We start from the raw sequence: 288,358 nt of genomic DNA, 5'->3' as shown, positions 1-288,358 counted from the left end.
AAATCTGTGTACATTAAACTATCAGAAATTAAAGGAGTCACTATCTCAGGCACACAGATAATTTTGGATTTTGGAATATTTTAGATTTTGGAATTCCAGATAAGGGAGACACAGCCTGTACTAAATTCATACTGTTAATCTGGGCATTGTTTGCTGTGTTCCTGTCAAGGCCTTTTCCTGACATATCACTCATTTAACTTTTCATTAGGCGATAGTTCTTTCTCTTTCTCCTTCTCCCATTGGCTCTCTCATGGATAGTTCATTATTCTCTCTTGTTCTTTCTCTCATACTGTTTCTGGACAATCTTGACTTATCACTCTGAATGCAATCCACTCTGAATGCATTCAGAGTGATAAGTCAAGATTGTTCAGAAACAGTATGATAGAAAGAACAGGAGAGAATACAATGGACCCTTGTTATATGCTGGGGTTTGGTTCCAAGATCCCCTGTGTATAACAAAATCCGTGTATGCTCAAGTCCCATTAAATGTAATGGCATAGCAAAATGGTGTCCCTTATAAAAAAAGGAAAATCAAGGTAACTTTATACTTTTTTGGAACATTTTCAAACCGTGTATGCTTGAATCCATGTATAAAAAATCCGTGTATAAGAAGGGCCGACTGTAATGAACTATCTGTGAGAGAGCCAGCCACACCACTGTAGCCCACTCTTTCTCTGTCTAACCAGTACGTGCCACCCAATGGTCTTTGAGATAAAGGTAGTGTGACAGCAATAAGATAACATTTTGTGAAAATTGCAGCTGGACATTTAGATTACATTCTCTGGAAAAAAATCTTCCCATTGAGCTGTGAAGGATAATGTAGAAATAAATTTAGTGTTGAAACCCTCAAGAAATTATAATGCAGAATGCTCTTCAAGAGTGATGACTGCAAAATACAATTGTTGTTCTGGCAGAGCTTAGAAAGTTACTTTTAATGAGAATAAATAGAATGATATGTTGAAGCCATCTTTAACTCTTGGGAAGTAGTGGGATGATGCTCTGGAAACCTAGAGAGGTTCCTCCCACTACTATTCAATTAAGGATGGCTTCAACATGTCATTATATTCAGATAGCTTTAAAAAGGCTGTCAAGACGCATCTCTTCCAGTAGGCCTTTCCTGAATAGAAAACCCGGCCACAATCTAAATCCACCACCCCTCTGAATCCGCTACAGTCCATTCGCTTGATTTGTTTATTTTAATGTATTGTTTTAAATGGTTAATTGTTTAATGGGTATTTTAGGGGAGGGTGTGATACTGCGATATGGGATTGTATGTAATTTTTTAACTTGTAAGCTGCCTTGATTGTCATTGAGAGAGAGGTGGGATATAAATAAAATTATATTATTATTATTTTTTATTATTATTAAAAGTAACTTTCCAGTCTAGAAAACCTTTTTACATGAAAATTCTCTGTAGGAACCAGAAAAATGTATTGATTGTGTGCTTATACTGAAGTGGAATATAGTGAAAAACATAGTTGATTTAAATCCAGTCTCTGAAAAGTAAAGGTATGTGATTTAGTGGTAAACAATAAAGAAAGTTGCTTCCTTATTCAGTGAAAATCAGTGAAAGGTCCTGAAACCAGGGCCCCTTGAGAAATGCCATCAAGATGCACAGACTTGAGCTGTACTTTGGATGCCTTAAAATTGTACTGGAGGTTATTCCTGATAAGGCATGCAAGTTTATTCTTGATTTACATCAGGCCTTGACTACTGTGGTTGGACCCATTCCTTTAATCTTTTCCTCACTAGAAAGCACTGCTAGAAACCATCCTCAAATAGGGACTTATCCACCAGCTTGGTGGTAAGGAGGGAATTTAGCAGCCTTTCTTTGATGTATGTATACAGCAAATGCTGTATGTATTTAAAAGGCTCTTTCACACTACGTAGACATAGCATTATGATTCCTGTTGTCAGAATACAATACTGAGAAACAGAATGGTTCCCACCGAGCAAAGCGGTCAGGCAAGCCTGCATACTACAGTATTACTCTATCTATTCAACCTGTATGCAGAAAACATTGTATGCAGAACAGGCTTAGACTCAGAGGCAGGAGGAGTGAAGATAGGAGGAAGAAACATAAAATATCTAAGATATGCAGTGTACACAGCACTACTAGCAGAGATGTACAAAGACCTGGAGCAATTATGTAAGAAAGCCAAGGAGGAAAGTGGCAAGGTCAGATTAATGCAAAATACACACACACACACACACACACACACACACACACACTGTCCACAGAAGATTTACAAGAATTCACGCTAGACAAAAAGAAAATTGAAATAGTCAAAGAGTTTTGATACTTTGGGTGAAATATTGATCAGAGCGTAGACTGCAGTAATGGAATCAGAAGAAGACTAGGGTTGGAAAGGGCAGCAGTGAAAGAACTGGGCAAGGTCATAAAGTGTAAAGACATAACTCTGAACACTAAAGTTTTTTTTTACTGTATCTTGTTTTATTGTAATCCTCTTGGATTCAGAGTGATTAAGCGAAATAATAATAATAATAATAATAATAATAATTAAAGTGAGGATAACCCAAGCCATTACATTCCCCATCACCACGTACTGATGTGAGAGCTGGACAGTGAATAAAGCTGATAGGAAAAATATCAACTACAGTGCACCCGTATCATACATGGGCGTGACATAGGCGGCTTTCAGCATACACTGAAAGCCACACCAGAAAAAGCCATGGTGTGCCCCCGAAGAAGAAATAGGGTGCACACCCATGGCATGCATGCCATGCTGTGTGCACAAGCCCCATTGTTTTTAATAGGGCTCCAGCATACGCAGGATTTCCCTTATGTGAGGGAGTCTGGAACTGTCATTTGAGATGTAGTGCTGAAGAAGAGTGCTGAGGATACTGTGGACAGCCAAGAAGACAAGAAAATGGGTTCTAGAACAGATCAAGTCAAAAATGTCTTTAGAAGCCAAGATGACTAAATTGAAGCTGTTGCACTTTTGGGACATCATGAGGAAAAATTAATCATTAGAAAAGGCAATGATGCTTGGAAAGATGGAAAGCAGTAGAAAGAGAATGAGACCACATGCCAATTTTTTAAACTCAAACAGGGAAGACCTGCAGAACTTGAACAAATCCCAGGATACTATACAATGGGATCGTGGAAATTAATGTGGAATCAATATTATATTTGCATCATGTGAAATGGCCCATAAGTGTTACAGGAAAGGAATGTTTTTAGCAATATTTGGAAAAACTTACTTTTTTGGACAATAGTCCAAATAGCCATACTGGATTACAACTCCAGAAGAAAGTCAGTAGTCAAGTAGCTAGGGGATTCTGGTAGCTGTAGTGCAAAAAGGGAATTTTTCCAACCTCTGTATGTAGAATATGACCTGAACATGAGTGCTCAGAACAGTACTAAGCATGTCAGTAAGGATCCAGTTATTAATGGTTTCCTTGGCAGGAACATTGCTCATGCCTTCATATCTGTCTCGTTTCCACATTTCCAACCATTCAATCACATTTAGCCACAATTTTCTAGGTTAATCAATTTTTGTTTCAGGTCTGAGAAATAAATCAGTGTTCCCAGGATGCAAGTAAAAGAAGCAACATTTATAACAGCTTCAGGGCTAATGAAATATTAATTACACAGTCTTTTAATAGGAATAGACAGAACTGTACACCTACTGGCAGGAGATAATCCATCCACTGAACAGGCAACTGGACAGAAGGAACATTTGGGGGCATGTTCAATTTCTAATTTCTCTTGATCTCAGAGGAGAAGAGTGTCAAATTCATTTGGAGAAAAGGGACTTAGCTCAAGCTTAATTATGGTTCCTACACCATGGTGTATCACTCCAAGGCCATGTATTTTTTATACAATGGGCAGCAAAATGTCTTCTGCTTTTGAGTATTACATTTTACACAATTTAAGAAAAAAGATTACCTTCAAGTAACAACTGAATCCAAGCATTATTTGGATGTGATATAAACTTATAGACAAACCTAAAATTAAAAATCATGGTGTACCTTTCTTCCCCCCAAACAAACTGAATGGGCTCTGAAGCCCCCCTATTTCACAATGCAAATTATACTAGGACTTGGAACAGTTGCTTTTTTGACTCCCAGAAGCCCCAACCAGCATGATAACTGTGATAAATTGGTGTATCATCCAAATTCAAGGTGAAGTACACATTTTTCTGCATTTTGAATTGTTAGAAATGCCCCTTGTGATAATAAAGGTCCCTTGTCACCTAGAGAAGTTGCTCCCATACCAAAAATGGCATTACTGAGGGAGTTACCATGTAATTGTGGTAAATGAGTAAATAAATATAAATGTATAGAAATAGAAACAAAATAAATCTGGTTCCTTGAAGCCTGCCAAGGTTTGTATTGATTCCTTGAGCTGTTAAAGCTTCCATTTGCATTTCAGTGTCATCAGTGGATTTGAAAGGTCACTGTACAAGAAGGGAGATTCTTTCTTGCTCAGTCTTTGAATCTCTGCAACCATGTCTGAACATGGTTGATCACACTAATCAAGTACGTAGCGGTGCATTTCAAACTGTAATGCTTACACTGATAGTTCAGCTGTGGACCGATTTATCTGAAGAGAATGCAAAATGCAGGTGGATGTGTTGATCTATATGTAAAATCCTGTTTAAAGAGGCTGTCATCTGATGCTGATCTTTTGTGAAGTGCATGGATCTTGTTAAGGCTCAGCTGCTCCAACATATTTTGCATAATGACAGGGATAATTCGCAACTGGATATCATTGCTGAGACAATTCACCACCCAGCCACATCAAACTAATACTGTTCAATGAAACACAGAGGAAACAAGGAAACCCTAGTGAAAGTGGCAAGTATTCCTGCTAATGAAAAAGTCCAGCTCTGCAAGATGTGACTCCAGTACACCTTGAATACACTCATAACTCTACTGTGATGCAGGGTGGCTATTCAAACAGAGTGATGGCTCACCTTTTTGTGTCCTTTTTATCAGGACCAGAATGTGGAAGTAATGCATTACAAATACAGATGTGACCTGTTACACTATTTTTTGGGGCTAATGACGATTAAATAATACTATTTTAACAATAACTTATTCAAAGGTACTTTCCCACCCTAGATGGAAGGATAAATTTCCCTGGTCTGTGGGGAATAATAGAAAAGATAATAATAGAACTATAACACTAGAGACCAAGGGTTGAATGTCCACTACGCCATGGAAACCTGCAGGGTGACCTTAGGCAAGTCACACTCTCTTAGACTCAGAGGGGAAGAACAAACCCTTTCTGAACAAATTCTGCCAAGAAAATATCTGTTATATTTTCACCTTAGGGTCACCATAAGTTGGAAATGACTTGTAGGTACACATTAACAGAATTGAACAGGTTGATAAATATCTGGGTACTGTATATGATTTCATGAAACTTTAAGTTGAAGAGCACAGTCTGCCCTCCCCATACGTAGGGAATCTGTTCTGCACCCTCCCCACTACGTATGGGGAAAAGAGCATATACTCAAGCCCTATTGAAAATAATGGGGTGTGGGTAAGCACCCCATTCCTTCTGCTAGGGCTTGCCTTCTGTGTAAGCTGAAAGCTGCGGAAGGCAAGCCCGCCTATGGGGCAGGCCAGCTGTATAAGCAAAACTAATAGAGAAGGACAAAATTTGGGAGCAATATATAAATATATATGATAGGGTCGCCTCAGAGTTGCCATAAGTTGGGAATGACTTGAAGGCACACAAGAACAACAACAACTACATATACATACACAGACAGATACACAACCACACACACATGTGTATGTATGTATGTGTATATATATAGTTGTTGTTGTTGTGTGCCTTCAAGATGTTTCCAACTTATGGCGACCCTATCATGGAGTTTTCAGAGGAGGTTTGCCATTGCCTTCCCCTGAGGCTGAGAATATGTGACCTGCCCAAGGTCACCCAGTGGACTTTGTGGCCGAGCTGGGAATCGAATCCTGGCCTTCAGAGTTGTTCAACCCTAAAACCACTATGCCATGCTGGCAGTACACACACACACACACACACACACACACACGCACACAAGGTTGGAAAATTTCTCCAACAGCTCACTGGATTTTTAAAGACAAAATTGTTTCTCAGATTGTTTTGGTTGGACCTATTTGGTTACCTCACTTAAAGGGTTCTCTTGAAGGAATTCAACCCCCCTCTTCTCCAGTGAACATTTGGGGTCTCTAGATATGTTGCTTTGAATTTAATTTAAATTATTAAACTCTCACTATTTTGGTGTCCAAGACAATGCCAAATTCTTTTGAATCACACTGGATAAAGGTTGTGATGTTTGATGTTACCCCAGCAAGCTTGTCTTCCTCCTAGTTGTTAATTGTGGCTCTAGGCAGTGCTGAATCTATTGTTAAACACAGGCTGTTGGAAATAGACTATAGAGATCCAAGAGCAGCATTGTTCCGTGTTCCTCCCACTCAGTGGGACTATCATGCCTCTCTTGTAAAGATGCCAACCATGATTTAGGATAGCTGACTATTCTTAATTTAGGAATTTAAAGACATAGCCATGTTACTTTTTTAGCATAAAAAGGTGGAAAGGAATCTAGTAGCGCCTTTGAGGATAACTGGGGAGAGATACATTTCTAGCATAATCTATAATGGTCCATTTGAGTCCAGGAAAGCTTATGCATGCAAGTGGATTCAGTTGGACTTGTGAAATTTCTTTTCCCCCAGTTAATCTCAGAGGTGTCACTGGATTTCTAAATACAGAAAGGCTATCTCTTTGACAAGGTTTAATGTACTCACCTATGATTTATTAGATGGAAGATAAAATAAAACTCCACTGAATAATAGATGCTTCCCCTGTAATAACCTCAAAGTAAAGTCTATCTTGCATGTCTTCTTTAACTATTGCTATTATCAAGGGACAGGAAAAGATTTAATATATCTCTCTTAACATACAACTTTTCCCAGTGAGTCTAGTGGATCTCCTTAATTTCTCCCCCAAGGACTGTAAGAAATCAGTTACTGAGCAATGTTTTGACCCAGACCCAGAAAGGGCTTCTGGGGGATGGCCTACTTCTTTTCCCTTCCCTTCCCGATGCTCTGGAAACCATGCCTTATGAGGAGAGACTTAGGCAACTGGGTACGTTTAGAATGGAGAAGAGATTATTAAGAGGTGATATGATAGCCCTGTATAAGTATAAGGGGTGTCATATTGAGGATGGAGCAAGCTTGTTATGTGCTGCTCAAGAGAATGGGACATGGAACTATGGATGCAAGCTTATCCAACTCTATGATTCTATGATTCCCTTTTAGTAATAGTTATGAATGCTTTTATATGCATTACTATCCTAGCAATTTTTGCCTCCTTACAAGGATGAAAAATCCGTATATCTTTCAAATCTTAGAAAAAATGGTTTAAAAGCAACCCTATTCTAGGATTGCATTACATATATGCATGTGGTAATTATTTTTATTTTAGGTTTGCAGTAATATAAGAGGAAAATAAAAAGGGTGGGGACAATTTCCTCCCCTCCTGCTGCCCCACTCACCCAGTCAGACCTGAAAAGGGCTGCCAGAGAGCAGTGTCAGTGGGGGGCTACCCCACTCTCCCCCTCACTGCATTGCTTGCCCCATCACCTGCCTGGCCAGACCAGGGAGTTTATTGCATGCACTTTTCAGCCCGATCTGGGCACGGGACGGGATTGGGCTGGAATGGGAGAAATTGGGTTTTATCACACACAAAATTGCTGCTGAGCTGCCACCTCAGCTGAGCTCTGCTGGCCGATGTTCATACTATGGAAAGCTTCCATGGTAGCAAAATCACCGGGTGAAGCATAGCTGGGGGACAGGTGATGGTCAGGCACCAGTGCAGCAGCAATTTTGTGTGTGATAAAATCCATTTCCCCCTGTTCCAGCTCTGTCCCATCCCGTGCCCAGATCAGGCTGAAAAGTGCATGCGATGAACTCCCTGGAAAGGGCTGTGGAGGGCCTCTCACTGTCTTGCTCACTTACTTGTCTGGCTGTTCACCACCTGCCTGAACAGACCCAAAAAGATCTGGAGCTGGCCAGGTAGATGGAAGAGGCAATAGGAGGGCAATGCTTTGTAACAGTGCCCTTCCCTCCCCCACTTTTGCAGAGGCACCCTGGATGGTGGTCGGGGGTGTGAAGTGGATGACAAATGACTGCCCTACCAGAGTTGTCACCCGGTGTGGTCTACACCCCCTTTATCCCCTAATGATGCCCCTGTTACTAGTGCTTTAACCCCCATGTTATGACCAACATCCATATGTTAGAAGTCTTTAAAGTAATTAACATTAATGCATTAGCCATTTTCAATAACGCATCAAAGTTCTGACCTAGTTTTTCTGCATTATTATACATATTACACAAAACCATCTGGAGGTCTATTTTGTTCAGGTGAAATTATTAGTTGTTTCCATTTCTCTGAATTCCTGAGCCAATGACTTATGGCATGTTCCATAAGACTGCTTGCTCTCACTTGGCTAGTTCCCTTCAAGTGTTATGGAGAAAATTATGGGTTTTTTAGAATGAAGAACATTTTGCTACAGCTGAATGAGGGTGTGCACTGTGAGAAATGTTCTCCATTATCACAGCAATTTCCATTCCATTACGGAATTCTACATTTCCATGAGGCAATTTGCACTTGAGGGGAGCACAAAGACTTCAAGATGGCTCATGATGTCAGCTGAAAAGCTGTTCCCTCCTCTCCCCATTTCAAGACCAGATAGATTTTGACTGGGCAGTAAGGTGAGTTAAAATTTGTTCATGCAACTTCATGTTCTTCACAGGACACCTCAGGGACAAACTGTTTTGTGTGCGTACAAGTTCTTTATGTTGCTACAGTCACAAAAGGAAGATATAGGTCAAGACATTGCAGAGAAATTGTTAGTCTGTGTCCATTCTCCTAAATAAGATTTTAGCTGAATTTTGTTTTAAATTGTTGTAAGCTGCTTTGGGTCCTATGTTGGAGAAAGTTGGGATATAAAACAAGCAAGCAAATAAATAAACAACCCTATTGAAATAGTTCATGCTTGGAAGCTTCTCCAGTACTCATTCTCCTGACATATGAATTGAACCGAAAGTGATTTTTAAAAGGGTGTGTGTATGAATACAAAGTTGTATATGCTTTCACATGCATTACTATCGTAGCAATTTTAATTAGCCTGTCTGGTACAAGAAAATACCTGACTTAAAAGGCAGAAAAATGTCTAAATATTGAAATTTTAGGAAAAATGGTTTAAAAACACCCCTGTTCTGGGATTGCACTACATACATGTATATGGGAATTATTTTTACTTTTGGTTCTCATTAATATAAGAAGGAAATAAAGTTGGTGGGAGCAATTGTGTGGCCCTCCAGAAGTTGTTGGACAAGTCCCAGTTGGTGACAAATGCTGAGAGTTACATCTGGTGAGCTGCTTGATTTCTTCCCCTATGTTAAAACATCTATATACTAAATATACTGAAACCTCTAATACCAAATGAACAGTCTGGTGCCATTTTAAAAGATGATGAATTGCTTCTCACTTTTTGGCCTGAAAAGGTGCATTCTGGGACTCTGGAAAGTTCAAGGAATACAGAATAGCTTTAGGGGCCTTTTGTACTGCCAGGGCTTCACTTTGGCCACCCCAGTATATAAAGTTAATAAGTGGAAGAGCAGACTGCAACAGAGTTTTGCCAATCTCACCTCTTCTTTCAAAAACAGAAACTGAACTTTAGAACCAAACTATATGTAGGGCCATATCTCCCTTTTGGAAGGATGAAGGAGTCACCTCAGTCTTCATATGATCAGTGCTGTGGATGCAGCAGCAGTGACAACCTGCTAGCTGTTCCCTTCTGCTGGTAGATGGAGTTTTGTGTTCATTGCTTTCCCTACGCCCTTTAAGCCAGCTTACTGATGTGATTATGGATACTGCCCAATCATTAGTGATAAAGTAAAATTCAGCTCCCAGTGTGGTCAGTTCTTGTAAGTGAAATGAAGAGGAATGGGTGCCATATTGTCTTCCACCTGAAATTAAAAAAAAAAAAAGCCAAGGGACAGCCATGACTGGAGTTAACAGAGAATTTGGACACCATGTTGCAATAAAACTGAAACTAACTATTCATCTTCCCCTCCAATAATTAGCCCCCTTGCCTAGTGCCATCTAATGCCCCAGTGCTTATAGAGCCAAGACAACTCATTATGTGCCACCTAAGGCGACAAAAAGTAAGATGGTCTAACATGGCAAAATGTCCCCTATGCCCCTTGAAAGAGTTGAGAACACACCTTATTTGTGTGTGTGTGAGAGAGGTGCAATTGAGAGTCAGTGAGGTGTAGTGGTTTGAGCATTGGACCACAACCCTGGAGACTAGGGTTGGAATCTTCACTTCACTAAGTGATGGAAAGCAACTTGGTGACCCTAGGCAAATTACACTCTCCACCTCAGAGAAAGGCAAAGGCAAGCCCTCTCTGGACAAAGAAAACCCTGTGATAGGGTCGCCATAGGGTTGCCATAAGTCAGAAATTACTTGAAGGCACACAACAACAAGCAGTGGGAAAGTGCAGCCCTCTCTTGAGTGAGGGTTCATGTAGGCCCCTAGCCTCTCATAGTTGTTCACACATGTGAAAGAGTGATCATAAAGATGTCAATGGCCTTGTTAGGGAGGGCATTTCACAAATAGGGTGCCACAACTTAGAAAGCTTTCTCTCTGATAGCACTTGCCTCACCTTTATTGCAGGAGGATCCAAGACTGGGGGACTGAACAGACTGTCCCTCTAAGGGGCAGCCTGCAGCCGCCCCTTTCAGCGCTGGATCAAGGCCGCAGCAACTACATGCCATGACTCCAATCTGGCCTTTCTGCAGCACAAAAAAGAACTGCAAAAAGTGACTCCATTTTGCACCATGGAAAGGGTACCATAGCTGCTAGCACCATGGCTTTTCTGTGCTCCTTTGGTGCTGTGTCATCTGGATGCAGTGCCAGAGGAGCACCGTGACACCATCCACCTTGTGGTGGGGCACACAGCGTCATGCTGGCATGGGGGCGGAGATGGACCATGCGTCATGCAGACACCATAACCCCCCCCCCCCATGCCGACCTTTATGGCTGGTCTGTTGAGGCCCTGAGTTTCTGAAGAAAATCTCAATATTTGAAGTGTTATATATGGCAATATACAGTATGCAGTTGTATATACATAGGCCATGATCCTACATAAACCTAATGGCCACTAAGATTTCTGACTGTGTTGTCATTTATTGCATATCTGAGAGAGTCTTTTACCTTCATGTCTATTAACGCTCATCTTGCTTCACAATATGCCAGTATGTTTATAGCTGACTTATACCTTCCTCAGCTTCAGTCACCAAAGTCTTATCTGCAATGCATCGATTATATCTCTATCATCTGTGAAGTTCCACTAGTAGTTCAATAACTTCCACAGCACATGAAACCAGTTAACTTTCTAGGCACCATAGCGCCAACTATTGAACATGAAAAGGATAATTTTGGAGATTAAAACTCCAAGAATTTGCCAAAAGCTGGCTGGGTAATTCTGAGAGTTCTGGTTTAAAACTGTAACCTTTCCAAGATCTGACAAACCACACACACACTCACTCACTCTTATACATACCATCACTGTTTACAACTACAAATTTCCAGCTACTACCCAGAACACAAAGCACAACCCATTGGGCCAGAATACATTTAGGCATTTCTAACAACTGTTTCTTCCCTGTTGCTCCTTTTGAAAGTGCCAACTTTCTCATTAATGATCTATCAGCTTCCCCGCTAATAAATATATCAATATATTTAGAATGTGGCTTTGAAGTTCAAGACTGAATAACTAGTGGTACCGGTAGAGGAAATGCTACTGGAGAGCCAGTCTTTGAGCTTAACTCCTGCAGTGAGAAAGAACACCCTCCTCCATGAAATTGATTAATAATACCCCTGTGAATAGCAATAATTAATTATGTTAATAATCCCAACTCACACATAGGCTCCAGAGTTCAAACCCTAGCACTAATCTTTTTCAGAATCATGAAATAACAGCCTGAAAATTTGGTAAACTTTTCAACATTTCCTGGGAGAGAGGCACACAATGTAAACTCACAGAAAAAAAATTGAGCCCCGGGGGACAGAAATAAGGGTTGTATCAAACAGAACAGTTACTGCTTTGTAAAGATATTAGGATGAGTCCTTCCTGAATCTTCGTTCGTGAAGAAAAGCCAGAGTATGAATCATTCTGAAGATAATTTTGGATCATTTAACTTGGGGGCATGGCTGTTTGACCTTGTCACTTACTTTATCCTTCAGGGCAAATTCTAATATTTGAATGATGTTTTCTATGAACCAGTGTTGCTCTTTGATCCATGTAAAGAAGGACGATGAATACACCCATGACACATTACACATGTATACGTATTCCCTACATAAGATTATCTCCTTATATTAGGAAAAAATAGCATGTGTGAAATGATCCTCAGAAACTGTGTACTCTGTTTGGAGGTGTATTCTGCTGAATACGGAGCCTCCAGACCGCCCGCCCCGGGGGCGTGCTTCAGGTGTTGGGGCTTCCACACGGGGGGCAGTGAAGACGCCTCACCTGGGTCCGTTTCGGACCCGTAGCTTCTATACCGCCGCCTCGGAGGACGCCGCAAAGAAAGGGGCAGCTTCCGCACGGGCGGCCCAAACCGCGGCTTTTTTTTTTCTTTTGCCGCATGAGAAGTGTGCAGCTGCGGCAGTCTAGCACCAGCCGGCAATTTCCCTTTTGCCGGCTGCGAAGTGCGCATGTGCACATTTAAAGCGCCCAGGCCCCTTTAAACTTTTTTCCCCGCCCTGCCCAAGAACAAAGGTGGCCTCCTGCCAGCTGGTGATCAGCTGGTGTTGGCATCCTTGCCCGCTTGCGCATTGCGAGTGCCACCACTGGCATCATGGATGCCTCCTCTCCTTTGTTCCCTGTGGTCTTCCTGAAGCTGCAATCCACAGCCACAGCTGTCGCCGCTGCCACCACCGTCTTCTCCGCCTCCTCCGCCTCCTCTGCCCCCTCTGCCCCCTCCGGCCCCTCCGGCCCCTCCGGCCCCTCCACCTCCATTGCCGCTGCAATGGAGGTCCCATCATCCACCACCATAACAGCTGTAGACTTGGATGACAGCAGTAGTGATGATGATGATGACACAGAACAGCGCACGGCAGTGGCTGCCATAGCACTTCATCAGGCTACTGTTGGCGGTGCCATGGCCCTGGCCAGAGTGGCACGCCTCCGCCGATGCTGGAAGGTCCCTGCATCCCAAGACTTGTGGGACAACTTTGTGTCAACCATATGGTCTGATGAGCAATGGAGGCATTTCTTCCAAATGCCCCGTGCCCTCTTCCACAGGCTAGTGGGCATCCTGCACCCAGAACTGGAGAAGGCAGACACAGTGATGAGGAAAGCCATCCCGGTGGAGAAGAGAGTGGCCATTGGTGTCTTTTCACTGGCACACAAGTCCAGCTACATTGTGACGGGGGCGCTGTTTGGGACTGGCGTTGCCACCGTGGGGGAGATCGTGGTGGAGTTTGCCCTGGCCATGGAGAAGCTGCTGCTGTCACGGACCGTGTACCTGGGGAACGCACGTGAGGTAGGGACAGCCAGACCACCTTTCCTTTCATCTTTGGCAGCTCTGTGATATTCTGTGTCAAGTGTCACCCCCTCACTGTACATTTGCTGTTCTTGCTATGGTGCAGTTGCGCACGTGTAAAAGAGTTGTCATCTCAATTCCTCTGTTTCTCTCCCTTTCTTTCCCCCATAGATTATGGATGCCTTTGGTCGCCGCGGCTTCCCACAAGTGGTTGGCCTCATGGACGGGTGCCACTGCCTGATCATACCACCCTTGGGGCTGAGGAATGCCTATGTAAACAGAAGGGGCTCCTATTCTGTCATCCTGCAAGGGACATGTGACCACACAGGAAGGTTCGTGGACGTGGAGCTCGGATGGCATGGGTCAGCCCACGATGCCAGGGTGGCACGGAATTCTCTCATCTACGAGGCCATGGAGGCTGGCATCTATGTGCAAGGGAACCCCAGCATCAACATCAGAGGCCAGCAGATCGGGCCCCTCATACTGGCTGACTGTGCCTACCCCATTCAGAAGTGGCTCATGACACCGTTTAAGACCCCCCGCACTCCCAAACAGAAGCTCTTCAACAAGAAGTTGAATCGCGTGAGGGGGGCCGTGGAGAGATCGTTTGGCAGATTGAAGGCGAGATGGCGCTGTCTCACTGCCCCACTCCTGGTGGCAGAGGAGAACGTGGTGCCCATCCTGGCATCATGTGTCATTCTGCACAACATCTGTGAGACCAAGGGCAGGGTCCTGGATGAGGGCATGCGATATAGGCGCCGTTTTGTGCTGCCCACCCTGGGAGCAATCACGGCGGATGAAGAGAATGCCAAGAAGGCAGCAGGGGAGGATGTGAGGAATGCCCTGGCAGATTTTTTTCTGACAAGGAGAATCTGAAGGATGGCTCCTGTGCCATCATCTGTGATGTCAGAGTGCAATGTCCTGTAATAGCATAAGCACATGAATAAATGTATCCCATTATCCACAGCCTGTGTCTGCCTATCATTCCTGATCTGTGCTGTGGGCATGTTTTGCCACGTGCCTGAGGGGGACACACACAAACACACACACACACAAAAGGTCTCCTGGCGCCTGTTTTCCTGGGTGAAAAAGATACATCAGCTCCAACTGCCAATTGTCCCTTTGACAATGTATCAATCCCCCTCAAATTCAAGGTTTCCTAATGGCCCATTTGAATGTATCAATAGGGCACCCAGAGGGCATCTATTGGGGGAGAGATTCAAACTGCTCCTCTGAAAGCTTTCATTGGCCTAGGACCACCTAGGCCTAACGGCCCTGAGCCACAGGTGCCCATATATACCCGTGCGCAACTGTGCAAGACCCCAGGACGGCGATCAACATGGCAGCGCCACGCAGGAGGGTCCCGGTCCGCATCGCCTACTGGTCCGATGAGGAGGTCTGGATCCTCCTGGACTCCCTGATGCCGCAGGCAGCCGCTCGAAGGGTGATGGCCAGCACAAACAAGCCCAACCGGGGGCATTTTCTCCAGGCATCCCGTGCCCTCGAAGAGTGAGGGTTTCGAAGAAAGATGCATCAGTGCAGAGTAAAGTTTAAAACTCTGAAGGCATCTTTCTTCGAAACCCTCGAAGACTTCGGGGAGCACCCCCCGGTTGACAGGCGGCCACCATTCTTTGAGCGGCTGAAGGACCTGTGGATCAGGGGAGATCGGCCCAGACCAGAAGATCGCCGTCCTCCAGGTAAGCCAGAGCTCTTGCCATGCCCTGTCCTCCCCTCCTTGACCCTTCCCTTGCCCTCCTCTCCTTCCTGCATGGTGCCAATGCCATCCCTCCTCTTCCCTTCTGCAGGCATGCGGCCGAGGCGGAGGCGGAGGGAGGGAGGGCACCGTGCCAGGTCGCCCTCTCCACCATCCTCGGGGGACGAGGATGTCCCCGAGGGAGGGCCACAGCCAGGACCAGCTGCTGTGGCCCCTCCGCAGCCAGAGCAGGCTCCTCTGGCGGCAGGTAGGTCCCTAGGGTGAGGGGTGGGGGTTGCCTGACTGCAGCCCCCACGACACTTGTGCCCTCGTCTGCCATGCCAGCATGGTAACTTGGGCCTTTTCTTCCTCTTTTGCAGGGCTTGAAGTCCTTGCTGCTGTCGCCGCCGCTGAGGAGCCTGGCCCGAGCTGCCGCCTGCCAGCAGAGCCAGGGGACTTGGCCCTCGATGCCAGGACCCTGGATCGAGTCCTCCAAGCCCGGCAGCAAGGTAAGTGCGGAGGTGAACCCAGGGAAGGGAGCGGGGGCACCCAGAAACCCTGCCTGTGGGAGTGGGTGATGGGCTCCACAGGCTGACCCTAACCATCCTTTCTTTTCCCCCCACAGAGAACCGGACGGAGAGGAGGTTCGCTGCCCTGGAGGAGAAGGTGGACAAGCTGGCGGAGAGAGTCTCCTCCATGGAGGAGACTCTGCAAGAGATCCTCCGCCGGCTGCCTGCCCCACCGCCTCCTCTCCCTCCATGAAGCAGCTTCCCTCCCCTGCCCCCTGTGCCATCCCCCTTCACCACCACCCTTTACCATCCCCCTTCCCTTTGTACATATTGTATATAGAAAAATTTTTTATTGTTGTTATTAATAAAAAAATTTATTTTTTAAAAAAATTGTGTGGTTCATTATGCGCAACTGCGGCAGTGTGGCTGTGAGTGTGAATGTGACAGCTTAGGCGCAACTGTGCAGTCTAAAGCTAGGCAGGAGTGCTGGGAGGTAGCAATGTCCAAACTCTGTCCTTCCAGGCGTTTGGACTTCATTTCCCAGAATCCCAGACCACAGGGCAAGGTGGCTGGGGATTCTGGGAGATGAAGTCCAAACGCCTGGAAGGACAGAGTTTGGACATTGCTGGTTTGGGGACCAGTGAGCCAGGCATGGTGGGAGGAGAGAACAGGAAGGGTAGACTAGAGTAGATAGGGCTGGGAGGGAACACATGCCCTGGGAGGCGAAATGATGTCTTTATGGGACATCATGGGACCTAGTGCCTTGTCAGTGCTCCCTGCCCCTTGATCCCAGGCCCCCTCTAGTTGCCCTTTGCCTTTGGGGGCGGGGTGTGGGCGGTGGGACTGCCACAGAGTCACTGAAGAGGCTGGAGGATGGCCCAGCAAGAGGCTGCTGAGACAACTCCACCTCCATTGCAACTCCCTGCTCCTCAGCTGGAAGGATTGCTCTTGCTGGGGGCTCCTGCTGCCCTACTCCTTCCTCCACGACCCTGGGGACAGCCCTGGCTCTTCCAGCTCTTGCTGGGGGCTCCTGCTGCTCAACCCCTTCGTCCATGACCCTGGGGACAGCCCTGCCTCTTCCACCCTGCTCCCTACGTACCCTTCTGCGTCTCGGGCCACCCTGCCCTCCCCTCATGATCTCCATCATTTGCCCCATCAGAACAGTCTGCGCTTCCAAGGTGGTGTTGAGTCGCCTCTGCTCCTGGTCTGACCTGTCTATTGATCTCTCCTGGTTCTGAACGGCCCTCTCTTGAACTTCTAGGTTCCTCTCTTGAAATCCCAGTGCCCTCACATGAACTTCTAGGTTCCTCTCATGAACTCCCAGTGTCCTCTCTTGAAATCCTAGTGCCGTCTCTTGAAGTCCCAGTGCCCTTTCCATGAGCTCCCTGCAGGACTGTCTGCCCCTCTCCCTGTCCTCAAAGGCTCGCTGCCCCTGCTGCATCAGTGCTGCCATGTGCTCTTCTGAGCAAGCCTTGAGCTGATCCACAGCCGCCACAGTTTTAGTAGCTGCTGACGGACGCCTCCTTTTCTTCTTGGTGGCAAGTCTCTCCTCTGCTGACATGGCAGCTATGGGATTAGCTGGAGGTGGTTCTCCTTCTCCTTCTTCTTCTGCTTCAGTTCGTCCTCCTACTATGGGACATACAAGCAGAGAGTCACAGAAGCCTACAGTTAGCAGAAACCCTGAGGGCCATCTAGTCCAACCCCATTCTGCCATGCAGGAACTCTCACTCAAAGCTGTGGCAAAGGGTAGAGCTTCAAACTAAGGGCGTGGGGAAAGGAGAGATTTACATGCAAGGGAGGGGTGCCTTAGGAATGTGGGACACATGCAGCACATGACCATGCCAGGGACACTCACAATCCTACTTCCACAGCAACCTTGCAAACATACCAGCACAGTAAGCAGTGAAAGAAACATGCCACAATTGCACAGTTGAGCCATACAGTTATAAACATAAATATAGGGTTTACCTTGCATACTCTCTTCGGCCTCACTGCCATCGCTGGCGGGTGCACTGGCCCGGGAGACAGGTGAGCGGTCACGGTAGCTGCTGGTCGTGGAAGAGGACCCAGCACGAGATGGTGGTCTCCTTCTGGAGCTCCCGGCCCCAGCAGACATTTGTCTGAGCAGGGCACGGGGATCCAGAGGTCTCTGGCTGCTGGAGGAATCGCCCAAGTCGGGGTGTTCCTCCTCCTCCTGCTCCTCATCTGTATGACAAGGGACAAGGGTCATCTCTGCCCTGTGCCCACCCCGGGGCCACATCTTCCCCTTCTCCCATTTCCCCCTCCCTTCCCCCCAGGGGCCCTGGCGCATCTTACCCTGAGGGGGCATCAAAAGGTCTTGGGCACATTCAAGGTCCGGGGTCTCATCCTCGTCCTCCTCCTCCACCGCCACAGGCTCGGCTCTGGCTGGCTGGCCCGCCGGGACCCTCACATGCTCCCCACTAGTGGCTAGTCTATTGGGTCTGATGCTTCCATCACTTTTAATGAAAGCATGCAGCTCCTTGTAAAAGGGCAGGGGGGTGCCCTTCTTAGTACCTCTGGCCTGGGCATCTCTGTATTGTTTGTATTGAGATTTTAGCGACTTGCATTTTCGGCGACACTCCTCCAAAGTTTTGTTGTGGCCCTTGGCTCTCATGGCATCTTCCACTTCTCGATATGTGTCAGCATTCAGGTAGGACTGCTCCAACTTTTGCAGAATGTTTGGCTGGGACCATATGGCTATAAGGTCAGCCGTCTCCGCATGAGACCAAGACGTCCCCCTGCCTTTTTTCGGGATGCTGGTGGATGGCTGTGCCATCCTGCCTGGTGGCAAAGGGGAGCCGCCGCACAGCTGTGCCAGGAGCAGCCGAACTGTGCCCGTTCCCAGGTGAAAATGGCGCAGGAATGTGTGTAGGGGGTCACTTTAAATTCCAAACTTTCCCTTATCACTTTCTACAACCAAAACATCCGCCGACAAAACTTACAACTTCCCGCGATTCCAGCAACGCATGCGCACATGGAGCTCTAGGGTTAGGGTTACGAGACTTAAAATGCACCGCAGCTGTGCCGCAGCTTCCACAGCTGCATGGCAGAGGACGCTGCAATTAAAGCCTGACTGCAAACCACGCATGTCCTGGACCCCAACCCAATATGCGACGCAGCTGACACGGAGCTTTTAAACGGGCAACTTATATTTGCAGCGTGGCAATTCTGGCGTACCGGTGCAGCAGCTTATATACGGAGATGCACACGTACACCGCATATCAAAAAGAAGCGGAAAAAAGCAGCACCTTTTTAATGCCGCTTCTTGCCGCTTGGGGCGTGCGGGCGGCGCATTCATGACAGCATTCAGGTAAGGGCCGTCTGAAGGCTCTACCTTCATGACGTCATGAATACACCCCTTTTTGCCCGTCTGTATCCCGCCTGTGTTTTTCAAACTTCTGTTTGTAAAATGTGGTTCCAGAACCAGCCTCCATGCTGAATATTTAGGTGGCTTTGAGATATGTTAATGGGATGCACAATATGTATCAGATTGGTTTAAGAATAGAGGAAACTGCCTTATACCAGAAGACCCTCTGTCTGTGTGTGTGTGTGTGTGTGTGTGTGTGTGTGTGTGAATGTGTGTCTGCATGTGTGCATGTGCCCTCAGGTTGCCTGTTAACTTTTGGTGGCCCCATGAATTTCATAGGATTTTCTTAGGCAAGGAATTCTCAGAGGTGGTTTTGCCAGTTCCTTCCTCTAAAATATAGTTCACAGCTCCCATCCAAGTACTAACCAGAATTGGCCCTGCTTAGCTTTTAAGATCAGATGAGATCTGGTGCCTTTAGGATATTTGTCTACCCACTTGAATATTTTTCATTCTGACAGGTGGCAATAGATTTCTAGAATCTCTGGCAGACAGGAATTTCTAGTCACCAGCCACAGGATCCTTATGTTTAACTGGAAATACCAGGAAATCAGCCTGACACCTCACATTAAGTGTGTTGTACATCAGTGTGCTAAGGTGACCACATGCTATGCTTTGCCAAGCTGTAGTCCCATCTCAGGTAATACTACTACTACTACTACTACTACTACTAATAATAATTTTATTTATATTTCCCAGCCTCTCCCTGCAGATCAAGGCAGGGTTACAACCCGATAAAAACATACAAATATAATCAATAAAACGGAATAAATCCAATACAGTACTTTATATCAACAATAATAATATCAATTAAAAGCTAATTTATCATAATGCAATAGTTTTATAACAGTAGAATTGCACAGAATCATCATCAAGGATTGATGGATGGATAGCCTAAACAGGATTGGATGGGTAGGCCCACTGGAAGAGCTCCGTCTTGACTGCCTTCTTAAAAACGTCCGAAGTGGTAGTAAGACGGATCACTTCTGGCAGACCATTCCACAATTTAGGGGCAGAGTCAGTGAAAGTTCTTTGGTATCATTGTCCCTTCCTTGATAGAACCTTTGGAGATGGAAACACATCTCAGGACTGGTTATTATACAATTCCCACTCTCATTGAACTCTGTGGCTTGGAATTTTTCCATCTTAAACAGCCATCTTGAAGCCCATTAATTAGTTAGTTTTAACCAAGAAGTATAAAAAGCCTTAGCTGAGCTTCAGGCCTTATTCAGGCAAAGTGGTCATTTGGAGATCTCCCAGGTGCAGCCTTATCTCATTGCCCCGCCATTTTGCCTTATTTTGTTATTAGCTCTTAACTGAAATATGACAATTGTGTACACAAACTTTCAGTGCTGCTGGAGATGAGGAGTCAGGCACTGGATTTGAACTTGAATTTTAAGAACATTGAACTTGATGTTGGACTTTCTACTGATAAAGTCACAACCTGCTGTTGCAAACAGATTTGACCAAAAAGGTTTTATAAGATAGTAAAAGCTAGACACATGATCACCAGCATACTGGGAGAAATCATGAGGCCCATTTAGCTACCTCTTATCTGTGTCCCTGAGATCGAACTCCAGTGACAGGAAAGCCACAGTCTGTTCCTGATTATAAGAATCACTTATTGCATAAGATCACACCCACCATTCTTTCTCAAATACCTTTCAAAATGATATCATTCATGCCCCCTTTTAAAGGGGAATTTTTTTCTTTGAAAAATCAGGAAAAGGAACATCACACTCTGTGATCTGAGCAACCCAAGATGGGTTTTTTAAAAAATGCATCTAATTACATATTGGGAATTAATTTTAGATGCTTCTTGCCAGACTCTTAAATAGTTCAGAATCCCATTAAAAAATAATCCACCTATTGCCAGACTTGCACTCTTTTTATATTAAGCCCTGTCTTGTGTATCATATGCCTGTAATGGATAGATAGCTAAAGCAGGAACAAGGAGCTGCAGAGATATTCTTAAAATATAATGGAATGTTGTTTTTTCTAAAGAAAGCTTTTTGATTGATTATACCTAATCAGTCATAGAAGAGAGAACATCTTTCTCATTTTGGATGATGACCTCAATGGAACTAAATTAGCTTAAATCAAAGTGCTCAGTTTTGCATGGTTTTTAGTTTGGGATTTCAATGAGTTTTGAAAGATCTGAATTCTTCCTCTGCTATTTAAAGTGTGAACATAACTTTTGTACTTGGGGGAAAAAACCAGAGGGTTAGAAGGAAACCCAGCATTGTGCAAACTTTCAGGATCTCCCTGACTCCTCAATGCAAAGAGCTCAACTCCAAAAAGAGTGACAGGTTTCATACTTGGGGATTAAAGGTTTGGCTCATTCATCTCTGAGAGCCAGCTCATTCCTTGCCCTTTTTCATGGCAGTCAGGGTTCAGCTTCCAAATAATTCACCAAACTCAGGCCCCTTTTACATGACACAATTATAGAATTCTACTTGAGATCTCATGGCAACATCCTGTGAATCCTGGGAGCTATGATCTTGTGAGACACTAGCACTCTCTGGCTGAGATTTCTAAACACCCCTTGCTAAACTGCAGATCCTAAAATTCCATATAATGCAGCCATGGTAGTTAAAATGGAATTAAATTCCTGTCAATTGTGCAGTGTCTGAGGGTATATCCATTCTACGCTTTAGAATTTTAGCAGTTTGACACTACTTTAACTGCCATGACTCTTTCCTAGAATCCTGGGATTTGTAGTTTGGTGAGGCACTGGAGCTCTCTGACAGAACAGGCTGAATACTTCACCAAACTACAAATTCCACAGGATGGTGCTGTGACAGTTAAAGTGGTGTCAAACTGCTCCAGTGTAGATATATCCCCAGGCTCTGAACCGCAAAATGCTGTATTTCAGCTGAGGCAGCAGTACTGTAAATGAATTATAGATACCACTAGGGAGAGAGTGTGTAATGAACTTCTATGTTTTTATGTTATGAACTTTCTATGTTTTAAATTGAATTTCTATGTTTTTAATTGTGTTGTTCTTTTAATGATGTGAGCCACTCTGGGTCCGAGTTCTGGGAAAAGAGCATGCTAGACCAGATCGGGACCACAACGTGTGGTTGCCGCGGCCCCAATCTGACTGAAAGTGGTTGGAGGCCTCCCCTTCAGGGCGGTCTGCATAGCCCCTAAATGAGGGAAAGAAGCTATAACATACAGTTTTGTAGACTAGGGTCCAAAACATACTGCAGAAATAATCCAGTTTGAGACCATTTTAACTGCCCTAGCTCAGGGCTAGGGAATCCTGGGAATTATAATTTATTATGGCACAAGAGATCTATGACAGAGAAATGCATCTGAGGTAGTAGACCAAGGCCCTGTACACAACAGCCATTAAGGCCAGCATGGGGATGAAGTCAGGGCATAGCGTCCTCATGACACATGGCCCAATTCTGCCCCCCCAGGATGTCATGATGCCGCATGCCACTCCACATGGTGTGTGGCATTATGGCGTCCATACGATGCAGCGCTGAAGGAGTGCTGTATATCTGTGCGCTGCAGCTATTGCAACCTTTCCAGGGCGCAACAAAGAGTGGCTTTTTGCAGCTCCTTTTTGCACCCTGGAAAGGCTGGATCGGGGCAACGGCCACGGCCCTGATCCTGATGAAGAAGGGGTGGCTGGAGGCGACCCCTTCGGGGCTATTTGTACATGCTACAACTTCTTTCAGTCGGTTAGTCTCAAAGGTGCCACAGAATCCCTTTGCATACTCCATATCATGTTAGTTAAAGTTAACTGAAGTACATTTTGGTTCTTTTATATAGAAATATAAATTAAATAATCTAGTATGAATGGGAGATTGTAATACAGGTTGAGTTTTCCTTATTCCAAATGCTTGGGACCAGAATGTTTGGAAATTTCAGATTTTTGGGGATTTTGGAATACCTGCATGGGCATAAATTTACATAATGAAATATCTTGAAGATGGGACCCAAGTCTAAACACAAAATTCATTTCTGTTTCATGTACCTTTTATACACATAGCCCAAAGGTAATTTTATAAAATATTTTAAAATAATTGTGTGCATGAAACAAACTTTGCATACCCCGAGGCATCAGAGAGCAAGATATCACTGTCTCGGCCACCTGTGAAAAACATTTTGGTTTTTGGAGTATTTCAAATTCTGTAATTCTGAATTAGGAAGACTTGTTATTTAATAAATAATTCACTTTATTTAATTTCAGCTTTTTAATCTGTTCTGCATATATGTAACTAAAACCAAAAGAAAAGCCTATCCCTGAAAAAAATAAAAAAATAAAAAAGTGTGGCCCTTGAATATTTGATTAATCTGAAAATTGGTCACTACCCCCCTTGGCCATAAAAGAAAAGCCCTGGACTCCAGCACCTCTAGGACAAAGTGCTTTGGGTCCCATATTAGAGACCTGATATAAATCAAATAAATAAATAAATAAAGTCAGAAACAGATGACTGTGAATATAATCCAATTTTCACACACATGTACAGATAAACCCAGCAGACCTTTAGGGTGATGCTGAGACCTAACTTGGCTTTCTGTTAATCATTTGCTCAAAAGTACTGAAGCTTGAATTCTACAGCAATGCTGAGGAACTTATAGCCATTCAAGACATTTAATTTCAGTTCCCAACAGCCACAGTCAGCTTGCCCAGTGTAAAGGTATGATGGGAATAGTAGTTTTTCGAGCATCAAGGATTCATCACCCTGCTGTAGATTATTTACCGTTCAGATTTCTTTTTTTGGGGTGGGGTGGGGGTGGAGTATGGGATACATCAGATATAAATTCTTTAGTAACAATTTTCCGACTTAAACACAAGTCCCTGTTTTTCAAAGTTAATTGGTACTTCTCTAATTGAGGCTGCTGTGATATAAATAGACTCTGGACCAGATGGAAACATTGCTGTGATTTATAACTAGCTGAGCCACCATCTCTTCCATTTCTACTCTGAACAAGGGCACCATTAATTATTATTCAGCCCATGCAGTTAGCCCTGGAAGTTATAACAATGTTATATTGATGATGAAGGAAGCAGAGAAGAAGCCTTAAGTGTAACTTGGTTGGTAAGACTTTGGACCTTATCGCACTCACAATTTTCAACGTTTTGAGGACAGAAGGCGGACGCTCATGTGCGCGCGTGTCCTGCAAAAAACGGAGTTTATCGCACATGAAGACGTCCTCCAAGAGGCCCCATTCTGCCCCCTGGCACTTACCCATTCGCGTCCAGTCCTGACGGGCACTATTTTTTGCTGATGGAAAGTAATCCGTCAGGCAAAAATCACGCCCATCAGACCTGGACGCGAACGGGTGCGCGCCAGGGGCGGAACGGGGCCTCTTGGAGGACGTCTTCGTGTGCGATAAACTCCGTTTTTTGCAGGACGTGCGCGCACACGAGCGTCCTCCTTCCGTCCCCAAAACATTGAAAATTGTGAGTGCGATAAGGTCCTTTGTTGAATATGTTTCAGACAGTTAAGGCTGATCTGCCACTTAAAGTCAATGGACATATAGCTCTGCTTTCTCAGCTTCGATTCTTTGAGAATATGCACAAACCTTCAGGGTCAAATATTTTGCTAGTGGAAAAAAGGAAAAGAAAAAAAAGGAAGGGGAGTATCCACACTACACGGTATATCACTTTCATTGCCTTGGGTCTGTCTTACAGAATCCTGGGATTTGTCATTTTGAGGGATTCAGTGGGCCTTTGATAGCCACTGGGCTTGGCTTCCAGGACCTCTATGGATACCAAAATCCATGCATACTCAAGTCCCATAAATACAGTGGCATAGGAAAATGATGTCCCTTTTTATAAAATGGCAAAATCAAGGCTTGCTTTTTGGGATTTATATATTTTTTAATATTTTCAAGCTGTGTATGGTGGAATCTGTGGATACAGAAGGGCAACTGTACTTAGAATTCTCTGTTGGAGAGCACCTATACTACAGATCAAGGAAGTGCACTAAAGAATACTAAATCCCTCATTTGACTACAGTCCCAAGATTCCATAGGATGGAGCCATGGCAGTCACAGTAGCATCACAGTGCTACAGTTGTGCAGTTGGGAGGTATTCACGGTCACTCCAAAATGGTTCTTTTGATTGGTTTCTTGGTTTCCCCCATGTGTTAAAAGCAGTGCTTCCAAAGCTATTAATATATAACTGTGGAAAGTTTGGGGGGGGGGGGTTCCTGCTCATTGAGGAGCTTGCAAAAACATAATTTCTAACCAGATAAATATTTTTTCAATTGTTAGACATTCTGTTTTTTATTTTGATGACATGCTCTGAGCAGCTGTAGCAGGCTACGGGGTTGAGACTGCCATGGTCGCCCTGGTCGATGATCTCCGTCTGGGCATGGACAGGGGTAGCGTGTCCCTGTTAGTGCTCTTAGACATCTCAGCGGCTTTCGATACCATAGACCATGGTATCCTTCTGGAGCACCTGGCAGAGTTGGGAATCGGGGGCACTGCGCTCCAGTGGTTCCGATCCTACCTTTCCGGGAGGTTCCAGATGGTGCAGCTGGGGGACGCGTGCTCCGATAAGAGGGCCCTTACATATGGGGTCCCTCAAGGAGCCATTCTGTCCCCCATGCTCTTTAACATTTACATGAAACCGCTGGGAGAGATCATCCGGAGGCATGGGGCACGGGGTTATCAGTACGCTGATGACACCCAAATAGTCTTCTCTATGTCTCCGACTGATTCAGTGACCAAGGATGGCATCTCTCCTCTTGTTGTCTGTCTGGAGTCGGTAATGGGCTGGATGAGGGAAAACAGACTCAGCCTGAATCCAGAGAAAACGAAAGTGCTCGTGATAGGTTCTCCTGGCCCAGGGATGGCGGTATTTCCACCTGTCCTGAATGGGATCACGCTTCCCGTGAAGGACTCTGTACGCAGTCTGGGGGTGCTTCTTGATTTGTCACTCCACCTTACCTCACAGGTGGATGCGACGGTCAGGAGCACCTGTTATCAGCTTCGGCTGATACGCCAGCTGCGTCCCTACCTGAGCCGGGGGGACCTAGAAACAGTAGTACATGCTCTGGTAACCTCTCGTTTGGATTTCTGCAATGCGCTCTACATGGGGCAACCCTTGTACCATACCCGAAAGCTGCAACTGGTGCAGAATATGGCAGCAAGACTGGTCACTAATATACCTAGGACCAGTCACATAACACCGGTCTTAAAAGACCTTCATTGGCTGCCTATTCGCTTCCGGGCACAATACAAGGTGTTGGTTATTACCTATAAAGCCCTAAATGGCTTGGGCCCAGGGTACTTGGAGGACCGCCTCTCTCCATATAATCCGCCCTGCACACTCAGATCAGCCGGGAAGCAAATGTTAAGAGTTCCGGAGGCTAGATTGTCTATCACCACCAGGAGGGCCTTTTCTATCTCGGCCCCCAAGCTCTGGAACTCGCTCCCCGGTGAGCTCCGCTCGGCCACCTCCTTAGTCCAATTTAAGAAGGGGCTGAAAACACACCTTTTTGAGCAGGCATACCCCTGACTCCTGATTCCCGAATGCTCCCCCCCCACTTCTGACAGCACTGTTGAGCTGGCATGAGATATGGTTTATTGTTTACTGTGTTTTTAATATATTGATGTTTTTATATTGTAAGTTTTACATGTTGTTAAACCGCTTTGATCAATGGAAAAGCGGTATATAAATAAAATATTATTATTATTATTATTATTATTATTATTATGTTTAACATATCATCCTTAAGGACATTACAAGGGGTCATACCTAGGTCTCCAAGGCCTGAGATGTTCCTCATCTGACCACCTAACACAGATTCTCCCTGCCAGGAGTGTCCAGTGATAATGCTGCCTGGGGCAGGGTGGTGGTGGTTCTGTGAATCATTATCCAAAAAAATAACTTTTCCAACTTTTTGGCTCTGAAGGTACTATGCCTCAGCAGTCTCATTTCAAGAATCTGGAAACAGGAAGGGAACAGTCCTGTACTAGGTGTCATTTGGAGCCACCCTTGCATTTTTATTTTCAGTTGACTGTGTAAAAACAATGCTTCTGCAACACTGAAGGACCCTAGTGTGAATGTAAGTCAGATGTATTTGTAGCAATATTTCTCTTTGGCATGGATAATTAATGCAAATGCATACACCTGACTCCTGCAACTGCAACAGGGATGTGATTATGTTTAGTCACATTTGATTTGGATTCACTCATTTTTCTGCCTACATGGAGCCTCCTATCCTGTATGCTATTTTGTATTTGTCATTTCCAGTACCATGCTTAGTTTATCAGTTCTACATTACCGGAAGCAGCCTAGCAAATTCTTTGGGGGCAGCATGACATAGGCACATGCACTGAGTGGAAATGGCAGAAAATATTCAGTTTGAGCCATTTGCCTGTATGTTATGGCTGGTGAGGTGGTAATACATAGTATGTATCTATGTATGTATTGAAAACATTCAATTTTTCACCCCATGCTCTCCTGTGTGGATCACAATAATGCCATATTGGCAAAGCAGAAGTGACTAGAAATGTATTCTGGCTTTATTTTACGTGATTTTGGGCAATTTGGTGACTTTTTTCTTTTTTTCCCAACTTGAGGAAATGAGGGGTGTGGATTTTATGGAACATAAGTCAAACCAAACCAAAATGTTTTGGGGTGGTTTGACCTGATTTTTTTGTAGTGATAGTAGGTTTTTTCTTTTTCTTTTTAGTGATAGTAATTTTTCCCTGAAAATATTAAATGGAGGGGAGTCCAGAGATTGTGGATGGATTCTGGGGGGCTTTGGAACTACAGAAAGAAGTTGGGACCACATGTATCATGCACCCCACATTTTATTTCTCCTCACCTTCCCACTCGAGCCCTCCGTTCTGGTAGTCAAGGTCTGCTGTCTCAGCCCAGGATTTCCTCTGCCCCATCCCGGATTCACCCCTTTTAATGTGCTGCCCCTCACTTCTGGAACCTTCTTCCCCCACAAGCAAGAGCCATCACTTCTTTAACCAGCTTCAAAACGGAGTTGAAAACCATCCTGTTCAGAGAAGCCTTCCCAGGCATTGCATAATTGTCGCTTACTACTTGATGTTCTTTTGGTGCCTGTTTATCAAACCATTTCCTGTATTGCTATGTACTGTATATGCATTATCCTACTTGAGAGTATATATTTTCCCTGGAAGAAGATTAACCATCCATTATGAAGCCAAGCCCTCCCTCCAGTCCATCTGCCTTGGTCCAGGCCTTGGAGGTAGAGAGGAACTGCTGGACCTCTTACCCTTTCCCTCCACCACTCCCTTCTCCATTTGTCTCATGGCTTTTTAGATTGTAAGCCCGAGGGCAGGGAACCATCTAATTAAAAATATTGTATGTACAGCGCTGTGTAAATTTACAGCGCTTCATAAATAAAGGTTAATAATAATAATAATAATAATAATATGCAACCCTCAGTATATACTAAGTATGACTACATCAACTGGCTTTCACCCTGTCTCATTTTACTGAGGGAAACAGGTGCTTATAGGAGCAAGAAGCAAAGCCCCAAAGTATATAATGACTAGAAGGCAGAAACCAGCTGGATGTGAAAGGAGAAGATTTGAATGGTGGAGCATGTTCTCCTCCTCTGAGTTAGTCCACTGAGGCAGCAAGAGATTTTTTAAAAAAACCTTCTGTCAGATTCCTAAACACACCATTAATTGACTGGAATTTAGTTACATAAATAGGCGCTTCCAGCTGAGGAGCTAGCAACAGAAGCAGTGTGTGTTTGTGTGTGGAGGTAAGTACCCTAAAATGTAGATTTGTGGAGTAACGTCAGGCAGAAGGCCAGCTGGAGAGAGTCAGCTCATGTAATTAATGCCTTTTTACTGACTTCCTATCTATAGCAAGAGTACCCTCTTCATTGTAGTTATGTCAAGCCACTTAAGAGAGCTGTCCTGTGAATGCTAATGCAAAGCAAAACAAAGATGCTGTCCCTGTTTTTATAGCCCTGTTATCAGTTGCCAGTTGCCAGACCTCAAGGCAATAAAAAATGAACTGCTTTATTCTTCAGCAGTCCACTATTCCCAGGGCTGAGCCAAAAGCAACAATTTAAAAGGGAGCTAGGATTTGTATTGGGAAGTTCAAGGGCCTAGCCAGACATAGTTGAAGAACAGGATGGAGCAACTGCTGAAGCTGAGACCCAAAAGTGGAAGTTCGTACTAGTCCTTTCAGAAAGCCCAGTGGCCAGAATGAATCCAGATGCTTAAGAATACACTTGGCCCTCCACATTTGTGGCTTTGATTTTGCAGATTTTGTTATTTGCAGATTTGATTAATAATGCTCTCTCTAGGAATCTCTAGGTCCTCTAGAGAAATTCTGCTGGATGTTGACTAGAGGGTTGCACTGGAGGACCTAAAGATTCCTAGAGATGTAGGTCCTGCAACATGATTCTGTGGTCAAATTCTGGCAGACGTTGACTGCAGAGTTCTGCTGGAGGACCTAGAAATTCCTAAAGAGGTGTTCTCTCAGATTAAAAAAATACTGTTTATTTATTTGCATTTTTTCCACTTTCACAGGGGTCCTGTGCCCCTAACCTCAGCAAATGTGGAGGTTTAAGTCTACTTCTCTTACTGCTTTTCCAAATGCTTGTTACCAAATTAATGTTTGCTCCCAGTTCTACAATGTTTGCTTCCGACTGATGCGGAAGCATCTGGGTTAGATAGACGCTAAGAATCTTTTATCCTTAGTTAAGAAAATGCTGTTACTGATCTATTCTTAATGTAAAGATATTTACACTATAGAATCTGGCTATTTTTGTTAGTCAAGGGTTACTACATGACTCATCTCTTTGGGAGGTGTACTGGAAATTTTTCACCTGTAGCTTCAGGAATGAGCATGAGAGCCAGCATGGTATAATGGTTTGATCACTGGACTGCAACTCTGGAGTATGGAAACCACAGCTCGAATTCCTTGCTCAGCCATGGAAACCCACTGCAAGTCACATTATCTCAGCCTCTGATGAAGGCAAAGGTAAAACCTCTGAACAAATCTTGTCAGGAAAACCCTAATCACTATGATAGGTTCAGCGTAAGGTCACCATAAGTCAGAAATGAAGACACAGAACGGCAACAACAAGCCTCAGGAACAGCCAACCTGACTGAACTGCTCAGTAGAAGGCTGAAAATCTGGAGATGTGTTTTCATGGGCTTTTAGAATGAAAGGGCCTCCATTAAAGCAGCATTCTGATTACCTTTGTGGAAACATTTTATGAATATCTTGATCCTGGCTTGTGCTGACGATTCCCCCTCCCATACAAAAAGTGATTTAGCAGCCTTAATTAATCAAGAAGTGTGATCTTTATTCAGTAGCCTTGGAAAATATCTGTTCAATAGAGATGTTGTGGATTTATTTTGTTGTTTAAAAATGAATCAATTAACAGCTTGATTAACAAAACTGCTGGGAAATACAGTTTTGGGTTGTTGACTGAACAGAGAGAGAGAGAGAAAAAAATCAAGCTAAAAATGACTCACTGCAGACAAGAAGTCCATCAGGTGTAGAAATCTTGCCCCACCAAGAACATGTTTGTGAATCAATGATCTTCCTCTAGAGCTTGCTAGATCAGATGCAGGGATATAGCTATGGGGTGTGTGTGGGGCCATTGCCTCCCCAAATAAATATTCTGTCCCCCAAATGAGATTTTTGTTCAATCCCTAGATACAGTTTAGACATCTAAAGAAAAGGTGCCGACAAAGTGACCAAGGGGATGTAAACACCGCAAAAAGAAGTCTTTGGTATGCAAAGGGAACTTGCAGCATCTTTGAGAATGTGTGAAAGAAATCGTAGCATAAACTTGCATTAACTTGGTCTGCTTACAGGTTTATGAAAGCTTATGCTACACCATATTTTGAACAATTAGTCTTAAAGGTGCTGCAAGATCCCTTTGCATATTGTTATTCCAGACTAATACAGCTATCTCTCTGACTTCTATCCCCAAGATAGATGTTATTGATTTTCAGTGTCTCGCTCTACAATGCTAGAAGTTTGAGAATGAAAGAAATTTTCATTTGGTGGGGTAAAATTCTTATTATCTGAAGAGTGGGTGTACTCACTTCCTGTGATAGCTACATGTCTGGTCAGATGGCATGTAGAAGTTGATCACTCCAGATGGCCATGGGCTCTTAGGAGAGAAGACTGAGGAATCCCTGCCCCAAAAGGATGATCTGCAGGGAGGTGAGTGAGGCTGTATTAGTACTTGAGAATGCTAGTGGTTTAAGACTAGTGCTCTTTGGAACAGCAGCTCCAAGATTTTACCCATCTGCTCTCTTTCTCCAAGCTGAATTGCTGTTGAAAATTATGATTAGGCATATGAATAATAGGCTCAGTCCTGATAATAAGGAGGTCTTGATGGGCAGCAGGCATTTTAATCCAGGGTCAGAAGTAGAAACTGATATGCTACCTGAGAATTGAAGCAGATTTCTCCTCCCCCCCCCCCCGCCCATAATTCTAGAACAAATTAGACGGCCAAGCCTAGTGAATCAAAGATCCAACTTCATTTAGGGAAAGAAATTCATTTCTGTCACCAAAACTGACAGACCAGAATCGGAAGAAAACTGGAATTTAATTGTGAAGGTTCCTTTTTTGCAGTTGTGGTGAGGGAATCTTTCATGTTGGGTCTAGCTCTCTTCTTACACTTCACAGGCAGGGCTTCTGTCCTGATAATCCTTACCACCCAAAGACAGAGAGCCAGTCCCACCTTTCCAGTTCTGTCCTGCCTCAGATCAAATCAGGACAGGGCTTTTCACATTTTGGCAACTTTGGCCTTGGGGATTTTCTCTAGTTTGTGGGTCAAGAGAATTTAATTTTTATTGAACTGTAATACCCTAAAAGGGACAATCAGTTTCAGCTTAATTTTTTGCCCACGGCTGGGTGGAAACATCTCCTGATATTTTATTGGACAGGACTGTGAGGTAATGATACCATTAAGTTCATTATACCATTAATTTCATTCAAAAGTCATGAAATTTCTTTCTTCGGTCTCATACTCCTAGGTCAGCAGAGAAGGAACAGATTGATCTACCCTTACTGGAAAACATAATCTGGTTGCTGTTCAGGCAACAGAGGCACAGGAGAACATGGTGTTAGTTTGTGTGCAGCTTCCTTTCCTCAATAGTTACTATATAACCCAGAGGTTCTCAAATGTTTTACCCCTGTGACCCCCCTTTACATCTGCATGGCCTTTCCACCAGAGTTGATATGAGCAACATATTCATCTTTCTCTTTATTCCCGACTCTATAAGAGATTAATTCTAATGCTGATTTGGCTATTGTATTGTTTTATATTGTATTGTACTGTATTGTATTATTCTGTTTTAGGAGGGTCATTTTATGGGAATTTTAATGTTTGGAATTTGTGTGATTGTATGTATTTCATTTGTTGTGATCCCGCCTCGATCCACAGGGGAGAGGCGGGGAATAGAAATAATAAATGATGATGATGATGATGTCTTGCAGATGTCACCCCCTCAATGTAGTATATGGATAAAGTTATGAATCAATGTGCTTATTTTCATTCGCACATTTATATATATTCATATTTTAACATTTTAAAAGGAAATAACATTGTTCAAATTATAACAGTTTTATTTAAATAAATTCAGTACCTAACTCAACACAAAAGAACCTTTTAGTTCTAGTCCCTAACCTGTCAAATAAACAGGGCAATGAATAAGGACATCCTTTTTCCATTCCTGCTATAGGATTTTATCTGGTCATGGGACTATTAAAGGTATCAGAGGTCTACCAGAAAAGGGTCAAGAACTGGCCATTTTAGTTCAGCAATATATTATTATTATTATTATTATTATTATTATTAACCTTTATTTATGAAGCGCTGTAAATTTACACAGCGCTGTACATGCAATCTTTTTAGTTAGACGGTTCCCTGCCCTCAGGCTTACAATCTAAAAAGACATGACACAGAAGGAGAAGGGAGTGGTGGAAGGAAAGGGTAAGAGGTCCAGCAGTTCCTCTCAACCTCCGAGGCCTGGACCAAGGCAGATGGACAGGAGGGAGGGCTTGGCTTCAAAATGGAAGGTTAATCTTCATCCAGGGAAAATACATACTCACAAGTAGGATGATACATATACAGTACATAGCAATACAGGAAATGGATCGATAAACAGTCAACAACAGAACATCAGATAGTAAGCAACAATTGAGAGGCACTCTGCATATCCTTGAACACTGTCTGCATTATTACTTCCCTGAAGATTTGTGATTAGTACAAAGGTTCCCAGTTTTGGAAGCTGATGGCTATATGCACACCTGAAATTGTAACAAAGTGGGCATGCTCACAAAATGGCTCCCATGGTTGGTGATAAAATAGCTGGTCACAAAATCATTGCCATGTGCTCTCACTCTCAATGTATTTTCTCACATAGAGCAAAAACATGTACAATGCAGAGTAAACAGGATAGCTGTTGGGGAAAGGGCCTGTGACCTTGTCAAAGCCCCATAGAACTAAAAGATCCTTTGCAGAAGGTGTTTCAGCTAGTGATTTTGTATAATAAGATTACCATATGTTATAAAGCAAAAAAGGAGGACACATTTACAGTGGGCCTTGGTGTGGGCTGAGGTTTGGTTCTAGGACTCCCTGTGTATGCCAAAATCAATGAATGCTGAAATCCCATTAAATACAATGGATAGTAAAATAGTGTCCCTAATACAAAATGATAAAAGCAAGCTTTGCTTTTTAGAATGTATATATTTTTTGAATATTTTCAAGCCATGGATGCTTGAATCTCTGGATAAAGAAACCATGGATATGGAGGGCCAACTATACTCATTGACTACTTCATACCATCAATAGCTGTGATACCTGACCTTCATTGTATTTAAATGACAACAATTTTGAATTCTCTTTCGTCCTTCCTCACTTCTTCTGACAGCTGCCTCGTGACCAGGTTTGGGTTTTTTTGTGCTCAAAATAGAGGACATTTTGCAATTCCTCTTGGTGCTGCGGACATAAGGCTGAAATGTAAGACATGCCCAGGAAAAGGAGGACCTCTGGTTACCCTGACTCCACAAAGCTGCACTGTTCCATTGCCCCTGCACAGCTGGATATTTCCTCAGCCACATCACTCAGCTAACTCACCCTCGCCTTCCAGGTTTGTCCCAGTTTCTCTTTCTTTCTGAGTCAGTCTCCATCCCTTCTCCTAGTGGAACTCTCAGTAGAGCCATTTGAGATGTCACTGAGAAGGCAGTGCTGGTGGGCAGGAGACAAAGCAATTATGGACATTTTGAAAACCCCACACATCTTTAAAATCTTCCTGGTCAGAAATTTTAGCTCTTAAAAAGAGGACATGTCCAAGAAAAGGACGACGTATGCTAACCTTATGTATAGAGAAGGAAAGAGGTCCTGAGGGAGAAGCCTATCCTTCGAACAACAGGCCAGAATCAATGGAAGCCAAATACCTCATTTGTATTAGTCAATTGTAGGCAGAGGCTCCCAAAGCTGATCTGGCTTACTGGCCTAGTATAACAAGCATACCTTTTGGTACTCAGCCTTCCCACAATGCACTGCAGGAAAACTGGAGCAAACTTATAAAATTGGATGAGATTAGTGAAGCAGTTAAATTATTCTAAGCTAATAACTGGCCTGGTCCAGATGGCTCCTCTGCTGAATACTATTATGGAGAAGATTCTGGGTAAATTAGGAGATTTGAAGCTAACGTTTTTAATCCTGATCCAGAAATGTCTGGGTAGAGATTCCAAAGCATGGAGGGACTCACAGATGATGCACGCAAGCACAGCAAAGGCCTCGCCCAATATTTGGAACAAGTTATGCCTATTGCCTTGCCTACTTTCCAGCCAGGAAATCATTCTGATACAAACACACACCTGCTTAAAAATTCTGCTTTGTAAAATGGATGTGGACACGGAGTCTGTAACTCTTAAAATGGGTGTCAGTTTTTATACCAAGAAAATAATTGGGTTCAGTTTTGCGTACAGCTTCTTTCCATCCCTGCCATCCCTGTTGCAGATTGTTATACACACAGTGTGTGAGAACAAGGGCAAAACATGGGATTGAAAGTGATATTTTCCCTAAAATGGATCAGTACATCATCTTTAATCCTATTGTTAATTCTAGCTAGAGCAGACTCATTGAATCAATTGGATTTACCCATCAGCAGTTGATTTTGATAGATCTATTCTAGTAGAGACCAAACAACAAGATTCTGCTCATTGTACTGATGGTTTGGTAGGAGAGTTGTTCACCTCTACCTGCTTTTTTAAAAAAATCATTTAAAAATTCATTAAACCCAGAGGTTATCTCAGAGAAAACCTATTTTGTATATATGTGCATTTAACCAAGAAAAAAAGCAAAAGAAACCTTTTTCTTAAAAAAACAAAACACACACACACACCATTTTTGACCCCCAAAGAAGTGAAAGTTTATCAACTCAGATATCCTAGTTTATAAAGGATGGGAGTTTTTTTCACGCCATACATTTACAGTGCTATGATTCCACTTTCACTTCACAGTTTGGTCAGACACTAGAACTGACTAGCTGAGAATTCAAAATGCTGGTCTCTAAACTGCAAATCCCAGGATTCCATAGAATGTTGGCATGGAAACATTCGTCTAGGAATCATAGCACTATAATTGTGTGGTGCAAAAGAGCTTGTATTCTCTGTTTAAAGTTTTGCCCAATCCAAACCTTGAAGATTATCACACCAGGGTTAAAACGTTCCCCAGTGCGTTCTAACGGGGATGAGCATGGAGCGTGACAGGAACGCGATGGGGCCCAGAACGCTATTTTACCACACAGCAGAACGTGTTCCCATTGAGTTCCAGGGGACACCATTTCTGGGGACGCTTTGAAACAGTTCCCAGAAATGGTGTCCCCTGGAACTCGATGGGAATGCCCGGCGGTGACGGCGATGTTCCGCTATGTGGTAAAATAGCGTTCTGGGCCCCATCGCGTTCCCGTCACGCTCCGTGCTTGCCCCCGTTAGAATGCACTGGGGAATGTTTTAACCCCGATATGATTATCTTCCTTGTGGGAATAGATAAAGAACCATAAAGAGTTGCCTATTAATAGCACTTGGACAGCAGACTAGCAGGCAGGCATTCTTTTCTTCTATAATAAGGTATCTTTCAGTTAAATTATGATGATTATTTCTACATTTGCATCTATCTATCATCTATCTATCTATCTATCTATCTATCTTCTATCTATCTATCATCTATCTATCTATCTATCTATCTATCTATCATCTATAAATTAGCACATGAAAATTGTATGTAAACTAGTGTCTTCTTTACTCAGGTGATGCACTTCCTCTTTTAATCCTGAATAAGTGATGCTATATGTTGTTGTTGTTGTTGTTGTTGTTGTTGTTGTGTACCCTCAAATCTTTTCTCACTTATGATGACAGTAAGAGGAACTTATCATGAGGTTTTCTTGGCAAGTTTCTTCAGAGGGGTTTTTGCCCTTGCCATCCTCTGAGGCTGAGAGAGTGTGACTTGCCCAAGGTCCCCAGTGGGTTTACATGGCTGAACTGGGATCCAAACCCTAGTCTCCAGAATCATAGTCCAATGCTCAAATCACTACACCACAGTAACGCTATGTAAGGGCCCTCTTTTCCAAGTCTAAAGAAAAGCAGAAATTGGGGTGGGGGCAGAACCGTTAGAAATCACATGTGCATCAATTGTGCTCATTCCTGGAGACATCCGGAGACACCCGATCTTACCACAGTGACACATCCCATCTGGATTACTGTAACACAGTATACATAGGTCTGCGTTTGAAGAGTGCTATGAAATTTTGGTTGGTACAAAGAGCAGTAGCTAGAGGGTTCACCTGAGGCTGATTATGGGGATCATGCAACTCCATTACTACAACTGCTCCCCTGGCTCTGGGTCTGTTTCTGGACACAAATCAAACTGCTGGTTCTTACCTACAAAACCCTATATGGATTAGGTCCAGGCTATCTGACTATTAGGTCCAGGCTATCTGACTATGTCTCCCCATATGAGCCTACCTGAATCCAGAGATCTCTAGGAGGGACCGCCTCTCAGTTTCACCAACTTCACAGGCATGTATGCTGGTGCCATGAAACAGGGCCTTCTCAGTGGCTGCCCCTCAACTCTGGAATTGAAAAGGAGGCCATAAGGGCCACCTCCATGTTGTCCTCTGGAGATAATAAACTGAGAGCAAACTCCCAACCTTAAAGCATGCTAACAGCACAATCGGCGAGAAGATTATCACACTCCCACATGTTTATCCCATTCTTCTTCCACCTGGAAGGAGTAATGGAGCCGTCATTGGATAATAACGGGAAATCCCATAAATGATTTGTTCATGAAGCATTCCTGATTCTTCATGGGATAAGTCCTCTCTGAGATGTGTGTGAAAATCTCTGACACAATCGTCTGATTGTCCCTGGAAAATGCCTGTTTAAACCTTCAGTTTCCCCCCATGTGATAAAGTCTGTTGTGTAAAAATTTTTGCTGTGATCGCATGACTGTCCCCAGAAAATGCCTGTTTAAACCCCTGATTTTCCCCATGTGATAAAGTCCTAAGTTTTGGGGAAAAGCCAGAGTATAAATAAAGTTCATGAGGATGATGACAACATTATAACCTCTGTGAAATAATTTCAGAATTATGATACCAATTTTGAATTAAAAGGATATCTTTCTAGCTGTGAAAGTCCTTAGTCTCAACTCCACAGGACTCATTGTCCAAACATTCTCCCTTCTCACTTAGCTTCAGCCTTCTTGAAAGACCTGACACTCATCCTTTTACTTGCTGGGAGAAACAGCTTGGGATTCTCAAGACTATCCAGAAAATAAGTAAAAGTATTAAGAAAACCTGTGCTTAATCCTAATCCTTTGATCTGTACAAAACTGTTACATAACCAAACTGGGGAGGGGCAGAGAATTCAACAAGAAACTGGAATAGACTAAGGACGTGTTATACATGATGCTTAAATCGGTCTTGGTTTCCTTGCTTGCTAATCAATAAACTTGCTTTCCCATTTTCCTCTGAGGAGCTCAGAACAGTGTCTAAAGGCTTTTTCCACTCCATTTTTTTCCTTATGGGAAAAAGGGGAAGGAGCAAGTGAATGAATGAGCAGGGCATTTGACTGGGTGCCAAGTTGATGAAGGCAAAGAGCTAATACTGTGTGCTGTGCCTGTAGTGAGGCAGTGCAAATGTAACCAAGACAAAGTTGGCAGTCTCTTTAACCTCTACCAGTAGTGTTGCTAAGGGAGTGTGCAAGCTGCACTGTCTGCACAGTCATGTTTTCCACATAGACAAATCATGTGCATTTCACACAAAAAACGAGTCCCCACCAAATGTGTATTTCTCTGTAGACAAATGTTTGGTTTGGTTAGTTGTATGCCTTCAAGTTGTTTCTGACTTACGGCTAACTAAAGGCAAACCTATCATGGCAAGATTTGTTCAGGTTTGCCATTGCCATCCTCTGAGGCTGAGTGACTTGCCCAAGGGCACCCAGTGGGTTTCTTGGCTGAGCCAGGATTCAAACCCTGGTCCCCGGAGCCATCATGCAATGCTCAAATGACGGCACTATGCTGGCTCTCAGACAAATGCTTATTAAAGTGCAAACAGCAAATAAAAACTGTTCAGAAATCTTTGTGTTCTCATCTTGTGGGGAAAACACTGCAGAAATTATTTTTTCTTGTCCACAAGGGCAAAGAACACAAAGATTTACAATGCTCCTCTTAGGTACCTCTGCGTAGGATCACACCTTAAAAGCCCGTTTATTTCATATATATGGCTTAAAACAGTTCTTGACTGTCTTTTTCTGTAGTATGAATAGTTGTTGATAATTATACAAATACAGGGAGAACAAATGTATACAAATCATGATGGGATTGTACAGACCTAAGGGGTGGGCTGCAGCTGCCTCTCTCTGGGCTTTTGTTTTGTCTTCCACATTTGTAGGCAGATTTTTATTAAAATTTGAATAGATTCTGTCTCTCTAGCTTGAAACAGCTCTATGGATATGCCATATGTTCCTGGTGCTTTATTCCCCTGAAGAGAATAGTACATTAAAAATAGTTTTGCAGATGGATATGACAATCTGGAAGTTTTAGGAAGATATTTTCCTCTGCCCCATTCCATGGGAGAAATCTGCTTGGATTATGATCAGATTGAATAATCTTATTGGTGAGGTTTGGATATTTTGTGTGGGTTGAGGAGGATTTTATTATAATATTAACCATTCCAAATATAGCCCACACAGTCTGTTCTAATTAAGAAATCCATTTAGGAAATGCATATGCATATGTCCATAATTATTAATTTCAACATCAGGTATTTTAATAGGTGCAGATGGAAATAGGACTGTTTGTTTATTTTATTACATGACAAGATGACCACGACTATTTATCAGTAGCATCACTGGGGAGTGTGGGGAGTGAGGACCGCACTGGGTGACACACCAGAACAGGGGTGACACCCGGCTGAGTGCCCCCCCACACATCTCAGGGAGGGAGAGGCCCAGGGTACCCTTTCTTCCCTGCTCGGTGCAGCTTTACACGTGTGTAAAGCTGTGCCAGAAGGGAGGGAGAGGCCTAGGGCACCCCTTCCTCCTTGCTCAGCACATCTTTACATGCATGTAAAACCATGCACTGGGCCTCTCCCTCCCTCCTTGCTCAGTGTGGCTTTACACACATAAAATCACACTGGAGGTGAGGGCGAATCCTTTTAATCCTGCCCCTGAAGCCCTGCCCCCTAAGCCCCACCCCTACACCAGATGACCCCCCCACACACACACACACACCAGGTGATACTACTGCTATTTATGACAGTTAGAAAGAAATGAATGGAAAAATTAGCCAGCTTATCCTTCTTGTTAAAGATACTTTATTGCTGCTTCTGCTCCTGCTCATTCTACTGCTACAAAGTTGTGATTGCCATGCTTAGATTGCTTTTGGTTTTCTTATAACAAAGAATGCATTTGATGTTATGAATGTGTTGTTGTGGATATGCTGTTACTTCCTTGTAAGTTTTGTCTCAGGCCTTCTTTATTTTCTGACTTTTCAGAAAGTACATCCTGAGAAATGGAACAAAATCATGGCAGTCCTTCAGTCATAATTTGGACTAACAGAGAGGACTCACTCAAGACATTCCACTCAGGATGCTTCCACCCCACCATCAATCTCAGCCTGGAACTATCTACAGAATATCCACTTTCTGGACACCACTATACTGCTGCATGATGGACATCTGAGCATCAACCTTTATTGCAAACCCACTGACCACTACATGTTCTTACTTGGCTCCAGTTTCCGCCTTGAACACCCTACCAAATCCATTGTTCATAACCATGCCCTCTAATACAATTGAATCTACTCAGATTCACAGGATAGGGATGCCAAACTTATGGAATTACAAGCATTCTCCAAGCAGCAGTACCCACCATATGAAATAAAGAAACAAATCAACAAGGCAAGACTTTTACTCAGGACCAATCTATTACAGAATAGAGTGAACACAGAAAATTGCAGAACCTCAGTAGTGGTCACATACAGCTCCCAATTCAGACCACTCAGATGTATCATCACTGAACTACAATTTATTTTGGACAATATCACTCCTTCTGAAAAGCTCTTGGTGGCAGGTCATTACTTGACTAAAGACTGCCTCCCAATCTCAACAGTTATCTACAGGAGGATGCTGATGGAACACTGATGGAAGACAGGTACAAGACCTTGTCACAAACCTAGATCCCTACACATCTACTTGGGAAATGTTATCACAGGAACTAATCACACAATCCACAATATTAGAGACACTTTCACTTGCTCATCCTCTAATGTGATATACGTCATCCTCTGTCAACAATGGCCTTCAGCACTCTATACTGGCCAAACAGGTCAGTCTCTGTATCAGAGATTAAATTGACAAAATCAGACATTAAGAATAGCAGTACACAAAAACCAGTTGTAGAACACTTCAGAATTCCTGGACATTCTACTTTGGGCCTCAGAAGAATAGTCCCTGAACAAAAAAACAAATAAAAGACTTCAAAGGGATATTGGAAAGAGTAACAGAAGAAATGAGATATATCTGCAAACTTCAGTTCATTGACAGTGGGTTGAACAGAGACAATGATTTACTAACACACTACTCATATTATAAGACTAGTTAACACTCCAGATTCATGAGGGCCTTTTGCCCATTTTATCACAAATTCTTTCTGTTTCCCAACCAGCATTACACAGTACTACATTTTAAGAACTCCTTCCACCACTCATATGGTTACCTAACTCTCTTGGCTTTAGGCAATAATTTTTCTTCCAGTTTTGTCCCCCAAGAAACATAGTTAAAGGTGAGCTCATCTTCATACCCACAGGTTTTACATTTCTATTACTATTCACACACTCACACATGCACATACACACCTGCTCATTCATAAATATCTGTCTATAAGCCCTTCATAAAAGAAACACAGGAGGGTCTTAAAAAGAAAACCAAGCCTAACAAACTCCTTCCAGCCTATGCATCTGATGAAGTAAACTATGATGAAGTAAACTTGGTCTATGAAAGCTTGTGCTACAAACTTCTTTCTCTCATTTAGTCTCAAATGAGCTACACTATCCCTTTGCTATTCAAGAGAGTTCAGCTTTATCTTTTGTGGACTGAATAGTGATAAAAGAGCTTTTTAGGTAGCTAACAAGTGCAATAGGTCTTGTTAGCACATCCTACATCCATGTGCTATATATGGGGTCTTCATATTTTCATATTTTAGTATCTAGAGCCAGGCATGTTTTAAGAGGTCACAATAACCTTTGAAACACAGGGAAATTTCTCATGGGAAAGGATCATAGACCCGAAGACATGTGAAGGATCTAGACAGTATCAAGATAAAGGTTAAATGGGTGTAATGCTCACTTCATCCTCTACCAGACTCTCTGCATATCCTCTTGCATCAAGAGACAAAAGAGGTCTCATTGCACTGAAATGAGTAAGACTAGTTTTCCTACCTGTCCCCCTGCCATGTGCCCAGCCACCTTCTCTATCCTTCTACTTTGGAGTTATCCATAGCCAATCATTGTTTTGTTAGTCTGAAGTTAAAGCCATCAGTTGTTCTGGAATTCCATTGTTGGGTACATGTGAAGACCATCAGGTCATTTTACATTGCAAGATATCACCAAGTATACCTCAATTAGATATAAATATCAGTCCAGGTTCTAGCCTTGTATGTACACAGAGGACTCCTTCACTCGCTGTGTCACCCTCAGACCCTGTCTGAGCCACACCTTGCTTTGTGTGAAATCTTCTGCAGGACTGGTAAATATCAACCCCTCTACAACTCTCTGCCTTGACTATCCAATTTCCATACCTACATTTCAGTTAGCTCTGTATAGAGTGCGTCTGAATTATTGTTGTGTGTGAGAGAGCTGTCCTTTTGCCTATGTCAAAATAAAACCTTCTTTATTCCTTAAACTTGGAGTACTCCTACAATTAGTACTGGTATACACAAGTGAAAACGATCCTCAGGCTACTCAGCTTCTCTCAAGTGTCCTTTACACTAAACAATTCCTCAAATATTTAAAATGCTGATATGGTTAGTAGGGACCCCAAGTCCTCCCACCTTTTTTAGGTAACAGTTTTATGTTAGCCAGCTTTATGAGTGGCCATTATTAGTCTCTGTACCTTCTTCATTTCATTGCCCTCTGACCTCACTTTCTACAAGTTTATTCCAAAAGGGCTGTGTGCTTTTACAAAATCTGGATACCTTATTATTTGTTTGATGAAGAAAATTCCCATTTAAAAAAGTTTGTGCTGTAACAAATCTGTATGCCTTTAAGGTACTACAAGGCGGGATACAAACCGCCATATAGTACGTATTCTATACGTACTAGGGTTAGGAAGGGGCGGTGCTTCCGCACCCCCCTAACCCTAGTACGTATAGAATACGTACAACATGGCGGCGCCCCTTCCACATGGGGGCCGCCATGTTTACATACTGGACACATAGCGTCCAGACGTGTCGCGGCACCTATGTCGTTGCGAATGCGCCAGCGGCGCCTCGCGATGTCATAAAGCGCCGCAAAAAGAAGCTCCGAAATGGAGCTTCTTTTTTGCTCCGCGCGGGAGCTGCGCGGTTTGGCTGCTGCAGCTCCCGCGCAGAGCAAATGGTGCCGGCGGGAGACCGTCGCAAAGCGGCGGTCTGTATCCTGCTCAAGATTCTTTATTGTCTTTGCTGCAACAGACTAACATAGCTAACACTCTGGCATTTGCATTTTCTACCCTTAGCAATTGCAAAGAAGTCTAATATTCTTTGGTCATGAGGGCTGAAGGATTATGGGAATACATTTTCAGGCTCTGATTGGAATTGATGAATGAATCTATCTTTCAGGGGATACTTACAAGATGTCATTATTTTGAGAAAAGTGGAGAGCAAGATACCAGGGAAGGGTGAAATTAACCTTATTTTCTTGCCAAACTCTCTCCACTGCAGGAGAAACAATTCATAGATTTTACATTGAGAATTAACTCTAATGGGCTGTATAGGCTGCTTATTAGTTTTATTTAATATGAGAGAAGCTCTTTGTGATGCAGTCCAGGAAATGAAGAGATTGTGAGAAGGGAAATGGAGAGGGACATTATGGAACTCCATTAAATGTAATTTGATTAATTGTTCAAAGAAGAAATATAATTTGAACAATGAAAGAAAAGAATTTAACAGTACCTTCCTCCACTTGAGGAATTACATAAATCTAGCATGTGGTTTGCCATGTGCCATGACATTTGTCTATTTTGCCTCGTGTTGTTGCCTGTGCAGGAGAATTCATCTTGTATGAAATGTCTTTTCAGAAGTATAGTGGATGACTTTTAGGGACAGGGCCTTCTCTGTGGTGGGAGCAAGACTGTGGAATACCCTTTCTGAGAAGACTGGCCACACACACACATTCATGTTTTTAAGACACCAGTTTTGTATTTTGTATTTATATTTTGTATTTATCCAGACATTGTTTAGCATTTAATTTCAATGAACTTTCAAATTCAAATAAATATGATTAATTGAATGTTAGTTTTGTTCTTGGTTTGGAGTTTTTCAAATTTATTGTACAGTTGGCCCTTGGAACTTGCAGGGGATCCATTCTAGACCCCCTCCCCCTTGCGAGTTCCAAAACTTGCACATATTCAAGCCTCATAGGCTTGAATGGGGTGGGTGAATGTGGGATCGCATCATGGGTGTGCACCCCATTGACATTAATGGCGGTCTCCTCCCCGCAGCTTTTCAAGTCCGTAGACTTGGAGGGGCGACTATATTTTTTAAAAATTGCTTTCATATTATTACAAATGTACCAGCAGGGTTTCTCTTTTTACTGGCTTTAGTAGGTAGCCATTCTTTCCAAGAGACCACCCCCCAACATCTTTTTCATGACCTGTTATCACTCTACAGTAATCTATGGTTACTAAGCAAACCCAGTTTTCACTGCATTGGGGTTTTTTGGGGTGGGTGGGGATGGTTTGCCCCCTTAGATGTCTTGTCTTTTTTAAAAAAACATTTTGTATTTCTTCAAACCTTAGTGTTTCCCCCAGCATTCTATTGATACTTTCCTACAGTTTCTTAGTTGGGACTTTTTGGTTTGTAAGAAACATGGAATAACTATTCTTCTTCCTCTTCCTCTTGATGCAACTATATTTAGTATAAAATTAGAATTCCTATCATTAATTAGTCCTGCTCTGGTATCTTTAACATCAGCCTAATATGTACAAATTAAACAAGTAAAATTTTTGTGGCATGGATACAGCAGTGGGAAAATCTTTACTTACCTGTTGAAATATGTATTCATAGGTGTTGCCATTTTAGTCATATCATCATAAAAAGATATAAAAGAATCCTGTTGCACATTTGAAAACAAGAGAAAGAATATCTAGCATAAACCTTGGCGAACTCCATGGCTCAGGATACTCTAGGAGCAGCCTGGAGTATCCTAGCCCTTGAGCTGCCCTGACCTTCCTGGTTACCTGGGGTCTCCGTTGTGATGTTGGGAAGCTATTCACATATGCATCCCACTGTGCCACCTGGTGTGGCTACCACCCTTGCATGATATCACTGAGATCAGAACAAGGTGCCCAACTTTGATCATATGGCTGGATGCCTTGTTCTGAACTCTGAACACTATGTCAATGGCCATGTCAGGTAACACAACAGAATGCATTTTAAGCAGCTGTGCAGCATCGAAATAAAGGGTTCCAGATCTTCTCAGAAGATTCAGAGCAAACAGTGATTTTTTAAAAAAATCCATTTTAAGAAAAGTATACTCTGGCTTTGGTGCTGAGCAGTGGGACATCATACGGACTGTTTGCACCAGACTTGGGGACTGGTCTGAACACCCTGCTGAGAGGACAGGGTTGGGGGAGCTGTTTTATTTGACCTGTTTGCCACTCCATGCATCTGATGAAGTAGACTGAGTCCACAAAATCTTCTGACAGATATTTCCTTCTCTCATTTAGTCTCTTTATAGGCTTCTTTATACTTTTTTTTTTTTGTCATAAGCCCAGAAACAATGGTCCCAGCAATACATTTGGGTGTTGACACGTCTCTGAGATGAAGAATAGTAGGGGAAGATGCAGTTCTTTATATAGCAGCCCATGTGTGTTCAGAAAGTACTTGTTTCTTAATGTTTCAATGTAAAACCATTTTATTTCCAAGAAAAGAAAATGAGCACAGCAAAATCCAAAATGTTAGTTTATCCAAGAAAATCTTTTGCAAGTTACATAAGGACAGCTTTAAATGGAGAGCTGCAAGTTTGCTGAAGTAGAAGAAAAGTACACAAAGTCCATTTTCATACACATCAGTATAAAATGTTGCCAGTGGTTTGGTTTTTAACACACAGGAAGATCTTGAGAATGAATGTAAATCTTCAGAACATCTCACTGCCTCTTGTCAGTTTTACTCTCAGTGTAGTTCAAGGAGTGTATCTTGTCACAGTTGTATGAATGGTGCTTCAGTCCATCTCTCATTCTACTTATTTCAGTGCGTAAGAACAGTACTTTTTATTTTCTCCCAGAATATAAATGTGTTGGCTTTTCAAGCTGCAATGGTAGGGATTTTTTTAAAAATCTATTTGGCAGATCTTTAGAACCTTATAATGAGAGAGAAGTTGCCATGCAGAATGAGTCAATACTGTGCAGGTGTTTTGATTTCCTTGAACAGCTTTTCTATTCTCCAGATACCAAAAACATGTCAGTCCCTTTGATAAAATGACTGTTACACTTGGAATTTCTTTAAAAATGGCAACATTGTTCCATTTCCCAAACAATATACAGTTGCCCCTCCAAGTCTGCAGACTTGCAATGTGCAGACTTGGAAAACTGCAGAGAGTGACTGCTATTCATCTTAATGGGGTGTGCACCCACCCCATCCAAGCCTATGGGCTTGAATACACATGGGGAGGGGAGTCAGAATGGATCCCCTGCAAGTTTCAAGGGGCAACTGTAGTGAACTCATGTCAACAAAACTGCTTTCATTTAATGCACAAATAAGAAGTATTTCTCCCCACAGCAAATAGGTAAACAAGATGGAAATATGGCTTCCAATGTGGATGGTTTTTAAAGATCAATAAATATATTCATGTAGGATGAGGCTATCAGAAACTAGTCCTCATGGCGGGAAGGGGGAAATCAAGAAGGTATATGGCCTCCATGATCAGACAGATTATGACTTGCCTCTGAATACTAGTTGTTGGGGAACATGAGCAGGTGGGTATTCTTGTGCACATATCCTGATGTGAGCTTCCCATAGTCAATTTGTTGGCCACAATGTTTATAGAATGCTGGAGTGATCCAGCCTTAGTTCTTCTGATATGCCTATGAGATATTGAGTAAGTCATAAAGCAAACCAGCAGAAAATATATAGGTATCCTTTATGGCAGGAGTGGGGAAACTTTGGCTTCCAGATGTTTAGGACAATCCCAACAATTTCTTTCTGTTTGTCATACTGGGTGGAGCTACTTAGAGGTGAAGTTCATCTAGAGCACCAATGTTTTCTTATTCAGCTTGATGGCTGGTTGGTACCTATTACACATCAGAGCAGGGAAATCTGTGGGTTTGGCCACCAAGGCATTGTTGTTCATTCAGCTTTCCCTACTTGTGGAACCCTTCTTTACTAGCCCTGTCCCTGAAAAATCACATATAGGCTACCACCTGATAGGCTCCTAATTATAACTCATAGTTATGCAGTTGCTTGAAGAGACTGATGACCTGTTGTCAAGGCCTGTAGCTCCACTCTAGAAGAAAGAGAAGGGGGGTTGATGTGGTTGGTGATTTGGTTTTGAACACAAAGTAGTTTGTGTTTTCTTGATAAAAGAAAAGCGTAAAAATCTTGGAAAAGTAATAAGAATAAAAGAAAGAAATATTCTAAATATAAGGCAGTTTTTATTGAGAAATTTGTTCTTAATGATGATTCAACCAAATACCCAGACATAAAAAGAGTGTTTATTTGGGCCAGAAAAATATGGAAAGAAAAGCAAGGTAAGGCAACATCCCCCCCCCCACACACACACAGCTTTCAAGACAAAAATCAATAAAAATCAATCTAAGTGAGCTGATGTTGCACAAGTAGAGTTCAAAGCATGTCCAGAATTTCTCATATATGACAGTCGGAGTGATGACAGCCTGAAGAGGGAAAGCACCTTTAGACTTTTGAATCAAGCTGTGTCAAGAAAATGGAAGTGAAATTCATCTGTTTCAGGGAATCAGAGACCAATGAAAATTGGTCCCTTAGTGCAGCCAGGGAACCAGCATGGTGTAGTGGTTTAAGTGTTAAACTATGACTCTGGAGACCAGGGCTCAATTCCCTGCTCAGCCATACAAGCCGCTGGGTGATCTTGGGCAAGTCACATGCTCTGAACCTACTCTGGACAAATGTTGCCAAAAAAACCCCACAAGAGGTTCATCTCATTTTTGTCATAAGCCAGAAATGACTTGAAGGCACACAACAAAAGTGGAACTGGATTGTTGTTTTGGCCAGTGTGGCAATAGGACCCATTTCTGACATCAGAGGTCTAGCCAGCTAGACAAAAATTACTCAGCAGCTGGACCTACCTTCTTAACAGTTCAAACCTTGTATCACAAAAGAGCCATTTAATGGGCTGCTATTAAAAAGAGAGGTTAACATGTGCACACATATTCAGAAACAAAGATTAAGAACCGTGCTTAGTAATATCCATTCAAGGCAGGGTTACAAATTGGCAGAGACTGTGGGATGGGGTGGGCTATGATAGTAAGATGGGGGGATTTCTGGCTTTTTATTGATTTGAAAAAATACTGTTTAAAATTATAATTTGGGGTGGTGTAGAAATACATCTAAACAGTGATTTTATATATAGAAAGATGGTGTACGCAAGCGTTGGACTATGACTTTTAAGATCAGGGTTCGATTCCCTATTCGGCCATGGAAACTGACTAGCTGATCTTCAGCAAATCATAATTCTCAGAAAACCCAGAAAACCCCATGATAGGATTACCTCAGGACGCTATGCTGAACTGATCTTTTTGGATTCCATGGTTTAAGTTATCTACCCACTCTGTACTAAGTAAGTAATATTCTGTTATACCTATTTTTTTGGATATCAATTTCATTAAGAATTATTTTCATTAATGTTACGTGCAGCTGAACATTACATTCATGATCAATGTCAAACTGATTCTTAAGTAAATTGAATTAAATTCATTAAATAAAATTCATTATAATGATTGCATCTTTTGTTGGGAAAATGCTGGTTAAGAAAGGGGGCAGTTAACATTGCTGAACATGGCTGGTAGATGTCAAAAAAGAGTCAGTTTGCCACAATGTAAGAGCATGATTCTTCTACACACACACACACACACACACACACACACACAGAGAGAGAGAGAGAGAGAGAGAGAGAGAGATTCCATGCAGGATTCCCACAATCCTGAGAGACTGGAGGTATCACTAGAGGTTTGTCACAGCCATACACTGTAGGAGGAAGGCAGGCAAGCTACCTCTGTATCAAGGGGTGACAGCATCTTTGTTCACAAAGGACATAAAAGAGTAAAGTGCCCTATGCCAAGAGAAGGGTGAACTAGTAACATGAATTTGCATTAGTGTGTGCAAAGTCTTGAGAGCATATTTTAGTCATACAGGTACCTGATTCATTTGCTATCTGAAGTGGTGTGAGGTGCAAGGACAGATTGCATGTAATGACTACACTAATTTACAGAAAAGAATAATTTGGGTTAGAACAACCATACAGATGAGTGGTTTCACCAAGAATTTGGTATCACCAAGTTTTATTTGGCATAAGCTTTAGCCAAATGCATGCAAAATCTTGGCAAATAATACCTAATAGTCTTTAAGGTGCTGCAATGTTCTTTGTTGTTTTTGCTGCAATAGACTAACCAGATCACCCTCCCTGGATATACCACTGAAGGATGAGGTAAATTATGTGGGCTTGTCTATCAGCAAAGTTTCCTGGCCTCCAGAGAAATGTAATATTCACACAGGAGATTACATTGCCCACTTGCTGTGTTGGTGTTGCAGGAATTAGGTAGCATCCAGTGAGCCATACAGCAGATGTATGGCTGATAACAAAGCACATGCAGAAAGTTCACTGGTTATGATAACTGAACCTTCTTAGACACCCCTTTTATTTTTATTTTATTTTCAAAAAGGCTCATGACCTTTTGAAACATTTTACATTTACTAGCCTATTATACCTAGCAATGGATTTCATGTGAGTGACCACCAATGCTGGAAAGTAAAAATTTAGATACATGTGTAGCACTTTAGAAAGCAGGCTCTTAATAATCAAGGTAAAAAGACTACTTTTTAAATGTAATGTTTATGCATTACATAAAAATATTTGTTAATCGCTTCCATGGCTTATAGTGATATACAACAAGAGATATAAAATAATATTTTAGAAACAGATTAATGTAATAATTTTAAAGTTCTAGTTTTAAAATCTGTTTAGAAAAAACTAAAGACAAAACTGATAGAAATGATAGAAATGGAAGAAACTTAACTTACCTTGGAAGGGTGTTCCATAACTGAAATACTACCATAAGGAAGGCATTCTCTTGTGTACTCACTTGGCCTCTCAGGGAGGTGAGATGGGCCACAGGGCTTTCACTGAAGATGTCAAATTTCAGAAATTAAATACATTAAAACCACAAATATGAAGAATAGTAGTATATCTGTTATATAATTCAAAATTACATGTCTCCCCAAGAATAACAATTCATAGGGATAATTCATAGGGATAAACAATTAGATTAAATATGATATTTCAGAACTGGCCAGTTATGTCCCATAAAATGCCTTGGAAAGTGTGTGTGTGTGTGGGGGGGGAGGGGATTGTCTTCATCTGGTGCCCACAATATGACAATGCTTTGACCAGGCAGGCCTCCCAGAGGAAGGTATTAGAGAGCTGGGGTACAACCACAAAGACCCTGTCAATGGTTACTACTCTCTGAACCTCACTTAGAGAAGGTGCTCAGAGGAAGGCCTAAGATCTCAGGGGATGCCAAGTTAATGACAGAAGGAGAGAGGTTCTATCAACCTTAAACAAAAAAACACCATCACTTTGAATTGGGCCTAGAAACATATTGGCAGTCAGCTAGATCAGAATGACTGTTACATGATCAGACTTTCTGGTCTCCACCATCAGTCTGTTACATTCTGCATTAGCTAAATTTCCTGAAACATAATCCTCAGAACCCCTCAAAATGTAGTAATGATAACTAAGGCATGGTTTCCAGACCCTTCACCATTTTAGTCTCCCTCCTTTGGACACGCTCCAGTTTCTCAATGTCCTTTTTGAATTGTGGCGCCCAGAACTGGACACAATATTCCAGGTGGGGCCTGACCAAAGCAGAATACAGTGGCACTATTACTTCCCTTGATCTAGACACTATACTTCTATTGATGCAACCTAAAATCGCATTGGCCTTGTTAGCTGCTGCATCACACTGTTGACTCACGTTCAACTTGTGGTCTACTTGGACTCCTAGATCCCTTTCACATGTTGTCTCCTTAAGCCAGGTGTCCCCCATCCTATATCTGTGCATTTCATTTTTTCACCCTAAGTGCAGTATGTTACATTTCTCCCTGTTGAAGTTCATTTTGTTAGCTGTGGCCCAGCTTTCTACCCTATGAGGAACGCCTTAGGGAGCTGGGGATGTTTAGCCTGGAGAAAAGAAGGTTAAGAGGTGATATGATAGCTCTGTTTAAATATTTGAAGGGATGTCATATTGAGGAGGGAGCAAGCTTGTTTTCTGCTGCTCCAGAGACTAGGACACAGAGCAATGGATGCAAGCTGCAGGAAAAGAGATTCCACCTCAACATTAGGAGGAACTTCCCGACAGTAAGGGCTGTTCGACAGTGGAACACACTTCCTCGGAGTGTAGTGGAGTCTCCCTCCTTGGAGGTCTTCAAACGGAGGCTGGATGGCCATCTGTCGGGGATGCTTTGATTTGGATTTCCTGCATGGCAGGGGGTTGGACTGGATGGCCCTTGTTGTCTTTTCCAACTCTATGATTCTATGATTCTATGAAGACCTGTGTCTGAGACAACAGAAAGAGTTCCCAGAGTAAATAAACAACCAAACCATGGTAACTCATACCTTTTAACATTTTAGAGATGACAACCAGGACACATGTAGCTAAGGTACTGTGACTGAGCTGCCAATCACAGTAGATAAATCAATGAATCATGGGAATTTGATCTAGGGTGCAGTTTATCACTGTGTGGGTATGTGTTATAACTACAGTGTACACTGTACAAAAGTAATACTTTTTGCATTTCTTACCATATTTCATGGTTAAGGTCAGTATCTGGTGTTTGATTGGAAGATACATCAGAAAGCTGGTTTGGAATTTGATACTTACTGTTCCATTTTTTTGTTGTTGGTTCTTTGAAATCAATGCAACCAGCATTGTGTGTTCTCAGCAATATGCAGCAGCAGGAGCAGCGTCTGTCCAGGAATTGATTTGCCCGGCCAGTGATAGAAGGAAATAAAGATTAAATGAAAGCTATTTTGTTCAGCATCCCAGTTATGCAATCAGGCACTATGCAGATTAAGGAAGGTCGGTCACCTCCTAGAGCACAAGAGGGATTTGCTGACCTGTCAAAGCAAGCTAGGGATTTCCTGGAACTTGCCACCAACACTGGAATCAAAAGGTAAGCATTTAGATACAACTACTAGACTTCAGGGTTGTTGTTTTTAAATCAAGATAATAGAGTTTACTGCCCTTCCTTTAGGTACAACTTTATACTGAGATGAATCTGGAGCTAGAAAACTGTGGTTTGCATTCCATCTCTACCAAGGGCTCATCATAGGATTTTGGAGAAGTCACTCCATCTGTTGCATGCCCAACATGTTCTGGTGTCGGTTTGCTACTTCCTCCATAGGTCTTGAAGACAATGGTTCTTGGACGATGCATAGTTTGTACATTACACATACACACCCACAAAAGAACTATATGAATGATAGTTTTTGCATGAAACTGGATCAGCCCACTAGCAACTGCAGACACAGCAGCAACCACATCAGTACAGATCAGCAATTGAAAACATTACTTCTTTGGACCACAGCTTGCAAAACCCCTTGGCCACTGGCCATGCTAGAGAAGGGAAATTGGGAGCTACAGCCCCAAAAAAGAAACTTTTCCAAAATCTGGTATAGCTATGTCTAAAGGAGATCCAAAATTCCATTCCCTATCAATAAAATACAAACCCCCCAAACTGATGTAAATGACATTATAACAGCAAACACAATAAGATCTGTAAAATCAGTTTTCAAAGTACTAAATTACACATACAAGTTGAATCTCTCTTATCCAAAATGCTTGAGACCGAAAGTGTTTTGGATTTTAGATTTTTTTCAGATTTTGGAATATTTGCATCTACAGAATGAGATATCTTGGAGGTAGGACCCAAGCCTAAACATGACATTCATATATTTTTGTGTACATCTTATACACATAGCCTGAAGGCAATTTTATACATAATATTTTAAATAATTTTGTGTATGAAACAAAGTGTGTCTTTATGGAACCATCAGAAAACAAAGGATGTCACAAGCTCAGCCAGCTATGTGGACAATTTTGAATTTTGGAGTATTTTGGAAGTTAGAATTCTCGGTAAGTGATACTCAACCCATAGAATCATAAAACTGTAGAACTAGAGGAATTCTAAGATTTATCTATTCTAACCTCCTGCTCATGCAGGAAATCCTCAGACAGAAGACTGTCCTACTTCTGTTTAAACTCTCCAGCAAAGTAGAGTCTACAGCCTTACCAGGTATTCTCTTCCACCATTGAACAGTTCCTAGCATGATGATTTAGTCAAAGCCTCCTTTCTATTTGATTGAATGAATGCAGAAAAAAGGCCTGGTAGAGCCTTTTCTCCAGCAACAGTGGAGGTGTCCACTGTTTCCAAGAACCAAGTGGAGGATGAGTTTCCAAGAACCTAGTGGAGACTCATGAAGAGTCAGCAGGCACAAGGCAGAGGCCAGAAGACAGGGAGTGCTCAGCTTTGGGTTACTTATTTGATACAACAAATGGAAGTCATTTGAGTGACCCTAGCTGAACCATGTGATGTAATCTTTCCGATGGTGGCGGACAGAGGAAGTAAGCAGGCAGGAAAAGAAAGGACAAGATCTTGATTTCTCTCTTTCTAAATCATCTTATCCCTATTATTATTATTATTATTATTATTATTATTATTATGCTTTATATAGTGCTGTAGATTTGCACAGCTCTATATATACAAACAATAAAATAGATAAGAATAAACCTGCCCATGGCATACAATCTAAGAAATAATAGCATACTGCATATAAATTATACATAACAATACAGGAAAGGGTTCAGTAAAACAGGTAACAAATTAAAAACGTCAAATAGCAAATAATAGTCATGCAATGCCTGGGAACGCTTCTTTGCACAAGATTGTCTTCAACTCAGTTTTGAAACTAGTTAAAGAAGTGATGACCCGTGCTCTTGGGGGAAGGAGGTTCCAGGAGTGAGGGGCAATAAGTGAGAAGGGACAAATCTAGGACGGGGAAGAGAAAATCCTCTACTGAGACAGCAGACCTTGACTACCAGAATGGAGGGCCCAAGTGGGAAAGTGAGGAGAAATAAGGAGGGGCCAGCCCATGGAGGGCTTAAAAAGTCAACAACAGGAGCTTATACTGAATACGGAAAGGGAGGGGGAGCCAGTGGAGGGATGACAACAAAGGAGAGATATTGTCGGAGTGGTGGGTGGATGTAATAATGTGTGCAGCTGAATGCTGGACAGAAATTAAAGGACAGAGGTGAGAAAGAGGAAGCCCAGCCAGAAGGATGTTACAGAAATCAAGTCGTGAGACCACTAGGGCATGGACCAGAATCTTGGCAGTAGAGGCAGAGAGATATGGTCAGATTTTGGCAATGGTTCCATAAAGACACACTTTGTTTCATACTGTATAAAAAGAATCTACATGCCTTAGCTGTGGTCTGGATCTGGGGGACAGATGACAGAGAAGCATCAAAAATAAAACCAAGACTATGGGCTTGCTAGACTGGTCGAATAGAAATGTCGTCAACAGAAACAAAAAAGGAGTGTTGAAGAGTAAACGTAGGTGGAAAAATGAGAAGCTCCGCTTTGGACATATTGAGCTTAAAGCATTGATGCCGCAGCCACTGACAGCTGTAAGACATGATGAAACTTGTTGTTCAAGACCTGGAGAAAGATCAGGGGTGAAAAGATACAGCTGAGTCCAACACAGACAAACACACAGATTAACATGTAAATCACTTCCTTCCATCCAAAGATCACACTCTGTGTGTGTGTGTGTGTGTGTGTCTGTGTGTATACTCACTTCAATGCCAGCATTCTCTGAAGATGCCAGCCACAGATGCTAGTAAAACGTCAGGAATAAACTCTTCTAGAACACGGCCACATAGCCCAAAAGACCCACAAAAAACTATGGAAATCCTTTGACTTTACATATCATTTGTCAGCAATGTGTAAAGACTATTTTGTATTGGAAGGAATAGGCTTTCTTTTTTAGGATAAGTAAACAGATGGCAGCTGAAAAACAGCAGAGCTGCATATGTGAGGAACAGCTCAAGAAAAATGGCAGTTAGCCACTAATTTTAATTAGAACTGTTCCCCATAATACTCGCAAGGAGTCACCTGGATAATTTAGTCTGGGGATGATGGGAGTTTTTGTCCAACACAACTGGAAGGCTGCCTATTATAAATCAGTCTGGAACCAAACTGTCACACGTGTAGATGAAATAATTGCATAGTATTTCCATTTTGCCAGTTTCACACTTTTTCTCCATCCTTTGTTTCAAATTTTAGATTGTAAGCTCCTGGAGGCAGGAACCTGTTCTCTTGTCCAATATCAAGTGCTGTGCACACTGATGGTTTTATAATAAATTGCACATATACAATTATTTGCAGCTTTGACTTTTGCAGATTTGATTATTTGTGGATTTGATTAATATGTTCTCTCTAGGAATCTCTAAATTCTCCAGCACAACTCTGCTGGAAATTGACCAGATATTTCTGGTCAATTCTGCCAGATGTTGACTATAGAGTTGTGCTGGAAGACCTAGCAATTCCTAGAGAGGTGCCCTCTCAGGTAAAAGCATGGTGGGGTTCTTCTTTGGTGGTCCTTCCACTTTGATAGGGGTCCTGTGCCCCTAACTCCATGGAGGGGCAATTCTATTATTTTAACAATAGTAGTTGTTGTTAGTAGTAGTGTTATTAGCATTAGTATTAAAATTCTAAAAAAAAAAAAAACTAAACTAGAATGGAAAATGCAAGAAAGATCTGGAGCTGTGGACTGCCAACATTTTATCCCTATGTTACAAGGTTTTTTGATTGACAGCATAGTTAGTTAGGCACAGCTCTGACGTCACACTGGTGCATAACAAGTGGTCTGAGTGACAGTTCTATAGTGAGAATGCAGCGGCATCAGCAGGATTTTTTTATTTCTCCACCTGGGATCTGAAATGCAGAAAAGCAGGATATATGGTGGCCCAGAGGAATTAATTTTTCTGCCTAGTAATTTATTGCCCCATTTATTAAAATCTTGCTGAGAAATTTCAATTAGGGAATAGCATGCAAATGAGGTTTTGTTATGTTTTGGCTGAATATGATGTGCTTATTGTACATCTTGCCTAAGGAGAGACCAACTCTTCCCTAACACTGTAATATCTCTGTATCTGCCATGTTTTCTTTAGGCCAAACTTGGCATAACATATTTCTATATTTACTATGCAATTTATTCAAAGATACAACCATCTAAGTCTGTAAAATCAGTATGTGGAGAAACTTCTACAAAAGTTCATGCTGCCAGCTTCTTTATTTCCTTTAGTTTCAAAGGTGCTACAAGATCTCTTTTTTTGCAATTTATGTTATTGGTTAGTTACATTTACCTCTCATCTTTCATCTTATGAAATTAAGATAGTAAACCTGGCTCTTGTTCTCTTCTTCACTTTAACCTCACAACAACCCTGTGGTGTCAAACTGAGGCAGAGTGACTGGCACAATGTTACCCTATGAGATAATGGAGATTAGAACCTGGATCTCCTGAGTCACAGTCCAACACTCTGTCCACTTCAACAATAACAACAACAACTCCTCCTCATCCAGCATGCAGTAAGAGAAGCATAATTTCAAAGTCAAGGGAAGTAATAGCCCCATTATATTCTGCATTACTCAGGCTTGATCTGGAATGCTGCATTGAGTTCTGGGTTATAGACAAGTTGGAGTGGGTGCAGAGAAGGGCAACAAAGATAATAATATAATAATAATAATAATAATTTTTATTTTTCTATTTCCCGCCTCTCCCTGCGGATCGAGACGGGATCACATCAATGCCATAAATACAAAATATACAACAGTTTAAAACAGCAAATTTAAAACAGCGTTATATAACAACCTTGCATAATAAATGCAATATCAACGTCAATATCAATATCAACAGTGCCAGTCAGCCAGGGTGTCGCAGTATGGGAAGCAGCGCATCTGGAGCATCTATTTTTCCATATTATCAGACCAGGTTGGATGGGTACGCTCGCTGGAAGAGATCCGTCTTTAATGCCTTCTTAAAGGCGTCTAATGATGTAATTAGGCGGATTTCTTCCGGTAAGCTGTTCCATAATTTCGGGGGCTGCGGCTGTAAATGCTTTTTGGGAAGTAGTTACCAATCTGGTTTTTTTTGTGTTCCAGTAAATTCTTCCCTGAAGTTCTGAGTGTGCGGGGCAGATTGTGTAGGGAGAAGCGTTCCCTTAAGTAACTCGGGCCTGAGCCATGTAGGACTTTAAAGGTAACAACCAACACTTTGTATTGTGCCCGGAAGCTAATTGGTAGCCAGGGTAACAATTTTAATATTGGTGTGATATGATCCGATCTAGATGTTCCCGTGATCAATCTGGCTGCTGCATTTTGGATTAACTGAAGCTTCCGAACTTGGTACAAAGGTAGCCCCATGTAGAGTGCATTACAGAAATTTAAACGAGAGGTTACCAGTGCATGCACCACTGTTTCAAGGTCTTTCCGAGCCAGGTTGGGGCGTAGCTGGCGTATCAACCGAAGTTGGTACCAAGCACTCCTGGTTACCGCCTCCACATGCGATGTTAATTGTAGAGATGAGTCCAGGAGCACTCCCAGACTGCGAACTTCGTCCTTTAGGGGAAGTGTGACCCCATCCAGGACAGGTTGGCAAATCTCCCCACCTGGCCCAGGAGTTCCTATTGCAAGTACCTCCGTTTTCTCTGGATCCACCTTGAACTTGTTTTCCCTCATCCAGCCCATTACCGACTCAAGACAGGTGTTTAGTGGGGAGATGCCATCCTTGGTCACTGCAGCAATCGGGGACACAGAGAAATGGAGTTGGGTGTCATCAGCGTACTGATAACACCGCGCCCCGTGTCTCCGGATGATCTCGCCCAGCGGCTTCATGTAAATATTAAACAGCATGGGAGACAGAATGGCGCCTTGAGGGACGCCAGATGTCAGCTCCTGCTTACGAGAACAACTGTCTCCCAGCATCACCATCTGGAATCTGCCCAAGAGATAGGATCTGAACCACTGCAACGCAGTGCCTCCAATGCCCAAATCCCTTAGACGTTTCAGAAGGATACTGTGGTCAATGGTATCGAAGGCCGCTGAGATGTCCAAGAGCACCAACAGGGTCACACTTCCCCTGTCGATGCCCAGACGGAGATCATCGACAAAGGCGACCATAGCAGTCTCAACTCCGTAACCTGCCCTGAAGCCAGTTTGAAATGGGTCTAGATATTCGACTTCATCCAAGACTGCCTGGAGTTGGAAGGCAACTGCCCTCTCGATCAACTTGCCCAAGAATGGTAATAAAAGAGACTGGCCTGTAGTTGTTTCTAATCAGGGGATCAAGGGAGGGTTTTTTCAAGTGGTTTTACCACTGTTTGTTTAAATTTAGATGGAAACATCCCCTCCCTAAGGGATGCATTGATGATGATTTGAAGTAAAGTTAATACTGCATTATCAAAGATGATAAGACATATGGAAAACAAAACATAATAGAAAAGGTTGAAGGAGTTGGGCATGTTCAGACTGGTGAAGAAAAGACTAAAGCAGTGATGTCCAAAATCTGGCCCTCCAGGTGTTTTGGACTTCAGCTCCCAGCATCTCAGACCATTAGCCATGGTGGCTGAAGCTTCTGGGAGCTGAAGTCCCAAAACACCTGGAGGGCCAGAGTTTGGACATTACTGGACTAAAAGGTGACATGACTGCACTTTTTAAATATATAAAGGACTGTCACAAAGAGGTGGGTACAGATTTTTTCTCTGCTACTCCAGAGAATAGGACCAGCTGTAATTGATTTGAATTTACAGGAGGGTAGATTTTGATGGAAAATTAGAAGGAACATCTTGCTGGTAAGAGTGGTTCAACAATGGAATCAGTTGCCTACCAGGGTTGTAGGGTCTCTTTCTCTGAGCATTTGCAAAAACAGGCTACATAGTTACCTATTGGGAATCTTCTAGCTAGAGTTCTTGTACTGAACATGCGGGTTGGACTTGATAGTCTATGGACCCTCTTCCAACTCCACGATATCATCATCATCATCATCATCATCATCATCATCATCATCATCATCATCATCATCATCATCGCAACATTAGTATCACTGCAAAGAGTTCCTGAAACCTCAGGCTGACAATATGTTTTGGTGTTATTAATTATAAAAATACGATGGAGAGCAAAGCAATCTTGCAAATCATTTTGTGAAAGTCTTTGCCTAAGTGATGAGTGAGTGCAAGGAGGGCAGGGAGAAGATGCAGTTATGAGATGATCATCTTAGCCTGGGGCAATCCTTCTTCACCTTTCACACTCACTTTTCGGCTGCCACCGAGGTTTCCTCTTTGTCCTGTCATGTTAGTCTGAAACTGCTCATTATCTGTATGGCCCCTTCCACAACCCTGGCAAGATTGTCAAAATGAATATATGACAGGAGGAGCAATTTACTTGGGGATCACATTTAGGCTGGATAAACCCGTGGAACTTGGGTTAATTAAACAGTATCTGTATTTCTTTGTGCTTACCGTCTGCAATGTATTATAGCAGAGGTGGGGAACTTTTGACCTTCCAGCATTTTGAGATTAGTTATCAGAAGCCTCTGTTTGACTGGCCAATGGTAAGAGATTGCTGGAGCTGTAATCCAAAACAGGGATGTAGCTATGGAGTGTAGTGGTGGGAGGAAGACAAGACAAATAAGAATTTTGCCCCCAATTAATTTTTCTTTCAATCTCCAAACTTCTAGCCTCATGGATGAGACATTCAGTAGCTCATATCAAGAGCCTTTGCTGTAGCATCACATTCCCTTGATTAACTTTCCTTGACTTTTTTCTTTGGATGCCTGAACTGTATTTAGCAATAGCAATAACAGCAGCAATAGCAATAGCATTTACATTTCTATACCGCTTCATAGTGAACTAAACAGTCTCTAAGCAGCTTACAATTTGTGGGACAATTGCCCCCAACAAGCTGGGTACTCATTTTAATGATCTACGAAAGGATGGAAGACTGAGTCAACTTTGAAGCCCTGCCTGGGATCAGACTCACAACCTTGTGGCTGCAGTACTGGCATTTTAACCACTGTGCTAACAGTGCGCAACTGTTAAATTACTACAATGCTACAAAATTATGGGCTGAAGGAAAATTTCATCTACATTCCTAGGATTCCCCAAAATCTGATGTGCCAAAGGTTTCTCCATTTAGTCTATGTTATAGAATTACATGGATGGGACATTAATGGAAATGTTGCCTCTTAAGATCCTAGAAGCAGAAAATGGAAAAGGGCACAGTTTGTGCTTCTGTTACTATGGTCATAGACTCTCCCTTCCTAATTAATAGATGATCAACACATCTGTGGAGTGAAGTTGAATCTCCTACCCATCCTAACCAGCCCAAAAGAAAAGCAGTGCTACCATATAGTGTATGTTCTACAGAGAAGGTGTTATGCATGCCATAGGTATTGAGTGAATACTCCTTCCATCTCTTTCAATTTAATATCTGTTTTCTCACCCTAGATTATTATTTATAACCTGCCATGAGTGTATATTGTACTTTCCATCGGTGCTGGAGGTAGGTAATTTTAGACTCTGAATTTCCTGCTCTTACAACACCTTCCACTTTTATCGATGGTAATGTGTACTTCAGTTACTTCAAGATGTTGTAGGCCACATCTGCTCCACTGAAGCACTCACAGTTCATTTTGCTGCCTGCTGAGGTTTTCTTGGGGCAAAAATGCTATCCATTTAGAGTACTGACATACAGTTATGCCTTGCTTTTGAATGCTAGAAGGGATTCTGGAGCAGTTAACAGTGAAAACCAATAATTTCAAATAACAATCAGTTTATCTGGCCATTTTCTCTGCCATCCTTCCAAATAATTATTCTCAAGACCATACACAGGAATATATGAAAAAAGGTAGGAATAAATGTCAAGAAATGCAACATGGGATATGCAGTTATAGAAATAAAATATGTATGTGAGAAGCAAAATGACTAAGCATGTATAGACAGAGAAATCACACAGGTGTAAAAGGTGATCTAATTTGGAAGTCTTGGGAGCCAAGGACAAATTTTGGAATGAATATTGGCAACACCTGAGACTTGTTTCATGGACAGGATAATCAGATCATGTTCATGGGTTGGACTTGAGTCTGGGGTGAACAAAGTCAACCAATCATGTGAATGTACACACCCAGTGGGTGGCACCTAACAATAGCTATAACAATTGCCAGTTTTGTTAATGTGGTGCTGGTTGTTGTGGATGATTGGTAGAATTGTGGTAGGATAGTTGGGCATATTCTGAGAGCAAGAATTGTAACTGTATATAGTGTATAGTAGAATAAAATAGTATTTTTGTTTAAGACTACAAAGTCGTTTGGTGTCTTGAGTGAAAACAACAAGAGTCAGCAAATCCTGATGGTGTTGGAGACATCAGAGGAAGAAGAGTGAGAAAGCCTAAAGAGGTTTGTCAGGGTCTTCAGCTTATTCTCAGAAACTCTGCTGCTTTGGAAGAAAGCAATAACCACTGGCCAAAACTGGTCAGCTCAGCTTCATTAACTTGGTGGTGAGTTACAGCCTGAGGTGAAGTGCAACAACTCCCATCATCCCTGACAATAAATACCATAGTGATAAAATTAGAATCATAGAATCATAGAGCTAGAAGAGACCATAAGGGCCATCCAGTCCAAGCCCCTGCCATGCAAGAACTCACAATCAAAGCACCCTTGACAGATGACCATCCAGCCTGTTATTAAAAACCTCCAAAGTAGGAGACTCCATCACTCTCTGAGGAAATGTGTTCCACAGTCAAACAGCTCTTGTTGTCAGGAACTTCCTCCTAATGTTTAAGTGGAATCTCTTTTCTTGTAGCTTGCATCCATTGTTGCATATCCTAGGCGGGGTACAGACCACCCCTTTGGGGCGGCCTGCACCCTCCCCTTTCCCCAACGGATCGGGGCCTGAGCGGCCACAGCGGCACCCCAGAAGCCCCGATCCACCGCTTTTCCAGGCCCCGGGGAAGTGGCAAAACACCGCTTCCCCACGGCCTAGAAAGGGGTATCCTTCGGGCTTCATGCCCCAAGGACACCCCAACAGTGGCGGGGAGATAGAGAAAGGGGCCGTGTAAAGGCCACGCCAGTGGCCAGTGATACACACGGCAAAAGGAGCTCCATTTTGGAGCTCCTTTTGGCGCTGCTGAAAGGGCACCACAAGTGCCCTGTAGCAGCGTCAGCATGTCACAGCCGTGCCGCACCATTTGGACGCAGTGCGGCCGTCACGTCAAAATGTCAGCACCCATGTAGATAGGGTGCCGCCATTTTGATGTACGGAAGATGTACTAGGGTTAGGGAGTGTCTGGTGTGCACTCCCTAACCCTAGAATTGCCACCACCATGATACATTTTGGCAGTCTGTATCCCGCCCTAGTCTCTGAAGCATCAGAAACAACCCTTCTCTATGCTCAGCATGACATCCCTTCAAATATTTAAGCAGGGCTATCATATCACCGCTTAACCTTCTCTTTCCCAGACTAAACATACCCAGCTCCCTAAGTCTCTCCTCATAGGGCATGGTTTTCTAACCCTTCACCATTTTGGTCACCCTCCTCTAGACATGTTCCAGCTTCTCAACATCTTTTTTGAATTGTGGTGCCCAGAACTGGGCACAGTGTTGCAGGTGAGGCCTGACCAAGGTAGAACAGAGTGGTACTATTACTTTGCTCGATCTAGACACTATACTTCTATTGATGCAGCCTAGAATTGAATTGGCTTTTTTTAGCTGCTGCATCACACTGTTGACTCATGTTCAACTTGTGGTTTACTAGAACTCCTAGGAGCGTTACAGACATGCCAAAGGGGCATGCTAGGGTTAGGAAGGGGCGTGGTAGGGTTGAGAAGGGGCGTGGTAGGGTTGAGAAGGGGCGTCACTTCCTGATGCCCCTCAACCCTAGTACGGACCGAGTCCGTACAAAATGGCGGCGCCCATCCACATGGGGGCCGCCATTTTGACATCGCGGATGCGTAGCTTCTGGACGTCACGCGGCGGAAGTGACGCCACGAGTGCATGACTAGCACCTCGCAGCGTCACTTCCAGGGCCCAGAAAGAAGCGCCATTTTGGGGCTTCTTTCTGGCTGCTCCTGGGAACCGTGCGGTTTGGCCACTGTGGTTTCTGGATGCAGCAATTGGCGGCGGCAGCAGACCGCCCATTTTGGGTGGTCTGGAACGCGCCCTAGATCCATTTCACATGTACTGTTGTCAAGCCAGATGCCCCCCATCCTATATCTATGTATTTCATATTTTTGCCCTACATTTCTCCCTATTTAAGTTCATTTTGTTAGTTTTGGCCCAGCTTTCTAATCTATTAAGGTCATTTTGAATTTTGATCCTCTCTCCTCTGGGGTATTAGTTACTCCTCCTAATTTAGTGTCATCTGCAGATTTGATAACCATGCCCTATATTCGTTCATCCAAATCATTGCCAAATATGTTAAATAGCACTGGGCCCAGAACAGAATCCTGTGGCACCCCACTGGTCACTTTTCTCCAAGATGAAGAGAAACCGTTGTCACGCACCCTTTGAGTTTGACCAGTCAGCCAATTACAAATCCACCTAACAGTTGCATTGACTAGCTCACATTTTACTAACTTGTTTGCAAAAATATCATGGGGGACCTTGTCGAAGGCCTTACTGAAGTCAAGATATACTATATTCACAGCATTCCCTTCATCTAGCAAGCTGGTAATTTTATCAAAAAAGGAGATCAGATTAGACTAGCATGACTTGTTTTTGAGAAACCCATGTTGATTTTTTGTGATTATGGCATTCCTTTCTAAATGCTTACAGACTCTCTGTGTAATGAGCTGCTCTAGCATATTTCCTGGTACAGTATTGATGTCAGGCTAACAGGACGGTAATTGTTTGGGTCCTCTTTTCCCCCGTTTTTGAACATTTGCCTTCCTCCAGTCCACTGGAACTTCTCCTGTTCTCAGTGGCTCTTAGATTACTTCTGCCAGTTAATACCCTGGGATGTAGTTCATCTGGCCCTACAGACTTGAATTCATTTAGATTAACCAGGTATTCCTGTACTTATTCTGTGCTGCATTTAACCTAGTGCATCATCTGATCCATGTTCCTCAGGTTGAGCACCCATTTCCTTTTGTGAGAAAACTGAAGCAACTAGATTTACAACAGTTTAAAAAATTAGCATGAAATAAAAATGGCAGCAGTGAGACACCACTGAAGTGTAGCATGGCCTCCCCAAAACTGATTCCCTTTAGATGAATTTGCACTACAACTCCTATAATCCCTAACTAGCATGGTCATCAGGATTATAGACCAATATATCTGGACGGCATGAGTTCTGGGGAAGTTAAATAATAAGTATCCCAGACTGGAGAGGCAGTGCAGTGTAGTGATTTCAATGGTAGACTAGGGCTCTGGGAGACCAGGCTTTGATTCCCTGCTTGGCTATGAAAATCCATTGGATCATTTTGGGCATGTCATATTCTCTCAGCCTCACTGGAAGGCCTTATGAAGAAAACTTGCCAAGTACACACTATGTTAGGTTCACCTTAGAGTAACCATGATCTGAAGGCACACAACAACAACACTAGACTTCCTTCTGAATTTAATTTGGCTGCTATTACATTTAAAAAACAACACTGAGGGAGATTTGTCTCATGATGACGGCTGATCTTCTTGTACTAAGATTTTAAAGAACCCCACAGACATACACATTTCATGCCTCTCTGAATTTCATTTCTTAGACACATGGCTATATCTGGAAAAGGGACAACTGTGAACATTTGTAACAGAATATGCTATAGGCAATTTCAAGGGCTAAGAGAAATGTGGCCTACGAATAACAGGAAAGCCCAGTGCTAGCCTTTCTCCTGATACATTAGAGCAGGGGTCGGCAACCCCCGGCCCGCGGGTCTGATGCAGCCCGCGGAGGCGGCAGGACCGGCCCCAGCCCGGTCCTGCTGCCGCCGCCTCCTCCTCCTCCTCCTCCACCTCCTCCTCCCCAGGCCGCGTGGCCCTCCTCCTCCACCACGCAGGGGAGGAAGAGGAGGGCCGTGCGGCCTGGGGCAGAGGAGGCAAAGGGGTAAGCCCCCGCCGCCCTCCCTGCCTCCCCGTGCCGCCCACCTCCTTCTCCTCTGCCTCCTCCGCCCTGCCCCCAGGCCGCGCAGGAAGAGGAGGAGAAGGAAGAGGAGGCAAAGGGGAAGCCCCGTGCTGCCTTCCCCGCCTCCCTGTGGGGCCCCGCGCTGCCCACCCTGCCTCCCCATGCCGCCCACCTCCTTCTCCTCTGCCTCCTCCGCCCTGCCCCCAGGCCGCGCAGGAAGAGGAGGAGAAGGAAGAGGAGGCAAAGGGGAAGCCCCGTGCCGCCCTCCCCGCCTCCCTGTGGGGCCCCGCGCTGCCCTCCCTGCCTCCCTGTGCCGCCCACCTCCTTCTCCTCTGCCTCCTCCGCCCTGCCCCAGGCCGCGCGGCGCATGGAGGAGGAGGAGGAAGAGGAGAAGGAAGAGGAGGAGGGGGGAGGAGAAGGAGGAAGAGGAGGAAGAGAAGGAAGAGGAGAAGGAAGAGGAGGTAGGGGCAGCAGAAGGAGGAAGAGGAGGGAGGAAGAGGAGGTGGGGCAGCAGAAGGAGGAAGAGGAGAAAGAGGAAGAAAAGGAGGTGGGGGCAGCAAAAGGAGGAAGAGGAGGGAGGAAGAGGAGGAGGGGGCAGCGGAAGGAGGAAGAGGAGGTGGGGGCAGCAGAAGGAGGAAGAGGAGGGAGGAAGAGGAGGAGGGGGCAGCAGAAGGAAGAAGAGGAGGTGGGGGTGGCAGAAGGAGGAAGAGGAGGGAGGAAGAGGAGGAGGGGGCAGCAGAAGGAGGAAGAGGAGGAGGAGGCAGAAGGAGGAAGAGGAGAATGAGGAAGAAAAGGAGGTGGGGGCAGCAGAAGGAGGAAGAGGAGGAGGAAGAGGAGGAGGGGGCAGCAGAAGGAGGAAGAGGAAGAAAAGGAGGTGGAGGTAGCAGGAGGAGGGAGGAAGAGGAGAAGGGGGCAGCAGGAGGAGCAGGAGGAGGAGGTGGTTAGTGGCCAGAGGCCTCAAGATTTTTTAAAATTTTATTTTGTGTGCTTTTAATGCTAACAAGTCTCCCTTGCTTTGACAATGATAGTATGATTTGTTTGTAATTGTTGCTAGGGATGTTGGGTTGTTGATGTTTTTAACTGTTTTTAATTCATTGCTGTACACCGCTATGATCTATGGAATAGTGGTATATAAATAAATTGTATTATTATTATTATTTATGATGATGATGATGATGATGATATGAGTTAGCTTGAGAGGCATGCAGGCACTGTTTCTGAAGCCGAGAGAGTGTCACCTTCCAAAGTGTGTTTTGGGTGCTTTTAATGCTAACAAGTCTCCCTTGCTTTGACAATGATAGTGTGATGATGATGATGATGATGATATGACTCAGCTTCAGAGGCATACAAGCACTGTTTCAGAAGCTGAGAGAGTGTCACCTTCCAAAGTGTGTTTTGGGTGCTTTTAATGCTAACAAGTCTCCCTTGATTTGACAATGATAGTGTGATGATGATATGACTCAGCTTCAGAGGCATGCAAGCACTGTTTCAGAAGCCAAGCGAGTGTGACTTTCCAAAGTGCCTTTTCTGTGTGTTTTTGGTTCTTTAATGGTGATATTGATATCAGAAAGCCTCTGAGGCATGGCCAATGTAAATTGCTGTGATTTTTACAAACTCATGCGCAGTGAAGAAAAACCAAAGTCCCTTGACCAACACACTTCTGAGAAGTACACTTGGTGCAAGAATGGTGAAACCACCTTGACATGTTCAATATGCATAGCCATGTTAAACCATGCTAAGTGTTAAACCCAAGGGGTTTGGTTATGGAATAAGCCTCTGAAATATGCAAGAGGCCACGTTAAGTAAAGCCATGTGAAATGCACAAATGAGCTGTTGTGTGTGTTTTGGAATGCAGGTTGGGGGTGTTTGGCCAGAAAAGGACCGAGGAGGAGAGGGCGAGCACACGCCTCCTCCTCCCTGCGGGGCTTCAGTGGAAGCTCCGCCCCCAGCATGCAGCTCCGCCCCCGGAGGGTGGAAGCTCTGCCCTCGGCATGCGGCCCCGCCCCCGGAGGGCCGAAGCTCCACCCCCCTGGCTTCGGCCCCCCCGAGTTGTCTGAGGGACAGCAACCCGGCCCCTGGCTCAAAAAGGTTGCCTACTCCTGCATTAAAGTAAGCAGGTGACCAGCTGACTCTGCCAGTCCCAAATGTGGCCTCTGATAAGAATTTGATGTAAAACAATATTTTTGTTATTGTTTTTATTATATGTTAATTATTTATCATTAATTTGTGTCCACTGCAGCCTGGCAATGCTTGAGGCAGAGGATATACGTCATGGCACCCCTCCTGATATTAAACAGATGAATTCTTCTGAATCTAGAGGCAGGCACATGATTATGCCCAGAATGGTTTAGCCCATCTGTTTAAGACTGTGTTCTCTCCTAAATTGATTCCTTGTGCTTTGTTTGCTTTTAAAGGAGGAATCACTGCTTAGAAGATTATTCTCTGTTTATCTCTCTTCATTCCAAAAGCCATCATATTTTCCACTCCTTCCTGGTATGTTTTGCACAAGGAAGAATGCTCTGGGATTTTCTTGAACTTTTCAGGCAAATTCTCCACTGTGCCTAAAGCTATTTACTCAGGCCTCTAAAGCTAACAAACAAGTAATTGCCCCTCATCCAGTAATGGACTGTGGTAAGGCCAAAAAACTGAAACTTGAATCCCAAGAAGACAGAACTCATGGAGTTAGTTGGTTTTCACATATCCAGTAGCTGTATTCTCAGTCTTTTTGAGGTAAGGTTCTGCTGCTCCTGGAAAGAAATTGACATGTAAATTGGGAGTATCCCTTGAGCCAGCATTGTCATTTGAAGTTCAGGTTGTTTCAGTGGCCAGGGATGCCTTTATCCAAATTTGACAGATTTGGATTACTGTTCCTGTACAGTTGTAGCTCAACCATATGGGTTGATGCAAAGCCTGGGAAAGTCCCCCCCCCCCCCTCCCCACGCTTTTCACAAGTTCTTACTTGATGCTTGAGAAAACTCCAGATTGGATTACTGTAAGGCCTTGTATAGGAGCCAGTATAGTGTTGTCATTTGAGCACTGGACTCTGGGTACTAAGGTTTGAATCTCCACTCAGCCATGGAAACCCACTGGGTGACCTTGGGCATGTCACACTCTCTTAGCCTCAGAGGAAGGCCAAGGAAAACCCCCTCCAAACAAATATTGCCAAGAATACCCCATGATAGCTTCAGCTTAGGGTTGCCATAAGTCAGAAGGTATGTTGGACTGCTCTTGAAGATGACTCAGAAGCTTTGACTGGTGCAGACTTCTGCAGCCAGAAGGGCCAGTGGTATAGGTAGGCAGATTTATATTACACCAATTCTGAAGGTGCTGCCTTGGCTGCCTATTTGCTTCCAAACTTAATTCATTTAAAGCTCTAAATGGCTTGGCACCGAAATATCTGCAAAAGCATTTTTCTCTACACCAACTTGCCTATGACTTAAGATCCCCAGAAAAGAGTCTTCTCCAAACACCTTATGGACATTATGTGTTAACAAGGGAGAGAACTTTGGTGGTGGTGGAAAACAGTGATCCTCACCATGGAAGAACAAATTGCACCAACTTAAATGTTGCAAAATCAGTTCAAAATTGTTTTGTTTACACAGGCATTTTAACTGGCCAAGATTTCCTGCTTTAATATATCTGCTACTTTTCTTCTTTTTGAAGGTGATGGTGATGTGTTTTTATTGTTTTCATTCTATATTGCTCAGAAATCCATAAGGATGAAGGACATTTTTAAAACATTTAAATAATGAAAAGTCAGTGCATGTACATACAACTGACTTCAGAGGCAAGCCAAATGGATGGGTGTCCCAGACTATGCAGATATTATTTTACACCAATATGGGTAAAGAAGACAGCCAGCAGCTCTTGATAGTATTGTCAATGATGTATTGCATATGGAGAGCTGGAGAATTCTCACCCCCTTTTTGCATGGAAGTCATATGCTATAACTTTAAGCTACAGTCATTCTCATATTTGAAGTTCTCTGTTTCTGTGTTGTTCTTTTCTTTCCAGACCGATTTCATGCAGTTTTTAAAAGCTGTAACACAGCTGTAATGTCAGTTAATATACTGTGGACTGATAAAACATTATTGCCTCTTTTCGGGGCTAATGTACCTTTAATTAGAAGTTTCCTCCACAGTTTCTAGGAGAATAGGAACTGAAGAATTAAGGGACAAGTAAGGAGTTATTCATGGGTAATGCTGCTGCTGCTGCTGTACTATACAGAAAAACAATAATAATAATAAAAGGGCAGAAGCTGTCAGAAGGAAAGTTATAATTAACAGTGAGCAGGCCTTTATTCTGAATAAACATACTAGCATTTTGGAAATGGATTTAGACATTGGTAATTAATTTAACTGTGTGGAATAACTGCTTTAATTTCACATCCAGCTATATCTAAAAAAGCAATGCTTCAACAATGTTTAAGTGCTCAATGTGAAAGCAGTTGAACTTCCTATATTTGCTGAATAGGAACTAATAAAGCAGGCTGAACATGGAACAAGAAAATATTTGGTTAAGCCAAAATAAGTATTAAAAGCTTGGTCTACAATATTTATATATATCTGGTACACACGGGTGCGAAGCGGCGTGCTGGTGCCGGTTCTAGGGTTCGGGAGTGAGCAGCAACCGCATGCTCCCGAACCTTAGGAAGTCACAACAGCACCATCTCACCGTCCCTTCCTGACCATCTGTACCGGGCCTTAGTTAGTTATAAGTCATATTTCCTCCAATAAGCTCAAGGTAGCACATGTGATTTTTTTTCCTCCCCAGTTTATATGCATAATAACTCTGAAAAATGACTGGCCCATACCCTCTAATGGTCCTGATTTGGTAGGGACAGTCTAAATGAATCCTCAATAATCATTCTTTTTTCACTGGCTTTTAAAATGTCCCAATTTCTCTTTCCTCCTCCCACTTTCTCCTTTTGTGCTCAACTTCTTGTATGGCAGGGGGTTGGATGACATTTGCAACCCCTTCCAAATCCAAGAATCTATGATTCCACTTAAGTTCCTGCAAACTTAAGTTCAAAGTGAAAAAGCAGTTTGCACTCAATTAATTGAGTGGCAGATGGAGCTTGCCCTTCCCAGCAGGTGTAGGCAAGAGCAAACTGTTTCAGCTTCTTCTAGCTTGTCTTTTCTTCCTCATTAATAACTTTTGGTATCTTGATCACAAGATCAAGCTGCTTGACCACATGTGTCTTGGTTTTCAGCTGTGAAATGTTGGGGAGTATGGACTGGAAGAAGGAATGAATTTAATGGAGTCCTGAGGCATGACTTTCAAGTACTTGCCTTCCCCCTGATCAGCACACCGCCGCTCCACAACAAAGTGCAATGGTCCCCATGAATCAAGCCTGAAAAAATACTTTTAAATGGGGGGTGGGGTGAGAAGTATAATAATTTGGCAAAAACAAAATAACATTTCAGTTTTTCATAAAAACTGAGTCAACAAATGCAATTGCAGAGATAAAGGCAAATTACTCCAAGTTCTCCATCAAAAGAGTGAGTCCATGGCTTCTTCCTATCTTAAGAGTTTGCAAGTGTTAGCTTATATTCTAATGCTGAATGGTAGACCAGCTCTTAAACCTTTAAGTGCTGCATGCACACTGACCCATTGGTTTATTCATCCTTCAATTAATTTTTAAAGGCTGATATAATTTTAAACAGTTGCAATGTTGAAGCACAAAAACAGCCTGTTCCACTAAGACTATTCCCAAAGAACAGCTGTGAAAAAGCCCTGTAATTAAATCTATTAATTATACAGATTAATTGACCAAAGCTGGCAAGCATGCTCTCCTTCCACGATTCCTGCCTTCACAGGTATTAAGAGTTTTAAATATTCACTGCATAGAAATCACTGTACACCCCAACAACATGGCATCACAATATCATAGGAAACCTCAAACCAGAACAGGAGTATTGGGCAGAAGCAACCAGTGCAGCAGCAGCACTAGCAGCAAGTGCTGAAGTATTTCTGTCCAGTTAAGGTTCTCTGCAGAAAATTGAGTTTAAATTACTCTGGCATCTTTGTTGGCTGCTAAATATTTCATGCCAGCTTCAAAGGCCAGGGGCTTACATGCCCATTCAAGAACTCCAATCTTTTTTAGTTAAAGGGATCCAGCCTTCACTTTACATAGCATGAACCTGGATTCACAACTGAGCATTCACTTAGCTTTCTCAGTAGTGTACCTGTGTGGTATAAACGGATCCCATTCATTCACAAATTATATTTTAGGTGTGTTGTTGTTGTTGTTGTTGTTGTGTGCCACCAAGTCATTTCTGACTTATGGCAACCCTAAGACAAATCGATCATAGGGTTTTGTTGGCAAGTTTCTTCAGAGGGGGCCGTTGCCATCCTCTTGAGGCTGAGAAAGTGTGACTTGCCCAAGGTCACACAGTAGGTTTTTATGCTCCAGCAGGGATTTCAACCCTTGTCTCCAGAGTCATACTCCACCACTCAAATCACTACACCCCACGGGCTCTCTCAGCTACATTTTAGGTGTACCTTTAACCAATATTTGATGTAATGTACTTAAATAATGTACAATTCTCCCTCCTCATTTACAGATTTGACTTTTGCAGATTTCTTTATTTGCAGATTTCATTAATTTGCTATCTCTGGGAATCTCTAGGTCCTCTAGTGTGACTCTGCTGGAAGATGATCACAGAGTCACACTGGAGGACCTAGAGATTCTGAGAGAAAACACTTCTCTCGGCATTTGTAGGTCCTTCAGAACAATTCTATGGTTAATGTTTGTTGAATGTTTACCACAGAGTTGCACTTAAAAATCTAGAGATTCCTAGATAGTCGTTCTCTTAGATTTTTAAAAAAGTTTTTTTATTTGCATTTTTTCCACTTTCATGGGGGTCTTGTACCCCTAACCCCAGTGCATGTGGGCCCCCCACTCTAATGTGAAACCAATTGAAGCCAATTGAACTGTCCTATTTTTATATCAGACCTGCACCCATGAAGACGTCTGTAGTCTCATAGATTCTTGCTACTCCAGTCCTTCCCTACTTTTAACAGCCTGGTTTACCATTTAGGGAATGTAAGTGAGGGCCCTATCATTAGACAAAGTGAGGCGCCTTAGATGCCACATTTTGAGGCAGCAGAAGCAACTCTTTGGACATTTCTCTTGATCTGTCTTGCCATTTCTCACTGTTGGAGGACAACAAGGCTGGATGTGTCACACATCCTGTATTTCAGCTCCCTAAACCTGGGATGGGAATCATACAACCTCCCAGCTGTTGTTAGATTGCAATTCTTGGATTCCTCAGCATTGGCTATGCTGGCTATAGCTGATGGAAGCTGTAGTTCAACAAAATCTGGAGTGTCACAAGATTATTACCTCTTACTATTCTTGTTCTAAACCACTTTGCTGTCTTCATGTGTGGTAGAGAATATTATCTCCTTGGCAGCACCGAAGTAAAATTCAGCTGCTGCTCCATCCATTACCTGCAAGGGAAATGGAGAGGGGGCATCTTGTCCTTTGTGAAAGGCAGCAAAATGTCCTTACCTCCCCATGGTGAGCAGGATACCCATTCACTTCATATTTCGACTGACATGCTGTTATTGCTTCAGAGCACCTGTATCAAACTCATTGATTCTGCACTCTAGATATGATGATGTAAATACAGATGCAACTCTTTTCTCCCCTCTTTTCTCTTTCCCCTCTTTTCTCCACACATTACTCCCTCTCTTCTTGACCCTGGGTGCAATGTGATCATTTCTGTTCAGCAAACCTGCCTTTTCATTTCTCCGCTCTGACAGCATCAGTACTGCAGAAATGATACAGTTTGACACCGCTTTAACTGTCATGGCTCCATGCTCTGGAATCCTGCGATTTGTAGTTTGTTGTGGCACCAGAGCTCTGTGACAAAAAAGGCTAAATATCTCACAACACTACAAATCCAAGAACTTCATAGCATTAAGCCATGGCATTTACAGTGGTGTCAAACTGAAGTATTTCTGCACTGCAGATGCAGACATTGAGTCTGAACTTTCCACTGGCAATTATGAACAGACTGCATCTAGTGTCCCAACCCCTCCGCCAACAGTTCAACACAGATCATACAAGGATTTCGCCAATGACAACTTACAGATGACAGGCTGGCAGCTGATACAGATATGGCTATAGATAGATATATTAGCAATTCTTACCTTCCCGAAATAGCAGCAACTAATTTAGGTCCTAGCAATGTTTATATGTCAGGATGCTTGATTCTGCATCTCTTAGCTGTTATGTGAGACTAGAAAAAAGTAATTCACTTCTGTGATCTAGCAGTGTTTCCATCCCGAGATTGAAAAGTTTCTTTCTTTGCATTAAAACTTCTAAAATTCTACACCTCAGGGATTCTGGGAGTTGCAGCCCCCCAAAAATAATTTTTCCAAGCTCTTCGGAGGCAGTTATACAAATGGGAGCCCGCCCCAAATTGAAATGTTTTGATCCAGTAGACCATTCTAGACATGCTTCTTAGGTTTGCTGGAAGCTTTTTAGTCCACAACCCAGCCTAGAAGAAATGCACATCTGCCTATAAATAGCACTAGAAGCATTCATTGATTAGACCCATGTGACTGACCATTTAATGTTTTGATGAGAGATAAAAATAGAGTGCTCATTAACTAGAGTCAGCTGTTTAGACCAGCATTTCTCAAATGCTTGCTGCTGCGCCTCAGGTTAAGATGGTTCTAACCTGTCAAAGCTTCTTCTTGCTCACCCCATACTTTCAATAAGTTTGCTACAGACACTATTCAGTTTTAACTATATTTTCCTTCAGCCAATGATATTCCTATGCCCCTTCCTCCACTATTTCCAATGATGTGCTTTAATTAATGCACTACTTGACTGTGGATATGATAATTTTGGTCACAACCATGCTCCATTATCTATTTTGTACTCTTTAGTATGCATTAAGAACAATGAAGAATGCATTTATGTATCCTGGATATGAATGTTCCTGATGATGTTGGTATCAGTGATACAGTTTTTGTGCTGTTAGCAGCATTAACAGACAGCAATTCTTACCCCAAGTTCAGACCATTTCTATGCTCTTGACCAAAAATGTACAGCTGAGGAATGAAGCCAATTCATAGCAGATGCTTTTTTCATTCACATATCAGTTCTCTATAAGCAAATAGTCTCATGTCTGATGATACATCTAGTCTGTAGTGCCTCTAAACACTGAAATATCAGGTGATTCAAAAAGAATGATGCATAAGTGAAGCTGCTTTTATTCAGTTTTGCACCATTCTTTTTGAATCACCCTGTACAATTGTGAGGTTTGGAACAGTGTATTATACAATAGTTGCTATTAAATCCCCATTCAGATCAGTAGAGTTGTATGCATTCAGCAGGGAATATTTAGCATTATTATAGTCTTGCACTGACAATTTTTTACCCCTTATACTTACCTCTAATCTAGGGATGGGAAAAAGATGGTCCTTCAGGTGTTTTTGGGCTGCAACTCCCATCACCTCCCTATCCTTAGTAGTACTGGCTAGGTCTGATATGAGATGCAGTCCAACAATATTTTGGGCCCTTCGACACTACACAATTATATCACTATGAGTCCACTTTAACTACCATGGCAACATACCATAGAATCCTGAGATTTGCACTTTAGGGATGGGTATTTAAAATGTTCAGGCAAAGAGCTCTGGTGCTTCTCCAAACTACAGATCCCAGGATTCCACAGGATGAAGCCAAGGTAGTTAAAGTTAGAAGAATACATCTCTGACTTAACAACTTTATATCCAAAAGCCTACATTCTTATTGCAGGAGACCTAAATGCCAGAATAGGCCAAACAGACGAATCCCTGTACTCCCACTTCAAACAAAATCCACCAGAACCAGACGCTGCCCACTATATTCCAACAAGGCAGTTAAAAGACAAAGGATGCAACTGTGCTGGCCTTCACTTAATGCAGCTAGTAAACAAACTCGATTTAGTCATCTTAAACGGGAGTGTCGCAGGGGATAGACCTGGCGAGTACACCTGTGTATCTGGAACAGTAAGAACACTTTCTAAGAGCCATAAGTTTTCAGTAGCTTAACCTTTCCAAAATCAGGTCAAAGCTAATTATGTAACTTTTACTCAAATAGAAGGCCTCAGCTTTGCTTAGTGATCTGATAGATGTTTATCTGTACCAAGCTGATTTCTGGATTCCAGTTGTTTTGCTTGATCCTTGCATTCAGTTCTGGACTGGTGTTTGCTAGGTGACAAAAGAACGGGCAATTTACAACTTGAAGTGAGTGAGTGGGTGAGCCTGTACTTGTAAGAAAATGGATCTGGATTATCTTCTAATCAATGTACTACTTCTGCTTTGCGCGCACACACACACACACACACACACAGATAAAAATGCTTATTAAAATTCAAGTAGTTCAAATTGCTCCCATCTTTCCAATATCGCCTCCATTTGTGACACTGTCAGTGACATGAGTGGGAATGAATGAAAGACATGAAGGAAGCAGCTTATCTGCACAATAACCCAGTTCCCATTCAACTGCATCCTGCTAACTCTTTATTATGGCTCTCCACCTCCACATCCTTCTGTATATAGCACAACGCGTCTGTTCTGTGTTTGCTAAAGAAAGCTATGTGGGTCAGATTTGGGTTTTTTTTTTTTAAAGCAATTTCTGCTTCTGCACACACAAGCAAATATCATTTTCCAAAGGTAAAAAAAAAAGAAGCTCACAAGTTCAAACTCCTATTTTAAAAAAACCAGCTGGAGTTTAGAGTAATGGGCTAACAAAAAGGCTCACCTGGTAAATATATTTACAGGCTTCCAGATATTAAACAAAATACTGAATAATGAAATCCATCCATCCATCAACCTTTATTAGGCATCTCAATAGTCAATATACAACAAACAATACAATACAAAATTAAACTAAAATAGTTTACATGAGTACTTTAAAAATTTATCATCCTTAAAATCATCTAACACTAAACTCTAACCATTATTTAATTTGTGCCAGATTTTTGTTGCCTCCATTAGAAAATTGGCCATCAATCGTGTAATCTGTACATTACAATCCTCCAATAAATGTACTAGAGTTATATTGGTTAAACAGTAGTTCATTTCCATTAGTTTCTTTAGCAATTTCTCTCTCGGTTTTTGATACAACGGGCAAAGAAATATAATATGTTGGAGAGTATCTGGAGATAGTTCACATATACATATTCGATTTGCAAAAGGAATCCTCAAATATCTACCCCTGGTGACACAGGAAGGGTGAATATTCAACCTTGCGAAGAGGAAAGCTTTCCTCGAAGCCTGAAGGGACAATGATTGAAAGTACTTTGGCATCTCACCACAATAAGGGGGAATGCCAAATACAGAAGGGGAGCACACTCTGGGAGGAGTGGAATAAGTCATCTTATAGTCCCAACTCAATAAACAATCCTTAATTGTCTTGAAGCACTCCTCCTCAGTTAGGAGGAGTAGAGAGTCCAGACTTAGGCCCTTTAATTTTAATTTATCTTCATAGATTTTTGACCAATTAGTATAATAATTATCAGATAAAAGAAACCAAATTAGACTAGATCTATTAGGTCTATAGTGGATTTTTAGCCATGATTTGTACGCCATCAACCAAGCTGTGGTCTCGAGTGTATCCAGACCAAGCTCAACATATAATGTTAGGTGATGAACACATGGTGGGATAGATAACAATTTCCTACAGAGCTGTGTTTGTAAACTTTCGACCTCCTTGTTAAAAGCTGTTACCCAAACAGATATACTATATAGTATTTGTGGTCTTATTTTGGTTTTGTAAATTTTCATAGCTGCAAGGAAATCTTGGTTTCCCTTCTTATAATAAAAGGATTGTAGAGTCGCCAGAGATCTTTTTCCAGATTGAACAACCTTTTCTCTCTGCTTTGCCCAAAGACCATTATAATGGAAAAGAACACCCAAATATGTATACATTTTTACCTGCTCTATAATTTGATTATTCACCTTCCATTTCCTTGGATTGAAACCTTTTGAAAATACCAAAACCTTTGATTTATTAACATTTATCTGTAGATGGAACTTAACACAATACTCACTAAATCTATTCAGGGCTCTCGATAAGCCCACTTGAGTCAATGAAAGTAATACAGTGTCGTCAGCATATTGCAACACAAAAAGTGGGCGATTTCCTATCATAGGAGGATGGGTATCAACCGTTGACATAAAAGTTGGAAGATCTGCCACAAATAAATTAAATAAATGTGGGGCTAGAACACAGCCTTGTCTTACACCTATTCCTGCATAGATTGGATCAGTTAGATGTCCACTTTCAGTAAACTTCACTCTACAGACATTGTTAGTATGAATTTGGCTCAACAAAAACAAGAGTCTTGAATCTATGTTTAACCTATCCAATTTGCTCCAAAGTGTAGGTCGATGAATAAGATCAAAAGCCGCTTTTAGATCGATAAAAGCAGCATATAATTTCCCTTTGGGTCGGGAAGTATATTTATTGATAAGGAATGAGATGACTGTGATATGATCTGTAGTAGACATATGGCCTCTAAAGCCCGCTTGTTCAGGCCCAAGAAGGGCTTGAGTGGTCATCCAGGTTTGCAATTTCGTTGCCAAATAACTGTCGTAAAGTTTACCCACAATGGAAAGCAGGCTTATCGGGCGATAGTTAGCTGGATCTTGTTTATCACCTTTTTTAAAGATAGGAATTATAATTGAGTCTTTCCAACTTGTTGGAATCTCGCCCGTATTATTTACCAGAGTGAATAAATTGGCCAAAGCTTTGGTCCATATTTCTGGACAGTGTTTCAATACTTCAACCGGTATGGTGTCATAACCCGGAGATTTAGCAGGTTTTAGTTTAAGAATTAATTGATACACTTCTTCTGGCGAAACAGGACTCCAAATAGTAGAGGGGTTCGTAATTACGATAATGTTACCAGTTATTTGGGTTTGCATCTTATTTGTAAAATATGTTACCCAAGTTTGGGGCGGAATGCAGGGACTCAATAAATTTATGTTGTTATTTAAATGCCTCCTAACTGCTAACCAAAATGTTTTAATGTCATTTGATTTCAGATCTCTGTCTAGATCGGCCCAGTTTTGTTGGTAAAAAACTTTCTTTTTATCTTCGATGTACTTAAAATATTCTACCCGGGCCTTTAAGTAGGATCTGAAATTTTCCTCCGGATTATCCAGAGCAAGTTGGAATGCTTGTCTAAGATTCCTTTTCCCTATAAGGCAATTCTTATCAAACCAGGTGCTCTTCCCTCTAGGTGGATTTATATAAGTGGATGTTTTGTTACTCAAAATAGATATTATATTCTTATAATTTACCAAGGCCCCGTCTATCGTAATACTATTTGCTAGATCGTTAATTTCCATTAGGACACTATCATCCTTATAAATTTCACTAATTGCCTCCTTTGTTCGAGAGTTCCAATAAATTCGTTTTAATCTTTCATATCTAGCAATCGTTTCGGAATTTATGGAAGGTGCGATAGCTAATTTGGATATTACCATAGAAACAAAAAGTGGCATATGGTCACTTTCTACTCTTTGGCAGACCTCGAAAACTGCAACCAAATTCATCAAATCTGGACTAGATAATACATAGTCGATAGAGCTTCTCCCTACTGATGATATAAAAGTGAAACCATTGGTGTTTGGGAAATACTCCGAACCGTTTAGTATAAGTAAATTGTGGGTAATACAAAAGTTAGCCAAAAATAACTCGTTTTTGTTTATAACTGGATCCACACTAGCTCGGGGAAGGTTCAATGGAAAGGGTGGCATATTTGCATCAAGCATACACTGATCACAAAGATAGTCATTTGAGGGGCCAATTCTAGCATTGTAGTCCCCCATCAGTAAGCACCCTAGAGGCTCAGATTTGTTAGTAATTTCATCTAAATAATTAGACAAGTGGTCCCAATAAGTTGAGGTAGCTTGAATGTTGTTGGTTGCAGGCATGTAAATGTTAAATAATATTACTTTAACATTCTCAAATTGTAGAAGAATTGCTTGAGCAATTTTCTCACAAGGGGTTAATGTTGCATACTTAAGTCCACTATTAATTTTTATCAAAATAGCTAATCCTCCTTTATACCGTCCCCTATTACATGATCTTTCTGCCGGCACGCAGAAATAATGTATAGCTAGGCAGTGCGGGCTGTTGGCAGAAAAAGAATGGCACAGTCTGCTAAATGGTATAAGTGATTAAGTACTAGAGATCAAGCAATATAGCTGAAATGGAAATGACTTAACTGCAACTATTATAAATCTGTAATTTGAGCCAAATCCCCCCCCCCCCCCCCCCCATGCACACATGCAGTTCATTGTATTGCTTTAGACTAGTCCTTCCTACCCTAGCACCTTCTACCTATGCATATTACTTCCAACATCCTCTAGGAAGTTGCTGTGCTGGTTGTGGATGGTGGGAGCGACAGTTCAGCAAATTTGGTGGATACTACTTGAGGAAGGCTGGCCTTGAATCAATTGAGATATTACAAGGAAAAAGGAGAATTTTGGACTTTGCCATTTTGTAGCAGGGATATCACCATCATGTCTTTGAAATGTTCCCATACATAGATAGCGCCTTGCACGTGGTGAGCATCAAGGATGTTATATTGCTATACTAAATGTATAACAATACAGGGAAATATCCAGATATTTACTTACTAGGGAATATTCAACTGTAAGTTCTTCCCCATAATGTAGTACACTCAAGAACAAAGGAGTTACTCTTCAAATCCCAGAATTCCTCAGCGCACATGGCCAATAACATTGCAGACCAGGATATTCTAAGCAATTACCAATGAACTGTGACTTCTATATAATGAGGAAGCAAAAACTGGGGAGCACCCTATAAAATCATCAGAAAAAACTAGAGAGTCACTCAGTGGATGAATTATTTATTTATAAAAAGCCCTACATGTTTCGGACTGTCTGTGCTCTCATAGGCCTTCTTTAGTGGTTATTTGGATTTTTTTAAAAAAATGTCTTTACAGGGGCTATTTGAAATTTAACTTCAGAAATTCCTGAAACCCATTTGCTGGGTGAAATTTTCCAACATTTCAGGGATGGAAACTAGGACATGTGCAGCCAAACAACACGAGACTCTGGTCAAGATAGTAAAAGTTATTAATGAGGAAGAAGACACAAGCTAGGAGAGGCGACAGCAGTGTGATTTTGCCTGAGTCTCTAGGGAAGGGCAAGATTTATCAGTCGTTTGTAGCAGTCAGATTCTGGAATGATGTAACTAAAAATTACCTACATTAGTCAGTTTTGCATAATGAAAAACAAAGTGCTTCTTCTTAAAACTGTAACTTTAATGACAGCTAAATACTTTGGGGGGGGGGGCTCAGAACTGCAACTAATTTCTTAAAAAAAAATAACATCAAGCTCTGGTGCTGCTTGGTTAATTGCCTTGTCTTTCACTCCTGCTTAACTCTTCACATATGTATGCTACTCTTTCCTCACTCTGATTTTGGGAGAGGGACCTAAAATAAGAAGACCCTTTATTTATACTTATTTGATAAGATCTCCAGCAAATCTTGAATAACTGAGGTTTTGTACAGACCGGCCTAAAAGGCTGGTATGGGGGAGAGTCAGGCTGTAGCATCCTCATGACACATACCCAACTCCGCCCCCTAGGCCATCCTAACACCACATGCCTCTCCATCTTGGCTCACCTCTGACACTGCGTCCATACATTGCAGCGCTGAAGCAGTGTCATAAAGCAGCACTGCTGTGGTTATGGTACCCTTTCGAGAGCACAAAGAGGAGCCACATTGGGGCCCCAGAGCGAGGTTGCCAGGGCTCCAACACGGCTAGGAAAGGGGCGGTGTCCCGCCACTCCTTTGGGGTGGTCTGTCGAAACCCTTCAGTGAGAAAGAACAAAGCTGTCTCAGGTTATTGACATTGCTGGTTGGAAGGGATGGCCAACACTATCTCCATTCCATACATTCATTTGAACATGACTTGGGACACTATTACAATCCCGTTATTATCATCCGAAGACATGCCCATTACAGTTTCATCATGGGACACAAACGGGAGAAGCATGTGGTGATGTGATAATCTTCCCCCCCAATCATGCTATTACCATGTTTTAATCACGTTTTTATGACGCTTGCCTCCTTGGAGTCATGTAAGGCAATACATACACCAATTCCTCCTATTTCTATTGTTCAGACTCTGAGTGGGGTTGCTTATACAGCCAGAACTGCACTACCTATCTATGAGGAGGAGGTTTCAGCATGCTTGAAGGATCTTAAAGTTTCCAGAAACAACTTAGGGTTTGTGTATCCCAGCTAAAATACTCTGGGCTGCTCCCAGAGTATTCTAGCCCTGGAGTTGCCCCAAATCTCACCTCTGCACTTTCTAGTAATGCTGGGTGGCTGTCTACATATACATCCCACTGTGCCATCCAGCACCACTTCAGCAGATCACTTCCTCTGGGTCAGAAATGAGGCATACAGCATCAGTCATGTATCTGGGCATCTCATTGTGACTCACACCAGCAGTAGTGGCACTGGGTGACAGAGCAGGACACATGTATAAAGAGCCATCTGACATAGAGTGCTCTAGATTTTCCTGAAAAATCGGGAGCAAAAAAAATTGAGTTATTTAAATCGAATTTAGGCATGGATAGCATGGATTTGGTGCAGAACTGGCCTTCCTTTGTGAAGACAGTCTGCACTTGATTTGGGGATTTGGTCCTGCATCATTTAAACAGATTGTGGTGAGGACAGGGGGAAACTTGTGTAATTAGTCAGCGTGTACATGCACTGACAAAGCAAAAGCCATAGGGAGAGAAACTCCGAAAAACAGTCCAGGGATGACTGAGCATATTGAGTATGTAGAGAGATCTTGTAGCACCTTTGAGATCAACAGAAAGAAAGAAGTTGGCAGCATGAGCTTGCATATATTCTACTCTGTTTTTGGATATAGGTGAAAATACCTCATCAGCCTGTAATACCTGTAGCTTGGTTCTTTATGGACTAATGCCTCACAGCAGCAAGTGCTTGACAGTTGTTAGGTAAGCAAGTTGTGTGAGCTGTATGTTTATACATTACCTGAGCATTCAGGCATAACAGTCAGTCAACAGTGTCTTTTCGAGATTCAAGGGCATAACAGTTCTAAACTGCAAAAGATTCCTTCTACTTTGGAAATTTCCTGAATTGATATCAGAATAATCTAGAAAATCAAGGAAATTTGATGAAATGCATATTATTATTATTATTATTATTATTATTATTATTATTATTATTTTATCCCGCTTTTATGTAGCAAATCATTGCAGCTCCTACATTCTGACATTCTATATATATATTATTTATCTTACTGTGAAAAAGAGAAGCAGAAAAGAAATCCACTTCACAATAGTGGAAGTCCAGATTTTTTAATAAGATGACATGAAGTAGCCAATGGAAAGGAAGAAGCTGTTGCACAAAAAAATAGGACTAAAAAGACACCCCAGAGATCACAAGAAAGAATCCCTCAATACCTGCTGAATCTGTTATGAATCCTGAAGTCTCAACTGCAGTGTCCTACACACATTCAGATTTTTGTGTATGGCAGTGAAATCCAGAAGATTCCTTAATTAAAACAACAACAACAACAACAACAAACTATGTCATGTTTCTTAGCATTTTGACTGGATCATCAGGACTGGTGCTTGATTCTGCAATCATAGTTCTGCAGATTGTAAAGATGGCTTTGTGTGTTTGTTTTATTCATTTTTTAATGAAAAACTACTTTGCTTTGTGTGTGTATGTGCCTTCAAGAATTTTCTAGGATTTCCTTAGGCAAGGAATGTGTTACCATTATATATGTATATATAATTCCTCATTGCTACCTGGAATGCTGATTAAAATTTTTAATTGTAAGAACACCCTAATTCTAACCATGCAAATTAACCAAATAGTACAGTTTTTTTTAAAAAAACTCAAAAAGGTATAAAGAGATTAAAAGACTTTGATTTGATTTTAAAAGCCACTTTTTGTTAGCCACCTATCAAACCTTTGAGGAGGCAGGACCAGGAAAAGGACACAGGAGGTACAGAAGACATGACAGGGCCACAATCTTTCCAGGCCTAAAATGTTGGACAACAGCTCTCATCAGCCCCAACCATTTTTATCATGTTGGCTGGAGACAATAGGGTATGTAGTCCAACAACATCTGGAGAATTCAGACTGGGAAAGGCCAGGAGCCTTTAACTGCAGGAAGAAATTATCTGAAACTTACCATGTAATAAAAGCTCCCTTCTCCCCTGCTGTACCAGAAATGTGACATTTAAGGGTACTTTCATTGGGCTTTAACCACATGGTCAGCACCTTTAGATGACCTGGACTCTTGTATGTTTACAGGCAATAGGCATTCAGCTTTCAAGTGATATTGCATGCATCCCAGTAGGATAAATAAACTCAAAGATATTGTGGGTAATAGAGAGAAGGCTTTGTACTTCACTTCAAAACTGTTGGATGTCTTCCATCTTGCAAATTTGGCAGTGGATTTAGTGAAAGCAGCAAGAGGCCTGTGAATCCAGATCTGATTCCAAGTTCTCAGAAGCAGCACAGAGGCTTATTTTTAAAACATCAAGATACACAGCACAATTTATTCCCGAGGGTTAGATTTACCCTTATCCATGCTCACCCAAAACAAGCTTATGAGGTAGGGTGCTGTTACTCCTATTTCACAGACAGAAAACTGGCAGGAAGTGGCAATTTGTTGCATTGTAAATGGTGAATGGAGCACTTTTAGTGTTATAAAAATCATACAAACAAATTCCTATCAAAGCTTTCTATGCAGGCCAATAGCTGTCAATGTGTGCCTAATCTTCGTCTGAATACATGACCAATATTTGCAGCAATATTGAGCTATATGGACCAGTGGTCTTAGTATAAGGCAGCTTCCCATGTTGCTTGCTCTTTGTATCTTGCTTGTACTACCCTTGTCTGTCAATAGTGACTTTTTAAATAAATGCCAAATCTAAAGTCCTAATGGTATTCCGAGGTATATATACCTCAACATCTGGCTTCCCAGAGCTTTCTTCATCTGTTGACTGGCAGGTTCTTCATCGTTCTGTAGTTTTGCAGATTAGCTGGAAATATGCAAGAGAAATGACTGGGAGCCCTGCCAACAGCTCCTGGTATGCTGCTTGGAGTGATACATGGGGCACAGTAATGTAGGAAATTGTCTAATACTGAATCACTCCCCTGGGCCTTCTAGCTCCCTTTTGTATACAGCCACTTGCTTCAACTAGGCACCCTCCAGGATGTGCTGATGCTTTTCATTTGCCTTGTTGGCTAAGGATAATGGCTGCTGCTGCTGCTGTTATTTGTATCCCACTCTTTTCCCATGCTTTCAAGGCTAGCCTATACAGACCAGCAGTAGGTCTCCAGAGTTTCAATTATTCCTAGAGGCACCACTGATGTTAGGACCTTCACTAAGAGTTAAAGATAACAGGTTTTCTTTTTCTTCTGTTAGGAAAATTCTAAGGAAGAGCGTGTTCTCCAGAGTTTGAAAAAATTGTTTTTGGATTCACTGCCCAGAATTCTTAAAAATATTTTTTAATTAACAAGAATAATATAAATAATCTTGTATGCTCCATTATGCATAAATACTATATATATAAAATTTAACACAACATATACTTATTTCATAGCCACTGCATGCCATGCAGCCCCAAAGTGTAATTTTTCCAATCTCTGGTTTTCTTACTGGTTGGTGTTGCACTCCAAAAGACTTTACCTCCTTTGAAATTCCCCTTCAAACACTACCTCTTCTGCATAGCCTCTGGTTTATTTTTTCTTTAACCTTTGTTCCCAGATACATGAACCATATGTAATGATATCCAGGTGTAGCCAGATAGGCCATGTAGCAAGATATAATAACATCCAAAATCTAGAAAACAGTGATACCTTTATTGAACCAACCAAACTAAGCAAAAAACAAGTTGCAAGCAGTGGTGTCACTAAGGGGGTGTGGACTGCGCACAGCGCAGCAATGATCTGTTCCTTCTTGGGAGCAAAAAGAAGCTGCTAAAAGCAGCTTCCTGGAAGGGGCGCCATGACGGCACTTGCATGCCATGATGACGTCCCTTTGTGGATGGGTATGCGCCATAATGGCACCCAGGCCACAAAAGTAGGGCTGCGCGTGTGTGGACACCCAGCCCTATCTAGCCCTACTTTCGGCCCCAGGATGGCACAGAGTGCCGGTTTGTTTAGGGCAGGGGTAGGCAACCTTTTTGAGCCGGGGACCGGGTTGCTGTTCCTCAGACAACTGGGGGGCCGAAGCCGGGGGCGGAGCTTCCACCCTCCGGGGGCGGGGCTGCGTGCCAGGGGTGGAGCTTTCACCCTCCGGGGGCGGAGCCGCATGCCAGGGGCGGAGCTTCCACCCTCCAGGGGCCAGGCCTCCTCCTCTTTGCTGGCCCCTGACGGGGCCCCAGGCCCTGTCAGAGGCCAGGAAAGAGCCGGCGGGGGCTGCCAGTGCTAGAGGCCTCCCCCTCTTTGCCAGCCCCTGACAGGGCCCCAGGCCCCGTCAGAGGCCAGCAAAAAAGCCGGTGGGGGCCACCAGTGCTGGAGGCCTCCCCCTCCTTGCCGGCCCATGACGGGGCCCCAGGCCCCATCAGAGGCTGGCAAAAAAGCCGGCGGGGGCCACCAGAGCTGGAGGCCTCCCCCTCTTTGCTGGCCCCCGGCGATGGCAACGGGCCTGTTGGAGGGCCCCAGAGACAGCATCAGGCCTCCCAGAGGCCCGCTGCTGCCGCCGCTGCTGCCGCCGGAGCCCTCCTGGAGGCCCCCAGTGACAGCAATGGGCATCCCAGAGGCCTGCTGCCGCCGCCGGAGCCCTATTCGAGGGCTCCGGCGGCCGCAGTGGGCCTCCTAGAGGCCCCCGCCATTGGCGGCAAAGTCTCGCGCGACCTTTTTTGTGGTCGCGCGAGACTTCACCTCTAGGCCGCTGCCATTTTCCCCCCCAAAATGGCGGCAAAGTCTCGCGCGACCTCGGGGAAGGTCACATGAGACTTCACCGCCATTTTGGGGGGGAAATGGCAGCGCCCGGAGCGGCGAAAAGCTGCAATTGGTGGCGGTGGCGGCAGCAGCAGCCAGGGGCCAGCCGAAAGGCCTCTGAGGGCCGCATCCGGCCTGTGGGCCGGAGGTTGCCGACCCCTGGTTTAGGGCCTATGTAAGGTTTCTCATGTATATTCTTGGTAGTGCTACTGCTTATACTTATATCTTTCCATTCCTCCAAGGAACTCAAGGCAGTGAACACAATGGGCATCTAGTACTTATAAAATTTGAACTTTGGGGCTATGCTGTTTAATTTATAGTTAGAAGCATGTCAACTTCTGTTCCTATATTCCCCTTAGACGGCAACGTGAAGATTTCTGTATCATGCTTTCCTGTTATTATATCCTGCTTTGGATGGAAATTGGTGGCAATGGGGAACTCTTTGAATTAAGGCCCATTAACCTCCTTTTTTGTGATCTCCCAGGAACCCTGTTTGCTGCTGGGAAAAACAGCTCAGTGGTAAACACCTCCATCTCATTTTCCATATGAGGTTTGTGTCATGCACAGTATCTCAATAGAAATCCCACCACGCAAATGGAAGCATATGATGCAATGGTGCCTACACTGCTTCTGAGTTTCCTGGGTGAGCAATGCTCATCTTCTGAAGACAGCTGGTACTTTTGATCCACAGCCAGCCTTTCTGGATGAGCTTTGAGAAAAAAGCAAGAGTGGAAAAGTGGCCTTCAGGAAATGTTCAAAAACGTAGCCTGCATATTTATTGATGACCCTGAAACCCTGACCGCTGACTGCTCATTCAGATGCTGAGAACCCAGCTAAGATGGTTTGAGGTGGGAGTTACATAGGAATGAAGAGGCTTGCATTCCCCCCCCCCCAAATGATTTTATCATCTATAGGAGTCCAATATTTTAATAGAAAGACTGCACTTGTTCCACTGCTTCATTCCCACATGGAATGAAGGATACAATTTTACAAGAATGCATAAGCTGGAATGGGTCCAAGTTAATCAGAGATCGGAAACCAAGCCCTTTGAGGAATGGCTTAGGAAGTCTGAGAGGTGATATTGTTGTTGTTGTTGTTGTAGTTTTTCTTCAAGTCATTTCTGACAACCCAACAATGAACCTACCATGGGGTGTTTTTGGCAAGATTTGTTCAAAGGGGGTTTACCTTTGCCTTCCTCTGAAGCTGAGAGTGTGACTTGCCCAAGGCCACCCTGGGATTCAAACCCTTTACACACCACATACAGTGCGCCCTTGGCTTATGCGGAGGATCCATTCCAGACCCCCCGCGTAAGTGAAATACCGCGCATGTTCAAGCTCCATTCAAGTGAATGGGGCTTGTGTATGTGACAGCGCAGCAGTGCGGCAGCGCAGTGGTGCATGCACACCACCCCTTGCACCCCATATGCTCCTATATTCCTATGTGCACTATACTTGCACATATACTCAAAGCCGTGTATAGCGCACCCACGTATAACGTGGGCGCACTGTACTTAAAATAAAAGTATGGTGTCTCTCATGTTAGTGAGGTAGTGAATCTGTTCTGGGGTTTAGTCTGAAATTTAAAGGAGTTATCTAAAGTGCTTAATTTTGTGTGTGTTGTGTGCCTTCAACTTTGACTTGTGGCAACTCTTTCCTTGTTGGAAAAGAAGAGGCATTAATGTCTGTTTCTTTCATAATTACGGATGGAGAGTAAATTTTGAAATCCATGTCTTGTTTTGATCTTTGTGCTCCCTGATCTAGGTAATTCAAGTGTTTTCTACTTTCTACCTACATAGATCCTTGCCTCCCCTTTCTCTCCAAAAGTTAGTATTTTGCCTGAGAAGGAAGCATCCATGAGGATTCTCAGCCTCAAGATGGCTCATAAACATACACATCACTCAGCATTAAGGAATCGTCTACCAAAGTACAGGTGTAATGACTGGGCCACCAGCCATTTGAGGACTTCTCTCAGACAACAAAGGGTTAAGCTGAGGGGAGGTACATGCTAATAAGAACTTACATCATACCTGACCAAAGGCCCAACCGACCAATCAGTTGAGCAGGACCAGGAGTTTCAAGAACCTTCCAACAGAGGCCTTTCAAAAGGCCTCTGAGACCACATGATCTTTTGTATTTCTTGTTTTGGGAGCCCAGCTGTTGAGCCTGTGCCAAGAGGCAGGTTTAAGGAATCCGGTTGGAGCTAGGCAATGGGGGCCAGCATCTTGCATCCAAAAACCCATCAAGGATTCACTGGGTGGTGGCAGCTTGACTAGAGGATCTCACAGGGGCTCATTCAGCTCACCAGGGAGCGGGAACAGAGACCCAGGAGACTCTAGGGGAAATTAAAGGGATCCACTGGGTCTAAGGGCCAAGAACAGGGTGGCTGCTTGGCTGCTTGGACCCCAGGGATCATTACAATAGGTAACTTTCTTTTGTCTATCCACTTTCCTATTTTTGATGGATCTTTTGCAACAATGAAAATGAGGGAAGTATGCCTCTTATGTTGAGACAACATGACTTCCCCAGGGTTTCCCAATAGATTTCCATGGCTAAGAAGGGTTTTGAACACTAGTCTCTTGGAATCCAGGTCCAGCACTCAGACCACTATGCTCTCTCTCAAGCTGCTGTGTCCTCTCACCAAAGTAGTTCCAGCACCTTGGATAACTCCTTTAACATTCAGTCTAAATAAAACATGGAGTGTATCTGTTGCCCAACTGACTGTGAGCCATTGCCTACCTATGGGAAAAAGGCAATACTCATCCATTTTGATTATATCTTGGTCTTATCTTTTAAAGGCTGTGCACACATAGTGGATTAAAACAATATAATAAGCAACCTGGTTGCTTTCTAGCTTTGTAGGACTACCAATCCCTTCAGCCTTAGCCAACATCAGTGGTAAAGAGTTGTGAGAGTTTAAATCCAGAACATTTATAATAAATACATGCATTATGCTTTTTATTGCAAATTTTGTATATAAAAGGTATGAATGTTGCAATGTCAATTATCAAAGATGGCTTGATCAAGAAATCATATAATGAGAGCTAAGGAAAAGAAAGGAAAAACAATCCACTCTTGTATCCATGGTTTCTGAATCCACAGATTCAACCAGCCACAGATTTAAAATATTAAAATAAAAATAACCATTCCAAACAGCAAACCTCGATTTTACCATTGTATATAAGAGACACCATTTTACTACACCATTGTATATAATGGGACTTGAGCATCTGCAGATTTTGGTATCCATAAGGGGTCCTGGAACCAAACCCCAGCAGATACAAAGGGCTCATTGTATAAGAGACAATGTGTTCTATACTTACTAAAATCAGAACCACACATTTTAAAAGTTTTGAGTTTTTCATAGAATCATAGAATAATAGAGTTGGAAGAGACTGCAAGGGCCATCCAGTCCAACCCCCTGCCATGCAGGAAATCCAAATCAAAGCATCTCCCTACCTATCCTGCAAGGGGTGTCCCTGTCAAAAATACCAGCAGTCTGAGTTGGCATTTTCACCTCCCTATTTTAAAACAGTTGTATTAGTTTCCAGTTCACTAACAGACCCAAGTCTCAAGTTCTTATTATCTCAGGAGATGCCTCCTCCTGTATTTGACCCTTCATATCATTCACCAGTGAGGCATGCCTACTATGGGTTCCATTGCACACAGCGGTTAGAGTCTCACCATAAAAAATAGGCTCTTGGCTGTTGTAGCTCTAGAGTTGAATAATGCCCTCCTGTTAGAGGCACATTCAGCTCTCTTCTTGTTATCTTTTAAAAGGCACTTCAAAACTTTCTTCTGTCAGGGCATCTTTAGAATGATTGTGGCTGTAGCCTTCTGCTGCAGGGGTAGGAATCATGATGTCATGCAGATCATGGTGTTCTGTAGAACTCTGCTCTGGTACTACAACAAACAACAGTTCCCAGAATTCCATAGCCTTTAGCCATGGCATTTAAAGTGGTGTCAAACCAGATTATTTCTGAAGTGTGGAAGATGCTGGGATATGTTATTATTATTATTAAACTTTATTTCTAAAGCGCTGTAATTATACACAGCGCTGTACAAAGTCGGTAAAATTAGAGTATATAAAAGCCTGCCCAAGGCGTACACTCTAAGATAGTAACAATTAAAAGAGGAATAGATAAAATTACCATATAGAAAAGAAAAACAAATTAAAAACATCAAATATAAAACAAATCAAATCAAATATGGACTCCAGTAGCATCTGCTCTGCCCATTGTTTTGAGAACATGTCTCATCAAACTCAATGTGACCTACTTTTGAGCAGAAGATTGTACTGGGAAATGTATTAAATGTTTTAAAAATGTCATTATGATCCTTTTTTCCACTGGTATTTAGACATGGTTGCTCTCTTCTAATGGATTTTTACACATTTGCTTGATATTGGCATCCCTTAATTTTTGGGCACCACATTATAGATAACCATTAATTTATGTTTCCCAGCTAATCCACACCACTAGTTGGTCCTTAAAACTAGAGAGCTTTCCCCCCCCCCCTGACTACTTTAATTTTGGGGTTTTAAACTCCCCCCCCCCCCAAATATTGTTTCGGTCTGTTTCTAAAGGATGTTTTTATCGCTCATCATCACCTTAGGGGCCTGGGTGGGCTGATAAAGAAATACTTAAATAAACAATATGCCTATTACTAGCTCTCAGATATTATGATCATGTTCCCAGAGCTTGCATTTTTTTCCCTTTTGATACTAGATCACTGGTGGGTTGCAAGAGCTGTATTCCAGAAAAACTAAGTTTTGGGAGCACCTATGCACAGAACCTGGGAGCAGACACCACTGAACACATTCAAACACCATAGACTTCTATAGAACAGGCACTGATGGACGCTTTTCTTCAGCCATCTAGAATGCACCATGGATTAAGACGTTTTAAAGTAATGGTTGTGTGTTACAAATCTTGCGAAGAAAACTCTGTGATAGGGGTGCCATAAGTCGGAAATGGAGACAGCATGGTGTAGTAGTTTGAGAATTGGACCATGACTCTGGAGACCTGGTGATCTTGCACAAGTCACTATCTAGTCTAGTGGACGCCAAACTCTGCTCTTTAAGGGATTTTTAGACTTCACCTCCCAGAATCCCAGACTTTTGGCCAACATGGATGAGGTTTCCGGGAGCTGAAGTCCAAAATCTCTTAAAGGACACAGTTTGGGGATCACTGATCTAGTCTCTGAAGCAGCAGAAACCAATCTCTCTTCATCATTCACATGACATCCCTTCAGAAATTTAAAGATGGCTATCATATCACCAAAGAGCCAGCATGGTGCAGTGGTTTGAGCATTGGACTATGACTCTGGAGACCAGAGTTGAAACCCAGCTTGGACATGTTAACCCACTAGGTGACCGTGGATAAGTCACACTCTCACAGCCTCTGAGGATGGAAATGGTGCAATCACCGTCTAAAGAAACATGTCAGGAAAACACCAGGATAGGGTCACAATAAGTCAGAAATGACATGAAGGCATACAACAACAAAAACGTCAGAAATGACTTGAAGGCATACAACAATACATTTTCTGAAGGTGGGCAGGATAGCAAAAATTGCAAGGATGCTGATGTGTGCAAATATACTGGTATTTCCCTTTCTTTGTCTCTCTAAAAAAAAATCACTTTCAACACTATTTCAATGCCAAGGTTCTAGTGAAGAAGTGTCCACTCATCAACATTCGAAAGGTAGAGTGGACACCCAGGAAAAAATTCTTCCTAAAACGCACTGCTGGACACATGGGGTTAACCTCTTGGTTTGCATCCGCACTGCATTCTGGTTTGACACCACTTTAAGTGCCCAGCTCAAACTTCTGGGATTCCAAGAATGGTAGTTTGTTGTGGCACCAGAGCAAAGCAACAAACTATTATTCCCAGTGTTCCATAGCATTGAGCCGGGGCAGTTAAAGGGGTGTCAAACCAGATTATTTCTGCAGTGGGGCTCCAGCCCTGGAGCTTCTGAACCCTCCAACCCCAAAGGGTTGTGGGTGCATCAACCCTGCAGCAGAAATAATGCAGTTTGACAACAACTTTGACAGCCAGGGATCCATCCTACAGAAATCCTAGGATTTGTAGTTTGGTAAGTAAGGCACCAGAGAAGACGAGAGACCTTGTAAAATAATTGCAAACCCTAGGATTCCAGAGGATGGAGCTGAGAGACCGCAGAGTGGTGTCAAAGTGCGTTATTCCTGCAGTGTAGATGCCCCCTGAGTCAGCTCCTAAACTGACCAGGTGCGGGTGGCTTTATAGAGCTGGAGAGATGGAGAGAGACCCAGTGCGCATGCTCCCTGCATCCTTTTTCGCCTGGCAACGCCGACTCTCCCCAGCATCCTTGGAGAGCCCCCTCCTCGCCTATCTCTCCTCCGGCCCTGATTGGCTGGACTACCTCCCCAGCCGTGACGTCACGGCAGCCCCCGCCCCTCCAGCCCGGATTGAATGAAGGACCATTGAGTCAGGAGGAGAAGCCGGCCAGAGCAGCTGAGCCAGGCAGCCCAGAGCAGCAGCAGCAGCAGGTGGGGGGGTCTCTCTCCGCTGCCCTCCTCGGAACAGCAGCAACACCCCCCCGAACATCTGCAACAGAGGGAGGACCAGCCGGCTTCCCTTTCCGCAGGCTGACAGCAGCTGCAGCCTCCTCAGCCTTCCCTTGGAGCAGCAGCAGCAGCTGGACGGAGCAGGTCCCTGAGAGCACCCTTCATCCCTGCCTCCTCTCTCCCTTGGGGACCACTCGCATCCCTCTCCCTTCACCACCAGCATCTCCCTTGGGCACGATCAGCATCCTCCCTCCCTTGGGCACCGCTAACATACCCCCTCCCTTAGGTACCACTAAGATTCTCCATCCCTTGAGTACCACCAGCATTCTCTCTCCCTTTAACAGTAGCATCCTTGAATCCTTGGGTACCAGCAGTATCCTTTCTCTCTTGGGTACCATAGCAGCCTCTCCCCCTTGGGCACCTCTCCTCTCTCCCTTCATCACCAGCATCCTCTCTCTCTTGGGTACCACCAGCATCCTCTCTCCCTTTCCCAGCCTGATTTCCCCTGCTCTTTCCATCCTCAGTAGCATCTTCTCCCTCCTCCTCCCTGGGTCCCATTGCCGTCTCCCTCTCCTCCTCGTCCTCTTCTGGGCAGCCCATTTCTCACCTCCTTGAGGCCCCTCCACAGCAGCCAAGACGCCGCGGGCTGTGCTCCGAGTGAAGAATGGGACGTCGAAGCTGGCCAAGCCTCAGGCGGCGGCCGAAGCCCCCGGAGGCGGCGGGGGCAGTAGCAGCAGCAGCTCAGGGCTTTTCATGGAGCGATCCCAGAGCCGCCTCAGCCTCTCTGCCTCCTTCGAGGCCTTGGCCATTTACTTCCCTTGCATGAACAGCTTCGATGAGGAAGATGCAGGTAAGGGATGTGGTAGAAAAAGGAATACCTGTGGCTCTGACTGGCACCTCATCCGCACTAGAGAAATGATCCAGTTTGACACCACTTGTACTGGTCTGGTTGAATGCTATGGAATTCTGGGAATTGTAGTTGGTTGTGGCACCAACAACCAAGTACAATTCCCAGAATTCCATAGCATTTAGCCAGGCCAGTTCTAGTAGTGTCAAACTGGATCATTTCTCCAGTGCAGATGCAGCCCAGAAGAAAACTGAAGTGTGTGTTGGGACACAGACCACACCTTCACCAGCTTTCCTCAACTCGGCTCCTTTGGGACAGGTTGGACTACAAATCCCATCACCCCAGGGCCTGACCAAGTGGCCTAAAGATGCTGGGACTTGTAGGAAAACGTTATCTCTAGAGAGGACCCTGTTCAGGAAGGCTGAGGTGTAGCGGAGGCAGTATGTAATATTACCTTGGCTGCCCTTCATCAGACATACTTGCCTTTCCTCCTCCAGTTGAGAAGACATAATCCAGTATCCTGAGGAACTGTGTGCCTTAATTTGTTGCTATGAAGATGTATTCATTGAAGGGGGAATGAATAGATATGAGATGCTAGAGACTTGGGTGACATCAGGGAGGAGGACAGAAAAAGCTTGCTGCCCACCCCTGTCTTTTTCATTGTACTAAATATATACCAGCATGATGTAAAGGAGTTGCTTCCACACTTCCAGCCTCTCCCACACATTTCCAGCTGTGGAAAAGAAAGATCATGAATGAAACCAACAGGGATGTTTTACATTTTTGTCTGCTGCTCCTGATGGGGAAGGTCCTTCATAGCTTGGGAGGGGGGCATTTTTTTCTTCTTCTCTCTGCCTCTCACCCAATCATCTGATGTGTGAATGGTGAAGGACATGAACTAGGGGTGGGGAATTAAAGAAGGTGACAGAGAAGCAGTGGATTTAACATTGGGTAGGTCAAGGGCATTTTGGAGACAAGTGACAGGAAAAGCGTTTTGGTATACTGTACAGAGCAATGAAGAAACTGAGTCGGGTAGCTGCTGCTGGTGGAAGTGATCAACATACGGATGGGGATGGTTATTATTTGCTGGAAATGATAGGCAAGGTGCAAAAAAGGTAGCCACCACTGGGTGCATAAAAAGTTGTGGGTTTGTGTGGTTTTCTCTGTACCCAGGAACTGGTGGATTGTTATTTTAAAAATATATATATATAATGAAACCATACTGCAAATAGGGGCCGTTCTTACCCAACAGGACAGTGAACCAGCTATCTGTGAGCACAGTTTGGCTTTTCAACAGGACAGTGTGTTTAGAGAGACACTGACTGACTCAATCTCTGCCTGACTCAGTATGAGTGACGGATGACACCCCCATTTAAGCCGCCTGATTCCCTTTAGCAATCTGCCAGCTGCTGCCCACTGCACATGTTGTGTATATGCACTTTGAAGCATACTGAGTTCGGATCCTGAATTAGTGTGCATGGGATTAAAGGGTCATTCTTACTCATAATCAAATGAACTCCCTGCCTTTTGATTTACACTGAAGTCAATGTATTTAGAAAAGGACAGTGCAAGTCTTAATCCTTCTATTAAGCTCTTCAGCCTTCTGGATAAAGTGATGAAAGGGAAAAGTTTAAATACAACTAAAAAAAAAAAGCCCTTTCTGATTGTACATTCTGTCCAAGCTATGCAAACGTCAGCATGGATCTTGTAGAAAGAAAATACCACCTTGGCTGTTCACATAGCAAGGCCTGCTGCTCCAAGAATAAACATTCACAGCTAAAGTATGCTCCTGTTATGGCAAAGCTATATCTGTAAAAGCAATCTTCACTGAAGTCCACAAAGCTTAAATATATTAATTGGTTAAAACAATATTGGCTTAAATCCAGGTGCTAGGCTCAGATGCTAGTGTAGACCCATTGAATCAACTGGTTATTACAACTTATATAAATCCTATTACAGTTTGGTCTAATTGGGACCAGCAGCTGGGTTTAGAACAGCATGCTAGGGATATTTCTGATGAATGAATCCAGCAACTAGTTGACTTTGAAAAGGAGGGTCATTTTTTCCTGGCAGGAGCATAAGTGGTTCTATTAACTAGGAGAGAGGGATGAGTATTTTATCAACCCATTCAAATTAACTTTAAAATTACACTCTTCATTGGCCAGTATTGGCTACAACATCTTCTTCATAGGATCAGCCTGGCCTGGACTTGCCATAAGACAGGGAATAGTGGGCAGGTAGCTGAAACTGAGTATCATGAAAGGACAGCAATTTTTTTTTTGTTATTTAATTTGTAACTCTTCTTCATTTATTGCAAGGTATGGGAAGACTTGCTTGTGGTGTTTTTCTGCCTCATATGCCAAGATATGGCATCTTTTGCCTCTTCAGTTCAGGCAGCAAAATGTCTTCAGACATCTCTAGATTTGATGGTAAATCTAGGTAGCTTTATTAAATTTGTGAAATGGCCCAGAGCCAAAATTCACCAAATCATACTGCTTCTTCTTTGGCCAGACCTCACCTGTGTCCAGTCCTGAGCACCACAGTTCAAAAGGGATATTGACAAGCAGAAGCATGTTAGAGGGAGTGACCAAAATGGTGAAAGGCCTGGAAACTATGCCCTATGAAGAGCGACTTATGGAGCTCAGTATGTTTAGCCTGGGGAAGAGAAGGTTAACAGGTGACATGACAGCCATGTTTAAATATCTGAAGGGGTGTCATACTGAGGATGGAACAAGCTTCTTTTCTGCTGCACCAGAGACTAGGACATGGAGCAATGGATTCAAATTACAGGAAAAGAGATTCCACTTAAACATTAGAAAGAACCTCCTGACAGTAAGAGCTATTCAGCAGTAGAATATGCTGCCTCAGAGAGTGGTGGAGTCTGGAGCTTTTTAAACAGAAGCTGGATGGCCCTCTGTTGGGAGTGCTTTGGTTGTATATTCCTGCATGGCAGGGGGATGGATTGGATGGTTACAGAGTGTCTTCCAACTCTATGATTCTATGATTCTTTGAATCTATGGCAAAACCATTTACCATCTACCAGGCTTGCATTTCAGAAGGCATAAGGGGGAGAAAGTCTGAGATCACTCAGGGAGGGAAGTCAGACTCACATCTTCCCATTTTCCTCTGGAATCTGATCTTGCCTTGAAGATCTAGCAACACTCAAGACATGTGCAGAAACTAGACAACAATGTGCAAAATTACACAAGCCATTGCTGCCAACATGAGGAATGGGAGGGATTGTAGTATTAAAAATCACAAATAGTGTAGGTGCATTCATCAACAAAGGTTAGGGATGTCAGTTAATTAAGATGTGTGTGCATTAGCAGTCTTGTTGTACACTATTTCATTACAGTTCATCTAAGGTAGACCTTGGAGGTGTTATCTGGGGACTATAGTTCCCAGAGTCTCCCATCAGCCAGCATGGTCACTAGAGAAGTAGTGGTCACTAGAGAAGATCCAAAAGAAGTAACTTTTCCAGATCTGGCCAATGGGCATATGCCAGGAGCCCTGGTTGCGCAGTGGTTAATGCCTGTACTGCAGCCACTCACTCACAAACCACACGGTTGTGAGTTCAATACCAGCCAGGGGCTCAGGGTCGATTCTACCTGAGTACCCAGCTTGTTGGGGGCAATCAGCTTACACATTGTAAACCCCTTAGGGAGTGTTTAAGTGCACTGATAAACAGAATAGAAATGTACTTGCTATTTGCTATTGTTATTGTCATCTACGATTGCTTGCATATTTCCTTGCTGCATGTTGCTTGTCATCTTGGATCTGTTGTCTTTGGGAAGGTTGTGTATTGCTGTTTTTTTTAAAGGTGATGTGCAAATGGCATAACATTAAAGGTGATGTGCAAATGGCATGTACTAATGCCTTTCTAGTAGGCATGAGACTGAAAGAGAATTTGGAATTAATGGAGGATGTGTATTGTCAGAGAAAACTGTGGCCAGAAACAAATAGATCAATTGTTGTTGTTGTTGTTGTTGTTGTTATTGTTGTTGCTGTTACTGCTGCTGTGTGCTTTCAACTTATGATGACCCTATCACAGGGATTTCTTGGTAACATTTATTCAGAAGAGGTTTGTCATTGCTTCCTCAGAAGCTGAGAGCATGTGACTTTCCCAAGTCACCCAGTGGTTTGAAGGCCAAGCTGGGAATCAAACCCTATTCTCCAGAATCACAGTCAAACCACTACATCATGTGATGTGTGTATTGGTAGGGGAAACTGCTGTGGATTTACTGGGGAAACAGTGGAAATGTACATCTTTATCCTTTTCTCCACCATATTCTTTTATTGTAAGCACCAAACACAATATATCATATTCAGGCTATGTTCAACTAACAATTGAAGTTTTTCTCTTATACCATACTATACATATACACCCTTTAAAAAACTGAATTAAGTCTTAGCTTACATCTCATCTATACCTTCCCCAATTCTCAAACTGTAAATCATCTATTTATCCTTATTTTAAGAAAACAACAACACCCAGCATCCAGTAGTGAAATAAGAGCAGCCAAGTAATGCCCTAGATTAGGAATGATATGGAACATCTACACAAACAAACACACATAAGGGGCATCATACAAAGCTTAGTGCTTGTTTAAAATCTGGAGCATTAATCAATTCAGGACCTGGAATGATGTATGGACTACACAAATTGTCCATGGCACTTGAAGCAAGCCACTTGAAAAGCAATGGGTATAGGTATACCTGAACCATTTCTGAATTTTTAAAGTAATCAAAGTCAAATGCTCACATATGTTGGAAGAAATCATTTGTAGACTGAAAGATGTAAACATGCAGTGTGGGACAGAAGATCTAAGATTATGATCTTCCAGGCCCTAGTTAATCTCATGGCCTACATCTGAACAAAACAGCTTGGAGTATGTGTACTATAATTAAATTGATTATATGATGTTACAGTAATAATAATAATTATTATTATTTATGTTTTTCCCACCTCTCCTGACGGATCGAGGTGGGATTACAGTCAATGTCTAATTCAACGGTACATAGCAATTCTAATTACAGTTATTTAAAATCAGCTTATAAAAAATAAAATATTATCTAAAAACATACAATATACAGATCACAGTTAACATCCTGAGGTAGATTTCTATTTGAGAGTGGTTTCCTTTATAGAGAGTCAGGGGGGTATGCTTGTCGGAAAAGGTGAGTTTTCAATGCCTTCTTAAAGGCATCCAAAGTAGGAATGAGTTGAATCTCTTCCAGGAGATTATTTCAGTAAAATAGTACAGTTACAATTAAAAAAAAAGCTCTCAATTGAAATTACTGTAATACAACAGGTGTTACTTTGGGGAGGCAATGAGTGTCTAAAAACAGCTACTCTTCAAAATAACATTAACAGGTAGCAATGTTTTTATGTATCAGGTAATGTTTACTTGTTACTTTGTGCTGTTGTGAGGGGAATGCTTTAGGGGCATTTTGAGTTTTCTTCCCCAGAATTTTAGGCCATTTACTTTTTTTTAAACAAAAAATATGCCTGGTGGGGATGTAAGAGAGGACCTTTTCAGCGTTTGCTTCTAGGACCTGAAATGTATTTTCTAGGATAGGGTAAGCAACTTAAAATGGTTGAGCCAATACAAACGGTCCTTTCAAATGCCATCTTATCTAAAAATACAGATCCCTAAACATCTCAGAGAGGCATTCACCCGAGCAAGATTCGACCAACTTGATACCATGGTTAGACATGGAAGATTCCAGGGTATCCCTTATAATGAACGAACTTGTATTTGTGGGGATCATGAAATTGAGGATCTAGCACACATTTTGTTTAGATGTAATCTGTACCAAGTGGAAAGGGAGCAATACCTTCATCCCTATATTAAACGAACAATATTCTGGGATACCCACATCAGAATATCATACTTTATGAGTGGACAAGATTCAAAAATTTCTATTGCCACAGCTCGGTTCCTTCATAAAGCATCACTGTTGAGATCTAGATATGTGGGGATGATTGGTGTTAATTGTAAGGGTGATGAACAGATTTGACATACGATGACGGATGTTTTATGTTATTTCTGCCTCCCATTTCAATTTCAATTTTAATTCTGTTTTACTTTCTATGGTAACTATCTTACATATTACTGTTCAATTGTGTAACCATTTTATTTTTACCTGTTTATTAGTATATCTTTTAGCATATATTGTATACTTTTTAGATATGTATAAGCTGTATACAAGTGGTGCATGTTCTGGTTCTGGTGCATGCTCAGGTTATTCATATGTATCTATATTGTATTGGGGTTTATTGCACCTAGTGCACTATATTTACATTTTATATATAGGTGTGTGGCACTGCTTTAATACTACGTTACTAGTATTTTGAAACGGCCCTCGGGCTATTCAATAAACTGTACTTCAGTATTTTCTAGGAGGCTGGAATGGTCTCCTCATTTTTTCCCTCTGACATGCTTTTGCGAACTGGCTGTTTTAAAGACAATGGCAAGTATTCTATATCAGCTACTTAGCTAGCCATACTTAAGTAAGTAACCTCTCCTGGCTTGGCCCTGCCAAACCTGATAGAAACCCCATTCTCCCATGCTCCAGTTGCCAGGAGACTGGGGCCCCCGCTCTCTATGCAGCTCCATGCAGTTCTGCCTGTATGGTGCCCAATATAGCAGGTTGGGAGGAAATTACAGTCGTGGCAATAATGTCACAATTGTGACTAAATATCGATCCTGAGTACACTGAAATATACTAAAGTAGTTGATGCAAAACACTTGTTTTTAATAGTGCACAATGCTACTTTTTATCTTTTTATTGTTGTGATGGATCTTGTAAATTCTTTTTAATGTTACACATGTTTCTGTTAAATTTTAAAATTTTAAAATCTATATTGTATTTGTTTTTAGAATTCTGGAAGAAAGGGTGACAATTAAATAAGCAAACAGTGAAAGGAGCTATTTTTTAAAAAAAATATAATGAGTGTTAGTTTTAATATTGAGTTACATATCAAATAAAATGTTAAAAGTAACTTTTCAAGCTCTGAGAATAACTGATTTCAATCTCATGTCAAAATCTTACCTACATATGAAGCTAGAGTAGTTAGTATGCTAAAAGTACCAGCTCTCATCCAAATCTAACCTACATGGAGATCATGGTTTTGTGTTTTCTAAGTCAAATGAGTATCCGTAGCAGTTTTTTCCAGCACCACATCTTAAATGAACTGATTTTCTTGTCAGCTTTCTTCACTGTCCAGCTTTCACAACCAAACATAAAGGACAGATACCATCACATTTTCCCTCTAAACGATTTTTACCATCTGTGCCTCCTGAAGAAACCAGTGTGCTTTGAAAGCTAGGGTGTTGTATTTTGTACCTTGGTTGGCCTGATAAAGATGTCACTGTTATTTGTATTTTGGGTTGTGTTATACTTTCCAGTAATGAGTTAGAAGCTGTCACTGCATCAGCAGTAGTGGCAGATGGGCTAGGCAAGGAAGAACTGGTGTGTGATATTTCCTCAATATAACTAAGTCTTTTGGAGAAGGTGATAAGTTGAAATGGGGCAACACATTGCGCATTTAAGGCTGAATTGCCTTGCTGCTTGTGTTTTATTTTAGTTTCATCTGGAAGCAGCTTCAGACCAATTGTGCCTGACTCAGACTTAATGTCTTAATGGAACCAGGACTTGAAGAATCAAAGCACAAAGATATTTTGATTCTGAACCTTGCTATCTCCAATGAACTTAGGAGCAATCCTCAAAGTAGCTATATAAGTGTATGTGGAATGGATTTTCCCAGCAATGCAACATATTTTGGGCTGCCTGAGTTTTCAATAGATAATTAAGAACCATTAGATTTTTAAAAGACATGTACCTGATGGAGATGAAAACTGGAAATGGTTTGTTCATATGGATCAATGAAACTGCCAGCATTTTTTTCCTACTCTCCCTGTGGGATGGCGATAAAGATGAGGAGTACCTGTACTTCAAAACTTACCACTGCTCTATAGTCTCAATTGTCCCAGCAGCTTAAAGATTGGCTCTCTCTTCCTCCACTGTTGCATATTGGTTTGAGTGTTGGACTATGATTCTGGAGACCAGGGTTCAATTCTCCGCTCAGCCATGAAATCCACTGGGTGACTTTGAGCAAGTCATATGCCCTCAGCCTCAGGAAAAGGCAATGACAAACCTCTTCTGAACAAATCTTGCCAAGAAAACTCCATGAAAGGTTCATTTTAGAGTCTTCATAAGTTGGAAACAACTTGAAGGCACACAACAGCAACAACAACAACAACAACAACAACAAACTGCCACCTACCTTCTATCCAGGCATCTCTGATCAGAACAAAAAACCAGGGTAAAGACAAAAAGCAAATCTCTTGTGTCCAGATACGATGACTGAATAACAATAGTTATTGGGTTTTCTTCTTCTTAAATATGGATGACTGAAATAACAATAGTTATTCAGTAGTCCATATTTAAGAAGGAAACCCCCCCTCCCTGAAATCCACAATTGGAAAATACATGTCTTTGATAAAAGTACATTTATCGCATGGTTTTTAATATTTATTAGAACAATAAAGAAAATCTCCACTATTGTGCAGGCTTCAGAACTCCATCTGGTTTTGTTGTTCTTGTGTGCCTTCAAGTGGTTTTTGACTTATGGCAACCGTAAGATGGACCTATCACAGGGTGTTGTTGTTTTTTTGGCAGAATTTGTTCAAATGGGATTTGTCTTTGGCTTCCTATGAGGCTGAGAAATTTGCGCAAGGTCACCAGTGAATTTCCATGGCTGAGCAGAGCTTTGAACCCTGGTCTCCAGAGTCATGGTCCAACACTCAAACCACTACCCCACAAAGGCTAGGTGATTCAAAAAAGTGGGAAACTTAGGTCAAATCAGTTGGCTCTGAAGTCTGCAGTTAGACTTTGTTCCAAGAAGAAGGTTTCATATTGCACAAATTACTGGTACTGCAATATGTAGGTATCAGTTTACTCCTAGCAATGCATTCTGGCACCAATTACCAATGGCCAGCTTCTATTTATGAAAATACAGGAGCTGACTATAGGGTATTTTAGCTCAGAAGTTTAATAGTTGCATGAACCAAATGCTAATATTTGGAGTTTCAAAAAATAAATAAAAAATTACAGTGCAAAATATGATGGACAGGTATGGAAGGAATTTGTCTTGTTCGCATAGGCATGGAATTCTGCATTGCAATACAATTTCTGAATACAAGGAATGCTATTGCAGGAAATGAGGAAAGTCGCCCCATCAATACACCCCGAGATTCTTCAGTGTTCAGGTTTTTAAAACTAGATCAGACTGCTAGTTTCTGCTGAAACCAAAACCTATCAGATACACCTCCTGAGAATGTGAAGGCTACATATGTTGAGATGAAACTTACTGTCACATTAACTTGCAGCAAAATCTAGTGGGAGAACCATAACATGGGAAATGCTGAGCAGTTTCCACTGCCCCCATTGTTTACTAGTTAAGGATTTATTTCAATTTTCTACCCATTGCCTCTTGACGACTGAAATGCTCTTCTTTAGAAGGAAGGAAGGAAGGAAGGAAGGAAGGAAGGAAGGAAGCAAGCAAGCAAGCAAGCAAGCAAGCAAGCAAGCAAGCAAGCAAGCAAGCAAGCAAGGAATTAGTTTAGCTATTTGTGAAGGAGTTTACAGGAGATGCCATTAGTAACAGGACAGAATGGCTATAACACAGACATACACTATCAAATGAAGGCAAGAAATGACTGTACACAACCCAATAAACAGATCAGATTGATTGCAGTTTATTAAGAGGATATCTTTTGTGATGTAGAGCATTGTAAATTACTGTCGAAGAGCAAACACTTATACAAAATTAAAGTTAATTGCATTTATAGTACTTCCAGAGACATGGCACAGTAAAATCCAGGAAGCTGTTTACAGAGTAGGTGAGAGTAATATTGCCCATACCTTTCACATTTGCCTTTAAAGGTTTACCTTTAAAGCCCTAATATAGTGAAGCATTTTTAGCCTGAAGGCTGAAGTCCAATTTAGGAACTGTCTCGGGGACAATAATTAGGTGAGCCTAAAGCAAAATGTGCGGGTCTAGATGTTAATTCTTACCAATTTGGACGTTTCCCCAGGAATCAGACAAGACATGGACAAATTCTGGGGTTGGTCACTGGGAAATAGGCAAGTTCATTGTAGCAGCTTTCATGTCTGCAAAGCACTGCTCTGTTCTGTGCAAAATAAAGTCTAAATACTTTTAATTCCTTATCTGAAATAACAACAAAAACATCTTGTAGGAATTTCACTGGCAGCATCCTGATTAAAGGTTCTGCATCCTTGCCTTAGAGAATTTTTGAAATCAAAGCAGACAATTCTGGGTAAAGTCCTGAGGGGCCAGGATGCTGAAATCCTCTCCACCACCTATGATTTAGTGCTAACCTACAGAAGGGCTAATCTTGAATTTATCATATAACTAGATGTCTCCTGGGTTTTGTTTGTTTATAGTGCTTGTTTTGCTGAATGATGTTTTCCCCCATATCTCATTTCCTTTTCTCTGCCGCAGCCCATTTCCTTGACATTATATTTTTAACCTTAACCATGCCATCTTTCATGAGCAATTGTGTTTGCAAATCTGTCTGTCATACAATGCCAATATACTGGTATTACTCCGACATTGCAATTTCTTCCTTTGCCTTCTGAATGATTTAATAGAGACAGTGTGTACCTAAATCTATGCCAAACCATATCAAAGCCTAAAGGGAAGTCAGACTTTCTGGTGAAGAAAGTGATTTCACAGCTGAGTACTCATCAGAAATCCATCTCTTAACTAAACTTCTATCTCTGTCAGTCTAGAGCATCAATCTTGACGAGTCCTTCTCCCTTCTCCTTGAAGATATCCAACTATCTTCAGCAGGAATGGATTAACAAGAACATGAAATAAAATGAAAGAAAGGTCTTGAATTGAATTTCAGACCCAAGGTTAAGCAGTCAGTCTAATTTATGCTGGGCTACATATCATCTTCTTTTTGAGCAACCTATGAATTCCTTCTTCCAGCAGCAAGAATTCGACCTCTGAACCCTCTATTGCTTTTTGAAGGTATATATTGCCAGCAAAGAGACTTCGGGGATATTTTACGGAAGACAGAGTGCTTATGTGAGAAAGCCCTAAAACTTGTCTTAAGGGTTACTGGAGCAGTGAAACTATTGTAGCATACCCGCAAACATCTCACAGATGAAAACCAGGATATGTATGGGCAAGCAACATCATAGTTTGGCTAAGGTGGCAAAAGCTATTAATGAAGAAGAATACACAAGCCAGGCGAGGCTATAGCCATTTGCTTTCACATGAGTCTACTGGAAAAGACAAGAATCTTCCCCCTTCTCTCCTCTCCCCCATGCCAGTTCCTTCCTCTGAAATATAGCATATAGCACCTGGTATTTGTTGGCGGAGTCCTGATACCAGCTAGGAATGAGCAGAGGTTAGTTTACACACCTTATCAGAAAAATTAGACTTTTTCCATTACCAATGTTATTCACCTTGAAATTTTTCTCCTTGTCTGGGAAGGTGCACAGAAACATAGTACTGTAGTTCACAGAGACTCCAGTCCAGTGTGCCAAAGCTGGTAACCCTTCTTGCAAGACTGGCTGGACTCAATATCTTGGGAAGAACAACTAAATCTTGCTGGATAGTCCCTCCGATTGTTCCATTCCAGGACAACATTTCTAAGAACAGGGAAGCTCAACTACTGCTTCAGTGAAATAGTATGGATAATGTTAACATTGGAGGTGTAACTTGACAGCATTGTGAAAAGCCAGACTCACTGATGAAGCATGCTGCATACTAGCTTCATAGTTATTCCTTCTTTTCAAGGAACTGCCTTTGGTGAGGTCTTTCATTGTTCCTCAGAGAATTCTTAGTACTGTCCATCAATGAAAATCCTCAGAATTCTTTGGATGATACCACGACAGTTATAGCTGTATCCTGATTTGTAATATACTCAGAGCCCTACAAAATGTGAACCTATCAATTTCAGCTCTTGCTGTAATGGCATACGTACTTACGCAGATAAGGAGCGCAAATGTGAACATATTAATATATTTCATTTTTTATGTTAAGTATGGACTATAAACATTCCATCCATGGATTAACCTTCTATGTAGCACACAGAAATGAAAGTGTATGTTTTATTTTGTAGCCTGTCTTTCCTCTTTGGAATCTGGGATGCTTTATTGGGTTCTCTGCTGCACCTTTCTGATCTGCATAACAACCTTGTCAGGTAGGCTGGTCTGAGAGATTTGTATGACTGAGTCAGGGCTCCTGGCAGTCTGGCATGCTGTCCACACACCATCCATTTTGATTCTCAGAACTGGTATATCTCTAGTAAAAAGCTCATGCTTATGCAATTGACCCAATTAAGTGTTTTCTTTTTATATAGTGGGCCTTTGGTATCCACTGGGGTTTAGTCCCACAACCTCCTGTAGATACCAAAATCCATGAAAGCTCAAATCCCATTAAATACAGTGATGTAGTAAAGTGGTGCCCTTATATAAAACGGCAAAATCTTTTTGGAATTTATATATTTTTTGAATATTTTCAAGACATGGATGGTTGAATCCACGGATAAGGAATCTGTGGATATGGAGGGCTTGACTATATTATTTTTCTGAATCCTGAACCAAATAGATATGGGTTAAAAGCTTGAAACACACACAAGTAAGTTTTTAAAAAAGTCATAGCCAAAATAACTGAACTAGCCTCTTTGGATAGGTAAAGAGCCTCAGGTGTTTGATTCCTCTTCTTTTGAAGGATGGAGCTACATGTGTCACACAGCCTGTTCTGCATCCCCAAAACTAGGCTGCTGGCTGCCCGCAGGTGTGATAGATGTGCCAGCATGGAACAAAAGTTCATCTGCTAGTCCAATTTGCTTCTTCGTGTGGAATGTGGGGGAGGAGATGCTGTTTCTTCATTATCTTCAGCAGACCCTGGTTTTTAAAAATAGTGTCTACTCTTAAATACCTTCCCTGTCACAGGAATAAGATCCTGCCTGTTTGGAAGCCAAAGCATTAACTACTTTTCAAAGCAGTCAGGATGATATCATATTTTGTATTGAGTGTATTACACTGTATGATGGAATGACAGAATAAATTGTACAGTATTGCCAACAAACGTGTCAGAGTCAATCTAAATGAGATGTTAATTTGATGGCTTGGTAAAAGGACAGTTAATCCTCATTGGCTTGAAGTTTTGCAGCCTCCCTGGACACTTGTGAGACGTGCATTCTGCTCACTGGCAAATATTTTGTTATCTGAATAGTTCTAATGTGACCCCCCCTCCCTGCAAATGTTGGCACTTCTTTTTGTCTTGATTTGTCTTGATTGGGATGTGTACTTGAATCACAGACAATGGGAAAAAAGATCCTAACATTCATGTTTTAAAATCTTAGTATGCATTTTGAGGAAAGAATATTATACAATAAAGGTAATCCATCTATCGATCACTTTATAGTTGGCCCTCTGAATCCATGGATTCTGCATCCACAGACTCAACTATCCATGGCTTGAAATTAATAAAAGTAAATGTTGTTGCCCTTTTATATAAGAGACACCATTTTACTATGCCATTGTATATAATGGGACTTAAACATCCACGGATTTTTGCATCCATTGAGGCGTCCTGAAATCAAACTCCAGAGGATACCACTGTATTTGTATTTGAACAAGCTATCATATTAAATCATGATTCATTTTAATACATATACAATCATTTTTTAAAAACTAAGAATAAAAATAAAAATACAGTATTCCCTCCATAAAAGGACTCTTCTGCAACTAGTTTAATCTCCAAAAGGCTATTTAAATAATAATAAAAAACCCTTTACCTGAAATAAGAATAGAGAGAAGGGTCAGCCTCTGGAAGGGCATTCAATAGCCTGGGATCAGCCACTAAGAAACATTTGTTCCATATCTTTACCAAAAAGGCCTGTGATAATGGTAGGACCAAGAGAAAGCACTCCTCTGAACAACACTTTGGAACCTCAAATACTGAGAGAAAATTATGCAAAATTCTTGCTGGTCTGTTATTTTTCCTGGCAGGGTTTCTTGAGTGTTGACACCCCCCCCCCCAACTTGGGAATGAATAATTATAAATAGGCTTTCCATCTCTATTTCACGCCTTCCCCCAGTATCATTTGCTCTGATCCCCATGTCTCTGTTCTCCAGTAAAACTGACAAGGTATGGGAAAATCTTTGCCAGTTTCACTGATTCTTCCAAGGTCAATAAAAGCAACAAGGTGCTCCCCTGAGAGCCAAGAGATGGTGAAAGAAATGGCTCTGCCACAGTTGCTCAAGATGATAGAAGGAGAGGAAAAACAGGGGAAATTGCTGTGCCTCTTTAAAGTGATGAAAGGTACAATTTCCTATTGTGCAGAGGTTGAAATGTTGGAAAGAAATCATGGCCTGTTACAGACTGCCAAAATAAAGCTGCTTCGGGTCTCTTTGGAGGTATGCTGTTTAAATGATACATGCATCCTAAGAATCCAGAAGCTGCACCAAAGCTTCACTCAAGTGCTTAGGAATGGAGTGTGGCTTTGGCGCGACCTCCGGACTCTTAGGACCCATGCATCATTTAAATAGCATACCTCCAAAGAGACCCGAAGCAGCTTTATTTTGGCAGTCTGTAACAGGCCCATGTCTAAATGTGTATGACTACATGGGGGCGAAATGACAGGTGAGGAACTAAAAATGTATTTAAGGGGAAATGCATCCAGTCCCAGGTGAACCCAAATAAGAAGGTTATCATGCAGTCATGAATCCATCTTCCTGCATAGCCATCAGTCTGATAATAATAATAATAATAGCCTGAATTCTGTTGCTAGTCCTACTTAAAGTAGACCCATTGAAATAATTGGATTTACCTATGTGTTGACTTCCTATTCAACAATTAATTGAATGGATATAATTCCAGTTGTGACTAACCAAAAGGATGATGATGATGACGATGACGACAATGATGATGATATTAATAATATAGTTTAAGTGTGATGATAACTTGTCAGTTTCAGCAACAATTGGAGAGAGAGGGCTTGGAAGGCACTTTTAAATTACACAGGTGAAATACTTCTATTAATGGAGAGAAGGTGGCCAGGAAGATAATTTTTGTCTGGATCTTGTTACTGTCAATTTGTTCTTAAATAAACGTGTCCCTGGATATGTTTCTGTCGAAGAGCAAATGTTCTCTTGCCTGTTTCAATTCATGTAAAATTAATTCCCATGCAATATTTATTATCTCAAAACTATATCTGTCCTAGCTTTAAACACACAAAACAAAGCAAAACACATAGACAGAGGAATGAAATCCTTTGGAGTGTCAGTTATGTATGTCAAGAGAAATCTTGAAATGCTTGTAGCTCTCTGACTTTCAAGTGTTATTTCTGATACATGTATGCATTTTATTTAGTGCAGCTGCATAGTTGTCACTGGAATCATTTACTTGGATGAGTTTTCTAAGCAATGAATTTTCTACTCCCAAATTCTCCCAAAGGTCTGAGGTAGATTTTCTTTATTTAATTATTTATTTGATGTCCTGCATTTCCCTCAAATTGGGACTCAAGGTGTCTTCCCACAAGAATATCAAATGTACAGACACAAACATGAAAAGTTATATTAAAATGCAAATGAATTAAAAGCAATTTAATAGCATGCCAGTAAAATGTACAGCAGTACTTATCCATTAAAAAGTCAACATTTAAAAGAATGAGCTACATGCATGGTGTTTTTTGTGCAATTCTGTTTATCCCAAAAATATTTTAACCACTTAAACTAAAAATAATATAGCATTTTTAAAAAGTCACCTTTATTAGGCTACATCAAGGTCACAAAATAATGTACAGCCTTTTCAGTTCTACTAACCATTAATCAGGTGATATTATAAACAAACCCAAACAACAGGTAGTAGGCGATGTTGATTCCCCATTGTTTGTTTGTTTTATTCTTTGCCAGCAGCTCTTGAAAGAGTCCCAGGTGGACCTGAAACCATCTTGCACCTTTGTTGTTGTTGTGTGCCTTCAAGTTGCTTCTGACTTATGGCAATCCTAAGGTAGACCTGTTGGCTTTTCTTGGGAAGATTTGTTCAGAGTGTTTTTTTTAATTGCCTTCCACTGAGGCTGAGAGAGTGTGACCTGCCCAGAGTCACTTAGTGGGTTTCCATGGCTGAGTGGGGATTTGAATCAGGTTTCATAGAATCCTAGTCCATCACTCAAACCGTACCATGCTGGATCTTTGCATCCAAGAGAACTTGATTTGAATGTCTGTCAACTCCCTGTTTACCAAAGGTGGACTTCATACCCTAAATAGCATCACCAATACAGTTTGTGGTTAAGAGCTCAGAAAGCTTGTACACTATTTTGAATCAAGTATCACCCTAATATAGCATCATAGAATCATAGAGTTGGAAAAGACTTCAAGGACCATCCAGCCCAGTTCCCTGCCATGCAGGAATACACCATCAAACCACTCCCTTCAGATGGCCATCCAGACTCTAATGTGGATTTACATTTTTAAAAAATAAATAAATAGGCAGCATAGCTACTAGAGCTTTTAAAATAAAATACAGTGTAATATTTAATATATGTGTAGCCCTTTTGAGTGCTCCAAACTTTTCACATGTATTATCTAGTTATAATTGTTAAGAAAATGTTGTGAAGTAAGTCAGTATTATTGCCCATATTGCAGATGTAAGAGTAAAACAATGGTTTGCTTAAAGCCACCTAGTAAGTTCATATATGAAGAACTTCATTATTCATAGCTCGGTTATATTAGATCTTGTGTAAAATAAAAATATAGATAATAAATCTCACTACCTATATAGTAATTAGTTTGAGAATTGATCCATTGGAGGTCTGTGAAACTATTCCTACATTTCCGGGTCTGGCCTTTTTTTTTTTTTTTTTAACAAGCTAAACATAATAACTATATTGTACTCAGACAGTAAAAACTTAATTTGTTCAGCATTATCGACTTCCTTGAACTGGGTTAACAATCCTTCCAGCATTTTTCCAATGTGATAAATGGGGAAGGCAGTAGATAGTGCCAATATATTCTGTTTTCTGTGCATATTTTCAAATTAGAAAAATCTGGAAATTAGTAACACATCTAAGCAGAACCTTCCATATGACTGCGTTTCATCACCAAACTTTGAATTCTGATTATTGCCGTCTTGATTTCTGCTTGATATTGCTGTCTTTGCAGTGTTCCAATTAAAAAAACCCTGAATTAACCAATTTGAATGGAAGCATTATGTTCTCTTAACATCTGTTCAGCACTTTGGATGCTACAACCCACCAAGTTGTGTTTCAGTGTCATCCAGGCTTCATTTTAGTGGCACTGCACAGGAATAATTTCCTTTTGAATGAATGATCACTGGAGTCCTACAGTGTTTTTTGATGTCTGCAATGTTACCAGTTGAACATGGGTGAGTAGACATTCAGCCAAAGTCTGTACCCTGGCATCAGTTCTCCCCAAAGTAAGCAATATCCACTTGAAACTCCCCAAGGCTCTTCTCCCCAGGAGGTTAAAAAAACTTGGATCTGTGTTTATGTTGCTGGGCCTATTAAATGGTGTTTCCTCAACCCCACAGTTTAGTAGTCTTGTTCATGCTGGGCCTATTAAACGTTATCTTTGCGCTCTACATGGGGCAACCCTTGTACCATACCCGGAAGCTACAGATGGTACAGAACATGGCAGCCAGACTGGTCATTGGTACATCCAGGGCCAGTCATATTACACCTGTACTTAAAGATCTGTATTGGCTGCCTATTCGCTTCCGGGCGCAATACAAGGTGTTGGTTATAACCTATAAAGCCCTACATGGCTTGGGCCCAGGATACCTAGAGGACCGCCTCTCCCCACACATTCCGCCCCGCACCCTCAGAACATCTGGGCAGCAACTTTTGAAGGTCCCAGGGGCTAGATTAGCCTCCACATCAAGGAGGTCATATACCATCATTGCCCCGACCCTCTGGAACACGCTGCCCATAGAGCTCCGCTCGGCCACCTCCCTGGCTCAGTTCAGGAAGGACTTAAAAACCTTCCTGTTTCGTTTGGCATTCCCAGACATAAGTCCTAGTTAGTCTCCCCCCCTCTGACAGCAGGGGTAGCTGGCTAGAATGGGTTTTAATACGGGTTTTAAATGTTTTTGCATTTGCAATATGTATTTTGTATTGACTTGTTGTGCACCGCCCTGATTGTAAGAAGGGCGGTATATAAATAAAACTATTATTATTATTATTATTATTATTATTATTATTATTATTATTATTATTTTGTCTCATGTTCTTCCTGGCTGGTAAGTGTGCTCTCCTAGCATGTTTTTGAAAAACCATTCCATCATCTGACAATATATCTACTCTCCAGAATTGTAGCACTTGGGTACCAGTATAACTTAGTGTCAGTCAGTGTCTTCCATGACAGCCTGGCAGTGAATCCAATCAATGGTGTAGACCACATTTTGAAGGAGTTATCCAAGGTTTTGAACCTATTTTAAAGATAGAGTTCAGCACTAGGATAGCTCCTTTTTATAGCTACATTTATAAACTGGTCTCCTTCCGAAGAACTCAAGGCAGTGTACATGACTTTCATCCTCACCACATCCCTGTGAAGTGGATCAAGTGGAGAGGCTAGCCTGGGGTCAACAATAAGTTTCACGAACCAGTGAATGCTAGGATCTAGACTAAACTAATCCCTGGAGGACTCTGGAGACTAAACCCTGGAGCAGTTTCAGCACCCCACTGATATGAAAGTAATCAGTTACCACTGTTTTAATTCTTAAGGCTCCATGTGTTATAAAGACCTGTTGGCAATCCTTGTAGGAGCTGTGAGAGCTGAGATTGCTAGAACTTGTAAGATGCCCGATGACTTTCATTTCATAGATATTTTAATAGAAAATGGTCAATTGTGTTTGCAGAAAAACTGGCCAGCCATTTTCATATGATGAGAGGAGAAATAAAGGACAAAAATTTTGAAGCAATCTGGCACTTATTTTTAATGTATTTTCAAGATGGGCCTCTGGCTAATCAACTGGATTTTTGGCATAAAAACGGATCTCTTCTGGCAGGCCTTCCCAAACTGACCTCCTCGGAATGTTCACTCTCCAGTTGCATAGCTGTTCCCACCGGACTGTGATTGTCCTTGCTTTTATAGACTACTTTATTGGTAGCATTTTATTGGGAATTGTTGTTTTTAACGCTATTTTAAGGTGGGAGGGAGATAGGGAATTGGATTTGATATGTTTTGCTGTTTTTACTTGTGGCTTGTTGTGTTTTATTTTTATTGCTCTTATGTTTGTTGTTACCCGCCTTGATCCAATACAGGGAGAGGCGGGATACAAATAAATATTATTATTATTATATTATTATATTGTACAGGTAGAGCAAAAATTGCAGAGTACATATGGATTGGTAGATGGTTAAATACATAGATAGCTACTGTATATTATTTGTAGGTAATTTGATGAAGTATGATTGTATTTGGCATATTGTTAATTTTGTGCGGATTGAATGAGTAGGGATTGATACACTTGTTATTACAGAATTCTAAAAAAAATATTTTAATAAATAAATAAATATGGCTACATGTTATAGAATCCTGTGATTTTTAGCTTTTTCTATCAGAAGCTTTGCTGCCATAACAAACTACAAATCCCAGAATTCCATAGCATTGACCCATGGCATTTAAAGCAGTGCCAAACTGCATTATTTCTGCTGTGCAGATGCAGCCTCTGAAATAGAAATTATGAAACAAGATGGTTATGGTTTACAGAAGACAGTCCACTATTTGCAGGTAGGGAGGGGCTTTGAAATAATAATAATAATTTATTTATTTATTTATTTATTTATTTATTTATTTATATTCCACCTTTTCCTGAAGGAATCAAGGTGGATTACAAAACAGAAAATGACAATAAAATGCAAATTACAATAAAATCACATTTTGAAAAAAAAATCCCTTATCTCCACCTCCTCTCAATCATAACCCTCAGCATTACAGAATAATGAAGCACAATAACAGTTTGAATAATTATACACAAATTTACAAATACATAACATAGCAAGATAGTCAAACCATGCATAACATAACCATCAATATAAACAATCTCCAATGGCAGCAAAAATAACAACCAATTACAAATAGCATACTGGGGCTAGAACAGGCCACTCTCCCTCTGAGTCTCCCTAGTCCTGATGTTACTGAGAAGGGAGGCAAATCCAGTCTATAGCCCTCCAGAAAAACGCTGCCCAAATGTCCTCCAGCATCTCCTCTTCAGTGGGGGGTATTTGGCAAGCAGGGGAGGCAGATTTTAAAGCCTCAGAGTCGTGTTAACTATTAGAACCTGGGCAGCAGATTCAGCAAGCACATATCTGATTATAATCTTCTATTTTATGAGGAGATGAGATTTCTATTTTAATTATAGTAATTTTAGTATTTATACACTAATTTATCTTTTTATTTATTTTTTTATTTATCATATTAAACAGACATACAAACAATAACATTTAGGTCAAACATACAACACACTAATACATTTTCTTTTCTTCTTTTCTTCTTTTTTTTACCATCTTCATCATCTTCTTTCATCTTCCATCTTCTTTCTTCTCCTACCTCCTTTATACAGTCCTCCCTTCCGGGATCTTTCTCCCCCCCCTCCCCCCATGTAAGGGAAAAATCGCGTTTGCTCATGCCCCATTATATTGTACCGGGGCTTCAGTGTATGCTAAAAGCTGCAGAAGGGAAGCCCGTGTATGGCGCGGGCTCACTGTACCTTAAACACTCTTCCCTCTTACCTTCTACTACCTCCTTTCTCTTTCTTTTCCGTCTCACTTCTCCTTTCCTCTTCTTCCCAACCATTCCCTGTCTTTTACACGTTTCCACTCTACTCCTCTCACCCTCTGCCTTCAATATCAATTTTCAGATGGGAGCTGTGTACAAAGGATGGGTGCCATGTTCTGAGTGCCTTGATTTTTCTCAGAAGCCCATGTAGTTTTCTGGGTCTCAGGTATAGAGTATAGAGAAGGATAACCGATCAAAAGCAGTTTAGTTGGTTGTCAGGGCCAGGGCTCAGGAGCAACTGAAGGTTTCATTCAGGTCCTCTTCAGACCCATTTAAACTGTTTTCCTCCGACCATGTGAATCATCATTTAGCTTTGATTGTCAACCTCCCACAGTGCCCCCCCCCCATAGACAATTGTTTTGTCAGTGGTATCACACTAGTAATACTGACTCAGCTTTGGGCAGTTTTGGCATAGAGGTCAGATCGAGTTTGGGGTAGATGGGGCCCATGCACCCACCATGCCCAATATAAAAATGTGCTTAGGGGACATTGGAGGTCATGCCCAGCTCAGAATCATATGGCTCTAACTCTCTCCCAGGTGGCAAGGACACAACACCTTCTGTCCAAGTGAATTCCTACCAGATGGTGGGCTGGGTGAATGAGTTTCCACCAGCCATCAGGCAGGTTGACTGGTGAATCAGTCGCAATTGGCTGGTAGGCAGATGCCTGATCTGGACTCATGTTGTAGACCAAGGCTATTTAGCTGTATCCAACAAAGTTGTTTATTATTATTATTATTATTATTAACCTTTATTTATAAAGCGCTGTAAATTTACACAGCGCTATACATACAATCTTTTTAATTGGACGGTTCCCTGCCCTCAGGCTTACAATCTAAAAAGACACGACACAAAGGGAGTGGTGGTGGGGAAGGGGCCTTTCTAGTAGGATAATACATATAAAATACATAGCAATATAGGAAATGATTCAATAAAACAGGCACCAAAAGAACATCAAATAGTAAGCGACAATTATGCAATGCCTGGGAAGGCTTCTCTGAACAGGATGGTCTTCAATTCCGTTTTGAAGCTGGTTAAAGAAGTGATGGCTCTTGCTCGCAGGGGAAGAAGGTTCCAGGAGTGAGGGGCAGCGAGTGAAAAGGGGCAAATCCGAGATGGGGCAGAGGAAATCCTGGGCTGGGACAGTAGACCTTGACTACCAGAACGGAGGGCCCTAGTTGGAAGGTGAGGAGAAATAAGGTCTGATAAGTAAGGAGGGGCCAGTCCATGGAGGGCTTTAAATGTTGGCAGCAGGAGCTTATACTGAATGCGGAAAGGGAGGGGGAGCCAGTGAAGGGATGCCAACACAGGAGAGATATGGTCACAGCGATGGGCAGATGTGATAATGCGTGCAGCTGAATGCTGGACAGAAATTAAAGAACGGAGGTGAGAAAGAGGAAGCCCTGCCAGAAGGATGTTACAGTAATCAAGTCATGAGATCACTAGGGCATGGACCAGGATCTTGGCAGTAGAGGCGGAAAGATAAGGTCGGATTTTAGCAATATTGTACAAAAAGAATCTACAAGCCTTGGCTGTGGTCTGGATCTGAGGGATACACGACAGAGAAGAATCAAAGATAAAACCAAGACTGCGGGCTTGCTGGACTGGTTGAATAGAAATGTTGTCCACAGAGACAGAAAAGGAGTGTTGAAGGGTGGACTTAGGAGGAAAGACAAGAAGCTCCGTCTTGGACATGTTGAGCTTCAAACGCCGATGGCGCATCCACTGCGAGACGGCTGTGAGGCAAGATGAAACTTGCTGTTCAAACCTTGGAAAAAGGTCAGGGGCGGAAAGATACAACTGGGTGTCATCGGCATACAGATGGTAGGAAAAACCAAAAGAGCTGATGAGTTTTCCTAAGGACAGTGTGTAGAGAGAAAACAGAAGGGGACCCAGAACAGAGCCCTGGGGAACTCCAACAGATAAGGGAACAGGAGAAGAAGTCTGACCCCCTGCAACCACTACAAAAGATCTGTCTGACAAATAAGATCTAAACCAGTCGAGAACAGAGTCTGAGAACCCAAGGTCAGAGAGTATGTCAACTAGAAGGCTGTGATCAATGGTGTCAAAAGCTGCAGACAAATCAAGAAGGATGAGAACAGAGTAAAGGCCATTAGCCTTGGCCTGTAAAAGGTCATTCGAGATCTTAGTGAGAGCTGTCTCTGTGGAATGCCTTGGGTGGAAACCAGACTGAAAAGGATCGAGGATGGAGTTGGCTGCAAGAAACTCAAGACAGCGAGAATAAACAACCCCAGAAAGAAAGGGAAGAAGAGAAATCGGACGATAACTAGACAAAGAGGAGGGGTCAAGAGAAGGTTTTTTCAGAATTGGGGAAATGAGAGCATGTTTGAAGTCTGACGGGAAGGAGCCTGTAGAGAGAGAGAGATTGAAGATATGGAGAAGCGAGGGGAGAAAAGAGGGAGCTATAGAAATTAGAAGTTTCCCCCATTCCAACAAAAGTGGTCTGTCTCCTTGCTCAAGGCAAAACCCGACACTTGTTGCTGCTAGCATATACAATGTTCAAAGCAATTTGATATACATTTTTAAAAATTTGCATTTCTGTTTTTTGGAATGATGTATAAGTGGCTAGCATGGGCAGAGGTTACCTGGGGAAAGGAATCTTATTCAGCACTGAAGTATTTATTTCACATATAGAAGATTCCATATTCAGTCACTGGCTTCTCTCATTTCAAAGTTAAGGTATTGTGTGATAGGAGAAGCTTCTGCCAGAAACTGTGGAAAGCCATTGCCAGTCAGATTAGTTTATGCTGGGGAAAATCAGAGTTTGTAAAAGTTGCTTTGGAAATACAATTCCCACAACCCCCTAGCAATGCTGGCTGGGGGAATTCTAGGTGTTGCAGTTGAAAAAGTAACTTGACAATTTAATTAATTACTTGAAGATGGGTAGTCTGACCTGATAGAAGGCAATTTCCTATGATCCTATGCAAAACCAGATAGCTGGTTATGAAAATGGTAAGTGAAATTCAGAAGCATGGAGAGGGGGAAAAAAAAGAAGATTTTTGGGTAAAATGTGTTGATGTCTCTCCTCTTCCTCCTGAATAGCATAGCTCCACAGCATACAGTAGATTTCCCTTATTTTAGAAGCCTCAATGATTCCATGCTTCACTCATACTGTAAACATGTAGAAGTAAGGGTTTATCTCCTTGCTGTAAAAAAAGCAACAAATGAATACTGTAGGGAAATCTAGAGAAACAAGATTGCAACACCAATTGGGCTTAATTCATCATTTCTCTCTGCTTTAAAGGATGCTTTTAAGAGACCAGGTTCCATCGTGCTGGTGCAACAGCTGAAATCCCTGGCACAGATGTTGCATAAGATGGTTATTAAATAAATTGTTGACTGTTACGTAAATAAGCTATACTACTTTGAACAGATGAGGAGCCGCCTTAAGTAGAGACATTGCTTTGGGTCATCAGCAAGCTCCATAACATTAGCTTTAGGGGCTCTCCAGTATTTGCTTCCAGACTGGTTGTGTGACCAGCATCTGCTGTGTTTCATTTGTTCACGTTTTATTGAAGTGCCAGGTGGCATTGTTTGCCAGTCACCTTATTATTATTATTATTATTATTATTATTATTATTAAACTTTATTTCTAAAGCGCTGTAATTTTTAGTTCTTCCATACACTTTAACTGTCCCAATTTGGCAGGGACAGACCCAATTAATCCTCTGTTGCCTCACTTTTTCAGCTGCTTTTAAAATGTCCCAGTTCCTCTCTCCTCCCCCTTCCTCCTATCTTTCTTCCATTGTTGCAAACTGAGTTCAAAGTGCAAAAGTAATTTCCACTCAGTTAAGGCAGCCAAGGGGAAATGAGAGATGGGGTGAGAATCTTGCTCTTCCCAGTAGGCTGAGGCAAAGGCAAACTGCTGAAGTCTATCCTAGCTTATGTGTGTTTTCTCATTAATAACTTTTGCCATCTTGACCACACTCATATTTTTGCTTGGACACATGTGTCCTGGTTTTCAGTAGTGAAATGTTGGAGGGTATGGTGCTTTCTGATAGTCAGTGTAGTGTAGTGGTTTGAGTGTTGGGCTATAACTCTGGAGACCAGGGTTCGAGTCCCAGCTCGGCCATGAAACCCACTGGGTAACCTTGGGCAACTCACACTCTTTCAGCCTGAGAGGATAGCAAAGGCAAGCCCCCTTTGAAGAAACCTGCCAAGGAAACCCCATGATATGTTCACTGTGGAGTTGCCATAAGTTGGAAATGACTTGAAGATGTACAACAACAACAACAACAACAAGAACATGGTGCTTTTTGCACCATCTGCTTTCTCATGTTGCCAAATGCACAAAAGCAACTGAAAAGGTGAGACAATAGAAGATTAACTGGGACTGTCTCTGCCAAATCAGGACAGTTGGAGGGTATGAAAGCACTAAAATGGTGGCTGGCAAACAATATCACCTGGCTCTTCAATAAAATCTCACTGCCTACTAGCTGGTTCAGTGTTGTAGCTAACCTGAAACATCTTGTGGCCAAAAGCAGAGCAACTAATGGTGTTACTTCCCAAGTTGCTTTTATTGCATTATAGCTTTTATTCTTCTTTTTCATAAAATCAGTTCTATCATGTTGCCCTGTAAAATTCAGGTGGCTGCCATCACTTTTTAATTGTAACTCGAGTATGTATCTCTGCTCACATGTATGCTCCATTGCATTCTAAATATAACAGTACTAAACAGTATTAAATAGGACTAAAAATGAATTTTTACAAGGAAGAAATAAAAGGAAAGCAACGAAAGCCCACAAGGAACAAGAAATTATTAATCAGACAGCATTTGAAGGTCAGTTCAATTACCATTTATCAGTAACGCTAGTTATAGTACCTTGCACAGCAAACCATAAAAGAAGACACAAGGCAGAAGCTGCTCATTAATGGACCTTTGCTGAATTGGACTTTAGAGTATATCCAGGAAGCATCCAGGCCATGTGGCTATGTCTTACCAAAATGTGCTGAGAATTTTACAGAAATTAATGGATAGATGGTTGAAACAATGAATAATTTAAAAAAAAAAAAAAGGGGGGGGGGAGCTCCCATAAGTGTGAGGATCCCAGAATTTTAGAGTTGGAAGGGACACAAGGGCCATCTGGTCCAATATGTTGCCATGGTGAAATACATAACAATGCATTCCTGATGAAAGACTTGCAAAAATGGAAAGCCCACCACCCCACAAGGCACTCCATTTCACTCCTGGACAGCTCTTAGAATAAAGAAGTTCTTCCTAATGTTTATCTTCTTTCATGTAATTGGAATACATTGGGTTCATGTTCTATTCTCTAGAGCAGCAGAAAACAAGCTTGCTTTGTTTCCTACATGACATCCTTCAAATGTGAAGTTGAAGGCTTTCATGGCCAGCATCTATGGTTTGTGTGTGTGTGTGTGTGTGTGTGTGTGTGTGTGTTTGGGGCTGTGTGGTCATGTTCTAGCAGAGTTTGTTTCTGATGTTTCACCAGCATCTGTGGCTGGCATCTTCAGAGAATGCTGGCATAGAAGTAAGTGGGGTGTATATATATTATACTGTGTGACCCTGGGTTGGGAGGAGTGAATTCCATGTTAATCTGTGTATTGTTCTGTTGTTGAATGGCAAGGCCTCAGCAGGGACGTAGCCAGGATTTTAGGAAGGGGGGGGTCCAGACTAAGTGCCACCATTATAATGGGGCTTGGGTGCGGCAGTGCATCAGCACACACCATTCATTTTTCTAATGGAAGGGGGGGGGTCCGGACCCCAACAACCCCCCCCCCCCTTGGCTACGTCCCTGGCCTCAGAGTGGGAGGATATGCAAAGAGGATTGTGTCTGTTTAATTAGAGATCCATTGTTTGCTGGGAAAACCCCTGATCCTGAAGACTTGCCATTCAACAACAGAACAATGCATATATTAACATATACCCTACTTTCTTCCATGCCAGCATTATCTGAAGATGCCAGCCACAGATGGTGAAACATCAGAAACAAACTCTTCTAGAACATGGCCACATAGCCCAACAAACACCCAAAAAACTATCCTTTCAAATATTGGAAGATGGCCATGTTGTCACCTCTCACACTTCTCTTCTCCAAGCAAAGCATGCCCAGCTCCCTCAGTCATTCCTCATAAGGCTTGGTTACTTGACCTTTGATTATCTTGAGCACCCATCTCTGGACTCATTTCCACTTTCTGATATCCTTGTTGAACGGTGGTGCCTTGACCCAGTTTTCCACATGAGGTCTGACCAAAGCAAAATAGACTAGGACTACTATTTCCCTTCACTAAACTCCTGTTGATGCAGCCCAGGATAGTGTTGGTGTTTTGGGCTGTTGCGTCACACTATCGATGCATGTTTATCTTAATAATAATAATAATAAAATTTTTATTTATATGCCGCCCTTCCTCCGATCAGGGCGGCTTACAATACATTAAAATACAACAGATTAAAATACACTCTGAATAAAATACACATATAAACAAACCAACAGTAAAAAAGCCCCATAGCCCAACCTCTTGGCCACGAAAGAGGAGGGAGGCCCACAGGATATTTATTCGGGGAATGCCTGTTGGAATAGGAAGGTTTTAAGGTCCTTCCTAAATTGGGCCAGGGTAGTAGACGAGCGGAGCTCTGTGGGCAGCGCATTCCAAAGGGCTGGGGCAGCTATGGAAAACATCCTCCGAGAAGTGGAAGCTAACCTAGCCCCAGGCACCTTCAGTAGCTGCTGCCCAGTCGTTCTGAGGGTGCGAGGCGGAATGTACGGGGAGAGGCGGTCCTTTAGGTATCCTGGGCCCAAGCCATTTAGGGCTTTATAGGTAATTACCAACACCTTATATTGAGCTCGGAAGCGAATGGGCAGCCAATGGAGCTCTTTTAAAACCGGTGTTATATGGCTGGTCCTGGAAGCACCAGTGACCAGCCGGGCTGCCATGTTCTGCACCATTTGCAGCTTCCGAGTTTGGTATAAGGGTTGCCCCATGTAGAGTGCATTGCAGAAATCCAGTCTCGAAGTTACCAGAGCATGTACAACAGTTTCTAGGTCCCTCTGGGCCAGGTATGGGCGCAGCTGGCGAATCAGCCGAAGCTGATAACAGGTGCTCTTGACCGTCGCATTCACCTGAGCAGTCAGGTGGAGCGACGAGTCGAGAAGCACCCCCAGTAGATCTTGCGATCTACTAAGAGCCCTAGATTTCACTTGTACTATTTTCAAGCTAGGTGTCACCCATCCTATATTTGTACATTTCATTTTTCCTGTCCAGATGTAGATAGTACATTTATCCCTGTTGAAATGGATTTTATTAGTTATTGCTCAACTCTCTAATCTATCAAGAACATGTTGAATTTTGATCCTGCCCTATCTGGTATGTCACGTGTCAGTGAAAGCAACTTTTCAAGATTATTGAACATTTCAAGAATATTGAGCAAGAGCAAATTATGTCACTGGTGTAAAATTAGCATATTTCAATTCCTTTTTTTTAAAAAAATGTTTTTAATCATATTATTTTGGCTTTACAGGCAGTTTTGGAATTTATGCCATTCTCTTATCAATCCCAAGCATGTTGTATTTTTTTTTTTAAAAAACATCTATCCAAATGGGAAAAAGTAACAGTTCAATGTGTTACTTTTTCCTCCTAATTATAACAGCAGTGAATTACTTTCCAAATAGAATCATGAGTAACAGGATTTAATTACTTTTTTAAAATTAACATTTGAAGCTATCCAGGCACAGCATTGCACTCAGTTTTTCCCCATCCCTGCCTACTCACTGTCTGGATAATTAAACATTGGAACCTAATTTTCTTGGACTATATCTAATTTTACTGCATCGGTATTTGACAAAAGCCAGTGTCAAATATTTGCTGGTAATTCAGCAAATACACTAGAAAATATCAACTGAATATTCAGCATCTAAATGTGCAAAGAGAATTTTGGAAGGAAGTATATTGTGTTCTAAATCCATAGGGAGACAGCAGAATCTTGAGAAATATGCCACAATTATTAGCATTTCCATCTGGCATCTAGGGCAGGTGGATGCATGGGAAGGTAAAAGTTCACCAGGTGAAGTTTTTTTTCTGGTATGGGAAAGGGTTGTGCCTATAAAAAGTCACTTCTGTAATACACAGGAATCTTGCCTTTTTAAAGGTAGATATTCAAACTACAAAATTACAGAAATGTTTTTGAAATGTCTGTGCCTCCTAGGCTCTTTGTTCTAGAATGGCATGATTAATATATAGCAGCTGGTTGCATAAGACATCTGCAGGGTTGTTGCTTCTTAAGTTGCACCACATAAGCAATGGCTAATAGCTCAATGTCACCGTATTATCACGTGGTATCATGTAATATAAGCCCTGGTGGCACAGTGGTTAAATGCCTGTACTGCAGCTACTCACTCACAAACCACAAGGTTGAGAGTTCAATACCATCCAGAGGCTCAGGGTCAACTCAGCCTGGCATCCTTCTGAGGTCACTAAGATGAGAACCAAGCTTGAGTACACATTGTAAACTGTGTAGGTAGTGCTTCAGTGCACTGATAAGTGGTATTGAAATGTACTTGCTATTGCTAATATAATAATTCAATCCTGTTGTAGTATCATGTTATGTCAGTATAACTGACATGTGTTTTTCTTTCTTTCCTTGGTTGCTCTTGGGCACTAATATTTCAGAGCTACCTGAAGATACATCAAATTGCTTTTGACAGCTAGATGTCTCTTCAGTGAATGTTAATGGCTGGTGGCTTTTGGGTGCTGCTTTGAGATGCTGCTTTGAAAGACTAGCCCTGTGTGTTTCTGTGCTTGCTTGTTTCCCTCTTGCTCATCATGCATATCCAAAAAATCTTTAAAATGACACAGGTCTCCAGTATGTTTGATTCACAAGAGAAGGAACTTTCTACCGCTAGGTTAAGTCAAAGAGAGATGAAATTTAACACCAAGCAATACAATTGCACTGATTCTTTCTCTACGGTTGTATTGCATGTCTTAAATCAGGAGTGGATAACCACTGGCTTTCCAGGTGTTTTGGATTACAATTCCCATGATCCCCTGCCATTGGTCAAGCTGTCTGAAACTTCTGAAGCTGAAGTCCAAAACATCCAGAAAGCCACAGGTCCCACACACTTGCCTTAAACAACATTTGAATGATTAAAAAAGAAGACCAGTTAATGCTGGGTGACAAAATGTAGAAGCTGATGTTCAATCTTGCAAAGAGTAGAGGCTGGGCCACATGGAGATTTATGAGATTGTTCCTTAAAAAGCCTCCTCATGTGCTTTAGAGCCCAGAAGCTGCCAAGTTGGTCAGGATCCAACAGCCAAACAGCTTGAATTGGTTGTCAGCTGCTGATGTAATCACGGTGAACTCTAGAAGCAGCTCAGTGCAAGCCATATTGATGCCGCTTGTAATGAAACAGCTTGTGTCAAAAAGCTGCACTGTGTGAGGACATTTCCATGGCAACGTGCAGATCCCATGGTACTTTGCCTTGCACTTTGATATCAGCACAAGCTTCCTTGCCTTTACATTCACTCTCTCCACTAGTTGCTTGGACATGACACAGATAATCCATAAAGAAAGAAAGAGGAGTATCAACAAAGTTAGGAGATGCTGGCTAAGCAGATATTTTGGCAGTGGTACCTCATCATGCAGACACTCAGTATGGTGTCACGGTTTGAGTGTTGGTCTCTGACTCTGGAGAACCAAGGTTTGATTCCCTGCTCAGCCATGAAACCCACTGGGTGATCTTGGGTAAGTCACATGCTCTCAGCCTCAGGAGAATGTTATGGCAAGCCTCACTGAAGAAATCTTGCCAAGAAAACCAAGGGAAATGTCTTGAAGGCACACAATAACAAATGACTTACCTCATCATGCAGAGCCAACATGGTGTAGTGGTATGATTGTCAGACTATGATTTTGGAGACCAGGGTTTGAATCTCCACTTGGTCATGGAAACCCATTGGCTGATTTTGGGCAATCACATTCTCTCAGGCTCAGAGGAAGACAAAAGCAAGTCTACTTTGAACAAATTCTGCCAATGAAACCTTGTGATTTGTTTTTGTGTGCCCTCAAGTGGTTTTCAACTTACGGTGACCCTAAGGCCATATCATGTTGTTGTTTTTGTTGCAAGATTCATTCAGATGGGGTTTGCCCTTTGTCTTCCTCTGATACTGAGAGAGTGTGACTTGCTCTGGGTTACCCAGTGGATTTCCATGGGAACCCTGTGATAGGGTCACCGTATGTCAGAAAGGACTTGAAGGCACACAGCGTCAACAACCTCATCATGCAGAAGTATGAAAAGTCTTGTCCTCATTTTTATCCAGTTACATTGGATATGCTTTCAACACCCATTAGCCACAATTTTAACCTTCTTTTGCTCATAAAGCACATACTGTTTCTGTACTAAAACGCTACTCTATATTTAATGCAAGAACTCCCACTGGGATTATTATTATAATTTATTTTAAAGGCTTTGTAGACTCCCTTTGAATGGTTTATAACATAAAATAATGCAATTGTAAAGTGAATTGAATTTAACATAAGCATAAAAATAATTATAAAAGTTAGCCAATAGGCTAGTTCCAGATGCATACAAGCGCAGCACGATGCTCTAATCTATAGCTCAACATGTAATATCAGACCTTGGGAAAGTACTTTTTTTTGGACTATGGGTCCCAGACCCCCTCAGGAACTCTAGCCGCTGACAGCATTTATCCATGTTTGTTGGGGGCATTGCAGAACTGTAGACCCATTTCTAAGCTCTGTGTAACATGTGACTCAACATTTCAAAGCCTAGAGGAACAGAAATTGCTTTCTCTGCGTTGAGAATGAGGCAAGAAGAAGAGATGAAGTGGACTTCTTAGGGGAGGGCAAGCCACAAAACTAGAACTATTCTTTTGGTTCCTCCGGGTATTGTAAAGGCCTTAATAGAGGCAACTGCTGTACATTTACAGGCACATTGCATGATTTGGGACTTCTCACTGTGCGACATCTAATAAATAAAATGAAATAAAACTTTAATTTATATCCCGCTTTTTGTTAAGACAATCAAAGCAGCATACAACCTTTAAAAAAATACAATATATACAATTCCCCTCCCCCCTTAAAAAGGATTAAACAGTTCTATGCATTAGAATTGTTTAAAGGATTAAACAATTAAAAAAGGATTAAACAATTCTATGCATTATTGCCGTCAATCTGGTCTTTGTAGACTGCAACAAATTCCTCCCAGAGAATCTGAGGGTATGGGGCGGATTGTATGGAAGGAGGCGATCCCTTAAGTAGGTTGGGCCCAAGCCATGGAGGGCTTTAAAGGTACACCTTGTACATCTAAAGTCTCATGGGGAGGCTACACACCTGAAACACTACACACTTTTCTTCTTTTCAGAATGGTTCATTCTGATTTCTTCTGTACATTTCTCAACTTCTAGCACTTTAAGTAAACTTCTCTTCCTTAATTGAGTTGAACATCTGTAGAATATCTGTATAGCAAGAGTGGGGAATGCATCACCGCAGATGTTGTCAGGCTTATTATAAATATGAGTGTCATTTATTTATATAACACAATCACTGTGCACGGCACTTTACAACAACAACAACAAAATAACCATCCCTGACAAATTTATACAATCTGAAATCAACCATACTGCACTAGCCCAATAACAGATCAAAGGCTACCTGCAACAGTTTATAGCAGCTTGATGCTGTTTTAGCTGTTATGTTTCTATTTGGAGTTTTGTGAATTCTCTGTTAAACCTTTACCAATGTGTTTATTTATGTTTTTAACTTTTGTATTTTAATGCAGTTTTATACCATTTAAATGAAATTATTTTAATTGTTTTTAAATGGTATTGGGAAGTTTTTGACTAAGTTTATGTGTGAGCTACTTTGGGACCCACCTTGGGAGAAAGGTTGCATATGAACAAACAAACAAACAAACAAATAAAGATTGTTTGGAGGAGTGTGTTAGGGCTTTCTAACAGAGACTTCAAAGTAACTTGCCAGAATAGAAATTCTAAAATGCTGTAGAACCGAGCCATTACAGATCCAGTGATATCAAACAGCTATGACTGTATGCCCTATCCTTATATTGCTCTGTAAAGATTAGTGCTAGTATTCTGATAAATAGTCATACAGGGTTCTAACTGCATTCAAGATGTCAGTTATTTAGTGATACCATTGATTGTGGGGCATCCCTGTCCCATACATTTGTGGTCCTTTGATCAGTTTTACTTCCTCCTCTTCCTTACCCTCAGCAAAGTCCTGGTTTCATTCATGTTTTAATCAATCTTTTCAATGCATTTATAAATAATTCAACCCCTGCTGCCACTTTTGGCATAAAACATGGTCCCAATAGGAGTCTTCATTCTCTATTTATGCATCTTTGTTGCATAAATAGTTCATGGTGCTTGTCTTTTTGTATTACGATAATAGATTTTCTTCATGTGTACCAATTGTAGGGGGCATAATTGTAGGGGATCTTTTCCCCATATTTGCAGAATTTATTCCTATTTATTCATAAGGAAGGAAGGGGGAAAAGATTTTTCACATCTGTTACATTAATAAGTTCTTGGACAAACAGTATTCTATAAGATATTTTCAGTCTATATTTGTTGTTCCAATAGCAGTGTGGTATTAATAAAAGATCTTGGTGTTTTTTTCCTTAACCCCCCCCCCCCCCCTTCTCGTGTCTGAAGCTACAATCTACAATACAATTAATTGGTAACGAAATTCCATATTGGTCATGATTTACATTGTAAACATACATTGAGATGGAATATGGTCATGCTAGTTTAACCAGAAACCAAATACCCTCCAGGAGTGCCATCCTATACACATCAGCTTGGAAGCAGTGGAGATAGTCTGTTGTCATTTGCCATCAAGTCAGCTTTGACATGGTGACCATATGAATGAGAAACTTCCATGAGCTCCAGATATTAACAGCCCTGTTCAGGTCTTGCAAACTCAAGAGCCATCTTGGCTTACTTGACTGAGTCTATGTACCTGTAGTGTGGCCTTGCTCTTTTCCTACAGCCTTATTTATTTAATTTATAAATAAATTAAAATGTTCTCCCAGAGTGGGATTCAAGGTGGATCCCAGAAGAATCACTTAAAAACAAACAACTCCTAAACAATAAAAATATAAAAACAAAAGTGCCACATAAAACAATATAAAATTAGTTAAATGACATACAGGGTTTAAAAAATAGAGAAAACATGCAAATAAAAAAGCTTCCCTGCTTATACATTAAAAAAATCTACTGCTTATACTTCCCTGCCTTCCACTTTGCCAAGCATTTTCATGTTTCCCAATATGACATCTCATGATAGGGCCAATGTATGATAGCCTCAGTTTGGTCATTTTGGTTTCTAGGGAGAGTCCAGGTTTGGTTTTCTCTAGGACACATTTGATTTGTCTTTTTGTCAGTCTATGCTACTGATAGAACTATCCTAGCTTGGGTTGATCTATGGGGAGAGGCGAGTAAGAAATAATAATAATAATAATAATAATAATTATTATTATTCCAGAGCCTCAATCAGAGTTGCTGTAGTATCATATAATTTCAACCAGATGCATAGAAGAGACCATTTTAACTCTCAGCAAGAAAATGGAGATGCATATCTCTTCCAGGTAGATAGGAGTCAAAGCCAAGAATAAATCACTAGATGGAAGTATATCATTCTTGGTTTGGATTTCATAAATAATTTGTTGACCCAGTTTTGAGTAGGAAAAAATAGAAATGCAGAGTACATCTTCCTTGAATTATAGGGTTGAAAATACGCATTGAAAAATTAAATGGTTTTTGTCCTACCCTCTCACTGCTTATGTTATTAGTCCTGGAGGTGTGCAGCATTTTAAAGCTACCTTTATTTTTATTTTGTAAAAGATCTAGGGCAGATCTGGATTATATTTTAAAATGTTCAATTTTGATAAACGATCTATCTAACACCTACAAGCTCAGTATCTGTGAATCATTCCAAAAGTGACATGACTGATGTCACTGTGTAATAATAGCCACATAATAGCCAACATTTAGGAAGGAGCTTTGTTAATTACTTCCACAAACAAATGTTGGCAATTTTGAAAAATCCAGAAGGATTAGGTGTATACAAAAAGGCATGCTTTTCACGTAGCCAATATCTCTGCTTATGGGCTGCTTTCCCAGGCATGCATTTCATTATTTCAAAGAAAATAAGAAGGCATTAAAAAAACCCCACCTCTTGGAATAATGGAATTGATGGTGAAATGCAGATCCTCAGGGCTTTATATTGTAAAATAATTTAATTGGTTCAATAAAAGCAGTCCTTTGCTTCTAAGCCATCTTTAACTTTCCATAGAAGTTAACAAACCAAATCATAATGCTATTATTTTTCTTTCACTTGACCTTGGTGAACTATTACAGAACTCTTATGGTCCAGCTCTTATGACAGAAAGTGGTCTTCTATTGATAGAAGGATGCAATGATAGAGGATGCGGTGGCTTAGTGGTTAAGATGCCAGTTCTGATGATCGGAAGGTTGGCAGTTCGATGCCTGAGTGCTGCATGATGGAGTGAGCTCCTGTCACTAGTCCCAGTTTCTGCCAACCTAGCAGTTTGAAAGCATGCAAATGCAAGTAGATAAATAGGTACCACTTCTCAGTGGGAAGGTAACAGTGTTCGTTACAGTCATGCTGGCCACATGACCACCAGAGCAGTCCTTGGCTTTTTGGCTTAGCACCAGAGATGAGCACCACCCCCTACAGTCGGGTACAACTAGACATTCATGTCAAGGGACTACCTTTACCTTCTACTGAGAGAGATTACTGATTTGTTTTTTCCAGTATGGTCTGTACTTGGACTATGGAAACTGTGGCTCACAAGATGTTGGACTACTGCTCCCATCAGGTTTCACCAGTGGTCAGGCAAGCTGAGGCTAAAGGGACAAGGAGTCCGACAACATCTGAAGAATCACTGTCAGTGGCTCTCCTCATGGAAGTCTTTTGCAGCTGTTTCTAAAAATGGCAGGGAACAAACCTACAATTATTTGCATGCAAAGGATGTGTAAACCCACTAAATTAAAGTCCATCCCTTCTGGAACATATTGTGTTTAGGTTTCATTGTGAGTTGGTTCATATGAAATTTCAAACCATGGTTTGGTGCTACATAAACTAACCTTTTTGGTACCTTCACTTTAAAACCTTCAATTCATTTTTCTCACTTCAGTGCAAACCATAGTTTGTGAGCTCCAAAGTGAGAGACTGTAGTCTGTGTTGCTCCCTAAATCAGAATTAGAAAATCAGCATCAGTCATGATTTACAGTCCAAGTTTTGAGGGAAAATGCATATCATTGGATTGGCCTGTGCAGCATAAAAACCATGGTTTTGGTTTAGTCTTATGGTTGAAGCCAATCTGTATGCCATCCATTAAGATTCAGCTCAATAGAATTCTGTGTATATAACGCCCCTACTTCATCTGAATATGAACACTGACTGCATAAGAATTTATCTTTCACATTTCTTCTCTATTTCTAATCATCTTTGTGTCATAAGATTGGTCTTGCAAGTTCCATACACAGCATAAATCAAGCTCATGAATAGCCAAATCTCCAGATTGAGATTCCAAAGGCTGTACAGCTGCCAGCAGAGCCATTCTTTACATACAGAGAACTAAGGCAGTATGAAGTGGATACACAACTTTTCTGCCCTAAGTATTAATTCAGACATACATTTTGAGACATTCCTTTCCAGATCACAGTTCCTTTTGCTCACCTCATTGCATGTGCTTATTCAAGCCCATAGGCTTGAATGGAGCACGTCCCCACTCCCTAAGTCTCTCCTCATAGGGCATGGTTTCCAGACCCTTTATCATTTTGGTCACCCTCCTCTGGACACTCTCCAGCTTCTCTATGTCATTTTTGAATTGTGGTGTATAAAAATGGACACAGTAATCCAGGTGAGGCCTGACCAAAGAAGAATAGAGTGGTACAATACTTCCTTCTATCTAGACACTATATTTCTATTGATGCAACGTAGAATCCCTTTGGCTTTTTTAACAGCTACATCACACTGTTGACTCAAGTTCAACTTGTAGTCTACTAGGATTCCTTGATCCCTTTAACATGTACTTTCACATGGAGCACTGGGATGTCACTTTAACTTCCATGGCTCTATCCTATGGAAATTGGGGGTTTGTAATTTGATTTCCTGTCACTTTCTAGGTAAAGCCTAGGATACATTTAAAATCATCTGTTAAAAATGATATTATCAATAGCTAAAATAGACAGCTTTGCTATTAGATGGCAAAACATAGTAGAATATTTGGCCCATGTACCTCTCATCTTACAATGTTTGGGGATATACTTTTTTCAGACCCACACTTTGCATATCTCAAATTTTGTCCCAATTTATGCTCAGGGTACTTGACCGACTGCATGTTTATTGGTTTCAACTATTCTTGGCGATCCTTATTTTTGTTCCTCTTGTTCTCTTTCATTTTATAATGAATAATTCATCAGGACTGCTTACATTTTTGCAGGCTGACTGGTTTTTCACCATCTGTCATTTTATCTGTGATATTTATAAAGGCATCTGTCACCTTGGTATGACTTTATTTTTCTTGACCCATAGCTGTTATGAGAAGCTTGGTACTGATACCTTTCCAATGACTCTTCCTTTAGTAAGACCAAAAAAGACAACTCAAAATAGCCACATTAATGCAGGGGAAGAAAATGACACTAGCACAGACACAGAATATCAAAATGTTTTGAGGCTATCTCCACTGGTAGTTTGGTGTTGAGGAAAACACCACACGGAATCTGATTTTTACCATTCCTGCCCTCTATCATATCCCACATTGTTCTGGACCAGGTGTGAGGAAAGTACAGAAATGAGTGTTGCTTGGTGTCTAAGATTAAATGTAAATGCTGTAGGGTTGACTAGTGAAGGGAGCAAAATTTTATTTATAAATATACAAATAAATGTATATATTGATAACTAAAATAAACTAAATAAATTGATAACTAAAAACTAAAATAAATGTAAAACTGGGGGTGCAGCTGTGAAAGCTACAGTGACTGGGGACTGCTGGTATACCTTTACTATGAGCAAGTACAAATTCATGAAAATTCACATGGAGGAAGGTTATGTAATGGTCATTCACACATATATCAGGCTGCTGCCACATTGCAGAATGAATGCAGTTTGGCACTGCTTTAACTGCCATGGCTCCATTTTACGTAATCTTGGGATTTGTAGTTTGTTGAGGCACCAGAGATCTCTGACCGCAAAGGCTATATATCTCACAAAATTACAAATCCCAGAATTCCATAGCATTGAGCCATGGCAGTTAAAGCAGTGTGGAACTGCATTAATTCTGCAGTGTAGATGCAGGTGTAGACTGGCACTTCTGCTATTTTGCTGTATGATTGTTGCACTGTTTACAGAATACAGTATTGTTATTATAATAATTGAATATGTCCGATTCAAATACATAATCACCAGGTTGTGCAACTATGGCTTACAGATGTTTTTGGATTCCCACAGTTCCTCTGTATTGGTTGTGCTGCCGAGAATTCTTAACTCAGCTTTAGGCCAGAAAACATCCGGAGGTCCACAGTTCCTTACTCTTCCATAAGATGATTTGTTTATTATTTATTTATTTATTTATTTATTTATTTATTTATTTATTGCTGTCCTTGTATTATCTGTACTAAGACCTTCAAACATCCTTTTTTGGTTCTGCAGTGTCCATGAGAGAAGCAGTACTCTAGGACACCAGGGTTCCAATCTGTTTGTTGCTACTGTGTGTCTTTAAGTCATTTCCGAATTATGGCAACCCTAAGGTGTTTTCAAGGGGTTTTCTGGGGCTGAGAAAGTGTGACTTGCCCAAGGTTACCCAGTGGGTTTCTATGGTCAAGCGGGAAATCAAACCCTGGTCTCCAATGCACTACACCAAATCTATACTTAGCCATATTAACCTATTGGGTGACCTTGGATAAGTCACATTCTCTCAGCCTTAAAAGAAGACAGTGGCTAAACTGCTCTGAAGAAATCTTGCCAAGAAAACCCTAGGGTAGATTTGCCATAAGTCACATGATTTTTTTGGCCATACGTCACATGATGAAGTCGCATTAAAACAATAACATAGTACCAATTTACTTGTGTGGGTCATCAGCTTTATTTATTTATTTATTTATTTATTTATTTATTTATTTATTTATTTATTTTTATCCCTCCTTTCTCCCAAAGCGGGACCCAAAGTGGCTAACATACATAAAACACAACAGTTAAAACTTTACAATTAAAATCGTAAAAATATAAAAATTACAATCTAAAATTTAAAACATACAAAGTTAAAATTAACAAGCCAAGACCATCCCTCTCATCCCCCAATAAAACCAAGCCTGCCAGATCTCAAAAAGGCCCGCTTAAACAAAAATGTCTCTGTCTGCCTGCGAAAGGCCAGTAGTGAGGGGGCCAGCCTAGTCTCCCATGGAAGGGAGATTCACAGGGTGGGAGCAGCCACTGAGAAGGCTGTCTCTCGGGTCCTCAACAGGTGAACCTGGGATGGCGGTGGGACCGGGAGAAAGCCTTCTCCTGAGGATCTCAGGGCTCTAGGTGGTTCATATGGGGAAATACAGTCTCTCAAATAGTCTGGACCTAAGCCGTGTAGGGCTTTATAGGGCATGACCAGCAATTGTGCTCGGAAACGAACCGGTAGCCAGTGAAGCTGTTTCAATACAGGAGTTATACAGCTTTGCAAATATATATTTGATATATATTTTAACTATACAAGGAAAATATAATGGGTGACATAATCCTGATAGGGCACCATCCTTATGTTTTAGATTCACTTGTTGTTCTTGTTGTGGTGGTAGTATACCTTCAAGTTGTTTCAAACTTATGTTCCTAAGATAAACCTATCATAGGCTTTTTAAAATCAAGATTTGTTTTGCCTTCCTCAGAGGCTGAGAGAGTGTGACTTTCCCACATTCACCTAGTGAGTTTCTATGGCCAAGAGGGGAATTTTTTTGCCTGGTTTTTAGAGATGTCCAACACTCAAATCATTATAGCATGCTAGCTTTTAGGTAATTTTCTTCATACTAGCCAGTCAGTATGTGAACTAAAATTCTATGCTAGTCAAGAAGAAAGTAAATATATGTATTTGAGAAAATATCTGGCACTCTTAACCTTTTCAGACGTGCATGAACAGGCTGTGATACAAATGGCTTATTCATTTACTCTCCTCTCCTGCATATGCTGCCACTGGTCTGTCTAGCTAACGGAATTATATTTGAATATCTGCTGCTAATAACACACATTTCAATAACTGTTGATATATTGTACATTTAATCCAGCAAGCTGTCCTGTAGCCCAAACTGAGTGGGTTTCATCAGCATGTGACACTGAAAGATGTAATTAGGCAGTTTATATAAAACTGGCTTGGAAAAAAGAAATATGAAAGTAGAAAAGAACAGGGTAAAAGGGACAAAGCAGAGGTTAAATGGTGCATGATTAATGCCATGCACTCAGCTATTGTGATTTTATGGTTGCTGCTCTGCTGCATAAGAAAAACCTTCAGCAAATGATTTCTTAATGCATGCATGGGAAGGACTAGCATTAGCAGATAGGGAGATTGCTGAAACCCAGTGGATACTAAAGGGCATGAGGAGTATTGATTCATTCTAGAGCATTCAGAGGTTGAAAGAAGCTAACCTGTTTGTTAGCTGGGGTGGCAGGATCATAGACTCAGAGAGTTGGAAGACATGGTCCATCCAGTCCAACCCTCTGCCATGCAGGAATATACAATCAAAACATTCCTAACAGATGACCATCCCCAGCCTCTGTTTAAAAACTTCCAAAGAAGGAGACTTTTCTAAGTGGATGGGAGCCTGAGCTGTGAATTAGAAGGACCTGACTTTGCAATTTCTGCCATGAATTCAGTTGGTGGCAGAGATTCTCAGTCATCTGCCCATAATTAGGGTTATCAGACCCCAGGGCCTTACCATGTGCCTCAAGTTTGTATGCAGAAGATGAGGATGCACATTACCCAGTTCTGCTGGGCTCAGTTTTAGGCAAGAGGAAATGGTTGTGTGCAAATCTCCAGCACAGCTAATATATCTCCTTTAGCTAAGATTTCTGTCTTATGTGAAGTCAAAGGCTTTCATGGCCGGCATCCATAGTTTTTTGTGGGTTTTTCTGGCATAGCCACATAGCCAAAAAAACAAAACAAAACAAAAAAAAAACAAAACAAAAAAAAAACAAAACACAAAAAAACTATTTCTGTTTTAATTTTCAAAAACGAAAATATGTTCTCTCTCTGTATTTCTCTTTCTTTCTCTCTGTGCTTGACTAACAAGTTATATACAATTGTAGTCAATACTGTACTTAATGCATTATCCTTAGTGAGATCATCAGTAAGCATCTCTAGGTCACAGATTTTGGTATGGAAACTTGAGGACCTGGGACAATCCTGAACTGCCAACCCTATGGCTAATAACAAGACTTACCGTTACAGCAGGGATGAGGAATATATGGCTATCCAGATAATGGTGGTTGGTGGCTTCCATGACAGTTGGTTGATGGAACTTTATTTTAGTCTGAATTGTCCGAAGTACTGAACCTATTTTGGGGATAAAGTTCAGACCTTGGATAATATCTTTAAAGTTTGGACTAAAAAACAGAGTGGATTCGCCACCCCGCTTTCCAGTCTTGTTGAACCACACCTCTTTCACAATTGGCTGTGCCATTTCAGGAGCTGCAGTTCAACAATACAGATTCCTCATCCCTGATTAGCATGTTGTCATAAAGCTCACAATATTATACATGTGAAGCATTTTGAACATTTGAAAATATACTTTACAAATTATAGTTATTATTCTGCCTCTAAATTTCCCAGATATTCAAAATGAAGAGACTGTGCTCTCCAAAGAGCACTCTGTCATTTACATTTGAATTTTTCCAGTGCTGGGAGAAAAGCAGGATATAAATTAGATAAAGAAAAAAATATATATGATGTGACTTTCCATGGTCATATCCACAGTTCACAGTTTTCTCTGAAGACTTCAAAGGTTTAGGAATGCCTGACTGGAACATTTAGTTGCAAATAAAGGATTTTATCACATGGAGCATAGCAGCATGCTCCCATCAATATCATGCAATAATGCAAAGATTATTACATGATGTTGCGCAATATTGCAATTATCCTGTGAATGCCTTTTTTTTTAATTCACAGGATTTTCCCATGAATAAAAAGCAGTGCTAGAATTCCTCTTTATTCACGAGATAACCATAGGATATTGCAACATTGTGTGATAATCTTTGTATTATTGTGAGATATTGATGGGAGCATGCTGCTATGCTCCCTTCTTTTTTGCCCATGTGATAAAGTCCTTAGTTCTATCTTCTATGGTCTACACATGCATCCGAATGAGGCATTTAATATAGTGTCCAGTTAGTACCAGGGAGAGCTGGGTTCAAATCCCCACGCAGACATGAAGCCAAGTGGATGGTCTCAGGCCAATCCACACCCAGGTGTTTTTTTGGGAGAAAAGCGACATGAAAATAAAATGAAATATATAAACTGTTCCTGACAATTAGAGGAGGTGAAGGGTATAAGTGACTGGTAAAATGAACCTTACTGCTTGAGATGGTGTCCTAGGGGCCAGTCACAATTACTTTTTTGGAATGAAGAGATTCACATCTGTGAATCGATTCAAAATTGATTCACCATTCCCACTACGTTTTAAGGCAGCCAATCTCTCAGTGGCATTTAAATCCAGTCTGAAGTTCCCATTCACCATCATTCCAGATCAAAATGGAGGTGCCTCCATTTCCGTAACAGTGGCTGCCCAATCTGAATCGATCTGATAGCTTACTCACACTATTGGAGATGCAGAACCTTACAGTTCTTAAATGGGCTTTTCAGCCCCCCCCCCCCCGCGCTGCAAACTAAACTGCACCAAGTACAATTGGTACAAGACTGAACGACAGGGAAATAACCTAGCTTCCAAACTGGGTTATATCATAGTGTGTATGGGGCCAAAGTCAACTAGCATATCAAATAGTTTTACATGCACTCATCCTGGGAAATTACCAATGGAAAAGATAATTTGTGTTTGTCCACCCATGCTGTGGTGGACATTTTAATAGAAGTGTCATCTGCAGTCAGATTGTCTGGATCTTTTGATTCCATCTAAGGTGTCATCCAAGATTCCGGTTATCTGAATCTTTCAGATCTCCTCTGTTTTGTGGATATGAGGCAGGGCCTGTCAGTCATGAGCTGTAACAAATTGAAAACAGCATGGTAAATAATTGCATCTCAATAAAATGTCTTAGGCATTTTTATGTTACCAGCAGAAAGCAGTATTAGACACTCTATATTAGAGACCCATTAAACTTCAAAGATAATGTCTTCCCATGAAATCTTTTCTGATACCGTAGGATGACTAATGCTGTAGCAGAAATACATTTGTACTTTGGGATAAAGAGAAACATCTTAAAAGAACACAGCATCACTGGAGCCAATTCATTTTTATTTTATTTTAGCTGTCTGAGGTGCAGGACAGGATGACATCCTTCCCCCTTTCTTATTCCATGTACAGAACCAATTGTGCTGACAAGTGACTGTTTTCTCAACACTGGTGATGGGGCAAACTCCTCCACTTCACTTGAAGGCAGTAGATGAGATCATGAAGTGCAGCCATGGTGGGCTAAGTGACATGGACAGTTGTAACCTCACACCCTGTTCCACTTTCTGGCATCCAGCCTCATGTTTAATATCTAGTGACCAATTACAGAATGAAACATACTAAATACAAGATACAAAGTTTTAGAAGTGAAAATCACACTGCATAGAGTAACCTTTCTTTTAATAATGTTGATGAGGCAGCATCTTTGTCTTCATCTGACATAGCTGGCTAGCTTAGAGGCCAGAACAAGCCATGCGACATGCACAAATGTGTTCCACAACAGAGTAGAATAGCCAGGGGCTGCTGTTCCTGCATGCCTGAGATAGTTGCCTTTGCCTACTGGTAGGGCTAGCCATCAGTGTCAAGTTTATTGAACACCATTGGATAAGGCATGTTTTATTCAGGTTGGCTTCTACATTTGAAAAATGGGCAATATTTACTAGCAAAAGAAATATTTAAAGTACAGATTAACATGTCAAAGTTTCATGTATCAATAGACTGATATCAAAGTCTGTGTTCTCTCTTTATTGCAAACACAGGTTCACTTGGGATATTAAAGGAAACTGTTGGCTTTACTGAGAAAACATTCTCCTCCTCGGTAGATTTGTGTGGGTTTTTCGGGCTATGTGGCCATGTTCTAGAAGAGTTTATTCCTCACATTTCACCAGCATCTGTGGCTGGCATGTTCAGAGAATGCTGGCGTGGAAGATCATTCTCTTCCTTGCTTTGCTGACATCAGAACTTAGAAAGTTACAGTACTTTCTAAAATGAATGAATGATTTTACTGATTACTCTGATCAACCAACAGGTTATCACTTGTTACTGTTACTGCGTTCCAGACATGTAACATGCTGGATTACTTCTTGCTAATATATTTCCAGTGCTGCTATTATCCTTCTGTTAAAAAGGCTGAAGAATGTCCAGTGTTCGATTAAGATGTCATAATTAACTACAAAAGACATTACAAAGGACAAGAAAGCTACCCATGTGATCCTTCCTATTCCTTCCTCTCCTTCTCCCTGCTCAGTTGGAGTCAGTATGTACCCTGAGTAATGAATTACAGGTAGACAACTTGTTCCCATTCCATTGAAAAGTAGAGAATTATGGCCACAGCCATTACAGGCAAAAATGGACTTTCTGCCAGCTCTTTACTACAAAAAGATAATTTGTTGCTAAAGGAAATTGTTTTGAAAAACTGTTACTTCTTAGCTCTTGCTATTATATGTCAAGATTTAAAATCTGAGGTTGAGGTGCTTGCTTTTTGCACATGAGACTGAAATTCTTAGAGAACCCTTCTGATCCCTAGCTGCACAAAGTGCAATAATGGCAGAGGAAATAACGAGTTTACTAACTGTTGGAAGATTTTTACACTCTTTCCCCCTCCTTAGATACATAGGGATTTCCTTCATGCAAACTTTCTCTTTCTCAGTCAAAACTAACCATGTGACTTAGGTTACTCCCCCTTTTAGGGAAGATAACACTTTCTCTAAACGATTTTCAACTGAACTGCATGTTTTCCATCTTCTTTTTCTTCTTTCATCTTTCTTTGGATAGATGGTGAGATAAATATTTCCCCTCTATCTGAACTATTCACTAGCTGGATTAGGATATAGCTTCTATGTAAATATAGATTAGAACCATTAGTAAACTTATGTTTGAACTTCAAGCTACTTGTGTTGTTTTTTGAGTCAGTCTCAGTTCTTAGGGAAGTATTGCTTGACAAGGACATGTTTTCTTTAAAGCTAGACCCTAACAGGCTTGGTTTTTGATATTTTTGATATATAAATATTTTTGTTTCCTACAGTATCTATAGACTGAATTCTTAGAAAACTTAAATTACAGTACACTAACCTTTTGTGGCACTTAAAATCAGCTGCCTGAGCTAGCTGCCTCACCCTACCTCTTGTGAACTAGTTGTGCGGGTTCTTGTGGTGTTTCAGAAACCTGGGGTTGCTATTTTAACAATATGACAGGGTTATAAAAGTGCAGAGTTGAGACACTTTTAAATTCCTTAAAAAAACATTGTTTGCGTTCTCTGTCATAAGGCTGTATTGTCAGTGGTGTCACTAGGGGGATGCGGGAATATACACTGTACTGGGTGACAGCCATAAAAGGAAGTGACATTGCTGGGGAAACAGTGGTGGCAGTGGCATACCTGTGCCCCATGGAAACCTCATCCCGGTCATCGGGGTGGAGATGGCAGCAGCGATGTCAGTGATGAGTGATGAGGCACCTCTCTTGGCCTCTGCTGCCTTTGTCTGGATGGCTCCCACAGCTGCTGCTCTTGCTCAGAAGGAAGAGGAAGAGGGTCCACTGCATCTTTCCTGCTCACCTTTGCCAGGCTGGCCAGGTATCCAAAAGGCCAGCACTCAGTGAGTGGCAGCAAGCCAAGAATGGGGGGAGGTGATTTTTTACTTTGCAGGGAGGGGGGGGTTACTTTAAAGCCTGGTGCACACTCTTGTGCATGTTGAAGCTGAGCATGTGGCATTGCACACATGCCAGTGGGCTTCCCCATTTCCACAACAGCTTCCCCACCCACCACCTTGCCTGGTTGGCAAGGGGGTGTGGCCATGTTGGTGAGACCATGAGCCACACTGGGGTGACACCAACCCTAGTGATACCAGTGTGTTGTTGTGATTGATGCTACCCAGAGATAGGCCTGTTACAGACTGCCAAAATAAAGTTGCTTCGGGTCTCTTTGGAGATATGCTGTTTAAATGATGCATGCATCCTAAGAATCTGGAAGCTGCACCAAAGCTGCACTCCAGTGCTTAGGAATGGAGTGTGGCTTTGGCGCGACCTCCGGACTCTTAGGACCCATGCATCATTTAAATAGCATACCTCCAAAGAGACCCGAAGCAGCTTTATTTTGGCAGTCTGTAACAGGTCATAGTTAGAAAAAGCAGCAGCAGTAGTTCCCCATCTACTTTTAAAAAAAGTATTTGGAGAGCTTCTTGGTATCATTGGAGCACAGGTATCAAAGAGGCAATACAACACAAATTGTCTTAAGCCCTAGTGAATACCCAGAGTGGATAAGAAAGATGCTTAGATTTACACCAGTGAACACTCTACTTTAGTACTGAACATATTTTGAGAATGCCATGCTCAGGTTTTCAGCCTAATGGAGTTCCAATATTACCAGTATGCTCTTTCAATAAAGAAATATTATTCCCCTTCTTGATTTTCATTAATATTTTTACTTTAATGATGAAATAAAAAATCCATTGGTTCCATCTCTGTTAGTGTTTTGTGAGACTGGCAATTTATAGCACATCGATAAAAGCATCCCCAGGCAAATCAGTTTCTGTGTTTGCTACCTCCTGGCTTGTGTAGTTTAGGTCTGCAACTGACTTAGTAAATTGCTTTTTGCTCAATAATTCATTGCCCTCCAACTGTTTTATTGTCATTTTGATTTATTAATGAATTTGGCTCATGAAGGCTGTCCGCATACTGTGCTGTGCAATGGACACTTGCCCTGAACACATTTTGCAAATCCATGCACATAGCGTTGGTACAACGTTGTACAATTTAGATATCATGCCAAACTATTTCTAAGGAAGATTAACTACAGGTTGACACTCTGATGAACTGATGTGCCATGGCGTGTCATCAGTTGGTAAACTAGAATCAGAAACCATGACTTGAAATAAAAATTTCAGTCAACTCTATGCTGGTTTGACACTCCAACCACAGATGGGGGCAGGCTTGAATGGGCAGATGTATTTTCTCCAGTGGAAAGGTGGAAGGAAGCTGCTCAGCTTAGCAGCTTGTGAGGCAAGCATAATTGCTTCTGCTAGTTAATATTGTATTGTGAAATCAGTTAACCTCCTCCTAGAAGAGAAGACCCCTTTAATGGGTGGGAGCAAAACTAAGCCCAGTTTCAGAGCCAAACTGTGAGATTCTTACAGCCCTAGTTTTAATTGTTTTGCAAACTATGGTTTAGTATTCAGAGACAGCCAATTTTGATACTACAGAAGGTTTCCGTAGTACCAAAATCGCCCGTCAGAGCACTGCTGGAGGATGGGTGATGGTCAGGTGGCAGCACAGCAGCAATTTTGCATGCGATAAAATCAGTTTTAACCCATTCCAACCCAATCCCATCTCATGCCCAGGTTGGCGTGAAAATTACATATGATAAACTCCTTAGTCTGGAATATCAGTATGCAAAAGGATCTTGTAGCAGCTTTATGACTAGCTAAGCAAAATAAATTGTAGCATCAGCTTCTGTTTCCTCAGATGCATGGTTTAGTATGATATCTAATGATTGCAACTGTTACTGCTCCACTTCCATATTCATGATGGTGATAGAACAGTAGACAGAACATGAAAAACAATGAGCAACTCTGAACCATTGTTTGCCTGTAGTGTGATTGGAATATCTAACTATGGTTTTGATTTCTAAATTCAGGTTAGCACAAAACATGGTTTGGGACTAAAAATCAGGATATGCTATTGGTTATAGAAAGTAAGAACCACATCTAACTCTCATCTCTTTTTCAGTTGTTCAGGTAGTCTGGCTAGATTTGATTTTTAAAAGTGTCAGAGGCATATTTATCTATAGAAATACTCACACTTTGACTTTTGTTTAAAAGAAAACAAGATGGGGAATGTGTGGCCCTTCTGGTGTGGGCACTAACTCCCAACATCCCTTACCTTTGGGTATGAGGATCTGACTATTAGAGGTTACAGATCAGCAATATCTTGAGTAGGGATGGACAAAACATTTGTTATTATTTGTTTTCTGGTAAAAAATAGTTTCCCTGATGCTCAGGAAACCCAGTTGGTAAGAAATAATACAGTGGTGAGAATTTTGCACAAATTTCTCCAAGTATTCACACATCCCAAAATGCTTTGGGAAATTACTCTGCAGAGAAATATGTAGAAATGGGGATGGGTTACATAATAATTGTGGGAGTTTACATTGTAAAAAATCTACTGTTTCTAGACTGAGATGTGTGAGTTTTTTGGTGCAAGATTGTTGATACAAAAGGCAGCAATCTTGTACAAAAATAAAAATTAAAATTAGGAACATGTTTTTGCTGCGTAAGATTTTGTTGTTGTTGTGCAGGATTGATGTGTTTGTGTAGAAAACAGCAACCATGCACAAGGATACACTTGATTGCCTGGAAACAGTTTTTTTGTGCAGTCTCTCAAAATTCTCACAGAAATAGAATCAGGTGTTTTTCTGTGCCGAAATATTTTTCAAATCGCTTTGGGAAGTTCAAATAGCAGGAGAGAAGTGCACAGAAATATTTATTTTCTCTGCAGCTGGGGAAAAAACTGTGGAAATTATCCCTTTTCACTTGTAAGAATGAAACAGTTGGATTTTAGCATCCCTATTCTGGAAAGGCTCATGTTTTTCCCACCCCTGCTTTTCAAAATGATTGCCAAACTGTTCTGTGTATATTGCATCCTGATGCCTTGTCCTGTTGATAGTTGGATTTTGCTGGGAAAATACAAACTGTTTTTCTTTCACTTTGCTTTTTAGTTTTTGTTTTGTTGAGCCCATTCCTGGAAAGAGAAGGATACATTTGTAATGAGAGCAACAAGAACATTTCCAAACTGGCTTCAGTGTCCCTACAAACATTATGTTTTGTATTTACTGCAAGTCAGTCCAGCACATGATCTGCTCATTGATAATAAGGTTTGGCTTTGATGGCTTTCCTACTGCTAACATTTGCAGCTTCTATCCAAAATAATTCTTGCCAGAAACAAGTAGAACATCTCTCTTTTATTTGTATTTGATTTGGTTAGCACATGAGACCTTATGATTGCTTCACTAACAGTTACAGGGATGGTTTGCCACAAATGGAAAGTGCATGCACTAGACGAATGGCCAACCCTACATGCTGATAGATATTTAGAATTATCTTGTAATTATTTTGCCATGTTTCATATTCTGAAAGCTGTTTAGGGAAGGTGATTGATTTGCTTAGCAGAAGCTGTAGTATCTCAGCCTTATAGGTTATGTAGCATCCATGTGTGCTACTAATAGTATTACATTAGAGTGACTGCATAAAGCACTTATAATTTTTTTACAATTGTTATATCATCTCAAATTATGGCTTATAGCTGTTTTCTGCTGCCACACAAGGAAAGAGATCTCTCGATTCATTCCATTGAATAGTTGTAGTTATTGCTCCCTGTCCTCCAGAGCCCATTCACAGTGGTCAAGTACATGGATAAAAGAAGCAATGGTTAGTGTGTTTCAACATATAATAAATCAAGCTTTTTTACTCAGCTCTGAAACAACACGTTCCAAGCATGTCAGAGTAATACAGAAAGGTATTGTGAAAGCCAAAAAGGGAAATATTGTTGGAGCTTTGACAATAACATACTAAAGAAAACAAATGTTTCAGATGCAGATAAAAGAGGTTCAACTGTAATGTAATGAGCCATAACCTATGGTGTTCTTTAATGGAAAAGGATAATGGATTTTACATTCTCATAACCCCCTTTGTTTTCAACGAAGACTTTGCCAATATAAGAAGCCCAGGGGTTTAGGCGTCAGACATATATAGTAGGAATGGATAACCTCTCACGCTGCACATGTTGCTATCAACCCCAGCCACCACAAGCAGTGATCGGAGTGGAGGGGAACTGTAGTCCAGCAACATGTGCCAGGCTGGAGATTCTCTTTCCCTGTTACATAACTGATTGGAGAGGAAAGGCTCTCTTATAACTTTAATAGTCAGGCAGGGAGAAGACCAAAATCTAACAGGTACAGCTTGTCATGCCAAAGTTTACCTCAGAAGTCAATATCTGCTTCAGTGCCCTTCAGTGCCCTCCTATGTAAATTATTTATTTGTTTGCAGGACTTCTAAAATTTGCCTGAAGGAGCCTTCTTGGCACAGTAGTTAAATGCCAGTACTGCAGCCACAAGGTTCTGAGTTTGATCTTGAAGGGCTCCAAGGTTGACTCAGCCTTCCATCTTTTTGTAGCTCGGTGAAATGAGTATCCAGCTTGTTGGGTCAATTGGCTGACAGACTGTAAACCATTTGAGAGTGCTGAGTTCACTGATAAGAGGTATAGAAATGTAACTGCTATCACTATTGTCTTCAGCTTACAGAGGCCCGTTACAGACCGCCCAAGAGGGGCGGTCTCGGGCCACTGCTGGTTGCAGCGCAGAGGAGTCGCAGCAGCCAAACCGCGCGACTCCTCCGCGCTGCAAAAAAGGAGCACGAACCCGGAAGAGACGTCGCAAGTGCCAACGCGCGCACTCGCGGCGTCTCTTCCGGGGCGTGATGTCAGGATGCTGTACGTTCGCGACGTCAAAATGGTGGCGCCCATCTGTATAGGGCGCCGCCATTTTGATGCACTCATTACGCGCGAGGGGCAAGGCGCGTCAGGAAGCGCCGCCCTTCACGCGTAATCATGGCGCGGCGACGATGCCTCTTGGGCCCGTCTGTAACACGCCAGAGTCTGCAAGCAAGAATTTTAGTCATATACTTAAATACAATAAAAAGCAAATTACCCCTACTAGGACAAAAGCAGTATAAAATGAACACTAAAACATCAGATAAAATTATTTCATTAAAATGACAGTTCAAATATGTACTGATATGTATTGTTTACTATTCACCCAGTCATTTTTAAAAGGTCTTGGTCTGGCAGCTAAAATGTAGCAAGAACATGGCCAACTGGACATTTCTGGGTAGGGTATTCCATGGATAGTGTGACTACACTGAAATGCCCTGTTAACTCTTTTAAGACACAAAGCTGAACATAATTCTGCCAATCCTCTAAAGCCACAAACGCAGTTGGCATATGAAATTCAATGCAACTGAGTAATTTTTTGATTCTAGTCCCCATATTTCTGCTTTTATAATGTTGTTGTGTGCCTTCAAGCCATTTTTGACTTATGGTGGCCCTGAGGCAAATCTCTCACAAGGTTGTCTGGGGCAGAAACTGTGTGCCTTGCCCAGGGTCACCCAGTGAGTTTCCATGGTCAAGTGCGGAATTGAACCCTGATCTTCAGAATTGTAGTCCAACACCCAAACCACTACACCACTCTGGCTCTCTGGCTTTACAATATACTGCCATTTTTGTAGAATGAAAAATTCATAGGTATGTATGCCCTGATTCAAACCCCAGTCAGTCCTTTCAAAACATTCTGTATAGTATTTAATTTTCTTCCCTAGGAATAGTTCTGTACCTTATTTTACATAAAATTAACCATCTTCCATTCCACTGGCCTGCTGTTTTTCTTAAAACAGAATCTGGCTGTGCTTCTTTACTTCAATGTTCTTGCACTGAAACACGCCCTGTTTGGATCATGTTGGAGTGCCACCTGTGAACCCTTAACTGATAGAGCTCTGTGGTTATTGTAACAGATGTTGTTTAGAGGACAGGTTGGTGTGTCTTCCCTTAATTTGGGTTCAGAAAGATTGCTCTCCAATGGCTGGACTGGCACTGGCTCAATGATTTTATGGGCACTCATGTGCCAGGTCAGTCATATTAGCTGTAACAAGCACATTTACATTTATGGAAATGTTCTGCAAATGAGGTGTCATCTACCTATGCTTGACAGCACTTTACCAGATATAAAAGAAGAAATTGCTGTAGCACATGAGCCAGTATTGCTGAGCAGATGCTACAAATAGGATTCTACAAATGGACATCTCACCTCAACCAGAAAACTGGGGTGGCCTAGCCTCATGGGGTCTCTGCTCACCTTCAAGTCTCTCTCTCTCTCTCTCTCTCTCTCTCTCATTTTTAGCTTTACGGCCAGGAAATAACAGTTATTTTGGTCATAATAACGGAAATCACTGCCTTGGCAGATACGATCTGTGCTAAAGAAGGATTCATGTTCCTCCTTCTCCTTTGCCTCCCTATTCTGTGTAACTAATAGTTCATTGTACATTCTATTGGCAAACAGTAGTATGTAGACTGCAAAATTAATTTGTAGTTCTCTAAGCCTTTCTTCACAAAATGTTCAGTCCAATCATCTTCCCTTTATAAGTGAACTTTGAAACAGTCTTTCATTTAATAAATCAAGATAGTATACCATGAAACTTTGCCATCCTGAAACATATAAAATGGTGAAGAAATACTTTAGCCTATGATGGCTTACCTGCCAAAGTTCCTGGACCAAGCCTTTGGCATTTCATCTCAGAAGTGGAACAGTGTATGCAAAACTGGAGGATTTGCCCAGTTACAAAGATCCATCTAGAGAAACCACCAAGCAAGGAGTTTTATATATAAATTGCAGCACAACCTTGCATCTTGCATCTAAATGCAAGATTTCTGAATAGATATACAGTATAATAATAAATTGAAAGAAATAAAGAGCACATTAATTTCTTTTTGTAATTTAATGACTTTGGGCTTGGCTATGCTGTCTGGGAGCTATAATTTGACATATTTATAGAACACTTGGTTGAAAAAGGCTATGCAAAGTCCAACCACAGCACTGTACCACTGTGCTCTTTCTCTCTCAAATCATACTGTTGTTCAAAAGGGATAGAAGAAATATGAAGATAACAGCAAGAGAACAACAGTACTCAACAATGACAGTTTGATGATGGTATCTTGCAGATGCCCCATAAAAAGTGAATGAACAAAGAAGAGTGGCATTTCTGCCATAAATGTCTTGTGTGATGGCACCATAAATCATTCATTCGTTATGTTCAGCACACTTCCTATTATGAATCCAGTCTTCTGTACAATTACAGAGAACCAATGGCTAAAGAAACTAAAACAGCTACGGTTGTTCTTCTATGTGTTGTTCTGCACAGTTCTCAATGGCTTTTAAATTTTTAAAAATTTATTATTAAAAATCAATGTAATAATAATAATAAATTTTATTTTTATACCGCTTTTCCAGAAGATCAAAGCGGTGTACACAAAATTTAAAACCAGTTACAAACACATCATAAATAGATAAAACCAATAACACAATATACAATATGCAAATCTAAAACAATCATTCAAAAGAGTGAGGCAGAAATTTGATGGGATCAAAGTACACTAGTTCATTTTCCAGAGGGGAAGGCTTGACAGAAGAGGAATGTTTTTAGCCTCTTTTTGAATGTTTCTAGGGGGGTGATCAGGCAGAGTTCCTCAGGAAGACTGTTCCAGATTTTTGGGGCTGCTACTGAGAAGGCCCTCTGGGATGTAATAGTATATTTAGATGATGGCATTTCTAGCAAGTTCTTCCCGGTTGTTCTGAATGTGCGGGGCAGATTATATGGGGAGATGCGGTACCTCAAGTAACTCGGGCCCAAGCCATGTAGGGCTTTATAGGTAATAACCAACACCTTGTATTGTGCTTGGAAGCGAATAGACAGCCAGTGCAGATCTTTCAGAATAGGTGTTATATGGTCAAACCTGGAAACACTAGTGACCAATCTGGCTGCCATGTTTTGTACTAGCTGAAGCTTCCGGGCTTGGTACAAGGGTTGCCCCATGTAGAGCGCATTACAGAAATCTAAGCAAGAGGTTACCAGAGCATGTACCACAGTCATTGCTTTTTCTAATACAGGTTGAGTCTCCCTTATCCAGAATTCCAAAATCTGAAATACTCCAAAATCCAAAATTGATCACACAGGTGGTTGAGATGGTGACACATTTGCTTTCTGATGGTTGAATGTAGACAAGCACAAAATTATTTAAAAATATTGTATATAAAATTACCGTCAGGCTAAGTGCATAGGAATCATAAATGAATTTCATGTTTAGACTTGAATCTCATCTGCAAGATATCTAATTATCTTATATCTAATATATCTAATATATGCAAATATTCCAAAATCCAAAAAACTTCAAAATCAAAAAGACTTCCTGACCCAAGCATTTCAAACAAGGAAGACTTAACCTGTATCATCTTTTGATTCATTTACAGGGAGAAAATATCCTTAAATGGAAAACAATGTACCTATAAGATTTGTTGTTGCTAGTGCTCCAATGCCATGGGGCAGTCTCAGTGCTTCCCAAGACCAAATTAGATATAAATAAAATTAGCCATCCTTAACACAAAGGAGTGGGATTCATGTGGCGCTCCAGAAGGTTGTTGGACTGCAACTCACAGCAGCCCTAGCCTGTATAGCAAATGATGAGGAATGCTAGGAGTTGACACGCAACAGGATTTGGAGGGGCACATGATTCTCTGACAACACAATTTCTCTTGTTGCAGATGTTCTTCTGAGATGACAAGCAAACAAGTTGCCAACATGGCAAATTTGTGGCAGATTATTTGTCTGCATTACTTCAGGTCCTCTTTGGCTCTGAGGCCTCATTTTACTTCTGTAGCTTGACTAACTATGTACAGACCTGTAACACTATTACAGTGCCTGTAGAAAAAAAGAGAAGAGAATACATGTTGATCTGAATATATTTAAAAGAGGAAATTTGTTGAACTGTACCTTGAATTAATTTTCTTTGCTGCCATCCACCACCCCACTACCCCCACATTCCCTAATATGAAAATTCCCAGTGTGTTCTGGGTTCTGGCTCAACCAGATAGTGATGTTATCAGTAAGCCAGAATAATGTTGAGTAGGCCATAGGTAGGAAGGAAGGCTAGCTGTATCATCAAGATCATTTATAGGGCCAGTAATATCCCAGCCTCTCCCTACAAGTTGACCTTGTTTTAATGATTATTTCCCATAAATTGTTTCGAGGAGGCTCTATAAATCTGTTTCTCTCAGATGTATTCCATTAGTTATGGAGATGAATGTAAATCAACCTCACCCCAAGTATGTGAGACTGTCCATAGATTCAGGCTGCTATGTGACAAAGGAATGCCACAAAATTATATTTAAATTAGCTTTCTCACAAGCACTGTATTCTGCCTCACTGCTGCCTGAGGCAGCCACCTTACTTTGCCTAATGGTAGGACTGGCCCTGTGCTTCACCATTAGGTACAGTAAGGTTGCTGCCTCAGGCACCAGACTCTGGGAAGCATGAAACAGGTACAACTTGTGGGAGATCTCAGTCTCTCTAAAGGAGAGAATCCAAAGTGCCTATTTGCCTTGCATAAAATACTTCTTAGATATTTTCACTAATAGGGGCCAATCTTTATTAGACAGCAATTAATTGCTTCCCAAAAAAACCTTTCCCTGCCGCCACCAGATCTGAACTATTGTACAATTAGTTGAACTCAGTCTTCCCTCAATCTGTGCCTTCCAGTTGCATTTGGAAGACAGAGCCCATGTTCCTCATATATTTGGCAGTGGTTGCAGGGGACAATGGGCATTGTAGTCCAGTACATCTGGAGGATGCTAGATGGAGGCTGGATTAACATAAATAAAAATAATGATTGGTTATGTTTCATTACCTGAAACAGCATATTCATGTGACTGGATTTCATGATGTTCTGGTAATATCTGTAGAAATGATTTCACTACTGTTATCTATGCCTACCTTATGACAAGGCTAGATTTTGAATAAAATATAACTGCCTCCATGTAGCCTGATGAAAGTGATGCTATAAGGTAATGGCCAATGTCTGAAGAGGATAAGCCTTCCTTTGATGCATGGGATTTCTGTGATCTTTCTTGGTAAGTATCAAGGTCAGATTAAGTGGTTGGGGCCAGAGGTGTCACTATGGGAAAATAGGGGTGCAGAATGCAGTAGGTGACACAGTAAGGGGGGGGGGTGTCACCACTGCTTACCAAACATCTGTCTTTTGGCAGAAATGGGCTGTAGTGTTTGCCTGCACCTCTTTAAAATGCTGAAGAGGTCAGGCTCAGTAGGAAGAGAAAGGACAGGCCTCAAGTTTTGTTTTGTTTTTAATTTTTAATTTTAATTAAAAATTAAAAACATTACATCTTACCAAATTTTCACTTTAACCACATGAAGCAATGTGTTTGTAAATACATTTAGGCTCTGAGGTATAACTTTAATTTTGCTAGTTGTTTTTGTCACAACTATTGCCATTACATCTAATGATATACAGATATTGCTATTTATGTGTAGCATGTTACCAAGAATTCTGTATGGTGCTATATGGGAGGAGATCAATGGAAGGGGGAGACTCCATGAGTTACTGCACCAGTTGATGCCAACCCTAATATTGGGGCCCTCAAAAAGTTTAAAAAATAGCTCCTCTTTCATGGAGTTGTGTGAGCTCCTCCATGGAAGGATTAGTTTTGGACTGCAGTAGCATGGATTAGCCTTGGAGGCATACCCTCTAGCATTCTACAAATGAAAAACAGACACATGAGACCAGACCAAACCAAAATATGGTTAAGATGGTAAAAGGTATTAATGTGAAAGAACACACAAAGCAGGAGAGGCTGCAGCAGTTTGTTTTTGCCTGAGCCTACAGGGCAGAACAAGATTCTACCCCCCTCCCCTCACTCCTGGTGAGACAATGGGGTGCAACCTACTTTTGCACTTTGAACACAATATGTAGTAAATAAAGTAAGCTGAGGACAACAAAGGAAAGTAAGGGGAAGGATAACAAACTGGAACATTTTAAAAGCAGCTGAAAAAATGGGATAACAGGGGATTAACTGGAACTGTCCCTGCCAAATCTGTACATTTAGAGGGAACATAGTGGTGCTATCATGCCAGGTTGAGCCATGCTGACACCATGCACAGAGAATCCTAGAATCCTAGAATTGGAAGGGACCACATAGGCCATAATCAAATTCCTGTCAAGAATACACAACAAAAACATTCCTGAGAAATCATGCAGGGGTAGCTATGCTGGCCATTTAACAAAAATCCATCAGTGGCCAACCAGAATGCACAATATACCATCAGGCAAGATGTTACAAACCAAATTTAAGACTGAATTCAACCAAGGTAAAACAATTTTTTTGTTCTTAAATTTGGACTGAATTTTCATGTTTTACCTCTATACCAACAAAATGTTCCTGATGCAAAAACATGGAGACTTCTTGAGGAATCCATTGTTCTCTGCCTACAAAGAGGCCTGTGACTTCACTAGAATGGAGACATATTGGATTGCAAAAGAGGCATCACTGTTGAGATACAAATGGACTTTAAGGCCTGAGGGAGACGGGCAGGAAGTGCCATCCTTGGACAAAAATTAGGGTTTGGGAGTGCGCAGCAACCGCACATTCCTGAACCATAATACGGAGCACTGTGGCCTCCAGTCCACACGGGGGCTGCCATGATGACACAAGCACAGCGCTGCCTCCATACATCAGGGTGCTGTGCTTGCGTCATTGATGTGCCACAGTGCATCTCTTACATTCAAGAAGTTATCAAAGATATAGCCATGTTAGTCTGTGGAATCAGAATGTAGAGAGATCTTGTAGCACCTTTGAGACTAACTGAAAGAAAGAAATTAGCAGCATGAGTTTTCATAGACTTCAGACTACTTTCTCAGATCTGAGGAAGTAGATTGAAGTCTATGAAAGGTCATGCTGCCAATTTCTTTCAGTTAGTCTCAAATGTGCTACAAGGTCTCTCAACATACAGTCAAGAAGTTTGTTGGTTTTTGATAACCTTTTGTCAAGAAATGGCTATTTTTATCATTAGCAGCTGAAGGTCATGGCAGATTGAAAAGTTATCCCAGTGTCTTGACTGGGATATTGCCACTTCTGGAGACAGTTTTGTATAGGAAAGAATAAATTAGCCCTTTCAGATTAGTCTAAAGAAACGTGAATGATAGCTCCTTGAATTTTGCTGGATTTTGTTGCGTTAGTGTCTGCTTTTGGGGGTGCCATAGCAGTTTCTTGTATCTGTACTAGAGTAGTTCCCAGTAATTTTGGTTTTAAACTGGAACATGGTTTGCTGAGGTTTCCTGTGATTTGAAGGGCAAATGTTCTTCTTTCCAATCTTTTTAATGGGTGACATACAGTGCAAAATTTGTTGGTGTGCTGATGATGTGCACTATATCTTAAAAAGAAGAAAGATGATTAGGAAAGGGTACCTTTTTGTTCTGATATGTCTCAGAACAAAATGTGGGAATTAAATGTTGCAGCTGGTTCTGGGAATTGCCAGAGAAAAGTCCAGGACAGCAGAAATTTGATTTGGATTAAATGGATTTAGCAACCTTCTGACATGTTTGCTTTGTTCATGGAACGTTTAGAAAACTGGTGCCTCAGATGGATTACCTCTAGCATAGCCTCTTTGTCTGAGGGGCTTCTGTTCTACATATGGAAAATTCTGGATATAGGGGAAGAAATCTTTGGAGTGGAGACCTTATTTTGAATGTGTGGTGTTTGGCTCTAAAGCCTGTTCATGGAAGCCTGTAACATGTGTAGGTGGATCTTGGTGGGCTTACAAGTTCATTTCCTAGAGCAGAGCTGTTGGATGTGAGTAGGAAGAGCTTGTTAGTAATTCAGAGTTCTTCTGCAGCTTGGATTGCATGTGGCGGGGGGTGGGATAAGTCCACTGGACTGGTCTCCAAGCTGTTTTCTTTTTAAAATGAAACCAACAAGCAAAAGATTAAAAATCTCTCCAGCTAATTCCACCAGTAATTTAGTTTTCATTATGAATTGGCTTTCTCAGCGGGTGTCTTTTTGCCATTCTTCTTGCTGTGTCCTAATATCCCTAATATCCCTCTCTAACCTTTAATTCTGGAACAATAGGACTGCCAGAAGCAAAGGGCAAGGCAACATTAATGGGATTGTACTGCTTGGAAAGGTCATTGGAGCCTCAGGGATCAAGGAAGGGCAAGGCAATCTCACTTGAACTCGCAGGGCTCAGATGTTGTTCTGTTTTGATAGTATTGGAAGAACATGGTGCCCATTCATGTATATGCACTGGCAAACTTCCATTCCACAGGAATGATCTACCCAGATGATAAATGGGATGGTCCCAAGGATATTCAGGAAGACACATTGTGTTATTGTCTCTTGCATGCATGCAAAGCATGTGACATTGCCTCACTGGGTTTCCTGATTTAATTAGATAGTCACTCCTAAAATCCCATGTAGTTTGTATATGTATTGGAGGCAGTTGGATGACCCATGCCCAGAGGGAGTCGCATGCTTGCTCTTCCCTGTGCATGGAGCCAGGTTTCACTATACTAAAGTAAATAATATATCCAATATGAGAATAAATTGCTACTGTATCCATGTAGGTGTGTATGTATACGTTTATAAAGGAAACAGTGACCATTACCTTAATAGTAGATCCTACTTGAAGAAATCAATTCAGCACTGCTCTACAGACTAGGACATGAACCAACAGGTTCAAATTACATGAGATTTCACATAAAAATTAGTAAGAAATTCCTGACTTTAATAGCTGTTTGACTGAGGAATAGACTCTCTGAGGATGAGGGAGTCTCTTTCTATGGAGGTCTTTGAGCAAGATTGGATGGCCATCCTTAGTGTTGTTTTTCAGCATGGCCAATTCATGCTGAATGCCAATTCATAATGAAAACTAAATTATTGGTGGAATTAGCTGGAGAGATTTTTTAAAAAATTTTTTACTTGTTGGTTTCATTTAAAAAAGAAAACAGCTTGGAGAGCAGTCCAGTGGACTTATCCCTCCTCTGACCACATGCAATCCAAACTCCAGAAGAACTCAAAATTACTACAAGCTCTTCCTACTCACATCCAACAGCTCTGCTCCAGGGAATGAACTTGCAAGCCCACCAAGATCCACCTACACATGCTACAGGCTTCCATGAAAAGGCTTTAGATGGCCTTTGTGGACCCTTCCAACTCTATGATTCTGTGATGCTACATGCAAAGAGTAAATAATCCCAATATAGAGTAGGCAAAGCTTGGAAAAGTTGTTGTTCGGGGTACAATTCCCAGAATCTCTCAGTCATGATGGTTAGGAATTCTGGGAGGTATTATTATTATTATTATTAAACTTTATTTCTAAAGCGCTGTAATTATACACAGCGCTGTACAAAGTCAGTAAAATTAAGGAATATATAAAAGCCTGCCCGAGGTGTACACTCTAAAAGTAATAACAATTGGATAGAGGAATAGATAAAATTACAATATAGGAGAGAAAAAACAAATTAAAAAACATCAGATATAAAAGCAAATCACATCAAACATTATCAGACAGCCAGATGACAATCACAGATTCCCTGAGAACGCTTCCCTAAACAATATGGTTTTCAGCTCAGCCTTAAAACTGGTTAGAGAAGTGATGAGCCGTGCATGCAGAGGAAGAAGGTTCCAGGAATGAGGGGCAGCAAGAGAGAAGAGATGGATCCGGGATGGGGCAGAGAAAATCCTGGGTTGAGAGAGGAGACTTTGGCTACCAGAACGGAGAGTGCGAGTAGGGATGTAGGGAGAGAGAAGATCAGTTAAATAAAGAGGGGCCAGCCCATGCAAGGCTTTAAAGGTGAGTAACAAAAGTTTGTACCTGATGCGGAAAGGAAGAGGGAGCCAGTGAAGGGAAGACAACAGAGGGGAGACATGATCATAACGGCAAGCGAGTGAAATAATGCATGCAGCTGAATGCTGAACAGAAATTAATGGGTGGAGGTGAGCGAGAGGAAGCCCTGCCAGGAGGAGGTTACAGTAGTCTAGTCGTGAGACCACTAGGGCATGGACCAGTGTTTTTAAATATGTTGTAAGCTATCTTGATTACATTATTGGGATAAAGGTGGGTTATAAATGAATAAAATGATGATTGATGATGATGATGATGATGATGATGACGACAATGATAATGACCATGCTGCTGCTTCTGTGATCATGACAGCTGCTTATGGTGTTAATTTTGCCAGAACATCTGATGCCAAAACAGGAGACATATTGGCTCTTAATAATTGCATAGGAAGCTGTTTATCTGGCATAGGTAGCTGCAGCAACTTCATTCACACCGCCAACGCATCTTGTCTGAGTTTCTCTTGTGTCACAGAAACCACTTACACACCAACCCATGGGAAGTTGCTTCACACAAATGTGGTGTGCTACCCTGGTTAAATTTCAAAAGCTTCTTCTGCCACACAAAACAAGATTCTGTTACCCCCCCCCCCCCCTTTTAACAGCATGTAGGCATTTTGGAAAGGCTTTAGTGATTCAAATGACAGCTTCAAAGGATGACGCAAACTGACTGATGGTTGCCCTGAGTTCATCTCCTGCCATTTTCGATCAGGGTTAGTTTTTCCTTAGCAGAAGATTATTTAGGCACCATCATAGTTTTGCTTGTTCCTGAGCACAGTATAAAATGTCTCCCTCCAGGTGCTCAGAAAATTTCTCATCTCATTTAGAAATAGGACTGTGACACATCTGTCAGTGCAGGTTAGCATTTCCAGGCAGGCTGGTATTGCTTTCATCTGGTTAAACCACATTAAGAAATTGCCTATTTTCACTTTCTTATTAGAACCCAAATCTTTTGATGAGATTGTCTGTACTTTCAAAGGAGACACATAAAACATTTCTTTACATAATTATGGAACTCAGTGCCATAAGAAAGGTTGTCAGAGTCGAGTCGAATAGTTACTTTTTGGACTACAGTTCCCAGAAACTCCCAACCAGTGGCCATCCTGGCTAGTGGATTCTGAGAGTTGTAGTTCAAAAGGTAATCTTTCCAAGCTCTGTGTGATGGCCATACTAGCTTGGATGGCTTTAAAAGGAATTTGGATAAACCTATGGAGACCTTTCAGTAGGTATCAGAAAGACAAAAGATATAAGGAATCTTACTTCAGCCTGCATTTTAAAGTGAACTACCCTAATTCACAGTATGCAGACCAATATGAGAATCAGTACACAATTACCATTCAGAATTACAATTCTCTCTTTCTGCTGTCTTCCACCTTTCCTAGCATTATAGTCTTTTCTAATGGCTTGTGCCTTCTCATGATGTGGCCATAGCATGACAGCCTCAGTTTCATCATCTTGGCTTTCAGTGCGAGTTCAGGAGTGATATGTTCTAGGACCCATTTATTTTCCCTTTTTGGCTGTCCACGATATCTTCAGAACTCTTCTCCAGCATCACATTTCATATGAATTAATTTTCTTTTTGTTGGCTTTCTTCACTGTCCAGCTCTTGCATTTGTACATGATGATGGGGAATATAATGGCTTGGATGATTCTGACATTAGTGCTTAGTTGTATATCTTTATACTTTAGAATCTTATCTAGTTCCTTCATTGCTGCCCTTCCCATTCCTAGTCTTCTTATTTCTTGACTATAGTCTCCCTTCTGATCAATGTTTGATCCTAAGTATGGAAAGTCTTTAACTATTTCAATTTCCTCATTATCTAGGTTGAATTTATGTAGATTTTCTGTGGTCATCATTTTTGTTTTCATTATGTTCAGCAGTAAGCCCACTTTTGCACTTTTTTCTTGGCCTTCCTTAGTAATTGTTCCAAGTCTATGACATTTTCCACTAGTAGTATGTTGTCATCCACATATCTTAGATGGTTGATGTTCCTTCATCCTATCTTCACTCCTCCTTCTTCTGAGTACAAACTTGCATACCAAATGCGTATTCAGAAAGCAGTCTATAGAATATAGACTGATGGTGAAAGATGTGTACACAATTTATATATTAAGGAAAGATACATACCAAATGTGCACATCACTGAATGAGTACATCTACACTACACAGTTACAGCCTGTAATTTGTAACTGGAGAGTGCATGAGAGCTGGCAGAGAATTCTAATTATGTCACCAAATTACAAATCCAAGCATTCAACAGGACAGTGTCATGGCAGTTAAAAGTGGCATCAAACTATTATGACTGTGTAGTGTAGTGTAGTTGCCTGGTAGTAACAGGGAAGGCAAAGAAAGCAGTTGTCTACATGCTCTGACAGTTGGTTTTATATAGGCATCAATCTGTGGTATACAGGATGCAGCACTTAATGATCCTTTGGTCTGAACTGCTGCTACATTCTGTTGACTTGAGTCATTAGCTCCTGCCTTCACCCTGATCCCTATGGCAGAAATTCTCCACTAAACAATTTGGCTTCTTCTTAAACACAGCAATATAAGTAAACAGACATTGAAAGTTGAAATCAAATGAGCAAAACAGTCACCTGCATGGAACAGCTAGTGAAGACAAATCACTTTGTAAACTTTTTGAAAAAGTGCACATCAAGGTGTTAAGTATTCATGCCTTTCTGTTGAGAGGTTATTTTTGTCTCTTATATTTTGGACCAAAGAGATTCTTTTATTCAATTCTGGTTGTGTAATGAAATGCCTCCTGGCAAATAGTCCACAGGGAGGTTCTGCTCTCTCCATCAGAATAAGACAGAAAAGGAGAAGAATCATTTAAAAATAAACAACACCAACAAAATCAAAACCACACATACACACAAATAAAACTGAACCAAATCCAAAGTTAAAGTCAGAAAACCAAATCATAACAAAGCAGATGGGTTTCAGAACTGGGGGTTCTTTCACATTGTAGTTATAGCACTATGATTCCACTTTAGCGGCGCTATGTTTTGGGGAGGTGCTAGAACTCTCTGGTTAAGAATTCTAAATGCTCATCTCGCTAATCTACAAATCCCAGGATTCAACAGGATGTTGCTAGTTAAAGTCAGGGTGGAATCTTAGTGCTATAAATGTGTAGTGTGTGAAAGGGCCCTGGGATTTGGAAGAAAGGGTCAGAGGTTCAGGAGGGTGATTCCTTTCTACTTCATAGAGTTGCTTTGGAGTCAGAATGGGGTGAGGAGGCTTCAGTGTGGGGTGTACTCCCTTCATCTCCAAGAAGAAAAGGTGAGGTTATGTAACTTGTTTACAATAATAAGGGCTTGAGTTGAGGGGGAAGGGAAACTACAGAGAGAGGATTCAAGAAAAAACCTCAAACACACAATTCACTAGTTTCCCAGAAATGAAGTTTTAACACCAAGAAAGAGAGGGCACTGATTTACATAAAGCGTAAATAATTTCATTTAGATAGAAATGCTCTGTATCTCACCATAGTTGTGGAGACTGCCTAGATGAGTGATGCACCTGTTTGCAAGAAACTTTTTTTCTTGCTTTAAGAATTGGAATGGGCAGCCCTTTATAGGCAGGTTGTTGTTGTTACATTCTTTCAGGTTGACTCAGATTTATGACAACCTCTTCATAAGGTTTTCTTGGCAAGGTTTATTCAGAGGAGGTTTGTCATTGCCTTCCTCATATACTGAGAAAGTGTGACCTCAATAATGTCACTCTGTGAGTTTCCACCAGAGATTCAAACTCTAGTGTCTCTCAGAGTCCTAGTCCAACACCCAAACCACAACACCACACTGGCTTATGCAGAAGACTTGTCATCTAATGCAGGTTAGCCCTCTTTAAAGCAGAGCATGTGGACACTGTGTCCAGATAACATGTTCCTGTTAGCTGATGCAGCATGTATCTGAAGACAATTTCCTAGCACATTTCCCTAGGGTCATTCGTGAAAATATTGCCAGATGTTAAGTCTGCAGACTGCACAGGCCCTGCGGGTTACTGTCAAGAGGGTGACACTGTTCTAATTATATTAGAAGTAAATTCACCAGGGAATATCCAGATGATTAAGCAGATGGGATATCTGGTAGGGCAGAATACATTTAAGGATGGAAAAAATGAAGCACAATCCAGTAACAACTAAGCTCAATTTCAAGCCCACTCAGTCTTTCTCACTCCAACACACTCACTCACTCATCATGTGTTACATCCTTAACTCTTCTCCCTTCTTGCTCTGACTACTACCTCCCTGACTCCAGCCAGCCAGCAAAGTTCCCTGATCTGTATAGTATCCTGCCTGGAGGAACTGCCACAAACATTTAATACAAGGATGGATAGGATTACCTGGAAAGACAGAGTGCAAATAGAATGAAACCTATCTTTATGGATATGGTTGCTTCTCAGTGTTTCTGACAACTACATCCAGCATCACAACTGTTTCAAGCTTGGGGCATGCCAGCTGCCTGCTACTACACACCCCCATTTCCTTTCTATGCAGGAGCAAAACAGACTCTCTGTTCAGGTGTACATATAGCATACATGCATAAAAATTAAACAAAGATAGATAAACCAGTGGGGCTAGGGAACCAGACTGAGATGGGAAACATCATGGTCGCACACCAAGGGTGTAGCTGCAAGTGGGTAAAAGGCAGGCATTGCCTTGCCACCATTAAGAACTCTGTCTCCCAATGAAATTTTCCCTCAGTCTTCAAATTTCTATCATAGCAGAAAGTGAGACATTGAAAATCATTCACACCTAGAACTCTTTTATTTGCCATGTTTGCATTCCCTTTCTAATTATGCTTGTCTTTTTCTTTGGATCCCTAGATGCTATTTCCAAATACTCAACTGATGTTTTAAATTATTGCAGTGCTATACTATCATTACCCTTTTTTTTACACCAGTGACTTGCCCTAACTTTAACTGTTTTCAAATCTGGTTAATGAAACATTGTGTGACTCAAGTCTAATATTAAGACATTGGCCAAAATCCAGTGCTGGGACTACTGCTATTGGAGTACATCAATAGGATTCTGACCACTGGCTTTCCTACCTATCTCCTAGAAAGAGCAGGGAGGGTGAGACCTGTAGAACCAACTGAACCAATAGCTTTCTGGCTCTTTGGTGGCACATTTTGTATCCTAGGTTGAGCAACCTGGTATTGATAGGAATTCACTAGGGGAGTAGATGGTCTGTTTAACTTCGGTCAGCAGACACATAAACTTTGGCTGCATTAATGCCAACTGCACTTCAAATATTAAGAAGAAATCTTGGAAGGCAAGCTGATCTATTTTACATCCAGCCATTTGCTATTCAGCCTTGAATCGATACCACTTAATTTAGCAGATATGGAAGGCACCATTCAAAGACCTGCTTCTACAATCCACTAGATTAATTTTCTCCTGTGGCTTGAGTGTGGAAGCCAAATGTGGTGGGCCCAAATGGAGAAAAACTGAATGGCAATCACCACAGATGGAATTTATAATAAAGAAGCAGGGAGCCAAGAGAATAAAGAACTAAAAGTAGAGTGGAGAAACTGCATCAGAATGAAAAGGAAGCAATCATACATAGAATCCAATCCAACCAAAAGTACAATTTCCTAATTCTTGATGACTGTAGTCAGCAAATCATACACAGTTCTGGCTGCATCATGCCTTTAATATTTATAAAGTTTCCTAAATGGCTCTAGGTGTTTCACAACCATTAGCACAATAATTCACAGAACACTCTTAAAATGTAAGCTTCAATTGTTGTATTAAAATTCAGGCTGGAGGGTGGAGAAATGCTGGAAGACTATGACTTGCCTAAACCTCATGGGTTCATGGCAGAACTAAGATTTGCAATGCAAAGTTCCACTTGATTGGACATGTTTTAACCACTGCACTACACCAGCCTTTGACAAGAAGCAAGCAAGTTTCTGGGAGACTGGAATCATATACCATTGCAAACTCAAGCATTAAATGTATAACTGCAAAAATAAATGCTGCTTTGAGAGCCCTGTGGAGGGAAATGATCATAAACAGCAAGAAATGAATAAATTAGCATGACTTGACATTTTGGCATACTGAGCTGGTCTTATAAACATGTTTTGATGCTTGTCCAAATTCTGACATGCCATGTCCTGTAAAGAACTGTAATAGTGAGCAATGGCAGGCAGGATGTGGTGACTCATTATACTGACACATGATGGGTCACTGAAAGTAGCAATTCACTATGCCAACCATCATCTCTTATTGTTGATGATGACATTATACAGCTATCATGATATTGTTGCTGTTTTAGAGGTTGCCTGAAGTGGGCCTATTCTGCTGGAATGAATAGCTAACTCAGTTTAAAATTCTATGTAGGTAGTGTGATATAAATAGTTACAACACTCCCGAACAACCAGAAAGACTGTCAATGCACTTTATACATTCTTAAAACTGTATAAATGTAAATATTTCATAAAACATGAAACATTTTTTTTCTTAATACACTAATTTCAGTCAGAGATATGAGTATGCCAAAATGCCAGGCTCACCAGAAGATGAACCTGGAAGCTTAAATTTGTCAGTTAAGAGGATGTGGAAACTATTTGTATTACAATGAGTGAGTGAGCACTATTAGCTGTCCAGTACTGAGTCATGTGCTTAATTGGTACTCCTAGAGTACCAATCAGAAACATGCATGTTATTTCCATTCTAGATAATCAAGATGAACATGAGTACTTATGTAAAGACAATCATTCATCTAAAAATCATTTTCAAATGGTAGTCTATTCCCTGACAAACTTTTTTTTTTGCTTTAATTGCTGCTAACATGTATTAATTGCAAAACATGGAGGCTACATATATTTTGGTTGACACAAGAACAGTGATCAACGCTTAAACAGAGAGCGATTAACAAGCAGACGAAGGCAAATTATTTTCCCTAACCACTTGATCATCATCGTTCAGGAGACTGTGTGAGAGTTAAAGAAATATAATTCTGTTGGACTGGATCAATGATTTGTCTAGTCTAATATGTTGCCTCTAGCAGTGGCCAGTCAATATTCATCAAGAGTAGCAAGATAGAGAAAACCATTCTTTGTTGTTTGCTTCCAGACATCTGAAATTTGTACATAAAATGAAAATGCTAAATGTGTTTTTCATTGTGTGTGCTAGTACAAACTGATAAACACGTACTTACATAACCCCCCCCCCCTTCACTGACAAAAAAGTATGTTCAATAGTGGATAAAGGTGACAGCCAGCCTGTTGCTACATGTCAATGTATATCTTTGTATTCCATTTCTAGAGAATTGAAAAAGGACTGAAGAGACTGTATCTCACTTGCATCAGGTGGTCCTTAAGGGTTTTTTTTTTTATTATTTCTAGTACCCTGACTTTGGTTTTCCAAAATTTACAGAGGCATTATCAGCCACCAAAAAAGACCACCATCATGTAGAATGTTGGAAATCTGTGGCATAGTTATCTCACTTATCTTGTCATTATAGCAAAGCCTAAGGAAGCCATGTTGAATTCCTTCTGCTAAAGAAAAATAACAGAATTTTTTCATTTTTATTGAAATCCCACCTTTCTCCCAAAGTGGCTCCCACCTGTTGAGAAGAATTTTCTGTGTGCCTTGTTAGAGACTTCACATCCAGCTGGTAAAAAAAGTTAAAATAACAAACGATTCAAGTCCCTAAGCATATATGTTAGTGATTTTTGCTACCACAAGAAATACATAATATGGATAAATCCCCTTCTGTCAACATTGTCATGAAATAGGTCATGGAGATTAGGGCTTGATTAAATAGGAACCAATGAGTTGCTACCAAATTAGCCTAACAAAGGTATAAGGAGCTGGAGCCTCTTCTGTATCAGTACATCAAACACAGACACTAAAGGGGTTAATATGATCATTGTTTTGGGTGCCTTTAAGTCATTTCTGACTTATGGTGACCCCAGGGTGAACTTATCATGGGGTTTTCTTGGCAGGTTTCTTCAGAGGGGAGTTGCCATTTCCATCCTCTGGGGCTGAGAGTGTGTGACTTGCCCAAGAACACCCAGTGGGTTTAAATGGCTGAACCAGGATTCAAACACTGGTCTCCAGAGTCATCATCCAATGCTCTAATTACTACACCATATTGGCTGTCATGGTTGTGCATTGCACATTGCGTATTGCTCAGTGTTGCTATTTTGCATGGTGGTTGAATAGTTCTGGCACAGTGTATCTCCATCTGTGCATATTTACACTACACTGAGGGGATGTAGGATTGCTAATACTGCTGATCTCTAGCCTGCAATCACATTAGATTGCATAGGTAACAGAAATTCCTATGCACAGCATTATACAAACTCGATGAGCAAATAAAGAGCAGACGCTCTGGAATTCAAAGAGCTTTCCAGCAGGAAATTCTGAAGGCTCTACCATTTTTATTTGTAAATAAAAGTCCTTAGGCTTTTTTTTAATATAGTGGTTCATGATGCCTTTAAAAGCCATGAGATGAGAGCAAAAGCACATTGCAAGCTGCCGTCATCTTTCTTTTCCTGTCTTTCCATCATACAAAACACAAATTCAAGGAAAGATAGCTAAGGTGATGTCGCAGAATTACAAATCTATCCACTGCCAGATTTTGTGAAGGTATCTCTGGAATGCCATCTTAGACAGGGCTGAAGGTGTCTTGTCTGTTCTGATCTCAGGTGTTTACTGAGAAGAAGCAACAAAATTAGAGGATAGTTTCAGGGCTGCGGTTTCTCAAATGATAGGCTATGCATAGATTTTTAAAAATTCAACTATGGTGATCTCTAATTAGGGATGTGAATTCTGTTATTTCATTCTTGCACTTAGAAACAGAAAGCTTCAAAATATGACTGGGTTAGAAGGGGTTCTACACATTTTAAATTATTTTTAAAAATGCATTTCAGGAGCTTTTGCAAATATTGGTTTTTGCACACACAGCCACAAAAGAAGTGTAAATTACACTGTTTTTTGTTGTTTTGCACAAAATGTAGAAGGGTGGAGCCTGGTCTTTACAGCCTTTGTGAAGTAGTGGTTTGTGTGTTGGACCAGCATTCAATTCCCAACTTGGCCATGAAGCCTACTGGGTGAATTTGGGCAAGTCAAATGGTCTCAACTTCAGGGGAAGGCAATGGCAAAGCTTCTTTGAGCAAATCTTGCCAAGAAAACCCCATGATATGTTTGCCTCAGGATTGCCAAAAGTTGGAAATGACTTCAAAGCATACAGCAACAGCAACAAACCTGGTCATTTTGCTGTCACTTAAGGAGAAAAGATCTAAGCATAGCTGACAGTTTTGTTTGGGGGTGAGGGAATTTTGGTGAGGGGACAGGGTATCTTATTCTGAAAGAGCTTTTTTGATAGGTGTCTAGTTATGTTAAGGTCAAAAAAAAATGTGTGAAAATTCCTTATTTGTAAACAAAGAAGCCCAGCACCAGAGCTTGGGAAAGTTATTTTTTTGGACTATATCTTCCAACATCCCCTAGTCAGCAATTGTTTTCCCCAAGCTGTCACTGGTAGTGATCTTCAGCATTTCCTCCTCCTGCCCTTCCACCAGCCTGATCTTCTTTGCTTCCCATCTGGCTTTGGATAAAGGCAGCTGTAAAGACAAACTGGAGTAGAAACAGCAGCTGGCCCAAGTCTTTTCTTTTATCTTCTGGGACCATGTGTTCCACTGATAATGCAGGAAGTGGTGCATGAACCCAGATGCTACTTCTGAGTCTGCACACTACTCCAAAAGGTGCCAGTGTTATGAATGAAATGAGAATTGGCATTGCCAGCCATATGGGTGAGCTAGGGAGAAGGTAGATGTTATGACTGTGCCACTGACAATTCAGCTGCAGTCAAGTGCCTGTGAAACTTTCACAACTGCACTTCACACAGCAACTGCAAGAGCAGGCAATGCTCTTAACATTTCCCAGCAACACAGAATTGCAATCTGAGTCCTTAAGAAGATGGAGATCCTGTCAGGTTAGATGTTATAAAAGGGAAGACGGCTGGATTCTATGTAATGGCATTTTTTTATTTTATATTTGAAAAACATTGTATTTCAGTCTGGTTTGGGCAATACAGGGACTGCAGGCTGTCTGCAACCTGCCTCCCCACCAGTTTGGGGGCCTGTAGAGCCCCACTACCACCAAAATATTTTCCACTTTAAAGTAAAGACATTTGTACTTCCAGAAACCTCCAGGAAGTATCATTTACCTTTAAAACAAGCATTTTTGAAAATCCAGAGGTGGGCTTCTAGTCTCTTCTGGTTTCAATGGGAGGGGTGATATAATAATAATAATAATAATAATAATAATAATAATAATAATAATTTTATTTATATTTTCCCGCCTCTCCCTACGGATCGAGGCGGGATTACAGCCAGTATCAAGTCAATGATACATCATAATTACAATAATTTAAAATCAGCTCATAAAATTACATACATATACCTAAAAAAACACATCATTTATAGATACAATTTAAAAACGTCCTGAGGTAGATATATATTTGGGTATACTTTCTGGAAGAGATGGGTTTTCAGTGCCTTTTTAAAGGTGTCTAGAGTGGAAATTAGATGAATCTCTTCCGGGAGATTATTCCAAAGTGTTGGGGCCGTAGCTGTAAACACTCTTTGGTGAGTGGCTATTAATCTCACTTTGGGATGTTCAAGTAGGAGCTTCCCAGTTGTTCTGAGAGTGCAGGGCGGATTGTGTAGGGAGAGGCGTTCCCTCAAGTAACTCGGGCCCAAGCCATTTAGGGCTTTAAAGGTCATAACCAACAATTTGTATTGGGCTCGGAAGCTAATTGGCAGCCAGTGTAACGAGAGGTTACCAATGCATGTACAACAGTTTCAAGGTCCTTTCAGTCCAGACAGGGGTGCAACTGGCATATCAGCCGAAGCTGGTATCAAGCACTCCTGGTCATCGTATCCACCTGGGATGATAACTGTAAGGATGAATCCAGGATACTCCCAAACTGTGAACTTTGTCCTTTAGGGGAAGTGTGACCCCATCCAAGACTGAATGGCAAACTTCCCTATCTGGACTTGGGGTACTTATCACGAGTAACTCTGTTTTCTCTGGATTCAGCTTGAGTTTGTTTTCCCTCATCCAGCCCATTACTGACTCCAGACTGGCATCCAGAGGAGAGATGCCATCCTTAGTCACTGCAGCAGTCGGAGACATGGAGAGATAGATCTGGGTGTCATCAGCGTACTGATAACACCGTGCTCCATGTTTCCGGATGATCTCTCCCAGCGGCTTCATGTAAATATTAAACAACATGGGGGACAGAATGGCACCCTGAGGGACGCCAGATGTCAGCTCTCTTTTACGAGAGCAACTGTTCACCAGCCTCACCCTGAGAGGTAGGACCGGAGCCACTGGAGCGCAGTGTCCCCAATACCTAATTCTCTCAGGCATTCCAGAAGGATACCATGGTCTATGGTATCGAAGGCCATAGGTATGATCTGCAACAAGTCTCTGAGGATAAAATTGGTCCTCGGAACTGCAAAGTTGCCAATCCCTGATTTAAGTAGTCAGCTGGAAAAGGCTAACTCTCATGTGGACACCAGAGTAAAGGTAAGAAAGTATGATGCAGCCATCTTGTGTCTCTGGATTTTAGCATTTTTTTGAGCTGCAATCAGTCAAATTCAAACTATAGTATTTATTGATTGCATACGTTATTTCTTTATTACAATGCTATCCTGTTTTTTCCCTGTGGAATTCAGAGTGGTAAATTAGGATTCCATGTAATCTGTCTTCCAAATACTGGGCACAGCTATACCCAATTACCTCCCACAAGCTTTCGAAATCATGTGCCTTCACACCATGCTGTGATCAGCCATTGAGCAATCTGAACATTAATATTTGGGGCTTAGAGTCTGTGGACTAGCCTCCCTTAGAGCCATGACCACTTGGACTTTTCTGACCATTTGCCTAACCTTTCCTGACCTTTCCCACTTCTTCCTGATTTCCTTGCTTGTGCAGCAAAAAGCAGTTTTAGCATTGGAAAGAACCTTGGAGGCCTAATCCAAGTCATGTTCAAAATGCAGGGCTACAATAAAGGATGCAGCTTCATTTTCTCTAGCAGATGGTCACCCAGCCTCTGCTTAAAAATTTATCCAGCAAAAGTGAGCCTATACCTCCTAAGGTAGGCAGTTGTGTTGTCAACCAGCTCTCATCCTTAGAAGATTTGTTACCATTAGGAGAGAAAGAAGTATAAGAAAAAGAACTCATTTTGCTCATTACTTTGTTCTGTCTTGCTCCTCTTGTCATGCCATTCATTCATTATCTCCTTGACGTCTTTCTTGAGTGTTTCTCTACTCCTCAAGACAAAGAGAAAGGGAGGCATGAGGCTGGACAGGAGTATGTGAGAGGAAGACTATTTTTCCCCCTTTACTGTCTAGTCCTTAAACACAGTGGTCAACATCCCATTAGTGACATACACAAAAACAAATCCTATGTACAGCTATGTTTGCCTTGTGGTCATCATGGAGGTGGGTATTCTCTTCCTTCCACAACAACTGAAGCTGATGACACCTCTGGAGGACCTCAGTGGATCACAATGGATAATATCATTAGTCCATGTCTGATTGTGGAGACATAACCAGATACTTGTCAGACCCCATTCCCCACCAGCCACTGAATGGCTGTGTGGAGAGGCAAACTGCAGTGGCTTAATGGTGAGTCAGTGAAGTGGTTGGGAGGAGAGACATAGTGTTGGAACATCTATGGAACATTTAGGCCACATTCTGCCATACAGATTCTCAGCCAAGAACAAGGAAATGGAGGGAAGGCAATAGGCTGTTTTTAAAAAAATATTTTTATTGAGATGTATTACATACATTAAAAAACTTGCAAGGTCATATGTTATATACATTTTCTGGCTGTTTTGAGAAGAACAACCACTCTTCTTCCTCTTCTCTTCAAATGGTACCTCTGATAAGTTAGAGTGTTTGCAGTGTCGAGGCCCTCATGTAGCCTGGGAAGTGTGTCTTTCCAAGTGAGACACCTGTAGTAAATATTTGTCTTTTGCCAGAGACAAAGAGGTTTAAGGTAAGAGAGATGACAACAGCATGTCACACTTGGAAGAAGGTTCAGCTTTCTTATTCATGAAAATAATTTTGTAGCTCTTTGTCAGCTTTATGGTTTATGTATTGCGTGTCAGCTGAAATTTCTTAGCTTCGAATGTCAGCCAAAGCAATTAGTGTTAATGGTACTCATTATATATTCATTATATAACATAATTTATTCTAAGAAACACAGGCTGGAAGAGCAGACGGTGAAAACAGAAACTTTTAATTTCCTAGGGTGGGCTTCTGAAGGATAGTTCTTTGGGAAAGGGAAGTTGTGACATCAAAATTATTCATGATGCTTGCATCCATTTCAGAGAATAGGACCCTTTCTTTGCAAATTTGGCTATTAGGATGCAAAATGGTTTTATTCATTTATTCATTATCTATTTGAAAATGTATATCCTACCCTTCCAGTGCCTATGCACAATTCAGGACTAAGAACAATTTAAAACAACCAAAGTAAAATTGAAAGAAAATTTCAATGTAATAAAGATAAATAAGATGTCAATATAGATATAGAAAGATTGCACTAAAAAAAATCTGATAGATCTAAGGCCTTGCTGGATCAAAGCAAATGCATTTCTAGTTGAACATTTTGTTCTCACACTAACCAGTCTGAAGCTTCTGGGATGTCCATAGATAGAACCTGTGTTGATTCTCCCAATAATTGGCATTGTGGAATATTTGATTCTAATACTGGAAATAATGTAAAATCATTACACCATTGATAGCCTAATCCTTCATGACTCGGTCTAATCTGTGTGCCAGTGTGGTGCACAAGTTAGAGTTTTGGAGTTAGTGTGGTGCACAAGTTAGTGTGGTGCACAAGTTAGAGTATTGGAGTTAGTGTGGTGCACAAGTTAGAGTTTTGGAGTTAGTGTGGTGCACAAGTTAGAGTTTTGGAGTTAGTGTGGTGCACAAGTTAGAGTTTTGGGGTGGGACTCAGGAAATCCAGCTTCAAGTTCCAAATGAGCAGATTTGGAAAGTTACTTGTTAAATGTTTCTCATCTAAAAATACAATGGGACTATTTCTTTTTATTTTAATTCTTAAATGGACATCAGGGAAGGCTCTCCTAGCACCCAGCTTTTACTTAGCAAAGATATTGTACGTGCCAAGAATTTATTTCCCAAGATGTCAGTGATGCTAATTTCCCACCTGTATCCTGATGTGGTACAGGCCAGGAATAGTCTTTTCTCTTCATCTGTTCGAGACTGGGGTTGATATAATTATACCTGTGAAGGCAAATAACCTCATTTATCATTTGTATGTGTGGCATTAATTGCTCTGACAATACAACAATTACTGTGATAGGTACTAAAACTAAGCAATGTTGATTAGACAGAGAATGGATATGTACTTAATTTATCTACAGTTGTGGTTCTCTCTAGGTGTGAGCAATATCAAGCTTTGCAGCTCACTTCTGTGGATCTGCAGGGATAAGAATACATAATGTGTGTGTAGGGATGGGATGGTAGTCTGTGTGTGAAAGAGAAAGAGATGGGGCTGTGTGGGCTAGCCCTGCCCCTAACAAACATTGTACTTGACGGCCATAAACAAACATGTACTTGACAGCCATCTGCACATTTAACATACTTGGGCATTGCACCCATTCTGATGTATATGTGTAGACTTAGACCATTCCACTCCACAAGAGAAACTCTTTGGTTGTATATTGGTCCTCCTTGTTCATTTCCGGAATATGTGAGGGCAGAAGTTATCTAAACCCACCTCTTTTGGCTTGTCTAAACAATTTAAATAATATAGAATCATAGCTATAGATTTTTGTGGGCTTTTCAAGCTATGAGGCCATGTTCTAGAAGAGTTTATTCCTGACGTTTCACCAGCATCTGTGGCTGACATCTTCAGATATTCCTCATTCCAATCAAACAGACTGTGATCTGGCTACATGGGATTCAGAGGAATTCAGGCTTTTGGGGCCCCACCCAAAAAACTTCATAAACTCTACTGAAAGAGATTCAGTTTTTACTAGAGTATCTGCAAGTATCCAGGATACTTGTCAAATGTGCGGCCATCTGTATGCTTTGCATGATTTGCATGGCTGTGCATTTTCAGAAGGGGTGTGTGTGAAAATAGATGTGAATTTGTGCAGAAAAGTGAAGACAATTAAGCAATAATAATAATAATTATTATTATTATTATTATTATTATTATTATTATTATTTGTATCCCGCCCCTCTGAGAACAGTCGGGGCGGCTAACAAAGATGTGAATATGTGAAAATCTGCATATGTGAAAATCTACATGTAGACTACTCCTTTGTTGTAATTTGGGTAGGCAATAGTCATCTTATTAAACCAGTTGCCTGAATCTCCATGAGCTTTTGTTTAGCTTGTTTAATTCTTTTCATGGTCAGACAAACAAAGATGTGGAAGACTGCTTCTCCACAAGCAAAATTGCCTCTAGAATCATATTCACCTCTTTTCTATCATGACAAGAAAATTTAAGTTGTTCCTAGTTTACAGATTCTAATATTGATCTAGCTTCCTAATTTTAAAGTGGTAGGTAGTCCTCCTGTTACGATGCAGTTGCATCGTGTTTTGTTTTATATATTTTCCACACAATATCTAATTGTCTAACCTCTTTGTCTTTCTCTCATCCTCTCCCTCCTTCCCACATGTTTTTCCCTGTTTGCTTTAGAAGATGGCCGTAAACTCAAAGGCGCAATCCAGCGGAGCACCGAAACTGGCCTGGCGGTTGAAATGCCAAGCCGAACCATTCGACAAGCTAGCCATGAATCCATTGAAGAAAGCATGAACAGCTATGGATCAGAAGGAAAGTGAGTCAGAAATGATAAGCAGGGATCTATCCATAAAATTCCAGACAAGTATGTTAAACACACATACATGTGTGATTCCCAGTAGCAATTAACTGCCATATCAAACAAATGCTGTAGGTTCTACTTGTATCAGCAAGCATAATTTGTGAAGAGGTTTTCCCCCATTGGCTAGTTGTCTTTTCTTTGAATGAGAAATCTCAATTATCTCCACCTTGGGATGGTGTACTAAAGACACTGGGCCCATTCACACCACACATTTTAAGTGCTGTTATTCCACTTTAACTGCCAGTGTCCCATCCCATGGGATCTTGGGCTTTGCATTTAGAAAGGAGCATTTAGACATTTCAGCCAGAGTGCCTCACCAAATTATAAACCCCATAATTGAATAGGATGAAACCATGGCAGTTAAGGTGGAATAGTAGCTCTGTGAATGTGTAGTATGAATGGGCCCACTGTTTAAAACAACAACAAAACACCAGTGTTTCTGAGCTCTGGTTGCAACAAGGCCAGCAAGGGTTTTGTTATCATAGTCTATACATTGCTATCAAAAGACAATGCTAGCAGGGAGGTAGTCATTTTTCCACTTAGAAACAAAAATATAGAAGGAAAAGGATGAATTCTAACACCTCCCCCCATAGATTCTGAAAATCCTGCTTCAAGCCACAGGATATGCCTTCTGCAAAGCCACCATTAAAGGATACAGCAAATGCTGCTGTTCTTTGACAATGCTGACTAAAGAAAATAACAAATCACAGTATGCGCACACTTATCCAATATGTGAAACAGGAAGTCTTATGATGAAATATTTTAGTGGTACTGATTCATGGACCAAGATCAAATTGATTGCTGATGAGGTAAATACCTCTGTCAGTATAGCAGCATGGAACTGTCTGCTGCTTGCCATTGCGTGCAATGGTTGCCATTTGCAAAATGAAACTTCTGCTTGTGCAATGAGCAGCAAAAAACCCTCACAGGGCCCACACTATTTGTGTGAGTGGTTTAACTCATTAGGAATCTGACCATTGGTTTTTACAATTAGCTGGAAATAGAAATAAGCCTTTGATTATCAGTGCTTTCTTATAAATAAATGCTATGTTATCTAGAAGTGTCCTTCCCAGGAACCCAAATTTCCCTGTAATTCCTAATAAGAAATATTTGAAGCAAAATGTTAATTAAAATATTGTCCTTGTAGGTTCAGCCAATTTTGCCACTTGCTAATGAATGTGGGTGGGTGATTAGAGATGAATAACCTATTAATTACCCCTTAAATAATCTTGTTAACTGCATACATGAAAAGGGGTATAGTGATGATAGAAAATTGTATGATGCAGCTTATTAGGAGAAAAGTTAGGAGCAAAGAAGAAGCTTATATAACCCTAATGGTTCAAATTATACCCAGTGCTGTCATCAGGGGGGGTATGAGAGGTGCAGATCACACCAGGTGACACCATAAGGAGGTGACACTACTGCCCACCAAACATCTGCCTTTTAGCATCATCTGCATTAGAAAGATACTGTTGAAAAGCTGAGAGAGGGAGTGAGGTAAGTAGTAAACCTGACACCTTCATCTTAGGAACTCTGCAAGATAACACTGCTTTTTGTTGCTGTTGTTGTTGTGTTGTTGCTTTATGGGGCCACTTGACTTTTGTGATGTTAGTAGCCATTACACTAGTTCCCTTCAGACCTATTTGCATGACTAACAACTGGTTAACTTCACACTAAAGAAAAGGAGGCAACCTGTACTGGGAGCAAAAAGATTGCATGCGGTCATTCACAAATGAATAGGAACCCAGACAGTTATGCCTATTATTTTTATGTTTTATTTTATTTATATGCTGCCTTTCTCCCAAATAGTCTCAAGGCAGCTCAAAAAAGATGCATAAAAGCAACAACAGTAATAAAAGAGTACAATTTTAAAACACAATTAAAACACTACATTAATGTAACAGGTAAAAAAAAAAGTAAAATCCTTAAAAACACTATTTTTGTTTAAAAGCATTATTTTGTTCACTGCATTGAAAATTAATCCTCTGTGAAGCTGTCAAACAGTAGGTCTTGAATGGGGTGCAGCTGCTGTATCTTTTTATAAAGAAAACTATTCGGCTTCCTGAATACTTGTTGGCTAAAGTGCCATTATATCAGCCTTTGCAAGCATGCAGTACTGACACATTTGAAACTTTTTTTTAATACCAAGAGTAAATTTGCATGCCACTAGCCAAAATCCAACTACGCACAGTGAATCATTTGTTGAACCAGCATTTGTATAAATCTCATTGATTTTGTGAGTCTAGTATCACTAGAGCTAACAGCTGGATTTAGACAGTTCTATTAAACAAGTGGAGCATATTTTACTTGTGCATCTTCAAGGTGTTTCTGATTTATGACGATCCTAAGAAAATCTTATCATGGGATTTTCTTGATAAGGTTTGTTCGATGGGGTCTGCCTTTCCCTTCTTCTGAGGCTGAGAGAGGGTGATTTGCCCAAACCCTGGTCTCCAGAGTCGCAGTCCAACACAATGCTATATTTATTTTGGGATTGTACTATTCCTTCCTCCCTTTTCTCTCCTCTAATCAGAGAACTGAACATGAAAGCAACTAGACTGTGCAGTGATGCTGCACAGATGATCCAACATATTTGTACATCGTTCCCAGGAGGCCAGGCTGTATAAACCTAAATGGAAAGCATCATTGTCAGCAGAGAAAACAGAATCTTTTTCTACACTGCCAAAGGGGGAAAATTCAATTCATAATCTTGTGGATTTTGTAATAGAGGCTGGAACAGAGTTGCATTACTATGCAGTTGCATAGCAGAACTATTTCCTTAGTGGCAGGTTGTTGTTTTTTCATGGAGGAAAAAAAATGACATTACAATTAAAGAGTAGCTACTGTTTCCACCACCACCGTCAGCATCACCTCAATCATAATATAATCCCTGGCAGGATGTCTAGCACTAAAGATTTCACTGCAGCACTTCTTAATGATTTTTAGAGAAGAATATTCCATAGGCCCATGGAGGATTTTGTGTAGTTGCCAAAGTGTTAGTTAAGCTCTTGACATGTAAATAATATTCACAGCCAGGTTGGTCATTAATACACATGGGTCTGATCACATAACACCAGTGCTGAAATCTCTTCAATGGCTGCCAATCAGCTTCCGTGCACAATATAAAGTTATTACCTTTAAAGCTCTACATGGCTCGGGCTGGAGTTACTTGCGGGAACACCTCTCCCTACACGATCTGTCCCACATATTCAGAACATCTGGGAAGAATTTAATGGAACACTATAACACCAGATTAATAATGACTTCCCATAGAGTATTTATAGCCCCAACGCCTAAACTGTGAAACAGTCTACTGGAAGAGATCCATCTTATTACCACCTTAGATGCTTTTAAGAAGGCACTTAAGATGGATCTCTTCCGGTGGGCGTATCCACCTGATTCTGTATAAGACTATGATAAATGCTCCACCCTTGACAATGATTATAGGATTATTTTATGATTAGATATTTTAAGGAACTAATAGGAATGTTGTAATTCAGTATTAGTATTTTATAGTCACTATTTGTATTAGTATTGTATTTTTAATGATGTAATCCTGCTTGGGAGAAGCGGGAAATATAAATTATTCTTATTCTTATTCTTATTCTTATTCTTATTCTTATTCTACTTTGGGATCTTTCACATGGAGGAGGTAAGTGTCATTAAATTGTGATTAAATCATGCTAATAGTGTGATCGGGGGGAAGATTATCACATCTCTGCACTCTCCTCCCATCAATGTCCCATGCATAAACTGTAATGGATGGGACAAATAATGGGAGTTTCCAGTATTTACACACGGGGCACAAATGGGAGAAGTGCATGGGATGTAATCATCTTCCCCCTGATTGTGCTATTAGCACGATTTAATCATGATTTAATAACGTTTGCCTCCCATGTGAAAAAATCCTTTGTCCTCAGCTTGTTCAAGGTTCAAAACTATTTTGCACTTAACTAACTCAGCAGAGGGAGGGGGGAAAAGGGGGAAGACTCTTGCCCTTCCCAGTTGACTCAGGCAAAAGCAAACTGCTGCAGCTTATCCTATTTTTGGGTTATTCCTCATTACTAATTTTTCCCTGCTTGACCATAGAAACCCCTTGAGTGACCTTAGGCAAGTCACATATCTCATCCTCAGAAGGCAAAGGCAAAGGCAAACCCCTCTGAACAAATCTTCCCAACAGGACCCTGTGGTAGGTTCACCTTAGGGTCACCATAGGTCTGAAACGACTTGAAGGCACACAACATAACTTTACAGACTTCTCACACTGTTTGCATTAGGACCAAAGTCCAATGAACTGGCTCTGATCCAACCCAGTAGGAATATAAGTTTTCTAGTTATATAGAATCATAAATAAAAATAGCTATATGCATTTTCTTTTATTTTTAAATGCACCTTCTGCCTTTAGCCAAGAAACCCCTCTGTCCCCAGTGGCTACATGTGCACGTGGCCATGCTAGTAGATCCGCACATGTTGCACCGCCATTAAGGAGGTCCCACAGTTTTTTGTATCCATAGGGAGCAGGTCCAGAACTGGTCCCCCCGGGAGGTCCGACTGTAATGCAGTTTGACACCACTACGTGCTGTAGCGCCATCCTATGGAATCCTAGGATCTGTGATTTTATAAGGTCTTTAGCCGCCTCTGCCAAAGAGTCCTGGTGCCTCACAAAGCTACAAGTCCAAGAGGGAGCCATGGCAGTTAAAGTGGTGTCAAACTGGATTATTTCTACAGTGTAGATGCAGCCTCAGTTTTCCACTTCATATGTATTCTAACACTGGCACAGAAACTAGGTTTGGCAACACCAGAATCAAAAACATGTTGGATCTTGCCAATTCAGCAGGGCTTCTAAAGCTTATCTTTGACTCCATCTGTATCCTGGGTGGTAATAAGAACTGATTAAAATCAATTAAGTAGTTTTTTCTAACAAAAGGGGTTAATTAAATTTATATTTAACATGGCTGTTTGACTTAAGGTGGACTTCCAACATTAACCTAATTCCATTATTAATTTATTATGTCATTGATTAATTAAACAGGAGATTATACTGAGCAGCCAATTTTTTTCTCCAGTTCCTAGCTGGTTATTTAATAAATGCAAATAGCTATAGGAATCTTTGTTTATTTTGTTCTTGAGCATGATAGTTTGGTTAAATTCAAAATAAAAAGATTTTAAACTAATAAGTAGTAAGGAATGCTTGGAAGGGGTGGATGTCTTTGTATCCAGTTGGTTCTCCCATGTTCTGTACCAAATTCAATATAAAGGCTTCTCATCTGCCCCAAATGCTTTTGTCCCTGGGACTTATTCTGAGAACCCATTTGAGAATCAGTAAGCTGCAGAAAGAGAGAGGTTAAGTAGACGAAAGAGGGAGAGAAATGCATTGCAAGAGAACAGTTGGGGGTGTGATGGATGAGAAATGGGGTTTTCAAAAATTCAGGCATTGTTTCCTTTCCTGCCAAGCACAACACAGGAACAAGGTGGGGACTGTTGAGTGAAGTCAATGACATTTTTCATTTCAGTTCTGATAAAAGTTTTAGTGTAGGCTTGTTGCTTAATTTCCTGATGGCAATTAAACAGAAACCTAATAGTTATTTTTCCCTATGTCTAATGTAAATATGATTGAATTTGAATTTTTAAAGCTTATGATTGATAAATTAAATGCATTAACTAACTTATATTAATTTTCTTGTCTCTCCTAAGTTTATTTTTATGCTATGATTCAAAGGAATGTGCCATGAAATTTAAGTTAATTGTTCCTCCCTTTTAGGGCCACTGGCTTTTCTTGGAAGCACTGATTTAGGGTAAATGCCCCCAGAAGCAAATCTTGTAAACTGCTGTAAGTGCATAACATGTGGCACCTGCGAAGGCATTCTTGTTTTCTGCTGACTACCCCTGGAATGATTAGGCTGCAAAATGCTAAGGTGACTTTCTTACTTTAGAATAACTCAGCAGACTGTGACTGCAGCTAGAGAAAAAAGAGAGGGAGGTGTGATTTTCTGTGAGGTGAGGAAGCTGAAAATGGTCTGCAAGGACATGTTGTCAGATTGCTGCACCTTCCCCGTTTCTGTCTAATTTCAACTCTTAAAACAAAATGTTCCCTTGCTGCTTCCCTCGAAGCTAGTGTCATGGCATTTTGTGTGCATGTTTTTCTACACTCAAACAGCATGGAAAGGTGGAGAAACACCTGCAGGTTGGCTTGATACATGCTTTCCTATTACACCCAGTCATCATTCCCTCTAAAAGCAAACTATTAGGCAGGCAGATTCTCTAGATGCACAATAACATGCAAGTGTTGAAGAAGTGTTGGAATTATAAGAAAAATAAACAGACTAATACTTTTTAAAAATCAAAGCAGAATATTGAAAGAGTAACTGCATGGGTTGAGGGAGAAGGAGGAAGCTGGAAGGGTGGTTGAGAAAGAAAAATTATTCAGTTGTGACATGAATGCAAGGCCTCAGTCCAGTTGCTAGTGCTAAACAGAGTAGACTGAATCAGTGGGAACATGGAAACTTGGTCTGTCAATACTTATATACCATATTCAGGGGTAGCCATATTGGCTGTATAGCAAAGTATAATAAAATTCCAAATCCAGAAAACAGTGACACCGTTATTTGACCAACCAAAATGCACAAAATACATATGCAAGCTTTTGAAACTCCACTGGAGCTTCGAAGTGGAACTTTGAAAGCTCACAACATATATTTTGTGTATTTTGGTTGTCTAAATAAAGGTATCACTGTTTTGTAAATTTTGAATACTTATATAATGCCTTCTCCTCCTCCTCCTGTATCTTCTAGTAATTTCCAGCTTATGGAAACTCTGGGTGAACGTATCATAGGGTTTTCTGGGGCTGAGAGTGTGTGACTCACCTGTGGTCCCCCAGTGGGTTTGCATAGCTGAATGGGTCTCCAGAGTCATAGACCAATATTCAAATCACTACACCAAGCTATACCCTCCAGCATTTCACAGACAAAAAAAATGGGACATCTTTGGCCAAGTAACATCAGAGTGTGGGTAGTGTTAGGAAGGATCGAATTAGGGGAATTTTAATTAGCTCAAATATTACGAGAGGCGTGTCCTAAGGACACACGCAGCGGGGTCGTGTCCCTATGTGTATACCAGAGGTCATCTAGTCCAACCCCAAGAAACAGAGACTCAAATGCCAATGGAGGTGCAATTAAAATATGAACATTTATTAAAGCCACACAACAAAAGGGATCACACACGCACACACACATTCAATGCTAAAGCAAGGGAGGGGTGAGTTCGGGAGTAAAGGAAAAAGGATAGAGGCACCATTGGGAATATTTACCTTCGAAGTCTTCTCCAAGACGTCAGATGTGAGGGATGGTGGATGGTGAGACACGGCCGTGGGAGCGGGAAAGAAAGCGGCGACCGTGGTGGCTAGGAGCTGAGTTCTGGCGGGCAAAGCTAACTAGAGGCCTGGAAAGACAGTGAGCTTGGCTTCGCTCAAGTGATTTCAGCAGAGCACAAGGCTCCAGGAACGCAAGCTCGGAGCAAAATGCTCTACAAACAAGGAACTCTGGCTCGGAACTGCTCAACAAGCCCACTGAAGGGCGAAAAGTGGGGTCCTTATATACTGCTAAACATAACCTCAGGCGATGGCAGCCTGGCGGACAAAAGGCTTGATGACTTATCTTTGTCTGAGCTAAAACTTACATAATGGATACACAAAGCATAGGTCTGCCACTTATTCAGGGGGAGTGAATATCTAGATGGCTGAGTCGTTAAGTTAATCACTGGCTCATTAAGGAGGGAGCCATAGCTGTTGTCCTCCTTGTCTCAGGTAGATTGTGAATCTGGTCTAGCAACTCCAAAAACTGCTGCTGAAAGGTTTAAATCTACCTTTTTCCTGTGACCATGCCTAGCAAGGCGGCTGGCTATGTGGTCTGCTCGCTTTTGGGATAATGGCGGCTAGCGATGGGGTTAGTCAGGGATCATGGCTTCAGATTGCATGGCACCCAAAATTTATATAAAACCATTCTTGATAACAGCAGGATGGTAAAATATATTAATGAGGAAGAATAGGCAAGCTGAGTGAGGCTACAGCAATTGGCTTTTTGTTTGAACAGTCCGGCCAGAGAGAGGAGAAGGAGAGGAGCTGCTTGGCAGCCATTTTGAGACCGTGTGCTTGAGACCGTGTGCTCGTTGCTGAAGGGGCGGAGCTTCTGTGAGTCACATCTGTGAGTCACAAGGGGGCGGAGCTAGCAGACTAGCTTTATATACCAGCTTCCAGAGCCTTCCAGAACAGTCCGGCCAGAGAGAGGAGAAGGAGAGGAGCTGCTTGGCAGCCATTTTGAGACCGTGTGCTTGAGACCGTGTGCTCGTTGCTGAAGGGGCGGAGCTTCTGTGAGTCACAAGGGGGCGGAGCTAGCAGACTAGCTTTATATACCAGCTTCCAGAGCCAGAATTTTTCATTGTCTTTAACTCAACAACTCTGCTCAAGTGGCATCGGGTTAGAATCAGATATTGAAACAGAACCTTCCCTTTAAGTGTAAAATAGCAGCCAGTACTTACCTTTAAAGAAGTATTCCCAGTAGATTGACTGTTATATTTATTACTAAAGACTTTGCAGTATGGACAACGAGGGATCTGCTGCAGTCACCTGCAACTCTTGTGGGATGTTTCTCTTCTTGCCTACAGAAGTGGAGAACTTCACATGCACCAAGTGCAAGTTGGTAGCACTCTTGGAGGAGAAAGTGCAGCAGCTGGAGTCCAGAGTAGCTACACTTCAGCATATTAGGGAACAAGAGGATTTCCTGGACACAATAGAACTAACCATCTTGGATGAGTACCACGCAGAGGAAGATGCTAGGGTGGAAGAGGTCACTTGCCAAACAGAGGAGGCAGACAGCTGGAGGAATGTCACAAAGAGAAGTAAGCCAAGAAGGGATTGTTCGGGGAGCTTGCAGCTAGAGAATCGATTCGAAGCTCTTTCCCTTATCAAGGAGGATGAAGAAGAGCAGCATGGACAGACTTCAGGGACAGAGCAGGGGAGCCTGAGAGTCCCACCCGAGGGAACAGTCGCTGCTAAGCCTCGGAGGAGGCGTGTGGTCGTAGTGGGGGACTCCTTGCTGAGGGGTACAGAAGCAGTGATTTGTAGGCCTGACAAGATGTCTCGAGAGGTGTGTTGTCTTCCAGGTGCAAAGATCCGTGATGTGACAGAGAGGCTGACAAGACTGGTCAAGCCTACTGACCAATACCCCTTCCTTTTGGTCCACGTGGGAACTAATGATACTGCAAGACACAGCATTCAGAACATCAAAAGGGATTACGAGGCACTTGGTAGGAAGCTGAAAGGAATGGATGTACAGGTTGTCATCTCGTCTCTTCTGCCAGTTGAAGGGCATGGTCCAGGAAGGGAGAGGAAAATAGAAGATGTGAACAACTGGCTTTGCAGATGGTGCCGCCGAGAAGGATTTGGATTCTTCGATCATGGGCTGCGGTTCCATGAGGAGGGACTTCTTGCAACAGACGGGTTGCATCTCACGCCAGTTGGAAGAAATGTTTTTGCCAACTGTCTCAAGAACTTGATCAGGAGAGCTTTAAACTGAGTTCCGAGGGGAAGGGAGACAATATTAAGGAAGGCGAAAGGGATGGCGAAAATAGTCAAACTGACATAGAGGAAACAAGGCAAACATTGCAAGGACCCAACAGTGGGAGGCAAAAAAACTTGCACAGGCAGCAAGTAAAAGGGAACCATGGTCTGCGATGTCTCTACACTAATGCACAGAGCATGGGAAATAAGCAAGATGAACTCGAACTCCTAGTACAACAAAGCAAATATGATATAATAGGCATCACTGAAACCTGGTGGGATGAGTCTCATGATTGGAATGTGGAAATAGAGGGGTATAACCTTATTAAGAGAAATAGGCCAAACAGGAAAGGAGGAGGAATAGCACTATATGTCAGAGATATTTACACCAGTGAAGAGATCCTGGACATCAATCATGGAAGCCAGGTGGAGAGCATCTGGATAAGAATCAAAGGGGAGGGAAACAACAAGGGTGTTACGGTGGGAGTCTACTACAGACCCCCAAGTCAGACTGAGGAATTGGATGATATCTTTCTAGAACAGATGACCACACAGTCAGAAAAGAGAGATGTAGTAGTGATGGGCGATTTCAACTATCCTGATATTTGCTGGAAGTCAAACTCAGCAAAATCCTCAAGGTCTAGCAAATTCCTCACTTGCCTGGAAGACAATTTCATGGTCCAAAAGGTGGAAGAGGCAACAAGGGGGTCAGCTATTTTAGATCTGATCCTAACCAACAAGGATGACTTGGTTAATGAGGTGCAAGTGGTGGGATCATTAGGTGGAAGTGACCATGTTCTCCTGGAGTTTGTAATACAGTGGAAAGGAGAAGCCAGGCAGAGTCAGACACGCATCCTAGACTTTAGGAGAGCGGATTTCAGTAAACTTAGAGAAGTATTGAGGGCGATTCCATGGTCAGAAATACTAAAAGATAAAGGAGTTCAGGACAGATGGGACTTTCTCAAAAGGGAGATACTGAAGGCACAATTTCAAACAGTTCCAGTGAGAAAGAAAAACGGGAGGTGTCTCAAGAAACCAGGATGGATGACTAAGGAACTTTCAACCGAGCTAAGTTTGAAACGGAGCATGTATAAGAAATGGAAAAAAGGGGAAATCACGAAAAAGGAATTCAAAGAAATAGCAGGCATGTGTAGGGGTAAAGTCAGAAAAGCTAAAGCGCAGAATGAACTCAGGCTTGCTAGAGAGGTTAAGAACAACAAAAAGGGCTTTTTTGGATATGTCCGCAGCAAGAGGAAGAAGAAGGAAACGGTAGGGCCACTGCGTGGAGAAGATGGCAAAATGCTAACAGGAGATAGAGAAAAGGCAGAATTACTCAACACCTTCTTTGCCTCAGTCTTCTCAGAAAAGGCAAAGGGTGCTCAACCTGAGGATAATGGAGCAGAGGACAGAATAGGGGAATTTCAGCACAGAATAAGTAAAGAGATAGTAGAGGAACACCTTGTTAATCTAAATGAATTTAAGTCTCCGGGACCTGATGAACTCCATCCAAGGGTATTAAAAGAACTGGCAAAAGTAATATCGGAGCCATTGGCAATCATATTTGAAAACTCCTGGAGAACAGGAGAGATCCCAGCAGACTGGCGAAGGGCAAACGTTGTCCCCATCTTCAAAAAGGGGAAAAAAGAGGATCCCAACAATTATCGTCCAGTTAGTCTGACATCAGTTCTAGGAAAGATTCTGGAGCAGATCATTAAACAGAGAGTCTGTGAACATCTAGAAGGCAATGCCATAATCACAAAAAGTCAACATGGGTTTCAGAGAAACAAGTCATGCCAGACAAATCTAATCTCTTTCTTTGATAAAATTACCAGCTTGGTAGATAAAGGGAATGCAGTGGATATAGTATATCTTGATTTCAGTAAGGCCTTTGACAAGGTTTCCCATGACATTCTTGCAAACAAGCTTGTAAAATGTGGGCTAGACAAAGTAACTGTTAAATGGATCTGTAATTAGTTGACCGGCCGAACCCAAAGGGTGCTCAACAATGGCTCCTTTTCATCCTGGAGAGAAGTGACCAGTGGGGTCCCACAGGGCTCTGTCCTGGGCCCAGTGCTATTCAACATCTTTATCAATGACCTGGATGACAGAATTGGGAGCATACTTATCAAATTTGCAGATGACACCAAATTAGGGGGAATAGCTAATACCCCAGAGGACAGGATCAAGATTCAAAATGACCTGAATAGACTAGAAAGCTGGGCCAAGGCTAACAAAATGAAATTCAACACAGAGAAATGTAAGGTATTGCACTTGGGGCGGAAAAACAAAATGCACAGATATAGGATGGGTGACACCTGGCTGAATGAAACTACGTGTGAAAGGGATCTAGGAGTCCAAGTGGACCACAAGTTGAACATGAGTGAACAGTGTGATGCGGCAGCTAAAAAGGCCAATGCTATTTTAGGCTGCATCAATAGAAGTATAGTGTCTAGATCAAGAGAAGTAATAGTGCCACTGTATTCTGCTTTGGTCAGGCCCCACCTAGAATATTGTGTCCAGTTCTGGGCGCCACAATTCAGAAAGGACATTGAGAAACTGGAGCGTGTCCAAAGGAGGGCGACAAAAATGGTGAAGGGTCTGGAAACCATGCCCTATGAGGAACGACTTAGGGAGCTGGGGATGTTTAGCCTGGAGAAAAGAAGGTTAAGAGGTGATATGATAGCCCTGTTTAAATATTTGAAAGGATGTCATATTGAGGAGGGAGCAAGCTTGTTTTCTGCTGCTCCAGAGAACAGGACCCGGAACAATGGATGCAAGCTACAGGAAAAGAGATTCCACCTGAACATTAGGAGGAACGTCCTGACAGTAAGGGCTGTTCGACAGTGGAATGCACTTCCTCGGAAGGTGATAGAGTCTCCTTCCTTGGAGGTCTTTAAACAGAGGCTGGATGGCCATCTGTCAGGGATGCTTTGATTTGGATTTCCTGCCTGGCAGGGTGTTGGACTGGATGGCCCTAGTGGTCTCTTCCAACTCTACGATTCTATGATTCTATGAACTACTGGGAAGGGCAAAATTCTGCCGCCTCCTCTATGCTCTACCCTGCTGAGTTAATCAAGTGCAAACTACTTTGCACTTTGAGCTCATTTTGGAGCAATTTAAAGTAAACTGAAGACAAAGTGGGAGAAGGAGAATGAAAATGGAACATTTTAAAAGCAGCTGAAAAAGTGGGATGACAGGACTGTCTTGGCAAATCAGGACAGTTGGAGGATATTGTTCAAAATGTAAATGAATTCCATTAATTCAATGGTTATACTGTAATTAGAATTATCAGATAGATTTCACTGTAAGAGTGTTTACCTGTCACAGCTCCACCCTAAGGAATCCTGGGAATTTTAGGTTTATGGGTCGTTTAGAATTCTCTGCTAGAGACCTCTAATGCTCTCTGAAAGAGCACTCTAAAAAAAAAAAGAATTCCAAATATATCACCAGATCTCAGTTCTCGGGATGCTGCAGGCTGGAGCCATGACATTTCAAGTAGTATCTGCACGATTATAAATATATAGTGCAGATATATTCTACTCTCCTATTTCCAACCGATGACTGAGCCCAGAATTGCTAACAGTGAAATGAGATATTTCTTTTGAAACCTGAATACATTCAACACTCCACCCACGGTAGTCAGTTCTTCAGTTTGTGGCAAGTGTATTACATAATCCTATGGCCTCTTCTCCAGCTACATGTAATATAAAGGAAACTTGAAATGCTTCTGAATTTTTCTTTGCTTCGGCAACTTTTATATACAGCAGTGGTGGGCAGCCTTCCAGACATTGCTGAAGTACATCTCCCAGCATTCCTCATAATTTCTTGTGCCAGCAAGGGCTGCTAGGTGCTGCAGTCCGACACTTGGAGGTCCACATAACTCCACTTCCGATACAAATTGCATTGTTCCCATTTTGTTCAGTTTTCCACTGGAGGCAAAGAAGAAAGTGGCGCGCAGCCTTCCTTTGTGGCTAATAGATGCTATTCATTTGTGCAACTGCATCATTTGCGTTTCACTTTCTAGTACTTGCTGCAAGCCAAGCACTTCTTAGCATAGTATTCTGGACACTGTGGCCATTTTTCACACCATGTAACATTCCGTTTCTCTTAGGATATAGCAGCTAAGGGAGAGAAAATGGTTGATCAAGAACATTGCTATTAATTGAGCTATAATAACTGGTGAGGTAGTCCAAAGGCATTTTTTCTACTTGAGGCAGGAACAAGACCACACATCACACTCTCATTTTCAAATACAGAAACCATCTAGACTGGCATTTGAATGTCATACCTTCCAACTGTCCCAATTTGGCAGGGACAGTCTTGATTAATCCTCTGTCATCCCACTTTTTCAGATGCTTTTAAAAGGTCCGGGATTTTCTCCTCTCTCACTTCCCCCTGCTTTGTCCTCATTTTAATTAAAGGGCTCCAAACTGAGTTCAAAGTGCAAAACTCGTCTGCCCTCAATTACCTCAGTGGGGATAGGGAATAGGAGAGGAGGGGGAGGAATCTTGCCCTTCCCTGTAAACTCAGGCAAAGGCAAACTGCTGCAACCTTTCCTAGCATGTGGATTCTTCCCCAGTGATAACTTTTACCATCTTGACCATACTGTGATGTTGCTTGGCCAGTTTTCATCTTTGAAATGTTGGAAGGTAGGGAATACTGTATTTTTTAAGTATGAATATTGTTGAAGATCCTTTCCACCACTACATGCTAGTCAGAAAAGGATTGTCTTCACCTGCCAACAGAAGGAAAGCAAAAAGAAACCCATCCTACCCTCCCTAGGGAGAAAGTTCCAAAGCCTGGGTGCAGCCACCAAGAAGGCTGTCTCCTTTGTTCCCACCAAATGGGCCTAAGAAGGAGGTTGGGCTGAGAGGAAGGCCTCTTTTGAAGACCTTGTAACCTGGACAGTCTACTCTGGGAAGATATGGGTCCTTCAGATACCTCATACTAAGCCATGTAGGGCTTTATAGACCATAGTAGAAGAATAATGGTTTCCTGATTATTCTCAGACAACTTCCTACCACCTATGTAGACAATCTCTCAAAGCCCGGTTGACCACTGTTTTTTGTTGATCTGTTTCAAAGTGCTGGTCATGATCTATAAAGGAACAGAACAAAAAATCTGGAAAACACCTATTCATAGTAGAAGAATAAAAGGAAACAAAGTCCCATGTGCTGTGTGATGGACCAAAAACTTTAATTTATTTTTTAAAAAAGCGTTTCAGCCTTGTCTCCAACTGGCCTTCTTCAGGGGTTGTTCCCAGAAATTTCTGGAGTTGTAGTCTGCACTCTCAGTCAAAGTGGACACTCTGAGTATTAGAAGGAAGGCTTCTCATACTTCTCTGAAATGTGTTGGGCTTTTTAAGAAATTAAAGTTTTTGGACCATCACACAGTACATGGCACTTTGTTTCCTATTATTCTTCTACTGTGACTATGTGCTTTCCAGTTTTTTGTTGTGTTTTTATAGATCATAACCAGCACTTTGAACCAGACCAACAGAAAGCAGAGGTCAACCAGACTTTGAGCGATTGTCTACTGAGGTGACAGGAGGTTTTCTGAGAACCATCAGAAGACCATCTAAGTTCATCAGTCTCCTGGGGCAGACCATTTTAATCAGCCCCCAACCTCTGCAGAGCCTTTGATTCTCATTAAGTCTAAATGTCCAAGTAGTGTTCTGACCATGGCAACAGAACTACAAAAAGTACCTCCATTCCCAGATCACTATAAATTCATCCAGCAAAGAATACAAGGCCCAGAATGTACCCAGGAGTGTGAGTTTGGCCAGTTACCACTTGGGACAGAACTGGTTGTTATGCCAGAAACAATATCCTGAGCTACTCCTGACATGGAGTCTCTGTATGGATGTTGAAGTTCCCCAGCAACATAAGCTAAGGGAACTCCAACACTATCCCTAAGACCATTCTAGCTGGCTCAGGAAGAGAAACAGTTAAGAGAAACAATTAAAGATTGAGAACTACTGCTGTAGCATTTGTTTTTCAAGGAACAGTAAAACACATTACAAACCAGAGGGAGGGACTGTATCATCCTCCAGAAGTGACTAGACTCCAGCTCCCAGCATCCTTTATTACTGGCCATGCTGGCTGCCTGTGCTGAGAATTGCTGTCCAACAATCTCTGAAGGGCTACACAATTCTCATATCTCCACTGAAAGTTTTGAAGCCAAATTACCATTGTTAGCCATCAGAGCAAGCACAGTACTGTGAATGGATGTTCTTGGACTCGTCATTTCAGCCCCAGTAACTATCTGAATTAATGTGAAGTCGAAGGCTTTCATCGCCAGCATTCATAGTTTTTTGTGGGTTTTTCGGGCTATGTGGCCATGTTCTAGAAGAGTTTATACCTGATGTTTTGCCAGCATCTGTGGCTGGCATTTTCAGAAAATGCAGCATAGACATCTCTGAAGATGCCAGCCACAGATGCTGTCGAAACGTCAGGTATAAACTCTTCTAGAACATGGCCACATAGCCCGAAAAACCCACAAAAAAACTATATCTGAATTAAACTACACTTTTGTTTTTGAGAAATGTGTATGCATATTGGGGGGAGCTCTGAAATGCCTATGAATAAGAAGGTTGATATTGTTGAAAACCGTTCTGATGCCTAGGAAGAGAAGACACTGGAAGTACATTTAGCTGTCCATATTATCAGAAACAGCAGGGGTTAATCCACTTTCAGGAGCTGAAGTGATGGGGAAAAAGCCCATTAATCCAATTGTAAATATTATTTGCTCCACTTATTCTGTTAGGTGATCAGTCAGGCAGCTCAATGCAAACAAATATAGGAAAATGACAGTTTGTGAGCAATTTTGGTGCTGTAATGAATAAATCTAATGTAAAGACAGGTGAGTGCAGTTTATTCCATGTGTCAAATATTCCTTCCATCATCCTTAGTGCTTTATTTACAGACAGTGCCCTCTGGCAAAACACCTCAAATTCCAGGGGGGAAAATAGAATAAAAGAATTGATGACAATTCTCTTCTTACAGCCAACACATAAATTGTTTTGTATTTTTGGATTCAGCATCTACCAGCTCTGTGGTCAGAGGCTGTTCATTAGCTTTACAGACTCTATGGCAACAGCTGAAAATGAAGTCTTATTCTTCACAGAGCTTGGAACATTGCCTCTAAAAAGTAATTAGTTACCATTATTGTTCCAAACCCTTTGCAGTTCCCAATTATTTAATTACTAGTATTGTTACATTTTAAAAAATTCTCAGAAGGAGCTAAATTAGTATCTTTCAGAGTTGCTTTTGAAAAGCCTCTCTAGATATTCCAACCACTGGTCACTGGTGCATGGCACACTACATCTCAACTCATATCTGATAGAGAGCACATGCATACAACAGCTAGCTACTATGATTAAAGAGCATTGACACTAATGGCTATAGGAAATAAAATAAACTTTTATTATACAAACTCAATTAGAGATAGGAAAACTGCCCAAAGCTAAGCTAAGCTAGGACAGGAAGAGGACATAAGCCCAAAACAGATGGGCAGATGGGGGTGGCTTCTGGTCACTCTGGGGGCATCATACTTACATGATGCATGCCCCCAGAGCACCTAGAAGCTGTGCCAGGCCCACGCCTGGGCTGTGTAAGGCAGCCCATAACCAGCCCAAAAGGAATGGCTTTTTTCTGCTCCTTGCCACAGTCTACTTGGGACCATGGCAGGAGGTGCCCTGGGGGCCATACCATGTGTTCGTTGAGGCCCTGAGGTGCCTGGGCTGGGAGCAGCTTCTGGCTACTCCTGGATGCCTGTCTGTTTCGCCCAATAGTTAGTTTGTACTTTTGGAACAGTGAAAGAATGAAAAGGATCTGGAGAGAGGTGTGGCCCCCAAGAATATCAGTCCAAGAGACGTTAGGGTAGCAGATAAGACTCAAGGAGATTTTACGTCAGTGGAGCACTCATTATACCCATCACTGCTGCTCTCTGTAAGCAAATGGGCAGAATAGCATTCATGCTGTCCTGCCCCAAGTCCTGCCCAGGGTCAGTCCCTGGGGCTGGCATAGTGATGAAGGCGTGTTTATACACCTGCCTGCCACTACTACCATGTGCCCTGTACCTTCCTCACCATCGTGTCTGGTGAGAAGACCACCGACATAGCTTGTCAGGACTGAAATGGGGTGCTTTGCTACATCCATGTGGCCAGGTGCCCCCTTTCCATGTCAGAGGCCATGATGAGGGTCTTCTCACCAGACACAACAGTGAAGCAGGTACAGGGAGCATGGGTCTGACAGCTGTCACTGCAGAATTTTGTAGAAACTCTGTGGCAAACAGCCGGTCTTTTTATACCAGGTTAAATCCCCTTTGGGCCAGAATCAGACCAGATCCACAGGATCCGTGTCTGCTCTATCAGGTCCTGGCCTAGGGCTAATGGCCTGCATCACCTGGACAGGCCCTTGGATACATTTAACTCTTTAAACACCAAGTGTTTTTGCATTTCCAACAACCTCGATACACACAACAGAAAGAGCTGGTAAAGACAAAGCATGAACAAGTACTTGAACCATGTGAATAATCCTCATTCACTATTTTGTGACATCATACTCTTGTAATTAGGAATGGAACTAAGCCATTATAACTATACAATAAAAATTGGCAGTGACACCAAACATTTGCCTTCTGGCAGAAACAGGCTGTGGCGTTCTCCTTCATCCCTTTGAAACACTCCCATGATGGTGTGAGAGGCGGGTGAGGCTCAGTGGAAAGAGAAAGGAGAGTCCTCATGTTTTTTTTTAAAAAAATAATAATTTTATAATTGTAAATTTTAAAATTCTAAAATTAGTTAAAACTTCACATCTTACCAAATTTGATGCCAGCGAGCGTGCTCTCGGGACTGCCGGCTTCTAAGGGGCCTCCAGAGGCCCCTTGAAGCCGATGAGCACGCTCTCAGGGCTGCCAGCTTCTAAGGGGCCTCCGGAGGCCCCTTGAAGCCGGTGAGTGCGCTCTCAGGGCTGCCGGCTGGGAAGCCAGCAGCCCCGCACTGGCTTTTAAGGGGCCTCCGGAGGCTCCTTGAAGCTGACGAGCACGCTCTTGGGGCAGCCCCATGCTGGCTTGTAAGGGGCCTCCGGAGGCCCTTTGAAGCTGGCGAGCACGTGCACGGCCAGCTGCTAGCTTCTCAGGAAGAGGGGTAGCCTTATACGGTGAGTATATCCTAAACTCTATATTTTTATTTAAAAAGTTGGGGGTTGTCTTATATGCCGGAAAATACGGTAATTTAAAGGTATAATTTAATTTTGCTAGTTGTCTATGTCACAACTATTGCCAATGCCTTCAGCAATATATAGGAATTGCAGTTTATGAGTAACATTAGTACAAAAAACATTGTTAAGGATTTTTATGGTGTGCTATGGAAGGAGGTCAGTGGGATGTGTGTGATACTGAGTTACTGTACTGGGTGACACCAACCCTAGTGATTCCACAGTATATATGCTACCTCTGAGCTCTAACAATTTCCTTGCCCATTGAGCTATCACAATATTTACACAGGGTGGTGAACAAAGGCTGACATGTTCTGCATAGCTTTGTCTAGAAGCATTGATGGAAGTTATGAAGCAATGCCAACTGGTGCCTTCCATGTCAGGGGTGATCCCACTCGAGGTTTTAGTTCAGACTTGAAAGAAGTTCTCCAAGCTTTTGAACTTTACCGTCAAAGTTTCATCACTTTAGATAGCTCCTTTAAATTTCAGCCCCAAACCCCATGGATGTAGGAGCCACCAACCACTTCTGGTGTGGGATAATAACTCTCTGGTATTAAGTAACTTAGGATGCTTGGAAAACAGAGAGACAAAACCTTTGAGCACGAGGTTGGCGTTCTGTGGCAGCACTTGGCATGCAGGATCTTGGAAGCAGCTTAAAAATAGATTTGAAAAGAGGTCACAAACTCCACACGGACAAGAAAAGAAATTAATGATAGGTCTGCCTAAACTTAGCTGTGCTGAGCTGCTTTCTGCATGCTAATGCCTCACATTCAGCAAGTTGGAAGGGAACAGCTCCCACTTGGGATTTTCTTCAAAGCAGTTCTTACTTCACAGAACTGTGTTCATTAGTTTGTTCGAGTCCACTGCCATTTTCCAAAATAAGATTTTAAAAGCAGGTCAAGACTATTGATGAATTATTGGAGGGGGGTATGGAAAAAAGATAGTAAATTGGTCATAGTGAAATGGTCCTACTGAACTTAGAATTGGTTTGTGGTGTGCCTTACTTACTGCTGAGAGGTCTGAAAAGTTTAGGATTACAACTCCCAGAATCCTCCAGATAGCATCCTGGAAATAGGTTTTTGTGGGTTTTTTCGGGCTATGTGGCCATGTTCTAGCAGAGTTTCTTCCTGACGTTTCACCAGCATCTCTGCCAGGATGCACAGGGAAACCATTGAAATCCACAAACACCTGGACAGTTTCAACAGGGAAGAGGAATCCCTTAAAGTAAACAAGGTTTGGCTACCAGTCCTGAAAGATAGCAAGATAAAGACAAATGCAAATGAGAAATCTCCCAGGGTCAGGGGTTTCCCAGCAGATAATGAGCACTAATCAAGCAGACATTAGTTCTCTTGTGCAGACCCTCACACCCTGAGGACTGCCATCAGCAACCAACAATATACATGCAAATCACTCCAGCCTTTCCAGATCACACAATATATATAGCCAAATCCTTTCCAGGCAAACATTATCTGAAGATGCCAGCCACAGATCCTGGCGAAACGTCAGGAAGAAACTCTGCTAGAACATGGCCACATAGCCCGAAAAAACCCACAAAAAACTATGGATGCTGGCCACGAAAGCCTTCGACTTCACATCCTGGAAATAATTCTCATGAGAATAATGATATTCGATCATGGCAGAGAAATCAGCTAAATAAATTTAATTATTTAGAATGGCTGGTTTTTAGTGTTAATTGCTAGAAATTGAAGAGTTGAAGACATGTTCCATCTTGTTTAAAGGAAGCGGCGGTTAGGCCACTCCTGAAAAAACCTTCCCTAGACCCCCTGGATATGAGGAATTATAGGCCGGTGTCATTGCTGCCATTTTTGAGCAAGGTGATCGAGAGGGCGGTTGCCCTTCAGCTCCAAGCTGTCTTGGATGAAACTGATTATCTAGACCCATTTCAAACTGGCTTTAGGACAGGCTTTGGGGTTGAGACTGCCATGGTTGCCTTGACCGACGATCTGCGTCTGAGCATTGACAGGGGGAGTGTGACCCTGTTGGTGCTCTTAGACCTCTCAGCGGCTTTTGATACTATAGATCACGGCATCCTCTTGGACCGCCTGAGGGGGTTAGGTATCGGGGGCACTGCTTTGCAGTGGTTCCGGTCCTTCCTCTCGGGCAGGTCTCAGAGGGTGCTACTCGGGGACTGTATCTTCAGTAAGAGGTACCTCACTTGTGGGGTTCCTCAGGGGGCTATTTTGTCCCCGATGTTATTTAACATCTATGTGAAGCCGCTGGGTGAGATAATATGGAGTCATGGTGCTGGGTGTTATCAGTACGCTGATGACACCCAAATCTATTTCTCTGTATCTCGTTCGTCAGCCTTGAATTCCGATGGCATCTCTTCTCTCAATGAATGTCTTCAGGCGGTAATGGGCTGGATGAGGAAAAACAGATTGAAACTGAATCCAGACAAGACGGAGGTGCTCATGGTAGCGGCCCCGAAACCAAGAATTGGGTTGCAACTTCCAGTCCTGGATGGGGTCACACTCTCCTCCAGTGACTGTGTTCGCAGTCTGGGGGTGCTCCTTGACTCGTCGCTCCTGATGACAAATCAGGTAAATGCGACGGTCAGGAGTGCCTGTTATCAGCTTCGGCTGATACGCCAGCTGCGCCCTTTTCTGGAAGTAAGGGATCTCGAGACGGTTGTGCACGCGCTGGTAACCTCACGCCTTGACTTCTGTAATGCACTCTACATGGGGCTACCCCTGTGCTTGACTCGGAAATTACAGCTGGTTCAAAATATGGCAGCCAGGCTTGTCTCAGGAACATCTAGGAGGGACCACATTACTCCGGTTTTGAGGTCCCTCCACTGGCTGCCTATCAGCTTCCGGGCCCAGTACAAGGTGTTGGTTATCACCTTTAAAGCCCTAAATGGCTTGGGTCCAAGCTATCTCAGGGACCGCCTCCCATACAATCCTCCCCGCGCTCTCCGGTCCTCTGGGAAGAACTTACTACAGCCTTTAAAATCTAGGCTTGCGGCGACCTCCCAGAGGGCGTTCTCTGCTGTCGCCCCCAAACTCTGGAACGACCTGCCGGATGAGATCCGTCAGATAACATCATTAGACAGCTTTAAAAAAGCGGTCAAGATGAATCTCTTCCGACAGGCCTTTCCAGATTAACCATCCCGGCCCAGGTTCCCTGATTCCCTCATTCCTCCCATGGCCCCATCTTAGTGATGGTTGAGGATCAACAGAGGGATATCAGGGTTTTTAGTTTTTAATTGTTGTTTTTATGCATTGATATTGTGTTTTAATATGTTATACTGTTTAATACTGTCTTAAGGGGGGAGGGATAAAGTGTTTTTAATTGTTATATTTTATATTTTACTGTTGTTAACCGCCCGGATTGGTTTGCCAGAGGGCGGTATACAAATAAATATTATTATTATTATTATAGTTGAAAAGGACATCTGTATGAGAAAATTAGTAAATAAAACTTCCAAAATATTTTGCTTAAGCTATGTGTTTATTGTGGTGTACAGCTTTCTCTACTGCTCTGCATGACCAGGACATCCAAATGCTTCTAGTGCATGTAAATGTTGTGGGGAAACAGGCTGCTTCTTTGTCTTTCATTTCTAGTTATGCCCTCAGAGCTTTTTCAAAGTGTCTTTTTTGGACTGTAGAATCACCCACCCAGTATGAAGGGAACCAAACAAACCTACAACCCATTTCCAATAGCCATGGCTGGCTCGGGATTGATTGTTAAAGTTGCAGTCCAGAAAAGTAATGTGTCCATGCCATGCCAACTTAATATGTTTAACCTGGAGAAGAAAAGGTTAAGAGGTGATATGATACCCCTGTTTAAATATTTGAAGGCATGTCATATTGAGGAGGAACTCTAGAGACTAGGACCCAGAACAATGGATGCATGCTCCAGGAAAAAAGATTCCACCTCAACATTAGGAGGAACTTCCTGACGGTAAGGGCTGTTCAACTGTGGAACACTCTTCCTCAGAGTGTAGTGGAGTCTCCTTCCTTAGACGTCTTTAAACAGAGGCTGGATGGCCATCTATCGGGGATGATTTGATTGTGATTTCCTGCATGGCAGGGGGTTGGACTTGATGGCCCTTGCAGTCTCTTCCAACTCTATGATTCTATGATGAGCCCTGGTGGTGCAGTGGTTAAATGCCTGTACTGCAGCCACTCACTTACAAACCAGCAAGTTAAATACCGGCGAAAGGGCTCAAGCTTGACTCAGGCTTGCATCCTTCCGAGGTCGCTAAAATGAGTACCCAGATTGTTGGGGGCAGTTAGCTTACAGTTGTAAACTGCTTAGACACTGTTAGCTCAATGTTTATTTTATTTATTTACGGTATTTATACCCTGCCCTTCAGTCCTAAAGGCTCTCAGAGCGGCTTACAATTATTATTTTAATTAGACGGTTCCCTGCCCTCAGTCTTCAATCTAAAAAGTATGAAGCGGTATATAAAAGAAGGTGTTTGTTTTTGTTTTATTCGAGTCTATGATTCTATACAGGAAAAGAGATTCCACCTAAATGTTAGAAAGAAATGGCAATAAGAGCTGTTCGAGAGTGGAATAGGCTGCCTCAGAGTGTGGTGGCACCTCTTTCTTTGCAAGTTTTAAACAGAGGCTGGATGGCCAACTGTCAGGTGCTTTGATTGTGTATTCCTGCATGGCAGAAGATAGTTGGATTGGATGGCCTTGGTGGTCTTTTCCAATCCTTATGAGTCTAAGAACTTTGCCAAGCTGTGGGTTAGATGAGAAGCACAAAACCTGAGGCAGCACTTTTTGGGCTCGAAATATACTATATTTTAAGAGCAGAAGTAGACAAAGGGTGGCAGAGGTTGGATAAGGTATTAGGTAAGCATAAAAGAGATTACTGAAGCAGTATGGCTATTATGCATCAAACCATATTCATTGTTCCATTGTTTTATCTTTTATTAACTTTGCTGCTGATACTGCTATTTTCTGCTGTGATGTGGTTTTTATTTGTTATATATGTCTTATGGCCACTGTCGTTATAGCTGCTTTGGGAAAGTGAATTATTTAGAATATACATACATATTTAACAAGAACAAGTTGGCTGAGGAAAGTGAGGCCTCTGATTTAACTTCTGTGTCAACATCTTGCCAAAAACGGCTTCCTTTTGGAAAATCCTGTTTTATCACCTGCAGATGTTTTGAAGTCACTGGCTTCAGTTAGACCTTCCCCATCTGAACAAAAACAATAAAAACAGAGCTTGAAAAAGCTGTTTGATGGGACTACAGTTCCAAGAATCCCTTCACCAGTATGGCCAGTGATACTCCCCCCCCCCAAAAAAAATCATTCCTCTGTCTAGTCAAATGCTGGAGGATAAGAAGCAGTTTCCATGGCCCTGTTGCCTCCTTCCCTCTCCGCCATAGCTGTCACCATAACAGGGATTGGCTGGTGCCTGGAGATGATGGATTTAGATGGGGCACAAGAAGCTACAGAATAGCTCCTTACATCCCATTCAAAACAGGAAATTTGTGCATGTAAAGGCACATGCATGTCACTGACAGGATTCCAGCTGAATATAATAATTTTGTTATGACATTGGCAGTTTTAATTTATTGGCTTGGTTTTATTTGATGTACAGTTGGCCCTCCTTATCTCTGGATTTTTCATCCAAGTATTTAACCATCCATGGCTTGAAAATACCACCCCCCTCCACACACAAAAATCCCAAAAGCAATCCTTGATTTTGCCATTTTATATAAGCGACATCATTTTATCATCCTGCTGTATACAACTGGATGAGCATCCATGGATTTTGGTATCCATGAGGGGTCCTGGAACCAAACCACAGTGAATACCAGGGGCCCACTGTATATTTTGCTATTCTCTCAGTACGAAATTCAAAGCAGCTACCCTTCTTTTGTTTTTGTTTTTAAGCATGCTTTACAGAAGTATGTTACTTGGTTGCATTTTATCCTGTGTTTTATTCACATGGATCCATTGCTTGATCTACAATCTTTCTGTCATGGCCAGCCAAGAACAGCTCTCGGAGGATGAGGATGAGCCTCCGCCAGAGCAAGAGTTAATTGAGGCTACACCAGGTGATAATCCTGCTCTGCCAGGTCCCAGGTGTGCTCTCCCAGCCCCAGAGGAGGAGGCCCAACCAGGTCCTAGTGCTAGTGACATGCCTCCTGTGGTGCAACAGCCTAGTGGTGACTCTGGGGAGGAAGCTTGCCTGGATGTGCCTACTTACAAACAGAGAAGGGCTGAGAGTGCTTGCAGGCGCAGATCGGCAATTAGTGCCAGAGTTTATTCTGTCCTGGACTGTGGCCAGCACCCCCACACTATGCCGATAAGAATGGCTAAGCACAGCAAGTGGAAGCAGTCCACATACCTTGCAAGGAGTAAGTGTGAGAGCAGTCCGAAAGCCAAGCCAAAGTCAGGAAACCGGGAGTCAGAGTAGTCAAGCAGTCCAAGGTCAAAGCAGCCAGAAGATAACAAGGGTCCAGTCTGAGGTCAAAGCAACAAGGAGCCAGTGCCGGCAGCAATCACACCAAGGGATCATGCAATAAACTCTGGCACTGAGTGGAGGCCTCTCTACAGCTTAAGTAAGGGAAACTCTCCCCCGTGCCACCTGAGGCTGGTTGGCTAATTGCCTCTCTGCGATCCTCCTGGATCTGCGCCTGCAAGCACTCTCAGCCCTTCTCTGTTTGTAAGTAGGCACATCCAGGATCACCTGGTGTAGCCTCAATTAGCTCTTGCTCTGGAGGAGGCTCGTCCTCCTCCTCATCCTCCGAGAGCTGTTCTTGGCTGGCCATGACACTTTCCAAGAAGGTCTCTAAAACCAAAATGGTAGTGTTTAGGCAGGGAATTGGGAATATATGGGTTAGCTCTAACCATTGTATAGTTTTATTGCTATTGTTATTTGAAGAATAAGTTAAATATTGTTATTGTATTTTATTGATGTGTTTTTATTGGTTTGTAATCCTGCCTCGATCCATCTGGGAGAGGTGGGAAAATATAAATAAAATAAGTATTATTATTATTATTATTTTATTATTATTATTATTATATAATTATAAATCTATGTGTCAGTCATAGCTGTGAGACACCACTCATTGACTAAACACACCCAAAAGCAGGGGAAGCATTGTTTCTTGAAAGACAATTGGACACAATAGTCACAGTGTGAATTGCGTCTTGGCACTTGCAAGGGCTAGGGCAGTGGCATCAATAGGGGGGGTGCACACCACACCAGGTGACACCCTAAAGGTGGGTGACACCGCTGTTCCTGAAACACCTACCTTTTGACGGAAACAGGCTGTGGCATTTATCTGCTTCCCTTTAAAATGCTTTAAGAGATGGTGGGGTGGGGTGAAGCCCAGTGGGAGGAGAAAGGGAAGGCCCCAGAATTTTTAAAAATTAAAATTTCAAATTTCAAAATTCATTTTTTAAAAAAAATTTAAAATGTGAAAATTTGTAAAAAAATTTAAAATTTTCTTCAAAAGCATCACATTTTAACCAAATTTTCACTATGTATATGTAAATACATTTAGGTTGTGCATATGATGTTGTAATTTGTAGGTATAATTTTAATGTTTCTAGTTGTTTACGTCACAACTTTTAGCATAACATTCAGTGGTATATGGGAATTATGGTTTATGAATAACATTAGTGCAAAAAAGCAGTACTAAGGATTCTGTATGGTGACACCCTGGGTTACTGCACTGGGAGACACCAACCTTAGTGATGCCACTGGGCTAGGGAAGTAATTTTTAAAATATGAAAGCATGGAATCCAGGCCAGTTCATGGTGTAAAAAGGCACTGAGCAGCATGCCTAGATTCCAGGTAATAACATGCCATTTGAGAAATATGGCAATCCTATACTATAATAAAGTATGATTTGTAAGAGAATTGGCAGCTCTCAGGACTTGCATTTACACATGGATGCAAGAGAATGACTGTATAGATTAGTCAGAAAGACAGAGAACTGCCACCTTTCTTCTCTCTAGTAGGCCAATGGCTTGGAACCTGACGGTTCATCCTTTTATAGAAGAACCTTTGACCCAGTTGAGGTGCCACTGACAATATGGGGAAATGGCGTTTGCCCTTTTGAGGCAACCGACACACATTGGGGATGATATGTTGGCCTGACCAGCATTCTGAATAAGATTCATGAAGAACACAAGGGGGAGCAGAAGGAAGTGGAAACTTGTGAAAACCATTTCCTTCACTCTTCTGTTGGAGAAAATGTCCCATGAGCAGAGCTCCACCTATAGTCTCTCAAGCTCCAAACCCATTTATTCTGTACAGTAGCCAGTTCAATTTACATGCCCTTGAGTGTCCCAGTTTGCTAGGGACAGTCCAGATTAATCTTCTGCCATCCCACTTTCCCAACTATTCTTAAAATGTCCCAGTTTCTCTCTTCTCCTCTCACTTTCTCCACACCTTATTTCAATTGCTGTAAACTGAGTTTAAAGTGAAACAGCAGTTTGCACTCAACTCAGAAGGGGAAGAGTAGAGTAGAGGGCAGAATCTTGCCCTTACCTGTAAACTCTGGCAAAAGCAAACTTTTTTTCTAGCTTGTGTGTTCTTCCTCAGTAATAATTTTTGCCATCTAAGCCACTGTATGATGTTGCTTGGTTACACATGTTCCAGTTTTCAACTATGAAATGTTGGAGGATATGAACTTAGTATCTGTGAAGGCTCTGGCTCAATGCATACAAAGCAGACTTCTCTGTCTGTCCTGCTGATTTTTCATATCCTCCATTCTGTAGTGTCTGTTGACTACAGCAATGCTGCAACAATCTCTGACTTGCCCTGACTTCATTTAAACCTGATGATGCAGCACATAGTTGCCCATCAGTTGTTGCCGCCTGCGGCAGGTTCACCCATCTGTATAAAGTTCAGTGGAGGAGTCAAATACAATTTCAAAAGGCAGACTGATCTAATTTTATTTAAATCATTAACATGCTGCTGAAGGAATTGCTTCATTAATTATGTTGACTTGTAGGCAAAGATCATAAGAGGAGAGAGATTAGATATTCCTTTTTAAATATGTTCATGGACTTTAGGCACCTTATGGAATCTAGCAGCACTTGGACTACAAATCACAGAATCCCCCAGCCAGCATAGCCAGAGGACACATGTAAATTTTGATTCCAGGATGTTTTGAGGAACATGATTTGCCTGGAAAATGAGTGTATGCTTTGTTTTAAAGGGGCCTTGGCACCTAGACTGTGAGCATAGCATTTGTTGTTTTGCCTGCAGGAGAACCATGTCTTGGGCGCTTCTTCCTATTTGTGGGTTTCGCAAAGGTATCTACTTGGCCTCTCTTGGAATAGAGGAAGGAAGATTTGATAGGCCTACATGGCTTATATTTTAACCCTTCCCATTGAGTGATTTCACTTACCCATTTTCTACATCTGCAGGATCCATTTTATGCATTTACACAGAAAGTCTGTATATATGCCCATGGGCTTAATCTGCACTGTTAGATAAATATGTTGAGGTCAGGATGAGGAACATGCTCCTGACCCATGCATTCACTCAGTCAAACAAAAGGGGCTAGAGGCACGGCTTCCTATTGTGTACAAGCTTTTATTTTGTCCCACTGTTTGCCTGATACCATAGAATATTTCCACACTTGTACAGCATTTCATCAGCAGCCTCAATGCAAAACATCTTAATTCTCCACCAGCAAACATTTTTTCTATGTGTCCAGCAAAGTTTGCTAATTATTACTATCATAATAAGTGGCACAGTGTACAAGTATCACTTTTTCATCTGCTTTTAAAATGTTCCAGTCTCTCTCTCCTCCTCCCACCTTCTCCTTTTCTTCCCAGTTTACTTCAGTTGTTGAAAATTGAGTTCAAAGTGCAAAAGTAGTTTGCAATCAATGCAGTGTGGGAAGAGGAGATGGGGGGGGGGGGGCAGAAACATCCACTCATGCTTTCTTTTTGTTTTGTGAAAACTCCAGTCTTGTACCTTGCTAATTATTTCCAGTATGTTAAAACTGTGTATGCAAAAAATGTTTCTGTGAAATCAATGCAGTTCGGGGTTTTTTTTTTTTTTTTTTTTTTTTGGGGGGGGGGTCTGTGAAGTGCACCTTTCCTACCACTGCTGTCAAACCACTTCAGTTCATTGAACCTGAATTCTACAACTGGAATCCTATCGGTGCATAATGCTAGTGGTTGCACTTTTTGCAGGATCGTGTAATGGTGGGAAGAGAAGGCAGACAAAACCCACTAGTTCTGAACAGACTATTTCTCTGATGTCTTCTTTCCTTCAAACCTGCTATGTCCTTTATCGTTTTCCTCCAGCTGTCCCCATATATGCCAGTGTAGCCACACTGATGTGGCACACAGGAGGCATCTCACCTACTTTGTACAGAGAGATACACAATGGTCAACACAGCAGGCCTGGTTTGCCAAGTCTTTCTGTCCTTCCCAATCCTTTAATCTTTGTACTATCATTCATACCCTTCAACATTTTACAGATGAAAATGTGGCCAAGTAAAATCAGAGTATGGTTAAAATGGCAAAACTTATTCATGAGGAAGAACATCCAGGGCCAGAAGAGACTGCAGCAGCTTATTTTTGCCTTGGCCTATTGGGAAGGGTAACATTTTTCCTCCCTCCCCGCCTCTTCCCCTGCTGAATTGAGAGCAAACAACTTTTGCACTCTGAACTCAGTTTGCAGTAACTGAAGTGAAATGATGACAAAGGAGGAAATGAGAAGAGGAGAGAGAAATTTGGACATTTTAAAAGCAGCTTAGAAAGTGAGATGACAGAGGATTAATCAGTACTATCACTGCCAAATCAAGACTACTGGGAGGGTATGCATTATGTCTCATGAAAACTACTGTATATACTCTACTATAAGTTGACTTCAGGTATAAATCAAGGGCAGGTTATGCAGCTAAAAGTCTGGATTTTGATATGATCTGTGACGGTAAAACTTAAGGGCATGAACAAAGGATCTAAAGGATAGAGCAAGGGAAAACAATGACAAAACAACTTACAAAATCCCAGCACGCATGTTTGTGCTTACGCTAAAGGCTGGATGGATGAGAGAGTAGAAGGAAGCAGTGTTTTCAGGACAGGTGACACTCTTGCCTTTCACCAGGGAATAGTTTGTTTTTATATGTGAGAGTTAAAGTAGAGTATTTATACTGATGTATGGATAAATCAATTCAGGGTGTTTTGTGTGTGTGTGTGTGTGTGTGTGTGTCAGTTTTTTAACCAAAATATCTAGACTTATACATGAGTATATACAGTAAATAGCTTATATCACCTTAATGCCATTTCTGTAGTATTGTAACACATTAAGAAAAAGCATTGCTAAATTCAACATTTTGCTGTTGTCATGGACTATGCCACTACTTTTGTTTTTGTTTATTTAATTTCCACATTCTAGGAAGAAAAAGCACTTTCTTATGTACAGAAATTAACAGTGAGACTGAAGAGCCAAAGTGAAAATAGTACCAATGAGGAAATGAATCAGGATGTACTTCAGCAGATGCAGTACCTCCCATTGTATTATGTTTCTTTTCTTCACAATAACTATTAAGCTTAGCAACCCATTTTTAATTGCGAGAGGGTGGCTAGATGCTTTCACATCCTATATTTTCATTGAGTGCCAAAGAGAGAAGGGAAGGTCTGTTCGGTTTTAGGTTTCCTCCCAAAAGTCATAGCCCCGGGATAAAGAGAGAGTGCATACCAGCAAAAAAATAATTGCAAAGCACTCAGCCCTGGAAGCTGTAGATGTTCAGGATTTTTTTTTTTACTGCGCTGAAGCAGAAGGGGTAAGCTGAGAATGAAACACTTAAAGTTGATTAAAAAAAGTATATATCACATTTCACCTCAAGATGATTTCTTGCAATGATGATAACTTGTCTGTAATTATCTATAACTACGTAAACACATATCTTCTGTGGCTTATGTAGAGAAATTGAAAGTGAATGACATGTCATAAGCCAGTGTGAAAATCAGTGAGACCAGAGCTTAAATAAATACCTTATCATTTCATGCATGTATCTAATTAAGTTAAGGTTGTTTAATTGCTGGGTTACTGAAATAACTAATGACAGCAACCAATTTGTTTTGCAGCTTGAATTTCAGTGGTGTTCATCTGGCATCTGCTGGACAGTTTAGTGATTTCCTGGGGAGCATGGGACCTGCACAGTTTGTGGGACGCCAGACCTTGGCCACTACCTCCATGGGTAAGGAACAGAAAACCACTATATGTATCTATGTATCAGTGTATGCATGCATGTATTTCTACAGCACCATCTATATCAAAGATAGGAAACTTCCCTAGACCCTGGGGCTACATTCCAACCCTGCAGTACCTGGAAATGACATCTCTGCCCTCACACCTCACCTCTTTTTGGGGGAAAAATTGAACTGTTTTATTACAGGAAGACCACCTTCCACTACATTCCCTTGGGGGTAGGAAGGCATGTTTTGAGGCTCTTCCTAGGGACCTAGAGGGCATTTTCAGTTCTATCACTCTGAAATGTCCCAAAAGGATTTTTAGCAGGTGTGGAAGGCCTTTTCACCAGCTTTGGAGCCCCCCCCCCCCCCCGATGTCGAGAGACTGTGACATGCCAAAGGTTACCAAGTGGGTTTTCACGGTTGAGTAGGGATTCATACCCTGGTCTCCTAAGTCATAGTCCAACACTCAAACTACTGTACCCTGTAGACTCCTAATTAGTAAATGTCAATAAGTAGAAGTTTAATAAAGATCTTATTGCAGTTTATTGCACTGTTTTTGGATAAATAGATATTTGGCTTTAATAAGCATTTTATTTTGTTTCCAGGAGATGTGGAAATCGGCTTACAGGAACGAAATGGACAACTGGAAGTAGATATCATTCAAGCCAGAGGGTTAACCCCAAAACCTGGCTCCAAAACCCTTCCAGGTAACCTTTTAAAAAAAAAAAATCTCTTCAAATTTTAAGACCTTTTAAACAAATTGTTACCTTTTTGCCTCCACAAAATGCTGCAGAGTAGCTAAATCACCAATTGGCACTGAGACTGGCACTGCTTGTTTTTTCAAAGGAATAACCTAGATAAGGTTAGCAAGGCCATTATCTCCTTTTACATACATTTTCAGAAAAATAGCAGCTGAGACATTTTATTTTTTGCTAGCTATTTTTCCATTCACTAATCTGCCACTAGTTCAGCTATTAATACTGAAAGCAATTTTATACGAGTTGGTACCATGGGAGTCATTCTGGGAGGAGCAAAATAAGAATATTCCCCCCAAATTAGAATTCTTCCCCCCCCCCCAAGAATTTTTCCTTATGTCCTCAAATTTGTAGTATTGTAACTTAAAACTTCAGTTTTATTTGGAAATAAAAATTAGGCAGATAAAGCAAAAAGGCAGGCAAATTTTGTAAAGCAGTGCAAACACAGTCAATATAAGAATTCTCAGTGTGAATTATTTTCATTGCCCACTCTTTGCAATTTATTTTTCTTAGAATAGATATATAACAAAGCCTTACCCCAATTCCTCTCAGCCACCAAGCAAAATACTGCTTCTCTTTTTCCCAGGGTTCTTTACAGATTCTCAAAATTACCAATAAGATGCAGCAAGCTTTCAAAACTAATTTGTCTTGATAAAACCATTGTGGTATCTCCATATGAATGTTGTTGTTGTTTTTGTTTTTTTTTTTTAAAAAAACAATCCCTTTGTATTTAAAGTGAAAAGGCTAACTTTCATACTGTGCTTTCTTCCAAGCTGCTTACATCAAGGCCTATCTACTAGAAAATGGAGTGTGCATTGCAAAGAAGAAGACCAAAGTGGCACGGAAATCCTTAGATCCGCTGTATAATCAAGTGTTACTTTTCCCAGAGAGCCCACAAGGCAAAGTACTGCAGGTAAGATGGGGACATCCAAAACCTGCAGGTAGGCTCTGCAGTTAGGCATGATGTGTAGCCAGGTGCAGTGTTGGTTCCTGTTGAGAGGAAGGTACAGCACAGAACTGAAGCTGTGTTTGTGGTCTTTGGTGAATTGCCATTTTGCTCAAGAAATCAAGACAAAGGGGACAGACTAAATTTGTACCAGAATACAATTATTAACAATTAATTCAATTAATAATTGGATGAGAACTCAGGTTCTCATCCAATTACAGAAAACTTTGGGGGCAAAATAAGAAGTGACATCAAGGGAAGTGTAAATCTAGCTCTGATTTCTTGCTTTGTGAATTTATTTATTTAGAGAAAAGCAACAATGGGGGTAATTTTAGATCAGGGGTACGATATAGCAGAAAGGAATTAAACCTTTTTCCATATTCCTGTTTCTGTTATAAGTTGAACCACACACTTCTCAGAGTGACTGTTAGTCATGGAAAGAAAAATATTCAGGCATCCACATTGACCCTGTTAGGTTTTTCCTTCCCTAGCAAATAATTCCAGGCTGGGAGTGAAATGGATAGTGGACTCTTATGTTAGAGGTAGGGTTGAATCTCCTCTCCCATGACATGTCTATTATTCAATTCAACACATGCATGGACACACACACACACACACACACACACAGAGAGCTGCTTTGAGTCAAAGATGCATCCATGGATTGTACACATGACTTTAATTCTTGCAACTGTTGTTTGGTCTTTAAATACAGTAAATAAAATGATTAAATTTGCACATAAGCAAAATTAATATTACTTTTTAAAAATACTCACTGCCCTTAGATTTCACTTCTCTTCTTTAAGCAGATGTACCTGTATAGCTCGACACACTGAAGAAGCATACCACTTTTGATAAAGCACTTGCTGGTAGATTTGCATTAAAAGCTGTTGCATTAAAAACTGTTGCATTAAACTTCCCTTCCCCTTCCCCCATGAAAATGTATAATTATTAATTATCAGTTACAGCTTTACACATTATTCATTTCTGATTCACCCAGCTCTTCATCTGAAAAATGTTCCCTGAGTGAATTGTATAATTTCAAAGTACACATCATGGTTTTACGTTTATTAGGCCAACCAAAAGGCACAGCATACATTACACCAGCTTTTGGAGCTCATTGGCTTCTTCATTAGCCAAAAATGTTAAGAAACATATAGGAGAAGAAAAACTGATTGTGTTAGAGTCATGGACCTGAATCTTGTTTGAGATATTTGCTTAAGATGGGAATTTAAGGTAGTCTTGAGGGAAGGTTGATGCAAGGAGAGGACCCCCCCCCCCCCCCCAAATTCTTGGAAGGACTGAAGCCATAGGCAGTGAAAGCCAGGTAATAACATTTCTGCCCCCATTAGCAGCAGCAGCAGAGTGAATTATGAAGCTCATTAGGTAGATACTCCCTGCACTCAAGCACAGCCATCACACAAAAGGAAAGGGGATTGGTTGGGAGAAGGGTGGAAAGCAAACACAGGTAATAGTTTCTAATTATTAAATGCTGCATTATGCTGCAGCCACAACATTGTGAGTTCAATCCCATGGCTCCAAGGTTGGCTCAGCATTCCATCCTTTTGTAGGTCAGTAAAATGAGTACCCAGCTTGTTGGGGGCAATTGGCTTACAGATTATAAACCTCGTAGAGAGTGCTATGTTCACTAATAAGCAGTATAAAAATGCTATTGCTATTGATGCAGTTACTAGCAAGCACAGAAACAGTTCAAGGAGAATTGAAATTAGCAGATCATTCAACAGAACTGATAGAGTGTCAATCCCTTCCATCTCTTCTCTTGCAGCCTGAGGAAATGGCAGCTGCCTGATGAGAGTTGTAAGACTTTATCGCATTCACTTTTCAGCCCAATCTGGTTGGGATCAGGTTGGAAGGGGGGGGGGATGGATTTTATCACACAGAAAATGGCTGCTGTGCTGCAGTCCAACCATCACCTGTCCCCCAGCTGCGCTTCTCCTGGCGATTTTGCTACCCCAGAAGCTTTCTGTAGCACCAAAATTAAGTGGCAGAGCACAGATGAGGGACAGGTGATGGTTGGGCAGCAGCGCAGCAGCAATTTTGTGTGCAATAAAACCTGTCCCCACCTCCCCCCGTTTTAGCCGAATCCCATCCCATGCCCAGATAGGGCTGAAAAGTACATGTGATAAACCCCATAGAAGTAGCAGCCAAATGGCGCTCCACCCCCCCCCCCCGTTCTGATCCCCCCATCTCCTTTCTCCCTTCCATTGCTGCCCTGGTTCCAGTCCTGACCCTAGTCTCTGTTGGGAAAAGCACCTTCCGCTTTTGTTCCACTGTGCTGTTGAGTCAACTCTGTCTTATGACAATCCTTTCATAGGGTTTTTTTTGGCAAGTTTTATTCCCAGGGGATTTGCAATTGCCTTCCTCTTAGGCAGAGGGCTGGAAAGACTGAAAGCCACAAAGACAGCCTGGAGGCTTATGCAGTCCCAGGGCCTTACTTTGCCCTTTCCTCATGTAAAACCTTAAAATTAGCATTCTCTTACCCTAATGACTGTAGTCATTAAGAATCAACCTCTTTCCTATCTCCATTCTGAATTCTGTGTCTTAGACATAGTGGAATAGGGAAGAATGTGGGAAAGCATATAGGTCGAGAGTAGACACCTGCTTTGGATCCAGAAAGTCCCATGTTCAGTTCTTAGCATGCCCAGTTTTTTTTTTAAAGGTGCGTATAATAAGAGCTGCCTGCTGAAGAAGACAATATTCTGCTTACATGGAGCAATAGTCCAACTGTCATCTTCCTTAAACGGACCTCTAGTTTGGGCCAACAAAGACTTCCCTTTCGTTTTTATCTAGACAACTCCATAGCTGTCCAATTTTTAGGCAACATTCTTCTTTTCCTGCCATAGCAAGGCAGGAGAGAACCCAGCAAGTTACATTATGTAGCATAAAAACATAGAACAGTTCTATATTTATTGTGATAAATGGTAAAGTGATAAATCTCATGCCTGCTTCCTATTACTCATATGCTATGGCTTACAGACTAAACATGATTCTCGCTCCTCTTGCTTCGCAGGTGATTGTTTGGGGAAACTACGGACGCATGGAACGCAAACAGTTCATGGGAGTTGCCCGTGTTCTTTTGGAAGAACTGGACTTGTCAAGTTTGGCAGTTGGTTGGTACAAGCTTTTCCCAACATCATCAATGGTGGATCCTGCTACTGCTCCATTGTTGCGTCAGTCCTCACAGCTTTCTTTGGAGAGCACAGTAGGACCTTGCTGTGATAGGTCTTAATGAGCAAGGAAGTACTGAGAGACTGCTTCTGTTTTTAAAATCATGCTGTCAAGGTTTTGTTTGCCAGAACGCTGTCCTCAGGCACATTGCATCTTCAATCTGTTTTTGAGGGAGCCTGAAGGTGAGGATAGCCAAGTAACCTTGGGCAGAAAACAAGATTGAGACCAGTGACCTTTCTACACCCGAGTAGGAGGAGCAACAGGGCATGAATCCTAATTGTGGAATGACATACACAAGACACACCTTTTTTTGTTTCTGTTTTCCACTGTCATCCATGCATCCTTGCTTCAGAGCAACATGAAAGCTTGAAAAGTTGCAGCAACTTTTTAAAATTGGGGATGGTGTTTTTGTTTTCATCTCTTAGTGCTATTTTACAAATTTGAAAAAGAGGACTTTTGGCAATTCTTAAATATTGAAAAACAAATATCTGACCTAAAAGAAAATAGCAGTTTCAGGGGAAACTATGGGTTTTGTAAACTGTTTTTGTTTCCTGTTAGAGGTGGGGTGGGGTGGGGGAAGGTTCTGCAACAATCTCTTTAGAACAAGTTCCATAGTTCTATTTGATATACAAATACTGTTGCTGGATTTTTTTACACTGTGCCAAATTACCAGCAGTGTCTTCTACTACAGGACTTAGGCCAACAATATTACAGAAGCATTTTTGCTGGAAGAACTGACTAATTACAATAGTCAGTTCTAATACAAAGATCATAGCGAGTAGCTGGAAAGTTGCACAGAGAAAATTGCTGAAAACAAATGAGAAATCTTGCAAAAATGAGATTTGCTAGTGCTAGCCCATTGTTAGACATGAATGTTTTACACACAGACCATAACAAGCTCCAGCTTTTGCCTCCTCTTGTTTTCATGCTCCCACATTCAAATAATCAAGCTTTGTATTTTCTGCTGCGTATCTTGTGATATGCCACATTCCTTTGCAGTACAGATTGGTTTGAGGTAGCAATATGTTATTCTACTATTGCAAATAGAATTATAATTATAAAGGTTGCATTTTCTTTTTTAGAAAAGGGAAATCTCAGAAGGTGATATTCTACTTGTCACCTGGGAGGTATGCACATGAGATCTTGTAATCCTCACACACAAAGGAAAGGAATGATGCATCAATACAGCTTTATTTAATATACAAGTGAAGTGAGCAGCATGAAGGAGGTGAAGGGGGAGCTGGGTTTTCAAAAGCTCAGGCCCAGAAGGCAGTTAAAAGCTTAGAAGGGTATTTTCACATGACATTCATGGCACTTTTTAACTCCATGCAATGTGAATGAGTATAACAGTTTTAAATGAGTGGAAGGGAGGGGTTAACATTGATATCTCATATGGCATTATGTTTGTACGTGTATCCCTGTTTAATATATGTGTATAACATATGCAGGGACGTGTTGTGCCCATGTTGCATTACTGATCTCCATCTACCATGATTAATCATAGAGTTGAATACATTTTGGATTCAGTAAATAAGGGTGTGTCTTCTACTGCACTAACAAGAAGGGTGTAGGATGATTCAGTGGGTTAAAAGCCTTACTTTTGAACACAGTTCAACATAAATCTGCTGGAAGGGTAATGACCATCATCAAAGGATTTCAGGTGGCAAACATGACTTTCAAAGTCACTCATGCCAGTGTCCTGGTCACTGAAGATGGGCCTTTGGGAAGATATTTAAATGCAAAAAAAGAGAGGAATTCTGTAAATATTTTATGTTAATCTATAAAAAGATAGGTATATATGTATATATAGTCTGCATAGAGCTGTGAAGACACCAGTTGTCAACAGAAAAATTCACATGTGTTAGAGTAGTTGAGTGATTCATTTGATAGAGCCAAATGCATGGATGAAGTAAAACAGTGTACCTGGGCACAGCTGTATTGGAAGGCTCTCAGAAGAGTGATTTTATAAAGTACCATAGGCCAAGATGCTCTATTTCTATTTAAATCTACCTTTGTACATGATTAGATGTTTCTTTTTATTCTCATTTCTAGCCAAGATCTTTAATATTGCTATCTCAAATCTTGTTTTTCCTCTTTGAATGCTAAAGGCAGATTTTGTTTGACACATCCTGTACTAACATTTAGGAACCATCTAGAAATGGCTTCCTGTCTTGTTATTACAGCACAAAGTAATAGCAAGATTTCTACATGACCTATGAACTAAGCATGGCTAAAGCATGACTTACTATAGAATGAAACGTAGACCGTCATATGTTATAGATAGCGTTTTTAACAGTTTGGGACATTATGACTGAAATTAGGCTCAATAGTAATGAGCTATGCTAGAGGTAACCTAATATAGATAATAGAATAAGGAAATACTAGAAATTTTAAGTCTAGTAAAGTCATAGACACTCCAGAGTTTTAGCCTAATTATCCTAATTTCCTCTATGCCTGTGATTTCCATATAATTCCTTTTCCAACTCATATTAAGAATTTTTCTGCATATGGACTAATGAAAGGTAGTTGCATGCTAGTCAAAATATGTTGTGACTCTTTGGATTTTTTTAAAGCAATCTAATTGTACTTCCAGCGGCCACCTCTTCATATTTGTGCATAGTTGGTATTAGGCAGTATTGTACAATACAACGATGAACTAAAATAGACTGGATTAGATTTGGTGGTTGCTGGTAGCCATCAACATTTTTAATCACTTTGTCTTTAAATGAACTATGGAGAGAAGCAAACACATTCCAGACTGGAAACTGAACTGTAGGTGTTCATATTGTTCAAAGATTTGTATGTTGTTTAAACCAATTATGTTTTGTAGGTATCTTGCAGTTAGTTGTCCATTCTTCCTCCAATATTGATAGGGGAAACAGGAGTAAAACTGCTGAAATATATCCCAGCTGTCATAACCTGATGGTACAGCACAGCAATAGACTTAGTTTTGAAATGGCTGGAAATTTTGAAATAGTAGGGATTGGTGATCTCCAGAATTAGGAGGTCCCATAGGGCTGATTCAAACACATTTCTAAAATGTGGATAAACAGAGAAATAACTGGGTTTGAATAAAAATGCACAGAATGAAAGAGATCAGCTGAAATCCACTTTGAATTTATTTTCAAAAATTATCAAAATATCAACACATTTCAATCTCTAGTGCATACCCTCCAATGTTTCACAGATTAAAACTGGCACATGTACATGGCAAAAGTAATCAGCCAACATTTTACTTTTTCCAGAGGCTACTGGGAAGGGCATGATTCTTCCCCTTCTTCCCTTGCCTCCAATGAGTGGAGTGTAGACTGCTTTTTTTCCAGTAGCCTCTGGAAAAAGCAAAATGTTTCAATCCAGTTTGCACCAACTGCAGTAAACTGATGACAAAAGGGAAAGTCACAGGAGGAGAGATAATCTGGGACATTTTAAAAGCAGATGAAAAAGTGGGAAGACAGAGGATCAATCAGGACAGAACCTGCCAGATTGGGACAGTTGGAGGGTATGATGCTGACTTTAAAATCAGATTTTTAAAATATATTTGTACATCATGCTTTAACCAGTTGGTTCTGAGGAGAATTAGCGATTAAATAAATGACAACAAAAACTAGACAAAATCATATAAAAATCAGATAAAACAGGCCCAGTAAGAACAACAGGTAAAAGTAGCAAATTAAGATGATTTAAATTCAGATGAGAAAACTTGAAAAGGATAGGGCAGTTAAAAAGAAAGTCGTTGCTTGGTATTGAAAGCATAGAGAAGTAGGTACCAGGTTAACCTTTCTGGGAAGAGAGTTCTTTAAATGGGGCTGTCATGGACCAGACCAGCCTTGTCTCATGAGGGTTGGCTGAGATTGGACAAAAGAGAGTCTGGAGTCCTTTGCATGAAGGCCTTTATGCCCCTAGGAATTCTGCCACTGTCATCAGGAGAATGCCTTTATTTGTGAGGGACAGCAATGCAGCCCCAAACTTTTTATTCCACAAATCTTTCCTCTTTTTGGCTGAGCAGTAAGTCTTTAGGCATGAGGTAGGCAACCAGTCACCACAAGCCACAGCAATACAGCATTAACTTTTTAAAAGGTTAACTAATTTAATGTAAAAAGCAAAAACAACAAAACTTATCTTTTTCTAGAGCCGACAATTAGATCCTGAAAGGAGAACAAAAAGTGTGTTTCCATTAACAGTAAATCTCAAATGGGCAACAGAAAAACAAATGAAGAATAAATGGATTCCTCTAAAGACTTTATCACACGAGGTATTTGCCAGTAAAAGCTGAAATTAAAAAGGCATTTTCCCGGCAAAGTCCCAAGATAGCAGCGAAGATTTTCAGATGACTTTGCAATTACAGAGGATTTATCCTGGGAATAACCAGGGAATAATCAGTACCAGATCATTCACAGGGAAATCTCGTGAATGATTTGTTGCTGGTCTTTCCTTGGTTATTCCCAGGATAAATCCTCTGTAATCATTATGCATCTAAAAATCTTTGCTGCAATCTCGGGACTTTGCCAGGAAAATGCCTTTTTAATCCCTTCTAAAATCCCGGCAAACTCTCTGTGTGATAAAGTCCTAAACCTATCCAAACACACACACTCCCTAAGAAATGCAGGCTTTACACTTTTCTTGTTCTCTACCTCTCAGGTTCCAGGCAACCAGTACTTTGTAGAGGACAAATGGCAAGCTTTTCTTCCAGAATTCTCCCACAGACTGAGCTTCATCCTCTGGCTAGTTCTCTACTTCTACTTCTTTTCTTTGCCTTCTCTCCTTTTCCACTTCTACTGTACTTTCAGCTCGCTTTCCACAGCTTCAGCTCAGCTTCCACATACAGTTGTCTTCCAGCTGTCACATTCCTCAGCTTCTTGTTTAATCCGGGGCCTGATTCTTAGCCACAATTTCACTTACACTTTTCATTCTCTGCAATTCCTTTTATAACTTTTCATTCTTTGCAACCTCTTTACAAGAAATTTTAGAGCCAGAGTGGCGTAGTGGTTTCAGTGTTGTATTACAACTCTGGAAACCAGGGTTCAAATCTCTGCTCAGCATGGAAACCTACTGGGTGACCTTGGGCAAGTCACACACTCTCAGCTGCAGAGGAAGGCAAAGGCAAAGTTTATCTGAACAAATCTTGGCATAAAAATAGTGATGGACTCATCTTAGGGTCACCATAAACCTGAAATGAATTGAAGGCACACAATAACAAAACTTAGCTGTTGAACAATAACCATAAATATACCAATGCAAGACAACATAAAAGTACCATTAAACTCATACATATCAAGAACATGATACAGAGCATAATTCCTTCATGAGCATCACCTGTTTTCCTTAGGTTACTATGAAGAGAAGAAAATTTCCCCTTTGCCTTTGATGGTCTTGCCCAATCTATTGTTGAACAATGTTGTACTAAATTCACATATAAGGCATTTTTAGCATTTCCCCTTCTAACTATATTTCTGCCTATGTCCCCAAAAGCTCACCCCAAAGGTAGGGGTGCCTTTTGAAGCAGCATTATATTAGTGGCAGGAATTTCCCTGCTACTGGGGGAATGGACAACACTATCTGACAGACATGTTGACAGGCTTTCTTCATCCTGTCCTGTGTCTTATAAATTGAAATGAAAAGATTAAAACATGGATGTCATTTTTAAAACAGCTCACTGACAGTCTATGTGGACAAGATACAGAGATGGTGTACTGCAAATTAAAAAGTCTTCTCAATCCTACCATCTCTCATGAGTGGTATTACTCTAAAAGATAGCAGGTCATGCATTTGAACTAAGCTGATTTTCAACAGGTGAAACTTTTCTGTATGGGTGCACATTCCCCCCCCCCTTTTTTTTTTTTTAATTAGGATACGCAAAGACAGTTTGGAACCTCCTAAGGGATACAAACCTAGCTGAGGTTTCAAGCCTCTTTTCTTCTGTGTTAGATTGCATAATCCCAGGTCTTGTTACAAAGAGTTCCCTTTCAAAACAGCTCTTTCTCTTCCCCTAGCACACCTAGCAGCTTATTTTTGTGCTAAGTCATATGCTTATGAAGGCTCCCAAGTTTGAGGGGTTAGGGTAACTTGTTGTTGTAGCCTTTTTAAAAAAACGGTCTAACTTCTGTTTGTCGTTTTGGCTTTGAAAAGCAAGTGTTTTTGCAATTTAAGCCTGATCTCTTGCTGCCTTTTAAAGGTTTAAAGCAGATGTGTGTCTATCTGTACATTTTAATTGTTGCTTAATGGTGAAGTAGTACCCATGTTTGGAAGAGTCAGCATGTGTTCAGTAGATGATGATTTGTGAGCTTCTACTAGGACACTATAAATCCGACTGCTTGTTAATGGGAAGAGCTAAGGCTTAAGCAATCTTGGTGATGGCATCCTCCCCTCCCCACAATCTTTTTGCTTAAATAACTGTGAGCATTACACCACTAAGAGCAAAGCAGTATCCTCTCAGCCATTATCTTGAGAATGAAGAAAAATATGACAATGAGAACTAGTGCTCTGTTGTTCTCTTGAGATGGGATGACGGGTCATGTATCCACAGTTTCTTCAGATACAAATGTGGTTATCCAGTCTCCTGGTGAGCTTCATATTCCCTTACTCCAAATACACATGGTAGAAACAGGCAGAGAGAAAAAATGAAGGCTTTCTTAGCTCCTGAGGTTAAACCTTCAAGAGCACATAAGGAAACATGTGAACAACCTCCAACATAAAGCTATTCTCATTACACAGGAAATGTACCATACCAACATCAGCATGTGGTCAAGACCGTAAATTATTAATGAAAATGTGCAAGTTAGCAGAGTCTACAGCAGTTTGCTTTTGCCTGGGCTTACTGGGAAGGGCAAAATTCCTTTTCCTTTCCCACATGCTAAATGAAAGCAAACAACTTTTGCACTGTTGAACTCAGTTTGCAGCAATGAAAGTAAGGTGGGGATAAAGGGGGAAAGTGGGAGGAAGAAAGAGAAACTGGGACATTCTAAAAGCTGCAGGAAAAAGTGCGATGACAGAGGTTTATTGGGACTGTTCCAACAGTCGGGTGGAGGGTTCGTTGCTCAGGTTCACATATAAAGTCTTTTTTTGGAGTAGGGAGTTGAATTGGTATGTCCAGTGCCTGTAAACACCAGATCATTCTTCTGATAAAAGCAGAGCTGTTCTCAAGGATCAGGGATTAAGCAAACTCAGCGTTCACTTAGCTCAACCCATGATTCCCAACTTTGGTGGGGAAAGAACTTTTGAAGGAAGAAAAATCAATTTGTGAATGCTTTTGTTGTACATAATTATACCTTTTTAATGTTTTTAATACTGGATCCCTTATATGTGTACTATTTAAACAAACATAGATCTTCAGGCTTAAGGAATGTCATAGGTTTATGTATAGAGCGAAAATCTGTAGATGTTGAGGCAGTAGGAATCTCAGTGTAAAGCATGTTTATTAGTAAACACCTTCAAGAGTAAGAAAACTTTTTAAATGAAAGTTATTTTAAGTTATTTAAACTTAAGGTATTTAATAATTTTGACACTGAAGAAATATTTTCTTTAAAAATAAAAAATGCTGTATGTTTTTTTAAACAAATTATATAATTTAACCTTTTTTTAAGGAAAAAATATTCTCTTGGTACAATATGTATTCATGCTTTTTCCTGATTCAGATAATTTTAGTCATACTTCTGAATGGAAATCAATGAAAGACAAGTTATTCACCATAAATTCAATGGAACATCAGCACGACTAACATTCTCTGGGTTGGGGTTTTATTAATTTAGTGATAGATACCCTGTATTATATTTTATTAACCTGTAATCCCCCCTTCCCCAAAAGGATGTAAATAGCTACCAGGAATTAGTCCTATAGGAACTTCACTTGAAACTATCATTGTTGTTATTATTAATATTGTGTAAGAATATTTGCAATTGTTCATTACATCTTTGCTAAAGATCTTACCCGAAGATCTAAGCCTTTCTCGAAGGAATTGATGTTGTATTTTCAAGATGAAGAAAAAAAATCTACTTAGCTAGTTTGTCATATTCCTGTAATCTGTAAACAAACAAAAAAATCTTTTTATGAAGAGAGTCTGAATAGGCATACAAGCAATAATATATACCCTTTGATGTGTGCAGGTTGTGATGTGTGGATGGCCATACCTGGGTACAATATGTGATCACAGTCTTGGTTCATCAGCTCTGGACAGACCATACTAGCACTGGTTATTTGGATAATTGAGAGAAAGAAGATTGGATAGTACCATGGTGATGGTTTAATCCAATCTATTTGTGTAAGCAAATACATTTACTGGCCATAAATTTTTTGTAGTTGACTTTCATGCTAGAGTTGTCAAAGTTTCAATATAAAGCTCACAGGTGTATCGGGTCTCTTTGTTTTCAGATAAGTGTTTAGCAATTGTCACTGTTGTTTCAGGCACCGTCACTGCCAATGTTTTGTACTCTCAAACTGATGGCTGCTCTGCCCTCTAATGGCTTCTCTGGGAAAGACGCCTCATTGGAACTAAAGAGAGATGGGTTTATTTTTCCTGAGCTGTTGTTCCATCCTTTGTTATTGTATAGGACACCACAGTAGGGAAATACATGCACCTTTATAAACAACAAGCATAGATTATATACAGTATTTATATGCATTTTTATGTGACGGCAAATAATACTGTGAAAAATATTCTGTGTATCTATTGTTCTACTAAATGACAGGAACAAAATTTGTGTTACATACATCCATTTTAAATTTAATCCTGCTCACCCAGTTCATGAAAGTAATTAAATTCTAATTAGTTCTAAAGTTTAGCTTGAACAGGAGAGGGAGCAGATGAGGAAACACGTTCTTCCTTCCAATGTGTAGTCCCAGGATGGAGGCGCCTTAGCCCACCAGATGTTTGGGACTACAGCTCCCATAATTTGGAAGTAAACGTTCAGGATTTTTGGAGGGGCAGAAATTCTGGTATGGTCCAGATAGTTTTGTTCAGTTGCCCTAGCAAAATTACAAAATATTACAGAACATTACATTTTCCTCTATTGATCATGGATTTTAGAGCCAGCAGTGACATTCGCAATGCTAAACCTAGAGTCAAAAAAGTCAGTAACTAGTGGTCCTTGGGCCAAATCCATCGCATTGCATGTTTCCATCTCCCTCTCCTCCAGTTACCATCCATGGAGGGAAAGGTGGAGCATGGAGAATGGATCCGGTGAAATTCAGCATCCTAGTTTGATTGACACTCATCATCCAAGCCTACAAACAAGCTGGCTAAACACTTCTTGACTGGCTATTATAAATTTCCCTTTGTTATTGTTTTCTTTTCCAGATTAATGTTAATTATAATTTACATAAATAGCTAAGTGAGACTCAGATGAGATTTAAAATTTATCTCGGGACATGTTCAGAGTCAACTCATCTGCCGTTGCATTCATTGGAACTTAGTAATGAGGACTTTTGTTCGGTTATGTCCTCTATCTAGATGTGAAGATTGTGAAATGTGCGGTACTGGATGAAACCTGTTTCATTTCAGGATTTGTCCTGCCCACCAGCATGCCTACCTTTCTTTTAGCATTTTTCTTCCATATTGTTCATGGCAGTTGAACAAGTGGGAACAATTGGGCAACAAGACATTTGTCATCCATATCGCATGCCTATTGTACTAACAATTCTCGCCTTTTAGGATCATGCTGGACAACATAAGATCTCTAAAAGATTCAAAATTCCAAGGGACAGTTTCATCTTCTACTAACAAATCCCACTGCGATTTTAATAAGGTGCATGAACTTCCCTGCTTGGGATATCTGTGGCAGATTGCCCAGTACACAATAACAGTGCTGTACACATGCAGCAAAGTGTGACTTAGCACATAGTGTCTGGCACATTAACGTTGGACACTGTCCATTGTCTTTAAGAAAATATTCTGATGTCCTGTTTTTCTTTGTCTGTCTGTTTGATCCAGACAATACATAATGGTTGGATAATTTACAATTTAGTGTTAAGCTGATGAAACTGTTGAAAATAACAATAAAACATTTTTTTAAAAAAATACTGAAGGGTTTAAATTGAATTATTTATTGAACTGACACTAATGGCAAAACACCAGATTGCATAAAAGAATGAGTTTGAACTTATGTAAAGTGCCTTCCTTTTTACCAGGTGGTTGCACATCCAGAATAAGGGCAGGTATGTGAAAATCTGCCCTTTTAGTATTCATATTTGTCAGAATTTCACTAGCTTTCTGGTCTGTACAAGTTCCATAACATGGGTGGGGAGTATGGCTATTTCCATAAGCATCTGGAAATTCATACATATATCATGTGCACCTTTTTAAAAATATATCCATTTGGGGCCACATTTTTCTTACTTTTCCCCATGTTAGCCATCTTTACTACTCCATTCAAGAGAGCATTTGCACACATTTTCCAAATGTGTATAATCTTGTGCATTTTCTTCTGTATAATTTGAAAAAGAAAAAATAATGATCCAATGTTCTTGGTTTCCTGCCAATGGCAGGAAAGCTAACAATATATGTGTGCTTTCTATGTGTCAGGGACACAGAACACAAATTGATTAAATTCTTTTAAAATCTCAGTTAATACAATTTCTTCTCCATACCTAGATAAGGGTTGCAACCCAGAACAGGCAACGTATTGCAAGCTTTGGACCTATGCTTTAATAATTTTATATATTAAGATCAGTATCAGAGCTTGGAAAGTTACTTTCTGTTTTGTTATATAACATGAGATAATTTGTCATGTAATGTGATGCAAAGCCCCCTATTTAATTTGCGGCCATTAAGATTTTAACATGAGAAGGATATTTACATAGTAAGCTCTGTTGTATTCAGTTTTGAGAGAGAGAGATACTACTACCACTACTACTAATAATAATAACGTGACTTGTTACATGACTTGTTACTTTGCTTGCTATTTTTTCCTTTATCTTTATCATTATGTTATTTAAAACAAACTTTAGGTTTGAGAATGGCATAAAACATGGAACATTCTGCTCTAAATTGCTCTAAAATGAATTGAAATACCCTTAAAAAGTAATTATGATTACAAAACCTTACCTGTTTCACATGCAGAAACTAAGGGGCAAAACACCTAGCATCAAAATGCTTTATACCATGATAAACCATAAAGGGGTCTTCACAGGCACTATGGACTTTGAAATAACTTACTACCTAATAACCAGTAAAGCCTTAAGAAGCACTGGCTTGCCTTTTCCGTAGGGGGAAACACTGGTATGTGGCATGGCTAATTATTACACTTAGAGGGATAAATCTGGGTTCAAATTTCCTCCCAGTCATGAAACACACTGGATACCATTGGCCCAGTCACTGTTTCTCAACTTAACCTTGGCTTGTTATGGGGCTAAATGAGACTTCCAAGTATGCTAGGGCCCCTGCAAAGAGAGTGTGGTAGGGATAGTTGTGCCAACACACCTACAAAAAGATAAATGGTTTCAAAATGGGGGCATTATGTTTAGAAATATGTATGTTTATAGATCATTCCTCAAAATCAAAGGGTAAACTTGCTCAAGTAAATCACAGAATCATAGAGCTGGAAAAGACCACAAGGACCATCCAGACCAACCCCCTGCCATACAGGAACACATAGCCAAAGCATACCTAACAGATGAACATGCAGCCACCCTCCGAAGAAGGAAATTCCACTACTGTCGAACAGTGCCCAATAAAAGAAGATACTATTTCATCAAATGAATATTAACATATCAAATGTTGCATTTAAGAAGCCATGTTTATAGAAAATGGTCCCTCTGAAGAGATGTCCAGTTCAAATCTGGTTTAAAACTAAAGAATCATAAGAAGTGAAAACCCATCAACATTATTCAGATAGCAAACGGAATAGGCCCCCAGTTTGCCTGGACACAGGCTATATAGCGTGATGTATTGTGTTGCTATTTAAATTCCAGGGCAACTATTTCTAAATCTGTATCTATACTAATTAGCATATGCAAAAGAGTACTTGGGTATTTGGGTACTTTTTAAGGGAGAGATAATGTCTTTCCTTTTTAAACAATGCATAAATAGTTGCCCTAGTATTGTCCCACTGTTTTGTGACTTAACCCTCAGTTCCACAAACCTACTCAAAATAGATGGGAAGACTTAAGTGCTAAATCTGGTATGTATTTCATGATTAGTTAGAGCAGGGGTAGGCAACCTGCAGCCCGCGGGCCGGATGCGGCCCGGCAAAGCCTTGGGACCGGCCCCAGCCCGGTCCTGCCACCGATTGCCTCTGGAACCTTTGGCCTCTCGTGTGAGGGTGTGGGGCCTTTGGCCTATCAGGAGGAGGCGGGCAAGGGGGGGGCAAGTGGAGGGCCGGGGGGGCAATTGTCTATAGAAGCCTCAGAAACATGCATTTATATTAACATTTTAAAAAAAATCAGCAAACTTTTTTTGCGTCCTCCATTTTTAAAAGTGTCCTCCATGTGAAAATTTTGTCCTACATTTGTCCCGGTTTATTTATTTATTTAATTTTTTAAAAAATTATTTGCTTATTTATTTTTTGGCTTCGGCCCCCCCCCAGTTGTCTGAGGGACAGCAACCCAGCCCCCGGCTCAAAAAGGTTGCCTACCCCTGAGTTAGAGGGACACTGAAGACATGGGTTGAAATGGGCAAAGTGCAGCTTAAGGGCCACATGCAATTCCATTTAGAGTTTGCCGGGTCCGACAGAGTTCTTCCGAAAATCATGCTGATATTCCTGTATTTCTTCCAGCATTTAAATAATAATAATAATAATAATAATAATAATAATAATAGTTTATTTATATTTTCCCACCTCTGTCAGATTACAGTTCACTAAAATACACATAAAACACATCAATAAAAATAAATTAACAATTAATATTAAAACTAGGTCATCATCAAGTGGGATGCAATAGGGTTATACAACAGTCAAAGGATGGGGAGTGTCTCTTATACTAGGTCAGTCAGATACACTCCCTAGAACATCACAGTGTACTCAAACAAGTAGGATCTTTGTTCTTTCAACATCATGAACAGATTGCACAACACCTGGAAGAGGACTTTGGAGTTTTTCGCACAGCTAAAAAATCCAAAATAACTTTTCCAGTTCGAATCCTCTTCTGGGATGCAGCTGGATATTATTGCTTGCATTTTGCCATCTATGCCACCTCCAACCGAAAACCCAGCTAGAAGCAGGGATGTAGCCAAGGGGGGGTGTACGTGGGGTCTGGAACCTCCCCCCCTTCCATTAGAAAAATGAATGGCATGTGCTGCTGCGCCACCGCATCCAAAACCCATTATAATGGTGTCACTTAGTCTAGACCCCCCCCCCTTGCTAAAATCCTGGCTACGTCCCTGCTAGAAGCCTGGCTCAGCCAGCCAGTTTGCAAAGTCAGGAGCAAATTGACCAGCTGAGCTCAGATTTTTGGCGGGTTTTATGTGGGAGGCGGCATTTGTGGCAAAATGCAAGTTATAATATCCGGCTGCATCCCAGAAGAGGATTCAAACTGGGAAAGGTAAGTCGATGTTTAATCTGTGCGAAAAACTCCCATATCTGATCCACATTGAATTTGTGGATGTGGCTGCATTTTCAAAGACTAGTCTCCCTCAAAAATCTGAGAAACAGAAAGATCATGAAGAGCAGCTGCTTGGTACTGATAGTTCCCAGTGTAATGTTGTAGGAGAGGATTAGAGATGTCATGTTCAATTGAGTGATATAGTGTAAGGCCCTCACTATCGCATTTGGAATCTACATCAGTGCAGCTTGTCATGTTTAGATGTTTTATGACTCAAACACCATTGCCCTGAGAAGTTCTTCTGCATCTTGTTGATTAGAATAGAAAATGAGATTCTTAACATGCTCAGTCAGGCTTACCAGGCTGCTTTGTAGGTGCATGTAGCAAAGATACTTCATGTTAGCACATTACTGCCAATGAGATTGTAATGGTTCACTGTGCAGTTATGTGAATGACAAAATCAGGTCCTTTTCCAATTACATGACAGAAGTTCTTTCTTTAATGTTAACTGAATAAACTCTTACAACACCTTTTTTTACCCTCGTGTCAGTCTTAGCAAAACTACATGATCAAACTGCCATTTGTTTGGGTAAGTATTATCTTTTCTGGGACTAGTTCTCTTTATTATTTCCTGTTCTTCCCCACCCAGAGTTAAAAACTTTTCCAGCTCCTGGGTGTGTTGCTTTTGGGAAGAGGGGAATGAATATTATAATCCCAGGTAGCCATGTTACATGTTCACATTACCATTGATATACAAACAGTTTCAGAAATTTGATCAGATTCAACAGATGTTACTGAAGTAATTTTTCTGCTATTCTAGAAACATATTTGCAAGTCTAACAGAATCAGGGAAAGGTGAGTGTCAGCTGTAAAAGAAAAATAGAAAACTAGGGTGGGTGGAAGAGTGAATTGATTTGTTTGATCCTCTTACCCTTGACTGTCTTGAATTCAGTTATTAATCCCAACTAGAGTAAACTTGGTAATTGAGTCCATGGGTCTGTTTAGTAGGGACTACACAAATAGGATCTGGGTCATAGTTTCCCTAAAGAATGTATGCAGTCTAACTGAAACCATGAACTGGAACACTCATGTTAGAAGGTGTTCACAGTACCATTAGTATAGAAGTAGTTTCAGAAGTTCATCAGACTCAGCAGGCAGGACTGAAATAACTTTTCTGCAGCTCTGGACAAAGAGAGCCTTTGTCTAGTAAAGGAGGGGGTTCACTGTTCTTAGCCTGCATAGTATACAGTGATGGTAATGGTACCTTGAAGATCAACCATGGCTTCATGTAAAATGACATTACAAACACGTGAATGCTAAAATGCAATTAGAGAGGGAAGGAAAGAAAGATAAACCACTGTATTGCCCTTGATCATTTTTTGAGAACCTCAGTACATTTTAAACACAAGAAACAAAACACAGGAACTACAGGAAAAGAGATTCCACCTCAACATTAGGACGAACTTCCTGACAGTAAGACCTGTTCATCAGTGGAACACATTCCCTCAGAGTGTGGAAGTCTCCTTCTTTGGAGGTTTTTAAACAGAGGCTGGATGGACATCTGTCAGGGATGCTTTGGTTTTGTGTTCCTGCATGGCTGACAGTTGGACTAGATGGCCCTTGTGGTCTCTTCCAACTCTATCGTTCTATGATTCTATGAATAATAGATTTTGAATTCTCAGCCAGCAAACTCTAGTGCTTCACAAACTACACAGCCCAGGATCCCATAAGATGTTGCTATGGGAATCATGATGGAATCATAATGCTATAATTTGTGTAGTGTCAGAGGCCTCTAGATATTGCAAGGCTGATGTTCTGTTCAAATTAAGCCTGCCATTCACTTCCAACAGCAGACGTGAGGGAGCAGTGGTACAGGAGAGCAGACACAACAGAGAACAGAAGGAGAGAACTGCATTGGGGGAAAAGAGGGGGTGGAAAACCAGCTTCCTTCCTTCCTTGTGCTCAGAAGTACAAACTCAAAGCAGGATGTAAAGGAAAGAGGTCTCACTGCCCTCCCCTCTCCATCACCAACTTGCAAGAGGAACAGATCAGCTTCTGCCAGTTGCTAGGCAACCACCAGCCTGAGCATCAATATCACCTAGCAATCCAAGCAGTATGAGAGCAACATATAATTAACAACCAGGTGCCTGGCCTTGCTGGTTTGTCAGATTCCATATGCAAAGCAGTCACTTTTGTCTGCATAACAAGTGCTGGGCACAGCTGCTGTCCCTGTCATCTGTGTTCTCAGTCCCTGTGGAGGAGCCTCTGACATTGCTTGCAGGGCCCTTCATTTGTGGCTGTTTGCACACTGGCATGCTCTGCATCACAATAGGATCAGACCTGGTGAGCAACTGTATATTCCAGGATATAGAACCATTTTTTGAAAAAACACATTTTGGTCCTGATTTTGTTCCCTCAAAAATCTGAGCAAGACTGAGGGTAGAAATCCCTGCAGCTTGGATCTCTGGAGGTCTGGACCTCAGGGGGAAAAACAGCATCCATAAAAACAAATTACATTCTAAAATAAAATTTGGTTTCCCAAAAGACCAGAGAGTGGCTATTTGTTTGTTGATAAATCTCATCCTATCCAAGTGTAATCTATAAGTTCCTGTACCAATGTTTATTACTAAGATTAATTCACAGAAAAGCATGATGTATATCTTGAAATGAGAACTGAGAAGTGGTAACTAAAAGCAGGGAAAGACAATCTTATGCCTGCTAGACCTTTTGGAGTAAAGCTCTTCCAACATATGCCCATTGGCCAGGTTGGCTGGGTTGTATGGGAGGGTAATTGAAAATGTTTGGAGGGCACCACTTTGCCTAATTACTTCAGAGTAACAATGCCTAGGATGGCTGTTATGCAGTACTGTACTAATCTGTGCCTATTCACTCAGGTGTATTGCATTGGCCCAGATCCTACATCAGTGGTGGGTAGTGCAAATCTTCACATGTGCCATTATGTATTGATTACGCCATGCAACCCCATGCTGAATGGCAGTGTTGTGCAACTGAATATCCAAACTAATGCACAATTGAAGAGTACTAGTGCCAACTTCATCAGTGCCAGACAGAAATACATGGCTTGAAAATTCACATCCACATTTGAGACATGTACATCTACGATTCAACTTACGTAACCTTGAAATAACTGTGGACACTACATAGTACAAAAATATACAATCATTTCCGCAGGATTCCAGCCATTGTGTCCAGCAGGGCTTACTCCCAAACTAAAAATGATTGATTCACATTAGCTTGAGTTAGCATCAATCAGGATTGGCTTGAGACCTATAGTGGCAGTGTATGCTACTTTACAGAGAATTGCCCTTGGATTGAAATATTTTAGTAAAACAGTTAATAAAAAAGAATCACAAGGAAAAGAAAGCAGGGGCCTTAAAGTTGCTCATCAGCTTTCAATGATTTGATCCTGTTATGAAATGTATTCATTTCTAATTTAAAGTGATTCTAAATGGAGATTAAACCATTATATTTAAATCAACACATGGAAAATTTATGCATCTCTCTCTCTCTCTTATGGAGAACACAGTTCCACTATTGTGACAATAGTGGCCATCATATTACGGTCTTATTTTTTTTCTCTTGAATTGGAAGAATTATCTATTCTGTGACTTACTACAAACTTTTTAGATAATGAACACATTGTAATAGTTTAAGATTTTCCATACTTTGGCTCAGTTATAAATCAGAATGGAGACCGCAATCAAGAAATTGGAAAAAGACTAAGACTAGAAAGGACAGCTATGAAGGAACTAGACAAGATCCTCAAGTGTCAAGATACGGTCAGCTGTCCATGTCCACGGATTCCTTAGGCACAGATTCAGCCATCCATAGCTTGAAAATATTTTTTAAATATACATTCCCAAAAGCAAACCTTGATTTTGTCACTTTATATTTAAATAAAGGACAGGATTTTATTATGTCATCATATTTAATGGGAATTGAGCGTCTACAGATTTTCGTATCCATGGGGGGTCCTGGAAACAAACTCTAGAAAATACCAAAGGGCTCACTGTATATAATTGCATACTAAATTTAGGATTGTCCATACCACTGTATTTTCCATTTCTATGTATGGTTGTGAAAGCTGGACAATGAAGAAAGCTGATAGGGAGAAAATCAATTCATTTGAAATGTGCTGGAGAAGAGTTCTGAGGACACCATGGACTGCTAAAAAGACAAATAAATGGGTCCTAGAGGCAAATCAAGCCTGAACTCACTCTAGAAACCAAGATAACTAAACTGTCCTACTTTGGACACATCATGAGCAGAGATAACTCACCAGAAAAGACAATAGTGCTTGGTGAGGGAGAAGGCAGTTGGAAAAGTGGAAGACTGGATATCCAGATGGACAGACTCAATCAAGGAGCCCATGGCCCTGAATATGCAAGATCTATGCAGGGCTGTTAGATGATAGAATGACTTGGACATCTCGCATTCATAGGGTAGCCATTAGTATAAGTCAACTTGATGGCAGTTAACAACAACAACAACAACTCCTTTTGAACTATGCTAAGTCACAGCCATAGAAATACTAATGTTCAACAGCCCACCCTGCTCGGTCAAGAGTAGGTTCTGGCTGTAGATTAAATTCAATCTGCTAATGAATCCAGCATATGTGTTAAAGTGATTCTTAAATTTTACCATAAATTCTAAAATTTCCAGCCCTTGATAAACAATGCTTCTGTCTTTTAGCCACAAGATGGCACTCAATGCATCAAATAATAATCCTGCACCTTTTTCTAAACCTAGAGAAGTGTGGTTAAATATTTTCTAGTCCTAGCAACAACCGTGTCTCTTTGTGCCCATAGTATAGTAGCACATAATTTCATATGCATGATTCTTGCTGCCATACATATAAATGAACATGTGACGATTTTTGGTCACACATTTACACTATCAAGACACAGCAGGAGAGATACAGCCAAGAAAGGTATCCTAATTCAATACTGGATGTTAAGAGTGATTAAGCAAGCCGTAGGATAATGCAGTTTGGAAGTGAGGATAGAAATGGGGAGATACAACACAGTCCAAAATGACTGTCACTCTAAAGGCTATATTTGTGGGGGGAAACAAAGTATTGCCAGATGATTTGAGATTTTTAATAATGTATTTCATAATAATTAAGCAGTGTTATCAGCAGTGTGTGTGTGTGTGTGTGTGTGTGTGTGTGTTCAAGTGGGCTGTTCACTTGTACTAACCCCATTTCATACACAGAGGTGGTTTTGTCAATTCCTTCATCCGAAATATAGCTTACAGAACCAGGTATTCATTAATTGTTTCCATCCAAGTACTAACCAGTGCTGACCCAGCTTGGTTTCCAAGATCAGACAGGAACTGGTGTGTTTAAAGTATTTAGGCTCACCACATAGTACTTACCTTTGTCTTTAAAAAAGAAAAAGAAAAAAGGATAAAGGTACCTATCAAGTATGTTGATCCATTTAATTATAATTCAAAGATGTAGCCGTGCTAGTCTGTAGAATCAGTATGTAGATCTTGTAGCACCTTTGAGACTAACTGAAAGAAAGAAATTGGCAGCATGAGCTTTTGTAGACTTCAGTCTACTTCCTCAGATGAAGTCTATGAAAGCTCATGCTGTCAATTTCTTTCTTTCAGTCTCAAAGGTGCTACAAGATCTCTATACATTTAATTATAAAATACTCAACATGTAGAACATGTCAGCTGGCCACAAATAAAGGTGCATTTAAATATTATTTGCATCTTCTCCCAAAACACTGAGGAGGAAAGTATGATTGCCCCAATTCCCCTTCCTAAATGGTGTTTCTTAGTAAGAGTAGCAACCCCCTTCCCCCACTATCTCTATTTTGTTTTAATCAGGCATGGGAATCATGTAGCCCTCCAGATGATGTTGGACTACAGTTCCCAACACACCTCATCATTACCTATGTTGGTAGGGCTGCTGGGAATTGCAGTCTGGCTCTCTTTGGAGAGCCATATGATTCCTACCCCATGCTTTTGACATATCCCTGAGGATTTTAAATACATACATAAGGATTCTAACCAAGCTTGTGAATGCAAGTATAATATCATGGAGCTGTAGTCATCCCAAATTGATTTTCCATCTAAACAAGGGTATAATTATGTGTATGATCTACCCAGGTGGGCCCACTGCTATTTGGCCTCTTTCATTCAGTGTAGTGGCTAGTGGCTCTGATCTCAGGTGGGGTGTCTACTGTGGGTCTTAGTCTGAAAATTAAAAGCGCAATCGAAGGTGCTAAATAGAGATGACAAGAATATTCATAATTATACATTTCCAGATTGAAAAATGTGTTGGTTGACAGTGCAGAAACTTTGCCGGCAGGAATAATTGACCAGTGATAATTTTGTGCAATTTATTCCTGGCATTCATCATTCTGATGTGTTGCAGAGGAATAATTCCGTAGAGAAAAACAAGAGGTTTTCTGCTAAAAAAAACAGGTTTCTTATGCAGAAAACATGTTTTCCATGCAAAAACAGTCCCATGCGTTCTTTGTTGCAGAATAATTCTTCCACAACATTGCATGATGTTCCAATATGGGGGTAATAATGTAGAGGAATTTGTTATCTCAGTAGAGAGAAAACTGTAATTATTCATTCTCACATGTGAAAATGAAATAGCTGGCATACATCTCTGGTTCTGAACTTACTTTATAGATGGAGTTCAGCACCTGGGACAGCTCCTTTAAAGTTTAAAATGAGCCAGCAATAAATTTACCACCTCACTGATGCTTCAGATCTGTTTCTGGCAGTGCCCATTCTACTGGAATTTTATGAAGGATAAGTATCTAAAGTAGGAACATGGCGGTTCAGCAGTTAAGACACTGATTTGGATGATTGCAAGATCAGAAGGTCAACGGTTTGAAGCACAAGGGCTGTGTGATGTTAACTAGCTCCTCTTAGCAGTCCCAGCTTCTGCCAACCTAGCAGTTCAAAAGCATGTAAAAGTGCAACTACATAAATAGGTACCACTTTGGTGGGAAGGTAACAGCATTCTGCGCAGTCATGCTGGCCACATGATCACAAAGTAGTCTCTTGACAATGCTGGCTTTTCAGCTTAGTAACGGAGATGAGACTGCCCCCTGCAGTCAAGCACAACTTAACAATCTTGTCAAGGGAAAATCTTTACCTTTTTAAGTAGCTGAATTAGCTGGTGTTATCTCTCTATCCTTCTTTTGTACCAAGTCTATTAGATAGTAAGCATGTGAGAAGAAACAGGCTGGGGTTTGTTTATTATTTTTAGGGCACCTACAAACTACTGATTCATTAACAATCTTCTATGTGTAATGCAGGGGTAGAACTCATGCAGCCCTCCAGATGTTGCAAGATTTCAGTTCCCAGCATGGCTCAACATTGGCTACACTCACTAGAATCACAGAATCCTAAAGTTGGAAGAAGTCTCAAGGGCCACCAAGTCCAACCCCCTGCCATGCAGGAATACACAATCAAAGCACTTCCAACAGATGGCCATCCAGGCTCTGCTTAAAAACCTCCAAAAGGGGACTCTACCACTCTCTGGGGGGGGGGGTGTTCTACTCTTAAACAGCTATTGCCGTTCAGTATCATATGGAGAACCATACGATTCCCATCCCTGTTGTAATGTAATGTCTAACCCAAAGGTGGGCAGGTTTATTAGGATCAGCTGGTAGATCTCTGAATACTTTTCAGACCAGTAAGCTTTTCTGCCTCTTAACTGTCTGACAACAGCAAAAACATTTTACCCAAACCCCTTTGGGATTTCTGAAAAATAAGATTTGGGGAAAATCAAAGAATAGATTTTGTATATGAAAGGACATGAATGTGGCTCCACATTGTTCACAAATTTCTGTGCAGGGCCTGGGTTCAGAGACACCCTATACTTCTGAGATGCTGTCCACCTACCTGAACCACTCTTTTATACCCAGCTCCAAATGCTTTATTTTAAACTTCTTATTAAAACCAACCAAACAAGAAAAGTAAATCTTGCAAGCCTGAAGTCTACTTATCCATCCTATAGCAATTTAAATCTTGGAAGGCACAGCTGTGGTTACCAGCTTCTGCACTGGCAGCAGCTGCTACAGCTGCCTCTTTAATTAACATGATTAACAGGAGTTTGATCTGCTGCAATTAACAGATGATCAGGTTTAGCTCTGTGTCTGGACAATCTCCACTAGCTGATTTCTACAAATTAAACCCCTGTTAAAGGAACAGAATCTAGCTGGGTTGTTGTTGCTGGTTTTTCCCAGGCCATCTGGCAATCCTAGGTGAGGTAAATGCTGTGCCTACACACACACACCTAAATGTGTATGTACTTATGCTTGTATGTACCTATGCTCAAATGTAAAAAATAAAGTTAAAGGTAGTCCCTTGACATGTACTGATCACATAACTGGTGTTGCAGAAACACACAATTTATTCTTTAATGCTCATTCCTTGCCCAAAACATTAAAGGAAGTGATCTGGTCTCCAAAAGGTCTAAAGTAGACCTTTTGCTTCAGGCGTAGTGAGTAGAAGCTGGGAAAATAAAATAAATATGCCATTGGCTATATTTCAGAGGAAAGAACTGGCAAAACTACCTCTGAGTATTTATTGCACATGAAAATGCATATGAAAATCCTTTTATAGTCCCCATAAGTCAAGAGATGACTTGAAGGTGCATGCACATATACTTGAAGGTTTTGCATGCATTTACACACAGATAGTGTAGACATAAGGCCAGCAGAGAGTAGCGGTTTGAGTGTGTGACTAGGACTTTTAGAGACCAGCACTCGAATTTCTACTCAGCCATGGAAACCCACTAGATGGCCTTAGGCAAGTCATTCTTTCTCAGTTTCATAGGAAGGCAATGGCAACCCCCCTCTAAACAAATCTTGCTAACAATACCCTCTGGTAGGTTCTCCTCAGGGACACTGTAAGTCAGAAATGACTTAAATGCACACAATTAAAACAACCACCACATGCTTTTTAAAGCAAGTCTGCACTCCTAGGAGCATAATTCTGCTTTAAATCAAAGTGCACAGTTTTGCACACCTTTCACCCCTGTACAAAAAAAGAAGCATCAGCTTTCCTTGTGATGACAAAGGTAAGAGCAACAACAGCAGGATGTCGGGAAATAGGTAGACCACATGTGATCCACCCCACCCTACAGCAGTAGCTTTGATTTACAGTGTTCTGGGAATCCATATTTTGATGAACCAGGTAAGAAAGTTTTTTTGTAGAAGCCTTTCAAGGTTGCAGAAGATAGCTTGGGAAAATTATTATTAATTATTAATTTTATGTATACTCTGTCTTTAAAAAAACAACAACCCACAAACTGGGAGTCAAGGCAGCTAAAAAAGGAACAGGATTTGGAAAATTAGCAGAAGGAAGAGAAAACAAGTAGCAGTCAGTAGATCTATCATTGCTGCCTAGCTTATTTGAAAGAGCTGGGCTAGTGTCGTAGCTGGAATAGCCCTGTGACAGTGAGAAGAGCTGGGGGTAAAATTATTGGGGTGGAGGTTTAGGCAGGTGGCATGCAGCAAGCAGCTGCTACAGATTTGACAGGCTGAACACCTTTAATTGGATCCCTGCTACTCTTGAGAGTTGGCTGGAAAAACTGGTATCACCTTACCAACTTCCTATGGCTTGAAAAAACTACATTGTCATTTTATAGAGTTCCTCTCTTTTCACTCCTAAAACACTACCTTGAGCCATAACCACCATCTAAAATTGGCATTGCTACACAATCAGAAGAGTATTTTTATGTGTCACCAAAATAACTGAGTCAGCACAGTGTAGTGAATTGGAGTAGGAATCTGGAAGACCAGGGGCTGAATTCCTAATGAGATATGGAAACCCACTGGGTGATCTTGGGCAAGGGTGTATCCACACAGCAGAAATAAAGCAGTTCGACACCACTTTAATTGCTATGACTCTATCCCAGGCAATCCTGGTATTTGTAGTTCTCTGATAGGCCAGGCTGAATATCTCACCAAAATACAAATCCCAGAATTCCACAGGATGAAGCTACAACAGTTAAAGTGGTGTCACCCTGCTTTATTTATGCAGTGTGACAGGTCTCAAAGTTATACACTTTTAGCCTAAGGGGAAGGCAATGGCATACCTCCTCTGAAGAAATCTTTCCAAGAAAACCTTAGGATAGGGTCACCATAGGTCAGAATTGACTTGAAGGCACATGGCAACAATTTGTTGTTGTTAGCTGCCCTCAAGTTGGTTCCAACTCATGGCAACCCTATGGATGAGACATCTCCAAGAATCCCTATCCTCCACTGCCTTGCCCAAGTCCTGTAAGCCCCTGCCCATAACTCCCCTGATTGAGTCTATCCATCTGGTTTATGGTCTTCCTCTTTCTCTTCTACTCTCTAGCTTTCCTAGCATTATTGTTTTTTTCTAGTGATCCATGCCTTCTCATTATGTGGCCAAAGTATGATAGTCTTAAATTGATCATCTTAGCTTCCAAGGAGAGCCCTGGTCTGATCTGTTCAAGAACCCATTTGTCTGTTTAATTGGCTGTCCATGATATCCTAAGTACTCTCCCCCAGCACTACATTTCAAATGAGTTTTCTTGCTTTCTGCTTCCTTCACTGTCCAGCTCTCACATCCATACATGGTAACTAGGAATACAATAGCCTGAATGATTCTGACTTTAGTGCTCAATTGTATGTCTTTGCTCTTCAATATCTTTTCCAGTTCTTTCATAGCTGCCCTTCCCATTCCTAGTCATCTTCTTATTCCTTGATTGCAGTCTCCATTCTGGTCAATTTTTGATTCTAGATATAGGAATTCTTTAACTATTTCAGTTTCCACATTGTCTAGATTGAATTTGTGTATTTCTTCTGTGACCATTTTTTTTTTGTTTCTTTATGTTCAGTATCAGACCTGCCTTTGCACTTTCATCTTTGACCTTCCTTATTAACTGTTCCTGAATGTCTTCTGTTAATATTATGGTGTCATCTAGATATCCTGGGTTGTTAATGTTGCTTCCTCCTATCTTCACTTCTCCTGTCTCTGATTCTAATTCTGCTTTTCTTATGATTTCTGGATAATTTGGAGATTATAAAATGCTGGCTGATCTGCAAATATTTCTGACTCCAAATTGTTCATCAAGAATAAAATGGCCCTACAAGTACTGAATCAAAAAATATTTCATTTCAACAATTGAAATGAAAAACATTTCAGACAACAAGTTGTTTTTGTTTTTGTTGTTTGGATATTTTAAAATGGAAGGACTGACACATGCAACTAGTTCCTAGTTTCAGGGATCCTGGGAGTTGCAACTGAAAATAAAACTTTCCAAGATCTGATTCTGAGTGCACTGTGTTCTGGTAAGTCAATTCTGGGGCTCTGAAAAACAAACTTAAAAATCCTGCAAGCTTTAAAGCCTGAATCCTACTCATCACTCCAAACCAGAGCAGAGTCAGTGGATCAATTGCTGAATGGTGAGTCAACATATGAGTATTGATTCAATGTCTCTATTGCACCCGAGACCAAAGTCTGCCTACCCCTCACTAGAACGTAGGCCTGTACACTGCTTGAGTGAAGCAGTAACCATGGCCTAGAGACACAGGATGAAATGATAATTGATGCAATTGGGTATCAGCTTTATACTTTATCCCCATGGGAATAATTAGAGCTTTCTATGGATGACATAGCAAAGTTGACGCAGTGTGGGGGTTCTATTATTCAAATCCTCTGAACAATTGGCTTCTAATACAAACGTTGTGACATATTCAGGTGGGAGAAACTATTATTCACCCTTAGTATTTAAAAAGTATGGCTCAGGCAGGATGTTATGAAGCTGGCATCCCTGTGCCTGTCGCCATTTCAGAGCGTGCCTGCAAAAGAAAAAGGAGATGAAAAGAGGACAATCACAACATGCCGACATCTCAGTTAATAATTTATCATCAAAAGACAAATCCAGTAGTATAACACAGTTCAGAGTAAAAAAAGAAAGAAAAGAAGTCCAAAAAGAGCATGCACATTTCAGATAGACTTCCTTCGGAGTCGGGAGCATTCTCGACAGCTGGGACTATTGGATGACAGAGTGCTCCTGGGGGAAGACAAGCCAGTGTGGTCCTTACCACCCAGGGAGACCTCCATGATTTTGTAAGAAACTGAATTATAATAAACAAGATTAGTGTGACAGTTGAAAGCCTCTGGGTGTGGAGGATCCGGGCTCCTGTTCAGCCGTGGCCTGTAACAAAGACATGTGCATAAGGAAGGGACTCTTGTAGTGGAGCTCAAAGATCTGCCCCTCTGCCTCTCAGCATCTTCTGGGATCAGTGGGATGAGGTTCATTTGACTGGTCCTGCCTTCTATGGGGAGCAGGATCTCATTCCTGCTCCTATCAATCTCTTCCTTTGGTTTCAGGTTGATGTAGTTCTTGGCTCTTCTCAAAGATGCCCTCTCTTCTTCGTCCCGCCTCTCATCTTCTGAGTTCATGATCAAAAACCTAAAAACAACCAAGTTCAGGAAAGCCCCAATCACTGTCAAGCCCACTAGAATGTACATGAAACTGAAAGCTACATATGGGGGCTTCTTTTGCAATGCTTCATGTTTCTGCAGGGCCACAAAGTCTCCAAATCCAATTGTGGTCAGCGTGATGAAGCAGTAATAGAAGGCGTGGAAGAAAGTCCAGCCTTCAAAATAGGAGAAAGCAGCTGCCCCAATGCACAGTGTCCCCATGCAGGAAAGGAAGCCAACCACAACCATGTTTTTCATAGAGACCACTGGCTGCCTCATACCCAGGCACCTCTTTATCTTCTTCAGAAGCATCCGGACTAAAATGTTCATGCGCTCACCAAGACTCTGGAACATGACCAGGGTGAGGGGGATGCCAAGGATTGCATAGAACATGCAGAAGACTTTGCCAGCATCAGTGCCAGGAGCAGCGTGCCCATAACCTACAGGAAAACAAAAAAGAAAAAGTAATACTGAATAGATGAAGATCAGCATTATCAAGATTGTATTTTAAGTGGGACTACTGCTAGAATCCTAGATTGGCTACTTAGTTAAAGTAGGGACATCATGTTTCCTGTCCCTAGCTTCTTTAGTCAACCTTAAGAGCCAGCCACCAGATCTGGTGAAGGGTGTAAGAACATTTCCTTCACCACAACCCCACAGTTAGCAAGGCTGCAAAAACGACTTGCAACAGAGGTCCTGCTTTTGATGGGTGCAGCCTCACCTGCTGGTGGAAGATGGTGGAAATGTCATCTTTTTTGCATCCTGATTGCCAGCTGAACAGACTTTCTTGCCCAATCCAATAGCTGGCTCTTATGATGGACAGGGATGATATTTATGTAGGTTAAAATTGATCAGTTACAGATCCATAACTCTAGGTTGCAAAACTGCAATACTGAATGTCAAGTACATACAGGGTAATGTCTTTCTACAGTCATATTTTTTGGTGGAGATACAGGACAACAAGTAATACACAGTATAATTACTGGTCTCAAGGCCTAGATGCTTTTTTATGTTGGAGCAGAGGTTGGAAGTTACCTTTGAAAATTAATTTGATAATGTTAAATATCAGACATTGAAAAATCAATTAACTAGCACAATCCTGAATAATTAAAATTTAATTCAGTAGGTTATCGTTAATTAACACATTGGCTAAATGTTTGTGTGGGGGCAGGCATGGAGGTTGTCACTGTTGAACATAGGGAAGCACACTTCATTATTAGTTCCTTCAAAAGGTCTCTTAGGGCTAAAACAGATGGCAACTTGATGCCGCCCCTTTGAACACTGGATTGGGGCTGCAGCAACCACACACTGTGGCCCCAATCCAGTTTTTTTCTGGCACAAAAAGAAGCAGCAAAATGCCGCTCCCTTTTGCACTAGAAAAAGGGTGGTTTATCTGCCACAGCAGCAGCTTTTCTGCACTCCTGCAGTGTGCAGCATATGAATGCCATGCTGCCAGAGTGCTGCAACACTGCCCGCCATGTTGTTGGGTGAGCGTTATGATGTACTACAAAACCTATAATAGGATTGCTGCCTGGGAATGGTGGGAGTCCAGAACATTTAGGAATTGTCAGATTGGGGATAGGATCTCATTTTACAATCTCTTCAATCCAATTGGTCTTTCATCCATCTGTCTTTTCTTTCAAAACATACCAACACACATACTTCACTCACTCTTCCAAAGGCTTGTTTATTAAAAACTAATAAGGAGTGATTCATTTCAGCTGGGGGGCACTTGATCCACCATAAGTGGATAGCTACAAAGATTGGTCAGTGAACAAAGAGTAGAGAATACTTAATCAGGAATTTCTGAGTCTGAGCATATGCAGAATATTTTTCCACACACTGAATCAATGCATTTTGATACCCAACCATGAAATAACGAGACCAGACATGTAAATTGGATGAATAAAGGGCCATATATTTTACCTATAATCTATTTAAAGCTAAGCACTTGAACTTCAACCTTAACTTCAAACTCTGAGCAAATTGATTAAAGTGAAAAGCCTGGTGCGGGTCCAGCTGAAGCCAGGTGTCAATCCTAGACTTCCTCTTCAGCCTTCCCTTTGGGCACAAACACCAAACCCCGAGGTAAATCCGATGACTTGGATTGCATCCTCAGTCCAGTCCTAGGAAGGTAAACATAAGGCACTCTCCCCCAAACCCCCACGAATTTGTAAGGTTGAGCAAAACCCCCATGTCTACCCCAAAGGCAGGTTCTCTCACAACTCCACGCCCCTTAACGTGTTAAGCTGACCAAGAGCCTAACCTTTCACCACAAAGGGGTGCCAATCGTGCATACCAAACAGTTCCTTAACCCCATATGGGCCAGTGAAACCTATTTAACAGCCACCCAAAGCCAATCACCAGTCCTGGCACACAGTATGGGGTAGGCAAAAAACCCTGGGAAAAGGGGAGAAAATTCCTACCCGGCCCCGAAGCGACCAACAAAGTTCATACTGCATTTAGGGTGGGAGGGTGGGCTGCTTCACGGAAAAGAGGCAGGATGGGGGGTGCACTGTCCTTATATACTGACTCCACCTCCCATCACGTGCCTCAGCTTAGTCCAATGGACCTTTCTGATATTGAAAATTCTGGGCTCTATCATGGAGGGTATCAAAGCCCCACCCTCCCTCAAGGCTCTTCCAATCGTCCTGGTGTGAATTTTCTCCCTCCCAATTCCTAATCAAAAGATATTGTCTGTACTGTGATCAATGGTGTAGACAGATTTTGCAAGCAAGATGAAGCCAGGATCCCAAATATGAACTCTGGTATCTCACAAAACCATTCTTCTCTGCACCTTTCTTATCTTAACTGTATAATTAAAAAGACATGGGTAGGGTGGAAGGGGAGGGATTGATAAAAAGCATGGCTGAGATTCTGCATGAAACATGTTGCTACAATATTGTAGCTATACTTTGTCTCCCCATCCAACACATGAAATCCCCCTTAAAAGCCATCTGCCATCTAGACTGGTGGACATCTGCAGCACTGGTGAGCAGGAAGCTGCAGGATGGCATGATCAGCCCCCTCCCACCAATGAGCATGGCTGGGATGAAGAGTTGTGACAAGTCCTAAGCAAGTGAAATCTTTATCTATCCATAGGGTGCTGAGCAAAGAGAATACTGAGCAAGGATGGCTGCTTTTGAGAGAGAGGTGAGAAGATGCAACAACGTTAGCTCTGTTCACACTGAACCATCCTCTCTTCCGGCCCCCACTTATCAGACTATAATTGGCCATAATGCCATGCCATGTTGCTCCCGTCCACATGGTGGATGCTGGGAATGGCAGGCAATTTATCAGACTCAGTCACCACTGCCAGATAAGCCTATGATGAGAGACTGGGTAAGCTTCCATTTTTTCCAAGCTTGATCACTGCTAACATGCAGTGTAGAGCTACACCTTCCACACTTCACTTGGTAAAACATGCTCAGAAAACAAGTATGGAATTAGTTTTTTGTGCGTTTTTTGAGCTATGTAGCCATGTTCTAGCAGAGTTTCTTCCTGACGTTTTGCCAGCATCTGTGATTGGCATCTTCAGAGACTTCACAAGTACAGAATTCTTTATGCCCAAGGGTAAAGGTGCACAACTTTCAGGAAAGTGCTTGACTTTGTAAGATCGGTGCCCATAAATAGACATTATCATATAGGCTAGTTGATTACAACAGAACTGCTCCAAAGTAAGATGAAATTATGACGATGCACAAAATATTCAGCTATATATTGACACCATTTGCCTGGTGGCCCAGGCCTGAATCTGGTTCACCTCAGGGTTGACCAGGCAGGGAGCAACTTTACAAAATGAAATTTTAAAAAATGAAATCGTACACTATATTCACTATTGGCTCTTATATGAAGACTGTAATGTTTGTATTTTCTAGGTAGACATAATAGGCTACAAGTTCTAACAGAGTTTTTCATGGCATTCTGAGACTCAGAATATTTGCAAACTATAATTATTTATTTCTGGTTTTGATACACATTAACATGGACTAAAACAAAGCCAGGGATGTAGTTATGGTGGGGAGGGCAAAATTTGGGCATTATCTCCCAAATAAGGACTCTACAATATAATTTTCTTTCAGTCCCCAAATTTCTAGCATTTCAGATAGTGAGACACTGTTGACACCTACAAGTCTTGTATCTGCTGTGTCCACACTCACTTGATAACTTTGACTGTCCCTTTTCTTTGAATGCCTAAACTGTATTTCTAGATGCTCAGCTGATGTTTTACTTTACTGTAATGCTAGAAATTTGGGGACTGAAGGAAAAATTCAGTGGAAAAGCAGTACTTGTATTTGAGAGAGGCAATACCCTCATTTTGCCCCTTCCTCAACTACATCCCTGATGACAATGTAAACCATTCAGAAACCTGGGGGTGGTTGTGTACAAATGTTGTCCACTATCAATACTATACTTTAAAATTTAAATGTCCTGATATCTTTTTTCAAAAGAAGCAGGGGTGATTGTACCCAAGATAGCTGCAGTAAACTCCTAATATTCAGAGAAATACTGTTCTTCAAGAAAACAGTTTGTCCATGCAGCAGACATACAGGAATAAATAATTTGATGGAACAGAATTTCAAAATAGTTGCTGTAACAAGAATAGACAGAAGATTCATCAAAAGCTACACTTAAGAGATTGCCAGTATAGTCTCTAGCTTTCAAAACTGTTTACATCCTACAAGGTAATTCAGTTGATTTAATGAGATCCAAAAACATTTCAGGAAAACCTGGTTCCTGAGGTGACCCCCAAGAGCATAAAGGCCAATGCTGCTTACTGAAAACATGAGGGTTCACAAGATGCTTAGGAAGGAAACCCACTAAATTACATACTGGAATAGTGTTTTTCTACTATCCAAATTAATAAGCTATTTAAATAGATAAATCAATCATATCCAGCATTATCCTAGAAACCTCAGCAAATGGATACTTTGGGGTGCATGTCACTGCTCTATACAGTGTTTACTCCTATGTACTCACTGCACTCCACCAAAACCACCAAAGCACTGCAACCTGTAAGAACTATGCAAATAAAGTACATACTTACATTTTTTGTTGCTGTTGCATAGCTTACATTGTTGATCACAGTATTTGGAGGGAGGTGTGCAAAGATTAATGGGACTGAGCAAAGTGGAACCCTTCTGGATGCTGGACTGCAGACCACAGAATTTCTGTAGGGCTAATGGAAGCCACAGACTAGCAACATCTGGAGGATCATGATTTACCTACAAACTAGTGGAAACTAGTGACTCCCAGATCAGCAGAGCCTGGGCTTTAATAGTTTTAAAGAAACTATCCAAGGTGCTGAACCAATTTAAAGTCTACCTAAAACATGGAGTGGAGTCATGGTCCCATTGACATGGAGATCACTAGCCACCACTGATGGAAGCCCAGCACTAGAAAGTCTGCTCTGTAGATCCTCTGGAACATCTAGATATCAACTTTCATAGTTGACTTTTCAGCCTCTAGAGCTTGAAACTGACATTTTTTCCTTCTAAATAAAAGCAAACATTCTAAGGGTGGGGCACTAGTGCCCACTAATGATAAATTGTGGCAGTCATGGACTCTATTACAGAATATTCACAGCCAACCTGGGCTGAAACCTAACTGGAGCCCTGTACCATTTCAACTATGATGGCAGCATGCAGAAAGAGTAAGTAGTGCTGCAGCCATGGAGAAAATAAAGCACTGGTGCCAGCAAATTTTGTCTCTGTCCTCTTGCCACTGCTGCATTTGAAAAAAGTACAACTGCTAAAAGGATTCCGCCCTAAATTTGTAGAGCTAGAACAAGTCCATCACTTTGTGGCCTTTATAGTCTTCTGCACAAATGTTCATCCTTGTAAAAAAAAAAAATCTCTTACTTAATTGGGCTTGGCAGTCATCCACAGATAAAAGCACTTAGGGAAGAATTTGACTAATGAAATTGATGGCAGAGAAGATGACTATACTGTCTTTCATATAGTTTTGATTCTGTCCTGGTTCTGAGGAAATATGGGTGCTTGGGTGGGAATGGAAGAAGACAAACGGCAAATTATTGCTTTGCAGAATTAAGTGTCGTCAATGTTCTGAAATAAATATTCCAGAATCATACATTAAACTAGTACTGAAATTATTTTAAGTGGGGGACAAATAAAAATGTTTTTCCCAAGGTGCCAGGGACTGGCCCCATATTTATACTTACTGACCACAACTATTTCTTTCTTTCCTGGAAATTCACTGTGGACCAGCAGCCAATAGTTCATGGACAAGCAATGGTCCACAAGCAACCACTTGGAGGCAAGAACTCTTTTCAAAGAACTTGAAAGAGGCATGATACACACAGTGTTTTCCCTAATGCATACAGATTTATCTTGTTTAGCTTTTAATTCTTCTAGTTTTGGTATACTAGAAAACTTGAAAATCCTGCTAACCAGAGATGACAGTTTATACAGAACTTGCAGCAATGCTTTTTCCATATCATCTTCTGTTCTTGGAAATAATCATAAGCTGTCTTCAGCATTACAAAGTTAAGTCACATGATTGGCAATGTTATTTAATGAGCTCTGCAAGAGGGATTTTCAATACTGGCTAGAGCAAAACAAAAGTTAAGTTGACTTCAATGGAAGAGAGTTAAGAGTTAGGGGCCACTTGAAGTATGGTTCTTAAAAGCCTGCATTCAGTAATGCAGAAAGATTACCAAAGCAGTGCCTGTTTTCTGTCACTTTTAGGGTTGCTTCATGCACAAATTGCACACTGTCATATATGAAGTTGCAATGTTTAGAACTGAATTTGCTGCAAGTTCCTGACATGTATACATGACAAAACAGATGCATGTCCTTAACATATTAAAGCATATTTTAGTTTCTTAATGTACTTCTAATCTTGCTTTTTGACCTCCTTAAAGACAACTGACACTATGAGTTTTTTTAAAAGTAAAAAACAAAACAAAACAGTAAAACACAATAAAGCAACCACAAAAATATAAAATTACAGAATATTAAAGAGAGCAAGAAGAAAAGCCAGCCGCTCCTATGCCCAAATAATAATAATGATGATGATGAACTATGTCTTTGTCGCTTGCCAAAACACAATTAAAGGGAGAGGCTTCCAGAAGCTGAAATTCATATTAGATCAGACTCTGACTCATGTAACCACCTATCACTCCTCAGATTATGGGTAGATCGGGGCACAGAACAGGTCTCTGATCTGAGCATCTGTGTAGGCTTTCATGAAAGGAAGTGACGTATATTTCCCCTCTTCATCTTATACATTTATAGCAAGTGTTCAAACTGGCCATCAGCTCTCCAGAGGCACAGGAAATGCTCTAACTATAGTCTAAAAAGTATGTGACAACTTTTCAAGAAATTTGGAATAGCGACCACCTGGAAACCACACACAACCTGTTGTGAGTTCAGAGAAAGAGTGCAAAGTAAGTGCAGTAGATAAATAAAGTACATTGTACTTGACCTGGCAGCATATTTCATCCCTCTCCCTTTGATACCATTTTGATCTCATCTCAAAAGACTCTGTTCTACAGAGTATAGGCATTATATTGTGCTTAATAAAAGAAGGTGGCAAAGCCTTCTCCATTCAATACAATATAGATTTTGCACTCAAAATACTCAAGTGTAGATTTTGCACTCAGTCATCAAAAAGCAACTGCCACATGAATCTGAGTACAAAAGTCATTAGTACTGGCAATGGTTGAGGACAAAGGTGCAAAGACAAAATCCCATGCATTGAAAGAAATAGTTATGAGAACTCTATCCATGACATTAAAGCAATTTTGGTGCATGAAGGGGAAAACATAACATGATATCCATTCCTGCAATTAATATGAGACCAACTATGGTTCTCCTGTGTAAAGATGTTATTGAAATGAACAAATGGTAACTAAGAGAACTGCTGGTTTCTGTAGAGGAAAACTCCAAGAATGATACCTAATGGTTAGCACTGGTCCATGCTGTGCTCTGTGCCAATGATCTGAAGCAGGCATGAAGAACATGAGAAAGACTTTTGTGGATCCAGCCAAGGGGCCATCTAAGCTAAGAGCATCCTGTTTCCCACAATGGCCAACTAGATGTCTATTGAAAAACCACACAAATTATAGCTCTGGAACAGTCCTCTCTTGCTGTCATAATTCAGCAACAGGCATGCAATGACACAGGCAGCTCAGAGGCTGCCTCTGCCTCACAACCAGTAGCCAATGATTGCCTTAACCACTACAAATTTGTCTAATTTTCCTTTATGTTGCATTTGTGGCTCAGCACATCATGTGCCAACGAACTTCACCGTTGAACTATATGCTTGATTCAAGACAAAAAACTCCTTCTGAGCCTCTCACTGCCTAACTTCACTGGATGACACTGGCCTGTACATTCTACCTACATTCTGTTTCACAATATTATAAAACTCTTCCTGTTTTTATATGAAACATTTGGAACTAAAAGTCCCAAATGTTCTAACCTCTATTCACAGAGGTAGTAGCAAGTGGCTTCCATGTCAGCTGGGGGATAAACCCACTGTGGCTTTCAATCTGAACATTAAGGGATCAATCCTCTCCTCCTCCTCCACCACCACCACCACCACCAATAGGTTTCAGCACTTTGGATACCTCCTTTTAAGTTCAGTCTGAAACCAAGATGGGGTTCACCACCCAATGGACATGTCAGCTGTTAGCTGACATACAAGCCAGATAGATCACCCTAAAGGAATGCTGGTTTTCACATTATAAAGCTGGCCACCCTTGTGGTCATACTGAACCACAGTGGTCATTTTGTTGTCTGCTCATCAAATTTAGAGAGAGCCCTAAAGAGCTCTTTGTAATCTGCTTTTGTCTTTACCATCCAGACTGATTTGTTTCCTTCTCCAGTTTCCTTGTCATTCAGCTCCCAGCACCAGCACCAGCATTTCTTACATCCATTAATTGTGACAACTGTCTGCTTATTCCTGTTCTCAAGCTTCTGTTTTCTGTAACCCAGTTACCTAAAAGCCACATGGTGTTTGCTTACTATTATTGTTGTTAACTTTATTTATACCCCACTTGTTCCCAGACTGGCATTCAAAGTGGCTTACAAATTAAAATGATTGCAATATGATTGAAAACATTTAAAACGTCAACATTAAAATAGAATCAGACTTACAAACAATATTAAAACAGTTTAAAGCATATTTATCATTAAAAAGTGATAAAAAGCATCTGGCATCTTGAGGTGGCCTTGCTCATGGTAAGGCAACCTCTGGATGCCAGTTTCTTACACTGAAGAAAAAGTCAACAAGAGGACAAATGGCTACAGTAAGCGTTAACTGAGTCCAAATTGTGTCAAAACACAGTGGATGGGAGTGTCTTAGAAGCAGCTGCTTGACGTATGGTATATATGAAAGAAAGGTTGACATATGGTCTTAACTATGGCAATGGGCCACAGGTTTTTGGCAAGTGAAAAGGTGCATTCCATTGCCAAAACCACCAGGACTCTTCCCTGTTCCTTCTGGTTCCCATTTCTCCCTGTGTTGATCCATGTATCCTTTCTGCCAAATGTTCTTCCACAAAGAACAGATAGGTAAGATGCACAACCTTGTATACTCTGAAAATGAAGCAATTCTCTTTCTAATGGACAAGAATTATTATTCCTTGCTATTATAATGTATTTTCAAATGTCCTTCTTCTATTAAAGTTGAATAAAATAAATTATGAATGAGGGAAGTTGCCAAAACAACAGTAAGAACATAATAACCTCCCAATGGATCAAGGAAAGATCAAGGAAACCTCAAAGTGACCAAGAGATATGCAATACACAATGTTATATACAATAGACAAATAAGGCAGAAGAGGAGCAGGACCAGACCCTCTAGTGCCACTTCTGATCTGGACCCCTACAAAAAGTTAGCAGGGAAGCCATGCTCAAGGGAACTGTGTGTAAACCAGCTCTGCACACACAGAACCCATGACCAGAGAGGGAGAAAGTCAGATTCATCTTGCTTTTCATACATTTGGTTCCCAGGCTTTCTTCCAAGTGAAAAAGGGGCTATGCAAGTCTTAACCTGCATCCTTATTCTTGGTGTGTGACTCAGTGTTGGTGAATCACGGAAAATCTCCCAAGGTGGATGGAAATGGACAAAAGAAGTAGACCAAGCCAGTGTGAAGCCAATGCCCATCTCCCTCTAGAGTAAGGCTGCCCAAGTGAACACTGGGCATGGCTCCTGTGTTTGTGCTTGTTGTTGTGTGCCTTCAAGTTGCTTCTGACCTATGGGGACCCTAGGTGAATCTATTGTGGGGTTTTCTTAGCAAATTTGGAGGGGCGTTGCCATTGCCCTTCTCCGAGGCTAAGAGAGTGTGACTTGCCCAAGATCAGCCGGTGGGTTTTCATGGCCCAGCTGTGCTTTGAATCTGGTCTCCAGAGTCATAGGCCAGCACTCTAACCACTACACCACACTGGCTCTCTGTGGTTGTGCAGAGGAGGAAATTTCAGCTGGTGCTGATTGTTAAATAGTGGCCTGGTGTAGTGGTTTGAGTATTGGACTATGACTCTGGTAAACCTCCCCTGAGCAAATCTTACCAAGAAAACTCTTAGGGTCGCCATAAGTTGGAAACAACTTGAAGGCACACAACAACAAGGCAAGCAATATCTGTTGGATTCTATGCAACCATTTAGGGTAGAGGAGCCTTCTCCAGTTTCCACCCTGGCCACCCAACCCTAAAGATTCCCAGGGGAGTACTGGGTACACCCACAAGTAGGCTGCTTTAAAGACATGTGTGTGGGAGACAATGTGGCACAGTGGTTTGAGCACTGGACTCTGACTCTGGAGACTTGGGTTCAATTCCCACTGAGTGGCCTTGGGCAAGACATAGTTCCTTAACCTCAAGGGAAGACAACAGCAAACCTCCTCTGAACAAATCGTGTCAATAGCTTTAAATTTATGAATTGTATAGGCAAGGAAGGCTGAGAGGTAGCTTCAGAGTTCCTGCATGGCAGAATGGAGACAGGCTGCTGGATGGCCCTTGGGGTCTCTTCTTCCACCTCTTCTATGATTGTATGACTTTAGGCAACCCATGCATTTTATAGGCAAGGGACGCTCAGAGGTAGCTTCTGTGTTCCTGCAGGGCAGAATGGGGTTGGGCTGGATGGCCCTTGGGGGTCTCTTCCATCCCTAAGAAACTATAAATGCTATAGGCAAGGGATACTCAGTGGAGTTCCTGCATGGCAGAATGGGGCTGGGCTGGGTGGCTCTTGGGGTCTCCTCCTCCTCCTCCATCCCTAGGAGTCTCTGGGTTTTATAAGCAAGGAAGCATGGCAGAATGCTCTTCCTTCCATCCCTAGGATGCTATGACAGGCAAGGGATACAGCGCTTCGACTCTTTCCCTGGCTCAAGGCTATGGAATTCTGGGAGCTGGGGTTGGTGGTGGGCCTCCCTCGCCCCTGCCCCTGCCCCCCCCCGCCCCTTGGGAGCCTGACCGATGGTGGTGATGACGGTGATGGCGAAGTAGAAGGCGCCGGCGAAGCGCCACTGGCTGCCGGCTCGGTGGGGCTGGCGGCGGAGGACCAGGCGCTCGAGCTCTCGGAAGTCCTGGGCCGAGAAGCCGTACTTGCTGCGCAGCTGGCTCCTCCTCTGCTCCAGGAGCCGCTTCTGCCGGACCTCGGCCTCGGCCTCCAGGGCGTCGAAGACGGCGGCGCCCACCAGCAGATAGGAGAAGACGCAGGCGATCAGCGAGAGCGTCCGCAGGTTCTGGCGCTTCATGGCTGGGCAGGAGCCCTGGACTCCCACCTGATGGAGAGAGAGAGGCTGCTGGGGGCCTCTGGCAGAGAGAGGAGGCCAGCTGCTCTGCTCCTGCGCAGGGAAGGGGCTCCCGCTCTCTTCTTCCTCCTCCTCCTCCTCCTCCTCAAGGCAGAGGAGGACCAGGGAAGTGGGGGACCTCCTCCTCCAAGGGACCCTGAGACCACCCAGACCCAGCCCCTCCTGCTGCCCTGCAGGAACTCACCTGCAAAGCACCCTCCCACCCCCCAAGGGAGTGTATGGAGAGAAGAGGAGTGGTTCCAAGGAAGAAGAAGGAAGGTATAGGTGAAAGGGAAAAGGAAAGTAAGGAAAGAGAGGAGGAGAAGAATAGATTAATGGTAGGGACATGGCAAAGGGAAAGGGAGACTGAGAAAGAAGAGGGGGAGGAGTAATGAAAGAAGGATAAAAGGCAAGGGATAACTGGATGAGTGAGGGAAGAAAGTAGAAAAGGAAAGGAAGAATAGTTACTGTAGTTTTCATATATATATACATACATATATATATATATATATATATATCTGATCTTGGTTAAAATGCCTTGCTGCCTTCACCCTCCCATGAGGCTTGAGAAGAGGAGACTAGTCCAAGGTCACTTTCATTTGAAATAGTTCTGTAGCACCTTTTGTGACAATACTGTCCCAAGTATCTCAGAGTTTTCAGGCCTAAACCTGAGACCTAAGAGTGATGATGCTTGCTGGTGTCACAGTGGGCTGGGCCAGGGGTCTATCACACTGAACAATTATAGAGCTATGGTTTGACTTTATCTGCCATGAACAACTTTCCTGGGGTTTGTAGTTTTGTGAAGCATCACGCAGATTAGTGTTCTTCTCAAGGCAATAGTATTTTCATCTGTTGTGGATTCAATTTCCATTTGTTTGGTTTCGTTCACATTGTTTTCCATTTTATTGTTTATGATAGCTCTAAGGCGACTCTGTCACTGAGATGTTCAGAGGGGGTTGTCTATGCCTTCCTCTGAGCTGAGAGAGAGTGACTTGCTCAAGGTCACTCAATGGATTTCTATAGCCATGCAGGGATTTGAACCTTGGTCTCCAGAGTTGTAATCCAATGCTCAAACCTCTGCACCACACTGGATCTCATTACCCATCATCAATTGTATTCAATTACAGGTGGAATGGGCATCAAGCAGTTCTTCCAATCCTGTTAGACTGCAAACCCCAGCATTTCTCACCAGCTCCCAGAATCCATCCTGCCCAATGCCATGGGAGATTCTGAAAGATGTAGCCTAAAGAATTTCCCCAGACTCTACATCTTCAGGGCATGGGAAGTGTACATTTATAGGGGAAGTACAGCCCATTCATTTATCTCAAAAGTGGGCGACTGTGACTCTCCAGATCTTTTTGTCCAGCAGTATCCATTAGCCATAAGCAACATAATTAATGATGAGGCATTATGGGAGCTGCAGTCCATCCCTCATTTGAGCCTAAATTGAATCCTCTGAAGCTCTTCAGAAATTGGTGGGCAATATGGCCCATCATTCTGTCCTTGGCATTGGTCAGGTTGTTGGTGCTGATGAGAACTGAAGTCCAGCCACATTTAGATAGTCACAGCTTTTTCAGTCCTGATCTAGACACTTCTACTGCTAACTTCATTCCTCCCACAATATAATGAAATGTGTACTGAATCCCAACTACTTACTGATTCTGCTCATTTCCCTGCTATCCCATGATGCCCAGAACCTTATGTATGGTCAGAGCCACATCATTGGCATACACTCCTCTTTCTTGCTGAGATTTACATTTTAAATCCAGGACACACTAGCAACCGCATTCCCTTTGTGGTTTGGAACAGGCCTAAATAGCTGGAAGGAGGATTATGGGGTGTTTTAAAATTTCATTCTGATTAATTCTGGCTTTACAAAAGCCCTAGAGCATTGTATAAACACGGGCTGCTGTCTTCATAGCTTTGGTGTTGTTTAGTTTAGAACTATTTTTCCTTTGTGATCAACAAAATAAAGAATAATCAAGCCATGGAAAAATCTGGCTTGTTCTATGCAGGGTCCTTTATTAACATATCTCAAATATAACTGTTTTCCTTTTGTTCTTGCTCTTTTAATTATGGCATCCAGATGTTTTTTTTTTAAAAAAAACACCATAGGCATGTAACTTTCTCTTTGAAGTCATATGAATGTGCTGCACATTTAAAAAAAGAAAGAAAGAAAAGGAAATGTGATGTAGCTTTAGCTGAAATGAAAAATCAAGGTATGGTCTGTCAGAGAGCTGTGGTGCCTTGCCAAACTACAAGTCCCAGTATTCTGTAGGATAGAATCATAGCAGATAGTGCTGTCAAACTGCCTTAATTCTGCAGTGTGTTGATCATTTTAGTGATCTAATAAAGGTATTATCTAATCCCAATTTTTCATATGTGTTAGTTGCTAAGTACCAATGTTGAACCAATTGGGAGAGACTGTCATAAAGACAGCTAGGTAAACCCAAGTATCTTCCTCCCTGTTCTCTTAACTAGTTACTGACATGTTATTGTCAGGTTTTTGGCTTTACCTCTTTCCTCTTCCTTCTCCAAATGGTTAGTTGTCCTTTATATGCTGCATTTCCCTACTATAGCTGAAAACACAAAAGCCAACTGTAGGAGGTTTTGTATGATAAAACAGGATTTACTGGTATTTATTTACTTATTTATTTTGCCCTTCTGATCTATTTTAAATATAAAGAAACAAATTGTGTAAAAAAAAATTTCTAATTACAGAGCATTTAGTTTTTCAATAGACAATAAACATGAGCTCAGCATCGACACCTCTGTACTCTGTCAGTATAAAGAAAATTTCAATTATATGGCCACAAATTTGGCACAGTGCATAGATCTAAAGGAAATCAAGTCATTTGAGATGTGGTTCAGGAGAAGAGTGCTGAAAGTAACATGTACAGCCAAGAAGACAAACAAATAGTTCCTAGAACAGATCAAGCCTGAACTTTCCCCAGAAGCCAAGATGATTAAATGGAGGCTGTCGTACTTTGGCCACATCACGAAAAGACAGGACTCACTAGAAAAAGACCATAGTGCTAAAAGAAGAAGAAAGCAGTAGAAAGAAAGGAAGATCACATACCAGATGGATAGACTCAGTCAATGAGGCCATGACTGTAAGCCTGCAGGACCTGAGCAGCGTGTTTGACGACAGGGGGTCTTGGAGGTGTCTCATTCATTTTATTAGTCATTGGCTGAAATAAATATATGTATGTATGTCTCATTCATGGGGTCACCATGAGTTGGAATCAACTTGAAGGCAGTTAACAACAACAGGCCTTTGCACATTTTATTATGTGACCCATTACATACCTTCCAACTGTCGCAGTTTGCAGGGACAGTCTTGATTAATCCTCTGTCATCCCACTTTTTCACCTGCTTTAAAAATGCCTCAGTTTCCCTCTTCTCCTCCCATCCCCCCTTTTGTCCTGAGCTTACTTGCAATTGCTTCAAACTGAGTTCAATCATTTGTATTCATTTAATTCAGTGGGGAGAGGAGAGAGCAAAATCTTGCATTTCCCAGTAAGCTCAAGCAAAAGCAAACTCCTACAGCCTCTCCTAGTTTGTGTATTCTTCCTTATTAATAACATTTGCCAACTTGACCTTTCTGATGTTGCATGGCCACACATTTCCCAGTTTTCATCTCTGCAATGTTGGGAAGATAAGCAGCTAGTGTTGTTGAGGAAGGCTTCATTTGCTGCATGAAGAGTAATTGTTTGGGTTATGTTTTCTTCCATTTAAAAAAAACATGCTGCTGATACACAAAATGAAGTAGGAAGTTTATTTGTGTAACTGCCCCATAACTCCAATGACAGCATTTGCAAATAAGCGGCTTTAGGTCTCTTTTTCTAATACTTTTGTGTCTGAGTTTCACTGCTCCTAACTTTTCATTTTATAGAGAGAGGAAGGATGCGTGTGTGCATGCGCACATGGCCCCTTATACTGGCCATCCACCTATGCTGGACATGTTAGCAATGTGGTAAACAAATAATTTTTTAAAATAGGTCCTTTAAAAATCACACACTCATACACACACACACACACACCGTTTCTGCATTCTCTTTCAGCCTATTACTGGAATTAGAAGCAATGAGGCATGGAACCCTCATCCAGCCCTTGAGTTAATGGAATGGAACTGGAAACCCAGCAAAGCAGGAAGCCAATGTCATCTTGTTCCTTCTGTTTATATCTGGTGAATACACAGCACAACAATTTCAAACTGACTGTGTGAAATGAATGCAAAAGGGAATAATTCTGTTCTCTTCTGGTGAGAATAAAGCAGCAAGTTCTCATCCGCTCTTAAACAATTTGGTGCTTCCAGGTCATTAAAGATTCTTCTTGTTTCTGACTTTGAAAACAGAGGTAGCATTTAGCAAGGGAAAGTGTCAGCAAGCACCTGTCACTCCATTCCTGTTTCAGATTATTATTCAAGCTTGCTTCACTTTCTACACACTCAAATGGGTATACATACCAAAGATGCATGCCAAAGACAGAAAGCTTTTTGCATTCCTGTGAGGAACAATCAAAGAAATAATTGCCGTGAATACTCATAAAATGTTCTGCTTTTTAAAAATACAGTAATGTAATTCTCAATACTTCCAGATATAGACCACTGGAACTTAATGAATCTTCTTCCCACCACTCAAGGTGACCATGTATCACAGCTGCAAAGGAGGGCAAGGCAAGGAATGTAGGACATTCCAAAATAAAAACTGAAAACACTAATATAAATATAAATTTGCTTCATAAGGTTGGTTTACTGTAATTTATTATGCACTCAACCATTTTTTTAATGAACTCCCATCTGTGGTTTTATCTTGGGGGCGTATTTAAAAAATATGAACACCAGGTGTCAAACATGTTCAAAATGGAGGACATTTTGGTATTCCTCCTGGACAGAAGGTTGAAATATAGGACATGTCTGGGAAGAGGAGGCTGCCTGCCACCACTGTATTATTTCCTCCCACTGAGTGGCAAAGAAGCATTGAGAGAATTATTATGACTGGAAAACTGACCCTCAAGGAAATGGGTTAAGCATTCCCTTTGCTTCCACTTCTCCTCCCCATTCTCCCCAATAGTGGGAGAATACACATAGCTGACATGTGATGTTCACATTAATGTCTACACCTAATCTTTGTGTTTGTTACTTCGTGAAGCACATGGATACACAAGCAGGATATTTTATAAGTGGTAGCTGGGCTTCTAAATTCTTTAGTGGAAATCTTGTTTGGTACCTGAATACAACACGAAGAGCTGTATACTGTTGGCAAAATTATGGCAAGGAATGTCCTTACCTTCCAAACTACAAGACCTCCCCCCCGCCCTACTGACACACACACTCCTCTCCCTAACACATATAGGACTGTCAACAGCCATCATAAAGAAAAACTTTTTTCCCCAGAGATTCATGTCAGGTAGAATTTGTAGATAGGAGTGTAGGCTCAAGCCTAGGAAGTGGAGGTTAAAGTAGACACTTGACCATCCCAGCACATCCAGCTGTACAGGTCCACTGCTTGCTTTGTGTTATCCCTCCTTCTAATTAAAAGTAGTCTGACAGTGAAGAGCAGGCCTGATATCTATTGTGGCAGGATGAAACAGGTGTGGTTCCCTACCTTTTCTCTTAGACTAAGAGACTGAGGGCCCTTGCTATTTGTCAGCCACTCCGGATTCTGTCTGGGGTTCCACTGTTACCTTCTGGCCACCTGAGTGTCCAATTCATGATAGTGGTTAGCCATCTAAATTACCATCAATATTCTACTTAAGCATTCTTAAATCTTGGAATCTCAGGATATTTATATGGGAAATGAGCAGGCTCTTGTATGTCTATGCAGGGTCCCAAATTTGAAAGCTCCTTTTTGCCACTTCTCCCTTACTGCCACATGCTCTAACACCTTGCTCTACTCAGTCAGTCTGTCCCAAAATGGTGCTGCTCCAAGCTATAGAAGTGATATCCTGCTCCAAAGCCTCACAAGAATTTCCCAACTGCCCTTGCCATCACCAGTGAAAGATACAGGGAGGGAGTCATGAGGGCGGGTGAAGAATGGGAGAGACCAGCACACAACGGTGGGTTACAGACAGCCCATTTGGGGCGGGCTGTACCCGCCCCTTTCCCCGGAGTATCGGGGCCTCAGCGGCCAGAACGGAAGTCGCTGAGGCCCCGATCCGCCGCTTTCCGGGCTGCGGGGAAGCAGCAAAAGGCCACTTCCCCACAGCCTGAAAAGGGGTGTCCCTGGGGCTTCAAGCCCCAAGGACACCCCGCGGCAGCGGGGAGGAGGAGAAAGGGGCCACTTGGCCCCTTTCTCCTTTGGTCCGCTGAGCGCAGCTGTCTGAAGGCTGCACCCAGAGGACCATTATGCACCCTGGCGCGGAGCGAGGACGTCACGTCCGCACTGCCCCGTATAGAGGCGGCGCGGCCGTGTGGAATGGCCACCGCCATTTTGTGCATGTGGAGCGCGCACTAGGGTTAGGGGGGTGCGGAAGCACCGCCCCTTTCTAACCCTAGTGCGCGCTCCGCATGCACAAAATGGCCCGTTTGTAACGGGCCTAAGTGATCAGCAACACTACATTGTCATTTTAAGGAACCCTGAAAAGTTTTCATACAGTTGGCCCTTGCCTTACGCGGGGATCCGTTCCGGATCCCTCCGCGTAAGGTGAATTCCGCCTATGCTCAAGCCCCATTGGAAACAATGGGGCTTGTGCACAGCGGTGCGCGGTGCGCGATGGGCGCTTGCGCCCATTCAATTGAATGGGATGCGCCACCCCTTCCACCCCACGCACGCCCCGCAGCTTGAGCGCGTAAGCTCAAGTCCATGTAAAGCGCGCCCGCGTATGACGCGGGCGCACTGTACAAACTTCATCGCCACCATGGTCCTAAAGGTTGCTGGTTCCCCTTGTCTCTCTTGGACACCAATACTTTGACTGAAGACACATACCCCACAGCCCCCTTTCCCCCTCACCATCCTTTGGATCTTTCCAACACCCTGTGGGGGGTGTACCACCCATTTCGGGAATCACCACTGTAACATAACCAAACCTGAAAAAGGATTGAAATGGATTAAGAAAATTCATTTCATCATGAAATGTCTAGAATAAAAGAGGCCATCACATATTCCAATACCTTGCACAAAAATGGTATGTTGGACACTGGCCAATAATGTTCCATTCCAGAGTGATTCTAGGAAGGCTGTTTCAATGGAGCCCTTACAATTGCCTCCTTTAGGTATGCTATAGCCTTGTCTTGTTGTCAGGAGGCACTGACTATTCCATTTAATCACTCTGTTCTCAATACCTCTAACTGGTATTCTACTCATAATCTATGATGCATCCCAAACCATGAGCTGCAAATCTATAAGTCAGAATGAGGACTTCTATGTGCAGCTTCTGTATATAGTGTTGTTAGGTGTTAGTATTGTTTGGTGAACATTATTAGCCAGCATCTGGTTGTTGTTTAGTTCTGTTAATGTGGATGGTGTCTCTGTAATAGTTACTGTTCATTTCATTCTGGTTGTTATAGTTACTGAAGCATAAGTCCTGTACACCCACACCAGAAGGATTCTGTTTCCCAGAATCTTTGCTGATAAAAATAGAAAATGGTTTATAGTACCAACTGTGATGTCAAAGCATATGTATGAATGTATACATGTTCTTAATATTCTGTGCTCAATAACTCTAACTGGTATTCTACCCAAACTATCAGGTGGAAATGTATAAGAGAGAATGAAGACTGCTATGTGCAGCTTCTGTACACAGTGTTTTTTGATGTTTGTGTTGCTTGGTGAACATTATCAGCCACAAGTAGTGTGTCTTAGATTAAACACAGTAACCCACATCCACACAGTGACATCTGAAGGGAAAATTTGTCCAGTATATGAGAATCAAGCTTTACCTCATAATTGCACTGGGGAATAACAAATATTATTATAGACAGTAAATGTATAGCACAGTAACTGCCTAATACAGCATAGTGGATTTTTTAAAAGAGAAATATTTAGCTCAGATAAGCAAACTCACAATGCAGGGAAGATTTCAAGATCAAGGCTGTTATGAGAACATCTGGGGTTATTACAGAGGACTGGATTCAGACTGCAAGATGGCAGGGTCTGGGGCTGAGCTTTCTGAGATTTAGAAAGTGCCAACAGGAGAAGACAGAAAGAGAGAGAGAGAGAGATTGAATATTGTGGACAATATACATCATTTGCTCTCTCTCTCTCTCTCACACACACACACACACACACACTGACAGACAGAGCGGAGCATATATACACAAATCTTGGCAGGTACATTGTACAGATTACTTGGCAACACTTAGCCTGTGGCAGAAGGGATTACTCTGGCTAGATTTCCTATAAGACATTCAAGTCTGGTCACCATCACAGAAATAAGCGTTACTATGGTGGCTGTGGGTCACAATATAATATACGAGGGATGAGTTTAAAATAAGCTGAAAATGGTAGAAATCACTTTATATACTAAAGAAATGCAGTAGAAATGAGTAACAATGTAATAACCTCCCCCCAAAAAAACTCTATCTGCCTCTGCATTTGCGTTAGCTTTGTGTTAATCCCATTTTAAAGATCAGGAACCAAAGCTGAAATAAGGTGATAGTCCTAGGACTACTGAAATAAATGCATGGATGAGCTACATTCTTTTTATTTATTTTTATTTAACAACACTTATGTTGAATAATAATACATTTATTTCCAAAACAACATATCCAAAGTTACATTAGCATCCAACCAGAGTGTACTGCAATAATTAAGAAATAAAACTATTTTACCAAACATCTGAGCAAAATCCCAACAAGTGTCTTACAGTACCTTTTAATTAGATATTTTATTCATAAGCATATAGGACCATGCATTTTGTTTTTCGTTGCTTCATTGATAGTAACGTGAACTTTGCCAATATTTAACTAGTAAAATATGGGCTGCTATTAGCATTTAGCATTTCACTTGTTTAGTATCATTAGGAATCTGATTTTTAATATGTTCAATAGTATAAGAAGACAAGCCCTCCTCCCGACCACCATCTTGAGGGGGGGAGAAGCAGGCCAGCAACAACAGGCCTCTGCCTGCTAAGAAGTAAAGCCCTCCTCCCGACCACCATCTTGCTTGTCTTTATTGCATGTTGTTCGATTTTTATTGGTTTTTGTGAGGTTGTTTTTATGATGTGTAAGTTTTAAATGATTCTGTGAACCGCTTTGATCACCTCGGAAAAGCGGTATAAAAATAAAGCATATTATTATTATTATTATTATTATTATTATTATTATTACTATGAAGTTTAAATGTAATTGGTAGCATGTCATAGTTTTAATATTGCAAATCACATTTATCCAAATGATTTCTGGCCAGAGGGCAAAATCAGCATAGCTGAATAGAGGTACACTTCTATTTCCTCCAACCTGACTCCTCATCTGAAACATCAGGGAAATTTTAGATAGTTGTGGGTAGACAAAAGGTTATGTTGTTTTAGCATGGTACTTGTAGTGCTGCTTTAATCTTTAAAATGGGACTCATAGTGCATCCCTTATCTAGTAGATTGGTTAGCCAAGAGACAAGTAAACAGTGCTCATGGTATCAATACCAAGTAGATTTAACAAGCTTACATTCCAGGATATGTAGCCAAGAAAGTTTTGAGAATTTCTGGCTTTATTTGAGATGCCAGCCAGTACCATATTTTGCTATATGCTGAGAAAATTATGATACGATATTTTGTATATAACGCCTGCAATTAATCACTTCTGTAAGTCTTTGGTACCTGCAAATATGCTACAAATTGTACTCCATATTGCATTAACATTGCTCAAACAGGCTGATTGTTCTGTACAGAATGTTTGCCTCTCTGATCCTCTTTATTGTGGGAAATGCCTATAAGTGCTAAAGGTTTTCCCAAATATTTTTTTCTCCTTGTAGGTAAACTTGAATCTGACTTATCACTTTTTTGGCATCTTCAGACCCTGACATCACTTTCTTTGTATCTCTAGACTCCTGAGAACTCCTGCCAGAGAATACAGTCCAATTCCACATACTATATGTAAGATTTTATAGAAATTTTCTCTTGACTTCACATCCAGTGTTCCTCAGTGTGAATTTAGATATAAATATTCCTGTTCCTCATCTTGGTGTTAATATCCTAAATTTTTACCTCAATTATTCTTTCATACCCACCATCTCACTTGATCTGTTCATCAATAATTTTTGCATTTTTCAAAATAACCCTATCTACTTGATGACATTACCATTTCAAAGAGCCCTAATACTGCCAGTGTGTCTAACCATATTCTATATAAAACCTCTAATATCGAGATATTAATATAATGGAAGTTGAGAATTAGATTTTTGCTATAGCAAATGAAGTTATAACACTTTTAGATTCAACACCCTTAAGGGCTGTCATGTTTATTTCTTTCCCAGTATATATTCACCTAGGTCTCTTGCTCTTCCCAAAGCCAAACAATTGATTTCAGGAGTTAAGGGAGATTCACAAGTGAAAGAATATGTCTGTGTTCCTTCCAGATCTTAACAATAGAATATCTGATCAAATTATATGACATCTTCCTATTGAAGCTGATAAGACCAGATCTATTCTGTTGATGGACTTATCAAGCTGCTTTTCCATATGAAAGTTGTCTTGACCTGAAAATCTGAAACCACTGCATCAGAGCAACAAAAATAGCTGCTTGATGATATACTTTAATGTTTTGGAATAGTAAGCCTGCCCTGATTTTAGTCTTTATGTGATCTGAGGATCTGAGCTCTTTTATTGACCCAGAAACAGTTCAGAAATGACTGAAAAACTGAAGAACTGAGTAGTACCACTTCCAAATAGATGTACTGGTTTCAGTTATGAGATGCAAAATCAGAAGAATCCATAACCTCATATGTGTTTTCCGGTCAAGGGGGGCTATAGTTAGTCAAATATTAGATTAAAAAATAGATTTTAAGGGCTGTCCACAAAGAGATTTCCTTTTAGCCACTGATTCAAGCTTCATCTTTTCTATCTGTCTTGAAAAGACAAAGTAATGAATATTACAGAATGGTAAAGAATTCTGAACACTGAACCGCACTACACTGTTATAGCACTATTATTCTACTTTTACTGCTATGGCTGCCTCTTGTGGCATTCTGGGGTTTGTAGTTTAGTGAGGCCTAAGAGCTCTCTGGCTGAGAAGTCTAAATGCCTGTCCCTAAACTACAAATCCCAGGATTCCACATGAGGCAGCTGCGGCAATAAAAGTGGAATAATAGCGCTATAACAGTGTTGGAGGGTAAGTCTTTCAGGCTTTGCTTTTCTCATTCTCAACCTCAGTTCTGTCTCCCTGATTTATCTTTTTGAGCCTAAACTGAGACATATTTAAAATATTTTTCTTATTTTTTTTTTAATTGATAGCACACCAAGCTTTGGAGGCAACAAGGGAGATATCCAAATGTGTCATCCTGGTACTCATGGCTGCTATGTTAGGGAGGATGGCATTCAGTCACTATGAGAAAGCTCTGGTAACATGCAAGCACTATTTCACATACTTTAAAAGTTTTAGCAAATAAAATAAAATTTGCAACAGTAAAATATGCCTATCCTTGTCCCAGAAATCAGGATGCACTTTCCCCTCTTAGACTGCATCCACATTGCAGAAATAATCCAGTCTGACACCGCTTTAACTGCTGTGGCTCACTGCTATGGAATTCTGGCAACTATAGTTTTGTGAAATATTTAGCCCACCCTCTCCGAGAGCTCTGGTGCCACAACAAATGACAAATCCCAGAATTCCATAGCATTGAGCCACGACAGTTAAAACAGTGTCAAACCAGATTATTTATGCAGTGTGGATGCAGCCCTATTTATCAATTAATATGAATCAATACAACCACCACCACCCTGCCTCTCTGTCTCCCCCTCTGTCTCCTTCCTTCCTTCCTTCCTTCCTTCCTTCCTTCCTTCCTTCCTTCTTTTCTTTCTTGAATTGATCTTCCCAGCCCGCATAGAGGGCTCAATCCTCTTTTGCCAATCTGAAGTGGGGGGGGGGGGGGTGAGAGTCCCTAATCTTCTTCTACATTATTTTCAGATTACACATGATGGATTCCATTTTTCAGTGCTCCCCCAATATTTTTTTTTAACCTAGTTTGTGGAATCTAGATTTATGTCAAGCTGAAGGCTTTCCTAAAACACCACATTGGCTCCCATGTCTCCTGATTTTATGCCTGTTTACACAGAGGGAGGTTTTGTGAATGAAAATATTTACACAGGAGAATAAATTACATGGGACTTGCTTCTGCGTAAGTAACAATATACTATAAACAACAGTCTTCTGTGTCCTACATGGAATGCAAAGCATTAATCCCATGTATAGGAAATATGGTTGCTTTTGACATTCTTGGTAAAGATGTTTAATTTGACCATTAGGATATTAAATCGTCTCAGGTATGCATAGCCATTATTATCAGTTCTTGTTTGGAATAAGCCAGAGGCTCTGGAAGTCTCTGGATTGGTGACATTTTTATAAATCCCATCAGGACAATACAGAGATGCCAATAAACCAATTGTGTTTAATAAAAGGGAATTTAAGAGCTTATTTTGTAGCCAAACTTTTCAAAGTGGGTGGAGAGCTTTGCTGGCATTAGATTTCATCTGAAGGCCATTTGTTTCATGTCTTTGGGTTGGCTGTATACACTTGCACTCCTCTCGCCAACAGCCATTAAATGACCCTAAGCTGCAGGGGGGAAATGATGAAGTCAAGGAGACTCAATAATTCATAGGCATTCTCTGTTTGCGTTTCCATTCATGGTTTGAATAGTTGACCTTCTGTTAAAGTACTCCTACTTACTCTGAAGTCAAAATAGCTCAAGCATTGAAGTTGTTTGCTATTTCAAAGTCTCTTGTTATTCTGTTTCTGCAACAAATTAAACACATCTAATTGGATGCAATGTGCTGGAATTAGTCACATTTCCCCAACAACATTAAATGTAATTGTTTTAGGCTTCAGACTGATAACATGGAGAGTACAACAACTAGTATATGTCAATATGCCAATTCTGGGGTGAGGTATCCATTCAAAATATCTCGTTCCTCATAATGCTTTTTGATTATATGTGTAATAAAATTAATATCAAATATATTTATTTATGATTTGGGGAATGGATGCCACTACTGATGTTCAAATGGATAAAAATTCAATTTTGTGTAGCTTTTATCAAAGAAAAATGTCAGGAATGTAAATATTTTTTTAAACATCAAGAGATTATGCCTAAAGATATATTCACAGATTAGAACACAAATGGAAGAACCACCAATTAAGCCTCCCCAAACTGGCATATTCCAGATGGGATGAACTACAGCTCCCATCATCCCCAGTAATCACTGACATTGGCCACACTACCTCAGGAAGAGAGAGCTGTAACCCAACACACATATATGTATTATGATTAAGATTATGATTATATCTCATCCTTCTCCCAGGACTGGGATTCAGGGTGGCTTACAATATTAAAAAAACCATACAATTAAAAGCATACAAGAATAGTACATTAAAACAGAATTAAATTACTACAGTAATTAAAACAATTTGCATGTTAAAATATCAAATAATTTAAAATGATAAAAATGTTTAAAACACATTAAAACAATATAACACCTCAGCCCATTCTTTTTATATTATATTATATTTTATATTATTTCTTTATATACGAACTTCCAGGACTGATCAGTTGGCCAAGGGTAGGCAAATCAAGTGATTGACTTGCACTGATAAATTACTTTGCCCTGTTAGTGCAATGCGGTCCTTCCTGATCATTAGGGATCCTTCGCTTGGTCCTTTATTCTGCCATTCAGATGGCTCTCCTCTTACCAAATTTCAATTTTGGTCTGTTACATCCAAAGCTTTGGATGTTTTAGGACTTTGGGGAGTCAAATTTGCCACCCACTCTTTCCGCATAGGTGCGGCATCCACTGCAGCGGCATTGGGCATGTCTTCCGATGACATTCAAAAGATTTGTCGATGGAGATCCAAAGCCTATCGATCATATGTGAGACCTCTGACTCATTAAATCTGTTGTTGTTTTGCTCAGTGATGAGACACCGTGTGTTGATCTGAGGACACAGCATGGTGTTCTGGGTGGCCCGCCAAGCCAGGAGGAGCCATTTCGGAAGCCAGCGAGGCTGTCAGATAAGGCCATCGTTGAGTGGAGAGGTAAATGTGGCCTGCGGTGGCATGGTCTCTTGCAGCTGTTGTTTGGCGAAGGCCAGTGTCTGCCCCCTCATGTTCTGGTTATACATTTGGGCGGCAATGATTTGGGTTTTGTGAAAGGCAAAGCCCTGGTTCTTCAGGCCATACGCGACATGCGTCGAGCCACACATCCGTAATAGGGCCCACGGACGGGTCAACAATGAAATTCGCAAGGCGATGAACGGAGGAGATACTTGCATGTGAAAAGCTTCACATAACTAATTTCTGTAGATTAAGCTGCTGAAAAAATACACAAGAAGAACTAGTGTGCTTTCCTTCTTCCTGTTCAACAGTTCCATAGTTTAATGTGCTTGGGACTGGTTTGAGTGATCCTTCAGTGTTGTTCCAATTCTTACATACAATTGATGCAGAGAAATCCAGGATCCTTTCTGCTACTCAGCTTTTAAGATTTCTGTGAGTCAGAAGTCCTTAGAAACAATAATTGTTAATATAAAACATAGCTTCTAGCTGGTAACATTCTGTAGGTGCATATTCAATGGGAGCCTGGGATGATGCTAGAAGGCATAGACACAGATGACTTTTTCTAACACCACTTGACAAAGGGACAGCCAAGGCAAGTAAAATATCACTTTGTATAGCAGTGCGTCTGTGTTAGAACACAGTCTGAAAGCAGGCAGATAGCAGGGTTTGCTTTCTGCAGGAAAATCCTACAGCATTTTGACATCTGATGGAGAGCAGGAATCTGTGCTCAGCCAATATATACTGTGTGTAAGTAAACCTTTCATCACAGAAACATTAAAAGTCTTCAGCAACCTCCTTCTAAGGAAACAGAATTCTGAATAAGCTGGAATCCCATTGCTCAGAAATTGAATCTACATGTATAACAATATAATATTCTGTCCTGATGATAGCTTCTTGTTCTGAGTACAGGACAATCAAATGATGTGGCACACGCATTTCTTTAAGAGCAATTCAAAAATTTTCATGATCTACACAGTCAAAGACTTTTCTATAATATATAAAGCACAGGTAGTTTTTCTTCTGAAATTGTTTGGTGTGCTCCATTATTGAACCTGTGTTTGCAGTGTGATCCCTAGTGCCTCCTGCTTACCTGAACCCAGCTTGGACACCTGGCATTTCTTGCTCCATATATGGTAAAGGTCTTTGTTGCAGAATTTTGAGCAACACTTTGGTTGCAACAGATTAAGTGATGGTTTTGTGATAACTGCCACCCCAGGTGCAGGTATTTTGCCACCCTAGGCGAGAAATATTTTGGCACCCCTGTCACCCATCATAATTATTTTCACCCCTTGATTTCCCCTGTTTTGTTTGTTAAAGCTAAACATGACATAAAACTTAGGTTTCAATCTCTTGTCACAGTATTGATAATTAGTCAAAAAGCCAATTAGGTTTTTACAGGTTAAAGACTTTTTTATTGTTGAGATATTTGGAATGGAAACTAATGCATACATATTCCTTTTGCAAGCTGGAAGCATTATTCATTCTAATGATGTGGAAACATCTGGATCCCATCCCCATGAATTTGTGGGGTAGTAGTGGTCCATCTATGACCTCTAAACTAAAAATCTTCACCCAAGGGGCAGAAAAGGGTGTCAGAAAGAGAAGAAAACCAGTAGGGTCACCAGGTGAGAGGACCAGGGCTGCTGCCACACTTCAGAATTAATGCAGTTTCACACCACTTTAGCTGCCCTTGGCTCCCATGGTGACTGGCTGTCCTAACTGCAAAGGAGGATAAGGCACTGCAAAATGTAGGTCTTTCAAGTAAAATGGAGAACATGGCTAAGTAAAAGCTAAAAACCCTCATATAAATATAAATTCATGCATCTTAGTGATGCTCAAAAGGGAGGACATTTTTGGAATTCCTCCTGGACAGAAGACTGAAATGTAAGATATACCCCAGAAAAAGAGGACATCTGGTCATCTTGCTGGTTCCATTTTATGGAGCCCTGGGATTTCTAGTTTGTTGTGGCTCCACTACTCTCTGACTGAGAAGGCAAAGTCTCCTCCCAAAATCCAAATCCCAGGATTCCACAGCATGGAGCCAGGACAGTTAAAGCGGTATCAAATTGAATTATATCTGCAGTGTAGGTGCAGCCTGTGAAAAAAGGATGGGAATGGCTTCAGGGCGAGAAAGAAAAGACACACAGTAGGCACACCATTTACAGCGCTTTAGAAATAAACTATAATAATAATAACAATAATAACAATAATAACAATAACCCCACCAAGAGTGGGCAAGCCACACTTTCTCAGCCTCAGAGGAAGGCCATGGCAAAGCTTCTCTGAACTCATATTACCAAGGAAACCCCATGATAGGTTTGCCTCAGGGCAGGGCAGACCTCCTCCTCTTCCAGGACATGTCCTCCATTCCAGCCTTCTGTCCAGGAGGTTTTCTAAAACATCCTCCATTTTGAGCATGACGAAGAAGCATGCATTTACATTTCTAGGAGTGTTTGGAGCTTTTCTTGAGTCCTGTCCTCCCTTTTTCTTTAATGTTTTCCATTTTGTGGTGCCTTCCTTTGCAGTGAAGACATTTGGGAAGAAGACCAAGCTTTTAAAGTGGATTGTTGGAGGCAGTGTGGACTAGTTGTTTGAGCATTGGACTATGACTCTGGGTTCAAATTCCAGTTCGGCCGTGGAAACCCACTGGGGGACTTTGGGAGAGTCACACTCTCTCAGCCTCAGAGGAAGGCCAGGGCAAGCCCCCTCTGAACAAACCTTGCCAAGGAAACCCCAAGAGAGGGTGGCCAGGAGGCAGAAAGGACTTGAGGACACACAACAACAACAAAAAGTGGGTCTAGGAATCAGAGAAAAGGGTGAGTGAGTGGGAAGGGAGTGGGTGGATAGGGAAGGAATAGGGTCAAAGTCTGGGAAGGAGAAGGAGTTATTGGTGGGGGGGGGGGAAATGGGGCTATGGAAACCCACTGGGTGGCTTTGGGGGAGTCACACTCTCTCAGCCTTAGAGGAAGGCCATGGCAAGCCTTTCCTGAACAAGTCTCTCTCTTGGCAAGGGAGAGAGGGAGAGAGGAAGGAAGGAAGGAAGGAAGGGAAGAAGGAGGGGGGAGGGAGGGAGGGAAGGAAGGAAGGAAGGAAGGAAAGGGGGAAAGTAGGAAATAAGGAAGAAAAGAAAGAAGGAAGGAAGGAAGGGGAGGGAGGGAGGGAGGGGGGGAGGGAAGGAAGGAAAGAAGGAATAGGGAGGGAGGGACAGGAGAAAAGAAAGAGGGAGGGAAGGAAGGAAAAGAAGAGAAGGAAGGAAAGATGGGGGAAGGAAAGAAGATAGAGGGAAGGAAGGGAAAAGGGAGGCACTCTGCACTCCTCAACAAACTCCAACTCTCAGAATTCCATAGCCTTGAGCCAGAGTTAAAGCAGTGCCAAACCGGGTTTATTCTCCAGTGTGGATGCAGCCCAGGAGTTGCAGAGCACAGCAAATTTCTTCCCTCCTTTCAGCCTCAGCAAGCAGCTCTCTCTTCCTGCTACTTGGAGGCTGGCAGTGCTGCTAGCTGCTCTGTTTGGCTGATTCTGTGATCCTCAGGCTGTGATCCTCTTTCTTTTTCTCTCTCTGGTGCCCCCTAGAGGTTGGCGCCCTAGGCAGCTGCCTAGTTTGCCTATATGGACGAGCCGGCCCTGCCCAGGTGTCCCCTATCTTGGTGACTAGAATGTATATTGACCAATGGCCAATCGGTGGGTCATTGTTTTGTTTTCCATATTTGTTGACAGATTTTTAATTAGAACTAGAGTAGATTCTGTCACTGTAGCTTAAAACAATTCTATTGTTGTTTTAATAACCTGTTCCTGGTTATTTATTTCTCCAAAGTGTTCTGAATGCTCCTTTCCCTTCACGTTCTAAAATTGTAGGTTCATCTTCCCAAGGTCCCTCCTTGAATGAATCTATCATCATCTTTCATCTCTTTTATATAGTTCTTTGGTGTATTGTTTCCATCATCTTTTTTATTTGTACTTGGTCATGTAATGTGTTCCTCTGCTAGTGGTATCGCATCCTCATTCTTGGTTTAAACTTTCCTTTGTTTTCTTGGATCTTGTGGAAGAGGTCTCTTGTTTTTCCTTTTTAATTGACATATTCTGTTTTGCTACACTGATTATTATAGTACTTTTCTTTGTCTCTGTGTACAGGTTACTGAACAGTTGCATTCAGGATCCTGACTTTATTTCTGTCACCTTATTACTATTGCTTCTTCTCTGCCCTTAACTGCCTGAAGAGCTTCATATTTCATTTACTGAGACTTCTCTTTCAATGTGGCTGCAGGTAATGTTTTTTGGCATTCCTCCCTGACAATGTCCCTGGCTTCAGTGCAGTGTTCTTCTGTCAGTCAGTCAGTCAGTCAGTCAGTCAGTCAGTTTGTATTTGACTAAAAGTCATTACAAATCCCCCAAACAAAATCCAGTAAAAAATATACTGGATCCTCTACACAATCTATAGTGATATATTTTGAATAATTAACATGAATATTTTTAGCAGCTTTAATAAATAACATGTGTAACTTGTGGATCACAGTCTGATAGTAACTAGCATAGCCAAAATTTGTCTTAAGACACTCTTTCTGGGGTTTTGATAAAGCTGATGATAGAGTATATAGCATGAACCTCTCCCACACCACAAATGCAGAACCTTAAATTTCTCTGAATGTTTCTGTATCTGCTGTCCAAGACAGACGTGGGCATTGTTTGGAAATGCCATTTTGTAAATGTAATTCTCAGAGGGGCAAAAGTAAACATTTGTAAGTATTGAGCTTTTAAGTGATTTGATTTCAATAGATGATACCAATGGGAAAAAATTAAAGATTTAATTGAAACTGAGTCCTTATCTTTATCCAGTTTATACACCCAATCACTAAGCTGGTGTTTAAGTCCAGGAAAGTTTTTTTTTAAATCTGTTGTTAATATGTCTTGAACTAGCTTAGCCCAGCCACCTTTCTTCCATCGTTCACCTAAACAAAGCCTAGTCCTCTGTTATACCCAAGAACAACATAGTATGAAAGGGCTGCCATCTCAGCCCTAGCTTTTATAGATACCACACCTGTCTCTGTCCTGAGAAATGTAATTGGAGTCCTCAGACATACTGCCAACAGGTAAGTCTAAAACGTGTTCTAACAGACCTCCAAGTCATTCAGGTTATAATGATTTATCTCTCAGATCTCAATACCACATTGCATTTTAGCAATTTTGCTGCTGTGTGCCTTCAAGTCATTTTGACATATGGTGACCCTAAGGCAACACTATCAGGGGTTTTTCTGGGGGTGGGAGTGTGTGACTCCCCCCCCCCCCCCATTTTTCAGTGACTGAATTACTGCCATGCCACCCCTAGAGCTGAAAAATTACAGTATAGCATGGGCTGGTTTCTGTGTTGTTTTGATGTGTTGTAGATCAGTCTTCCAAGAATTTTTCTCATCAGAATATTCCCCCAGATACTTAAAAAAGGGGACCTGTTATATCTTATTGCCACATAAATTCCAAGTAAAGTAGATGATTGTTTGCCAAAGACTTTTGATCTAGCAAAATGTATTCTAAGTTGTATTCTAAGAACAGCGTTCGATGAAGTCATGCTGGCCACATGACCGCCAGGGTAGTCCTTGGACAACACTGGCTCTTTGGCTTAATAATGGAGGTGAGCACCACCCCCTACAGTCAGTTACGACTAGACATTCATATCAAGGGACTACCTTTACCTTTATTCTAAGTTGTTCTATTTCACAGAACTCATAAAATTTATTTGGACTTCTCTTCAGCCCAAGTTTATTCATAGGTAATAATACATCATTCGTATATGTTAGGATTACCGTTTTTGATTCCCTAACAAGGGAGGAAAGCAATCAGGGCAATTTAATTTAGGAGATTTTCTGACCTGGAAAACAAGCCAGGAGTAAAAGGCATATTCCTGGCAAAGTCACGTGATTGCACTGAACATTTTCAGACACATTGCACTTGTCCAGAACTTCTCCCATGAAGATCCAGGAATGCTCCAGCAAAAAACCATTCACGGGGAAGACCCAGAAATGGTTTGTTCCTGGAACATTCCTGGTTCTTCCCGGGATAAGTCCTGGATAAGCATGATGTCGTCTGAAAACCTTCCGGATCACGCAATTATCCCTGGAATATGTATTTTTCTTCCCTGATTTCCCCCCATCTGATAATCTCCTTAGTTGCAATATTATTAATATAAGCATTAAACATGAGGGGTGTTAATGAGCAGCCTTGTCTGACTCCTCTTATTCAAATTTCTTTTCTCAATCTTCCATCTGTGCTAATCCTTGCTAAAATGTGGATGCTTGAATCTGTGGATTAAAAAAAATCCTTGGATAGAAAGGATAGACTCTAGTCCCTTCTCCTCCTCTTTCCCTTCTTTTTTTATACTGAGAACAACCATTATTTCCCTGCAACAATTAGCCCTCCTGACCAGTGCCACCTAGTGGTTGTAATGGTTATGCAGGAACCAAAATCAAGCTGTTGTATTCTTGGAATTGTTTATACTAGATTTAGTAAGTCACAGATTGTGCTGACCCTTTTTAAAAATTAATATGCATTTTGCAGTATATGCTAGAAGTTCAGTTATTAACAAAGATTATGGTCAAGGCTAACGATTGAGTCATACATCTTTACACATCTTCCTCAGCTGAAGTCTCTTTCATCTCACAGACAATAGAGCCCTTTCCCCTAAATCTTTCTGCAGCTAGATTATCTAGCTGTCACTGTTTAAAATGACAATAGAAAAGCCCCTACCATAAGGAAAATCAAGCATAATTTGATTTCTAAAAGACTGAAGCAGGATTTGGAAACTGGCTGTACCATATCTATTGCATCCTGTCATTGTCATTCCCTAATCTGGGTCCCTCTGTATGTTTTTGGCTTGAGCCCTCATCACAGTTGACCATTAGCTATACTTGGTAGGTCTGATGGAAGTCATAGGATTGTAAAGTTTGAAGGGAAGACAAAGGCCACTTAGTCCAATCCCCCTGCCATGCAGGAATACATAATTGAATGATGTTCATCCAACCTCCTTTTAAAGTTTACCAAAGATGAAGGGTCATTTGGAGTTGTATTCCAAACATGAGAGGAATATAAAATAAAGAGGCCTGCCTTAGAAGATAGTTCTGTGCATATACATTTCAGTGCATAGTTCTATACACGTTAATTTTAATGATACCCCCATTGAATTCAATGGGACTCACCTCTGAGGGAAGAGAGAAATGTTCCAAATTACAATGAGCTGCCACTATTATTTTTCTATCTGTTGTGCTCAAAGGTTTAGGACTCTTGGAAATATGAATCTGGATTTGAGTTAAGTTTTGAACTGGTATCAAGGAATGGACCCGTCTCAAACATGACACTCTTCTCCCCTTTCCTGTGTTATAATGATATGAACTGTTTTGTCCCACTTTTGGCATAAAGAACTGGCAGTAGAGAAGTGTAGGAGAGAAGGAGAGCACTATGTGGCAGTATCGTCATGTGTTGATAATACAACCTGATACCAGGAGGTTGTTAGTGGTGTTGCTTGCGTGCCTTCAAGTCATTTCCAACTTATAGGGACCCTAAGTGAACCTATCATGGAGTTTTCTTGGCAAGGTTCTGCAGAGGGGGCTTGCCATTCCTGTCCTCTGAGGCTGAGTGTGATTTGCCCATGGGATTCATTGTTGAGCTGAAATTTGAACCCTGGTCTTCCAATGTCCTAGTAGAATGCTCAAACCACTACACCACACTAGAGGAGGAGAGAATAAAACTAGCTCAGTATTTCTTGTAAGGAACCAAACTGTCCAATTGAAAGGGTAAGGAAGGCAGCAGGTGATACGAAAATCCACTATCTAAGAGCCTACAGACTGGCTGTTCATCAAAACAGACAAATTGAATAAACAATTTGGAGAAGTTAGCATGGCCAGCTATAGTCCTCCAAAAAAAAAAAAAACTTTTCTTAGAACTGATAATGGATAGACTAAACAGTTTGATAACCTTTCCTCATATAAGGTAGTGTTCAGTTCCACCCTAGGTAAATATTCATACTGAAAGCCACCTTTCTCTTTATGACTTTATGGCAGCTCAGAGGGTGGTAACTCAAGATGATACTGTTAGGAAGAGACAGGAAAGAATCCATCATAGTGAAGTATGTGAGAAATGTCTTCCAATAGATAATAAAGTCAATTATTAACTTCAACATATATTTCTATATAGAGATACAGATAACTATTGTTGTTGCATATTAAAGGCGGATCTCTGACCATTCAACATCCACTTCCATCTTTCCTTATTTGACTTTATCCATTTCAAATCATGCAGAGTTCTGAAGTTACACAAATGGTTTATTTCAACAGTTTAGCTTGAAGGTTTGAAGTGGTTGTCATGATAAAAGCTATCTGTATTTGTAATGCTTGCCAAACTTTTTCTTTTTCTTTTTTTAGTTGGAAATAGGGTCCAGATACAGTGCATCAGACCCAAGCTGTGTACAGTGTACAGCCAAACCTTCCTTGACATGCACAAAAGAAACCATTCCCTCTGCTCATAGCAGATAATGATAGCAACCAAATAAACATTTATAGCTTTTGGTGATGGGCTGTTTTGACTTATTTTAAAGGCACATGAATGTGAGCCAGCTGGCTGAGTCCTCACAAAAGAGATCTAGGACCCACACTCAGCTAACAAACAAACTTGAACAAACTACAAGTGGCAAAGTGAAGGACACCAGAGCCTTAGACAATGGATTAGACCACAGAAGAGCTTGGGAAAAGTGAATTTTTGAGACTAAAACTCCCAGAACCCCACCACCAGGCAGCATAGATAGTGACTATAATGCTGAATGATTGGGAGCTGTAGTCCAAAAAGTAACTTTTCCCAGTTTATTTGGTTGCTGTCATTATCTGGCAATAAAATGGGCTATGGGGAAAGACCCATCTAGTGTAGTTTCCTTTTACTCACAGTGAGCAAACAAATGCCTATGGCAGGGGTGGTACAAGGGTTTTCCACAGGTCTCATGTAGGCTTCCCATAAGCCATTTTTGTCTCTCTCTCCCCTGGACTCCCCAGGGATCAATTTTTTCCTAATTTATTTTTGGTCCATATATCCATATTTGTGGACCCCAATGAAATGTATTTTTTTTAAAAAATGTTTCCTTCAAAATACCCTCTAGAGAGCCAGAAAGACCCCCAAAATGACCCAACAACAACAGGCTCAGATGATCCATTAATTCCACATTACACACTAGGCCATGAGGTGTAGTCTTGCCTTCTCCTTCTCCTGTGGCTATGTACAAAGACCATAGCCTCAACAGTACAATTTGCAAGTGGCAGAGTGTTGTCACATTTTACTTCCAGGGAGAGAGGCTAGCCCACACAGTCTCCACATAAATTAAATGTGTATGGAGACCTCTGAATGCCTAATATCTATTGATAGACATCTCTTCCATTGTCTATAAGACAAATAGGTTGCAAGCTGCCAATCTCAAGTTGGTACTAGTGACAGCATGAAAGCCTGCTCCCTATTCTTGTAGACATACTGTAGGTTGTGACCATTCCTAAACTTTAACATCTTGTCTGAAGCATAGGAGAAAGGTAGCAAGATAGATAACAGAATTAGCAGTGCAGAGAGGTAGCAAATGCTTAGAACAGTGGCTGTACCTGACAGTTCCTCCTGGTTGCCTGGTTGTTCCCCAATGTTGGAAGACTGTCTTTCTTGCCCTCCCCCAAACTAGTCTGTGACCTCATTTGTGGTGAAGGATGCTATGGAATAGGCAGGGTATATTGAGGATTAGGATCAGATCAAGTTCAGTACCCCAAAGCATATTTGTGGGGAACCAAGTTGAGACAAACCTTTGTATGACTGACACATTCAGCAGAAAAACATTCAGAGATGTTCCATGATGGGCATATCCGACCCATCCCACAAGCCAGTTTCTCCAAATTGGAATACTGTGTACACCCTAGGTGGAAATATGAGCTCAAGTCCAAAGTTTTAAATACTGGTGATCAAATCCAAGAAGTTCTTACTACACAGACATGGATTATCTCTTTCTCTAACTTCAAAGAGCCTGGAAAATGTAAAATGCTACAGAGGAAAGTAAAAATACTGCTATGAACTTCTCCTACCTGAGTTGAATATTTCCACAAGAAAGAAGAAGAACTCATTGCCATATCTGCACGAATGCTTTGCCAGGATGAACAGTAAGTCTAATTCTAACACACACAAAATAATGCCTCACTGTCCACTATTACCAGGGACAAATGTAGGACAAATTTGAGACCAAACTGTAGGACAACTGCAGGACAAAACTCAGCCCAAAATGTAGGACATTTAAGGTCCTCCCTTTTTCTAGAATTAAGGAGATGTTTAGAGAATTCTACCAAGAACTATACTCTGAAGAGGAGGACGGTACCAATAGAAAAGAAGGAGTAATGAGATATTTAGATAAAAGATCATGAAAATAAAGGAAGCAGAAAAAGAGGAGCTTAATAGAAGCTTTACACCATAGGAAGTAATAGAGGCAATCAGAAAATTACGCCCTAACAAAGCTCCTGGTCCAGATGGGTTACCAGCTGAATACTACAAACTCTTAGGAGAAGCCTTGATTACACCCCTAACAGAAACATTCAATGACATAAAATCTCACGGAACACCAGAATCATGGAAAACAGGATATTTTTTTTAATACCTAAAGAGCACAAAGAGAAAGATGATCCAAGGAATTATAGGCCTATATCACTACTCAATAGTGATTACAAAATATTTACATTAATTTTGGCAGAGAGATTGAAAAAAATTCTGGGCCACATAATCCATGAAGATCAAGCTGGCTTTTTGCCAAAAAGACAAATAAGGGATAACATAAGAACAACATTGGATGTAATCGAGTATTTCGAATACCATAATGAGAAGAAATTAGCTATAGTAATGCTAGTCGCTGAAAAGGCATTTGATCGAGTCAGCTGGCCCTTTCTGAAGGAAACGATCAAACAAATGGAGCTGGGCGAAAATTTTGGGAGCTGGATTAAAAGGTTATACTTGGAGCAAAAAGCCCAGATAATAATAAATGACGAGAGAACAGAAGCTATATCAATAAAGAGGGGAACGAGGCAAGGTCTAGTGATTGGAGAAACCCATGTTTTTCTTCTCGGTCAGAGAAACTTTGAGGAGAATTTTTTTAAAAAATATTCTTCCCACAATTCTCCCTTTCAAATGGTGATTTCTTCTCTCCTTTTCAGCAGCCAGCGAAATATTTTTCACAGATTTCTCTCTCAATGACAATAAAAGACAAGGAGAATAATTACGCTAATTACTTTGCATTTCAAACTCAATTACCATCTCAAAAGGAAGTTTGGCAGAGGTTTAAAGCACATTCCTATGCTTAAAAACCCTGAAGGCACACACACAAAAGGGGAAAAAAGCCCAGCCTCAACAAGAAATGCTAGAAGGGACCCTCAAGGACCATCCAGTCCAACCCCCTTCTGCTATGAAGGAATATATGGGATCCAACTCTGCACCTCTCCTCCCATGCTGATGCCAAGGTCTAATAATAATAATAATAATAATAATAATAATAATAATAGGCAAGGAGAGTGCAGAATATCCACACACACACACACACTTATAGTGTTACTGCCAAAAGTGTGAAGCCGTATTTATATGTGTACATACATAGCTGTCTGTATGTGTGTGTATGTGTGTGTATACACACACACAAACTGTGGAGCAGCTGAAAGTGTAATGCTGCATGTAATATGCTTGCACACACATCTTTCTGTGTGTGTGTGTGTGTGTGTGTGTGTGTATATATATATATATATACATATACATATACACACACGCATATACACACACACACACACAAACTGTGGAGCAGCTGAAAGTTTAATGCTGCATGTATGTGCTTACACACACTTCTTTGTGTGTTTGTAAATATATATACATACATACATACATACATACATATACATATACATATACACACACGCATATATATATATATAAATATATATACACACTCACACAAACTGTGGAGGTGCTGAAAGTTTAATGCTGCATGTATATGCTTACACACACATCTTTGTGTGTTTGTATATATATATATATATATATACATACATACATATACATATACACACACGCATATATATATATATATATATATATACACACTCACACAAACTGTGGAGCTGCTGAAAGTGTAATGCTGCATGTATATGCTTACACTGCACATCTTTGTGTGTTTGTATATATATATATATATATACACACATACATACATATACACACACACACACACATATATATATATATATATATACACACACACACACACACACACACACAGACAAACTGTGGAGCTGCTGAACTTTTCCCCTGCCATTCATTTGCTTCTCCTTTTGTCTCTTGTCCCTTTAAATTGCAAGCCTGAGGGCAGGGAAATATCTAGTCATTTGTAAGCTGCTCTGATAGCCTTTTGGCTGAAGAGCTGGGCATAAATTATTATTATTATTATTATTATTATTATTATTATTATTATTATTATTGGCAAGGAGAGTGCAGAATTTCCAGGAATGAGAGAGTGTGGATTTACATGGCTGAGCTGGGATCCTCCCAGTTCACCATAGAAATTCACTGGCTGACCTTGGGCAAGTCACATCCTCTCAGCTTCAACTCCAACTCCTAGGTATTCCTTCATGGTAGGTTTTATTCATGGCAGAATTCTTGCCATCACACACTACTCTGCTCCTAATTGAGGATTCCTGCTTGGCTTATTAGACTGCAGTTCCCAGCAGTCTGTGGTGCTATCAGAGCAGCTTACATATTGTTAGACATTTCCCTGCCCTCTCTCTCTGCACTTCTCCCATGGTGATGCTAAGAGGTCATGCAATCATAATAATAATAATTGGCACATTCTCTCAGCCTCAGAGGCAGGACATGACAAACCTCTCTCTCCAGCTCTCTCAAGGTGATGCTGCTAAGGACCATCCAGTCCAACCCCCTCCTGCTATGAAGTAATACATAGGAATACATGGCATACTAGAGGGCATGTAGTCTGACCCCTGTTCAACATCAGGAGGATGACACTGGAAGATGGGACAAACCGAGGGTTTTCTTGGCATAAAGAGGAGTTTTGTCATGGGATGCCCCTGAAGCTGAGACAGTGTGACCCTCACAGATGAGAAGGGGAGGGGTCGGGTGCCAAGTGGCAATGCTCTTCTGCCAAGCAGGAATCCTGAAGAAGGAGCAGAGTGGGGGGAGATGGCAAGAGTTCTGCCATGAATAAAGCCTACCAGGAAGGAATACTTAGGAGTTGAAGCTGAGAGGATGTGACTCGCTCAAGGTCAGCCAGTGAATTTCTATGGTGAACTGGGAGGCTAGAGTTGGGGTACCCTCAAGGACCATCCAGTCCAACCCCCTTCTGCTATGAAGTAATACATAGGAATACATGGCATACTAGAGGGCATGTAGTCTGACCCCTGTTCAACATCAGGAGGATGACACTGGAAGATGGGACAAACTGAAGGTTTTCTTGGCACAAAGAGGAATTTTGCCATGGGATGCCCCTGAAGCTGAGACAGTGTGACCCTCACAGATGAGAAGGGGAGGGGTCGGGTGCCAAGTGGCAATGCTCTTCTGCCAAGCAGGAATCCTGAAGAAGGAGCAGAGTGGGGGGAGATGGCAAGAGTTCTGCCATGAATAAAGCCTACCAGGAAGGAATACTTAGGAGTTGAAGCTGAGAGGATGTGACTCGCCCAAGGTCAGCCAGTGAATTTCTATGGTGAACTGGGAGGCTAGAGTTGGGGTACCCTCAAGGACCATCCAGTCCAACCCCCCCTTCTGCTATGAAGTAATACAGGTCAGCCAGTGAATTTCTATTGTGAACTGGGAGGATCCCTGCTCAGCCATATAAATCCACAGGGTGACATTGGCCTGTTACCAACTGCCAATATAAAGCTTTTGGGTCTCTTTGGAGGTATGCTATTTAAATGATGCATGGGTCCTAAGAATCCAGAAGCTGCACCAAAGCTGCATTCCAGTGCTTAGGAATGGAGTGGAGCTTTGGCGCGACCTCCGGACTCTTAGGACCCATGCATCATTTAAATAGCATACCTCCAAAGAGACCCGAAGCAGCTTTATTTTGGCAGTCTGTAACAGGCCATTGGCACCCAAAAGAATATATAAATAAATAAATGGTAACTTTATCATTTAAAGAGGCTTTGTTTAAATACAGAGCAATGACAAAGCAGTAGAATGAAAGGCACCCTCCCCCATGATTGATGATCGCTTCACATTCACACCTTTGCTCTGAAAAAGAAAGGAGAAGAAGACAAGCAGGAAATGCTTCGACTCTCTCTGGTCTCCTCAGTATAATGTTCTGTTTATAACAATTAATCCAAAGAAAACTCAGTTTGCTAAAGTAATATTTCGCATGCCTGTCTATGGAGAAATAAAGTCCAGTCCCCTTTTATGTCAAAGCTGTGTGCAAGAGCATAACAGGATTCTTCAGCCCTGGGGAAAGCTATTAAAAAGAAAACTCCATTCCTGGGGAGGGGAGGGGTAAAAATAAATAAATAAATAGCGTAAGTATTCTGTATACATATGAGGGATTAGCTAATAGCTAAGAAGACTTTTGAGACAGGATATGATTAATTTTTTAGCTTATAAGGTAAATTGTTTATTTGGAAATCCAAGGACTCACCAAAATTTGACTTTAAAAAGCTGCCAGCAAATCCATTTAAGGACATTGATAAAAGTCTAGCAACTTCCACAGTAGAGGGACTTCCAAATATGTTGTATTCACCAGTATAACTATTCTCTTCATCCTCAGACAGAATGCATTTTTTAGAATACACATTGCTCATGACAATACTATATTTCACTTAATCTAACATGCCACCATCACATGAGAAGGTATAATGTGATGTAATGAGACTGTAAGGGGTGCAAACAGCAGGCACAGGAGTAGTAAACAGTGGTGTGTGGAACAACAGAAATGCTTTATTAGAATCAATTTCAACAGCTAAGAAACCATACCCATGAAGAGATTTGACTTCTCAGGCACAACATGGGAAGTAACAAAATAATAAAATAATTAAGAATGCATAACATGCAGAAAGATCACATCATAGGAACAGAAATAGTAGAAACCTAGGGAAACAAATGAATTTAAAACAATGATTTTGTGAAATGGCAAATTTAGCCTTATCCTGTCATATGATATCCTAGACCCTAATTTGCTTAAGTAATAAATGAAAAGGATGGAACATACAATAAATTTTACTATTAATAAAAGTATTAAAAGATAGCTTTGGCCATGGCACTCAATAGATCCATACTCCCCATTGATATTGGGGAAGATTTTGTTTACTTTTATTCATTCTTTAATGGAGTAAGAGTCATCATGCTGACTAAGTGACAGACTGAAGTCAGTTTCTTCAGCATCAATCCATTCACATCCATAGTTCTGGTTTCTCATTTTGAATCCTTTGGGATGTGGAAGCCATTTCCTGTTTGCCCTTATGAAGACCATCTGGGAGACATGCGCAGGTGTGAGCCTGCTTCTCAGCTTTGTTACCAAATTTTCAGCCTCAGAAAATAGCCTTTCTGAAAATACACTACTGGCTGGACATGAAAGGTGCCATATTGCAACTTTAGACAAGGATGGCCACACAGTCAACTTTTGTTCCCAGTAGGAAAGGGAACTTGTTTTTGGTTGGACAAAATGTAGTGGTAGAATTTCTCTGATATAAGATTCTAGTTCTTGCCTCACTCTATTAAGAGCCAAATGGTCTGATGCTCTCTTTGGTGTCTTTTGCTTATTGGTGGGTTGGCCTGTCGGAGCCAGCCGTGCTGAGTACATTATGCGTTGAAACATGGAGCCAACAGGTGTAACACTCTGCATGGTATCTTTGGAACAGGTCTCTTTAGAACAGCTGGGCTCATTGCCTAGATGTACTGAGGTGTTTTCACTCCCAGCAATGCTATGGGTGGCTGTGCTTTCATTCTGTTCTGAGTGTAGCTGTTGTACTTTTTTGCTTGTTTTTTTGTACAACTGCACTCCATGCTGAAGAATATAATCCTCAACTTCCTTGATGTTTATGTCCATTGTTTTTCCTTCCCGAAGCCTTTCAAGAGTGCTGTCTCGATAAATTGGTTCAAAGAGACTTGCTGCATGGTATTTTAGGTCCTGACGGATTACATGTATATGTTTGTTGCCATGGAGGGAGTCAAGTAGATAGCTTGCAAAAGCCACAGATGGTAAAACTTCACCATTGCCAACAGAGGTGGATGGTTTCTTTCTCTTGTCCAGAAATTCTTTGAGTGCATACTCCATTATCTCAAGAGCTGGTAAAACCCATGCAATAGAAGCATCATCACTACTAAGTATAGTAGTGCATTCTTTGAATATGGTCAATATATCGACCAGGTCTTGCATTATGGACCACTGCATTGGCTGAACATTCAACTTTGTTGAGACTCGCTCATGTATGTACTGTATCACTGCTGTCTTTTGCTCTAAGAAGCGCTCCAGCATGTTCAGAGTGCTGTTCCAGCGAGTAGGAACATCCACAAGAAATTTGTGCTCTGGGAGACCATTCTTCCTCTGCAACAGACGGATGGCTTCTGTTGCTGCAGATGAGCTTCTGAAGTGGGAACAGATTTGCTGAGCCACATCTATTGCTTCCTGCACAGCAGCATTGTTCTTACCTTTGAATGCATTCCGAATGATTAGATTTATGCAGTGTGCAATACATGGCACATGACTCACAGCCTTTTGACGAACATATTTCAGGTAGTTGGCTGCATTATCTGTAGCCAGGCATCCTAATTCAATTTGCAAAGGTGTAAGCCACTTGTCAGTGACAGCCTGTAGCTTTTCAGAAATGTTTGAAGCTGTATGTGATTCTGAAAAAAGAGTGAGGGTGAGAGTTGCCTGGTGTCTCATCAGGGTGTTCTCATTGTTACTTGAAACCCAGTGAGCAGTGACACATAGGTATGATTTGTTCTGATTGCTGGTCCAGCAGTCACTGGTAAAGTGTGCAGCACTACCAACAGCTAGGCACAATTCTTTGCTGATACATTTGGAAATATCTTCCTCTAGTTTTGGAAAAGCAGTGTCACAAAGAAAGTGTCGTGTGGGTACCTCATATCTAGGGCACATCTCATGGAGCAACAGGTGGAATTCTTCATGCTCAACTAATGAAAAAGGCAACATCAAAAATGAAATGAAACGTGCAACTGCAGTATTACATCTAATTGCTTTGATGCTTTTAGGAGGAAACTTTTGAGACATGGCAATGGACTCCTGGATGGACAATTGCTTGCGTGCAGATGGTATTACTTCTCCAAATTCACTGGGATGTTGTTCCCCTCCTATGGTTGCAATGGTGGGTGTGGTCAACAATGTGACTTTTTGCACAGAGGCTTTTGGAGGAGAAAGTAATTTGTTCTTAGTTGGTGGAGACATCAGCGAATGCCTGTGTTGCAGATGTTTTATCATTGAAGTTGTCCCAACCTTTTTGCAACCACCTGGCTTTCCAATCTTGACATGGGCTCTACAGTACCGACAGATGGTGATGTGTGGGTTATTTGAAATTTTATCAAAGTGTTTCCACACAAATGATGCTCGTTTCACATTGCTGCCTGGATGCTCCAGTTCAGAAAGAGTGTTTGGTGTGAGGTTTGTCTTTTCTTCTGTACATGTCACAGTACGTTGTGTATCTATTGGATTGTCTGCTGCCTCACTTGATTTTTGGCGCTTCTGTGGTGGAGAAATATCCAATGCATTCTGTTCCTCACAGTCCTCGGTAGTTGATGCATGCATGGATACTAGGTTTATGGTGGTGACATCATCAGCATGACATGTTTCTTGAGACCTCTTTGGAGATGCAGGAGAAAAATCAGTTTGTTCTTGCTTATGAATAATGTAAATGGAGTCTTGATTATAAAAGCTGAGGTCATTCTCTCCAGATTTTTCTTCTCCATTTGCTTCTTCATCATAATATAATTGGGTGGGTTCATGGCCATCAGTGGGTATTAATAACTCTTTCTTCCTTTCCTCATTGTGGTGGTATATGGGAGGAGATTCTGGTTCAGTCTCTCCCAGATCAGTGTCGCCATGGTTGTTGTCACTTTCAGACCAATATCTCGTTGTGCCACCTGGGCCGAACAGTTTGAAGGCAGTCTGAAGAGGGTACAGTTTCCGATCTGTGGGACGAAGTGCTGTTGCTCCAACATTTTTGCTTGCATTGGTAGAAGTATTTGCTGTATCATTCTTAGCATTCACTGACATATTTTATATTTTTATGTTGAAGGAATGAGAGATGTGGAATTAAATGAATCCCTTATGGCTGATGGACGTGGGCTGCAAAGTAGGGTGCTGAAAAAGAGAAAATGCAAATTAGTACTTCATCTTTATGAAATACAGACACCTTTCCATAAATAATGCAACAGAGTATGAGTTCTTAAATTGTTGTTATCCAAGAAAGGCAAACATTTCTGTTATGGTAAACTTACCAAGACTAATGATAACCAATCTTGATTTCTAGCTCTGAAAAAGATGTCAAGGAGCATATTTCATCTATACAGTAACCTTTGATAATTGAAAATTGTGTAAATTGTAAAGTGTAGCACAATTTATTATAGAGTATTGGTTAACCTTGAAGTACAATAACATCCAAAATCCACAGAACAGTGATACCTTTTATCTGGAGGTAGGAGCAGTCTGTATTATTGTCCTTCCAGTACACCTGAGCTAAGAATGGCAACATCTTCAAGATGTAGGATTTTGACTCACATCATCATTATTTTTCATCATGATCATTGAAAAAAATTCTTTTGTATGATTTTGACATCTTTACCTGATGAAGAAACCACTGAAGCCTCAAAACCTTCCATAAAGTTATCACTGTTTTGTGGAATATGGATATTATTGTACTTTGGTACATGGCCACCATGGCTACCTCTGGATATCTTTTCTGGTTAACCTTGAGAAAGTCTCTTTCTCATAATCAAATAAACCACATACAGTGGTTGTGGGGATACAGTGAGGGATGGCCATATATCCCACTTTGAACTCTTTCAAGAAAGAATGGAATAAAAAAACACAATAGTAGGCTTCTATTTTATAGTGAAGTTGATTGCAATTCACTTGGGTGGAGGGAGGAAATTATCCTGCTCAAAACCAAATCTTTAGATGTTCAAAGCTCTTATTAAATTGAAAATTAAGATTAAAAAAGGAAATCTTGGAGAAGCCACTCAAGCAAACATTAAATAAAATGAAAGTTTACGGCTCCAACTTCAGTAATTACTTCCTCATCTGTTTGATTTTTAACAGCTTTGCCTGATGAAGAAGCAGTGGAGCTTCGAAAGCTTGCATTAAGTATTTTGTGCATTTTGTTTGGCCCGCAAACAGTATTACTGCTCTATGGATTTTGAATATTATTGGACTTTGCTGTATGGCCAATAGGGCTACCCCTGGATATCAATTTTAGACAAATTACTCTGATTGTCATGCATGAGAAATTAAGGGGCCAATACACTGGCAGTCACACCACCATGAGAAATCTATTGTTTAATCTTTGGTCTCTGAGTTGTAACTTAAAATTCAAAAGTAAAAGAATGGAGGAAAAGTGGAGAAGGCAGTCTGGATTCTGCATTGTCTTACAACAATGCAATACTTTTATTTGTCAAAGCAAATAACCCCAAATACTGTAAGTTATGGAATGCACTGTAAGACATGGGGGTGCCACACTATATCTGATAGTCTTGATGAGGAATCTGTGCCAAGGACAAGAGGTCACCATCAGAGTGGGGTGGAAATATGAGAATATGAGTCATAGGCCTGCTTTTTGTCAAGATGTAACTGTTTTCATTTAAGGTGTTATGGAAGGAAATAAAATTTAAACATTAGCAAAGCAAAAAGATGATTCTCATGAGATCCAAGCTGGGCCAAAACTAACAAAATTAATTTCAACACAAAGAAATTTAAGGTACTGCACTTAGGGCAAAAATAAAAAATAAAATGCATAGATATAGGATTGGGGACATCTGACAGAACAAGACTTATACATGTGAAAGAGATCTAGGAGTCCTAGTAGACCACACATTGAACATGAGCCAACAGTGTGATGCGGCAGCTAAAAAGGCCAATGAAATTCTAGGCTGCATCAGTAGAAGTATAGTGTCTAGTTCAAGGGAAATAATAGTGCCACTATTTTCTGCTTCTGTCAGGTCTCACCTAGAATATTGTGTCCAGTTATGGGCATCACAATTCAAGAATGATGTTGAGAAGCTGGTTTGTGTCCAAAGGAGGGCAAATAACATGGAGAAGGTTCTGGAAACCATGCCTTATGAGGAGAAACTTAGGGAGCTGGGGATGTTTAGTCTGGAGAAAAGATACACTGGTTTAAATATTGGAAGGGATGTCCTATTGAGGAGGGAGCAAGCTTGTTTTCTGCTGCTCCAGAGACTAGGACCTTGAACAATGGATGTAAACTACAGGAAAAGAGATTCCAGCTCAACATTAGGAGGAACTTCCTGACAGTAAGAGCTGTTCGACAATAGAACACACTCCCTCTGACTGAGTGTGGTGGAGTCTCTTTCTTTGGAGGTCTTTAAACAGAGGCCGGATGGCCAACTGTCAATGGGAATGCTTTGATTGAGAGTTCCTGCATGGCAGAATGGAGTTGGACAGGATGGCTGTTGGGGTCTTTTCCAACTCTATGATTCTAAGTTCAAATACATTCTCTTGTCTTGGCCATAGAATCATCTGGGGGCAGATTAGATCTCAAGAGGAGCATTGTTGTATTTTGCTATTGAATGAAACTTAATTTTTATTTCCTGGGCACCCACAAGGCGAGAAGGAGGAAGGGCCTGCCAGCATTAATTTCCCTCCATGATACCTGAAATAGGGGGAAACAAACTACCAGGAACAAATCATATTCCAGTTGAACTGCTGCAATTCACACTGACAGAATCAACTGTAGTGCTGACCAACATTTGTCAAGATATGGAAAACAAAAGGCAATTGTCAGAACAGAACACAGAGAAACAGAAATTTATTCCCTCCCTTTACTGGGGGAGAGAGAGAAAATGGGAGCGAGAGAGAGAGAGATGGAAGGAGCAGCATTTCATGGGATTTAATAGATCTACTATGGTAATTTAGGACTAACCAATAGTTCTTGCCACTTTAAAGGTTAATAAAAATAATAGGTTTCTACAGGGGCCAGAATTCAGACACAAAAGTATGGGCAGATTAAAATGAACAATTGCCCTGTACAACTCACTTTAAAATCTTACATGTGTGTGCATAACAAGATTTGTCAAAAAATGTGCCCCCCTTCCCCAATCATTATTTGATATGTTTTTGGTCCCCTGTTCAGGGTGGAATATAGAGCTCTTTTCAGCAGAGCACATTCCATGGCAATCTGCAATCTGATGAGCAAAGCATTGTGTTGTATTGATTATGTAGTAAACTTTTAAGAATGCTCTAATTATATATTCCTGCATGGAAGAGGGGTTGAATTAGATTGTCCTTATCGGTACTTTCCAATCTAGGATTTTTTTTTTAAATATACTCCTCTGAAAGGGAGCAGGGTGCTCAATCCACCCCATAGGGCTACAAACTCTGGGAAAACCTGGCTTCCTCGCCTGCTGCTTTATTTGCAATCAATGAGGAAATCCCAGATCTCATCTGAATATATATATAGAGAGAGAGAAGGAAGGGAGTGAAAATATTTTTAAAAAACAATTAACTGTAACCCATCCCCCCTCTCCAAATCCAACAAAATGAACAACACACTAGAGTTTTTCAGGAGAGACTGTTAGGCCTGGAAAAAAAACTTAGGAAGAATTACTGTATGTAACAATGAATAAATTATTAGACACTTACAAAGAAGAGAGGCACTTGATGGTGTTCTGCTTCTGCTGTCTGTTTCTCCCAGTTGTGCTGTGTGTATCCAGCTCCAAGTAACTTACTTCTGATGATGACCTAAGTGACCTTTTTTCCTTTGGATTAATTGTTATAAACAGAACAACACTGGAGACCAGAGTCTGAGAGCTGCTAAAGTCTTCTTCTTCTCCTTTCTTTTTCAGAACAAAGGTGTGAAGTGATCCATCATGGGGGAGGGTGCCTTTCATTCTACTGCTTTGTCATGGCATGGTTCTTTCTTTAAACAAAGCCTCTTTAAATGATAAAGTTACCATTTATTTATTTATATATTCTTTTGGGTGCAAATGTCACCCTGTGGATTTATATGGCTGAGCAGGGATCCTCCCAGTTCACAATAGAAATTCACTGGCTGACCTGTATTACTTCATAGCAGAAGGGGGGGTTGGACTGGATGGTCCTTGAGGGTACCCCAACTCTAGCCTCCCAGTTCACCATAGAAATTCACTGGCTGACCTTGGGCGAGTCACATCCTCTCAGCTTCAACTCCTAAGTATTCCTTCCTGGTAGGCTTTATTCATGGCAGAACTCTTGCCATCTCCCCCCACTCTGCTCCTTCTTCAGGATTCCTGCTTGGCAGAAGAGCATTGCCACTTGGCACCCGACCCCTCCCCTTCTCATCTGTGAGGGTCACACTGTCTCAGCTTCAGGGGCATCCCATGGCAAAATTCCTCTTTGTGCCAAGAAAACCTTCAGTTTGTCCCATCTTCCAGTGTCATCCTCCTGATGTTGAACAGGGGTCAGACTACATGCCCTCTAGTATGCCATGTATTCCTATGTATTACTTCATAGCAGAAGGGGGTTGGACTGGATGGTCCTTGAGGGTACCCCAACTCTAGCCTCCCAGTTCACCATAGAAATTCACTGGCTGACCTTGAGCGAGTCACATCCTCTCAGCTTCAACTCCTAAGTATTCCTTCCTGGTAGGCTTTATTCATGGCAGAACTCTTGCCATCTCCCCCCACTCTGCTCCTTCTTCAGGATTCCTGCTTGGCAGAAGAGCATTGCCACTTGGCACCCGACCCCTCCCCTTCTCATCTGTGAGGGTCACACTATCTCAGCTTCAGGGGCATCCCATGACAAAACTCCTCTTTGTGCCAATAAAACCCTCGGTTTGTCCCATCTTCCAGTGTCATCCTGATGAGACAGTGTGACCCACTTGGCTGTTGATGTTTGTTGCCTTCTGGTGAGCACTCTCAGTGCTTTGGGAGGACCCTGGCAAAACGGGGCAAGAAGGGGGGGGGTTGTGGGTTTTGTGTGTGTTTAGAGGGCTCTTGCAATGAGGACATGCCAGTGTCTTCCTCTGAGACCCAGAGAGTGTGACTTGCCCAAGGCCTCCCAGAGGGCTCCTATGGCCATCCAAGCCCTGAGCTCCCTTTCTCCATGACCTCTTGGAAACATGGCTGTTGTCGTGTGTTGTGACTTTTAGGACTCTCCTGGCATGCAAGGCTTGTTGGGGGAGGGCAGTGCCTCCCTTTGAGGCTGAGAGTCTGTGCCAGGGATGTAAGAAAACAACAACAACAACAATATCTGGGTATTGTAGTTTTGTGAGACATTTAGCCTTCTTTGTCAGAGAGCTCTGGTGGCACAACATACTATAAATCCCAGGAGTTTCCATAGCATTAAAGTATTGTCGAACTGGATTATTTCTGCAGTGTGCACTGCAGCCTTATTAGACTGCAGTTCCCAGCAGTCTGTGGTGCTATCAGAGCAGCTTACATATTGTTAGACATATCCCTGCTCTCTCTCTCTGCACTTCTCCCATGGTGATGCTAAGAGGTCATGCAATCATAATAATAATAATTGGCACAGTCTCTCAGCCTCAGAGGCAGGACATGACAAACCTCTCTCTCCAGCTCTCTCAAGGTGATGCTAAGGCAAACCTACATTTATTTTGCATTGTGTGTGTGTGTGTGTGTGTGTGTGTGTGTATGTACTTGAATTTCTTGGCCTTGGAGAACCCAAATCAATGTCTCCACTGCAAGGTAATCTCCAGATCATAGTGATGTAACTGTATTTCATCAAAGTGATTAGTCATTTTTTTTTATCATCAAAATACCTGTCTTACTCCAAAAAACGGTGGCCAAGACCTTTCCTGATAATAAGTTTTGAGATTTCAAGTTCTTCTGTTCTGTGAGAACTTGAATGTCAGAGCATGGCATAAAGGGCAGAAGCCTCACCTTTTGTTATCTTTTGTTTTTCAAAGCAAAGCTGCTGTGATTAAGCAAAGTTGGAGCAAATCACCCTAACAAAAGAAATAGCCTCCAGGATGAATGGTAGCTTTGCTTACACAAAATATGCAAATAGTGGCTATCGAGATTCAGATGAAGGATTCTTCTCTCCCTCTCATTTCGAAATGACTAGCCTCAATATTCTTACTCATTGATAGAGAATTATTCAGAATTTCTCCTCTCCAGATTGTAATAGAAATGTTCGAAATTGCCATTTTTCTCCTAATTTTCGAATTTTGGAGAATATTCTTTACATCGCCCTTGTTATTTATTTTATTACTGGAAATCTTGTTAATCCAAATAAGAGATGACAGATTAATAAAGGGGGTGCAAATTCAAGAACATCATTATAAAATTAAAGCTTACGCTGATGATGTCATCCTCTATTTGGAAGATCCTCTCTCTAGTATAAATCATCTAAATATCATCTTACAAGAATATGGCCTATACTCAGGTTTCAAGATTAATCAAGAGAAAACAACAATTATAACTAAAAATATGACAAAAGATGAGGAAATTATACTACAGGGAAAGTTGGGCTACAGAGTGAGGACGAAGGCTAGATATCTGGGTGTAGTAATAACTGGTAGAAACATTGACTTGTTTCAAAACAACTACTCCGTCATGTATAAGAAGTTAAAGCAGATCTGGAAAGATGGTCTAAGTTAAATTTATCCTTTTGGGGAAAAGTGGCAGTAACAAAGATGAACATCTTACCTAAATTTAATTTCTTGTTTCAGAATCTACCGATAATAGCCCAAATAACACAGATAGAGAAATGGCAGAAAGAGATATCCAGATTTATTTGGAGTGGTCACAAAGCAAGAATTAAACAAAAAACATTAACAGATAAAATCTGTCAAGGTGGTTGCGCTCTTCCCAATCTTAAATTGTATTATTTGGCAGCCTGTTTAAGCTGGTTAGAACCATGGTTTAAACTAAAAGATGATAGACTATTAACACTAGAAGGCATTCAGCTAAATTATGAATATCATGCCTTTCTCTGGTATAACAAAATTAAGGTAAATAAGGCCTTCTTACACCACTATGTAAGAAATGCTTTAATGAATGCATGGACCAAAATTAAAAAAAAAAAATGTTTTACTATAAAATACCTTCATGGACCTCACCACAAGAGGCTTTCTTTAGAAGAACCAAATCGTACAAGGACATGAAATGGATAACATACAAAGACATACTAAATGAGGAAGGGAAAATCAAGCCATTAGAACAACTGAAGGATGAAGTCAATCTGAACGATTGATACCTCTATAGACAGCTGATAGAAAGATATAGGATAGACGTGAAGAATGAGGGAATAAACCATGGTAATATAGAGCTGGACCACATTACATTTGATGAGAAACCAAAGCATACTGCTAAATATTATAAAATACAGTATTGTTGAACAGAGATTTAGAACAGGACAAGATAAAGGATACTATGTTGAAATGGGCCACCAAAACTGGAAGAACAATAGATCTAGAAGTATGGGAGAGAATGATGACAGACAGCTACAAATACACACTATGTCAAAACTATAGAGAATTTTTTCCCAAAATGCTTCACCATTGGCATATTTCCCCCAACAAATTGAATGCTATATATAAGACCGGGTCATCAGCTTGTTGGAAATGCCAAAAAATTAATGCTAACTATATTCATGTCTGGTGGGAATGTAAAGAGGCAAAAAAAATATTGACAACAAATACATCAAACTATGATAGATATATTCCAGGTAGCGATACCATGGGATCCATTGCTTTTCTTACTAAACATGACTGAGGTTTTGAAGGGAAAACTAAATCAAGGGAAAAAACGTATAATGTTATATATGCTAACGAGTGCAAGGATCACATTCGCAAAACACTGGAAGAGCCTGTCAATCCCAACACTGGATGAATGGTTAAACAAACTTTATGAGGCCATAGAAATGGATATGCTGACAAATAGAATGAAAGATAAGTTGGGGAAGAGCAGTACAGATAGAAGTGATGAAAAAGACTGGTGGGATGTTAAAAATATATATAAAGAAGAAAATGTCAAAGGAAGACTTAAAATTAAAATAGGGGAGGAGGATAAGGAGAAACATTGCTTAAATATAAGTAGTCAGCACAGGATATAGATAAGATTTGGAAGAAATTTTGGATGAGATGACAAGGGGGTTATAATTTTTGAAGGAATACATATTTGATATACTAGCCCACTATTGTATGGTAGGAAAGGAAATACAAATTTAAATAGACTTAAGTGATGTGCTGTGTGGATGGAAAATGAAATATTGTGAATAGATTATGGCTAAAGCAAGACAACAGAGAGGAAACAAATGGGATATGATACATAAGAAGGGTTAAGTTGCCTTCCAGGAAGGAATTAAAGCAAGAAGATATAAGACGTCGGATAATGTAAAGTTTTATATAACTCTGACTTGGTGATGTTTATGTTGTGTCATTATTTATGTCATTTGTATGTATGTATGTTGTTATTTTTTGTCTAATAAATTTTTTTAAAAAAAGTCAAGGGCCATAGCAACAGAATAAACAAGTATCTGGCATAGCAACAAGCGAGCATATGTAAAATCGGTTAAGCACCCATAGTTAACCTGTATGCAAATACAAGAAATATGTAAGCTATTAGCATTGTTGATATCTTCATAGAAAAAAAAACAGCAACAGAAGAATGAATAAAAAGAAGCATTCATTGGACTATAAAATTCTGCATCATATATGAGCCTGTGAAGAAAAGTTTGAAAAGCCAGCAGTACGAGAGCCAGTGTGGTGTAGTGGTTTGTTGGAGCATTGGATTAGGACACTGAGAGACCAGGGTTTTAATCCCCACTCAGGCATGAAAACCTAGTAGGTGATTTATAGTTTTTTGTGGGTTTTTCAGGCTATGTGGCCATGTTCTAGAAGAGTTTATTTCTGATGTTTCACCAGCATCTGTGGCTGGCATCTTCAGAGAATGTTGGGCAAGTCACTCTCTCAATCTCAAAAGAGGATGCCCTGGGGTTGCCCTAAATCAGAAATGTCACAACAACAACAAGAACAATGGCCATCAGAAGGAAGACGCACAAGAGCCAGATTCCTGTTGTTAATCTTTACTAAAACAATCGTCTTGAATCAATTCGATTTACCTAGCAGAGCAACAATGGTGAGCCCTGACAGCTGGAAGGGAAGGAGGCAGCTAAACAGGTAAATAGAGAGATCCCCCTGGAGAGTGTCTATTGCAGCACCAAACAATTAAATCTTGCAAATTGTTGTAAGATGAACCCACCAAAACTGGAAAATTTGCACCTTTGTTTCCAGCCTGGAAACAACTCAAGAAACCTGGGTATTTAGGGCCAGACCCTGAGATCTGACAATCCCAATTCCAGCCTACAATTGCATATAATCCAATGTAGGATCTAAAGGTTATCGTTAGACAGAATGAGGCATCTCCCTCACGCAACAGTACCTTGGGGAGTGGCAATAAAATCTGAGAAGACAGAGGTGCTGTACAGACCGGCGCTTTGCGTCAGTCTGCACATGTACTAGGGTTGCCTTGCGGTGTCCTTTCCAGACGCCCCGCAACCCTAGTACGTTGTAATCGTGGTGCCCATTCTACATGGGCACCGCCATTACAACGTCATGACATCTTGTGCTGCTGAAGGGCTCCTGTGGCGCCCTTTCAGCAGCGCCAGAAGGAGCTCCGAAACAGAGCTCCTTCCTTTGTTTGTGTCGCTGGCACAGCCTTTACACAGCTGCGCCTGCGACACAAAGGAGAAAGGGGCCGAGCAGCCCCTTTCTCTTGTTCCCCGCCACTGTCGGGGTGCATGAAGCCCCAAAGACACCCCTTTCCAAGCCGTGGGGAAATGGCCTTTTGCCGCTTTCCTGCGGCCTTGAAAAGCGGCTGATTGGGGCCTCAGGGCTGCCACTGTGGCAGCTGAGGCCCCAATCCATCGGGGAAAGGGGTGGGTGCAGGCTGCCCCAAAGGGGCAGTCTGTACACTGCCAGAGTTGTATGTGCCCTATGGTCTGCCCTCTCCCTGCCCTGGGCTCTTCTGGAAGCAAAAGTATGCAAATATTCTACCACTGCTCTATGGTTGAAGCTGTCTTTGCAGTCCTGGAAAAATTACAGAAGCAATAAACTGGCTGTTTAAATATACGATTCTACTCTATTATCAATGGGGCGATAGTAAATTTATTTTAGGATTTCAGTCTATGTGTTAGTGGCTCCCAAATATTAAACAGTATTTGGAAGTGTTTGCCACAGGGCCAGATTCTCTGCCATGTTCACCCTTAGGTAGCAAGGCATCCAGCTCAGGCTCTGGATGGGAAAGTGGAACAACACTGAAGGGCATAGTTGTTTGTGCTATGCCACCTTCCCTGTGGATACTAAGCGAGCCAGTGAACCTTGGATGTACAGGAGTCCACTGGCCCATATTGAATTAAGATTCAATTCCGTTCCAGTACAATCTACTTCTGTACATGAAATTGGAAGAGATATCATCTTGTTCTTTGCCTCAAGGATTAAAATCTTCTGGGCTAGTTCTTGATGTGTGAAATGTGGCACAACTTCCTGAAGGAAGTTCTGCCTGAAGAAGGCCTAAAATATTTCCTTATAAATTAAACCACTTGTTGGAAGTTTTGGAGAGCTGAGGGGGAGGTTTTCCCTCTTGTTATTGACTAAAACGACAGACCTACTGAAATGAGGTTGAAAGTGATCACTGCTATGCAGGAAAACATGTTTTAGAATGTCCCAGGAAGACTGCAGAAGTTGATGATTATTTTGAGAATTGGCAGCTGGAGAAACTAGCATAAAGAGACAGGATAATGGAAGTGAAACAATATCTACTGCATAATAGTGGAACAAGCTGACATTCTGATCCTGGAGAAGTATGAGGCTCTGATTATGCCTCCAAGCATGAGTAATGTTCATGAAGTTTAACACCACCCAGGCTACTAAGTATTACAGCAGTTCATTTCCAAGAAACATAGCAGTTTCTGTGAATTTTAGACTCGAGGTATAAAGGTTATTGTTGTTGTTACTCACAGAGTTACAGAGAGAGAAAGAAGCTGTGTATGCCAGCTAGTCCAATCTCATAATCAGTTTAAGAAATCCAGAAGTGAGACATCTTCCCATTTTATCTACTCAGACTATGCATTGCTTAACCTTACAAGTGTTCTCCATTTTTAGATCTTCACAGAGCCAGCAGCATCTGAAACTCAAGAACATCTGTAGGAAATAATAACTTTGAATTTAGATCCACTCTACTTTTCTGGACTAACCAACTGGTGGTAACTGCCTGGCCCTCTCTTAGGAAGGTGGAAACATCTCTCTAAATTATTTTTGATTAATAATATGAGCCATGACATTAGATGTGGGGCTCATTTTACAATTGATTAAAACAATACTCCATCCCAGAAAGGATATTTGTCCATCTTCCACTGGTCACAAATTCCCACAGATATGTAAATATAACAACTGCTCAATCTCCTCTAGAAATGACATGCTCTGAAACCCAAGACTAATGCAAGTAGAGAGAAAGTTTAGAGCCATTCTAGCAGCTTGGATTGAGACTTTGCAATTCCTTTTGGTCATATCTGGTATACATTCTAGGTTTTTTTGGAATTAGTATTGGCATGTTCTCTCTTCTTCCTTCTAGCAATATTCAATATGGCAATACTCAGTTTTTCCTTATTTTAACAATCATAATTTTAGGGAGCTCATATCATTGAGCCCTTTTACTAACCACAAGGCCAAAGCTTTTGCTATCACAAAGATTTTGGAAGGAAGAGGACTTTTTAAAAAAACTTATAGGTATCTTTCTAGTTTTATCAGTGTTACAATTATCCTGTTGATGAGGTCAATAATTATAGTAGCCTATTATAACAAAACAAGTACTGTCATTGCTGCTACTCATACTTCAAATAAAAGTTGGGTTTGACCTATTTCAAGTGAAGTTGTTGTGTATCCAGACGTCTAGGCCAGGTCCCAGTTTTTCTTCTCAAGCCACAATCAAACAGATCTAGGTGCCAGAGTTTACATGGTTTCTACCTAGTGTTGGGCTAGAGAGAGCAGCTATACTGCTGGTGTACTGCCCACCCTGCTGCCCAGCAGTGTCCTTGCCTGAGCAGACTGAAGTGGTCTTGGAGGTTGTGTTGTAAAAACCTAGGACTGTGGTTCTGGGGATTTCAATACACAAACTGAAGCTGTCGTGATGAGGGCCAGCTCAGAACCT

The 288,358-nt window shown here is 41.3% G+C and overlaps 2 protein-coding genes across 3 annotated transcripts; one reads left to right on the top strand and one right to left on the bottom strand.

The window, feature by feature from the left end:
- The first annotated feature begins 93,191 nt into the window (after positions 1-93,191).
- On the top strand, positions 93,192-210,404 carry RIMS4 (regulating synaptic membrane exocytosis 4). Of its 2 annotated transcripts, none has more exons than XM_089513933.1 (6): positions 93,192-93,658; positions 170,122-170,257; positions 201,124-201,236; positions 201,837-201,938; positions 202,760-202,899; positions 205,961-210,404. In XM_089513933.1, exons 1-6 carry the CDS (start codon positions 93,562-93,564, stop codon positions 206,177-206,179), a joined length of 807 nt encoding a protein of 268 aa, XP_089370059.1. In that variant the 5' UTR covers positions 93,192-93,561; the 3' UTR covers positions 206,180-210,404. The 2 variants fall into 2 exon arrangements, with proteins under 2 accessions (XP_089370059.1, XP_089370058.1); XM_089513932.1 differs by having other exon boundaries at positions 170,119-170,257.
- Positions 210,405-231,472: 21,068 nt separating this feature from the next.
- KCNK15 (potassium two pore domain channel subfamily K member 15) lies at positions 231,473-243,759 on the bottom strand. Its single transcript, XM_089518515.1, has 2 exons — positions 243,477-243,759; positions 231,473-232,484 (listed from the first exon to the last, which is right to left on the bottom strand). The coding sequence occupies exons 1-2, from the start codon at positions 243,757-243,759 to the stop codon at positions 231,565-231,567; spliced, it is 1,203 nt and encodes a 400-aa protein (XP_089374641.1). The 3' UTR covers positions 231,473-231,564.
- Between the last annotated feature and the right edge of the window lie 44,599 nt (positions 243,760-288,358).

This window comes from Sceloporus occidentalis, unplaced genomic scaffold (genome assembly GCF_023333645.1).
Source record: "Sceloporus occidentalis isolate IW3139 unplaced genomic scaffold, rSceOcc1.0.p SCAF_3, whole genome shotgun sequence".
In the NCBI taxonomy this organism is placed as follows: domain Eukaryota; kingdom Metazoa; phylum Chordata; class Lepidosauria; order Squamata; family Phrynosomatidae; genus Sceloporus; species Sceloporus occidentalis.
This window is presented reverse-complemented; position numbering and strand designations above follow the sequence as displayed.

Bases quoted from the DNA above. Each gene is read 5' to 3' on its own strand.
- KCNK15 (XM_089518515.1), bottom strand. From the start codon at position 243,759: ATGAAGCGCCAGAACCTGCGGACGCTCTCGCTGATCGCCTGCGTCTTC. The intron at 232,485-243,476 runs GTCAGGCTCCCA...GTTTTCCTGTAG, and splicing joins CACCGTCATCACCACCATCG to GTTATGGGCACGCTGCTCCT.
- RIMS4 (XM_089513932.1), top strand. From the start codon at position 93,562: ATGGAGCGATCCCAGAGCCGCCTCAGCCTCTCTGCCTCCTTCGAGGCC. The intron at 93,659-170,118 runs GTAAGGGATGTG...TGTTTGCTTTAG, and splicing joins CTTCGATGAGGAAGATGCAG to AAGATGGCCGTAAACTCAAA. The intron at 201,237-201,836 runs GTAAGGAACAGA...TTTTGTTTCCAG, and splicing joins CTTGGCCACTACCTCCATGG to GAGATGTGGAAATCGGCTTA.